Consider the following 288358-nt stretch of genomic DNA (forward strand, 5'->3'; position numbering starts at 1 on the left):
TTCTTTATCAATAAAATGTTGATAACATTACTTACCTCACAGTATTGTTTTGAGAATCAAGCAAGTAATAAATTATTGTGCTAGATCTTAGTAAATTATAGCTGTTAACTATCACTTTGGAGGGCAGAGACAATGTTTTAAAATAAACATTAGAAAATGCTTTGCTGCATGCTTAAACTTGTATTCAATATTAAATATGGTTAGCAATAATAATACTGACAGCTACCTTCAATGTAGGCCACAGATGAACTGGGGACAGTGAATGGAAACAAAATTAGAAATAAAAACTATCAATGTGAAATAATATAGTGATAACTCAAATAACTATATATATAATAACTGTCTTTGTGAAAAATCTCTGTGAATTGTCTAGTCTATGTAGGCAAATGGCAGTTTTACGCAAATGAATTTGTGTCCTTTCTATTCATAGCTGGATAGGGATCTTGAAAAATATTTGGTGGTGACTACTGTTCTTACTCCGTCAAAAATTTACATCTTCCCATAGCCTATTTTTTCTTTCACCGGAAAGACTATGATATCATTCAGTATCCCCACACATCTTCATATTGACAAACACTCTCAGTTCTTTTACCTCTTTCTCCTATTGGTACTATCTTACTTTGCAGTTATTGATTATGCTTCTGATTCACTTGATAAGTGAAATGAAAATGATGATGGCATCAAGCAAATGATTTAACAAACAGCCCTGGGCATCTTCACTAGGTTGGATGACACTGCTTTACCAGGCCCTACATTTTAAACATGTGTATATTAACCAGGTAGTTATTTTCTCATTGGGTTTTCTTTTTTTTAAATTGTGGTCCAATTTATTATTCTTGTCAGCAAATACAACATTATTGAGAATTCACTAAATGCACAGTAAGATAATATGCAAATGGATTTCAAACAAAATGTGGATTGTACTGAAGACACAAGAATATACAAGAAAGCTTCTGAAAGATAAGGCAATATTATGCTAAACAAATTCTTTACTGATTTGACATACATTTTGTTTACTGGGCAGCAATAATTATCTTTTGCAGCTCATTTGGGAGAAAAATAAACCCCATAATTCCAGGTTTAGAGGCTCCCATAAATGCCAGTCAATTGCCATATTTGGACTATATCATTTTATTAGAAAACTTAGGGGATTTTAACAGAACTATATGAAAGTGGGTTGTCTTTTTCAGGTTTCTGAGCCAACACCTGCTCCCTACCAGTGGGTCCCTATTTGCTATAATTACTGAGATAGAAGATTTTGCTATTAAGCTTTCATGCAAATTCAAGCACACGAAAAAGCAGTAGTACTGTCCGTACATTAGATTCAGTAGAGTGAAGTGGGTCCCCTGAGCCTTATTTAATCCTTTTCTAAAAGAACAGACAACTTTTTGGGAGTAATTACTATAAGTTCTGTCAATCTACAGAAACAAATGTATATTTTGCTGTGTGTGAAGGAGAACAGCAGCAGAAAGCAACCCAAACCAAATATAGTCTCTAGTAAATACATAGAGGAGAAAAATAATCCTAAACTTATGTTTTTCTATTCAGTTATCTGAAAAAGCCAGGGCACCTTTGCCTTTACAAATGAATATACATATACATATTTATGTTGTATGTGTAATGGTGCATGTGTGTATACAGATACATACACTCATATAGATAATTTATAATCTTTGAGGACTTGGCAGCTGGGGTGGAGGTAGGGTCTTTCCAGAAATATTAAAAAACTGTTTATTAATTTTTAAGCCATGAAGGATTTGATACTTAGATAAATCCCTAGGGATGTATCAAATCACACACACAATTCTGGGAATAGTCTGAAAAAAGGCAGATTTAACAAATAACAATTAGTTAGGTCTTTTTCTCACTAAGAGTGAAAGCACCAAGCTGGTCTTACTAATGCGTTTCACTAAGCTCTGTTACAGTTACAAATAAGACTGATAACTCTTTTTATTAGGAAGATAACAGTTGTTAGCAATGCAGTCAGTTGTTTCAAAGTCTAAAAAGATCATTATAGCTTCAAATGCCTAAGTCCAATTTCTCAGTGAAATCTACATCCCCTCTTCAAGTCTCTTTTCATACTGTTGCTGAAAACACTTAAATGAGATATTTTGCCATTTGATTCAGGTTCTAACTCTTACTTGTTTATTTGAAAAATCCTGGAAAAAGCTCATTGATGTAACAATAAAAGATGGATTTTTCCCTTTAATGGAGCCCTGTAACACACATTCTCAAACCTTATGTCATCCAATATAGCATTTGTATTTTTTCTTATAATTCATGTGTATGAATGCATAGAGCTGCCATTTTTTAAACTAAAAAAATTCAGTAGTTCACGGTCTTTTTGGGTTTCTTTTAAGGCCTTTCAGTACAGCCAAGCTGAAGTAATATCTACGCATTGTTTTGTTATTATGGTAATAACAAGTTCTAGTTTACAATAATATATAGTACTTAGTTGGGACTAGAAGCAATGATATACTGCTTTTTAGTAACTGGTAAATAGTATGTTTTTGTCTATTTTAACTAGAAATGAGAAGGAGAAAAAAGAAACTTTTTAATATATATAAAACATACTCTGATAAAGTATATTCATAAAATGATAGGTAAGCAAAATTAAAAAGAAAACAGCTTATAATATTCCTGATTAGAGTTCCTAAATATAAAAACAAATGAAAGTGCCTTGCCATTAAAAAGTTAGCACATTATACAACTTTTACTACTTCAGAGGAAATAAAGATCTTGCGACACTGTTCTGAGGAATCTTTACATTTATAAAAATCGAAGGCTTAATTTTGCAAATACAACTTTCAAGCTGTATGAGCAAATTTAACTTACATGAAAGGCACAAGATGACATCACGTTGAAGAACTTTATCTGTAAATTTCATAAAGTCTAGTCACAAGTTACTAGAAACTTCATAAGGAATCTCATAACTGTTTTTAACATGATGTTCCAATTCAAACTGAGAACTGGATAGTCTTCATATCACAAATATAAATTGAAGTAAGAGTGAAGATTTAGAGAGAGAACAGTTTCTTATTTTGGATGCTATTTGCTTTATGCAGTGTTGGTTACTACATACTCAGAGCAGAAAATTAAAATTGAATTGTTTTCCATTTTCAACAGCTTATTTACTGTATTTTCAGTTTGTAAAAAATGTATTTTCACACTACTGCAATTTTGAAGAGTCAATCACTGAAATAAATTTTAAAGTAAAGTCCTGCTCTATTAGCTTCCTACATTGGAATACAAGAATACAGGAAGTGCTTTCAACAGAAAGTTACGTAGTTCTACAGTACAACCTGTCTAGAAGACTTGCAAGGGACCAGTACAGTGACTTGGTCTCTTTGGATCAGGCAAAAGCGGAGGCAAATGAAAAATGAACTTTTAAAAAAATAACATATTAAAAAAATTCCTGTATGAAAATGAATACTTGTTTGCACTTAGATTTAGTGCTTTTGAGAGGAACTGAGGCACAATGAAACTAAGTGCACAAAGGGAACATGCCTGAAATAAAACAATTTTCAATGTGACTGAAACCCTTCAGCATTAGATATGACTTATGATAGAGTTGGAGAACTACCTTTTCATATTAAAGAACATTACAAACACCAGGGACTGGCCAGTCAAACTATGTTTTGTAAATAATATATAGGGTGATATTAAAATTGTATTGTAACTAAAATTCTGGTTTTTAAAATCACTTATAATTTTGATTTTTCATAAAATGACTGGCTCTTTTGCTAAATTAAAATTAACTTCAAATCAAAAACATCTTATTAAATTTCTGGAGGACTGTTAGTTTAGCAATGATAATGTACGTTTCTCAGTTTCCTAAACAAGCTCTACTAGATACACATATTTTCTTCATTTATGTCAGTATGAGATGTTCTTTCCATAGAACTTAAAACATTTTGGTAGAAGGTTGAATACGATTCTTCAAAGAACAGCTCTTCTAATGGTGACTTGGTAGAAACAGTAATGTTGGAATTGGAAATATGCTGCCTTTGATGGTAACTGCTTGCTTATTCTATTCATCATGACTCTAGCAACGCATGCCATCTACATACTTGCTGTCCTTTTGACTCTTTCATTTCAGTCCAGTGATTGAGTTCTTCTTCTCCAGAGCTATTGAGACCTAAAGAAATCCAGCCTATCATCTCTTTTCTTTTCATGCTGCGTTTGTTATACACAGACAGTATTAGCGTCACATCAGAAAGCTGAAATAGGGCCACTTGAAAAACAAAAGTTTCCTTGTATACTGGATTTGGCTGCCCTCTGCGGATGGATGTCTTGCATTTGGACATCTCTTGACCCATGGAATTCAGTAGAGTTAACTTAACATATGTATCTAAAGAAGAAAAAGACAACGTATCACAAATATCATTTGAAACAAACTCAAAACAATCTGCTTATAGGCTAAGAAAATTAAGTATTTATACTTTATAAGGATATGGTGTATACCATGTTTAATGGACATTCAACCAATTCCATTTTGATGTAGATGCTTATAATATGTGACAAATACGGAGAATGCTAAATAGGCCAAAAATATTTTGGTAGTAATAATATTTTAACCTTACTATTTCTATGTAATAGTTAGAATTTAAAGGTATACCTCATAATCCTTCCTCCACCCTCCCACCCCATCCTTGACCTCCCACTACCCTCCCCTGCCCGTTCCCATTCCCATTTAGCTTCACTAAGCAGGACATCATAGCATTAATAAACACTTAGCAAGCTCAATTAGCCACAACACTGTAAAGCATTCCACTGTTTTCAGAGAATAATAAACAAACAAATAGAAATGAAGGCAAATGGTGAAGAGAAAAGAGGAAGACAAGAATGCAAAGATGACATCAAAACAGCTTAGGATGAAATGTCAAAAAAAATCTCTGCATGGATGTGGTTTTTAAATATACTTTAAAAACATTTAAGGGCAAAAATGAAGCCAAATGCATTAAAGGGTCAAAGTTTAGCAAACCAAGTAAAACTTTCTCCTGGTTTCATGCAAGAGTACATTTAATGTGCTTTCAGGATAGTTAAAATACTATAGGATTGTTTTTTGGCATAAATTTAATGTAAACTTTTAAGAATGATATCTGAACTACTGTTATGAATTACAAAAAAAACTGATGTGATGTTTAGTGTACGAAGTGAAACATAACAGTTCATTGCCTGATTATTTGGGAGACAAATCCTTTCTTTATAAGACTGTGTTTTCAAGGTTTTTAGACTCATGCAAATGATCTTCAGCATGTTGATCCATCATGTGTACTTCATATCAAAATTTCAATTAATTTTAAAGAAAATTGCAATATTTATCAGGAAATATCTATTTCTGTTGTATGAATCAAAGTACAAATGAATGAAAAAATAAAAATTTTTATTTTAAAAAGTTTTGCTTATTTCATATATGCTCTGAATACCATCATCCATAATCAGAGATAAATTCTAAGTTAGTTTTATTTAAAGTACCACAGATAATAAATGTGCATTGTTTTGGAAACCAACATGTTGGACAGCTTCACTGCTGGCAAGTTTTAGGGTATTTTGGTTTTGCATGAAAAGACAACATCCAATTAGCCTCTACAGGAACTCACCTCGGATTATATAAACCTGTCCACCTATCAAGTGTTTTAGACAACAGAACAGTCCATCTGACAACAGGGGGTGGAAAGCAGTAAAAGAAATAATGACCAGATGTCAATCGTTGGGTGAAAGAGGGTCAAAGGTTAGAATTAAAGAGGAAACACTGTTCACTGGAGTGGAAGAACACAAAACTTTAGCATTTTAATTCAGATAGAGGATTGAACAAAAATGATGTTGGGTAAATTTAATGGGATGAGAATTTTTAAGGTTACTGTGTAATCTTAAACAAAAATTATACGTTTTTAAAGGGGGACATCTTTTTAATGATATCCTCTTGGTCTAAAGCACATTGAACATAGAATCATGCATATTATCAGACTATAAAAGACTGAATAAGTAATTATAAAGATCATTAGAATTATTATTATGCTTACTATTATTGCTAAATTTAAAATGTATCAATTTAATATTTCAAATACTTTTATTACTCCCAATATATATAAATTAATTATGCAAAACAAAATAGGACTATTGAACTTTTTGCTCTTGAATATTGCTCTTTCTTTGGAAAAATGGGGATTATTCAGTCTATAACATAGTTCAAAGCTTAGAACCTAGGTATATATGAGGGGCTATAATCTTATATAATATATACTGTTTAGGACAAACTGATAAAACTGTTTTACCTTTTACTTTATAAATATTTCACTTTCATAAAATTACTTTAAATTGACTTATACTTACTTTCTAGTTACCTCCCACCTAACACCATGAATTATCCTTATACTGAAGATCTAATGGTAAAATAATGGCAATTGCTATACCTATTCTGTATACCTATTCTGAAACATTGACTCTGTGTTGCGGATGTTAATCTTTTGTCATCTGTTTATTATCCAACCCTGCGCTTGGCCAGACCTCCCTTTTAGTTGTGATCCTTGTTGCTCTGTTTCTATCAGAGTGACTACAGTAAGGATAGAAAGGCAAACGTATCATTTCATTCTATTTTTTAGCATCTCCAGCTAAATATTTGTCAAAAAAATAGTAAATTATTAGCTAAAGCACAAGTGGCAAACTGATAACTGGGGGCTCAATGTGACCCTAAACAATGCTCTATGTATCCGGCACAGTGCTAACAATCTGTGAATCTGAAAGTCTTCTGGCAGGGTGTGCACTCTCGTGTTTGTCACAGGCCTCACCATCTCCCCATCTTTCACCTATGAGTTTTACTAATTTCAGTTATCCTCCAGGCCTTTTGAGTTTGCATTCCAAGTCTATACTAATGAAGATGATCAAGTCACACTACCAAATCTGTTTATTCTAGAAATTGCTTCTTTTCTCCCACTCAATTTCTCCTTCTGAAATGAGAAAGGGAACAATAATAATTCCATCCTTCTTTTATGCACCTTTATCTGATTTGAGTCTCACACTTACCCTGTGAGAGACATGACCTTAATTTTACCTATAATGAAACAGACTTAGGGGAGTGAGGTCAACTGCCCAAGGGTAGAAATATGAATTTAAGCCTTCAGACTTTTAATTCAGGGATAGACACCTTCTATGATACATGTAAGAAGCAAGCTTTCCAATATTATTTGGGGCAAACCCAATATATTATAATAACTTTTTACTTCCATTGAATAAATAATTTTTATGACAACTAGAAAGAGATAAATTCAAGGATAAAAAAAGTTACCCCTCCTTTATTTTTTAATTTTAATTAATTAATATTATTATTTATTTTTATTTTTTTAGACGGAGTCTTGCTCTGTCACCAGGCTGAAGTGCAGTGGCACAATCTCAGCTCACTGCAACCTCCGCCACCTGGGTTCAAGCGATTCTCTTGCCTCAGTCTCCCAAGTAGCTGGGATTACAGGCACGTGCCACCATGCCCAACTAATTTTTTGTATTTTAGTAGAGATGGGGTTTCACCATGTTGGCCAAGATGGTCTCGATCTCCTGACCTTGTGATCCACCCGCCTCGGCCTCCTAAAGTGCTGGGATTACAGGCCCTCGTGAGCCACCGCACCTGGCCAATTTTTTTTTTTTTTTTTTTTTTTTTAAAGACAGGGTCTTGCTCTGTCACCCAGGCTGGAGTGCGGTGGTGCAATCTTGGCTCACTGCAGCCTTGATGTGCCAGGCTCAAACGATCCTTCCACCTCACCCTCCTGAGTAGCTGGCACTACAGGCTCAAGCCACCACACCTGACTAATTTTTTAATTTTTTGTAGAGTCAGGGTCTCACGTTGTTGCCCAGGCTGGTCTTGAAATCCTGGGCTCAAGTGATCCTCCCGCCTCGACCTCCTAAAGTGCTGGAATTACAGGCGTGAGGTACTGTGCCTGGCCCCCCTCCTATAATAATTAACTTGCTTCTTGGAATAAAACATGGCATTAAGTAAGTCTGTGAGAATTCTTTAAGAAAATTTAAAGTGGCATTATTATTTCAGATTTCATTTCAAATTTTTAGTTTACGGCATTAACAGCTTTAATTTTAGGTAAGTATAAAGAAGCTGGGCCAGGCGTGGTGGCTCACGCCTATAATCCCAGCACTTTGGGAGGCCAAAGTGGATGGATCACCTGAGGTCAGGAGCTTGAGACCAGCTTGATCAACATGGTGAAACCCTGCCTCTACTAAAAATACAAAATAATAGCTAGGTGTGGTGGTGGGTGCCTGTAGTCCCAGCTACTCAGGAGGCTGAGGAAGGAGAATCGCTTGAACCTGGAGGCGGAGGTTGCAGTGAGCCAAGATCATGCCATTGCACTCCAGCCTGGGCGATAAGAACAGAACCGTCTCCAAAAAAAAAAAAAAAAAAGAAGCTGCCACTTTCCCAGTTTACCTCTTTTAGGTACCAACATTTCAGAGGCATATTGGATGACAATTTCACTATCCTTCCATAACCTACCCTGGTCCTGTTGAACTGGGAGAGAGATCCAGAGACAGAAGAGTAACAGGCATAACACGCATATAGTCAGGGAAGAGGTATGCTATCTAGCTTTCCCTTCTTAGCATCCAGGGTAAACAGCAAACTGTTCCTTCTTCTGTTTGTCCTGGTAAGAGCAAAGCCCATTCCATCTAAGAAAAGTCTCTGCTGGAAGTACTGGGTTATAATTTTAAAGGAGAAAAAAAAAAGTGAAGTAATAGTTTCTTCTTAAATCGTTAAGGGAGAAAGAAGGAAAATATAGAAGTAAATAAAATAGTTCATAGTACTGCATGCAGATAGAAAACACATTACTCTTCAGTTAACAACAATAGCTATATACATTCCTGTTCATATTTGTGAACATTACTCACTTTTAAAGGCCCTGTAACCTTTTCTGGCATTAAAAGATAATGGCTATGATAGAGATAATTTATTTTGCAGACACTATGAAAAATTAAAAGTTGTCACTTTACTATGAATACTTTGAATTTCAAATTTTTCTACTTCCCAAATGACTGGAAATAGAAAACATGAAACAGATTAGCTGATGATTACACCATTTCATTTTGATTGGTTAAGACTAAATGATAGGATTGAACTCCCTAATACTGAGAGTCCCAAAAGTGCAGAAAACATTAGAATTAAAAAAATTATTTTTCACTCACTGGGTGGTCTGTTTGCTGCCAAATTTTTGAAGTGGCTGCCTTTTATCACTTCTGCTGATAGTCTTCCGGTTGTGGCATTATAAAGCAGGCCAATAAGAATTTCTGGAACTGAGCCATGTTCAAGAGACTGACATGAGGATGTACTTTCACTACACGACATTTCTGACACGCTCATTTGGGAGTCACAGCCCTGTAATCAATAATAAAATTTTTATAGTATTTTGCAAGAGAGATATATTAAGAGATATATTGTTATGCCACGTTTATTTGGATTAGGTAGGTAAATCACAATAAAGATGAGTTGCAAACCAAACACCAGGTTAGAATTATTGTCCTTAGCATATTTTAGCCCCTGGATTTCTTTTCATTATGTAAAAGCCAAAGAAGTAATAGGAAATGAGAAGATTTCATAAATCCCTGCATATTTATAAAGAAATCAGAGAAATGTTGCTTAAACTTATAGATGCTAATAAACTGTTTTTTGAATATGAGAAATTATTGTTTAAAGACTATCAACCTTAAAAGACTGACAAAGATTTAGACTCAATACATCAAATGTCCTAACTGTGCCTTTAAATAAACAAAACAAAACTACCTGCTATTTATAAGCCAACATCTAAAACACAGAGATAGAGAAAAGTTGAAAAATATGGGAAAAGTTAATCATGTAAAAATCAAACAAATTGATGTAGTTACATTAGTATCAGTCAGGGTTGGCTTTAAGGCAATAATCACCACTAGAGATGAAGAAGTATACAAAATGATGATAAAACATTGAAATTACTAAAAAGTAAAATAATCCCAAATTTGGATGCATTTAATAACATGGACTCAAAATATAGAAAGCAAAAATGGCCAGAACTAGAAAGAGAAACACAGACATCCATAATCACTGGGTACATAAGCACACTTCCCTCATTAACTGACCAAATTCAGTAACTGACTAAATTCAGTAACTGACCAAATGGGCGGACAAATAAGTACCATACGGATGTAGAAGATTTGAATATCACATTAAGCAAAATTGACCTAATGGTCATATGCAGAATATTATACCTAGTAAGTACAAAATAAAATTTTCCCAAGTACACAGAATTTTTAAATTAAAGCAAATAATAATTTCAAATGATGAAAATTATTCATAATTTTTTTGATTGATTAGAAAACCAAACTCTGTTCTAGAGGAGAATAAAATATCTATATTTTTTGGAAATTAAAGGTATACTTTTAGTAACCTATAGGTAACTAAACGATAATAAAAATAAATGATTTGAAAGACTAATAAAATGAATAAATTTCTGGAGAGTCCAATTAAGAAAAAAGGGACAAATGACAATGATCAGGAATGAAAAAGAAGACATCACTACATATTCTACAGACCATGAAAAAATAATAGGATAGGGTACTAGAAGAAAGTTGAAATTTGAATGAAATATGCCAGCGATCTCCAACCTTTTTGGCACCAGCGACCAGTTTCCTGGAAGACAATTTTTCCATGGACAGGGTGTAGAGGGTAATCTAATGCTGCCACTGATCTGACAGGAGGCCGAGCTCAGGCTGTAATGTTCGCTAGCCCACTGCTGCTCACCTCCTGCTGTGCGGTGCCCATTCCTAACAGGCCATGGACTGGTACTGGTCTGCGGCCTGGGGGTTGGAGACCTCTGAAATAGACATCTTTCTAGAAAGTTATTACCAACCAGAAGAGATGCTGGAAGACTGTTCAGAAACAGTCTTACTAAAGAAATTGAATTTGTAATTAAAAGCCTTTCCAAAATACACATACAAAACAAAAATAAGAAACTTTGGCCTAGATGGCTTCACTAGTGAATTCTAATTAATAATGCTAGTTTTACACAAACTCTTTCAGATATTAGAGAAAGAGAAACCACTCCTCAACTTCCTTTAAGAATTTAGCAAAATATTAAAACCAAAATCTAATAAGGGCATTATAAAAAAGAAAAATTACAAGATTTTCTCATTCATAAATCTAGATGAAAAAATCCTAAATATACTATTAGCAAACCAAATCTAGCAACATGCAACATCATACTTAATAGCAAAAAATGTTAATGTTTCCCCTTTGAAATTGCCAACTATTACTACTTTTAGTCAACACTGTAGTGGAGATACCAGCTAGTGAAGATCCTAGCCTTACTAAAGACAATAAAATGAAATAAAAAGTATAATGATTTGGAAGGGGACTAGATTTTTTAAAAAAAAGCCCTTATATGCAGATTACATAATTATGTACGCAGGAACAAATCTACAGATGAACTGCAGTTGTATACAGAGGTAAAATTTAGAAATCCATACATTACTATAAATCAGAAGCAAATAGAAAATAAAATTTATTAAAATATCATTTATTATGGCATTTAAATATAAAATATGTGGGAATAAATGTAACAAATGATATGCAAGTCCTCTATACAGAAAACTACGAACATTATTGAGAGAAACCAAAAAGTACTATATAAACTGTTACTGTATTAGAAAGCTCAACTTTGTAACATTCTCTCCAAATTAATCAATAGATTAAATTCAATTCCAATAAAAATATCGGCAGGTTTCTTTGAATTGTTTGACTTCATTAGTAATCAGGGGAATGGAAATGAAAACTACGAGGTAACACTACACAACAAACAGATGAGCTAAAAGAATACCAAGTGTGGTGAGGACAAAGCACTGGGAACTATCATATATCATAGTTCTCTTGTAGAAATGTGAAGTGATACCAATGTTTTAAATGTTATAAATACACATACCCTATGATCTGGCAGTTCCACTCCTACATATATACACATCAGAAATAAGTGCAGTGTTTATCAAGAGACATATGAAAGAATGTCCATAGCAGCATTATTCATATTGGATCCAATAGAATGGATAATTTGTACTGAGTTCATGCAATGGCATACTATACAGCAATGAAAACCAATTATAACTACATTTACAAATGTGATTTTAAGTAAAACATGTTGGGCCCAAAAGGATACCTAGCTGCATAATTCCATTTATGTAAAGTAACAAAAACAAACAAAAAATCAAACAACCCAAAAACCAAAACCTCAAACCAAGCAGAGCTAAACCATTATGTTCCCGATGTATTAATAGGTGGTAACATTATAAAGAAAAGCAAAAAAGTAATTCACATAAAGTAAAAATTGTAGTTAACTCTGGAGGTGGGAGAGAAGAAGGGTGATTGGGAAGGGCAGGATGGGAGTTTCTGGGGTTACTGAGACAATGTTTCATTCCTTGACCTGGATGGTAATTACATGGGTTTTGCTTTGTGATAAATGGGTTGCACACTTGCATTTTTTACCCTTTTCTACTGTGTGTTGGGTTTTGCAAGAAAGAAGATTTAAGAAAAGAATTACATGATGAAAAGACACAGTATACACAAATGAATATACAACGATAAAAATAAATATACAGAACTTTCTTTGAAGATTCCCAAAGAGATCCAGTCCATGAATTAAAAAGGAAAGAAAAAAAAGACACTAACAGTATTCCCTATAACAATGTAGTTAAAATTTTTTTTAATGTTTTTATAAGAATCCTGGAGTTTAAACCTACTACTGGCTGTAGAAGTAATGAAGGAGAATTAATACATACCTGGAGCCTGAACAAACTTGTTGGACTAATATACAGAAGGGTAAAATCTCCTATTTTTAACTCTAGACTACAGAGTGGAAGCCAAAAGGAATATACATTTTATATTCTTAAGTCATGGGTACACAAAACACATAGTTTGGTATGTTTTCATGACAGTTGGAGATGAAAACAATTTTAGTAAGTTTCAATTAGGATATATCATCACTTATGAAAATAGTGTCAAAAACATGCTTGAGCACATTTGGTGCATTTGTTACATTAGGCTATAATACTAGCAGCATCTGTTAGAATATTGTGAGATAATTTTTCACAATATAGTATTTTTCACATTAACCTACTGTCAGATAAGATGTGAACCTAATAGTTGCTTATACACAGAAGTCATACGGCCACTTTTGAGAAACACAGCGATGCCCAAAGAAAGCGATGGAAAGGCCTTTCTCAATCCTAAGGAAAACACTCCCCACTTCACTGCTGTGAAAATCGTTATCTTCAAGTCCAACCAAAAAGCAAGAGCATTAAGATCCTTGTTGATCACATTCTATTTTAGTAAGCCCTGCTGAAATATAGTGGTGTTTAAATAACACAAGAAACTGTTATCTAGAAGAGTTCATTATGAATTTATGCCCTAGAAAAAGTACTAATCTCATGTCCCTTCCACTAGCATTAGTGTAACTGCCCATTCAATGTTAGTAGAGTTGTGGCAGTCCAAGGAGATCACTCAGTACAAGAAAAGCAGTAAAGAATAGCTATGTAAACAGAATCACTGTAGTAAAGAAAAAAAAAAGGGGGGGGGCATTCGCCTATAATTTCAGCTACTTGGGAGGCTGACAGAAGAGAACCACTTGACCCCAGGAGTTCTAGAGCAGCCTGGGCAACATAGCGAGATCTGTCTCAAAAACAAACAACCTCAAATTAAATATCGATGCTGTCTGCCCAAATGGCATCTTTCCTCAGAGTACTCCTCAGGGCATGCTGCTCCATTCAGTGTATATTCAGGAATCTCCATCTACTCCCTCTGCAGATCTCATCATTAATTTATAACTGGGGCTTGCCTAGGTAGCAGTAGCTGCAGGTGATTAATGCAAAGTCAAACAAATTCCAATCATAACTAGGTCTACTTAAAGAAATAGTCCCACAGGCTCCCAAAAGTAAAACTTCTTTCCATCTTGCATAATATTTTACTTCTTTTTAATACTTCCCCTCCTTCCCCCTGAGTCTTCTGCCCTAGGGTAAAGGATTACAAGTAATTCTGTGAAAGTAAAGTATATGTAATTTTTACAGGAATGAATATACTCTATATGTTTACCATAACCAGAATTAGTGGATAAGGTAGCCATTACATTTCCTTAATGGAGTGAATAGGTTAAAATCAGGTGGAAGCTTGTAAATACATAGAGAAAAAACAATATGATTAAAAATACAATATAATTCCTATTAAGTAAACATACTGGGCTTTTTATTAATATTAAATTACTTCCAGCTTACTTGTAACTACTTACGCTCAATATTTCTTAAGGTGAAATCACTGAACTGTACAATGATAATTACTATAATTGAATTATCTATTGAATAGTGTCTGTGCAACTTAATTCTCACTGTGTCTGGAAGACAGCATTCAGTTTTTAATTTTATTTATATGTGAAATGCTTCCATTATACTTTTCTGAAAATGGGGCGATCACAGAGGGTGCTGAAGTTAAAACAAGGGAAGTCACCTGCTGCAAAGTTAGAGCTGCCACTAATGATAAGCTTCATCTCTAGCAGCAAGGCTCCCTCCTCAGGGCCCTTTCCTAGCCCCAGGGAACTAGGTAAGGAGGAGATCACCAGAGGCAATTTCAGGAGAGAGGAAGAAAGAGCATAATTGCTCCAAATCCCACCTCCTTTCCATCCTCCACACTGTAAGTCCAGCGTAAAGGAGAGCCAGGCTGGGTTTTAGTAGGGTTTGTAAAAACACCAAGTGTATCAAAAGGACAGCCTACTGGAGTGAGCAGTGGCTTTGTACAGTTTGTACACAGGCAGCTTCAGGCACTCATTGATCCAGGCCTCAACCCATGTCACTAGGAACCAGTTCTCCTTTATCAATTTCTCAGGTTTGTTTCCCAAATTTGGCTTCATTCTCTGGCAGACTTTTCCCTCCTAGTTGCCAGCAGCTCTGAGTGTCATGGGAAAGAGGAAGACAGCATCCTACTTGCTCAAACCCAAATCCTGGAACTTGCTACTTAGAGCCCATGAGATTTAATTCTAGGGCTTCGCAATAAAGTTCGCTTCAGCAGAATACAGGGGCAGGTTAGTCTCCCAACCAAAATCTGGGTACTGTGTACATAAGAAAGATATGAATGCTAGGCAGAAAAAACAGACGTCAACTACAGAGCCCATTCAACTGAGATATCTGTCCCTGCTTTTCCCCCTTGGTCTTCAGTGAGCACTGTTATCCACATTACTGGGGAGCAGGTGATGTTGTTGCTGTTGCTCCAATTGTAAGTACCCTCCACAGGCTCTTGCTGTGCAGTTATTAGCCTTGCAGGAGCCAAGGAAGATGAAAAGATGGTTCGATGAAACGGAATCATGATGTCACCACACTCATGGAGCACAGCTCCGACATTCAGGTTAGGAAAGGAAGAGCTACAATAAAAGCAGAAAATGATCACTTTTTCTTTCATAAGCCCTACATATTAACACTAAAAATTAACATATCTAAGATTTAAGATAGAAGAAAAATGAATCATAGTACAGTCACATAAATAACCATAATAACAAAATATTTTATCAGCGTTTGACCACAGCATCATGTGGAAATGGTCATAAAAATCCCTGCTATGATCCGCCGTGTGCAGTGGCTCATGCCTGTAATCCCAGCACTTTGGGAAGCCGAGGCAGGCAGATCACTTGAGGCCACAAGATGGAGACCAGCCTGGCCAACATGGTGAAACACTGTCTCTACTAAAAATACAAAAATTAGCCAGGTGTGGTGGCAGGCGCCTGTAATCCCAGCTACTCGGGAGGCTGAGGCATGAAAATTGCTTGAACCTGCGAGGTGGAGGTTGCAGTGAGCCGACATCATGCCATTGTACTCCAGCCTGGGTGACAGAGCGAGACTCCATCTCAAAAAAAAAAAAAAAAAAAAATTCCTGCTATAATCAAAATTTATGTATATGTATTATATATACAGACGCACTTTTTTGCTGTATTCAATATGAACATATTTAATTAGCATTTCTGCCTATATGCTTATAAGTGAGATTGGTTTATAAAGTTTATAAGTTTCTTTTCTCATGGTCTCCTGAAATAATACCTATCTGAAGAATATATATGTATAAATATAGGCATATGTGTATATTTTTTGCTGAATTATTTTAAAATGCTTAATTTAGGGTTTCTGCATATATGTTTATAAATGAGATTGGTTTATAATTTTCTCATGTTATTCTTGTCTAGTTGGTGTCAAAATTATATAAGCCTCGAAAGAGAAGTTAGGTACCTTTCCTTTTCATTCTCTGAAATAGCTTATGTAACATAGAAGTTATTTGTTCACTGAAGTTGGGTAAAACTTGCTTCTGAAAGTCGACCATCTTTTTTTCCTCTTTCTTTCTTTTAAGGGGACTCTGGCTACTGGCTGAATTTCTTTAATGATAATCACTCTTTTCATGTTTTCTACTACTCTTAAATCACTTTTTAGACATTTGTATGTTTCAAGAAAATTGTACCTTTTGTTTTCAAATTTATTTTCCTAGAGTCATTCTCTTGCAATTTTGAGACCTCCACTGAATTGGTGGTTATATCCCTTTTTTTTTTTTTTTTTGAGACGGAGTTTCGCTCTGTCACCCGGGCTGGAGTGCAGTGGCGCGATCTCGGCTCACTGCAAGCTCCGCCTCCCAGGTTCATGCCATTCTCCTGCTTCAGCCTCCTGAGTAGCTGGGACTACAGGCGCCCGCCGCCACGCCCGGCTAATTTTTTTGTATTTTTAGTAGAGACGGGGTTTCACCGTGTTACAGGATGGTCTTGATCTCCTGACCTCGTGATCCGCCCGCCTCGGCCTCCCAAAGTGCTGGGAGCTTAAGGTGTGAGCCACCGTGCCTGGCCTAGATATTTCCTTATAATACTGATAGGGGCTGAAATCCACAAATTTAGGTATTTTCATTTGTGTTTGTGCCTAAATATTTCCAATTTTAATTATGCTTTATTCTCTGACACTGAGTTGACTTAGGAAGTTTTTTTTTGTTTGTGCGAGTATTGAAAATTATAGATTTTGGTGGGTTGGAGTGAGAGGGCTGCCTCTTTTACTTTACCTCCTACTACTTTACTCCTCAATCATGGAGTTCTAGCTAAATACACTTCCTTGCTACTCCTTGAACACAATACACGCACTCTGGGCTCAGGATGGGCTGTTCCATCCGCTCGCGGTGTTCTTTCCTCAGATTTGTACATGGTTAACTCCCTCACCTGTTTCAAGTCTTTGCTCGTATGTCACATTCCCAATGAGCCTTATACCTTGACCCTTATTTAATATTACACCTCCTTTCTCACTAGCACTCTTAATTCTGCTCACCCTGTTTTTCCCTCCACCCCACAGTACTTATCTCTTTCTCACATACCCTATACTTATTGTATGTATTATGTTTATCTCTCTCTTCTTTACCTAGAATTAAGTTTCATGCAAGCCAAAATTTGTATCTGTTTTTCATTAATGTATACTGAATACCTAGAACAACGTCTAGCATGTAGTATATTACACTACTGCACTGCCTTCTGGCCTTTGTTGTAGCTGTTGAGAAGTCTGCTGTTGGTCAAATTGTTGTTCCCTTATATCTTCTCTGGTTGCTTTTATCATTTTGTCTGGTATTTTATCCTTTCACCGTAATTTTTATGGGTGTGGACTCAGTTTTAATAATCCTGTATAAAACTTCTAATTTCTCAATCTGATGATCTATGTATTTTAAATATTATCTTTTGTTTTCTCTAGTCTCACATTCTGGAGTCCTTATTAGAAAATATGCTTAACATTCTTATTCCACTCTCCAAAACTTTTTCATATTTTTCATTGACTATTTTTAACGACTTTTTCATTCTAGAAGTTCAATATGGCCCTTATTTAAATCAACCTCTTTTCCCACATTGTCTTATTCTTTTTTTTTGTAGTTTCTATTACTTCTTTTATTTCTTTATTCCATTAAAGCATATTTATTTTATAATCTCTTTCACAGAGCCCTATTAGTTCTAGAGCTGCCAACACATCTTTCTCTTGCGTCTACTGTCATTCATGGTGGACCAATTCTTCCTGCTCATACTTTTTAAAATGTGAGTTCATCTTCAATGGAAATTATTTTTTTCTGTGGGAATTGTATGGCCTAAGTTTGGCTTCCTGAACAAAATAGGATTTCTTTTAACGAAAGAAGTAGTGGAGATGGTCTCGATCTCCTGAGACCATATATACTACATACATACATACATATAGTATGCATGTAGTATATATATGTATGTAGTATATATGACATACATATAGTATGTATGTAGTATACATATACTACATATGTATGTCATATATACACATATAGACCATATATACTACATATAGTATATATGTAGTATATACATACTTCCTTGATTTCTTACTAGTCTATCACATTTCTGAAAATTTCAAAAACCTTCTTTCTCTGAGATATCCGTGTCACTGCTCACACATATTGGGTTGCTAAATAGTAAAGACTCTGCATCCCAGAAATGCTCTCACATTTACACTTGGGGCAGAAAACCAACAGTATCCATTATACTCTAGTACCTAATACACTGTTTACATTTTGTTTAATAGTTTTTAGAAACACTCATATTCATCTTATAATCCTAATTCATTTTATTTGTGACCAGACTTCAGGCCAGTTGCAAAAAGTAATAAATAGACCATATACTGTTTTTTCTTTTTTTTTGAGACCGAGTCTCACTCTGTTGCCCAGGATGGAGTGCAGTGGCATGATCTCACTGCAACCTCTGCTTCCTGGGTTCAAGTGATTCTTGTGCCTCAGCCTCCCGAGTGGCTGGGACTACAGGCATGAGCCAACACGCCCGGTTAATTTTTGTATTTTTAGTAGAGATGGGGTTTCATCATGTTGGCCAGGCTGGTCTTGAACTCCTGACCTCAGGTGGCCTGCCCACCTCAGCCTCCCAAAGTGCTGGGATTACAGATGTGAGCCACCATGCTGGGCCATACTGTTTTTATCTTACTGAAGGAAACAGAATAGACTAGAAATAAAGTTGTTATTTAGAGACTCAGCAGTAGAAAAGTATATTCAATGTCTGTTCAGCACAAGCACTGTACTAGGGAATAGATGAACTGATTTCAAGGCAGACTATGATAAACTGCCTTTAGAGATTTTATGGGAGAAAATATGTGGATATGATTAACTCTGGTAACAGAAACAATATTCCGGAGATACCTGAAGTTGGTCCTAATAGTATTTCAGCAGGCATAGGGAAGGGCATTTCACACAAAGAAAGTATAAGCTAAGCCCCAAAAGTGGGTATCACGTTTGGTAAATGTAAACTGGTCTGGAGTGGCATGTGTATATGGGGTGGGGGTGGAAAATGTAGATGGAAAGGAAGATTGAAGCCAAATTTTACTCACCCAGCACTACATGAATATTTCTATTAGAGACTTTCTGTCCCGTAACTGTTGCTTTGTCTGTCTTTCCCACTAGACTGTGAGCCCCTTGAGGGCAGAACTTTTGTTTTCTTCATCTTTGTATGTCCTCAAATTAGTACAGTGCCTATCATTCAGCAGGCACTTAATAAATATTGCTGAATGAAAATAATGAATCATGAAAGACATGAAATGCGGTGGTAAGAAAAGTTGGACCTACTCTACAAGTAGTGGAAGCAAGAGAGGCATTTTGAACTGGTGAGTAACATGCTCAGATATACATCTTCAAAAAATAAGGCCAAATATGCTGCATGACTGAGTGCTTGAGCAGGGATCACAACTTACTTAGCTGTGCTAGTGATAGATAAGTCTTTACTTGAGATAATACTTGCTTTGTGAACATTTTATATCCCGAGCAAAAAATTGCAATTTTTTACCCTGTAGCAAAACATAGACTTAAAAATATGTTTTATTATAATCAATCTTAGTGATCTAGACACGTTACAGTTGTAGTAATCATGTAAGATTTTTCTAACCTACAGAGCTTTAGCGCATACTAAGAACTATACATTGCGCTTCAAAATTAATGTAGCTGACTTCTTTGATTTCTTACTAGTCTATCACATTTCTGAAAATTTCAAAAAGCTTCTTTCTCTGAGATATCTGAGTCACTGCTGACACATATTGGGTTGCTAAATAGTAAAGACTCTGTATACCAGAAACGCTCTCACATTTACACCTGGGGGAAGTGTGAGCTTTTTAAATTGGTCACTCAGCATATAGAGTGTTAGAATCAGTTATTCCTACGCAAGTTGATATATCCAATTATGTTATATGTTCCCTTTAATGAATTTGTTTTAAATGAGATGATTTGAATCTGTTTTTAATATAAATATGTTTTTATTATTGGAAAACTAAATGGAAATAAATTAAATTATTAATATAACAGCCCCAAATGATTTCTAAGTGTCTTCCATGTTTTGGATTATAATTATCCATAGACTATTGGTTTTCCAACAGTGGTTAGTGAAATCTATTGAATTTCATTTTAAAAATACAATTTTAACTATTTAAAAATTAACATAAAAACAATACAAGTACATAAATGAGTAATATAATAGAGGCAATATAGTGTACTCGTAAGGAAAGGAAACTTTGCAGTCAGATTTACGGGGGTCTGTTACAGGACCGTGACTTTAGTAAGGTATTTAGCATCTCCATACTTCAGATATCTAAAAAAGGTGAAATAACTATGTCTACTTCCTTGATAGTTATACCACTTGTTAACATATTAGGGAACACATTGTATTGCAAATAAATTTAATGTATTATTATTTGTGTCTTGGACTAAAGATTTACCTGTCATTTCTGTTTAATTGAGAATATTTGAAGTTTAAAGAGCAAGCTGTCAAAGTTATCATTTGTAACTCCTTATCTATATGAATCAGAGTTTTCTCTAAAATGTATAATTAAAACAAAAGAAATACGTTGCACTGGATTTCAGAGCTGCAGCAAGATGAAAACGTATTAGCAGCAATTGCATAACTGTAGGTGCCTGTGCTTTGGAGTAAGACAGTTGAGTTTATGAATAAGCTCTAACTTTTTGCCATCTGCGTGACCTTGGACATGTTTTAAAAGTTCCTTGAGACTCGATTTCCTCATCTATAAAAATAATATAGTAATAGTACCCTCTAGAAAGTTTTATTCTCAATTTTTTGTTCATCAAAACAACCCTATCATTTTCAGTATTAATAGATGTTACAAGTAAATATTATAAAATAAGATTTGTTAGTAAAATATCACTTTTCTCCGCCTTACATATTTGAGTTATAAATAATATTTCATTTGAAATAAAGGGTCTGAATGCTTGAAAAGCTTGAAAAGCCATGAAGTACACTATCTTTATATCCTATTTCTGAATGGTCATTCAAATGACCACATTTTATACATTGTAAGATTGTGCTGCCCCCTGCCGACCCAGTTTCTCTAAAATATTTTGAGTCTTCACTTAAGTCAAAACTTACAGTACTACACTTAAGTAACTCTCTAGTAGGCTGGTGGACAGTAATAATATAGATAGTAAAATATTGAATGTAGCGCTAAATATATATGACATTTTTCAAGATATTAAAATATGAACAAACGATGGGAGCAAATGAATATAATATACTTCCAACTGTGTAATATTTAACAAATTTAGATATCCAATTCCAAGTAACTATTGTTAATTGCTATTGTTTACAGTGCTGCTGACACCTGGTGAAAAATCAGCAAAATATATACATTTCTGGCTAAGATGAAATATTCAGTAATTATTTCCCTGATTCTTTCACTGAATTAATAGCAACTTGATCTTTATTTCCCTACATTAGAATGGCATTTGTTTTTTGGCTAGCTGCAATGTTTTAAAATTACACTTTTAATGCATTACCTTTTCCAACTTCTGGGCATCTTCTCTTTTTTAATCTCACATGACCAACCAGATGTACAATGGTGATTTTTCCTCCGGATAGTATCTCAAAATAGGCTCTTCCTTACTACTAAAACCCCTCTAATAGAGTGTTATTACCTAATAATGCAAAAAATACTTGACAAATCAAAAGAGCTAGGAGAAGTTCTACCTGCTGCTAGCCTTAAGCCTTGGAGGTAATTGATCTACTGAAAGTCTCATTTTTCTCCATTATAAAACAGAGATTCATGTTCATGTCCTCTCAAGTGATAAGATTACGTGAGCTAACACATTAAGTGTTTTAAAAATAGATCCCTATATTTCTATAATGCAATTTCATCTTAGTTATCTTTTCTCCATTCTGATGCTTCTTGTACACTATTATCTGTGTAGTCTGCCGTGAATGCATACAGTGGGAAATGGGGGAGGAAGGGGTGCAGAGAGCAGGCACAGGAGAGGTCTCCTATGCTCAATCAGGTCATCCTCCATGTCAACTCAATCTATTACTTACTTTTAAATCTTTGAACTTTTGGCCTTGTATTTTTTTCTGGTAATGTTCTTAGTTTTCCTTAACTGAATGGCCATTTTGGATCAGCTCATCACACTACAGTTCACCAATCTCTATGCCAGCATATGGACATCAGACACTGGTAAACTAGACTTCCATACACCTGGCTTTGGTGGTGACACACCTCTACTCAAAAATCCTTACAGGCAGAATGGTGAAGTAAGGACCTCTGAAAGTCTGCTCCTCTATAAAAGCAACATGAACACTGGCAAACATTGTCAAAAAAAACTTTTTCAGAACTCTGAACTAACTAAAGGCCTGCAACACTCCAAGGAGTGTTTATTCAAGAAAAATGGCTGAATACTGTGAGAACTACCAAGGTTTGTGGCATTTTAAATATACCCTATTCTCATTACCCTCTCCCCAGTTCCCTGGTAGCGTTGAAAGCCAACACTTGCAACTGTGAAATCCAACAGCCTCATAGATGCTGGAGGGGGAAGAATGGGTTTGGAGTGCCCAGGAGCCCCATCTTCAGAGAAATGACATTACTTCACTTGTCTCACAGTTCTGTGAAAAGTTCCATTCTCAGGCTTTGTTTTAATTTTACTTGACTCAGATTGATAAGAACTATATCCTTAGAACATCTGTTGGAAACAATCAGTGGCAATTGTTTAACATTGCAGTCACCAAAGAAGCAGTACCAGCTCTGGCCAATGAAAAAATAAGAGCAAAATCTAGGGAATCAGATGTTAATAGGGATCTCTGAAAAGTTCTAACACATTTCTGGAAATCTAGCAGTCTATGCACATGTGCAAAGTTATGTGCATGCCCAGAAAAAACTTGAGAAGGTCCTAGTCTCTTACCTCTAGCTGATCTTGCTGCTCTGTGCATGCAGAAAGTGAAAGTTAAGGCACAGTTGTAAACTGACTCTTGGAGCATTGAAGTCATGGCTCAATATACACAGAACCCCTCAGCAAAGACTTAATGAAATCTCTGTCCAGTTGCTAGCTGAGCTGACCACTAATGTTAACTAAGATGCACATGACAATAATATAGACTTTAAAAATCCAAGAAAGTCATCAAAGAGGAATGACAACAACAAACAGCAACAATAAACTATGGGGGCGACTAGTCTAGGAGAATGTCTTTGTCAAGGCATTCAGATTGAAGTGAAGAATTAGAACTACCTCTATTCACAGATGACATGATCTCCTATGCAGTAAATCCTAAAATACACATGAAGAAAATAACTACTAGAACTAATGAATATGCTCAGCAAAGCTTCAGGATTTGTGATCAATATATGAAAATCAATTTTATCTCTTTATACTAGCAATGAACAATTAGAAAACAAAACTAAGAAAACAATTCCATTCACAATAGCCTCAACATGAATAGAATACTTAGGAATGTATTTAACAAAACTGTAAAACTTGTATTACACTGCAAGTTACAAGACATTTTTGAAAGAAATCAAAGAAGTCCTAAATAAATGAAAAGACATCTCATGCTAATGGATTGGAAGACTTAAATTGTTAAGACGGTAATGTAGCCCAAAGTACGGATCAAACAGATTCGATGTGATCCCTATCAAAATTGCAATGGCCTTCTTTTTTTTCTTTTTTTGCAGAACCAAAGAAGTCAGTCCTAAAATTTACGTGTCCTAAAATTCATATGTAAGTACAAGGGACCCAGAATAGCCAAGACAATCTTGAAACACAATAACAAGGTTGGAGGACTCACATTTCCCAATTTTAAAACTTACTATAAAGCTTCAATAATCAAGACAGTGTGGTACTGGCAGAAGGATAGACAAATAGATTAAGGAACTATAATTGACAGTTCAGAAATAAAAACTTACATTTATGGGCAATTCATTTTCAACAAGGGTGCCAACACAAACAAATGAAAAAAGGATTTTTTTCCAACAAACTGTGTTGGGACAACTGGATATCCACATGTAAAAGAATTAATTTGGACCTCTCCCTCACACTGTATAAAAAAATCAACTCAAATGGATCATAGTCCTAAATTTAGGACCTAAAACCATAAAACTACTAGAAGAAAACATAGTAGTAAATCTTTATCTTATATTAGGCAATGGTTTAATAGATAAGACACTAACAGCACAAGCAAAAAAAGGAAAAAATCAATAAACTGAATTTCTCAAAATTAAAAACTTTGTGCTTCATAGAACACCATCAAGTAAAAAGAAAAGCAGAATGGGAGGAAATATTATCAAATCACTTATCTTATAAGGGACTGACTTCCTGAATATGTAAAGAACTTTTACAGCTCAAAAATAAAGAGACAAATAAGCCAACTTAAAAAATAGGCAAAGGATTTTAATAGAAATTTATCCAAAGAAGATACACGAATGGTCAATAAGCACATGAAAAGATGCTCAACATCATTAGTCATTAGGGAAATACAAATCAAAACCATAATAAGATACCACTTTATACCCAGTAGGATAGCTTACATAAAAAGACAGATAATAACAAGTGTTGAAGAGAATGTGGAGAAACTGAAACTCTCATACACTGCTGGTGGGACAGTAAAATGGTGCACCTACTTTGGAAAACTGTTTGGCAGCTCCCAGAAATGTTAAGAATAAATACAGCTCTAGAACTGGACATATACTCAAGAGAAATGAAACTATAAGTCTACACAACAACTTGTACACAAATGTTCATAGCAGCATTATTCATAAAAGCCAAAAATGGAAACAACCCAAATGTCAATGAATGAAAAGACGAACAAAATGCGGTATATCCATACAAAGAATATTATTAAGTCCCCAAAAAACAACGAAGTATGGATACGTGATAAAACATGAATGAGCCTTGAAAACATCATGCTAAGTAAAAGTCATCAAACACAAAAGGCCACATATTGTATGATTTGATTCATATAAAATGTGCAGAAGAGGCAAAACCATAGAGACAAAAAATAGGTTAGTGGTTGCCAGGAGGTGTAATTGCTAATGGCTACAGAGTTTTGGTGGGGTGGATAATAAAAATATTGTGAAATTAAATCATGGTGATGGCTGCACAACTATGTGAATATTCTAAAAATCATGACTTTTACACCATAAAAGGGTGAATTTTATGATCTGTGAATCATGTCTCAATAGTTATGAAAAATTACTTACAGGATCCCTATTTCAGAATAATATAATCTTAGAATCTCAAAGATAATTTAATCTAGTGGTTTTCAAAAAGTTGTAGTAAAAGTACCCTTTTGGCTGGGCGTGGTGGCTCACACCTGTAATCCTAGTAGGAGCTGGAGACCAGCCTGGGCAACATGGCAAAACCCCATCTCCACTAAAAATCCAAAAAAAAAAGAAAAGAAAAAAGAAAATTAGCCAGGCGTGGTGGTACACGAATGTAGTCCCAGTTACTTGGGAGGCTGAGGCATGAGAATTGCTTGAACCTGGGAGGTGGAGGCTACAGTGAGCTGAGATTACACCACTGCACTCCAACCTAGGTGACAGAGCAAGACTCTGTCTCAAAAAAAAAAAAAAAGTACTCTTTAAAAAAATAAAATCTTATTCTTATTCCACATTCAAATACATGAAACAGGTAAGTATAGCATTGTATTAGTATACATTTATTACTGAGCTCAAATTATAACAGGCTATTTTAATAAAAAATGAAATTTGATATTTAGGTTTGTTGGTAACAGTTTAGTCATATATTAACTTTGCATCCAGTGTTTGTGTTTTATTTTATGTATAATATCAATAAAGAGCTGATAAGCTGTGAATTACCTTGTCTTGCAATGTCAGAATATTAATTCATTGAACTGACCAAGAAAATTGAAAGATAAAGTTAGGGAATATTACAGAAACTTTTTAAGTTAAAGCATTACTATAATGATTGCTTATATTTTAAAGAAAATTACCCTGATTTTATGCAAATAATTAAAACTACCTGATTTTTTTAAATATAGAAAAAGCAGTGACTGTGATGCATGAATTTAGTATTAATATAATTTTTATGGCAGACATATATAGGACTAAATTAAACAATATATAGCAATTAAACAATATATCAACACCAAGCTATAATATTCCCAAGTCACAATTATAAGAATTTCAAATATATAGAGAGATATGGGAGAAGTGGCTTTATAAGTAAATCTATAGAAGACAAAAAAGTAGATAGTGAGTGATATGGTTTGGCTGTGTCCCCACCCAAATCTCATCTTGAACTGTAGCTCCCATAATCCCCACATGTCATGGGAGGGAACTGGTGCAAGGTAATTGAATCATGGGGGTGGGTTTTTCCTGTGCTGTTCTCTTGATAGTAGTCTCATGAGATCTGATGGTTTTATAAAGTGCAGTTCCCCTGCACAGGCTCTCTTGCCTGTCGCCATGTAAGATGTGACTTTGCTCCTCATTTGCCTCCACCATGATTGTGAGACTTCCCCAGTCATGTGGAACTATGAGTCCATTAAACCCTTTTTCTTTATAAATTACCTAGCCTCAGTATGTCTTTATTAGCAGTGTTGAGAATGGACTAATACAGTGAGTTAACATGTAAACGATTTCCAATAGATTAAAATTTAGTACACAGCATGTGTTTATGTTGATTTTTTTTTATTTACCATTTTAAACTATAATTAAAAAAAGAGGCTGGGTGCAGTCGTTCACACCTGTAATCCCAGCACTTTGTGAGGCTGAGGTGGGCAGATCACAAAGTCACGAGTTTGAGACCAGCTTGACCAACATGGTGAAACCCCGTCTCTACTAAAAATACAAAAATTAGCTGGGCGTGGTGGCATATGCCTGTAATTCCATCTACTCAGGAAGCTGAGGCAGGAGAATCACTTGAACCCAGGAGGCGGAGGTTGCAGTGAGGTGAGATTGCGCCACCGCACTCCAGCCTGGGCAACAAGAGCAAAATTCCATTTCAAAAAAAAAAAAAAAAAAAAAAAAGAAATTTGAAGCAAACATTTCCAGAATCCCAGAGCATTTCTGGAGAACATGGTTCAAAACTACCTACTCTACCTAACATATTTACCTTAGAAATGAAAAAAAAATAAGGCCTGGAGAGGTTAAATATCTTTCGGAAAGTTTTAACATATCTGGTTGTTTTGGAGAAAATGGACTAGGACTTAGGATTCTGGACTCTTAATTCGAATGGTCTTTTTACTAAGAAGTCTAAATCCCTTATTCTGTTTTTGAGGATCTTTACAACCTGGCTTCATCCTCATATTCACTTCATTATTTTTCCCTCTATAATTCACAAGAGTAGTGAGTTCCCCACATTTCTACCAAGGAAGAGTGCCAGTGGGATGGTGATGATTTTTGGTGGGGGTGTGGTAACTGCCCATCAAGAATGTGAGCATAGGAGGCGAAGGAGGCTGTGTCCTACGAGTTTACCTTTCAAATCTGGGGCCCACACCTGCCTCCTCTTCAGAGTTCCCGTTATTGTTTGGGCCTTCAGAGGGGATTGATACAAATTACAAAATTGGGTAAGTCCCTTCAAATCTGCCCAAACACTGACAGAAATTCATTTGTATAAAATTTTCAAGCATATGTTACCAGGATCCATGAGGCACTCCTGCAGATTGTGGTTCAGTCTGAAGCTCCTGCCATCTGACTGTACCATCTTCTCCCTCTCAGCAATGTTTCAACTGCTAATCATCTAGTGAGGCCTGCTCCTTTAGTGAAGATTTCCACCTGGCTCACAGATTCCCCTGCACCCTAATGTCTCTCTGACTTAATGTGACTTAAGGTGAATTAAATTTCCACATGAATGATCCTTCTAACAGTCTGCACACGAAGTTATTTGATTTTCTCATCTCTAATGACTTCTCCCTCCCAGTCTCACTATTATTTCTTGGACCTCAGCATCACCAGAGGCTATGGTGAGGTCTTTGCCAAAATTACTAAGTAAAACAGGTGCTAACTACACCTCTTTTTTCTAACATAATTTGCTCACTCAAGTGCTGTCATAACGCCATGCTTTGACTGGACCTTCAGTCCTTGACACTATACTTCTTGTTAATCAGCCCCTTCTTGTCCTTACTTCTTCCTCCATCAAGCTGGCATTCCAAGCTGCCAAAACGCTAACCTTGGAAGAACCAATTAACTCCTTGATTGTACTAGGAAAAGCATCACACAATGGGATGAATTGGAACTTTGGCCATCATCTGGCTATACTTACAATCTAGTTATACTTCTCGGGTAAATTTATTTTTCCATTTCCCCAATTATTATAAATCTTCCATTTTCTAAAATCAGCTGACCCAGTTCCATTCTCCTAAAATCACTGACCCCGTTCCCTTTCTCCTTACTCATTCCTGCCTCCTGCTTCTCTCTCTCTCACACACACACACACACGCATACACACACACCTCTCAATATGTGGAAACTTCCTCAACTTCCTGTGAAAATATCTACAAACTTTCTGACATCTGGATTCTCTTCTTCTTTCTTACCACTGTAAGAGGAGGCATCCCTTGTATTTCAGACCAATTTCTCCACCTGCTGTCTGGATCCTATTTTCTACAGCCTTCTTGTCTCACATCCTCAATATCAGGCTTCAGTGAATTTGTCTCAGCCATATGTAAATATGCTTAAGTCTCACTCATAGTTTAAAAGTTAATTTTGAATCCCAAACTACCTATGACCAAGGAAAGAAGTGGTGGAAGGAATCAAGCAGAACAATCTCCAGAACTCACACAGGCCTGAGAATAATTCACATTCTGAACAAAGTGTAGAAAACATAATATATGGGGCACTGAGTTGAGTACTTAGAAGGAAATTGCCTGAGTAATGGGGTCAAATTAGCCCTAGAATAAATAATGTCTAGTTTTCTATAGCAAAACTTAAAAGCAAGCCTCAAAGGGATCAAAATGTTTTCAAGTTGCCTGATTGCATCCAAGAACAAAGCTCAAAAGTATGAGAAAACAAAATAATTTAGCACCCAACAATGTAAAATCCACAATATCCGGGATCCATTAAAAATTATCAAGCATGCAAAGAAGAAGGAAAATAAAACCCATATTAAGGAAAAAAAGTCAATCGATAAAAACTGATCCAGAAACAAAACAGATGATAGAATTTGTAGACATGGACCTTAAAACAGCTATTATAAATATGTCCTGTGGTTCAAGACAATAGAAGAAAACATGGGCTTGTTAAGAGAGACACAGACTATATAAAATAGACCCAAATTTAACTTATAGAGACTCAAAAATATATCTGAGATGAGAAATACACTGGACTGGATTACCAACATAGACACTGCACAGGACAAGATCAATGAAACCAAAGACATAGCAATAGAAGATCTAAAATCAAACCACAGAGGGAAAAAAAGACAGGGAAGCCAGGTGCGGTGGCTCATGCTTGTAATCCCAGCATTTTGGGAGGGTGAGACCAGTGGATCACTTGAGGCCAGGAGTTTGAGACTAACCTGGCCAACATGGCAAAACCCTGTCTCTATTAAAAATACAAAAAATTAGCCAAGTGTGGTGGTGCATGCCTGTAATCCTAGGTACTCAGGAGGCTGAGGTAGAAGAATCACTTGAACCCGGGAGGTGGAGGTTGCAGTAAGCTGAGATTGTGCCACTGTACTCCAGCCTGGGTGACAGAGTGAGACTCTGTTTCCGGAAAAAAAAAAAAAAAAAAAAAGACAGGGAAAAAAATTAAGAACACAGCATCAGTGAGTTTTGGGTCAACTTCAAAGGGTCTCATATATATGTATCAGTTTCAGAAAGGGGTTATGTGGCCAGAATTAATATTTGAAGAAGTACTGGCAAAAGGTTCCCTTTAATTAAAACTACAAATCCAAACCTCTGAGAAACTCAATGAACCCAGATCGACAAGATGAGATATGTATGATGAGGTTATGGCTCCTAGCTTTAGCAACAATTTTACAGTTGTACTGTAAAATGATTTAGGAAATGGAGGAGGAAAAGCATGTTTAGGGGTAGGGGCAGAAAGGAGTTCAATATTGTATATGGTGACTTTAAGGACTAAAAGTATGAAGATTTAAAGGTACACTGTATGTGAAAACACTCTGTAAACAGTTGAAGTGTTTTACAAATGATTTAAGTGTGTGTTCAACTAAGGCAAGAAACTCAGGGCTCTATTTCATTAATACTAATGATGATGCTAAGCTTAAAACTGTAAAACTTAGATACAGATGTTCAAATAAATAAGAGTAATACATAGTTAAAAGCAAGATAATCAAAACAGGGTGTGGTGGCTCACACCTGTAATCCCAGCACTTTGGGAGGCTGAAGCTGGTGGATCGCTTGAGCCCAGGAGCTCAAGACGAGCCCTGGCAACATAGTGAGACTCCTGTCTCTACAAAAAAAAAAATTAAAAATTAGCTGGGTGTGGTGGCATGCACCTGTGGTCTCAGCTACTCAGGAGGCTGAGGTGGGAGGATCGCTTGAGCCTGGGAGGTTGAGGCTGCAGTGAGCCACGACTGCACCACTGCCCTCCAGCCTGGGTGACAGAGCAAGACCTTGTCTCCAGCCTGGGTGACAGAACGAGACTCCATCTCAAAAACATCAACAACAACAACAAAACCTAACCAATCAAATTGTAACTATGTGCCAACCTTATATGAATAATGTTGTAATCCTGCCAAAAGCTCCTCTGTCTCTGCCTATACAAATGAAACTTTAACTTCCCTACTTTGGAATGCCAACTCCATTCCTATGGAGTTGGTGTTTCTGAGTGGTCCATCCTCACACTTTACACTTGAATAAGCTCTCCAAAAAAAAAAAAAAAAAAGAGTAAATAAGATAATCAGACATGAATAAGATACCTTTGGGCTAGGTTCTCAAAAATAAACAACCAGACAGTTGCTAAGAAAAAGTCAAAATTAGCACTCAGCTCTAGGATTCTTACAAATTTTTATTTGCCTCCACCTTGCACAAGAAGCAAAAGGAATACTTCAGAAAATACAGAGGTTTTGATCTTTCTGTCAGTTCACTTGGGAATGGATAAGTGAACATATTAATAAATATGGAAGGCAAGAGAAAATACTAATACACTGGACACCACTATCAGATTCACCATTATTGACACCACTATTGGCTAACTCCAGCTACTCAATCAGATTTAAGCATTTACCGGTGTACTCTGCTATGAAATGAAATAAACCTACCTGCTATACAATATCTATTAACTCATTTCTTATTATACTTTCAGTAAATATGAAGAGCAGGATATGAATCTGAGGACTTCTCCAGTGAAAATAGCTGCTGGTATAAATTTGAGGTTGTCACAAAAGCTGCACCTATTATATTATAGGAATAATAAGTGTTGAAGAACCTATATCCCAGTGGAATACAGGAAAAGTCACTGCCTCCCAAACTGAGTCTGATTCTCCAGAGAACCTGACCTGAGGGCAACTGCTAAGATGTTTCGCTAGAAATATATGTGCACTTTCAGAAAGTTCTCCTCCTAGAAAGGGGTATAACTGCAACATTAGGACTCTAACATATGAGCATGTCTATTAATTAAAAGAAGGTACCACCTTTTGAAGTTAGTTATCCTCCATCTGGCTTATAGAAAGGTCCTCTGACCATTGTGGGAAAATAAAAAGATCAGAGTAAGATATAATAAATTCAGAGAATGGTGTACAGACTTACAAAAGCTCCTAGCCAGTCAAAGTGTGGGAATGAAGTCAGGTTTTACAGGGCTTTAGAAAGAAAATCTCAGAAACAAGTAAGAGGTATAGTTAGATCTGTAACAGTGGGGAAGATTCACAATGGTCGGACTTAAGGCAGCTACACTAGAATCCAGAAGAGAGGCTAGGGACTTGTCAGTACCATGGATAGTTCCACCACTCAGTTTCTGTCTTTAATCTCAGAAGGCCAAAAATTATATCTAGTTGCAATACTCTGAAGATTACACTTGGTGGCCATTTCATAGTCATCTGGAAAAGGGAAATATCTGAATTATCTGAGACACAAAGTATGGCCACATCTGTGTAAATGGTCAATATAAGTTAGTGGCTATCACACACACACACACACACACACACACACACACACAATATATATATAAAATCATCATCATCTTAGACTTTATAGAGGGACTGTATAGAGGGGTCATTAACCTACAGAACCAATTAAGGGTGATGAAATAATCTGTACAATAAACCCCTATGACACAAGTTTACCTGTATAACAAACCTGTACATGTACCCCTGAGCTTAAAAGAAAAGTTAAAAAAAATCAATTATGTCCAAGCAGGGTGAGGAGGGTGTCCTCACAGAGGAGTGGCACACCAGCAGGGTGAAGAGGATGTCCATGCCAGGGTGGGAAGAAAGATATGAAGAGGTGGACTTGGCATGGGGAGAGAGCCCAGATGGGCAGCCTGGTGGTGGCCATCAGATCCTTAGCAGAATAAGGAGAACACTTCCACAGAGGGATGGCCTTGCCTGGGGTGTAGAGCCTTGGTGGGGTAAAGAAGACATTTCATTGAGGGCAACACGTAGTAACACAGAATGGGCTGCCAGAACCTTTTGCAGGGTGAGAAGGGCACCCATTCAGAGGAGTGGGCCAGTTCAGGTATCAGGTTCCAAGTAGGGTAAGGACAGTGCTTCCATAGAAGAGTGGTCTAGTGTGGGATGTCAGAGCCCAAGGCTGGTGTCCTGCATCAGGGCCAGCCTGGTATGAGGCTTCAAAACCTTTGCAGGGTGAGGAGAGCCTTTACTTGCTGTCAGAGGCCAAATACAATGAGGACTTCATGCAGGAGGAGAAAATAAACACAGGGAGTTAGAACCTGAGTTTGGGAATGAGTATGTTTATATGGAAGAAGGGATGGCTGCAACAGAACACTGGCTACATTCAAAGAGATTGATCAAATGAGTTAATCCATTAAGGATAACAGAAGCCATGCTTTTCACTATGGAAAAAGGTAGCTACACATATAAAAGGGGAGAAAATTAGTATGAATCCTGTGGTGCTGAACTAAAATTGGTAGTCTCAATGTGAATGCATGGCTTTCAATATATAGGTATAGAAATAAATATAAATGTAAATATGTATATGTACATATACATATATATAAATAATGATGAAAAATAGAAGGATAATTTTCCGTAAGTCTTGCCTCTATGAAAAAGTGGCATAAGCCATGAAAGATATTTAGTATAGTATATACCATTCTACCGTGCAATTAACACTTTAACAATTTACATTTTCTTTCATATTTTATAACAAGTTCTACATACATTAATAAGACTATTCATATAAAGAGAGAAAATTTTTTAAAATTACTCATGCAAGACGTTCAGAGGGACAAAATGGATTATGAAAACAACTGTTAATTCCAACTAAAAGGAAATCAAATTAAACTATCCTTACGAAAGAAGTGGCTAAAAAGGTGACAGTCACAGCAGTGACAGAGTAGAAACAATAGTGATGATGATAATATTAACACAACTATTATTTACTGACTGTTTACTAAGTCCCAGGAACTGTGCTAACCACTTCATATGAATTAAAATCTTAAACACATTCTCACTAAGGAATTAGGACAATGATGATTTCAGTTTAAATTTATGAATACCGTGAGTTTCAAATTTCCCTTCTTAAACATTAAAGTAGTAATAACAATTCTCTTATGCCACAAAACAGACTGTTTGAAGATTAGTTCTGATTCAAATTTCAAATGTTATGAATAAGTTACTGACAAATATAATGGCAAAATATGATTTATATGTTCATTAAAATAGGAATATAGAAGGATATTTCTGAGACCAACTTCATCGTGAATTCTCTAGCTACCTGAGTTATTACATATGATGTTATTACTGTTGTTTTTGTATATATCCTCATAGAGTATTAAAAGCATTTCCCAGGAAATGGAGTTAATAGCTATAGAAATAGCAATGGTTTTTATTTCACTTTATCACAATGTGTTATTTTGGAACAAATCTTTTAATGTCATTTTCATTCCTTCTGTCATTTTACACTGTGAAGTTCAGGACAGTCCAGGTGGGACTATACACCGTAAGAATGGCCTTGTGGATAATTAATGGGCCACTTGGCATATTTTTCCAAATCAGTATTCCTAAATGACCAATGAAGCCCAGGAAATGATGAATTTGTCAGTTTCTTAAAAATTTAGTTCTAATATCTTCAGTGCCACAATAAACTTTGTTTAAATAAACTGAATCCAAAGAAAAATGTAATCTATAATATTCTAGGTTACATACAATGAACACTGGAAAAAAACCATTTTTTTCTCATGGTCATAATGACTTTAATCCATCTTAAAATGTTTTTTGTTTTTTTCTGCTCTCAAAATATACTAAGCTTCTAACGAATCAAGGAGATAAATAATTTTAATATTTTACAGTATATATGAAATGTAAAATTCTGAAAGAAGCCAAAGGCAATGAAATGGTTAACATTTAATAGTGTGCATAAGTACTTCTTTCCATTCGTTTAGCTGGTTGCAGTTTGAGCAGTTTTGGAAAAAAACAGTTTTATAATAGTTTTCTGAATGATATGGTTTGTTTCATGTTAAGTCTATGGTCAGACCCGACAGATATTTCAGAACTCAACAGTTACTCATTGCAGTCCTGAGGCTATCCAGAAAATGACAGTGAAGAAGAAGATATGAAAGTAAGATAGATTCTATGGGGCAATGACAATTGATGCAGTTTTGGTATTAGAGGCTCTTGTAGAGCTTTTACAAGATACAGATACTCAGACCCCACAAATCAACAGGTCTAAGTGGCAGCCTGAGCATCTTTACTTTCAAGACTCTCCAACTCATTCTAGTGTAATTAACATTGAGAATCACCGTTTTCAGGGCTTATTTAGCTCATAGCCAATTAAGCGTATTAGAAAGACACTGACTGTGTGAAATAGACCTCAAGTTTCCCAAAGGCAATGTGCAGAAAATTCTGCCTAATTCTGATGTAGCATCAAACTGATTAAAATAGGATTTCATGTATATTAAGTCCAATCACTAAAGGTTTAGTGAACATTATTATCAAGAAAGTTTAAATAAATATTATATTAGATATTAGCTGGTTATCTCCCTAGCATCCATTCATCACTTCCTTTTAGAGGTGGTACCATGAGCTTAACTCCTTTCTAACTTTCATCTAATGTGATTTGGAAGGTGACCGACCAACCAGCTCCAGGGCATAAGCTGATCAGTGCAGCCTATCCCTGTAGCCACTGTGATTGGTTCTGGAATGGGCACACAACTCAGCGAGACACAAGGAATTTCAAGAGGGCCATTATGTGAAACCTGATTATGCAGCTGATGCATGGAAGGCAGGGCCAGGGAAGAGAGTAGAAAGAGAAACCAGCACCTTGGTAATATTATATCAGTCATGCCTGTAGAAAGGCCTACTCTCTAGGTCTTTATTATTGCTTAAACCATTTTGAGTTGGTGTGCATTCACTTGAAACTGACAGAATCTTAACTGATGCAAATAATTATTCAGTGTAATCTCTGGCTCTTTATATGATTAAATGATGGTAGGGGATTTCTAAAAAGGAAACTTTTCTTAATATTTTTACTATAATTTCATTTGTACTTCTTTATAATTCTACTCCTGAAGCTATTTTTTTGGATACCTAAGGAACATACATTGCTAAATATTTGAAAAGGAAAACAAAGGCAGTAAAAGATGGAAAAATCTGATGAAACACAAAAAAACAGACCAAAATATGTCCTCAGAACTTATTCCAAAATATATACTTCAACTCACTCATATCCACAATGTTCTTCGGGAAAACAATTTATGTATCAGTGGTTCTGATATTTTAGCGTATGCTACTATCACTTGGGCAATTTGTTTAAAATAGATTCCTAGGCTGCTTTCCAGTGATTCTGATTTAGTGGATCTAGTGTTGTATCCCCGAAATAGACACTATTCGTATTCCATAAGATTCTGATGCAAATGATTGGCAGAGCTTACTCAGAAGTTCTGTAGGACATAAGAGGGTAGTAGATCTGTTTCAGAACAAACACTTCAGCTATTAATTTTGCATTTTAAATATTGATTTTTAAAGAGTGGCATTTCTAATGTAATATAAAAGTGAAAAATATTTTCCAAAGGTAAACAAGTCTAAGTTCTTATTAAAAGAAGATGAAAGGAAAAAGAAATATTGTATATGAGTTGTAAACTTTTGCTTGCATTTACAATATAAGATAGCTGTTCACTAGTGAAGAGCTAATCTACTTTTTTTTTTTTTTTTTTTGAGACAGGGTCTCGCTCTGTCACCCAGGCTAGAGTACAATGGTGTGACCATGGCTCACTGCAGCCTCAATCTCCCAGCCTCAAGCAATCCTCCCACCTCAGCCTCCCAAGTAGCTGGGACCACAGGCATGTGTCACCATGCCCAACTAATTTTTTAAAACATTTTTTGTAGAGACTGGGTCTCCCTGTGTTGTCCAGGTTGGTCTCGAACTTCTGACCTCAAGCGATCCTCCTGCCTCGGCCTTCCAAAGTGCTGGGATTACAGGAGTGAGCCACCATACCTGGCCTTAAAAATCTACCTTGAAAATAATTAATAGTCATAGATCTAATCCTATTTTATTTTGAGATGGATTTTCTCTTTTTGCCAAGGCTGGAGTGCAATGGCGCAATATTGGGCACAATCTGCAACCTCCGCCTCCCAGGTTCAACTAATTATCCTGCCTCAGCCTCCGGAGTAGCTGGGACTACAGGAGCCCGCCCCCATGCCCAGTAATTTTTGGTATTTTTAGTAGAGACGAGCTTTCACCATGTTGGCCAGGCTGGTCACGAACTACTGACCTCAGGTGATCCACCCACCTCGACCTCCCAAAGTGCTGGGATTACAGGAGTGAGCCACTGTGCCCTGTCCTGATCATCCAATTTTAAAAATAAGATATTATATACTTGGAAAGAGAGGAGAAACTTAAAGGAGAAATTATTCATTTTAGGTACATTCATCCAAAAAGATAGTTTTATATTAAAGCATAAATTTGAAGACTGCTACCAAAATTCCTGGTTGTAAGCCACAGTGAACACTGTTGCTTGCCTGCTCAACAGCCACTGCCAACCTCTTCATTTCTTGTTGGAAGGGCTCTCCTCCTACTTTGGAGACTAAAAATGCCAGCACTTGCATTTCTAGTCTTTCTGGCAGATGCCATGGGTATATGACCAAATCCTAGCCAATGGAATCTAAGAGGAAGTTTGCTGAGGGCATCTGCTGTAGCCATCGCCAACACAGCCATACTTATACTGTCACCTCTCCTGCCAAAGTCCTCAATAGAGGGTCTCCTTAGCAACTCCCTGAGAATCTCCACTTATAGATTGCTCAAGCCACTGCCCTGGGAGTGAGGGTGAGAATGGGAAATACGTCTACCTCATTATCCAATGAAAATAAAGTCTAAGTGGTACTTACGTTCTCCTAGAATCTTTAGTGCTTTTATAACACTCAGCTTTAGTTCAAACTTCTACATGCTGACTTGCAAATGAACTTTTAACTTAAAAATGAGTATGGGACCACAACACATTCATTAGGTAGGGACTACCTGTGAAAGCACATTTTACCATTTTTCCTATTTTAAATATCCAAGCCCCTGCCCACTCAACAGCCATAGAACCCCATCCACTAAGGAACATAACATTATCAAAAGCCTCTGCTTCTTTCTCTATATGTCACTCACACAATTTAGTAAACTGTTAAATTGATCAGAGCTATGAAATTTTAAGTGAGTTAACATATTTCATGATACATTCTAGGGTACAGAACCATAAAAGATTCAGAGGAAAATGGTGAGAAACATCCAAAACGACCAAAATTTAAAAAGAAATGGCAAGGATCCACAAAGAGAGAATTCAGCACTTTTTCATAAAATTATTTTGGTCATAATATATTTTCAGCAGCATACCAGTACCGATGATGAAAAGAGTACTTTTAGTTCTTATTTCTGGATCTACTTTACATTGTATTTTTGTCCTAAAAATCACAATCTTGACATTTTAGGGATTCTGAAAGATTTTCACATCTAATAAAAAACAAATTACATGGGAATAAAAACATGTTCATACTTTAAACTTGGTTCTATCAACAATCCCAGACAAATTTAACCCCCTTTCAGGTCAAATTTAGTGTTACAAAGATATAATGATAAAGTATAGAATAGCTAAAAGAACAGACTGTGGAGACAGATGAATTTAAATCCTCACTCTGCCTCTTCCTAAGCATGTGACTTTGGGCTATTCAGTTAACCTTTCTATGCATTTTTTTTTTTTGGCCATAAATTAAGGATAATAGTACCTATCTCAGGGGTAAACGTGTTAATATATATCATGCTTAAAATTGCACCCAGTACACGGAAGCACTGTTCAAGCTGAAGAAAGTTAAGTGGACGTTGCCTTTCTGTTTTTTTTTTTCTTGAGACGGAGTCTCACTCTGTCGCCAGGCTGGAGTGCAGTGGGGTGATCTCAGCTCGCAGTAGCCTCTGGACTCCTTGGTTCAAGCAATTCTCCTGCCTCAGGCTCCCGCATAGCTGGGATTACAGGCGCGCACCACCACACACAGAGAATTTTTTGTATTTTTAGTAGAGACGGGGTTTCACCATGTTGGCCAGGATGATCTCGATCTCCTGACCACCTGATCTGCCCTCCTCGGCCTCCCAAAGTGCTGGGATTACAGGCGTGAGCCACCGTGCCTGGCAGGACGTTGCCTTTCTTTACTTCTTTCCACTAATGTAATTATTCTTAGACATTATATGTTAAGAAACCATTTCAACTAGAATCAAACCCTGGTTATGACTGGCAGTGTTTTAGTATAGCATGGACTGCCTAGATATAATTTTAAAATCTGAAAACCTCTTATTCTATCATTAATACTAAACTTCTGTGAACTACATCAGTCAGGAATCAGTGAAGGAAACAGAAATCACTTTGGGTATTTTAAGAAAGAGATTTAATTCAGAAAATTAGGTGCTTACAAAATTGTTAGAAGAGCTGGAGTAGCAAGGTTTAGGCTAGTTCTGCAGAAATGACTCCTAGAATACTGAAAAGCTGATCCCCCAAAGGAGCTACTAAGTAGTGGGAAGGCAGGAAGACATGATTTAAAAAACATACTATCTTAGTTTGATCAAGAGATCAGAAAGTCTTCATGGCCATTGCAATTACCTCTTAGTGTACATGAAGCTGTAAACTAGCTACTATACACCACAGAATACCATGAAGCCCTAAAAAAGAATGAAATCATATCCTTTGCAGCAACACCAATGCAGCTGGAGGCCATTACCCTAAGTGAATTAGCGCAGAAACAGAAAATCAAATCCACATGTTCTCACTTGTAAGTGGGAACTAAATAATGGGTACACATAGACATAAAAATGGAAACAATAGACTCTGGGAATTTCAAAAGAGGGGAGGGTGGGATGGGGCTAAGGATTGAGAAACTACTCATTGAGAAACTACTATGCTCGCTATTTGGGTGATAGGTTCAACAGAAGCTCAAACTCCAGCATTATGCAATATATCCTTGTAACAAACATGGACACCTACCCCCGAATCTAAAAAAAAAAAAAGAAAAAGAATGTTACCGGAGGAGGAAAAACATCTTTCCTTGAACTTGCCTGCCTGAAGCAGTAAGAAAATGGCCTCTGCCTTCACTTTAACGTCACAAATCATGCACAAATGTGTTTAATTGCTGGAACCTGATTAGCATCCAGAATGCTACAGAATCTCAAACATATTTCTCTTGAAGTACAGGAAAAAAAAAAAAAACTAGAAAGGGCTGAGAATATTTGTAGTTTGCCAAGCAATCAAATGTAACACAGTGACTTTGGGATAGTCAAAGTCATAAAATTACAGTTTTGCCATCTGTAAAATGGGGATTAAATAATGACACCCACCCATAATAGTGTTGTGTTTAGAATTTAAGGAGATTATACATACAAAACATTTAATATAGGGAAAATCATGTTTCTTTACCATTTTGAAGCCTTAGCTTAACTGTCTTGTTGCATCTAGCTTTGCCGTTGAAAAGTTTGATGCCTTTCTGATCTTTCTAATTTTTATGTCATCTGGGGGTCTTTTCGGATTTTCTTTTACCCCTGGTGTTCTAAAATTTCTCAATGATGTGTCTAGGTCTGGACTTTTTCATTTATTGTTCAGATCCTTTATTTGGAGACAAGCTCTTCAGCTTTGGAACATTGCCTTGTATTTTTAATACAACTTCCTCCCCTCTGTTTTCTTTCTTTATGAATCACCTGTTAGTCATATGTTAAATCCTCCTGGATTGTCTAAGTCTCTAATCCTTTTTTAAATCTTTCCATCTGTTTCTTTTCCACTCTGTTTTCCTTTTATATCTCCTGGAGTTATTATTATTTTTTTCATTTCTGTCTTCTAATTAATGGGTTAGTAAACTTTTTCTGTAAAGGGCCAGATAGTAAATTTTTTGGTTTCATGAGCATATGATCTCTGTCATAACTACTCACTCTGCTGTCGTAGCATGAAAGCAGCCATAGACAATATGAAAACAAACAGGCAGCGCTGGGTTCCAGTATACCTTTCTTTACAAAAACAGGTGGAAGGCCATAGTTTGCCAATCCTCGTACTGACCCTTCTACTATTTGCTTTGTTTTGGCGATCATACTCGTAATTTACAAGAGCCCCTTTTTTCTGTGACTGTTCCTTTTTCTGAGCATTTTTTCTCTTTTAAAAAAATTTGTCTTCTCAAATCTTTCTGAAAACACTAATTAAAATTAGTTTTTAGTTTTCTTGTCATCTTTCCATTATGGACTCTTTCTGTTGCATAATTTTATTTTCTGTTTATCCTGGATTTTCTCTTTCCTGGTGGAGGCTTTCCCTTAGTGTCTCCTCAGCCATGATTGCCTGTTTATATTTAAGAATACATTCCCCAAAAAACTCTAAATGTTTAAATGCAGCTTGTTCACTGACAGACACAAACATGATTAGATGGAGATAAGGCAATTTCCCTGGGGACTCATAAATGTCAGTATGGGGCAATCTTTGCTTGGAATCTTGAGTTTTTCCAGAGAAGAAACTTATGATATTTACTGCCCAAGGGCTAGACACAAGCCTGACACTATTCTTCATGTTGGATGGAAATACAACTATACATCTTACAGGCTTTTAGTGATTATCTTGTTTTTAATCCCCAGATTCATGCTACCCCATGCTGTACCTGGTAGTATTCATGGTTCTGTGATCAGATTAGTTCTCTCCTTCTGTGTGCACTTTATGCTCGGTTATCTCCATTCTTTCTAATGAGTCAGTTACCAGCCTCCATCCACAATGTCTTCAGAAGGTGGTATGTCTCATCTGCTGATGCCCTCTTTCCAGCTATTTGGACTTTATGGGTATAAACGCGAATGTATATATATGTATTTATTGTTGTAAACTATGATACTATCATTTCAGTGGAGATTACAGGAAGAATAAATAATTATATGTGCCTAATCCACTATCTTTAACTGTAAAAATAAACTCTTTCTTGCATTTTCTTTTGGCAGTGCCAATCCATGCCAACTTGTTTAACACATACTACGACTTGTCAGATATTTAAGTATTTCACGTTCAATAATATTTTTATAAATTAAACACTTGGATTCAGGAACTGTGATAACTGCACACAGTTCAGTATTTAGGAAAGGCTTTGTTATGCAAATCTATTATTTAAGTAAGATGTAAAAGAGAATGTCCCAAGAGAGCAAATTCATGTACTATAAAAGCACAAATTTATTTACAAACTACTGATATGCAAATCATAAGGTGAATATACAGATTATACTAATCTTACAATTCACGGTATGGAATATTGTTTACAGTTATTCATTGCCCCTCACTGTTGATACCAGGCTTGGCCATAAGACTTGCTTTTAGATCAGAAGTAAGCAAACTACAGGATGCAAACTGAATGTGGCATGTGGTCTGTTTTTTTGTACAGCCAGCATGCTAAGAAAGGTTTTACATTTTTAAAAAGAATTGTAAAAAAAAAATGCGACAGAGACCATATGTGGAACCTAAAAAAAAAAAAAAAAATGAACTCTCTGGCACTTTACAGAAAAAGTTTGCCAACCCCTGCTTTAGACAATGAAATGTAAATGGAAGTGGCATGTGTCAGTTTTGGGCAAAAGCTTCAAAAGACAAGGATTAGTTTGCTATGCTCTCTGCCATGACAACCAACAAAGTTTCAGAAAGAACCTGCCCAATCAGTCTGGATCTTACAGTGAAGAAAACATGGAATAGAGCCATAATTGACCCACAATAAACATGTGGCATAAGTAAGAAATAAACCTTTGTTGTGGGCATTTAAAAGTTTCAGGATTTGTTACTTCAGAATAGCCTGGTTTAAGCTGCTTGATATGTATCAATGTAATATGAGTTACTACGTATGCCTGAAAATAATAAAAGTGCATTTATTTAAAGAATATTTATAATTCAGTCTTCTTAATAATTGCTCAGAATATATTTCTTTCTTTCTTTCTTTTTTTTTTTGAAATGGAGTCTCGCTCTGTTGCCCAGGCTAGAGTGCAGTGGCGTGATCTCGGCTCACTGCAAGCTCCGCCTCCTGGGTTCACGCCATTCTCCTGCTTCAGCCTCCCGAGTAGCTGGGACTACAGGTGCCCGCCACTAGGCCCAGCTAATTTTTTGTATTTTTAGTAGAGACAGTTTCACCATGTTAGCCAGGATGGTCTCTACCTCCTGACCTCGTGATCCGCCCACCTCGGCCTCCCAAAGTGCTGGGATTACAGGTGTGAGCCACCGTGCCTGGCCCTACTCAGAATATATTTCTAAAAAGTTGTATCTCAAAAACATTTGAGGCTTGAATTATATTTAGTTCCTGAAAACAGTTATTACTAGCTACTTCTGTTATAATAACGGTACTTTTACCCTCTTCTTTTCCAGCTTGGTATGTTCCTTCTGATTTTGAAACTCGAAAAAATACAATGCAATGATTTTTTACTTGCAGACTAGTATCTAATTAAGATTACCACAAAATTAGAACATTAAATTTATTCATACATGGATAAGATCAAATAAAAATAGCATTTAGCAAGTTCCTACTCTTTGTCAGCTGCTGTTCTACGGACTCTACATGGACTATCTCCTTTAATCCTCACAAGAAATCTATAAGGTAGCTATTATCATTACTATCTCTTTTTACAAATGAAGAAAATGAGGCACAGAGAGGCTGAATATTCACCCAAGGACACACGGTTGGGATAAAGTGGGATCCACGATGTGAATCCAGAGACTGCAGATGCTCCCAACTTTATACCAACCCTCATAAATGCAAACATAAACTTGGTCTTGAATATCTAACAATTTTGGCACTAAAATGGCAGATTTCTCTTATCTAGTAATTCTTTAATATTTTGTGACAAATCACAAATGAGCTGGTATAAAAATTTTTCTTAACTTGAACACAGCTTAAGGGACAGTGCTAATTTTCATTTCAGGGAGAAATATACCACTGAAAATAAATTGACTAACAAAAAAGTTACTTCTAATACGCTGCTTTCCATAAACTAAAATATATCTTATTCTCTTTAGATATGTTATAACTTTTATTATACAAATTATAGTCATGTGTCAATGACACAGAAACGTTCTGAGAAATGCACTGTTTGGCAATTTTGTCATTGTGGGAACATCATAGAGTGTACTTACACAAACCTAGATGGTATAGCCTATTGCTCCTAGGCTACCAACCTGTACAGCATGTTACCGTACTGAACACTGTAGGCAACTGTAACACAATGGTAAGTATTTGTGTATCTAAGCATATTTAAACATATAAAAGGTATAGTAGCTTCTCAGGAGGCTGATGAGCCCAGGAGGTCAAGGTTGCAGTGAGTCTTGATTGTGCCACTGCACTCCAGCCTAACAGAGTGACCCTATCTCAAACAAAACAAAACACAGCAAAAACACCAAAAAAAATGTACAGTAATAAGACCGTGTAATAATCTGGGATCACCATCAATTATGTAATCTGTTGTTGACTGAAACATTATGTGTGGTGCATGACTGTATATAATTTGATTATAATATCAGGTAATTCCAAAATATAACAAAACTATGTGCACCAAACTTAAGTTTTCTGTTTCTATTAGTTCTGTTAGCTTTTCCTACTAGAAAAAAAAATGTAATTTAGTACCATTCTAATCATTAGTTGCCCCAAAAGTGACTGACTATAAAAAGGACATGGTAAATAGCTAAGGTATAGCCTATAAAAACAATTCTAAGAGATATAGGAAAGAAAATAATGTATACATTTTGCAACATCAGAGAATATCGTTACAAAAAATGGTAGAATTACTCAAATTAAATTAAGGACACCTGTTTTATCTCAGAGAAGCAACTAATATTTGTTAGTTCAAAGGTTTTCACATACTTTACCTCATTTAATCTTCACAACCTTGTGAAGTACCCAGGTAAGCTGGCACTACTATTTCAATTCTAACATGTGTACTATGGAGAATTAGCCTTTCTACCAGAACATCTTTGCATAATCAACACCTAAAAATGTGTATTTTACTCTAACACCAGCTCCGGGAATACAAACACGTGGTACTTGCAGGAGCACGTTCATTTTCAATGATGGAAATTTACATCTATTTGCTTAAAATAAACATCAGGAAATTTATATACTGGCTCATCATGAACAATAACTTTATGACCAGAATTATTCTTTTCCCTGCATAAAATTCAATGTAACTTTCAAATAGATATCTTTCTCACTCATTATAAGTCTCTGCTGAATCCACAGCACAAATGTGATTATGAGACTGGAAATCTGCTAATAAACAATTTCATTCAATTTAAAATGTTTAAAATTAAGTTCCTTTGTCCTAGGCTGCATTCAGCATTTCTTAAGTTCTATTCTATTCTAAGAACATAAATACATCAAGGATAAAAACTGCCTCTTTTCTAAATTAAATCTCAAGTTTTCTGGAGAGAAAAACATTTTTGCAATTAGTATTTCCCAGTTTTCTTTAAATTCTCACCATCTGCCTAAATGGACACTACTTTGGAAAAGTCGCATTAAATCCTGTCCACCTCAAAATAACTGTCTCAGCAGATATATCCATAACTCTTGGAAGAAATATCCTCACTACAGCTAAATTCGGAGGAAAGACTACAAGCAATGTAATTACTAGTAGTTAGCTTATAAAATATATTCTTATAAAATACATATTCATATCTATCATTAAAAATAGTAGTATTAACCATTTTTCAAATGAAGCACCTACTATTTTAAATCATCTGTCAAGATTTTGAATACAAAAATATGAGAATTAAGGATTTTGGTTTTAAAACATATTTGCCCATTGTATACTTTCTTGTTATTTTAGATTAGCATGATGGGGAAAATGATTAAAGAAAAGAATAAAACATTGCTTCTGTTTGCTATTTCTTTCATTTGTAAAGGGTAGACCTCAAGAACAACCTCACTCAATGTTACTGTTCATTTAATTATCATCCATCCACCAAATGGTAAGATAATAAACAAGAAACACAGTGGATATAACTATTATTATTATAAAACAATCAGCAGAGGTGGACGGATCATCTGAGGTCAGGAGTTTGAGACCAGCCTGGCCAACATGATGAAACCTCGTCTCTACTAAAAATACAAAAATATTAGCCAGGCATGGTGGCAGGTGCCATAATCCCAGCTACTTGGGAGGCTGAAGCAGGAGAATCGCTTGAACTGGGAGGCGGAGGTTGCAGTGAGCCGAGACCACGCCATTGCACTCCAGCCTGGGTAATGAAAGCAAGACTCCATCTCAAAAAACAAAAACAAAACAAAACAAAAAACAATCAACATAAAAGGGAACTTACTCGGGAACACTATAATGTAATAAAAATGCTTCCTTAAAGTAAAATATATATAATTTCATAGATGTTAATAATGAAGAAGGCACATTTTCAGGATGTCCATAATCTAGATACTCCCCAAAGAAATAATTTTTGAAATAAGTTAATATTTAGAATTTGAATGTTGTCTCCCTATGATGTTTTTATAAGAAACACTATTTTATCCCCTCTTTCTCAATTTAATAAATTTTAGAGTGTACTTAACTACGGAATATGCTGCTTGCTTGGACCCATTTATCTGTTATAATCTACCATAAAATGGTCAAGTAGTATTCTCTTTCCATAAAAACATTTGTTAATCTCTCTCATTAGCATTACAAACAACTAAAGTTGGTATCATGAAGAAATAAATTGCTTAAAATAAAATAGAGCAGCAAAGGAAAACAATACCTGCACTTTAAGCTTATTCTTTCATTTTCTGGCTCATTTTAGAAAAACATAATACACACTTGTTGGTTGGTGACAGTGAAGAGATTAGCATTTGGATGGCTCAACAAAATGAATCCCAATTTAGGTGCTTGATGTTCTTTATTCTCTATATTAAATACTTTAAAAAGCAGTTTTACATACTGAAATTTCAGTTTTTCTCACTCAGTCCTCCTGCATGTTCAAAATTTCTTGAGACTTGACCTGTAAACTTGACTTTTTTCCTACAAAACTAAAAATCTGACTTAAACAAAAGGCTTTCTTTTATGACCTGTTTTAGTTTCTTCTTTTCACCAAAAGATTTATCTGATAACAATTCTTTGTGTGAGACTGCAGTTATTCCTCTCAACTAATAATATATGCTCATTTACTTTCTCTGTGAATAATTCTCTCTAAATAGGTCTATAATCATTGAGTTTTATACTAAAGTGAGCCATGACTCATTACTGTTGTTGTCTAGGGAACTAGAACACATGTAGCTTTCTCCTTCATGTAGTAATTTTTTACTGTGATTATTAGTTTATCATGAAGTATTTATTACAAATTGTTTTACAAAGAAGAGTAATCTACATTCAGAAAATGTAGATTTTTGCTGACAATGGTAGTTGTGAATTATAGTGACTATGAAAACGGATGAAGCTAAGTTTTGAAAGGTATTTCCTTATAATATAAAGTATGATTCTTACAGGGACACACATCTGAATTATAGAGTACCAGCAATAATTTACCTCTTAAAAATAAAAATAACAGTATAAACATCAAACTGAATTGATTTAATCCATTAACATAAAAGACAGGCTATTTCTGACACATAGGAATTTTAGAAATTAAAGGTTGAAATTACAACTATCTACAAGTTCATCATTGTAGTAAGTCATAAAGAAGGTAGCTCACTCTTAACAGTCTGTGGCATTATACTCTTGACTGAGAAATGGCATACACACATATGTCCCTAATTAATCAATTATTATTTAAAAATAAAACAACTCCTGATGTGTTCCTGTTTAAATACCCTGAGATGCATGCTTATTGCATTCCAGGTTATAAAAGATTCTTAGTAGGGCCAGGATACTGACACCTCTCAAGAAATAATATTATATGAAACTGAATAAGAATTTAACAATGATCAGATTTACTTGAACATGTTGATGAATAAATTTAATAAGTGTTCATTGAACACCTATGTTTTAGATGCTATGAAAAATACCATACAAATAAAACAGTCTCTCTTCTCCAAGTGTTTAAAATCTAGATGAAGACATAAAACAATGAGTTCAGAATGGGCATGGTGGCTCATGCCTGTAATCCCAACACTTTGGGAGGCCAAGGTGGGCAGATCACTTGAAGTCAGGAGTTTGAGACCAGCCTGGCCAACATGGTGAAACCCCACCTCTACCAAAAATACAAAAATTAGCTGGACATGGTGGCACATGCCTGTGGTCCTGGCTACTTGGGAGGCTGAGGCAGGAAAATCACTTGAAACCAGGAACCTGGGAGGTGGAGGCTGCAGTGAGCTGAGATTGTGCCACTGCACTCCAGCCTGGCAACAGAGTGAGACTCTATCTCAAAACAAAACAAAACAAAACAAGTTCAATAACATAAGATTAGCTGCAAAAACGAAACCAGAGGCAATAAACTCAGAGATAATATACATACCCTATGAACTTATTCACCCATCCATTCATTCAACATTTATACAGCAATAATTAGTGTCAGGCCTCTGGGCCCAAGCCTGCACATCTACATCCAGATGGCCTGAAGTAACTGAAGAAGGACAAAACAAGTGAAAATGGCTGGTTCCTGCCTTAACTGATGACATTACCTCGTGAAATTCCTTCTCCTGGCTCAGAAGCTCCCCCACTGAGCACCTTGTGACCCCCGCCCCTGCTCGCCAGAGAATAACCCCTATTGACTATAATTTTCCACTACCCACCCAAATCCTATAAAACCGCCCCACCCCTATCTCCCTATGCTGACTTCCTTTTCGGACTCAGCCCGCCTGCACCCAGATGATTAAAAAGCTTTATTGCTCACATAAAGCCTGGTGGTCTCTTCACACAGATGCACATGAAATTTGGTGCCATGACTTGGATTGGGGGACCTCCCATGGGAGATCAATCCCTTGTCCTCCTGCTCTTTGCGCCATGAGAGAGATCCACCTATGACCTCGGGTCCTCAGACCAACCAGCCCAAAGAACATCTCACCAATTTTAAATCGGGTAAGTGGCCTCTTTTTACTCTCTTCTCCAACCTCTCTCACTATCCCTCAACCTCTTTCTCCTTTCAACCTTGCCGCCATCCTTCAATCTCTCCTTCTCTTAATTTCAGTTCCTCTCCTTTTCTGGTAGAGACAGAGGAGACACATTTTATCCATGAACCCAAAACTCCGGCGCTGGTAACGGACTCGGGAAGACAGTCTTCCCTTGGTGTTTAATCACTGCAGGGACGCCTGCTTGATTATTCACCCATGTTTCAGAGGTGTCTGATCACTGTGGGGATGCCTGCCTTGATCCTTCACCCTTAGTGGCAAGCACCACTTTCTGGGGGGGCAAGCACCCCCCAACCCTTCTCTCTGTGTCTCTACCCTCTCTTTTCTCTGGGCTTGCACCCTTCACTATAGGCAACCTTCCACCCTCCATTCCTCCTCCTTCTCCCTTAGCTTGTGTTCTCAAGAACTTAAAACCTCTTCAACTCACACCTGACCTAAAACCTAAATGCCTTATTTTGTTCTGCAATGCTGCTTAACCCCAATACAAACTCGACAATGGTTCCAAATAGCCAGAAAATGGCACTTTCGATTTTCCATCCTGTAAGATCTAGATAATTCTTGTCGTAAAATGGGCAAATGGTCTGAGATACCTGACATCCAGGCATTCTTTTACACATCAGTCCCTCCCTAGTCTCTGTTCCCAACACAACTCATCCCAAATATTCCTTCTTTCCCTCCTGCCTGTCCCCTCAGTCCCAACCCCAAGCATTGCTATGTCTTTCCAATCTTCCTTTTCTACGGACCCATCTGACCTCTCCCCTCCTCCCCAGGCTGCTCCTTGCTAGGCCGAGCCAGGTCCCAATTCTTCCTCAGCCTCTGCTCCCCCACCCTATAATCCTTTTATCAACTCCCCTCCTCACACCTGGTCCAGCTTACAGTTTCGTTCCATGACTAGCCCTCCCTGACCTGCCCAACAATTTCATCTTAAAGTGGTGGCTGGAGCTAAAGGCACAGTCAAGCTTAATGCTCCTTTTTCTTTATCTGACCTCTCCCATATCAGTTAGTGTTTAGGCTCTTTTTTATCCAATATAAAAACCCAGCCCAGTTCATGGCCCATTTGGCAACAACCTTTAGATGCTTTACAGCCCTAGACCCTGAAGTGTCAGAAGACCGTCTTATTCTCAATATGCATTTTATTACCCAGTCTGCTCCCAACATTAAATAAAGCTCCAACAATTAAATTCCAGCCCTCAAACCCCACAACAGGACTTAATTAACCTCACCTTCAAGATGTACAATAATAGAGAAGAGTTGCAATTACCTGCCTCTGCTGTGAGAGGAACCCCAGCCACATCTCCAGCACACAAGAACTTCAAAACGCCTAAGTCACAGTGGTCAGGCATTCCTTCAGGACCTCCTCCCCCAGGACCTTGCTTTAAGTGCTGGAAATCTGGCCACTGGGCCAAGGAATGCCTGCAGCCCAGGATTCCTCCTAAGCCATGTCCCATCTGTGAGGGACCCCCACTGGAAATTGGACTGTCCAGCTTGCCTGGCAGCCACTCCCAGAGCCCCTGGAACTCTAGCCCAAGGCTCTCTGACTGACTCCTTCCCAGATCTTCTCGGCTTAGCAGCTGAAGACTGATGCTGCCCGATTGCCTCAGAAGCCTCCTGGACCATCACAGATGCTTTCAGTAACTCTTACAGTGGAAGGTTAAGTCCATCCCCTTCTTAATCAATATGGAGGCTACCAACTCCACATTACCTACTTTTCAAGGGCCTATTTCCTTTGTCTCCATAACTGTTGTGGGTATTGATGGCCAGGCTTCTAAACCTCTTAAAACTCCCCAACTCTGATGCCAACTTGGACAACATTCTTTTATGCGCTCCTTTTTAGTTATCCCCACCTGCCCAGCTCCCTTATTAGGTGGAGACATTTTAACTAAATTATCTGCTTCCCTGACTATTCCTAGGCTACAGCCACACCTCATTGCCACCCTTTTCCCCAGTTCAAAGCCTCCTTCACATCCTCCCCTTCTATCTCCCCACCTTAATCCACAAGTATGGGACACCTCTACTCCCTCCTTAGCAACCGATCATGCACCCCTTACCATCCCATTAAAACCTAATCACCCTTACCCCGCTCAACACCAATATCCCATCCCACAGTATGCTTTAAAAGGATTAAAACCTGTTATCACTTGCCTGTTAAAGCATGGCCTTTTAAAGCCTATAAAATCTCCTTACAATTCCCCCATTTTACCTGTCCAAAAACCGGACAAGTCTTACAAGTTAGTTCAGAATCTGCGCCTTATCAACCAAATTGTTTTGCCTATCCACCTCACGGTGCCAAACCCATATACTCTCCTATCCTCAGTACCTCCCTCCACAACCCATTATTCTGTTCCAGATAAACCTAGCTGACCCCATAGATCCTAAATCCTTTCCCCACTCCCCTTTCCATTCCTTAAAAAACAGCTCCCACACTAGCTCTCCCTAACTCATCACTCCCTTTTCATTACACACAGCCGAAGTGCAGGGCTGTGCGGTCAGAATTCTTACACAAGAGCCAGGACCATGCCCTGTAGCCTTTTTGTCCAAACAACTTGACCTTACTGTTTTAGCCTAACCCTCATGTCTGCGTGCAGAGGCTGCCGCTGCTTTAATATTTTTAGAGGCCCTCAAAATCAAAAACTATGCTCAACTCACTCTCTACAGTTCTCATAACTTGCAAAATCTATTTTCTTCCTCACACCTGACGCATATACTTTCTGGCCCCTTCCATCACCTCTCAGCAAGCCGAACTCATTGCCTTAACTCGAGCCCTCACTCTTGCAAAAGACTACACGTCAATATTTATACTGACTCTAAACATGCCTTCCATATCCTGCACCACCATGCTGTTACACAGGCAAAAAGAAGTTTCCTCACTACGGAAGGGTCCTCCATCATTAATGCCTCTTTAATAAAAACTCTTCTCAAGGCCGCTTTACTTCCAAAGGAAGCTGGAGTCATTCACTGCAAGGGCCATCAAAAGGCATCAGATCCCATTGCGCAGGGCAACACTTCTGCTGACAAGGTAGCTAAAGCAGCAGCTAGCTTCCAACTTCTGTTCCTCACTGTCAGTTCTTCTCATCGGTCACTCCCAAATACTCCCCCACTAAAACTTCCACTTATCAATCTCTTCCGACACAAGGCAAACAGTTTTTGGACCAAGGAAAGTATCTCCTTCTAGCCTCACAGGCCCATTCTATTCTGTCATCATTTCATAACCTCTTCCATGTAGGTTACAAGCCGCTAGCCTGCCTCTTAGAACCTCTCATTTCCTTTCCATCGTGGAAATCTATCCTCAAGAAAATCACTTCTCAGTGTTCCATCTGCTATTCAACTCCTCCTCAGGGATTGTTCAGGCCCCCTCCCTTCCCTACACATCAAGCTCACGGATTTCCCCCTGCCCAGGACTGGCAAATTGACTTTACTCACATACTCTGAGTCAGGAAACTAAAATACCTCTTGGTCTGGGTAGACACTTTCACTGGATGGGTAGAGGCCTTTCCCACAGGGTCTGAGAAGGCCACAGCAGTCATTTCTTCCCTTCTGTCAGACATAATTCCTCTGTTTGGCCTTCCCACCTCTACACAGTCTGATAACGGACCGGCCTTTACTAGTCAAATCTCCCAAGCAGTTTCTCAGACTCTTGGTATTCAGTGGAACCTTCATACCCCTTACTGCCCTCAATCTTCAGGAAAGGTAAAATGGACTAATGGTCTTTTAAAAACACACCTCACCTCACAGCCTCCAACTTAAAAAGGAGGACTCTGTTAAGGATAGAGCCCAAAAACTTGCCAACCAAGCAAGTAATTATGCTGAACGCCCTTAGGCACTCTCTAATTGGATGTCCTGGGTCCTCCCAATTCTTAGTCCTTTAATACCTGTTTTCCTCCTTCTATTATTCGGACCTTGTGTCTTCTGTTTACTTTTTCAATTCATACAAGACCGCATCCAGGCCATCACCAATCATTCTATACAACAAATGTTTCTTCTAACAACCCCACAATATTACCCCTTACCACAAAATCTTCCTTCAGCTTAATCTCTCCCACTCTAGGTTCCCATGCCAAACCTAATCCCGCTCAAAGCAGCCCTGAGAAACATTGCCCATTATCTCTCCATACCACCCCCAAAAATGTTCACCGCCCCAACACTTCAACAGTATTTCGTTTTATTTTTCCTATTAAGAAAACAGGAATGTCAGGCCTCTGGGTCCAAGCCTGCATGTATACATCCAGATGGCCTGAAGTAACTGAATAATAAAAGAAGTGAAAATGGCCGGTTCCTGCCTTAACTGATGACATTACCTTGTGAAATTCCTTCTCCTGGCTCAGAAACTCCCCCACTGAGCACCTTGTGACCCCCGCCCCTGCCCACCGGAGAACAACCCCCTTTGACTGTAATTTTCCCACTACCCACCCAAATCCTATAAAATGGCCCCAACCCCTATCTCCCTTCGCTGACTCTCTTTCTGGACGCAGCCTGCCTGCACCCAGGTGATTAAAAAGCTTTATTGCTCATACAAAGCCTGTTTGGTGGTCTCTTCACACGGACGTGTGTGAAAATTAGTACTGGATTTTGGGTTTACATAGATAAGTTAAATGGTTTATGTTAACGTGGTGGCTGACACCTGTAATCCCAGCACTTTGGGAGGCCGAGACGGGCAGATCACCTGAGGTTGGGAGTTCCAGACCAGCCTGACCAACATGGAAAAACCCCATCTCTGCTAAAAATACAAAGTTAGCCGGGTGTGGTGGCGCATGCCTGTAATCCCAGCTACTTGAGAGGCTGAGGCAGGAGAATCGCTTGAACCCAGAAGGCAGAGGTTGTGGTAAGCTGAGATCGCACCATTGCACTCCAGTCTGGGCAACAAGAACGAAACTCTGTCTCAAAAATAAGAATAATAATAACAATCTAATACATTTCTATAAAGATATGATTTAAATTAGACTTGTAGTGAAATCCGAGATTTAAATAGAATCAAATTATGACTGAGATTGACATTTTAGTATAATCCTTTACTATGTCTCCTTGGTACTCCTGATCTATGATAAACTCTTCTAGAACTTTAGTCTTTGCTTTGGACTCCCAACACCTTGTTTAATTGAAACGGAATTCTTCCCTGAGGATACTTCATTCCCTCTTGACTTTTCATTCTGGTTATTCCCTCATATCCCAAGTGACTCAAGATCAGGAAGCAAAGTTCTCTGCTGTTTCTCAAGCATTGCTCCTCTAAAAGTTGTGGTAAAGAACAACTATTTTCCTTTAACGTTTGTATCATACTGTCCTCCTATTTTGTCCTCCTGGACATTTCATTTTCATTCCTTGAACATTTCTTTTTTATTCCTTGAGGAAAATGGTCCTTGATTCAATCTTCTTTTTAAAATTTTTTTTATTATACTTTAAGTTCTGGGATACATGTGCAGAATGTGCAGGTTTGTTACGTAGGTATACACATGCCATGGTGGTTTGCTGCAACCATCAACCCATCATCTACGTTAGGTATTTCTCCTTACTATCCCTCCCCTAACCCCCAATCTCCTGACAGGCCTCAGTGTGTGATGTTCCCCTCCCTGTGTCCATGTGTTCTCACTGTTCAACTCCCACTTATGAGTGAGAACATGTGGTGTTTGGTTTTCTGTTCCTGTGTTAGTTTGCTGAGAATGATGGTTTCCAGCTTCATCCATGTCCCTGCAAAGGACATGAACTCATCCTTTTTAATGGCTGCATAGTATTCTATGGAGTGTATGTGCCACATTTTCTTTATCCAGTCTATCACTGATGGGCATTTGGGTTGGTTCCAAATTTTGCTATTGTGAACAGTGCTGCAATAAACATACATGTGTACGTGTGTCTATAGTAGAATGATTTACAATCCTTTGGGTATATACTCAGTAACGGGATTGCTGGGTAAAATGGTATTTCTGGTTCTAGATCCTTGAGGAATCACCACACTGTCTTCCACAATGGTTGAACTAATTTACACTCCCACCAACAGTGTAAAAGCATGGTTATTTCTCTAGCATCTGTTGTTTCCTGACTTTTTGTTGTTGTTGTTGTTTTTTCTTTTTTTTTTTGAGATGGAGTCTTGCTGTGTTGTCAAGCTGGAATGCAGTGGTGCAATCGCAGCTCACTGCAACGTCCACCTCCCAGGTTCAAGTGACTCCCCTGCCTCAGCCTCCCGAGTAGCTGGGACTACAGGTGCGCGCAACCATGCCCAGCTGACTTTTTGTGTTTTATTAGAGACGGGATTTCACCATGTTGGCCAGGATGGTTTCAACCTCCTGACCTTGTGATCTGCCCACCTCAGCCTCCCATAGTGCTAGGATTACAGGTGTGAGCCACCGCGCCCGGCCTGTTTTCTGCCTTTTTAATGATCGCCATTCTAACTGGAGTGAGATGGTATCTTGTGGTTTTGATTTGCATTTCTCTAATGCCCGGTGATGATGAGCTTTTTTTCATATGTTTGTTGGCCGCATAAATGTCTTCTTTTGAGAAGTGTCTGTTCATATCCTTTGCCCACTTTTTGATGGAGTTTTTTTTTCTTGTAAATTTGATTCTGGATTCAATCTTCTTTTACACTTCAACTTCTGTCATCATCTTTTGTAACTTCAGTGTCCACTCAGCCTATCTAAGAACCTAGCCCTCTTGACAATTATCCCTCTCCAGTAATTGTACCTTTTACTCTATCTCAGATGCCCACTTCCACCATCACACTCTGGACCCTTCTCCTTCCACATCATATGAACTGAAAACAATCCCTTTCAACCACGGTCTGCCATCCTTCAACACTTCTTGCTTAGTTACTCCTCTCACATCTCTTTCTTGATATCCTTGGGATTTTCAGTCCACTAACTTTTCTACTTCTCCTGCCCATAATCCCCTTTCTGGCTTCACTTCTCTCTTTATTCATTTCATGATCTATCATTTAAATAAATCTCTTGAAAATACTCTAACACTTTTGCCTCTCTGTTTATATCCCAAACACATTGATTAATGGCTCTCTTCAGTTATTTGTCCTTTTTTTAAAAAATCAAATCATGTGCATTAGTATTTAAACATGCCCAAGGCTCTCCTCACCTCAAAAACATTCTCCCTCAACCCTTGCTTTCCAAATACTGTTCTCTCTTTCTTCCTATTGTTATAGCCAGATTTGGTGAAAAAATTGTCTAAATGACTGCCACTCTCGTTTGGATTCTAGCCCCTTAACAATATCAAAATTAGCCCCTGAAAAGCTATCTATGACTTCCATATCCTAAATCCAAAACACAGTTTTCAATATTCAGATTATTCTTTCCATCAGCAACATCTGACAAAGCTGATTATTCCTTCCTTCATGAACTTCATTCTTGGCTTTCATGATCTCTTATTGCCTCTTTCTTCCTACTTTACCTCTCTTTTCTCCAATTTTTAAATCTAGAGGTTCCTGAAGATCTCTTCTCACCCAAGACAATCATGTACTCTCATGTCTACTTCCAGAACTGCTTTGTGTTCACACAGAAGTGTAAGCAAGAGCCAGATTTAATGAAATACAGACATCTAAGAAAATATTAAGTACCCTCTATCATTAGAACTTAAGAAAATTTAAGTCTTCACTGTGGTCCTGTGTTTTCTCCCATCCCTTCACTTATCTTAAATATTCCAGCAAGGAACTTATCTACTTATTCATCCCCACCAAACTGACCAGGGTCCAAATTCCCTGGCCCTTTCTGACCCTCCATTTTTTAACTGACAAATGATTATCATAAATAAACAAAGACAGAAATAAACAAAGATAGAAGTAAAAAAAATCACCATAAACCTAAACCATTCATAAATTGCTATTAGGTAAACATCCTGCAGGAATCATTCTATGAATATATACTAACAGAAAAAGGAATAGAAATACTTTTATAAAAATAGGATCAAACTATAGCTATTTTATTTAAAAATCCATTTTACTTTACATAAATTTAATAGAAAAAATGAAATAAAATGAATAGTTGAACTTTACATAAATATTTCTTCCTTGCTGATTATTTTCTAAATAATCCTTCTCTAAGTTAAATAGGAGAGGGTTAGTCATTTTTCTTAACTACATTAGCATATTAGCATTCTTACATTTCTTCCCATCTGCCCTGTGTCTGCCTTCCAGTTAAAAAAATCAAATACAGTATTTTTTATACTGTCCAGATTTATAGCTATGATAGACACTGTGATACACTGTCAATCAAATGTCAGTATGGTTTTGTTTTGAACTGTGAGGACACAAGATGTGGGAGGGGCCAAGGGTGGAATGATATGGTTTGGCTATTTCTCCCCCGAAGTCTCACCTTGAATTGTAGTTGACAATTGTAATTGTCAATAGATAATTCCCTATCCATCTACGAAGAGACTGTTGCCCTAGCTGTCAGGAGGGCTGTTGGAAGACAGCCTTCAATGTCAGTCCCTTTAGGAACTGATTCAACTGTAAAGAACTGCCTCACCCAAAGTCACCCTTTCAGGGGTGCCCAAGGCTGTGGGAGCCCATCTCTTGCATCAGCATCACCTGGATGTGAGACATGGAGTCAAAGCAGATCATTTTGGAATTTTAAGGTTTAATGACTGCTCTATTGGATTTTGGACTTGGCATGGGGCCTGTAGCCCGTTTGTTTTGGCCAATTTCTCCCACTTGGAACAGGTGTATTTACTCAGTGCATCTACCCCATTGCATCTAAGAAGTAACTAACTTGCTTTTTATTTCACAGGCTCATAGATGGAAGGGACTTGCCTTGTCTCAGATGAGACATTGGACTTGGACTTTTGACTTAATGCTGGAATGAGTTAAGACTCTGGGGGACTGTTGGGAAGGCAGGATTTTGTTTTGAAATGTGAGGACATGAGATTTGGTGGGGGGGGGGGGGCGGGCAGGGGCAGAATGATATGGTTTGGCTGTTTCCCCACCCAAGTCTCACCTTGAATTGTAGTTCCCATAATCCCGCCTCCATGGGAGGAACCCTGTGGGATGTAATTTAATCATGGGGGCAGTTACCCTCATGCTGTTCTCGTAAGAGTGAGTTCGTTCTCAAGAGATCTGATGGTTTTACAAGGGGCTTTTCCCCCTTTTCCTTGGCACTTCTCCTTGTTGTCGCCATGTGGAGAAGGACATGTTTGCTTCCCCTTCTGCCATGATTGTAAGTTTCAAGATGCCTCCCCAGCCCTGTGGAACTGTGAGTCAATTAAACCTCTTTCCTTTATAAATTACCCAGGCTTGCATATGTCTTTATTAGCATCATGAGAACAGACTAATGCAAGCGGCAACCAACATGCAATGACTGACTGATGGGAGTATAAAGGCCTGGCCATCTAGCCCAAATGGGGACAACTCTGAAGGACTATTTTAGTTCCAGAATTGCCTGGGGGTTGGCTAAGACTGTCTTTGGGCATGCACTGCAGCTTGACTTCTCTCTGCCCAATCCTGCTTCCATCTCCTCTTTTACAAGTATGAATCCCAAGGGCACTCCTTAAACATCTGGCACACTAAACTCCCTCTCAGAGTCTGCTTCCCAGGTAATCGAATCTGCAACACATATGGTGCCTTAGATTCTTTCAGAAGAAGGTAAGTGCGTTAGTCAATTCCCTGCTGTGTTAGGCCATTCTTATGTTGTTAAAAAGACATACCTGGGCAATTTATAAAGAAAAGAGGTTTAATTGGCTCATAGTTCTGCAGGCTGTACAAGCATGGTGCAGCAATCTGCTCAGCTTCTGGGGAGGCCACTGGGAGCTTTTACTCTCAGCAGAAGGCAAAAATGGAAGCAGGCATGTCACATGAAGAGAGCAAGAGTGAGAGAGGGAGAGGGGGAGATGCCACAGACCTTTAAACAATCAGATCTCATGAGAAATAATTTACTATCGTGAGGACGGCAGCAAGAGGATGGTGCTAAACCATTCGTGAGAAATCTGCCCCCAGGATCCAATCACCTCCCACCAGGTCCCACTTCCAACATTGGGGATTACATTTCAACATGTTCAACATGAGATTTGAAGGGGACATCCAAACTGTATTACCTGCTTCATCTGACTCTCGACCGCAGGGGTTAATGTACTCCTTAGTCAGAAGAGCAAATGCTTTATCAGCCAGGGTAGATTATGCTATAGTAACAGAGAACTCCAAATTCTCAGCAGCTTAATTCAACAATGGTTTACTTCCTCCTTATACAACATATCGATTTTGGATTGGCAACAGAGGCTTCCTTCAAAGCTCAAAGAGGCTCCATTTCCACACATGCTTCCATAGTAGTGAAAGCATTATTCTGATTCTTAAAAGTTACGAGCAAAAGATAAAAGCAAGTCACCTGGCCACACCTGAGTTCAATAGAGTGGTAATCTATGCTGCTTTTGCAGAGAGGAGTAACAGACCTTACCAAAGCAGGCTACATGCCAGAGTTCACTCACAAGTCATAGTTTGCAAACCCTGGTCAAAAGCAGTGATTCACAAACTTTAATGTGTATCAGAATCATGTACAGTGCTTGTTAAAATACAGATTGCTGGGCCCTACCCTCAGAGTTTTTTTTAATTCAGAAAGTTTCGGAGAGGGACTGAGAATCTGCACTTCTATCAAGTTCCTATGTGATGATGTTGTTGGTCCAGGAATCATACTTTGAGAACCATTTGTCTACAGAAAAAAAACAGGTACGCCTGCAGCTCATCTATTAATGTAGAGAATCTGATTTCAAGATGAAACACACCACAGCTTTGTCAAATATCAGTTTTCCTAAAAGGCAACTCACCAAAAACCACATATATAATAATGAAAATAAACCAAGGATTTAATAAAGACTCCTATATTCTGAGAATTGTCCAATAGCCTCACTATTATTATTGCTAGCCACTCTGAAGAGATCAGGCTAATAAAGTACTGTTTGTAAAGGAAGGGTTGTGTGTATGTTTGAGAGAGAAAGAATAGAGTTTCATTATTAATCAATCAATAAATATAATAATATTAACAAATCTAATAAGCTGAAATTAGACATAAAACCAGGATGAGGAAAAAGGGAAAGGCTATTTTATGCAACTGTTACAGAGAGTAATATAGTACCAAAAATGCAAGTGAAGAAATTAATTGGGGTTATATACTAAGAAAGAGTGCCATCTGAACAAAGCTGTGTATATAAGAGTTCAAATTATGAGAGGGGTATATACCATGGTAGGAAGGATAACTGAAAACATTCTAGCTACCGAGTTTGGCATAAGACAGTACTAAAGCAAGTAAATAGTAAACCATATGGCTATTTCACGATCCTTATTTGAAAACAACAGAAGCTAACTCTGACTCATAAAGTGGAATAGTAATTTATTAAAGGACTAGGGATGAATAAAGAACCAAGTTAATGGTTAAGCTTCTCAAGAATGAAGTCTAAAAACTATACTACAGAATTGGTCAGGTGAGGAAAACCTGCTGCTGTTCTCACTGGATTCTCTTCTGCCAAGGACTTTCCTCTATTGCAACTGTTAGTGGCCCAGCACCAATACCATTTCTGCATCAGCAGAGCTATTTTATAACAGAATTACTATTGCCTCTGAACACCAGATAACCTCCACCATCAACTTCAGGGAAACATGATCTGAGTGCAGTGTCTGCTTCTTTGTTCAGTCTGTATTGAGGTTTCCTGAAAATAAGTATGAGTGGCAGAGTCTAGGTCACACAGCTCCTGCCATATCTACCAGTGAGATGGGGAAAGTCAATTTTATGGCTTACCTTAGGGAGGCAAACATAGTTATTCCCAGATAGTTACTGAAAAGGTAGAAGAGAAAACATAATACATGTCTGCCACAAAATGTCATATCAAGCATACAAAACTCATCTAAAATTCACCAATTTCTGTTCCTACCTAACTCCTTCTCCAATATATACTAGCATAATTAGACAATATCAGAGATGGATAGGCCTTTAGAGATCCCTTGGTCTAATCCTCTCATTTCACTAATGAGAAACCTGATGTCCAAAATAATCAGATGATTTACTTAGTTTACATGGCTAGTCAGTAGAAAGAAATTATGCTTTTTAAACTCTCAGTATATTTTCTATCATGCAATGATCAAGAAGGCACGCTTCAAACTTAATGTTAAACTTTTTTTTTTTTTGAGACGGAGTCTTGCTCTGTCATCCGGGCTGGAGTGCAGTGGCGCGATCTCAGCTCACTGCAAGCTCTGCCTCCCAGGTTCACACCATTCTCCTGCCTCAGCCTCCCGAGTAGCTGGGACTACAGGCACTCACCACCACGCCCGGCTAATTTTTTGTATTTTTAGTAGAGACAGGGTTTCATCATGTTAGCCAGGATGGTCTCAATCTCCTGACCTCATGATCTGCCTGCCTCGGCCTCCCAAAGTGCTGAGAATACAGGCGTGAGCTACTGCGCCCGGCCTTAATGTTAAACTTTAATCTTATTCTCAGGGAAACTCACTGTTTAGTCCTCAGAAAGTCATTTTGGTGACATTGGCCTTTTTTTTCTGTCAATCAGTTCCTGCAAAACTAGCTATAAAACTAAATTTTATATGCAAAATTCTCTTTTCCTATTATCTATGAACAAAACCTGTAAGTTTAAATGTGTTTTAATGGTAGTTTGCAAGTTCTTTGGCTGGATTAAAACTTTTCCTTGCCAAAAGTTACAATAAAAATGACAACAATAATAAGTGATTATTCAAAAGCTACTAGAAGGCCTGGCATGGTGCCTCATGCCTGTAATCTCAGCATTTTGGGAGACTGACATGGGAGAATTGCTTAAGGCTAGAAGTTCAAGACTAGCCTGGAAAACACAGCAAGACCCCATTTCTAAAAAAAAAAAATTAGCCAGGCCTGGTGGTGTGCACCTGTAGTCCTAGCTATTCGAGAGGCTGAGGTGGGAGGATCGCTTAAGCCCAGGAGTGTCAGGCTACAGTCAGCCATGATTGCACTACTACACCCCAGCCTGGGTGACCCTGACTTTTCCCAGAGTGAGACCCTGACTCTGGGGAAAAAAAGCAACTAGAACAAATGTTTAATTATGAGTGTATCTCTTACAGATATATTATTGCATCTTACAAAAATTAGAGCCAAACTCACCCAAGTAAACTGCAATCACAAGATCTCCCCACAAAGTTAATATTAAAACTTAAGCAGAGAGAACATTAATACTATAGTATATATAGAATATATACATTCTATTGGTATATTTTAATGACTAAACAACTGATAGCACAGAAGCCAAAAGCAACCAATGAGATTTTGAGAAGGTGGAGAAAGAAGGAAAGCAACAAAGAAGAACAATTAAATACAGGGTACTGAATTTGAGAAGCATGTCAACACAGAGAAAGGGCAGAAGATGGATAGTTTATTCAAATATAAATGTTACATCTTTAGAGGAGAACAACAGACAATGGGGCCTATCAGAGGGTGGCAGGTGGGGGAAGATAGAGGATCAGGAAAATTAACTATTAGGTCCTGGGCTTTATACCTGGGTGATGAAATAATCTGTAAAACAAACCCCCATGACACAAGTTTACCTATATAACAAACCTGCACATGTACCACTGAACTTAAAATAAAAGTTAAAAAAAAGAAATGTTATGTCTTACAAGCTATTCATTTAGCACTTTTTCCTCAGAAATTATTGTACTGGTTGGCAGAAAAAGATTACAGAATCAATGACTAGAAGCTAACACACGTAATGTAGGTCCATTAAAAAATTGCTTAGTTTGAACAGAAATAAGACAGTATTATTTTCTATGGCTTCATTCTCTTTGTGAAATGAATGTAATTAAAACATAATTAATTGGGAAAAGATAAATTACATACTTCTTGATGACAGAGTCTTTCTCTTCTAATTTAAATGAATTATTTCTATATAAGGGTGTATTTTCCACAGAATAACTAGTGATCACTCAGACCAAATAATGAAAAAGTTTAGAAATCATATTAATAACTGTAGATTATTAAATTTTATGAAAAATTTGTTCTTCTCCCTCTGAAACATTGCCTGCACTCTCTTTTTTCTCCCCTTTTAAGCTGTTATTATTTTAAAAAGGCATTTCCCCAAAATAATTCTGAAAATTTAAAAGGATAACAAGTTATCAATTTTCCCAACAGAGATTAAATCTTATCCTAGAAACCCATATGAATATACTATATTTACCATCATCATTTTGTACTTAAAGACATTGAAATCATTTAGTTAAACTGGTTTGGTGTTGACTGTGAATCAAAGTCTTACAACATAAAATGTTGCCTGATGTAAATGCGATGAGACCCTAAACTACTTGGACTGAAGCTTACACATTTAAAAGCTTAAAACAACACTAAAATAGTATACCTTTATTTTAAAATATAAATCTATTCTAAAATCTGTATATTTATATTTTAAAAATGTTTTGTATTCAATATAACAGAGAGGAATAAATATAAACCATTATGCACACTTATAACATATCACAGATTTTTTCATAATCTAAATAACTATGTGGCATAATGTATCTCCCTGGTTTAAATAAACAGTGCAGACATTTCTCTCCTGTGATTTGCAATGCCTTGTGGGAATTTAGTTAAAAATATGAAGACAGAGAGAGAGATTTATAGGTGATTATCATCCGGAGGACAAAAAGAGAAAAGAGAGAACTAGCTCAAAGTACTAAGCTTAAGGGTTCTCCTGAAATACTTCACAATCTGTTTAAAAAGAGTGGAAAGTCTAATGAGGCCAGATTTATTTTGAAATTTTAAAATAATTTCACAGAAGTTCTGGAAACATATCCAGTCAGGACCTAGGGAGTGGTATATATTCTGTGAGGGCAAATCCTTTCTGCCATACAGCAAATAATATATGGGGCTGATACTTCTTAATGCATTGCCTAGTTTTAACCTGGAAAAAAAATAATAAATTCTATAAGGAGTTTGGATGACTTCATAATCAAACATTTAATAAATGTTCAACAACAACAACAAAAAACATGTAAAACCCTGGGCCAAAACTCTGTGAAGGATAAAATAAAAGACATAAATCACAAATTATCTTCAAGGGCAACTTTTTTAGGTAAGAAAAAGTATATCTATCTATCCAGGGCTTAGATATTTTTGTAAAGGCATGATTACTATGTAAAAAAGTAGACTGACAAACTTGTTGGCTTGATTAAAGATTTTAAAAATTGTGCATACTATAAACCATGAACATAAACTGTATTCAGGCCATTTGATGAGATACTCACAGAATGATTGTAAGAAGGTTCCAATATCACAGGCAATGACATTTTCCCTTGAAGATTCAATTTTGTTAAATAAAAAATCTTTTCCCCCACAATCTTTTCTTTTTTCATGCGATGTACACCATACAGTCTAAACCGAACTGCATAATTTCCAATCATCTCAGATTCAACATGATTAAATTTAAATGTTTCTGTGAAGACAGGGCATGGTCCTCTCTGGATGCTGGTTTTTGCTCTCTGTTTCTTTATAGGTAGAAGAACAAGGTGTACTTGCCATGAGTTGCCACCTGTCCTGTTATATGTTGGGATGTCTGTGACAGCTGTCACTGTTACCAGAAGCTTCTGTTCTTGTGAGTCATAGTCAAAAGTCACATCCAGTGTGCCATATTTAGCTTCTGGCTCAGGATCAAAAGGTTTAGGAAGCTGCGAAGATGATCCTTGAGCTGACATATCCTAAGAAAAGAAAATTTAAATGTTAGAGTTTTTAACTCAATTATTTAACCTAGCATGTAAATAAATATTTGATATTTCTCTAGAAGATGTGAAAACAATTCTGCCACAAAGAAAGTAATACAATAATGATTAACAGTCAACTACAACCAAAAGCTACCTTATAGAGCGAGATTAGTATAGGCAGTAAGTTAAACTCAAAACTTATGATAATAAAGACACGTTTAGAATTTAATATTCACCATTACAATTCTGAGAAAGCGTGATGTATGTTTTTATAAATGAGAATTTAAAGTATATCCTTTAGTGGGTATATCTGCTCCTTTTGTAGAAAACTACTACATTTTACTTTCAATGTTATAAACAATGCCATTGACAGCACTGTATCAGGCTGCAGAGAAAGAGAACATAAATAAAAGTATTAATGCTATTGAAAAATTTGGTTCCGTTTTCAGAGTTTGTTCTAAAACACCCCCATCTCTAATAAAATATAAAGATATTTAGACTTAAAAATCAATGGAAATGTGAAATATGAAAGTATAAATAAAGTTCTCAAAATATTAGCGGTCAAATATTTACTTTCCATACATAGTCTGTATTTACTTCAATTTCTAAACACAATTAAAAACATATTATTTTCTAACATTAATGACTATTGAAAATGGAAGAACACACATTTTAAAAGTTCAAGAAAGGCTGAAATGGTACATTTTAATTATGAAATTAAAAGAAATTATAACCATTTTTCCTGTAATTGTCTCAAGCCAGTCTATCTATCTAGAATGTAATAGGGGTTTTAGCTAGTTACCAACAATGTCAAACCTAGGTCTCTGACCTTTCAACTATACCACTTTGCCTCTTCAAGTATTTTAATAAATCTTAAATAATTCTCGTTTCAAAATGTGGGCCAATTTAACAAATTTCTAAAATTTTCTAAATTTTGAGTGGCAGTGAATACTACTGAATCTCAGTCTTCTCTTTTTCCATTTATGAAACAAAACAAAACAAAACCTTCCTGAGTGTTAGCTAGAAATACTACCCACAAGATTTGGGGAGCCAAGGCGGGCAGATCACTTGAGGTCAGGAGTTCGAGACCAACATGGCCAACATGGTGAAACCCCATCTCTACTAAAAATACAAAAATTAACTGGGCATGGGTGGCAGGTGCCTGTAGTCCCAGCTACTCAGGTAGATGAGGCAGGAGAATTGCTTGAGCCAGGGAGGCAGAGGTCGCAGTGAGCCAAGATCATGCCAGTGGACTCCAGCCTCAGTGACAGGGTGAGAATTTGTGTTAAAAAAAAAAAAAAAAAAAACACCGTCCACAAGAGACTATACTTCAGTGCCTCTATTATAGCTCATATGACTATATGACTCAGCTTTGGCCAATGGGAAGCAAAAATAATTTATGTGTGAAACATTCAGATCAGGTTTATATAGGAAATTACTCGCTCTCTACTCTCTGTCTCACTCTTCTCACAAGCAGATATACAGACAGGATGTGTGGGTCAGCTCAGACCATGTGGACTAGGACAATACCCTAGGGGAAGGCAGAGAAACAGAAGAGAAGGAACTGGTTCCTGAAAAATCTCATAGAGCAAAGCCCCCTGCTCACCCTGCACTGTTGTTAAACATAAGAGAATTAAGTTTCTGTGTTCTTTAGCCATTGTATTTGGTAGGGGTCTTTTTGTTGTAGCAGCTTAACATGTACCATAACTACTGTACCTACTATGTGCCAACCCCTATTTTAGGTCAGGAGAGTGCTTGTTTCTGCAGACAGAACCAAAAACACATGAGTCCTTAATTTTTCTTTTTTTTTTTTTTTTTGACACAGGGTCTTGCTTTGTTGACCAGGCTGGAATGCAATGGCACAATCACGGCTCACTGCAGCCTTGGCCTCCCATGCTCAAGTGATCCTCCTGCCTCAGCCTCCTGAGTAGCTGGAATCACAGGCACACACGACCACACCTGGCTAAATTTTTTGGTTTTTAGTAGAGACAAAAGTCTATGTTGCCCAGGCTGGTCTCAAACTCTTGGGATCAAGCAACCCTCCTGCCTTGGCTTCCCAAAGTGCTGGGATTAAAGGTGTGAGCCACCATGCCCAGTTAGTCCTTGATCTTATAAATCTTATATGCTAGTTGGTATAATGTATGCAGGAAAAAAAACAACAGAAGAACAGTACTTGGGGAGGAGAAATAAATTCCCATAAGAGAATTCAGTTTTTAATGTAGTATAAGAAAATCAAAACATATTCTTATTCTGTTAAAAAATTCACGGTTTAGAGCAAAATGTGTTAATGTATACTGCTTTATAATTGGTAATTAAAGATTATTAATTATATGGCTTTGGTATTTCAATTAAATATTTTCTAAAATGGCATTACGACAGCTAAGATTTTCAGGCAATAAAAACGTTTATCAGGTCCTAGATAGCTATTTTTGAATTTTACTTCTCTTGGTGCCTCCCTGATTGTTTTTTCTTTTTTTTCAAACATTCCAACAATTCTTATGAAACCCAATGTTGAAAGGGTGGAACACTGACAGATAAAAGACATTATCTGCATTCTGAAAACAGGCAATAAGCAAACAATCCTTCCTTTCAAGGTATGGGACCAGTTTTAAAATATCTTTATTTAGATAGCAATAGGTCATCAACAGCGTTTATAAACTCCTACCCATGGAATTCTTCTGAACCTTCTCTCCTCTCTCAGTTTAATCATGTATGTGGATAAGCTCTAAGATAGCTACAGCCTAGATTAAACCAAGAGAAAAGTGAGAATTTTCTATCTGACACATAATATCTATTAAAAGGATGCAAAATGAACTTGAAAAAACACAAAAGTGAATTTTATATTAGCATAGGCTATCAGCATTCACATCTAAATATTTCTGTAACGTGCATTTGCTATATTGTTTGAGTACATTCAATGCTACTACAGAAGACACAAAAATAAGCAGGATGGAGGCAATTCCAAAGAAGTGGTTACAGATAGCAAGTGAGCAGCTTCTGAAATACGGACAAAACTCACAGTGTGTGATAACTATAGATAGTGAGTAAAGCAGCAGCTTGAGAGACATAGGCAGAATTCATAAGATATTAAATATAAATAGTTAATAACTCATATGCCAAAGAAAGATTAAATAGAAAATTTGATGGATCAAATGAGTATTACCTATAGAAAGGGATGAAATGCACAAGCCACGATCATGTAGCCTCTGGGCTGACAGCTCTGTCACCCATGTGCTCTACTTAAGAAATGCAGATAAAACCTACAACTGCCTAGTAGGTTGACAAGTTTCAGTGGTGGCCAGGAGTATATCTAGGTCTGTCCCACAAAACAAACAGGTGTGTGCTGTTGGCTCTTGATACTCTTGTTCAAATCTCAACTCTGGTCCTTGTTACATCATAAACAGGAATGCTGATGGAAAAGAGACAGTGAGACGGGATGTATGGGCACTGCATAAACCAGGACTCAAACACAGTGTGGTCTTGCTACCTCTACTCACTTGCAGCTTATCCCCAGGTGTGTTAATGGATTTCTGATTTCATCTGGCTCCTCTTACTTCTTGCTTTGTATGTGAAATAGATTAAAACACTCTCTCTCTCTCTCTTTCTCTCTCTCACACACACACACACACACACATGCACACACAATAATTTGAGCATCTTACTTTGGTCCTTTACTCCTCTGAGAGAGTTTGCCTGGTAATGTTTGGAGGGTACCACTGAATCAAAGTAATTTCTCACACAACATTTTGGATCAAAAAAGGCAATATAATATAGTTGTTAAGAGCACTGTTTTGGCAGTCAGACAGACCTGGGTTTGAACTATAGTTTCACTATTTAAGAGCTGCTTCTACTTGGTCAAATTGTTTAGCTCTCTGACTCTTAATGTTTTCATTTATAAAATGGAAATAATAACTTCCTAAAGATGTGGTTGTTAGAATTAAATGAGCAGACTACATAAAGCTCACAGCAAAATTCTTGACACAAGTGGTGATAGGTATTATTGTTGTTGTTTATTAATCCCACAATCCAGGCTTCACTGTTAACTTGTGAGCTATATATGTAGTTTACAAAGCTACAAAACAGCTGTCTCAAATTTGTTTAGGTAATGGAGCACAAAGAAACATTCATCATGAAAAATCATAAAATAATGATATATTAAACTTAAAATATCAGTGTACAATTTTCTTCTCGGTCAGATACTGTAATACTAGAAATACTAAAAAAAGCAATAACAGCTACAAAGTATTTTTAACAATTATAGAAGAAAAACCTAAAATTAAGAAAATTCTATCCATAGCTTAATTGTTCTGGGTATTAGGAAACTACATCTATTATTTAATTTTGGCAGCAGATCTGAAAATTCATCTGGTAAGAATACGGACAAATTTCAGTATTACTGAATGTTGTCTGGAACAAAAGCAGTAAAAACTTGCAATCTAAAACTTTTAAGTAGGCTGGGTGCAGTGGCTCTTGCCTGCAAACCCAGCACTTTGGGAGGCTGAAGCAGGAAGATTGCTTGAGCCCAGGAATTTGAGACCAGCCTGGGCAACATAGTGAGAGCCTATCTCTACAAAAAAATTAAAAAATTTGTGGGTGTGGTGGTGCACACCTGTAGTATCAATTACTTGGGAAGCTGAGGTGGGAGGAAGCTGCAGTGAGCTGTGACTGCGCCACTGCACTCTGTTCTGAGTGACAGAGCGAGATTCTGTCTCAAAACAAAAACAAAAACACTTGAAAGTAAATCTAAATACTAACTTATAAAACCTCTAGATTGACTTTATATAGTTTTCATTATGACAGAAACATTAAAACAAATTCTTTTTAGAATACAGTAATACTTCAAAACTGTCACAAAATTATTTTTGTTGTAATTTTCACATTTTTGCTCCAAAACAGTAAGTAAACTTAAAGCTCAACCAACCAGCCACTCTGAATGCATGAAGCCATGGATTCAAATTTCATTAGTAAAGCTGATCATCATTTATCCCTTGCATTTTCTATGATATGAAAATACAATAAGATTATTTTGAAAGACTTGTGAAACACTGAGTAAACTCCCAATAGTAAAAAAATCCAAAATAAAATAAAAAAATACAAATAGTAACCTCAAGATGAAATAAATAGGTAAATTATTCTAGAATGTTTTATATAAAGTGTTAAAAAAAATCTTTAGGTACCCATCTTCTTTTGGTGGTGGGGCTTGGGGTTGGGGAGTGGGGGCAGTTGAAGACTAGTTGGGACATTCCTGATAAGTTTGTTGGATAAAGATTAGATTAAGGATGGATACTGGTACTATAAGTTACAAAGGAATAAGTGATAAAATCAATTCTTCTTACCAAGAGGAGAAGCACAGGATTATTATCCTCCAAATAACATTCATTTTCAAACTTCTATGTGCTTTTACTTACTTCAGGGCTCAGGACTGCAGTGCTGTCACTTGGAACATCTTCTTCATATCCTTTATTATGAAAACTTTCTATTTCATGACCTGTGCTTCCTTCACTTGGGCACTTGTTATATGAGCATCTTGGACTGTTGCTGCAGTGGGAAAATTCACATTTACTGTCCCCAATTTCTGAGGGTGTACATGACAGATGGGGAGAACCACTGTCATCCTGATATGGTGGTGGCTGCAATTCATCCAGCGGGGGTGTTCTTCTCATTCTCTGAATGCAGTTTCCTGATAATGATTAAGAATCTGGTCACTGTTTCCAATTAGCCTCAACACGCAGTATAGTCTACAATAATTGTAAATAACTTTTGAAAACTGGATCAAAAAATTGATGGCAACATAACTATTAGATTTACTAATGACTTCTCTTTTTCCCTAGTTCGGAGGCACAAATAAAATAATCTAGTTTCCCACTCCTCGCCTCCTGCATAATAAGATTAGGAAAAATAAAAGTCATATATGAAGAAAGATCCTGTTATGTATCATAAAAATGAGGGAGTGATAAGTATTAGTTAAACAGCTTATTTGTCTCTCTCAAAACAATCCTGATGTATACATACTTCATCTATTACCCCGTGATCTGTGGCCACCCTAGGGTCAGAGCGACACAAATATGGTTGGAAAAACAAACATAACACCTCTGCTTGTTCTTCACCTATGTTCAACAAGAACTCACCCACATTCTTCAGTTACTGAGATGAACTTAAACTAGTATTCAGCTAGTGGTGTCAGAAATGTTTTTCTACGTCTGTCCTGGATCCAGAATCCTAGAATGAGGTACACTGTGAATCAGGCCCATTCCCTGTTTGCTAACATCCATCAATCAGCAAAGACTGAAGGCTGTGTTCTGTGTCTTCTCCATTATAAGGGCACTCTATCCCACTCTACATCTGTGTCTGTATTCTTTATAAATTATGACTCCGTCTTGTCTATAGTAGACATCTCTACCTCTAGCAGTTAACATGAAACCACATTTTCTTTCACTCTTAAATTATCCTTTTAATTTTTACCTCAATGATTTATCTCAGTGATTGAGAATAAACATATCTGTGATCAAGGACAGAGTTGGGGGCAGGAGAGAAATAAGGAAACAGAGTCCAGTACATGATTTAAGAACAGCTAAGTCTTTGTAGATAAATCCTGAATGCAATACTAAACATTAAATTTAAACACTGATCTTTTTTTTCTTTTAATGAACTGTGCATCTCTTTTCTCAAAAGGGACCCTGAAACAGTAGTTTGTATTATCATTGTTATGGAGTTCAGTTCAAATATTCACTAGTTCCTCTATTCTTCCTAAGATAAAAAGTTACATAAGAACTATAAGTTCATTTAAAAATTCCCAAAATGCTTGGTTCAAATGAAAAATAATAATTTGCACAAATGTAGCATAAATTTACATATTTTCTCAGAGGCCCCAATTTTGAAAAAAAAAGAAAAACTAAATGTCTTACCTAGTGAGTCTAATAGTCTAACCACAGAGTCATCTCTCAGTATACGTGGGGAACTGGTTCTAACCCCACCATTCCCTCTCAAATAAAAAAATGCAAAAATGCTCAAGTACCTATTATAAAATGGTGTAGTATTTACATATAACCTAAGTACATCCTCCCATATACTTTAAATCATCTCTATGTTACTTACAATGTCTAACACAATGTGAATGCTATGTAAATGTTGTAATACTATATTGTTTGGGAAATAATAAGAAAAAGTCTGTATATGTTTGGTACAGATGAAACTATACATTTTTTCAAATATTTTCCATCTGAGGTTGGTTGAATTCACAGATGCAGAACCTACAGACATGGAGGGCCGGCTGTACTAACTTTAGTTTATAACATAAGCAAAAAGTAAAAAAGTGGCTGAATTAATATAGTTGAAGCTAAATTCAAGAAGACAGATTAGACATGTTGCAAGTCGTAGCCAAAAAACCCACAGAATTCCAGAACAGTAAAGAGACAAGTGGTTTTAGTCATTAGCTTGATCCATTTATGTGGTAGGTAAGTATGTGCGGCTGCCACCACTGGCAGACTGACTTGACTCCATCCATAACCTCTTTTTCTCCTAAGCAGCATTCTGATTAGGAGTGGCCAATGAGATCTAAGCAGATTTCAGAGTGAACCTTCCAGGAAGGTTTTGTTTTCCTGATAAAAGCAGGTAGACTCTACTGGCATGCCCCTTTGTCCCTTTGCCTTTCCCCTGCTTCCTTCTTGGAGGAGTAGCAGCAGCTACCTTGTGACCATACAGTGACAAGTAAGAGAATGAAAGCTAGGAAGGCAGAAGCAGGAAAATGAAAAGCCCGGGTATCTGAAACATCACTAAATACCTACCTCCAAACTTGACGTCTGAGAGAAATCCCTATTTGTTAAAGAAAAAGAAAAAAACTACACTAGTTGGATTTTCTACTGTTTCCAAATATATTCTCAATGGATATAGTTTATTAATCATTAAACTGACATCCTCTGCCCCTTTAAAAGTACATATTTAATTAGCCACTGAATTAAAGGGTAATACCTAAATACTGCAACACGAAGTCAATTAAAAATTTTCCAACGTGAGTGGTTTTCGGAGTCAGCACACCATCTACTCCTTTACCTTTTTTCTTAGAAGAGAGGTGATCTTTCCTAGAAGTCTTGAGCATATTGCCTCACAGATCTCAATGCACAGACTTGGGTCACACATCTACTCCTAAATCCATCATCGGTAGAAGAAATGGGATGACCATAATTGGCTTAAATTAATCAGAAGCCATCAAAATTTGAAGCTGGGGATGGGGCCAGCTTCACTCTTCATATCTATATGGAAAAGAGTAGATGCCTAAACAATGTGGGATCCAGGAGGGAGGATGAAAGAGAAAGAATGTTGGTACAAAATGAACATGATCCAGTTCATGATCCAGTGAACATGGCTCACTGCAGTCTTGACCTCCCAGGCTCAAGTGATCCTCCCTCCTCAGCCTCCCAAGTAGCTGGAACTACAGGCATGAGCCACCATGCCTGGCTAATTTTAAAAACTGTTGGTAGAGACAGGGTCTTGACATGTTGCCCAGGCTGATCCTGAATTCCTGGGCTCAAGCAATCCGCCTGCCACAGCATCCCAAGGTGTTGGGATTACAGGCGTAAGGCACTGCGCCAGGCCTGTTTTCTTGATCAGAGTATTTTTTTTCTGTCTGTGGTTATATTTTTCCTCAATATAATAATCCTTTTCTGAGGTTCCTTTTGATATGCCAGCACAGTATAATTTCAGTCTGGTAATGATGTTACACCTTATTTCCTTTGGTTTGCTTTTTTATATTAGGTCCCTGCCTAGCTGTGGGCCAACTAAGTGTATTTTCATAGCTGAGCTCCAGGCATCTGGTGCTAGTTTAGATTTAGTGTAACTCTTGCTCCAGAGACCAAGGCACAAATTACACAAAATGGGCTGGTGATATTTAAAGATGCTAAGTGGGCTCAATGGGTAGACTTCACTACTGTTTTCTGGATTTGAGAGAAACAACATTAAAGCTGTGAATATATAAAATTTATTTTAGCCACACCATATCCTCCAAGTTTTGAAAATAGTAATACCACCCTTTTATCTTTACTTTTCACTTTATTTTTGCATTTTATTTTTTAAAGTGTAGAACACACAAATGTAGGTGGAATAAAAATTTCATTAAAAAATATGGTTAATGGAGATCCTTCCTTTTTAAATGTTTGCAATCTCTTTTTATTCTACATAGTGTACTAATAATTGGCTTAAATGTAATTGATAAAAGAAAAATTTTTAAATAATTTTATAAGGTAAGAAAATTTATATTATTATTGTTAAATTACACTGTAAACATCAACCTTAAGAAGAAATTTCTAGTGGAACTATCAAACACCACGTGATGATGCCCTCCCATTACTTTAGTTCTTGCTTTATCACCTAATTTCATACCCTTATTTTTATATAAATGATATATCTATAAAAGGATTTAGGCATGGATATATTTTAAGCATTTTAATTTACCATCTGCATATTGCATAGCACCTACAAAACAAGATGAAGTATGTTTTTACCATAGAAAAAAATAGCATGTGTGCACACACGGAATATGACCTGTGGTTCTTATCTTTTAAAACAGTGGTGAGAACCACAGCTCTAAAAAAAAATGATGTATATTCAACAACTGCAGAATTCTTTCTTTTTTCAAGTGTTTGTGGAAATCTGCCAAAGTTGATTATATGCTGAGCAATTAATTAAGTCTCAATATATTTCACAAATTGGAAGCATGAAGAGGATGTTTTCTAAATGAGGCAGGAGAATGAAGTCTGAAGGCAGGAAACCTAAGGCCATGCTGACTTCCTAGAACTGAATCAAAAGTAAAACCTCACCTCTCAACACCCAAGTAACAAAAGGATCAGAGGCTACTCCCTTTGCACTGTGTGGCAGATGAAAAATGGGAAGTACCTCTAATTGGTCTCCTCCCACAATCAGACTGGTGACCAGCCAAGTCTTCATGTTTAACGCTGTAACTTCACTTTAGCCTCTGATTGGTTGCCTCCTCCAACCAATCAGACTGGTCACAGACCCGTCCTTCATTACATAGGATGTAGCCAAGTAATCAATGGGAAACCACTAGAGGGTATTTAAACCCCAGAAAATTCTGTAGCCAGTGCTCTTGGACTGCTCTGTGGAGTGTACTTTCATTTCACTATGTTTAAATCTATGCTAGCATAAATCTATGCGTTCAATGCTTCATTTTTTCGTTGCTTTGTTTGTGCATTTTGTCCAGTTCTTTGTTCAAAACACCAAGAATCTGGACGACTCATAGTCAAGACATTCACTGGTAACATGACCACTACAGAATTAAACTAGAAATCAGAAACAAAAATATAGCTAGAAAATGTATAGAAATCTAAACGAAAATAACTAGAGATTAAAATATACTTCAAAATAATCCATGGATCAAAGAAGAAATCACAATACACATTAGAAATATCCTGAAGATAGCGATCATTAAAAAGTCAGAAAACAACAGATGCTGGAGAGGTTGTGGAAAAATATGAACGCTTTTACACTGTTGGTGGGAGTGTAAATTAGTTCAACCATTGTGGAAGACAGTGTGGCGATTCCTCAAGGATCTAGAACCAGAAATACCATTTGACCCAGCAATCCCATTACTGCGTATATAAGCAAAGGATTATAAATCATTCTACTATAAAGACACATGCACACGTATGTTTACTGCAGCACTATTCACAATAGCAAAGACTTGGAACCAACCCAAATGCCCATCAATGATAGACTGGATAAAGAAAATGTGGCACAAATACACCATGGAATACTATGCAGCCATAGAAAAGGATGAGTTCATGTCCTTTGCAGGGACATGGATGAAGCTGGAAACCATTATTCTCAGCAAACTAACACAGGAACAGAAAACCAAACACCACATGTTCTCACTCATAAGTGGGAACTGAACAACGAGAACACATGGATGCAGAGATGGGAACATCACACACTGGGGCATGTCAGGGGATAGAGGGCTAGGGGAGGGATAGCATTAGAAGAAATACCTAATGTAGATGACAGGTTGATGGGTGCAGCAAACCACCATGGCACATGTATACCTATGTAACAAATCTGCATGTTCTGCACATGTATCCCAGAACTTAAAGCATAATAAAAAATAAAAAATAAATATCCTGAAGAGAATGACAATGAAAATGATCTACACAACTACTTGTAGAATGTGGCTAATCTGTGCTTAGAAGGAAATTTATAGGTCTGAGCATAAAATATTGCAGGGAGGTGGGAGGCTGAAAAACAATGGTCTAAGAATCCACTTCAAGAAGTTAACAAAAATAAGAATGATGGTTTCCAGCTTCATCCATGTCCATGCAAAGGACATGAACTCATTCTTTTTTATGGCTGCATAGTATTCCATGGTATATATGTGCCACATTTTCTTTATCCAGTCTAACATTGATGGACATTTGGGTTGGTTCCAAGCCTTTGCTATTGTGAATAGTGCTGCAATAAACAGATGTGTACATGTGTCTTCATAGTAGAATGATTTATAATCTTTTGAAACCATCATTCTCAGCAAACTAACACAGGAACAGAAAACCAAACACCGCATGTTCTCACTCATAAGTGGGAATAGAACAATGAGAACATATGGGCACAGGGAGGGGAACATCACACACTGGGGCCTGTCGGCAAGTGGGAGGCTAGGGGAGGGATAGCATTAGGAGAAATACCTAATGTAGATGACGGGCTGATCAGTGCAGCAAACCACCATGGCACATGTATACCTATGTAACAAACCTGCATGTTCTGCACGTGTATCCCAGAACTTAAAGTATAATTTAAAAAAAACCTCATTGTAAAAAAGAAGTTAATAGAAACAGCAAATTAAATCCAAAGAAAGTAGAGGGATGAAATAATAAAGAGCAGAAATTAAATAAAAAACCAAGCATACAACAGAAAGCATCAAAATAAAATTCATTGAACTAATAAAATTGATAAACTACTAGAAGAGACGAGTCCAGAAAAAAAGAGATTACATAAAGTATTAATACCAGGAATAAAAAGAGGACATCATTTCAAATCCCACAGACATTAAAAAGACAGAAATTTCCCCTTTGTTCTTCTCTTTCTGAAAATTTCAGCCCTAAAGCCACTGAGTGGGGCAGAGGAAGGCAGAGGGCTGCACTGATGGTGGCAAAGGAAGCGGTGCAGAGCCACGTTAGAGCCCAAGTGGGAAGATGTCCAGCCCAGTGTGGTATCTTAGGGCCTGGGCCCCAGTGAGATGACAGAAGGGTGTCCATGTCCATACCAGGGAGTGGAGCCAGTCAAAGAAACAGTGTCAGAACCCAAGAGTAGGTGAGAAGGGTTTTCAATTCAGAAAGTGACCAGACAGAGGTGTAAAGTAGGGTAAAGACAGCACACATACATGGGGGCAGTCCTACAGAGCGTGCTGAAGCCCAAGCAGGTGAGAAAGGCCGAGTGTGGGGTGTCAGAGCCTTGGCAGGATAAAGAAGCTCCCCATGGGAGGGCAGCCTGGCCTGGGGCAACACAGCCCAAACAAGATAAGGAGTGTGTTCGCATTGAGGAAGGAGAGCAACCTAATGTGCAGTCAAGAGAATGAGAAGTATCAGGGCCACAGAGCCAGGTGACTGGGGTGGGCTGTGAAAACCCAGGAGAGTGAGGAGGGTGCCACACACAGGGGTATCTGGTGAAGTATATCAGAGCACGAGCAGGGTAAGGTGTGCATCTGCACAGACAGGTGGCCTATCAGGAAACTAGAGCCTAAGCAGCATTGGCAGGGTGTCCAGTGTGAGGGTGGCCTGGAGTGTGGCGAAGTGGGGTGAAGAGGGCAACTATGTGGAGTAAGGGGGAGTCCTGGACCATGGTACTAAAACTCAAGCAGGAAGTCAGGGCCTAGATAGGACGACAAGGGCACCAAATGTGGGGCAAGCTGACCTTGGGTATCAGAGCCCACGCTCAGCCGGTCATGAGGACACCCACAAGTGGGAAAGGCAGCATGAGATATCCAAACTCAAAGAGAGTGAAGGGGGCATGTGTGCAGGGAGATGGGAGGACATGTGTGCAGACTGATCAAATAATAAATATATTAAGGTTAATGGCAGCCAGGTTTCTTACTGATGGAAAAGGGAGGTACAAACATGAAAAAGGAAAAAACTAAAACAAATTCTGTGGTGTTGGATTGGAATTGGACAATCCACATGAACTCATAGTTTAAAAATACATAGATAGAAGTTATTAGTGCAAATGTGCATATATGTGTGCATATATTTGCACATATACCCATACATAAATATTCTAGCTTTGCTCACTGAGGTTTGTGACCACCACCACCTCAATAGCAGGAGTCCACTGAGCACCTGGGTCTTGGCTTCTAAATCTATTATCCACTAAAAGGAACCAGGACTCTTTATAAAGAAATGGCTAATTCCAGGGTGAGGCCAGGTAAAGTACATGATGAGCCTAGAAAAGTCTGTGTATTGAAAGTGAGGATATGTTCAAAGACTGATGGGGATACGTCAAAAGGACAAATAAATCAGCTTGACAGTGCTTCCACTGACCACTAACCGTCTGAGCTCAAAATAAATATGGTAACTGATTATTGCTCATTGAAGAAATGAGAAAACTATGAGTCCATATAGATATAAATAAATATATGAATAAGTGAAAAATTTTTTGAGGAATGGGATATGTACGTAGTTACACAGTATCTTCCCATAAAATACTTTTTTAATAACGAAGGGTAACTTTACAGTGGAGAAGCCTGGTAGATACCAGCTTAAACTAGAGATCAAAGTGAACATTATGAGAAACAGGACAAATCAAAATTGTACCCCACCTGATAAAATGCAGTGAGAAATATCTCTAATAAAACAGATGGGATACCTCTATAAAATAACTCCACAATCTGTCAAAATGAACCCATGAAGAAACAGGAAATTATAATCTTTTATCTATTACAGAAATTGAATCCTTATTTTAAAACCTCCCCAATAAAGAAAATTCCAGGCCCAGAGAGAGCTTCACTGGTGAATTTATTATTTAAAGAAGGGAAAAAATAACAATTTTACACAAAATTTTTCAGGTGATACAAAAAAGAGGGACTACTTATTTTATGAGGCCATAATAACCTTGACATCGGGACCTGAAAAGTATCTTACAAGAAATAAAAAGTATAAACCAATCTCTCCCATGAACATCGATACAAAAAATCTATACAAAATTTTAGCAAATCTAACTCAGAGTTATGTAAACAGGGTACCATATCACAATCAACTTGGAATGCAGTTATCCTATACATGCAACATTTAACATTTAAGATGTAACATTTAAGAACTAATCAATCTAATTTATTGCACTGAAAGAACAAATATAAAAAGTAATATGATAATTGTAAAAGACTTACTAAAAGCATTTGATAAAATTCATTATCCATTCATGATGAAATCTCTCAGTGCACTAGGAATAGAAAGCAATTTCCTTTATCTCCTAAAGGGTATCCATGAAAGTCCTAAAGCAAACATCGTATTTAATGGTGAAATGTTGAAAGTTTTACCTCTGAAATCAGGAATGACAAGGATGACTGTTATCACCACTTCTATTCAACAATGTATTAAAGGTCCTAGCCAGGGCAATAAGGGGAGAAAAAGAAGATGTAAAATGATTGGAAAGAGAAAAATAACTGTCATTAGTCTCAGATGATGATTGTGATGTAGAAAACCCAAAATAATTTAGAGATAATCTGTTAAGAGTTGGTAAATTTAGCAAATTCACTGGCTATGTGATCAATATTTTAAAAAATGAATTTCTACACTCAATGATCAATTAGAAAGCAAAAATTTTAAAAATCTCACATATAATAGCATCAGATAACATCAAATACCTAAGGATAATCCTAAGAAATGACATTGTTGTTATTTTTCTAGTTCTTGGGTTTATAATTAGAATGTATATTCTTAGCAATTGGTGGAATCCAAACTTTGGCATTCTAGGCAGTGCCTATATGGTACAGGAAAGGACAGCTGAAAACCAATAGAGCTTCCTTTCTCCAGTAACACGGCATCTCAAAAGAAAGGCAGAGACTAGTCTACCATTGGAGATTAGAGAATTGCAGGTTTGACAAATGCTTTCACTAGTTTGGCTACTGCAAAAATTAGTAGGCTTGAAAAATGATGGCAGATTATCATAAACTTAATTAGAAGATGACTTCAACTGCAGTTGTCACTCCAGATGGAGTCTTCTTATTGAGCAAATTAAGACAGCTTTGGTATCTGATATGTAGCTTTAACCTACAAATGCTCTTTTCCTTTATATTTATCCAGAAAGAACAAAAGTTAACAGGTTGTCTTCACCTGGCAAGGACAGGAATACATTTACTGACCTGCTTTAAGGAAGCAAAGAATTCTTGTTCTATGCCACAATCTGCTCTGCAGAAACCTTGGCTGCCTCAATATTCCATACTACTTTTCCTTGAAGGATCAAGCTTGCTCTGATGACAGCAAGCTATTATGACCAGGAGAGTAGAAGAGTTGAGAGATGAAGTGCCTTGGTAAGATACACACATGAGACAGAATCGAGAACTAAATCCTACAAAAATACATGGGCTTGCCATGTCAATAATGTTCCCAAGGATCCAGGGATATGATAAGAATATTCCTCCCAAAGTCAAAGAGAATTTATATTCCTTGTCTGTTTCCTAATAAGGAGACAAAAAGCTCTGTTGGCCTCTTTACACTTTGAAAGCAGCACATTCTATATTTTAATATATAGCCCTTATCCATTTATAAGGTAAACTAAAAAGCTAATAGCTTTTGAGTATCATGCAGAGCAAGGTCTCTCCAGATGATTGAGGATACAGTAGAGGAAGCTCTACGCCTGACGTTTAAGACCCAGCAAACCAAGTGGCGCTAAAATGTCTGTTTTAAGTAATGGCGCTAAAAAATATCATTGGGAAGCCCTGGTGGTAAAATTGCAGTGGAGGCCTATAGATTTTTAAAAATTATCTTCTAGGCCAGGCATGGTGACTCACGGGATTCCCAACATTTTAGGAGGCCAAGGTGGGAGGATTGCTTGGGACCAAGAGTTCCAGACCAGCCTGGGCAACATAGTGAGACCCTGTCTCTACAAAAAATTAAAAATTTGGCCAGGTGCAATGGCTTACACTTGTAATTCCAGAACTTTGGGAGGCCAAGGTAGACTGACAGCTTGTGCCCAGGAGTTCGAGACTAAGCCTGGGCAACATGGCGAAAGTTCATCTCTACAAAAAATACAAAATTAGCCAGGGGTGGTGATGTGTGTCTATGGTCCCAGCTACTCAGGAGGCTGAGATGGGAGGATCACTTGAGCCCAGGAGGTCAAGGTAGCAGTGAGCCATGATCACACCACTGCACTCCAGCCTGGGCAACACAGTGAGACCCTGTCTCAAGAAAAAAAAAAAAATTAAAAATTAGCTGAGCATTGTGGCACACACCTGTAACTGCAGCTACTAAAAGAGGATCGTTTGAGCCCAGGAGATTGAGGCTGCAGTGAGCTATGATTGTGCCACTACACTCCAACATGAGCCACAGAGCACGACCATTATAAAATAAATATATAAATAATCTTCTTTTGCACCTTCAGATACATTTTATTAGAAAACAAAGTTCAGATTATTTTTGTGTCATGCCTTGAAAGTCTAATCTTTAATTAGTTTATTTTCCTGATGGTTTGAAATAATCCATTACTCGGCTGAGCATGGCAACTCACGCCTGTAATCCCAGCACTCTGGGAGGCTGAGGTGGGTGGATCACTTGAGGTTAGCAGTTTGAGACCAGCCTGGCCAACAAAGTGAGGCCCTATCTCTACTAAAAATACAAAAATAACCCAAAAATTAGCTGGGCATGGTGGCACATGCCTACAATCCCAACTACTTGGGAGGGTGAAGTGGGAGGATTTCTTGAACCCGGGAGGTGGAGGTTGCAGTCAGGCGAGATCATGCCACCGCACTCCAGCTTAGGTGACTGAGTGAAAATACGTCTCAAAAAAAGAAAAAAAAAAAAAAGAAATAACCCATTACTCAAACCAGACTGCACGTATAACTACCAACTTTCTACCAGTACAATCTTATTCAGTACATCTATTTCTCTAGTGAAAAATCAATTCACTGCCTCTCATTTCTTGACCCTTAGAGCTCTAAAGCAAGACCATACTCACATCAGCAAGTAAAGTGAAAAGCATTTCTGTTTTGAGAAACAGCTCTTGGTCTACTATTAGTATCAAACAGAGGCTATCTGGAAGACCAAGGAACACCAGGTAGCAATGTGGTCCAACCTGTCCAGTATGAAACAGATGACATGTGATCTCCTAGCTATAAAGTTGAGGATGTCCAGCTGCAAACCATCTTTAACAAAAGTTGGCATACATTGGATGATAATTATCAGGCTAAGTAGTCTCTAAGAGATAGGTAGGTCTTATAGTTATGCCTGTTTTCTCTTGCTTATCTACACTCATAGCCTCACGGGGAATACATCATGACTAGCTAACTGAGTAAAAAAATTATATCTAGTGATATACCAACACCAACAGAAGCAAAATGTTCTGGTATTCTAGTACCTTTCAGAGGTGGCCCTGAAAGATAATATAAAAGGAAAACCTTGGTGGATAGAATTCCTAGTAGTCTATTTGGTTCTCAACTTTGCTTAGAATAAGGGTTGGTCTCCATTATTTCCTAGCTGCCAATGGTTTGGCTCGATGTATGGACTTGGCAGGAGAAAGACTGGAAGACTGATGTCATCTAGAATGGCTCTATGGCTTGAAAACATTTACATTTCCAATACAACTTAAAACTCAAATATGCACCAAATATCATGATTTCTAAAATTTAACCCCACATATTCCAAGTTGAATTCTTTCTCAGATGGAAAACACTTTTAAATATTCTAACAACTACATTTACTCAACTGCTTTGCTTCGCTCCTTAAACTGAATTCCTGCTGCTGTCAAATAGAAACTGAAAATCTTAACATTTAACTTTTCTCTCTACAAATAGCATCAAGGAATTTCCACAACTGAGCTCAGCATGACTTTTTTTCCAAATGAATCTAATTCCTATGCTTAATCATATTCATTTTTAATCAAGACTGTCTAGATGTTTCACTATCACATGCTTGTCAGGTTTTAATTCAAACTTCCTACAAACTATAGTGCTATTATGATTACAGGATTACTATGATATTGTTTATTCTGTTTTGTGAAGTGCTTTGGATACTTGGGTAGTTCATGATGCTTATGAGGCTGAGGCCATAGTTTTATCTCTCCAATTGTGTTTATTCTATATCACATTAAAAACCACAGACATATCATGTTTTATTGTGCTTTGCTTTATTGTGCTTCAAAGATACAGCAGTTACATTGAAGGTCTGCGGCAACCCTACATCAAGCAAGTCTACTAGTGCCATTTTCCCAACAGCATGTGCTCATTTTTCTAGCAATGAAGTATTAATTAAGGTATGTAAATTGTTTTTGGCATAATACTATTGCACACTTAATATACTACAGTATTGTGTAAACATAACATTTATATGTACTAGGAAACCAAAAATATCGTGTTACTTGCTTTATTGCAAAATTTACTTTATTGCAACAGTTTGGAACTGCACCTGCAGTATCTCTCAGGTATGCCTGAACATCCTCAACTATACCCCGAAGCAGACTTAGTCTTGCTCAGGTTCCAGGGACAAAATGTTTTGTTCTTATCATATAGTATTATAGTTCTTCAGAGCCGGTTCTATACTCTTTAAAGGTATACACATTACTTTCAAGACAATATCCTAAATGTTTTTTAGCCTGCACTAAGAAAAGTCTCAGACATCCAGCTCCTGCTCCAGCTTTATCTCTCAGCCTCCCCTTCTCAGAATACTTATACCCCTCAATCCAGTCACAGCCATACGCTGGCAATTTCCTCAATGCACTATGGTCTTTTATGCTCTCTTTGGTACATGCCCTTCCCTTGGCCTGTGATATCCTTCACTTCCTCCTCCTTTTTACTTGGGTAAGTTCACATATTATCCTGCAAGAATCAGCTTAGTTGTTACCTCTTTGAAGAATTTCAAAGATTCACTCTCTCCTATCCTTCCCAGTTGCATTTGTCACCCCATCCCCAAACATAACCACCCTCTCCCCAAACACATCCACCTATGCATGCATGTTGGGTTAAGTGGTCCTAAGTACTTATTTCTACAGCACACATTGCTTCCATCATTTACAATGTATTGCACTATGTTAACATTTAACATTAACTTTTCTATCTCTGTTTAGATGTTAATGTGAGCTTCCTGAAAGAGCAGGAACTGTCTCTTATCTTTGTACCTGCAGTGCCCAGCAACTTGCTTGAAATGCAGTTGCTAAATCACAATTTTTAAACAGTTTGTTGAATAAAGGTCAAAATAATTGTTGCAGAGGTATTCAATGTGACCCAACCATGACGGGCAACGCAGTGAAACCTCTGGGTTCCCATGTCATGAACTCACACTATATTTTCTGTTGTAACATTAAGGAAATAAAGAGTACATGATATCAAGAGGTGTGACTATTCAAAGTAATAAAACTCTTCTAACTGAAACATGTCACAGAAATACCAGGCTGTTAGAAAAAAAGTCAAGAAAACAATTATTTTAAAAATATCCTTCTAATTTGACTATATGATATTATAACTCTAAATTATGATTCTGAAAATGACCAGATTTCTTTTAGGGGACACTGGAGGGTGTTTTATTCACAAAATTGCCTAAACAATTAAATGAAATGACAAGTGTTCCTGCTAAAAGGCTGATCTCATTTAAAATACACAGAGTAGATATTTCAAATCCATTGCTTTAAATTCACTGAATTATCCTAAATAATGCAGCAATTTTTGAGGACAAAATTAAAAAGATAATTGGTATTCCTCAGAAAACTTCACAAAACCAAACTAGATAAATCTAGAATTAAATTTAACAATATATATCTTATCACCTTTAAAATAATATGAGGACAACTCAATATCAACAACGACCAGAATTTCTTTTTACTTTGTTCAACTATACTGAAACTAAAAGACTCTTCATAAATAATTCCCTATTAAATTTTGAAAGGAAGATTCTCCAAAATTACAATGTTAATTTCAATCAATATTTTTGGAGACTGCCAGATTCCATTTTGGTTTTCCCTCCTTGCACTGCGGCCTCAAAATTGTCTGTAAGTAATAAGCTGGGGCCTTCATAGGTATCTCCTCATTCATTTGCTTTCTCTCATGGATCATATCCCTGCCCTGCCTACTGTCCAATGACTCAAAATGGTTTTTTCTTACATTTTTTTTCCAGTGTTCTAATTATTTATGGCAGGAAAGCAAGTCCTTTAGCAGCTACTCCTTCGTGGGCTGAGGTAAAAATTCTAAGTCCTCTAATTTTAAGCAAAATAGGAATAAGCTAGATATGCATTCTCAGCTCAGACAATGTCACGCCCAAATGAGCTACAATTGGTTTTTGGAGTGAGGGCAAAAATATCTTCACTATTATGTTTTATGGGTTACCAAAACATAACCCTACCTGACAAAAAACTTATTCCTTTGTATTTATCTTCTTGTTAGGTAGAATTTCTTTTAAGACTTAGGGGGTACATGTGCAGGTTTGTCACATGGATATAACTGTAACAATTATAGTTATATAATTGTTATATTGTGTGATGGTGAGGTTTGGGCTTCTATTGAACCCATCACACAAATAGTGAACATAGTACCCTATTATGTAGAGATTATTTTCAAATTAATTAATTTAATTGATTTATTTAAATTAAATTGAAATGATCTCTGTATGGGAGCAATAATGAAAAAAGGTTGAGAAACACTGATCTAGATAGTTTTACAAGGCATCTACTCAGGCTAAAAAAAATGATTAAAAAATTGTTACAATACTATAGCTTTAAAGGATTCATACATGCTGGGTGCAGAGGCTCACACCTATAATCCCAGCACTTAGAAGCCAAGACGGGCTGATCGCTTGAGCTCATGTGTCCAAGACTAGCCTGGGAAACACAGTGAAACCTCATTTCTACAAAAAGATTGAAAAAAAAAATAGCCAGGCATGGTGGCACATAACCCTGTAGTCCCAGTTACTGGGGAAGCTGAGGTGGGAGATCACTTGAGCCTGAGAAGTCGAGGCTACAGCGAGCCATGATAACATCACTGCACTCCAGCCTGGGCGACAGAGTAAGACCCTGTCTCAAAAAAAAAAAAATTCATACGTATATCATATTATTCATAGACAGTCAATGAAAATTTTTTCTGACATGCTTGATATTTCTAGAGTCCACACTAGGGTAACATGTTTTCACGACTTTTTTGTCCTTCAACGTGCACCCTAGACCTGTGAATTTCAAACTCTTGAACCAGAACCCACACCATAAATACATTTTAAAAGTACATGTCTTAAATTATGGGGGGAAAAGAGTCATTAAGTAATATCCTTAGTATGTACAATAACCATATCTTATAAGAAATACAATTTGTTTTTCCTAAATATTTTTCATGGCACATCACTTTTTTAGTGTTTGTCAAGACCTACTAAACTGATTTCATGATCCACATGCAATTATCAAATCACTGTACCAACCTTGTCAGGCCATTTACAGTTCCCTGAAATAGATGCATATTTTTATGCTTCAGTGGCGTTTGCTATAATGTTCTTTGTTTCCAACATCAACATGGAGATATCCTTTGTTTTCAATGTCCAAGACTTCAGTTCTAGTATAAAACCTTTTCTGGTCTCTTTAACAAGCCCTTCCTTTGTGGCACCATTCTGCATCTGGTTTCCACAGCACTTAACACAGTATTTAATTCTTTATTTAAAAAAATTTCCCCCAAATCACAGTCAGATGCCACTTTATACCCCATTAAAATATCTATGATAAGAATATAGACAATAGTAAGTATTGGTAGGTATGAAAAAACAGGAATTTTCATAAATTGCAGATAGAAATGTACAATGGTACAATCATTTCAAAAAACAGTTGTCAAAATTGTAAAAACAGAGTTACAATATGACCCAGCAATTTGACTTGTACATTTGTATTTACTAAAAAGAGATAAAAACATGTATCCACACAATGATTTTTTGTACACATATTCACATCAGCATTACTCACATAGCAGCCAAAAGGTAGAAAGAACCCAAATGACCATCAAGTGATGAACTGATAAACAAAATGTGGTACATCTATACAATTTAATACTATCTGGCAATTGATATGGTTTGGATATTTGCCCCCACCTAATCTCATGCTGAGATGCAATCCCCAATGTTGGAGGTGGGGCCTGGTGGCAATCGTTTGGGTGATGGGGTGGATCCCTCATGGCTCGGGGCTGTCTTTGTCACACTGAGTACTCCTGAGATCTGGTTGTTTTAAGTGTGTGGCATCTCCCCCCCACCCACTCTCTCCTGCTCCTGCTTTCACCATGTGAAGTGCTGGTTCCCACTCTGCCTTCCACCATGGGTAAAAGCTCCCTGAAGCCTCCCCAGAAGCCGAGAAGATGCTGGCATCATGCTTATTGGAACTGCAGAACTGTAAGGTAATTAAACCTCATTTCTTTATAAATTACCCAGTCTCAGGTATTTCCTTATGGTAACACTAGAATGGCCTAACACAGCAATAAAAAGGAATCCTACAACAAGGAAGAACCTTCAAAACACTATGCTAAGTGAAAGAAATCAGTAACAAAAAGCCACTGATATGGTTTGGCTGTGTCCCCACCCAAATCTCATGTTGAATTGTAATCCCCAATGTTGGAGAAGGGACCTGGTGGAATCATGTGGGTGGAGTTCTCATGAATGAGTTGGCACATTCTCCTTCGTGCTGTTCTCGTTATAGTGAGTGAGTGAGTTATCATGAGATTTGGCTGTTTAAAAGTGTGTAGCACCTGCCCACTCTCTCTCTTCCTCCTGCTCCAGCCATGTGAAGCGCTGGCTCCATTTTTCTTCTGCCATGATTCTAAGTTTCCTGAGGCCTCCCCAGAAGCAGAAGCTGCTATACTTCCTGTACAGAACCATGAGCCAATTAAACCTCTTTTCTTTATAAACAGCCCAGTCTTGGGTATTTCTTTATAGCAGTGTGGCACATATATACCATGAAATACTATGCAGCCATAAAAAAATGATGAGTTCATGTCCTTTGTAGGGACATGGATGAAATTAGAAATCATCATTCTCAGTAAACTATCGCAAGAACGAAAAACCAAACACCGCATATTCTCACTCATAGGCGGGAAGTGAACAATGAGAACACATGGACACAGGAAGGGGAACATCACACTCTGGGGACTGTTGTGGGGTGGGGAGAGGGGGGAGGGATAGCATTGGGAGATATACCTAAAGTATAATAATAATAAATAAATAAATAAATAAATAAATAAATAAAAAAGAATGGACTAATACAGCCACCTTTTGTATTGTTCCATTTACATGAAAGGTGAGGAACAGGCAAAAATATAAAGAGACAAAGTAGATGAGTAGTAGTTACTTAGATGCTGGTGCTGGGGAGTAACTGCTCATGGGTACATGATTTATTTTTTGGGTGATGAGAATGTTCTAAAATTAAATTATTGTGATGGTTGTAAAACTCTTGAATTATATACTGTGAGTGAATTTTTTGATCTGATACTGCTCATATCAAGTCATTCAGGAGTATACACCATGGCATCTATATTAGTAAAAGCACCTTAAATTTCAGCTTTTTTGGGGTTCCACCTAGTAATCAATATTAATCATGACCCAAAATTATCATCAAAGATTCAATTAAGCCAAGTATCTCATAAAACTCTCCTACTTGTGTCTGAGATTCTAAGTGGAGAAAATGGCTCTTACTATTCCCAAAGTCTACAGAGTAATATCTCAATGGATAAATGAAGTAGCAAATCTGTGTTAGTTGGAGGCAACATAAAACCAGTAAGATAGAATGCTGCCATCAAAAAGTTTAAAGTTGTTTGCTTAAGGGATAAGCCTATGGGAAAGAAAATTACATAAAACATAATACTTAATATTTAAAAAATACACCCATCATGCAGGTACTATTTAACACAAATTTAAGTCCCTATTAATAGCAAAGATATACCTTTGGTAACAGAAAATCTATACAAGGGAACTATTGATACGGAAGGAGGGCAGGGAAGTGCTGGGAAGGGAAAGGCAGGTCCCTGGTAAGGGCTCTACCCCCCAGGCCTGTGCCCACAGACCTAGGTGAGGACAGGTACTCCTGTCTTTGCGCCCAAATGTTGCATTTCCTAAGACCACCCTGGCCAGCCACGCCCCCATCCTGTGCCTATAAAAACCCTCAAGACCGGCCAGGCACGGTGGCTCATGCCTGTAATCCCAGCACTTTGGGAGGCCGAGGCGGGCGGATCACGAGGTCAGGAGCTCGAGACCATCCTGGCCAACATGGTGAAACCCCGTCTCTACTAAAAATACAAAAATTAGCTGGGCATGGTGGCACGCGCCTGTAATCCCAGCTACTCAGGAGGCTGAGGCAAGAGAATCACTTGAATCCAGGAGGTGGAGGTTGCAATGAGCTGAGATCGTGCCACTGCACTCCTCGACAGAGGGAGACTCTGTCTCAAAAAAAAAAAAAAAAAAAACCCTCGAGACCCTAGCAGGCAGGCACACAAGCAGCTAGACGTCAAGAAGAACACATCAGCAGAAGACACAAACGGCTGCACAGCGAGAGAACATCGAGGGGAGCACGCCAGCGGAAGACCAGCGTAAGGGCACACGTCAGCTGGCGTGCCCACAGGCCATCGACTGGCTGGATGAGGCCAAGTTTGGCTGGACAAGGCCAAGTTTGACTGGGGCAGTCAGAGGAGAGCCCGGGCCACTGAGCGGTTGGACTCCAGGGGAAAACCATCTCCCTTCTGGCTATCCCATCTGCTGAGAGCTACTTCCGCTCAATAAAACCTTGTACTCATTCTCCAAGCCCACATGTAATCCGATTCTTCCAGTACACTAAGGCAAGAACCCTGGGATACAGAAAGCTCTCTGTCCTTGCGATAAGGCAGGGGTCTAATTGAGCTGACTAACACAAGCCGCCTATGGATGGCTAAACTAAAAGAGCACCCTGTAACACATGCCCACTGGGGCTTCAGTTGTAAACATTCATCTCTAGACACTGCTATGGGGTCAGAGCCCCACAGCCTGCCAGTCTGTATGCTCCCCTAGAGGTTTGAGTAGCGGGGCACTGAAGAAGCAATCCACACCACCATCACACGCCCTGCAAGGGGGACAAGGGAACTTTTCCCATTTCACTATTATGGAGAGTTGGGAAAAAATGTATTGCTTTCTGAGGGCATTTTCTTCCGACAGTAAAGAATTTACAGAATTGGGACTATGGTCACCTGAGAACATCCTAACAGAAATTTTTTAAAGAGTGAAGTATACCTCTTCCAACATTATTAATAAACAATGTAAATTTTAGGGCAGCAGTTGGCTGACAGAGTGCCTATGTTTGTATCAATACCTTATGTTCATATAATAATTTATGGTCTATACAGTACTTAACAGGGGCTAAGAATGTGGGTTTTGGTATTAGACTACCTGGTTCTAATTCTACCTCTTCCATTCACTAGCTGTGTGACTATGGACAACTTATTTACATCTCTGGTGATTTTATTTGCCCATCTGTAAATCAGGAATTGTAATAGCATCAACCTTATTGTAATTTTTGAAGATTAACTCAGTTAATGTTTTAAGTGCTTTGCACAGTGCTTCATAGTGTCTGTAAATTTAATTGTTAGTATAGTGATCATATTAGCATTAATCAATACAGTAACCCCCTGAGGCAGGTGAGGCTCAGAAAGAATAAATAAATTAGATTTGTATTTTTCATTTTTTATTTAGTGTTCTTGAGAAAAGGCCATGGAACTTCTAAATTTGTTTTCAGATTAATTTTGGACACAGTCTACCCTGTTAAACCATAAAAAATGTTATGTTTTTACATCTGAGTTTTTATTAAACTCAATCAATAACTTGAAATAATAAATTTCGTCTTTATTTGTGTTCTTGATATACCAAATTAAAACTTTGTGATAGTATATGCAAATAACATACTGTAATTGATACTATAACACATACCAAAGATTTTATTTTAGATTCAGCTTAAGGCCTGTTGAATGTGTATATACATAGAGACAGAATACATTTTTTGTTGTGTATAAATTGGTGATTAGTTTTTATATTTGTTTTATGAAGTAGAAAAGAACCAATGATTTTAGAAAGACAAAAAAAACAAAAACAAACCCAAAACATAACTCCATTCTGGCCTGTAAAACATACAAGGACTATATTGGATGATGTTAACAGTACAGTTAGTTGGGGAGTATATATCAATAAAGGCAAGAATGAGAACTAATTAGCTTTTACTTATGACATAAATTGGGGATGTGATATCAATTCTTTGAAGATAAAACAATAAGGAAGTTTCATTCCCATTTTGTGTTAAAAGACTTCAGGCATTCTGAGGATTTTTTTATTTTTTCATTTTTATAATACCAAATAACCAGACACTTCAAAAATAGATGGTTGAAATAGTAGCAATTTAGGATTATGAAGCAGTTAAGTGCTTCACAATGTTGATGTAATACAGCAATTATAGACCTTTGTAATTCAGCTAAAATGCTTTGTTTTCTTGTTATTCATATTGAAACTACACAATAAGAATACCTCCTTATTTTCAAAGGAAAGGGCTTAAATTTTAAAAAATCTTTGCATTAATGTTTTGACCATTGTTACGAACTTACCATTGAAATTTATTATTTTGTAACTAAAAATAAAATGAAATACTAAGGGGGAAAAGGTTGTATAATGTTAGAATTTTGATTAGCAATCACAGCTGCACCAGAATTAGTTTCTATAGCAACAGGAAGAAATAATGTGTTGAATTGCAATGCAATACAAGATTTTTTTTTTTTTACAGATTGCAATTCAAAAGGAAATCTTTAAAGAATTTTGTCTTAAAAGAGTTATTAATCTTTTATCCATCATAATTCTCTAATGGAAAATACTTAATTATTCTTGTCTACTTTTCTTGAATTCTGTTTTGCTAATTTAAATTTAATATGTCCCAAAAAATACAGAAAATTTAATATACCTGAACAATAAGAATTTCAGCTACTGTATCATTTGCATTTTAAAACAAAAATGCATGGAATAATATTCTGTATGTTATTTAGACAGAAAGTAAATCTCAGGGGTAGTTTAGAACCTACAAGGAAAAGTCTAAGAGGTGCTTTTCTGAATAAACTATGTTGTAGGACTAAGAATTAAAAATGATAAGCAAATACTATATTTGTATCAGTATGAAACTAAGTCTTTTATGAATGTGTACTCCTGTAATCCCATGTCCAAATTGTGATTAAGCAACTGCACTACTATGAGTATTCAGAGTGTACATCTCCCTTACTTTAGTAGAAAAATATAATACTATGGGCAGCATTTAAAATTTAACACTGCCCATACTATTTCTAACAGTGAAAAATATTTCACTGCATCGTCTCCAGTTCTATTTTTGGCAACTAATTAAAAGCATATGCCTGAACCTTTTATGTATTTTGCCCTTATAATGAGATCTATTACTATGGCTCACTCTATGCCTCTGAGTTCCAAAGTATCTTTGGAGTTACCATGGATACCAGTGACAAGTATTCTCCCATAACTGCTCTGTGTGTCTCATCAAACACAAGAAAACTGACATGGCAGGAACCAAGCCATCAAGACACTATGAATCTCTAATTGTTTATATCACTGTTCATGCTTTTAAAAAATAGTGTATATATATATATATATATATATATATATATGTGTGTGTGTGTATATATATATATGTATATATATATATCTTTAATTAACCAGCTAACCAGCTAATTATTTTTAAAAATCTGAATAGACATCAAATTATTGAGTAGAAAATGAGTTATTTTAAAAAAGGTATAAACATTAAAATAACCCAATATGACAATCTGTGATTCAAAGTAAAACCTGAATCCGAAAGTAAACTTGAGTTTTGAGTTCTTCAGTAATAAAAACTTCTAATTATATGAAAGACAATATCTCATAGGAACATTCATATTATATAACCCATAATAAAAAATTTCAAAAGAGGTCATTTGTGAGAACATGCAGATTGTTCAAGGTTAAGTGCTAACTTGTAATAAAAACATCATTGCAAAATGGAATCGAAGCTTTTTTATCAGTAAAATTTATTCGGATTATGTCAGAAATCATCTCATTCTACCCATACTTTCTTCTTTCTTAGTGTAGCAACCAAATCTTTCTTCACTATTTAATATCTTCTACTACATATGAGATCTTTTTAAAAAATCAGGAATTGAATATCAAACTCAGCTCCTACAAAAAATATTTTTCAACAACTCCTTTTGTGACTTATCCTTTTAAAAATAGTATAAGTATGTATAAAGTAGTTGGGCAGACTTCTTGTCGGAGAGATACAATTCTGCTTTTTAAGACAAATGTACACACATAAATAATAAGGAACTTTACATGACATAACAATTCACAGGAATTATATTATTCAATGTGGCTAGGCATGTCCTTTTAGTGAATGTTCAGTTATTTTAAATTTTATGATTAAGATGTGTATTACAATGTAGAAACACATATTACTCCTTCTATAAGGACTTGTGACTTAGAGTTCATAGAGTGAATAAACAAATATTTTTATCTAATATATAAATATACTACTTACTAAAGGAAAGCTCTTTAATTTACAAGCAATACATATACATACAAATTCAGTCTGATGCAGTGAATTTCACACAGCGGTTCCAACTCAACACTCACAATGCCTCAATTTTTCCATCTGTAGAGGGGGAACGCATCTTTTGTTGTTTTGGGAAGATTATGAAATGTTTCTAAATAGAAACCATAAGAATAGTAAAAAATGGTATTACTAGGCTTATATGAGAATTAGCTGAAGGGAAAATATTACAATACATGTCTGAAGTTTTTATCAAGACTCACAGAGAATGTTTAGTATCTGTTTTTCCTCATCACAAAGGACTGTAGCAAAAGTCTAGGCAAAAAAAAAAAAAAAAAAAAAAAATTATACCCAACTATCTTTGTTGAATTGAGCTGACTAGCAGAGAAAATGTATCCACCTAAATCAGCTTCTTCTCATGATTGCTACTGGAGACAATCCCATGTTCTGTTAAGAGTGGTCTGGAGAAAAGCAGACGGCCCTATACCAAGAAACACTCAGCTGATTTCAGTGTGCCTCTTCTGTGCCCACATACAACAAAGCACAAGCCACTTAAAACTCCAAGTGTACCTGTCTTTCCCAGTAAATGGTAAACAACAGGCATTTGTTTTAGGACCTATTTTGTACCAGGCATTATGCAAGTTACTAAACTCCATAGGCCTTGAGAAGAAAACCTAATTTGTCAAGCTTTTATAACAGGGAAAGGGAAAATCAATAAAGAACACTGAACAGGGAGAGCAGAAACCTGAGTTTGAACCCATGGTCTGCTACTAAAAAGCAAAGTGAGTATTTAAACTTTCTGGGCTTTTGTCCATAAACTGAAGAGAATGAGCCAGATCACTAAGATCTGTGTAATTTTAACTACAATGAATCCATAACATTTAACAGTTCCATTTTGAAAGTGGAATAGAATAAGGGATTAATTTTCTAAAAGTGAAAACTGCTATTGCTGCAATGGATTATAAAAGGGAACTAGAGAATCTCATTTCTTGAAAGTCTAGATACTCTAACAGAGTTTTACCTTTTCATATTTGAGATCCAGGCCTTCCTGCAAGACTACATAAGCTCTCAACATCCTTAAATGTATGGTGACGGCACAGTCGGGGAGGAGATGGAGAGTGGAACGAGAGAAGTTGTATGCAAAGGTTAAAACACGAAAAGAATAAAAACATTTTTTCCTCCTCAGAATAAAATGTTTATGCTAAGTGATGTTTAAGTGACCACTATATTTTGCAGACATTTTACATTAATATGCTAGGATCTCATTAGTAAACTCAACTTTAATGTGAATAATGTTTTGCTTCAATGTTTCTAAATTCCTAAAGCTGTTCATAATGTGATCTTTCCTGAGGTTATTTCCAGAGACAGATGCCATCAAATGCAGAAACCATCAAAAAATTTTGCACGCTATCACGTTTCTAAAAGTCACATCATGACAAAGGCAAAAACAAAAAAAAAGGTATAAGGGAGAAAAAAAAGCACAGAAAAAGTGGGGTAAATATAAGAAAATAATATAGCAAAAACATATTCAAATAAGAGATTATAAAAAGTACTGCGATAAATACATAGGAAGTAAATGTTTACAATATACACTTATAACTAAGAATAAAGGTCGAATATTAAAGCATAAAAAAGATATACTTAACAAATATCAATTTTTAAAAGCTGTGTAAGCACATTATAACAAATAAAATAGTTTTTGAGCCCTCTCTGAAGAGACATAAATATAAATATATAAAGAAGGTTATTACCACAAAATGATACAAGGGACAATCCACCAGAAAGATGAATTTGTAAACATGTAAGTCCCTTATAACATAACGTTAAAATAATTTAAGAAAGACAGAATTCCAAGGAAAAAGCTGACAAAATCTACAATCATAGTGGAAGATATTACATATCTCTCCTACTGATTAAAAGGCAAAGCAGAAAGAATATTTAGGAAAGATACAGCAGATGAGTTGAACTCAGTAAGCTCAAATAAAAGACATTCACTGAAACTTATAACCAAGAATTAGAGAATGCGTACTCTTTTGTTGGATACAATAGATATTAATCCCCTTGACACACGTATACACAAATATACCAGCCGCATAAAGCAAGTCTTAACAAATAGGAAAAGTTGTATTGCATAGATTTTGATAGCTGATCACAACACACTTAACTTAGAACTCAGAAACAAGAAGAGACTTCTTTTAGCTTAAATATTTGGAATTTTAAATCCAAACCCAGCAACTGAAAAAAATCATAACAGCAATTAGAAAAATTATAAAAACAAATAAAAATGAAGATATTGAATATTAAAATGTGTTGGATACAACTGAAATGGTATTTTAAAAGCAATGTATAGCCTTAAATCCACGTTAGAAACCAAAAAAGACTGAAAAACAATGAAGTAAGCATCCAGCTCAAGAAGTTAAAGTATAAATCTAAATAAAAGAAAAAAGAAAGGAGATAGAATGAAATTTTTAAAAAACCAATTCTATAGAGAGGATTAACAAAACCAAAATGTTTCCTTGAAAGAATTAAAGAATTATTTTTTAAAAACTCTGAAAGAATTAAGTAAAGAAAAGAATGTTATTAACAACTTTACAATCATAATTCTGAAAATGTACACAATAAAAAATTTTTGGAAAAATATAACTTACCAAAACTGACTCATGAAGAAATAAAGAATCCAATGACACCTACATTTAAGTATTAAATCAATAAAAATCTATCTACAAAAAAACTCATAAGATACAAGTGATTTCATACGTTGATTCTACCAGAGAACAGATACTCTTAATCTTATATAATGGTCTAGAGAAATGAAAAAGAGCAAATAATCCAAAACTTGCTTTACAATTTTGTAAAACCTTGATCCTAAGACTCAAACAAAGATAGCAAGAGAAGAAATAGTGTATAGTAAGCTTCTCTGGGAAACCCTAAAGGGAACACAAGAGGTAATCAAAATACAGCATGACAAATTGGGTTTTATTTCAGGAACACAAGGTTAGTTTAGCAAAGGGATATCTTTTAATGTAATTCACAACATGAACAGATTAAAAGATAAAATTCATGTGATTTCCAAAGATTAGAAAGAGAAAATAATAAAATTAAACATCAATTAATGATTATCGTTTTAGCAAACTAGGAACAAAAGGGAATTTCCTTAATTCAATAAGTGATATCTTCCAAACAACCAGAGCAAACATCATAAAAGGCAAACATTAGAAGCATTCTCTTTAAAACAGAAACAAGAGGCATATTCACTGGTATTAAACGTTGTATGTGAGTTCCTAGCCACAGCTAGAGATAAATTATTAGAATTTATTAGAAATAATGAACAAGATTGTTGAACAAGATACCTTTCCTAATAATTTGCCTGTAGAATCTCTTTCCTCTTCTAGATAAGACAACCATATCATTTCCAAGCAATTCCTGTTTTATTTCTTCCTTTTCAATCTTTACATCTCACATTTCTATATTATCAGCTTTTCCTAGGAACTCCACAAAAATGTGAAATACCACCTATCAGATTGCCAAAAATGCAAAAATCTAGCAAATGTAAGCATTGATGAGGACATAGAAGATCAGTAAGAAGGCTGTTAATGGGAGGGTAAATTTTTAAAATATGTTTAAGATGCATAAATACCAAATTCTAGAATATGGTGATATATAGAGAGAGGTCTTCAAATCTATATAATGTTTCACGTCCTAAAAAAGTTCTCAGAATATAGTAATATGAAATTCTAACGCATGATACAACATGAATAACCTACTAAAACATCTGAAAACTGAAAAACATCGCTGAAAAAAATTAAAGAAGACTTACATAACTGGACAAACATGTTCATGAATTAGAAGACTCAATATTAGGATGGCAATATCCTCCAAAGTAATCTACAGATTCAACACAATCTCCATAAGAATCTCAGACGAATTCTTTGTAAAAATTGTCAAGTTGATTCTAAAATCCATATGGAATTGCAAGGATAACCAGAATAGCTAAAACAATAAAGAAAAGGAAGAATACAGTAGGAAGACTCACACTTTATGATTTCAAGCTTAGTAAAGGCAACTGTAATCAAGAGAGTGTGGTACTGGCAAGAGGACAGACATGTAGATCAATGACATACACTTGACAGTCCAGAAACAAAACCATATGTGTATGGTCAACTGATAAGGGTGCCAAAGCTATTCAATGGGGAAAGAACAGTCTTCAACAAATGGTGCTGAGATAAGTGGTTATTCACATGCAAAAGAATGAAATTAGACCCTTATCTTATACTATATATAGAAATTAACTCAAAATTAAATACCTAAATATAAGAGCTTAAAGTATAAAACTCTTAGAAGAAAATGAAAAATTTTTTACGACACTGGTTTTGGGAATTATTTCTTGGATACAACAAACAAAACACAAACAACAAAAGGATCAAGAGACAAAATGAAATTCATTAAACACTTTTCATTGAGCACTGTATTAGTCCATTCTCACGCTGCTAATAAAGACATACCTACAGAAGCCAAAATTGACAAATGGGATCTAATTAAACTAAAGAGCTTCTGCACAGCAAAAGAAAATACCATCAGAGTGAACAGGCAACCTACAGAATGGGAGAAAATTTTTGCAACCTACTCATCTGACAAAGGGCTAATATCTAGAATCTACAATGAACTCAAACAAATTTACAAGAAAAAAAACAAACAACCCCATCAACAAGTGGGCAAAGGATATGAACAGACACTTCTCAAAATAAGACATTTATGCAGCCAAAAGACACATGAAAAAATGCTCACCATCACTGGCCATCAGAGAAATGCAAATCAAAACCACAACGAGATACCATCTCACACCAGTTAGAATGGTGATCATTAAAAAGTCAGGAAACAACAGGTGCTGGAGAGGATGTGGAGAAATAGGAACACTTTTACACTGTTGATGGGACTGTAAACTAGTTCAACCCTTGTGGAAGTCAGTGTGGTGATTCCTCAGGGATCTAGAACTAGAAATACCATTTGACCCAGCCATCCCATTACTGGGTATACACCCAAAGGATTATAAATCATGCTGCTATAAAGACACATGCACACGTATGTTTATTGTGGCACTATTCACAATAGCAAAGACTTGGAACCAAACCAAATGTCCAACAATGATAGACTGGATTAAGAAAACGTGGCACATATACACCATGGAATACTATGCAGCCATAAAAAATGACGAGTTCATGTCCTTTGTAGGGACATGGATGAAGCTGGAAACTATCATTCTCGGCAAACTATCGCAAGGACAAAAAACCAAACATCGCATGTTCTCACTCATAGGTGGGAATTGAACAATGAGAAGACATGGACACAGGAAGGGGAACATCACACACTGGGGACTGTTGTGGGGTGGGGGGAGTGGGGAGGAGATATACCTAATGCTAAATGACGAGTTAATGGGTGCAGCACACCAATATGGCACACGTATATATATGTAACAAACCTGCACGTTGTGCACATGTACCCTAAAACTTAAGTATAATAATAATAAAATTAAATAAAAAAAAGTATTTCAAATGTATACTACATATATTTCATTGAAAATGAAAAGTTAAGTAAATATTAAAAATTATTTTCATGTTTTCAAAAAAGTTGTCTTAAAATATTCAAAATTATTTTTTAAAAGACAAAATATAAATATAATTGTCTCAATTTTAAATAAAAATTTAAATAAAACTTAAAAAAAAAAGATATACCTGAGACTGGGTAATTTATAAAGGAAAGAGGTTTAACTGACTCACAGTTCAGCACAGCTGGGGAGGCCTCAGGAAACTCACAAACATGGCAGAAGGTGGAAGCAAACACATCCTTCTTCACATGGCAGCAGCAAGAAGTGCCAAGCAAAAGGCAGAAAAGCCCCTTATAAAACCATCAGATCTCATGAGAACGCATTCAGTATCACAAAAACAGCATGAGAGGTAACCGCCCCCATGATTAAATTACCTCCCACTGGGTTCCTCCCATGACACGTAGGGATTACAGGAACTACAATTCAAGATGAGATTTGGGTGGGGACACAGCCAAACCATATCGAGCACTTTTGTGCATCAAAGCACACTACCAAGAAAAGATAGCCCACAGAATGGAAGAAAACATGAAACAACTCAAAACAACTCAATTCAAAAATGGGCAAAGGACTTGAATATACACTTCTCAGAACAAGATAAACAAATGGCTAGTAAGCACATGAAAAGACACCTAACACCATTAGTCATTAAGGAAATGCAAATCAAAACCATAATGAGATACTAGTTTATACCCACTAGAATGGCTACCATTAAAAACAAAACTAAGCAAGAAATAACAAGCGTTGGCGAGGATGTGGAGGAATTGGAACCCTCATGCATTACTAGTGGAGTATAAAAGGGTTCAGCCATTGTAGAAAACAGTTTGGCAGTTCTGAGGAAAGTTAAACACAGAATTAGCATGTGACCCTACAATTCTATTCCTAGGTATACACCCAAAATAACTGAAAGCAGCAACTCAATCAGACACTTGCACATCAATGTTTATAGTAGTATTATTCACAATAGCCAAAAGGTAGAAGCAACTCAAGAATCCATCAGAGGATGAATGGATAGGCAAAATGTGGTATATACATACAGCAGAATATTATTCAGCCACAAAAAGAAATAATACCTGGTACAATATGGATGAACCTTGGAAACATTATGCAAAATGAAATAAACCAAACACAGAAGGACAAATATTGTATGATTCCATTTACATGAGTTATTTATAACATATAAATTCATAGAGACAGAACATAGAATAGTGGTTACCAAGGACTAAGGGGAAGAGGAAATGAGTTATTTTTTAATAGGCAGAGTTTCTATTTGGGAAGATAAAAAAGTTCTGGAAATAGATAATAGTGATGGTTGCATAACATTGTGAATATGCTTAGTGTCAAAGACCTGCACACTTTAAAGATGGTAAATTTTATTTTACATATTTTACCAAAATTAAAAGAAATAAATAACAGATTTTTAAAAGGATGAAATTCTGATACATGCCATAACATGAATGAACTTTGAAAACTTTATGCTAAGTGAAATAAATCAGACACAAAAAGGCATATATTATGATTTAAGTTATATGCGGTCCCACTTATATGGGATAAATTGTATGCTGCGTATATATTTTACCACAATGAAAAGCTAAACAGAAAAATTCACTAGTGTGAGACAACTAAAAGTCAGTTTTCAAATGATTTGGAAAAATGGATCGTGAAAATATGAAAGCACTGTCAGCTAGCCTTCTAAAGAGATTTATAAGAAACGGAAAGAGGGTGTTAAAAGGAATTTAAAAGATCAGAAGGCTGTTATATCTCAAGTTGATTTTTTTAAAAATACTAAAAAAATTAAGATTAGAGGGAGGGTACTCTTCATATAGGGAAACCTAGGAGTGTTTAAGAATGGAAGAATGTGAATCATGGAGAAAAAAGAAGTCCATCACACAATAAAAAAGAATAAGTGATTACTGATAACCAATTCCAGCTGTGGCCAAATGAAGACAGCAATTAAGGCATAAGAGAAGTATCTGGTCTCTAGAATACAACATAGAAATGATGGATAAAAACATAAGAATATTTTGAAATGGAAAGGAAGGGCATCAAAAAACTTCACAATGGTAATTAAAATCTGCATTAAAAGTAATCAAGAAACACTCAACATAAATTCAATGTGATCTCATTCAAAATAGTACCAGAATTATTCTAAAAGTTCAGCTGAAAAAATTATTGAATAAGAATAACCATAAAAGATTTGACAAGGAATATGATGTTACAGCATTAGACACTGTCATAGAGAAATTAATTGGAACACAATAAAGTTCAGAAATAGATACAAGTCCAAAAAGGAATTTAATATAGGATAAAAGCAGTATTTCAAATCAGTGATTAATAAATTAGATCCAGCAAATAACACAGTGATAAATGGCAGCAATTTGGAAAAGAAGAATGCTAGATCTCCACTTCAGTTCTTGCAACAAAAATCAAAGCTAGCTCAAAGATTTACAGGTAAAAGATGAACCCATAAAAATACTAGAAGAAAACATGAACAAAATTTTCCAAATCTCAAAACAGGAAAGGTCTTTCTGAACGTGACATATAATCCAGAAGCTATAAATGAAAAAAACAAAAAATCTGAGATAACATAAAAATTTTGGGTCAACAAAATCACCATCAATGTTACCAAAAAAAAAAAACTAGAAAGAATATTACATGCAACAAAGGCTAATATTCTTAATATCCATGAATTATGAATCAAGAAGAAAAATACCATCAACGCAAAAGAAAAAAGGGTCAAATTTACCAACATGCACAAATAAATATACATGCATACACACAGCATATATAATACAAGCACATAAACTATAAAAAACTAAAACATTTAATATTAAACTTTAAAACTAGAAATTATTTTCACAATTAAAGAACAATTAAAACGTTAGGAAAAATGTATAGTTGGAAATGTAAATTAAAATATGTGTCAAAGATACAGATTGTAGTTAGAATGAACTGTTTTCTACCAATTTGAAATGGGAGTGAAAGGTACAGGATTTCATGAGAATAGAATGTCAAATTTCATTTGTAAACTACAACGTTTAGTTGTACCCACTGCAATTCTAGAATTCAAAATGGACGTGTTGATGGCAAAGTGGTATAACAAGCATCAAATCATCCTGCCTATTTATTGAAAAATATGTTAGAAACAGCATGGCTGAGCAATCAACTAATAATCTGTGAAAGGTAATCCTTATTCATTTGCACGTTATTGTGCCTTTGTTTTGTAGTGTCAAAAGTTTGACAAATTAGAAAAAAAACATTGACCCAGTATACTTATCAGACACTATCTTTTATATTTGTAGAATACAAAACAAGTTATTATATTTGCAGTCAACCATTTGCAGAGATCATCCCTGTATAGTTTTACACCGTAAGAATCAAATTTCCAAATATGCACTTGGTTATTAGTTCTATTTTTAACCTGCCACTCATATACTGTCATGTACTTAAAATTCAGAACATGTTTACATTATCCATCCAGCAGGCTAATGCAACTGCACACCAGACAGTCATGCATAATTCAAATCAATATCCTCAGGCTTGGAACTCTAAGTCAAAGCTGCCTTTAAAAAAGCTAGGGTGTGACTTTAACATGAATAAAGTATATCTAATTTTTCTTTTTATGCGACAAATTGATACTTTCTGCAATGGAATGCCAAAAATGCAAAGCCACTGTATAATAGATCTTTACACTATTGAAAAAAAGGGATAATTGAAAAAATAAGGCAACTACAGTAGTCTTAGAAAATTATCTCTAAATACTGAAAGAGACAAAGCTGAATAAGATTCAAATAGCAAAGCTCACAATATAACAATAGATTATATGAAGTTTAGCCAACAAACAACATGGACATAAAATTACAAAATCAAAGTTCTAAGTTATATTGTGAATTGGGAATTCTTTTAATACTTAAATTCAGATTACTATTTTTGTATCAGTAAAGTTAGTTTCATTTAAATTCCTTAAGTATAAACCCCACTACTAAATTTCTATAACTAGTTACATGTCTAGAAGTGACCCTCATCTGTAAAAGCTCAAGTCTATCAAACTTAAATTGAGTTTTCTTAGTTAAGCATATCAAGATACAGCATTGAATATCCATTATACCAGACTCTAGTTTATGTCACCTTTACTGTGGACATTTGCTTTTAAAATAAGGAAAAAAAGATAACTGAATCTTAGTCTATAAACATCTATTTTTGAGGCTACTAAGAACATAAATGTTTACCAATAACCTGAAATGTAACACACAGTTGATTAGCCTCTGATTTAAAATTCGCATAAGCAAGAATAAATGCATATATTTTGATAATTTTTCTTCCCAGAAGCTTCAAATTTGACTCATCATTTAAAGAAACCCTCCAGATACGAACATCATTGCTCGTGCAACCCAACTCAATTATGAAAATTTCGTACTAGTCCTATTCAATATTACAGACATACCAAACATAATATCCTCTACAATGACAGTCCATTAATGTCAAGGTGTAGTAATATGAAGGATGAAATTAATGGGATAGAGAAAAAGGATTCAATGGTATCTGAGATAATGAAAAAAAGATTAAATGGCAGGCCTTTGGGAAATACAATAAAGGCATGGAAGTCCTTCCAGTGAAGACAGAGAATCTAGTTCAGGTACACAAAACATATCTTTTCAGTTTTCTTGCACAGATAAAAAACTTAAATAATGATGACAGAGTAGATAAATCAAAGATGTCTTAATTGATTAAGCCCTGAATTTAATTAGTTTATAGATAACACTGTTGACCAAATCTATTCACTAAGTATTCTGTAAGAAAACAGCAGAAAAACATGTTTTATAGCAATTCAACTGCCAATTAAAGCCGGAGAAAATGATGCATAGAACTTTAAAATCATAACAGCAACAGCAAATGGAAAATTGCCCTAAAAAAGGACATCTGATCTCACTCAGCAATAATAGCAGCATGGCCCATGGATTGAATACATATATTTTTTCCTTTCTATTAGAGGGCTGTTTCCCTTTAAATTTCCATATTTTTTGCCCACAAGTACAACCAATGAATATTTTAAACCTCTCTAAAGGTAAATAAGTTATTGGCTAAGAGTTTTCTTCCTTTACAAACCTACTTTGGAATATTTGTAATACAGCACCAAAGTTCAAAGCACACAGAATTCTCACATTAATCCTGACATAGAGACAAATGATAAATTTTAGAAAAGTAGCCATATAAAAGAACTAAAAGAAAGATTACAGAATATAAACTGCATACATAGTTTATTTTTTGAAGTTAACTTTACATATTATGCTGGCAATTATAAAGGCAATAAAATGCAATTTTAGTAGCTCTACTTAGGAACATAGGAACTCAAAATGTGAGAAGTGGAATGAACCTTACCTTAGATCGCATTGCCTAACCTTAACATTTGTGCAAAAGGAAACGAGAGCCTGTGACATGCCTAAGGTAATAGTTTATACAAAGGGTAAGATTAGAAACCATGTCTGCTATTTACAAGTCTCCTGAGTACAGACCTATACAACCATACCCATTGGCTCTAACTACTAAGTATGCTTAAGAAAAAACAAATGAAGTTGTATACAATTCCAATGTTGAAACAGATGTAGCAAGGACCAATGCTAGACTAGAGCTGAGATGCAGATACCTCTCATACAATGGAATTAGATGGCATCCATATCCCTCAATTTCCCACTTCCCAGTTCCCACCCCATTTCTTCATTCTCCACCCACTGTAGATAAACTTGCATCCACTGATTTATACGGGAGGGTGAGATGCCTTCAGAGAAAGCATCTTAAACTAAGACTATATATAAACATGTCTTGCAAATTAGAGGGTGAAGTGAATGTGACAATCCAAATTTCTGAAAAGTGCAATGAGACTCTTAATACTCACAATAAGAAAAGGAGATATCTTTCACAGAAAGCCATATTAGGCTATCGGGCCTGAGGTCAGAGAAGAGTATGGACTCCCAGTGCAATGTGGTGGCTAATAAATTATTTTATCCTGCCAATTCTGGCAATGCATTCACACCCTGGGAAGAAAACATGCAGTGCATGAACTGAAAGAACAGCCTCTTTACATCCTAGGGCCCACAGCTGTGACAGTAATTATTTTAGTTGCCATTATTTTGGAAATAATGTAATCCTATTCATGTCTATATATATATATATTCTTTCTTGTCATCATGCATATACAGGTATATATATAATTTATCTTACTCAAGTTGAGTAAGAGAATTTGTCAACTCTTAGCCATCAAATTAATTCCCAAATTAGTATGGGACTTTAGCATGGGAAATTCCCGGGAATTTTTTCCATGGGAAATTTTTATTCTAATCCTTATGTTTTAATTGTATGATAGTGAATTTCTCTCATCCTGCCCTTAATTTGATCTTAAGGCAGAGTTCATTCATTACCAGTCACTTTCTGTTAGTAAAGAATCTCAAGCTAGTAGAATTTAAAACTCCATTCCCAGGTCTAACTTAATTTCCTCTCTATATCTAAGTTTCTAACTTGTAAAACAGAGTTAATAATAGTTCATAGTTCACAGTGCTGTCAAAACATTAAATGAGCTAATATAAGTAAAGGGCTTAAAACAGTGCCTGTTACATCGCAAGCACTATATATGTATTTGCTTTTGTTACTCCCTCCCTCTGATGCCAGCTAAGCTGCTGTTCATGGAACTTTTGAGTGGGAGACAAAGTGAGGTCTGCACTTTTAATCCTCTTTACTCCATCCAGCACCTTGAATGACTTCATTCGGGAACATTTTCCCCACTCTTCCACCTCTAATTACTCTGATGTGTTGGGGTAAGGAACAGGAATAGCAGAAATTGCTGAGATTGCCTTACTGGTTGCATGCAGGTAGTAGAAAGGTACCCTAAACCTCACTCTAGCACTGGTTGGCTGTGGTAGCTTTTGCTGATATGGTGGTTTCTTCATAAATTATGCAGATAATTCATTTGGGTGATATTCTGCTTCATCTCAGCCTCTGCAGTCATGGAGGAACTACCCAGAGGAGGGCAGCCAAGTCTTCCCCTGTGGTCAGCAGTCCATACTCCTAATCCCCTAATTAGGTAGCAAATTCCCTGGTTTGCTGGTTGCCTGATTAGCCCTATAACTCTTGTCTCCTCTATTTTCCATGCTCCTTCAAAGGGAGCCTCAAAAATATCTCCGTATTCTTCACAAATCTCAAGTGCCCACTGAAAAAGGGGATGAGGCAGAAGAGCTGTAATCACAGTACCCCCCAACTTTGAAACTCCAACTCTCTTTCACCCCCTACCTCATCTCCTGCTTATTTGATATGGGGTGGGAGTGGGAGCACAGCAGTTAGACTGATATTTGGGAGTAATAAAAACAGTTTGGACTACCTCATAATAAATACGTAGGGCAGTCTCTGATCCAGAATGTCAATGGCTGTTAGCTCAAGATTTTAGATAGAGAGATGAATTACTATTACCTCTTTATTCCAGCTTTCAGTCTCTAGTCACCGATTCCAGAATAATAAAAGCCTCAAAAAAGTCCCATTAAACATCCTGATACAAACACAATTAATATAGGGACAAACAATCTTTCTTATACATCACTATAATCTGTGGTAGGTATAGACCTAAATGTACAACCTAATCAAATGCCTATGTAAGAACACACAGGGAGAGAAAGTTTATGTGTTCTGTATATTCTGAGGGATGGTCCTCTTTACCCCCAAATAGTCACAAGAAATCTGCATATGGAAGGAGTATTCTGTTGTCAGGCTATGGGGAAGTAGGAGTATAGCTAGCTGTCAAACATGAATGATTTATTATTCCATTTTGTGGGCAAATAAAGATGAATGCAAAATGAAAGAGATCATAAGGAATGTTAAAGAATCAAACTCAAGAAACTCAAGAAGTCCAAATACATAAATCATTAACAAAATCAAAGGCTAACGGTAATAAGGGCAAGGGAGGTTTTAATTGGAAAAATCAAGTTCATAACTTTGTTCCAATTAAATAAAAAAATTATTGATTTATTAAATTTGCATCCAGCAAGCACTATGTGAGATACTGGGAACTCACACCGAAGTGAAGTGAAACAAGTTACTGTACATAAGAAAAGAATATCCAAAGCAACCGAGGTCTATAGAAATTCTGAAAATAGAAAGATTAATCTGTGAGAGTGTTGGCTAGAAAACTTCATGGCAGGAGTTGGCCTTAACTTTGGCCTTGAAATGCAGTGCTAAATAGGTTGAAAGAGGGTGCAATGCTTCAAACTGGGGTACAATATTAACAAAGGTACAAAGTCAGCCATGATGCATGATGACCAAATTACCTCTGCAAAGAACTGGCCAACTAGAGAAGGTTTTAAACAATGGGAGAACAAGGAAAGGTTAATTTAGGTATTTATATTACCTCATGTTTGGGTTTGTCTCCAATCTTGGGATTTCAATTATCAGTATCAACTAGGGTCGGGTGTGGTGGCTCATGCCTGTAATCCCTGTACTTTGGGAGGCCGAGGAGGGCAGATCACTTGAGGTCAGGAGTTCCAGACCAACCTGGCCAACATGGCGAAACCCCATCTCTACTAAAAGAACAAAAATTAGCCCAGTGTGGTGGTGTGTGCCTGTAATCCCAGCTACTCAGGAGGCTGAGGCAGGAGAATTGCTTGACCCTGGGAGGTGGGGGTTGCAGTGAGCCGAGGCTGCAGTGAGCCGAGATTGCAGCTACTACACTCCAGCCTGGGTGACAGAGCAAGACTCAGTCTCAAAAATAAATAAATAAATAATAATAGTATCAACTGGAAGCTTTCAAAAAAACTTTTGTTGTTGTTGTTGTTGTTGTTTTTTGAGATGGAATCTCGCTCTGTCGCCCAGGCTGGAGTGCAGTGGCATGATTCTCCTGCCTCAGCCTCCTGAATAGCTGGGACTACAGGCGCATGCCACCACATCGGCTAATTTTTTTTTTATTTTTTGTATTTTTAGTAGAGACGGGGTTTCATCATGTTAGCCAGGATGGTTTCTATCTCCTGACCTCATGATCTGCCTGCCTTGGCCTCCCAAAGTGCTGGGATTACAGGCATGAGCCACCGTGCCTGGCCCCCAAAAAACTTTTTAGTTATAGAACCTTTTGTTTAAATAAAATCTAATCTACTTAAACTAATAAAAGAAGAAATAAGGAGCTCGAGCTCTGTCTCCTCATTCTGATTCCCTCACCCTGATTTTATCTTACTCCTAGAACAAACCCCTACCAAGGATCCACAGAACCCCTTAATGAAAAACATGTTTAAAACTGTTGTGGAATATTTTTTTGGTAGGGGGTGAGGTCTCAATTACCTTTTTGTTGGTTCAATTCTCATCTAGTTGCACGCCCTATAGATTCCTTCACCCACAGTTTCACTGAAAGCTCTTGAGAGACAACAGCTCCATAAGGATAAATGTTGGAAATATTTAGTTGAGTACAGCTTTTATAATACGATGTCATCAAATGTACTTTAAAGAACATAAACTTATAAAGGTAAGTTTCACATTGGGTGCTAATTTATATCAATTTTTAAGGTGAATTTAAAATAAACAGACTTTCCCTCTAACTGTATAATTACAGAGTTTTAAATCTGAAATGAGGATTAATCTTAGGCAAAATAGCACTTTTTAAAAACAGCATCAAAAATCTTATTTACATGATGTTTCTAAATGTTCTGTAAGAAGTAAAACACCTACTTAAAAGAGATTTAAAGGTGAACTGGAGATGGTAACTGACAACTCACTTTGACTTAAATTTTAGTTGATATATAACCAATAACTATAACAAATTAACTTTTTATATGGGAGACAATCCTTTTTTTTTTTTTTTATTTCGAGTTCAGTGGAACAATCATAGCTCACTGTAGCCTTGAGCTCCTGGGCTTAAGTGATCCTCCTGCCTTAGCCTCCCAAGCACGCCACCACACCCAGCTAATTCTTTGTATTTTTTTTTTGTAGAGGTGGGGTTTCATTATGTTGACCAGGCTGGTCTCGAACTCCTGGCTTCAAGGAATCTTCCTGACTTAGCTTCCCAAAGTGTTGGGAATATAGGCATGAGCCACCGTGTCTGGCCAACAATTCTATTTTTAAGACATTCTAATAGGAAAAAAAAACATATTTTGCCCTCTCAATCAATAAAATATCAATTAAAAGCTAGCTGTTCCCACTTTTTAGATAGTTTGAAGTTCATGAACTTTTATTTTTTTCAACAAATTATCAATGGGCATACCTATTTAATTTTATACATAAAGACTTTTCATAAATACAAATATGTTAATAGCTACCATTTATTCAGAACTATCATATCCCAAGACATGCAGTATTTGTAGTCCTCACTCTAACTCTTTAGGGCAAGTATTTTTAGACAATTTACATTTAAGAAAAGACTCTGAAAAGTTTATTATATCACATATATAATAATCACTGAAGACAGGATCAGAATTAAGTTTTTCCACAGCTTATTCATCTCTTGACTCATGTGAAAATCAGAATATGATAAGAAACAAGCCCGTTCACTCGACAGAGGTCCAGAAAGGCTCATGAATTGAAGGCATTAGTACCTTGGAAGGTAGTGGGTAAGAAGTATGCTAAAACAAGAGCAGGCAGATGAAAGCTTGCCCAGTAAGCAGTATCAACACTCCCACCCCAAACTGTGTCCTCTATAATAGGCACCCAAGAATCCAATTAAGGAACATCAGGCATAAGAGGAAACAGGGATAAGCATTCCCCCTCTGAAAACAGAGAATTAAGTGAAAATCTGATGTACAGTTAAATGCTCAGCTACCTTTTATTACTCAGTTCCAAGAGTGCTGCAGCCAAGCATTATATCACACTTCTCAACAAAAGCAGGATAATGAGGATAACGGAGGATTATTCCGAAAAATTAAGGGGCCTAAGAGACAACAGTTATAAACACTGACATGTGGGAGTCTGAAATGAAATGGTCATATTCCTTCCCAATCAACTAGCAGTGAAGTCACTGATAACAAACTCAGTCCAGGCACACAGTTTCTAATCTACTTTTCTACGTATCACTGTTAAATACGACAATCTCTACATATGTGAGAAAACCTCCAATATAAAAGACAAGAGATTAAAAAAAAGGAAACATAAGAACAAGAAAAAGGCTTAAGATGGAAGAAAAGAATATCCTTAGTGATGAAAAGATATTACAATCATAAAATAGGAACAATTACTTTAAGTAAGAAACCATCAGAGACTGAGAAACAACTCTTGATATTTTAAAATGTGATAGCAGAAAGTTACAGTATGGGAGGAAACTAGGCTTTTCTATATCAAACGAATAATCTTGCCAGAAACAAAGGAGAAAATGGAAGGAACTATGAAATAAATGATTCAATTTTTTTTACATCTTAAGAGATGAATATTCAAACTGAAAGTGTCCACCAAGTACCTGGCATCAACAATGAAAGTTGTACCCCAGGTACAATGTTACAAAATTTCCCAATATAGGAAGAATAATAATTAAAACTTGCAGAGAAAATAAAATATCTAAAAATAAATGAGAACCAAAATAGCAACACTAATAGTGAGAAGACAATAGAGCAATGACTTCAAAATTCTATAGGAAAATGATTTCCAAACTGACATTCTATACCTGGCCAAACCATTAATCAATTACAAGTTAGAATAAAGAGATTTTCAAATGTGCAGCATCTCAAAAAGCTCACTTGCTCTACACTATTTCTCTGGAAGCTACTGGAAGATAGGCTTTATACCAAAATGAGAAAGTAAACAAACAAACAAAAAAGACTGTTGAGTTTTTAATACACTTACATACATAAATTACTTTAATAGAAAGTTAAAGGTGCTGTGATGATAAGACCAGAATTAGGATAACAGTTAACGGCTCTAGATTTCAATGAGATTGGTACCAGAAGTTGAACATGTAAGCACTCAAACTATAGACACAATCCACAAAATTACCTAATGAATGCTAGGAATTGTTACATTTAGCTATTTGACAAGCTTCCTATTACTGTTCAACTAAACCAAACAATTTTCCTGCCTCAACAGTTAACTCATCTTCCTACCTCTCATTGCCACCAGCTCCAATCCATTCTTCATAGACTTAATAGGGTTATCTTCCTAAAGCAAAAGTCAGGTCATGTAATGCTTTTAGTTTAAAATCTTCTAATGGCCTTCACTGCCTAAAAAAACAGTCCTAATTGCTTGGCCCATCAGTTAAGACCCTAAATGATCTATACCAATTTAACTTTTCAGTCTTATGTTTTACCACTACTATTACTTCAGCACACAAACTACCTGTTGCTTCTCAACTTGGCAGAAAGAAGTTAATTTTCTCTTAAACAGCTCTTTTTCTATCTCTGTGCATAGCATAGCAGGCACTCAAAAATAAAACTACAGTGGCATAAATTAGTGATTCAGTGTAATAAAAAACCAAAGGAGATTCTACTACAATATAATTCTACCTTCTATGCATGAACATAAAAAGTTAAAGTTAAATTAAAATGTTGATCTATATTGATACTGTATGGATATAATTATTTCCATGTTCTGGTGTAATTTGCCCTTCTTTGATCTGGGCTTTGTCCTTATGTATAAATAAAGGAAAGAAAATTTGTAGTCATGTAGAATATTGTATAAAATTGTAATACCAGTAGTAGTCATAAGAAAATGTAGAGAATATGGCAGAATGATCTTGGCATTTAATATCACATCTAAAATTTAAAGGTAACATTAAAGGTGAATTAAATTTTAATAAAAGGAAAATAAGCTTATAATAGGTATGTGGAACTATTTTTTATTTTAAAAATTTAATTAATACACCTCAATAATTTCCTGTTAGCAACCTATTAAATGGACTCCTAAGCATTTATAATGCTTTCTGCCTGTCAACTCTTTAATATTTAATAAATTGCTTTAGAATGCCATTGTTTCTGTGCTTGGAGAGCTTTTTTGTTTTTTGTTTGTTTGTTTGTTTGTGAGATGTAGTTTTGCTCTTGTTGCCCAGACTGGAGTGCAGTGGCGTGATCTTGGCTCACCGCAACCTCCGGCTCTGGGTTCACATGATTCTCCTGCCTCAGCCTCCTGAGTAGCTGGGATTACAGGCGCCCGCCACCATGCCCAGCTAATTTTTGTATTTTTAGTAGAGATGGGGTTTCACCATGTTGGCCAGGCTTGTCTCAAACTCCTGACCTCAGATGATCTGCCCGCCTCGGCCTCCCAGGGTGCTGGGATTACAGGCGTGAGCCACCGCGCTGGGTCTGGAGAGTGGCAGGGACCTGTAGTTCCAGCTACTCCAGAGGCTGAGACAGGAGAATGGCGTGAACCCGGGAGGCGGAGCTTGCAGTGAGCCGAGATCGCGCCACTGCACTCCAGCCTGGGTGACAAAGCAAGACTCTGTATCAAAAAAAAAAAAAAAACCCTAAAATTTGCTCCAAACACTTTGTCATGGGGGAAAAAACTCAAAACAGTCAGAATATACTGAAAATTCTATAATTAGAATCCAAATAAATCGCTCTTAAAGAGTAACTTAACCAAGAGCTCAAAAAGAATTTAACAAGTTATTGTTAACAATTCGACAACAGTGTGTTCCTGATTGATTTCCGTTCAGGACATAAATCAAGAAATTTGACTATACATATGCAAAAAAGGGTCCAAAAGTTAACATAAGTAGCAGACAAGAAATCCAACAATCTTCTAAAAACAATTAAGATTTTGTTAGCAGTCTCAATCATATTAAATGTAAAGGAAAGAAAGTAACACAGATATGAGGCTAATTATGCTTTCAAAGAATCTGATATTAATATCCTATAAAAAGTGGTCTGAAAGGTAGGTATTTCTCATGAACGTGGGATACTGGCTGAATATAAGTTAGAAGCTTATTCAGAAGTATAACCAGCAGATGTAAAAAAGAAGGAAGGAGATTTCTGTGAATTCATATGGAGTGGTTTCCAAAATAAGTAACAAAAGAAAAATGCAAAAGAAAAAAGACATATACACACATACACACACGTAGTATTCTATGTGAAGGGAAAATAACAAGACACACATAATTATTTTTTTTCAAAACAAAACACAGGAATGATAAGCCAGAAACTAAAAAAAGTGGTTATCTACACAGGTGAGTGGGAATAAAGCAGAAGAAATAAAAAAGAAATGGGATTTATCTGAGTATATGTTTTTATTTAGCTTTTAATTTAGACTAATGTTTTACATATTCAAAAACAAATTGAAAAAGAAAAACTCAACATCAAATGAAATAAAAAGTGTGAAGTGAACTACATTCATAGCAAACAGATAATCACAAAAAAGAATTAATGCAAATAACTTTTGAACACAGTATATCGTACAACCTTATTGGATATATTCTGAGGACAAACATTATGCAAACAAAATTCTTGAATTTTATGTAATAGATTTATTATTGGTACTGGCATTTAAGTAGCAATACCTAAACTATTTTATATGTATTGTAGGACTGAGCAAATGAATACATACATGAATTTTGCTAGGAACCACAGTTCTATGGGTGAAGAGAGATACAAATACAGAAAAGAGAAAGAAGAGGAAGAACTCTGGTACTGGATTGAATGCGTGGTATCAAAATAAACTGTTCACTAAAAGACCCTAGAAGAAATGATACCCAGCAGTAACAAGCACACCTAGATCTTCATTTCTAAACGTCCTTCCTCACAAAAGGATTAAAAGGAAGAAAGGACTCAAGACCTCATTGGGACTGATATGGTTTGGCTGTGTCCCCACCCAAATCTCATCTTGAATGGTAACTCCCACAATTCCTGTGTGTCATGGGAGGAACTCAGTGGAAAGGGATTGAATTATGGGAGTGCATCTTTCCTGCACTGTTCTCATGATAGTGAGTGAGTCTCACAAGATCTGGTGGTTTTAAAAGGGGAGTTTCCCTGCACAAGCTCTCTTCTCTTGTCTGACACCATGTGAGACGTGCCTTTCACCTTCTGCCATGATTGTGAGGCCTCCCAAACGATGTGATACTGTAAGTCCAATAAACCTCTTTCTTTTGTAAACTGTCCAGTCTCAGGTATGTCTTTATCAGTGGTGTAAAAATGGACTAATACAGTAAATTGCTACCAGTTAGAGTGGGGTCCTGCTGAAAAGATAACCAAAAATGTGGAAGCAACTTTAGAACTGGGTAACAGGCAAAGGGTGGAATAGTTTGGAGGGCTCAAAAGATGACAGGAAAATGTGGGAAAGTTTGGAACTTCCTAGAGACTTGTTGAATGGCTTTGCCCAAAATGCTGATAGTGATATGGACAATAAGATCCAGGCTGAGGTGGTCTCCGGTGATGAAGAACTTGTTGGGAACCAGAGCAAAGGTGACTCTTGTTATGTTTTAGCAAAGAGACTGGCAGCATTTTGCCCCTACCCTAGAGATTTGTGGAAATTTGAACTTGAGAGAGATGATTTAGGGTATCTGGCGGAAGAAATTTCTAAGCAGAAAAGCATTCAAGAGGTGACTCTGTGATGTTAAAGGCAGTTTTAAAAGGGAAACAGAGCATAAAAGTTTGGAAAATTTGCAGACTGACAATGTGACAGAAAAGAAAATCCCATTTTCTGAGGTGAAATTCAAACCAACTGCAGAAATTTGCATGAGTAATGAGGAACCAAATGTTAAAACTCAAGACAATGGGGAAAATGTCTCCAGGGCATGTCAGAGGTCTTCACCACAGCCCCTACCATCACAGGCCAGAAGGCCAAGGAAGAAAAAGTGGTTTTGTGGGCCAGGCCCAGGGTCTCTGTGCTGTCTGCAGCCTAGGGACTCAATGCCCTGCATCACAGCTGCTCCAGCCGTGGCTGAAAGGGGCCACCACAGAGCTCGGGCCATGGCTTCAGAGGGTGCAAGCCACAACCCCTGGCAGCTTCCACATGGTGTTGAGCCTTTGAGTACACAGAAGTCAAGAACTGGTGTTTGGGCAGGAACAGAAAACCAAACACCACATGTTCTCACTCATAAGTGGGAGTTGAACAATGAGAACATATGGGCATAGGGAGGGGAACATCACACACTGGGGCCTGTCAGCGGGATGGGGTGTAAGGGGAGGGATAGCATTAGGAGAAATACCTAACGTAGATGACAAGTTGATGGATGCAGCAAACCACCATGGCACATGTATACCTATGTAACAAACCTGCATGTTCTGCACATGTATCCCAGGACTTAAAGTACAATTTTAAAAAAAAGAAAAAAAAATCAAAATCCACATAAAAGATTTAAAAAAAAAAAAAAGAATTGGTGTTTGAGAACCTCCGCCTAGATTTCAGAAGATGTATGGAAATACCTGGATGTCCAGACAGAAGTTTGCCACAGAGGTGGGGCTCTCATGGAGATCCTCTGCTAGGGCAGTGCAGAAGGAAAATGTGGGGTCGAAGCACCCACACAGAGTCCCTACTGGGGCACTGCCTAGTGGAGCTGTGAGAAAAGGGCCACTGTCCTCCAGACCCCAGAACGGTAGATCCACCAACGGCTTGCACAGTGTGCCTGGAAAAGCCGCAGACACTCAACACCATCCTGAAAGCAGCCGGGAAGGAGGGTGTACCCTGTAGAGCCACAGGGACAGAGCTGCCCAAAACCATGGGAACCCACCGCTTGCATCAGCATGACCCAGATGCAAGACATGGAGTCAAAGGAGATCATTTTGGAGCTTTAAGATTTGACTGCCCTGCTGGAATACAAACTTGCATGGGGCCTGCAGCCCCTTTGTTTTGGCCAATTTCTCCCATTTGGAAAAGCTGTATTTACCTAATGCCTGTACCCCCATTGTATCTAGGAAGTAACTAACTTGCTTTTGATTTTACTGCGTCATAGGCAGAGGGGACTTGCCTTGTGTCAGATGAGATGCTGGACTGTGGACTTCTGAGTTAATGCTGAAATAAGACAAGACTCTGGGGGACCGTTGGGAAAGCATGATTGGTTTTGAAATGTGAGGATATGAGATTTGGGAGGGGCCAGGGGTGAAATGATGTCGTTTGGCTATGTCCCAACCCAAATCTCATCTTGAATTTTAACTCTCACAAGTTCCATGTGCCATGGGAGGCACTCGATGGGAGGTGACTGAATTATGGGGGTGCATCTTTCCCACACTGTTCTTGTGATAGTGACTGAGTCTCACTCATGAGATCTGATGGTTTTAAAAGGGGGACTTTCCTGCACCAGCTCTCTTGTCTTGTCTGCCACCATGTAAGATGTGCCTTTCACCTTCTGCCATGATGATGAGGCCTCCCCAGCAATGTGGAACTGTAAGTCCAATAAACCTTTCTTTTGTAAATTGCCCAGTCTTGGGTATGTCTTTATCAGTGGTGTGAAAATGGACTAATACAGGGACACATACAGGTCAAAAAGATGTGGGAGTCGGTTTGAGTGAACAATTGATAACCCAATTTGAGATAATTTGGGGACCCAAATAAAAAATGACAGGAGTAGATAACATTGAATAGAAAAAGAATCTATGAGTATCAATACTAAAGAAAAAGGTAATAATTGATTTAGTCAAGAATCATCAATGAATGTTAAAACCACTAGGTATTGGGGAACAGGATATTCACACAATCTCAAAGTATCAATCCAGAAATTATTTACTCCTGAAAAAGTGGAAAAAGGTCTTCCAAAATGGAGCAATCTAGTGGACACCACACCACTTAAACAAGCAAAGTTAGTAGCACCAACAATATCTGAGATCATGTGGTCCCTGATGTAACACACTGAAGACATTTCACTGATATAGTATTCCTGCCAAAAATTAACCTGAAAAAAGTGGACATCTGTTTTATTCATATTTTGCATAACATATAACTTGGATTTCCAATTCTTGAGCTATAGTCAACCTATGTTTGCCAATTATAGTATCTTAAAACATCTGTAGTAGTCTCAGGATATTTAATCAGAAATGCATTGAAAATATAATCTACATTAAATTCTGCAAGGCCAGGCACGGTGGCTCACGCCTGTAATCCCAGCACTTTGGGCGGCCGAGGCCGGCAGATCATGAGGTCAGGAGTTCGAGACCAGCCTGGCCAACATGGTGAAACTCCATCTCCCTAAAGATACAAAAAATCAGCTGGGTGTGGTGGCAGGTGCCTGTAATCCTAGCTACTCGGGAGGCTGAGGCAGGAGAATCACTTGAACCTGGGAGGCAGAGGTTGCAGTGAGCCGAGATCGCGCCATTGCACTCCAGCCTGGCCGACAGTGTGAGACTCCATCTCAAAAATAAAATTAAGTAAAGTAAATTCTTCAAATTAGGATATACAAGAAAAGGATAAATAATGAAAAAAAACCTATACCTAAGCAACAGAAAAATCCATGTAATTTTTTATTTTTTGGCTATATTAATTCAATAAACATTTATTGGCTACCTTTCTATATGCCATACTCTTTGACAGGTGCTAGACAAAGAAGGATGAATAAGGCAAAGTACCTGCCACCTTTATCCTTTTCATAAAAATTTCTAATAATAAATCTAATGATAAAGTAATATTTACTTAAATTCCTGTTTAAAAGGACTATATAATGGTGGATCTAAGTTAATTAGAATAATTATTTAACTATACCTATCAATATGATAGACACATTAATATAAAATAAATTAATTAATTATAGAATTAAAAACAGGAGATCTGGAATCAGACTGGTTTGATTTCTAGGTCCATCACTTAGTAGCTATAGGATGTTAATATAATTTTACAGTTTCCTCTTTTATAGAATGGGGATGATAATACTATTTAACTCTGGAGATGCCGTGAAGATTAAAGGTATTAATGTACACAGAGATTTTAGAATACTTACAAGCAACCACACAAAGACTTGCAAGTGAATGTTCATAGCAGCATTATTCCTAATAGTAAAAAACTGGAAATGCCCTAAATGTTCATCAATGGTTAAGTTGATAGACAATATGTGGTATATTTATACAATGAAGTACTATTCAGTAATAAAAAGGAACTACTGACCCATGCTAAGTCAACAGATGAACCTTAAAAACATGCTAAGTGAAAGAAGCCAGACACAAGAGACTTCACATTGTATGATCCCAATTATATAAAATGTCCAGAATAGGCAAATTTATATAAAGTAGATGAGTGGTTGCCTGATACTGAGGGTGAGAGTAGGGATTAACTGTAAATAGGCATGACAGATCTGAATGGCTAATGGAAATGTTCCAAAAATAATTTATGGTAATAGCTATACCATTCAGTAAACTTACAAAAAAAAATCACTGACTTGTACACTTGAAATGAGTAAGTTTTGTTTGTTTATTTTCTACTTGAGACTGAGTCTTGTTTTGCCACCCAGGTTGAAGTGCAGTGGTGTGATCTTGGCTCAAAGCAACCTCCACATCCTGGGTTCAAGCGATTCTCCTGCCTCAGCCTCCCAAGTAGCTGGGGTTACAGGTGCCCGCTACCATGCCCAGCCAATTTTTGTACTTTTAGCAGAGATAGCATCTCACCTAAATGTTGGCCAGACTGGTCTTGACTCTTGACCTCAAGTGATCCTCCTGCCTCACCTTCCCAAAGTGCTGGGATTATAGGCGTGAGCCACCATACCCAGCCATGAGTAAATTTTACAGAAAAAACATAACTCCATAAAGCAATTTAAAAATACTTAGTGAAAAATGTGTTCAATGTGTTAGCAATTATTAAGATAAAGTAATTTTCTTTGTATTATGTGATTTATGATATCAAATATAATCAAGATACAAAAATAATATATTTTCCAAGGACAAACAGAACATACAATAAAATTGTTAAATTTCTGAGAATTAATGAAAATATATAACGATAATTTCCTGAAGATTTAGAAGTTCTAAAGTGATATAAAAATACTATACCTAGAATAGTAATATAAATTTTCCCTACAGACTTAAAAATAGTTTGTTTTAACATGATTTTACTCATTTATTACTAATATTTCATTTGGTTTTATACAGTCTCCTATTTATTTCTGATATATATATTTCCAAATGTTATTCTAAATGAAAGTACAGGAAGATAAGAAGTTGCATTTTCACTGCTATAAAGACACATGCACACGTATGTTTATTGCGGCATTACTCACAATAGCAAAGACTTGGAACGAACCCAAATGTCCAACAATGATAGACTGGATTAAGAAAATGTGGCACATATACACCATGGAATACTATGCAGCCATAAAAAATGATGAGTTCATGTTCTTTGTAGGGACATGGATGAAGTTGGAAATCATCATTCTCAGTAAACTATTGCAAGAACAAAAAACCAAACACCGCATATTCTCACTCATAGGTGGGAATTGAACAATGAAAACACATGGACACAGGAAGGGGAACATCACACTCTGGGGACTGTTGTGGGGTGTGGGGAGGGGGGAGGGATAGCATTGGGAGATATACCTAATGCTAGATGACGAGTTAGTGGGTGCAGTGCACCAGCATGGCACATGTATACATATGTAACTAACCTGCACATTGCGCACATGTACCCTAAAACCTAAAGTATAATAATAATAAATTAATTAATCAATTAAAAACAAAAGAAGTTGCATTTTCATTTGGTTAAAGTCCTTCTTATTTATTAATTTAACTATACTATTAATTCAGAGATAAGAAATGGGTGGAGGTGGCTCTTTTCAATGCCTTCATCTTATAGGAAAGAATATTCCTTCAAAACTGCTAGTAGCATTATTCTGTATTTAAAGTTAATTTTATCTGAAAGCAAAAACAACAACAAAAAAGAATATGTCCTCCATTAAAGTGTACTAAACTTATAAATTTTTAAGTGTGTTAATTTGAAATGTAACGGTCTGAAATAAATGAACTACAAATTAACTACATTCAAAGCATCTCATATATTTTTTACATAAATCTAATTAATTTTGGGGAAGCATTTACTTTGTATTTAGCACTATTATGAATCAACAGATCTTAGTTTGACAAGGTTTTACAATGCATTAAGAAAATATTTTGTTGACTAATTTACACTGATGAATTAATTTCTACATTTTAAACTTTGAACTAAATGTGTATAGCACTGAATGAAATGAGTCTATTCAAGTCTAAATACATGGAAAATTTGTAAATATTCTGAAAGTAGATGTATTATTATTAATAAAGAGAATCATGACATGATTTGGATGTCTGTCCCCCTCAAATCTCATATTGAAATCTAAATAGACCAATAACAGGCTCTGAAATTGTGGCAATAATCAATAGCTTACCAACCAAAAAGAGTCCAGGACCAGATGGATTCACAGCCGAATTCTACCAGAGGTACAAGGAAGAACTGGTACCATTCCTTCTGAAACTATTCCAATCAATAGAAAAAGAGGGAATCCTCCCTAACTCAATTTATGAGGCCAGCATCATCCTGATACCAAAGCTGGGCAGAGACACAACCAAAAAAGAGAATTTTAGACCAATATCCTTGATGAACATTGATGCAAAAATCCTCAATAAAATACTGGCAAACTGAATCCAGCAGCACATCAAAAAGCTTATCCACCATGATCAAGTGGGCTTCATCCCTGGGATGCAAGGCTGGTTCAATATACGCAAATCAATAAATGTAATCCAGCATATAAACAGAACCAAAGACAAAAACCACATGATTATCTCAACAGATGCAGAAAAGGCCTTTGACAAAATTCAACAACCCTTCATGCTAAAAACTCTCAATAAATTAGGTATTGATGGGACGTATCTCAAAATAATAAGAGCTATCTATGACAAATCCACAGCCAATATCATACTGAATGGGCAAAAACTGGAAGCATTCTCTTTGAAAACTGGCACAAGACAGGGATGCCCTCTCTCACCACTCCTATTCAACATTGTGTTGGAAGTTCTGGCCAGGGCAATCAGGCAGGAGAAGGAAATAAAGGGTATTCAGTTAGGAAAAGAGGAAGTCAAATTGTCCCTGTTTGCAGATGACGTGATTGTATATCTAGAAAACCCCATTGTCTCAGCCCAAAATCTCCTTAAGCTGATAAGCAACTTCAGCAAACTCTCAGGATACAAAATCAATGTACAAAAATCACAAGCATTCTCATACACCAATAACAGACAAACAGAGAGCCAAATCATGAGTGAACTCCCATTCACAATTGCTTCAAAGAGAATAAAATACCTAGGAATCCAACTTACAAGGGATGTGAAGGACCTCTTCAAGGAGAACTACAAACCACTGCTCAAGGAAATAAAAGAGGATACAAACAAATGGAAGAACATTCCATGCTCATGGGTAGGAAGAATCAATATCGTGAAAATGGCCATACTGCCCAAGGTCATTTATAGATTCAATGCCACCCCCATCAAGCTACCAATGACTTTCTTCACAGAATTGGAAAAAACTACTTTGAAGTTCATATGGAATCAAAAAAGAGCCCGCATTGCCAAGTCAATCCTAAGCCAAAAGAACAAAGCTGGAGGCATCACGCTACCTGACTTCAAACTATACTACAAGGCTACAGTAACCAAAGCAGCATGGTACTGGTACCAAAACAGAGATATAGATCAATGGAACAGAACAGAGCCCTCAGAAATAACGCCGCATATCTACAACTATCTGATCTTTGACACACCTGAGAAAAACAGGCAATGGGGAAACGATTCCCTATTTAATAAATGGTGCTGGGAAAACTGGCTAGCCATATGTAGAAAGCTGAAACTGGATCTCTTCCTTACACCTTATACAAAAATTAATTCAAGATGGATTAAAGACTTAAATGTTAGACCTAAAACCATAAAAACCCTAGAAGAAAACCTAGGCATTACCATTCAGGACATAGGCATGGGCAAGGACTTCATGTCTAAAACACCAAAAGCAATGGCAACAAAAGCCAAAATTGACAAATGGGATCTAATTAAACTAAAGAGCTTCTGCACAGCAAAAGAAAATACCATCAGAGTAAACAGGCAACCTACAAAATGGGAGAAAATTTTCACAACCTTCTCATCTGACAAAGGGCTAATATCCAGAATCTACAATGAACTCAAACAAATTTACAAGAAAAAAACAAACAACCCCATCAACAAGTGGGCAAAGGACATGAACAGACACTTCCCAAAAGAAGACATTTATGCAGCCAAAAAACACATGAAAAAATGCTCACCATCACTGGCCATCAGAGAAATGCAAATCAAAACCACAATGAGATACCATCTCACACCAGTTAGAATGGCAATCATTACAAAGTCAGGAAACAACAGGTGCTGGAGAGGATGTGGAGAAATAGGAACACTTTTACACTGTTGGTGGGACTGTAAACTAGTTCAACCCTTGTGGAAGTCAGTGTGGCGATTCCTCAGGGATCTAGAACTAGAAATACCATTTGACCCAGCCATCCTATTACTGGGTATATACCTAAAGGACTATAAATCATGCTGCTATAAAGACACATGCACACGTATGTTTATTGCGGCATTACTCACAATAGCAAAGACTTGGAACGAACCCAAATGTCCAACAATGATAGACTGGATTAAGAAAATGTGGCACATATACACCATGGAATACTATGCAGCCATAAAAAAGGATGAGTTCATGTCCTTTGTAGGGACATGGATGAAACTGGAAATCATCATTCTCAGTAAACCATCGCAAGAACAAAAAACCAAACATCGCATATTCTCACTCATAGGTGGGAACTGAACAATGAGAACACATGGACACAGGAAGGGGAACATCACACTCTGGGGACTGTTGTGGGGTGGGGGGAGGGGGGAGGGATAGCTGTAGGAGATATACCTAATGCTAAATGAGGAGTTAATGGGTGCAGAACACCAGCATAGCACATGCATACATATGTAACTAACCTGCACATTGTGCACACGTACCCTAAAACTTGAAGTATAATAATAATGAAATAAAAACAACAACAAACAAAAAAGAATCACAAAAGAAAAAAAAAGAATTTATAATAAATGTGTAATGTCATCTTACCTGAAAAAAAGAAAAGTGATTTCCAGTGTTGAAGGTGGGGCCTGATGCAAGGTGACTGGATCATAGGGGCAGATCCTTCATGAATGGTTTAGTACCATCCCCTTGATAATAAAAGTCTGGGACATCCCTGCCAACTCACTGTCTTGCTCCCATTCTCACCATGTGATGTGCCTGCTCCCACTTCATGCTCCACCATAAGTAAAAGCTCCCTGAGGCCTCAGCAGAAGCCGAGCAGATGTTGGTGCCACGCTTGCCCAGTCTGCAGAGCTGTGAGCCAACTGAACTTCTTTTCTTTATAAATTAGCTATTCTCAGGTATTCCTTTATAGTAATACGAGAAGAGTCTAATACAAATCATTATCTGGAAATTCCAAGAAAAGAGAAATCTTCAGAGATACTTTTATTCTTGGAAGAAAAATGTGTAAGGAGCGAGATATCTTTAATATCAAAACTACAAGATCCAGAAAGAACATATCTATCACATTGCCTGGCAGAAGCACCCTAATAAGTTTCGATGCTGAAACAAGATTCCTATGGCTTTGATTCATTAAAAGACTGTTTCGAATAAGCTTTCCACAAAAGATGCCAGCAGTGGGTTAAAATGGAGTAAAAAGTTGAAGTGAAATTTCTAGAGATTTCAAAACATTATCTAAACTTATTATGAGTTCCGGGTAGTAAAACACAAGGGTCTTTACATTTATTTCTGTATTAGTAAAACTAAATAAAACAAAACCAACTTGAACTAGAATTTTAAGCCAAAGAAAATAAAAGTATGAGAAAAATGGAAGGTGCATCATGCAATCCAGTAAATGATTAAAAAACTAAGCCTCAAAAAGTGCTTGAACCAAGACTTCTCCAGGGATCCAAAAGTAGATGTTTATGCACCTTCTATTTACAACATTGGCACCAACCAGCCAATTACAGCTGTGGAGATAAGGCCATGAAATACAGACATAACTCCTGGGGTTTACTGTTAGAAATTAAAAGATAGTTCCTAAAGAATGGGGAACTGCTTTAAGTTGAGAAACCAATGCAAAAGTATATTTTAAACGATTTCTGAAAAAATACACTCCATGCCCATATTACAGAAATTCTCAGTATTATCCTAATAAAAAATCTGGAATAGTCTGTGAGACAGATTCGACTGCAGTGTAGTATATAATAAAAATAGAGTACCTGGTTTTAAATACCATATATACAGTGATGATAATTAGATTCCTATCTCCAGACCAGACCTTCCCTCTGAGTAAACAGATTCACAGTGAACTTCCAACTTCATATCCTATGTGAGTATCTCAAAGTCCTAACATGTCCAGAAAATCCTTATTCCTACCCTAGTCTTTCTCATACTATGTTTGTTGCTCAAACAAAAACCCAGAAATGTATTCTGGATTTCTCAATTTCTGTCAGCCCCCATACTGCATCCAAACTTGTTAATTCTGGTTCCAAAATATATTTCAAATTCTTATTCTGTCCTCACTGTTACCACAGCAGTAGAGACAACTATATGCCATTTGGATTACCATAACAACATTTTCCAATTAACCCAACTTCCACTTATTTGTTTTTTACAGCCATAAACACATATTTTACTTTTTTTTTTTTTTTTTTTTTTTAGTAAAACAAAGATTCCAAAACTTTTTAAAAAGTTAGAACTAGAGAGGTAGAGTAGAAATATATCTGTCTGGTAGGTTTTCATTAGAAGACTAAGATTTTCTATTAGAAATTGGAACAGACGCCAGGCTGTTTCCATGGTTACCTACTGAAGCCTTTTTCCTTTAATGGAAAGGTATCATTTCTGTACACACCACATGTAGCTTCATGCTTTGTATTGGATCAAATCCTTTGAAAGCAGAATAAAAGAAATGAATTGAAAAAGGTTCTACAATCTGCCCCTGCAGAGAGCCAAATCATGAGTGAACTCCCATTCACAATTGCTACAAAGAGAATAAAATGCCTAGGAATACAACTTACAAGGGATGTGAAGGACCTCTTGAAGGAGAACTACAAACCACTACTCAAGGAAATAAGAGAAGACACAAACAAATGGAAAACATTCCATGCTCATGGATAGAAAGAATTGATATCGTGAAAATGGCCATACTGCCCAAAGTAATTGATAGATTCAACGCTATCCTCATCACGCTATCATTGACTTTCTTCACAGAATTAGAAAAATCTACTTAAATTTCATATTGAACCAAAAAAGAGCCTGTAAAGCCAAGACAATCCTAAGCAAAAAGAACAAAGCTGGAGGCATCATGCTACCTGACTTCAAACTATACTACAAGGCTACAGTAACCAAAACAGCATGGTACTGGTACCAAAACAGATATATAGACCAATGGAACAGAACAGAGGCCTTCACACCATACATCTATAACCATCTGATCTTTGACAAACCTGACAAAAACAAGCAATGGGGAAAGGATTCCCTATTTAATAAATGGTGTTGGGAAAACTGGCTAGCCATAAGCAGAAAACAAACTGTATCCCTTCCTTACACCTTATATAAAAATTAACTCAAGATGGATTAAAGATTTAAATGTAAGACCTAAAACCATAACAACTCTAGAAGAAAACCTAGGCAATACCATTCAGGACATAGGCATGGACAAAGACTTCATGGCTAAAACACCAAAAGCAATGGCAACAAAAGCCAAATTGACAAATGGGAGCTAATTAAACTAAAGAGCTTCTGCATAGCAAAAGAAACTTACACTTATTTTTTAATTAAACATCCTTCCCTGTATGGTTAAAGTAATTCAAGACAGGGTTAAGCTCATTTGTTTCATTGTGCTTTTGGTTTTAGGAAATGTGTTTGTAAATTTAATTTTGCTTTATTACCATGTAAACAAGGTTTGTCACAGAAGTCTAGTTTCTATCCCCGTCCATGCAGCAGGACAGGTCCCCAGATGACCTTGGTCCACTCAGCCCTTCCCCTGCCTCTCCTGCTTGCAGTTGTGAGAATAACTGTAGAATGTACTCAGAATGCAACATGCTGAGGTAAGAAACTGTCCAGAAAAATCCAGGCTCCTCATTCCTCCTATCACTAAGCAACGCTTGGCTCAGTGATCCCAGTCATGCTGGGATATTAAACCCAAAGCAGAGTGCTTTTGGGGTTCCTCAGTTGTGCTGCAACAAGAGGCATACACAGACAAGACTCTATCTACCTAGGGCAGCTTTCCTAAACCCTGGGGGACTGGCTCACCATGGATCCCTGGCTTCTGTTTATCCTGCTTCCTATCTGTGAGTAATAAAGTTGCTTTGCCTAACTTGTAAGAGTATTCTGTCTCACCAGACCCAAGTAGTAGGGTCTCTGCTGTCTCCTCCACCTTGTTTCCTCCCTCATGAGCATTTATTTTTAAGTTTATGGTTTCTTCTACTGTTTTTAACAATAAGCAAATACAAACATATTCCCCGTTTCTAGATAAAAGGTAGTATAGCATAAGAATTGTTCTACACTTTGCATTTTTCACTTAGTGTATGCTATACATCTCCTCGTAGCAGTTACCAATATTAAGCATTAATGCACTGCATATATTCACCTCTGCATCCCACATGCATGCTTCCTTTAGAAAACAATTTTTTGTAAATCATAGGGCTTCACCTATTTAACTAATAACCAAATTAAAATCAGTGATCAACTCAGGGCTGACATTCAGCCACACAGTACGAGTATAGCTTTGATTTCCTCATTTGGAAACCTTCTTTCAGGCTGTTTGGTGCGCAAGCAAGTAGCCACCATAAGTCTCTCCTGCTGAACATCACAAAGACTCAAGAGGGTTGACCTAAAGCCTCCTATCTGGCTCCCTCAGGAGCCCTGGGTAGGGACTGCTGTTAAACTCACCAGTTCTCTAGGCCCTATCCTTACATGTTTTACCAACACCAGAGGAGACATCCTTGGCACTGGCATCCCAGTGGGCAAATGTTCAATGTCCATCTGTCCTACCCAGGTTGAGGCCATCTGCTGACTGCCCACATTTCCTTTGTGTAGCTCCTTATGATAACTGTAGCCTTTACTGGCTCTGAAAAAAACTAAAGGTGGCAATGGAAGTCACCATAGGCACCATATTGGTGTTGCACTGCAGGCCACTCCTGTAAAAGAACAGAGATCATGGAAGCCCAGCTATCTGGGGCTGGAGACAGGCCCTAAATAGAGAACCCCTTTTTATTTATTTATTTGTTTGCATTGAGAGCTTATTTTTGTTCATTTTTAAAAGATTAGTCTTCAAACTTTAGAATTATTATACAGTTACATACACAAACCCATTTAGGAATTTTCAAAGATCATTTTGACCACAGGGGATTCCTGACTAAATGACTTTAGGAACCAATGCTGCTGGAAGCTGCATATCATAAAGACATAGAATTAATTCTTACTAAGTTCAGAAACTCCTATAGTTACACACAGGTTAGATTTTAAAGTTTGATCCTACGTCCATTTATTTATAAGGACAATGTAACATGTATATGAACAATGTATAAACATCTATGTAGAGCTAGTATCACTTTGGTTTCTTTCTTTTTTTAAATTACACTTTAAGTTCTGGGGTACATGTGCAGAACGTGAAGGTTACATAGGTTTACACGTGCCATGGTGGTTTGCTGCATCTATCAACCCGTCTTCTACATTAGGTATTTCTCCTAATGCTAGACCTCCCCTAGCCCCTCACCCCCCGACAGACCCCAGTGTGTGATGTTCCCCTCCCTGTGTCCATGTGTTCTCATTGTTCAACTCCCACTTATGAGTGAGAACATGCTGTGTTTGGTTTTCTGTTCCTGTGTTAGTTTGCTGAGAATGATGGTTTCCAGCTTCATCCATGTCCCTGCAAAGGACATGAACTCATCCTTTTTTATGGCTGCATAGTATTCCATGGTGTATATGTGCCACATTTTCTTAATCCAGTCTATCATTGGTGGGCATTTGGGTTGGTTCCAAGTCTTTGCTATTGTGAAATATGTGTGCATGTGTCTTTATAGTAGAATGATTTATAATCCTTTGGGAATGGGATTGCTGAGTCTAATGGTATTTCTGGTTCTACATCCTTGAGGAAATCACCACACTGTCTTCCACAATGGTTGAACGCATTTACACTCCCACCAACAGTGTAAAAGTGTTCCTACTTCTCCACAACCTCTCAAGCATCTGTTGTTTCCTGACTTTTCAATGATCACCATTCTAACTGGCGTGAAATGGTATCTCATTGTGGTTTTGATTTGCATTTCTCTAATAACGAGTGATGATGAGCTTTTTTGCATATGTTCTTTGGCCACATAAATGTCTTCTTTTGAGAAGTGTCTGTTCGTATCCTTTGCCCAGTTTTTGATGAAATTGTTTGTTTTTTCCTTGTAAATTTAAGTGCTTTGTAGATTCTGGATATTAGTCCTTTGTCAGATGGATAGATTGCAAAAATTTTCTCCCATCCTGTAGGGTGCCTGTTCACTCTGATGACAGTTTCTTTTGCTGTGAAGAAGCTCTTTAGTTTAATTAGATCCCTTTAGTCAATTTTGGCTTTTGTTGCCATTGCTTTTGGTGTTTTAATCATGAAATCTTTGCCCATGCCTATGTCCTGAATGGTATTGCCTAGGTTTTCTTCTAAGGCTTTTATGGTTTTAGGTCTTACGTTTAAGTCTTTAATCCATCTTGATTGGGGCTGAGGCAGGAGATTCTGCACTACAGGTATTTTGGCAGTGAGCCTAAGGGCAGGCGTCTTTTATAGCTCTTGGCTACACTGCAGGCTAGACAGCAATGCCTCACCAATCTGAGTGTCCCAAGAGTCTGGAAGAAGTGAAAAATTCATTGAAAGAATTATAAAACACAGCTGAAAGCTTTAAAAACAGACTAGACCAAGCAGAAGAAAGAATCTCAGAGCTTGAAGATACGTCTTTTGAACTAATCCAGTCAGACAAAAATAAATAAAAGAATTTAAAACATGAACAAAGACTTTGGGAAGTATCAAGTTATGTAAAACACCAGAACCTAGCAGTCATAGGTATTCCTGAGGGAGAAGAAAAAGAAAAAAGTTTGGAAAATCTATTTGAGGATATAATTGAGGAAAACTTCACTAGTCTTGCTAGAGATTCAGACATCCAGATACAAGAGACTCGGAAAACTCTAGAAAATACATTGCAAGGACTTCACCAAGACAAATAGTCATCAGACTAAAGTCAATATGAAGGAAAAATTCCTAGTGTTGGGAGGAAAATAGCATCTAAACACCTATAAAGGAAATCCCAACAGACTAAAAGCAGACTTCCCAGCAGAAACTGTATAAGCAAGAAGAGAGTGGGGTCCCATTTTTGGACTTAAAAACAAAACTGTCAACCATGAATTTGTTATCTTACTAGTATAAGCTTCATAAATGAAAGAGAATAAGTCTTTCCCAAACAGGAAAGTGCTAAGGGAATTCATCACCACTACACCAGTCCTATAAGAAATACTCCAGGGAATTCTAAACATGGAAATGAAAGACTGATACTCACCATCATAAAAGCACACAAAAGTATAAAACTCATAGGTCTTATAAAATAATTAAACAAATGAGACTGCAAAGTAACTAGGTAACAGTAAACATTATAACAAGAAGAAACCCTACCTATCAATATTAATCTTGACCATAAATGCCTTAAATACTCCATTTAAAAGATAAACATTGGCAGAACAGATTTGTAAAAAACATGACACAACCAGATGCTGCTTACAAGAAACCCACCTATCTGGGAAGGACACTTGTAGGCTGAAGGTGAAGAAGTGGAAAAAGATACTCCATTCAAATGGAAGCCAAAAGTGAGCAGGAATAGCTATATTTATATTAGATAAAACAGACTTTAAAATCAACAACAATAAAAGAAGACAAAGAAGGGCATTATACAATGATAAAGTGATCAATTCAACAAGATGTAACAATCCGAAATTTATATGCACCCAGATTCATAAAACAAACATAACTAGATCTAAGAAGAGACAGAAAGCAATACAATAATAGTGGGGGACTGCAACATCCCACTGATAGCATGAGACAGATCATCGAGAGAGAAAATCAACAAAGAAAAACACTGAACTTAAATTGGACTTTAGACTAAATGGACCTAACAGAAATTTACAGAATATTCTACCCAACAACCACAGAATATACATTCTTCTCATCAGTGCAAGGAATATTCTCCAACACAGACCATATAGTAGGCCACAAAACAAGTCTCAATAAATTTTTAAAAAATCAAAATCATATCAAATATCTTCCTGGACCAGAGTGGAATAAAATTAGAAATCGATTCCATGAGGAACACTCAAAACTATACAAATATATGGAAATTAATCAAATCGCTCCTAAGTGATCTTTGAATCAATGACAAAATTAAGACAGAAATTTAAAATATTTCTGAAATGAATGAAAATGGAGATACAACATACCAAAACCTCTGAGATACAGCAAAAGCAATGCTAAGAGGCAGTCTATAGCACTATGTACCTATATTAACAACAACAATAAAAAAAAACCCAGAAAAATCACAAATCACCAACCTAATGTTGCACTTTAAGGAATGAGAAAACCAAACCCAAAATTACTGGAGGAAAAGAAATAACAAAGATCAGAGCAGAACTAAATAAAATTGAGACCAAAAAATTACAAAGGATCATCCAAATGAAAGGTGGTTCTTTGAAAAGATAATCAAAATTGATAGGCTGTTACCAAGACAAACAAACAAAACAGGAAAGAATACTCGAATACACACAATCAGAAATTTTAAACAGGAGACATTATAAGTGATACCACAGAAATACAAAGGATTGTCAGAGACTACATGAACATCTCTACACTTACATACTAGAAAACCTAGAGGAAATGGATAAATTCCTGGAAAAATACAATCTCCCAAGATTGAACCCGGAAGAAACAGAAATTCTGAACAGACCAATAATGAGTGGTGAGACTGAACAAATAATAACAAATCTCCCAACAACAACAAAAAAGCCCAGGACAGATAAATTCACAGCCAAATGTTATGAGACATACAAAGAACTGATACCAATCCTACTGAAATTGTTCCAAAAAACCAAGAAGAAAGGAATCCTCCCCAACTCATTCTACAAAGCCAGTATCACCCTTACACCAAAGCCAGCCAAAGACATAACGAAAAAAGAAAACTACAGATCCATATCCCTAATGATCACAGATGCAAAAATCTTCAACAAAGTACTAGCAAACTGAACCTAGCAGTACTTCACAAATATAATACACCACGATCAAGTGGGATTTATTTCAGGGATATAAGGATAGTTCAACGTATGCAAATCAATAAATGAGATTCACCACATAAACAGAATTAAAAACAAAAACTATATTATCATCTCAATAGATGCTGAAAAAGCATTTGATAAAATTCAGCATCTCTTCATGATAAAATCTCTCAACAAACCAGATATAGAAGGAACATATCTAAAAATAATAAAAGCTATATGCAACGAACTCACAGCCAGCATTATACTGAATAGGTAAAAGAAAGCATTCCCCCTTAAGAACTGAAACAAGACAAGGATGCTCATTTTCTTCACTCCTATTCAACACAGTACTGGGAAGTCCTAGGCAGAGCAATCAGGCAAGAGAAAGAAAGAAAGGTAATCCAAATTGGAAAATAATAAGTCAAATTATCTCCATTTGCTGATGATATAATCTCATGCCTAAAATAACTTCAAGATCTGATAAATTCAGTAAAGTTTCAGGATACAAAATCAATGTGCAGAAATCAGCAGCATTTCTATACACCAACAATAAGCTGAGATCCAAATCAGGACACCAATTCCACTTATAATAAGCTACAAAAATAAAAAAAAAAAAAACACCTAGGACTACATTCAATCACAAAGGTGAAAGATCTCTACAAGGAAAACTACCAAACACTAATGAAAGAAACTGTCAATGATACCAACAAATGGAGAGACAGCCCATGCTCAGGGATTGGAAGAATTGATACTATTAAAATGACCATACTACACAAAGTGTTCTATAGATTCAATGTAATCCCCAACAAAATAACAATATCATTTTTCACAGAATTAGAAAAAACAATCCCCAAATTCAGACACAACCAACAAGGAGCCCAAATAGCCAAAATAACCTTAAGCAAAAGAACAAAGCTGGAAGCATTACATGACCTGACTTCAAATTATACTATAAGGCTATAATAACCAAAACAGCATGGTACTGTTACAAAAATAGACTTACAGATGAATGGAACAGAATACAGAACCCAGAAATAACTGATCTTTAACAAAGTCAACCAAAACATACACTGGGGAAATGACACGCTATTCCATAAATGGTGCTAGGAAAATTGGATTTCCATTCCTCTGCTATATGCAGAAGAATGACACTGGACCCCTATCCCTCACCACATACAAAAATTATCTCAAGATGGATTAAATACTTAAACACAAGTCTGGAAACTTTAAAAACTCTAGAAGAAAATCTAGGAAAAACTCCTCTGGACATTGGCCTAGACAAAGAATTCATGACTAACACATCAAAAGCAAAAACAACAGAAACAAAAATAGACAAATGGGACTATATAAACTAAAAGGCATCTGCACAGCAAAAAAACAATCAACACAGTCAACAGACAACTTGAAAAATGGGAGAAAATATTTCCAAACTACGCATCTGATAGACGAGTAATAATATCCAGAATCGACAAGGAATGCAAACAACTCAACCAAAACCCCTCAAATAACCCTATTAAAAAGTGGGCAAAGGAAATGAATAGACATTTTGCAAAAGAAGGCGTACATTTTTCAAATGGCCAACAAGCATATGACACCAGTCAGAATGACTATTATTAAGAAGTCAAAAAATAACATGTTGGCAAGGATGTGGAGAAAAGGGTATGCTTATATACTGTTGGTGAGAATGTAAATTAGTACAGCCTCTAAGGAAAACAGTATGTAGATTTCTGAAAGAATTAAAAGTAGATCTACCATTCGATCCAGCAATCCCAATACTGGGGTATATATCTAAAGGAAAAGAAATCATTATATCAAAAAAGATACCTGCACTTCTATGTTTATCATAGCACTATTCACAGTAGCAAAATATGGAATCAACCTAAGTGTTCATCAACAGAGGACTGAATAAAGAAAATGTGGTTTACACATACCAGGGAATACTACTCAGCCATAAAAAATTGAAATCATGTCTTTTGCAGCAACATGGATGGAACTGGAGGCCATTATCTTAAGTAAAATAACTCGGAAGCATAAAGTCATATACTGCATGATCCCACTTATAAGTGGAAGCTAGGTAATATTTACACATAGAGAGTGTAATAATAGAAACTGAACATAGAAATTGGACATAGAGAGTGGAATAATAGAAACTGAAGATTCAGAAAAGTGGAGGGCAAGTGGGTGAGTGAGGGATGAGAATTACCTAATGAGTGCAATGTACTCTATTAGGGTAATGGTTACACTAAAAGCCCAGGCTTCACCACTATGCAATATATCTATGCAACAACACTGTACTTGTACCCCTTACATCTATTTAAAAAATATATGTATATATATATTTATATAAAATTTGACTTCCGATTTTTCTATCATGAACATGTACTACTTACACAATAAAAATAAAACAGCAATAAAGATTTACTTGGGTGTAACAGTTACACAGAAGAACATTTTCTCATATTATGTTATCTAAGTTATTTCAGTGGAAGAGTTTGGTGCATTAGCTCTGAGGACAGACAATGTGTGTTTAAATTTTGGCCCTGCCATACACTTGCTATTAACCTTCGACCTAAGTTCCTTAACCTCATTGTGTTTCAGTTTCCTCATTTTCAAAATATGGACACTAACAGAACTTGTCTCTTAACGGTTATTATGAAGATTAAATGAGTTAATTTATGTAAAATGTTTACAATAGTGTTTACCACATAATCATGCATAAATTATAGCTATTGTTATTTGCAAACTATACTTTTTATTAGTGTACTAAAAATACAGATTTTTCAACTTCCAAAATATTGTAATCCATCATCTTTAAAAAGCTGTTCACTATGAAATTATAAAAAAGTTTAAGGGTATATTCTTTCTTTGAGAAACAAGTAAAAATGTTTAAGGGTGTAAATATTTTCCTTATAAAGTGTTATGCTTTATTAAATTTATACTTAAAGAAGCATTTCCAAAGTTACCAATGACCAAAATCCCATGATATGTTTTTCACTTACCTACTAAAATCAAGGCACAATGACTAAAAGATTGGTTAAACTATAAAAAGCCAAAAGCTTTTTTCATAACTATCTGAATAGTAAATAACTGCCTTACTAAGACTCAAAATCCATTTAAATGATCTTACTTGTGGTGGATGGCATTTCAACAACTCAGACTTAAATATAATCTGATCTTCTAGGAAAATCTTTACCCTTATGAGTACATATCAAGCAAAATGAAAGAGATATTCTAAGGCGTCAAAACACCTCATATTCTCAAGGTAATTTTTGACTCACACATCAAAGATTTCAATGTAATTTATTTTCTCAAAGGTAGGAAATCTCAAAAAGAGAGCTCCACATTAAGACTGCTTAGATGAAAGATTTTTCAGAATTACACATTAAAATAAATAGAACCTCAATTCCATTTCACCCAAAACTAATGATATTCAGTTGATATCTACCTATTTAAAATGGCTCTGTAATTATTTAACATGAATGAAGCCAGAGAAACATATTACCATAATGTAAAATTTATATACTTATATCTTTAACTCAACTCTCATGGTCTATCCCTATTGTCCAATAAAAGTTTGCACTCAGTCAGGTCTCTTTTCTTTTTGCTTCTCAAAACTCAAACCATGATTAATATCTGCCTCAAGAGAGGACAGACAGGACATGTTCTTTTGACATTATCATCTGAACATTTCAGTGTAGGTTTTCGCTATTATAACTGACTTCTACTTTTTTTGTCTCCCCTAATTCTTACTCTAGTTTGTATGATAGCAGTACAATAAATAGTGCAAATAAATAGTGCAAATGTATAGGTAAGCGTCTATCACAATTAGTAGAATGGAAAACATGGAAGAGTAAACCAGGAGAACAGTATAGCTAAATTAATCAGTTTCTAATTATTGTCTTCATAGTAAGTATTTAAATAAAAAACCAACAGAATTGATATATTCTTCTGTTACAGTATTTATTTGTAACTATTAATATTTACACTCTACTTCTCAATGATGGGGTTTTTTTACTGGGTACTAGAGTCAGAGTCACTTTAATGAAAAAATGAAAGAAGCAGGTATGAGGAGTTAATATCATAAACAAGTATGATTTCACATGGTTTAATACTCTAACTCAAGCTAGGTTTTCCTCTGCTCCCCCTTTTTACTTTCATTTTTAGAAAGGAAATAAATGATAACTTGGAAACTTCTAGTGGTAAAGAATCTTTCTACTGGCAAGAGAGGAAAACATGATTTGAGAATAAGAGATACTTGGCGTGGGACAAACCCGATGAAGTGCTTAGGGCAATCTAAAGGTAAAAGATGGTGATAAAAAGGTAATACAAGAGACAAAAGTAGGAAGAACTGGTAGAAAACACTGCTTACTTAATTATTTTTCCTAAGGCTATGGAAGCAGCTGGTATGCTACTGAAATTCAACTGCATTGATACCATTCTGCTATGTTGGTACTATACAAAAATATCTGAGTTAGATGGCGCGTACTTAATCTTTCTTAATCTAGCATCTTCAGTTGATTCCAATGATATCCTTCTCTGTGAAAAAAAAAATGACCATATGAAGAAGAGAAAAAAGGAAGATACTTCACTCTGCCATGGCATTTAAATGCTCCACCAGGTATTACTTTCCTGTTCTACTTCCAGGCATATTCATTCTCTGCTAGTTGTCCCTTATTTGTCCTGAAGATGCTAAAGTGCACAGTAGTCCATAGCAAAGGGAGAAAGAATAAATTTCCCTCCTTCTTGTTACCTTCTTTTAGAAAAAATCCCTAAACAACAATAGGTGGGCATTACAGGATTTATTAAAACAGGTTTTTGAGGTCTTACAATGGCCCCCTTGCGCTTCACAAAACTCAGGCATTAATCAGGTAAAAGCTATAACAGGAAAACAACCTGAGAAAGAGATAGCAATCTCCACCACAACTGGCCACATTGATATTAAAGGATAACAAAGGAATATTATAAACAACTCTATGCCTACAAATTTGATGACCTAGGTGAAATAAACCAATTCATTAAAACACACAATATTCCAAAACTCACACAAGAAGAAACAGATGACCTGAATAGGTATATATCTATTTAAAAATTGAATCAAGTATTAATAACTTTCCAAAGCAGAAATTTTGGATTCAGTGGTAAATTCTACCAAGCATTTATGAGAAAAATTACATCAATTCTGTACACTCTCTTTCAGAAGAGAGAAGTAGAGTGAATATTTCCTAACTCATCCTATGAGGCCAGCATCACCACTGGCCTTTTGTAATACCACCACTTTTGTAATACCAAAGATATTACAAGAAAAGAAAACTACAGACCAATATCTCCACGAAGAAAGATTCAAAAATCCCAAACAAATCATTAGCAAATCAAGTCCAATAATGAATAAAAACCACAATCAACTGGGTTTTATTGCAGGTATGCCAGGCTGGTTCAACATTTGAAAATGAATGAATGTAATCTATCTATCACATATGGCTGAAGAAGAAAAACCATATGATACTATCAACAGATACAGATAGCGAGCTATATTGAAAACTGCCCCATCCTGGGCAACGTGGAGAAACTCCCCAACTCTACCAAAAAAAAAAAAAGACAGGCATGGTGGTGCATGCCTGTAGTCCTAGTTACTCAGGAGACTGAGGTGGAAGATTGCTTGAGCCCAGGAGGTCAAGGCTGCAGTGAGCCATCATTGTGCCACTGCACTCCAGCCTGGGCAAATGAGTGAGAACCTGTCTCAACAAAACAAAACAAAACAAACAAAACACTGCCTTCCCAGTGTTCTTGTGAGTGATCTTCTCTCAGACTCTCCTCCCTGTGCAACAGCCACACACAGACATGCATGAATCCCAACAACAGAGAATGTTGACATACTTTCCTAAAACACTCCTCACCTCATCATACTCAATGATAAAAGACTGAAACCTTATCCTCTAAGATCAAGAAAAAGTCAAGCATGCCTATTTTCACCACTTAAACTCAAAATAGTACTGAAAGTCCTAGCCAGAGCAATTAGGCAAGAAAAAGAAATAAAAGGTGTCCAAAGTGAAAAGGAAAAAATTATCTCTGCTCACAGATTATATGATCTTCTATGCAGAAAATCCTAAAGATTCCACCTTAGAAAAAACTGCTAGAACTAATAAACAAATCAGACCAGGTGCAGTGGCTCACACCTGTAATCCCAGCACTTTGGGCAGCTGAGGCAGGCAGATCACTTGAGGTCAGGAGTTAAAGATCAGCCTGGCCAACATGGTGAAACCCCATCACTAGTAAAAATACAAAGATTAGCTGGGCATGGGCATGGTGTTGGTTAGGAGGCAGAGAAATTGGAACCCTTGTACACTACTGGAGGAAATGTAAAATAGTACAATCACTGTGGAAAACAGTATGGCAGTTCCTCAAAAAATTAAAAATAGAATTACCATAGAGCCACCAATTTCATTTCTGGGTCCATACTCAAAAGAACTGAAAGAAGAGTTTCAAAGAGATATTTGTACACCCATGTGCATAGCAGCATTATTCACAACAGCTAAAACACAGAAGCAATTCAAGTGTCCACCAATAGATAAACGGTTAAGCAAAATATGGCACATGCACAAAACAGAGTATCATTCAGCTTTAAAAAGGAAGAATATTCTGATACATGCTGTAACACAGACGAAACTGAGGACATTACGCTAAGTGAAATAAGTTGGTCACAAAAAGACAAATAGGGTATGATTCCATTTATTATGAGGTACTTAGAGTAGTTAAAATCACAGGGGCAAAAAGTAGAATGGTGGCTGCCAGGGTTAGGGGAAGGGGGAATGGAAAGTTGTTTAATGGGTATGGAATTCAGCTTTGCAAGATGAAAAGAGTTCTAGAGATGGATAGTGGTGATGGTGCACAACAATAGAACTGAAAACTATTGAGCTGCACACTTAAAAATGGTTGAGATGGTAAATTTTATGTTATGTGTATTTTACCACAATTTTAAAATTGAAGAAAAAAAAGGGATAAAATTCTGATACATGCGACGACATGGATGAATCTTGATGACATCATGCTGACTGAAATAAGTGAGACAGAAAAAGGACAAATACAGTATGATTCCACTTATATGATCTACCCAGCATAGTCAAATTCATAGAGACAGAAAGTACAATATTGGTTATCAGAGGCTGGGATGACAGAACAAAGACTTATTTTTTAATGGGTATAAAGTTTCTGTTTAGGATGATGAAAAAATCCTAGAGAGGGAATAGTGGTGATGGTTGTACAACAATGTGAATATACTTAATGACACTGAACTGTACATTTAAACATTATTAAAGTGATAAGTTTTGTGCTGTATATATTTTATCACAATAAGGAATAAAAAGGGAAAAGTACTGTAGATGTAAAAAATAAAATAAAATTCTACACTACTGGAAGGAATTAATCCCATCACATAAAAAGATCTCCAAAACACCAAAGATGCAGTAAAAAGAGTCAAGATTATTTCCCCTTCGAATTTGCCATATTTTAAAAATAATACACATGATAAAGAATTCGTTAGAGGAGAGATGTTCATAAACAAAAATCTGAAATTAAGAAAAAAGTTTACCAAAAATCTAAATAAACATGTATGGTTGATCCTTGAACAACAGGAGTTTGAACTGTGCGAGTGTAGTTATAAATAGATTTTCATCCATCTCTGGGATGGATGAGACAGCAAGATCAACCCCTCCTCTTCCTCCTCAGCCTACTCAACATGAAGACAAGAATGAAGACCTTTTTGATAATCCATGTCCACTTAATGAACAGTAAATATATTTTCTTTTCCTTATGACTTATTTTTTTCTTGGAACAGGGTTTCACTCTGTTGCCTATGCTGGAGTGTAGTTGCATGATCATAGTTCACTGCAACCTCAAACTCCTCGGCTTAAGTGGTCCTCCCGACTTGGCCTCCTGAGAAATTAAGGTTACAGGCATGGGCCACTAGACTCGGCTAGTTTTTCAAAATTTTTTGTAGAGATATTATAGGCATGAGCCACTGTGCCCAAGTCTCCTTATAATTTTCTTAATAACATTTTCTTTTTTCTAGCTTACTTTACTGTAATAATACAGCATAAATACAGATAAAATTAAAAATATGCATTAATTGACTGTTAATATTATCAATAAAGGCTTCCAGTCAACAGCTGGCTATCAGTAGTTAAGTTTTTGTTGAATCAAAAGTTATATGTGAATTTCTGACTGAATGGGGGGATCAGTGCCTCTAACTCCTGGGTTATTCAAGAGTCAAATGTAATATACCTAACTTTAACTATTCAAAGACACTACACTATTTTTATATCAAAGAATTCTGGAAAATACAGAGAGAATTTTTAGTACTTTTCCACTTTGCAAAGAAATTATGAAAATTAATAAAACAATTTTTAATATAACAGTTAAAATGGACTTAAAGGAAATACAAACAATCTATTACTCTTAAATATTAAATTATTATAAAAGTAAAATATAAATAAAAGGAATAAATAATTTTGGTAGTCCTAATTTTAAGATAACAAAATTAATAGAATGAAGCTTGTGATATAGCTATAACAGAAAGAGAATGACAAGTAGGGGTGTGTGTGTGTGTGTGTGTGTGTGTGTGTAAGCTATATACCCTAAGACATAAGTGATGCTGAAAATTATTTTTCAGTGGGTTTTACATTAACTTGCTCCCAAAATAAATAATGTAAATTTAATAATACAGCTTTCCATAATATATAAGTATAGCTATGTAATCTCTATGGTAAACTAATAATAAAAAGCCATCAATAACAAAAGACATTCTAGTAATTTTACACAGAACTTGATCTTCATATGGAATCATCTTTAATAAGCTTCTCCTATCTAATATAAAAATAGAAAGTATTAATTAGCGTGAGTGAAATTTTAGAGGTTGGTCTAGCTCATCAATTAAACGGGATATCCACGAACCACATTTTGACACCGACCTTTTTAAAATGAGAGGTTTATCAGAAAATGCCCTTAATTTTAAGCACAACACAGTAAAAATAAATTAAAACTGTGAACAAAAGGATTTAATAAATTATTTTAATGTTTCTTTTTTCTAGAAAAATTTCTTACAGATATCATCCCTTCTGTAGTTCAAAAAAAAAACCTAGAAGATTAATATGGCCACCTAGAGGAGAAAACATGATCAACAAATATGCCATTACATTTTCTTACTTTTTCTAGAATATGTGTATTTCAGATTTATAACATATAACCTGCTCTAAAGGACCAACTGAAGGGATTCATCTTGTATGAAATAGACTTAGGGAGACTACTGAAGTAGCAGTGATGACCTAACGAAAGCCAAATAACATTAATTTTGCTGTCAACTTGACAAGTATAGTTTTTATCTTGCTGTGTGACTTTGGGTTAAAAAAAAATCAACTTAAAGTCACTTCAATTCTGTAGAATCTTACCTACCACAATACATGGCAATGAAAATTAAATATGACAGCATAACAGAAACAGAGTGAGGCACATAGTAGGAACTCAATAAATGGCAGTCCTCACTCATGGTAAAAGTTCTCTTGCACGGGTCTCTCCTAATACCTCTTCAGGTCCTCTCTAATCTTCTCTACTCCTCCAGATTTGTTTTCAAAATTGGCTGTTCCAAAGCTTCTCAACTGGAATTACTCAGGCTGTTGAGAAATAGACTAAAGGTTCCTTATTAGCATTAATGAGGTAAATACTATGCCATGTAAAAAATGTATATTTTAAAATATTTTTCCTTCTACCTTGTGATTCCCTTTAGTTAACTCACATTAGTCAAGTTTAACCTTTATAAACTTGTGTGATGGTCACATGCAGACCAAAGGGTCACAGCAATAAGAAGTGTAACTTACTCTATTCATCTCTTTCCTTGTGTGTCATTTATTTTCTATTCACACAGGAAAATGAATGAAGTCCTACCAAGACAACTGTACCCAGCAGTTCTCTTAGGTGGGTGATCAGCCACAAAGCAGCTGTTTCTGCAGACGCAGCCTTGCCAAGGGGCAATCACCAGGTGGAGACGCAAATCCCCCTCCTTCCCAAATGTATACCAGAGGAGAGTATCAATGGATGGGAGGAAGAAGGTGAACAGCTGGGTTACAAACAAAACCCCCCAACTACCTCTCTGACTCTCAAAGTTGATAAGGAGAGAATAGATGATAAGAAAGTGAAGGCGGCAAATGTATACTTCCTTACCACTTATCCTCTCCGTAACAACATTCAATCTGACTTCCTTACTACTCTCCTAAAACTCTAATTGAAAATGATTGATCAACTTCTACTGGACAAAAGGGTTTATCTGAATTATCATCCTCCCCAACCACGCTGCCTTCCTTCTTCTAAAACTTTTCTTCCATGGCTGATAAAATATAACATTTTCCTGATTCTCCTCTTTATCTCTCTTACTGTTTCTTTGTGTCTTTACATGATGCCCTTAATTCTCCTGTCAAAGGAAATGATTCTCTGATCTTTCTCTCCACACATTCTCCTTCATCAATTTAATTCATGCCCATAGTTTCTATTCTCTAAGCATATACGATCTGAAAACTTCTCCCTCAAACGCATTCTTGATTACAAGCTTGATAGCCATTTCCAACTGCTTAAATATCCTGCCTCATCACATATGTAAAATCACTTATTATATCTCTTATCCACTGCTCACTTCCAACCAAACACAGGTCCCTCTCTGGATTTCATATTTATATTAATGACATCATCATTCTCCTCATCATACATGATGGAAATCAGTCATTTCTGATGCTTCCTTTCTTTTTCCAAATGTTCCAAACACATTCAGTTCCTAAATCCAGTAAGTTCTACCTCAATAATCTCTCTTCTATCTTCCTTTATTTCTATTGCCACTACTGTAATTCAGACTTTTATCATTTTCCACATATACTACCCCAAAGATCTCCTTAACTGATATCTTTTCTGATAGTCTGCTTGCTGCTAAATTAATCTTTCTAAAGCACAACCCTGTTTATGGTTCCTTAGTAAAAAACTTTTCAGCAAATTCTCACTGGCAAACAAATTAAACCCTATCTTCCTAGTCAGGGGGCACTCCAGGCCTTAGACTTCATCTCTCTTTTCAATTTTATCTTCTGTTCCCTCAGATGTATGTGTATAGATGCACCAATGTTGGAGCCAAGTGGATTTCTCTCCATCCCTGAAATATTCTCTACATTTTATCCACTCTCCTGCTTAAAAACCTTGATTAATGTATATAGATAGTATGTGTATAAATGCACCTATGTTGGAGTCAAGTGGATTTCTCTCTATCCCTGAAATATTCTCTACATTTTATCACACTCTCCTGCTTAAAAACTACTGAGCAAGGCATTCCCCTTCTTCGAACAAAGATCCCAAGTTAGAGGCACTGAAATACACTTTCTTCCGGATTCATGATTGTATGAAAGCCCTATTCCATGCTTGTTGAAATAATTCTCACTCAAGTCTAACTCACCTAGACCCCATTAGACTTCCTCAGATTCCTACCTCCCCAAATCGAAATCACCTCCTGCTCTGTGTATCTTTTTTTATTTTTGTTTTTTAAAGTTTTGTCAGCTGGGTGCGGTGGCTCATGCCTGTAATCCCAGCACTTTGGGAGGCCGAGGCAGGCAGATCACAAGGTCAGGAGTTTGAGACCAGCCTGGCCAATAGGGTGAAGCCTCGTCTCTACTAAAAATACAAAAATTAGCTGGGCATGGTGGCAGGCGCCTGTAATCCCAGCTACTCGGGAGGCTGAGGCAGGAGACTCTCTTGAACCCAAGAGGCAGAGGTTGCAGTGAGCCAAGATCGTGCCACTGCACTCCAGCCTGGGCAACAGAGTGAGACTCCATCTCAAAAAAGTTTGTCTTTTTTTTTCTTCCTCTATATTTCTACTGTACTTTGTTCATGTGACTAACAGACCTCTCATCATATTACATATATACTCACTAATTTTCCTCCTCCAGTCAGTAGGCTTTTTGAGATACAGAAGCTTATGCTCTTCATATCCACAGTATCTAGCAGTGTATGACTGCTAAAAAGCGTTCACGAAAGCTTTTCGTGCTTACAAAATAAATAAATATAATCTCAGAATGCCTAAAATTAAGTGCTTCATCAAATAATTTAGGGTAGAAATGTGTAAAAATGTACAGGATAGGTCCTAAATATATGGGTAAAATAAAATGAGAAGGTGATTCTGGGACACTTGGACCACTTGCAGAGGTTAGGGCAAGAATAGTAGAAGCACCTAGGTTGTGTGCCTCTCTCCTCACTGCTCTTTCCATAGGCTATAAAGTCAGGCTAGACTAACAGAACTATCGAGAAGCGCTCAAGACAGCAGAGGGGTGTTGGGGTGAGAGGAAAGAGAAATGAATAGAAAATAAATCCTAAATGTACCTGCAAAAAGGGAATGCACACTCAGGGCTTGCTCATGACCATCACTCTTTTCACTACCATTATAATTAGCTACATTAACTGATCACTTACCTATTAGCTATCGGACACTGCTAAAAACTGTACCACATATATCATTTAATTTTCATGGCAACCCTGCCAATTCAGTTTTATTCATATTTTACAGACAATGAAAGAAATCGAAAAACAATGAACTATATTGCCAAAGGTTTCATAGCTAATATATTAAGAGATATGGCCAGAATGTTAACAAGGACCAGATCTCAAAACACATTCTCTTCCTGCTCTACTATTCATGTACCAGGGGTGTACATAACTTGGGGACTGGTTTTACTGCTTTGCATTATTTAATTAACTTAGTAAGCACATGTCTTATTTTCCCTAGTACTAAAATGTATTTTTGAGGGTAGAGTACCTGTCAGATATTTTTTTATTTCTTCCCTTGAATCTCATAATGACCATATAGTAATCATTCAGTATTTGATTAATTTATTATTATAACTGTGTACTAGCAGACATAAGAATTGAGGTGCACTAATCTTTAGTTGGCATGAAGCCAAATACAGTAATAGATGATTTACCCCCTTTGACAACTGTACATGCTGGGATAAGACTTTAAGTCATCAACAGTAATAGGCCCTAAAACATTAAGTCACAGCTACAAAATCAAGGATAGCTTGTGTTTATGTATAATGATAAAAATGATATCTAGGATATATTATTCTGTCCCTCATATCTGGGTAATAATCAAGATGAGTAGCCATAAATTCTATTAAGCAAGTGAATAATTTATTTAAATGTGGAAATAAATATGCTTTAATTAATGGCAAAACCTGTCTTATTTATGTCACAGAAAGACGTAAAAGCATGTATAAGTGGACTGACATCTTCTATACAGGTTGAGTTCTAAAGTCAATTTCAGCACGTAACACAAAATCAATTAGAGACAAATAATCCTTCAAATTACTGAAATCCTTGAAAATACCTTAAATTGCCTTTAAAGAATGGTATAATATAGTACTAGCTCTCAATAAATTCATCTCAGACAGTTTTCCCTTCTGCACAAAACAGATTACCATTTCTTCCGCTGTCTGCCATGTGTAACATTTGGCTGGTGTTTAGGAGCCATATTGAATGAAACAGCATACATTTACACACTGGAATCATATTCAACACCGTGAGAGACTTAAACTCTATCAGTTCCTATAACAGGTATAGAGAAACCGATTCCATCTGAGAGAACAGCAGATTCACATCTTTCATATCATGCTTGCTAAGCATATGTTCACTGTGAAATAAGAGCTACAATTATCACATTACGTAAGTTATTTGGTTTTTGCTTTGGGGTGTTTTGGTATTGGTTTTGATTTTTGGCCTGAGCCCAAAGATATGAATTTGAATAAATTACATTCCCAGAAATGTGACTCTACTGTGTGTGCTCTCTTGTTTATTCTGCAACCACAGATTCCTAGAATTTCAGGCACAAGTAATCGAATACTATAGTGTGTCATGTAAAAAAAAATAAAACAGCCCATCTTACCTTCATCTATTGATGCTTCACTACTGTATCCATCATACTCTGCAGATAGAGGACTGTATTTCTGCCTTGTTTCCCAAGCATAGTTCTTTGGTCTAGAATCTGCCAGTGGTAGTCTGGAATTGTGTGTTCTGGATAAGGCCTCATGATATTTACCCAGTGCTTCATCTTCACTTTCAGAGGACGAACCATGCTCATCTTTGTCCATGTAGGAATTATCTATTTGGAATGACATGAAGAACAAATGGTAATTGAAAAAAAATTTCCCTCCCCTCACCTGGCCCTACTGGGCCCGTCAAATGATAATTTTTACACAATAAAGTACGGAAAATTTGCTGAAGTTATATATATAAACACACACATATATATACACACATATACACACACACATACACACACACATATATATATACAACCTGAATTTTCAGATTTAAAAAAATACAATTTTTTCACATAAGAAGCCCAAGCTTTGGAAAAAGATCAGTTTGTATATTCTATTATATAAATAATGTTTGTTAGTCACAGGGATTTTTCAACCATGTTACATATAAAGGAAATTATAATACTTACCATTTTACATTTTTTAAAGTATAAGCAACACACAAGTGAAGTTCTAAGTATTGCCAGTACTATAGATCTGATTCAAATAATTCACATTAAAAGACACATTTCTGGTTCTCGTTTTGGTCAAAATTTTCAAAACTGATAATGCTCAGTGCTAGCAGTAAAATACAGCAATGGACAGGTATATACTATTGGTGAAATTATAACTGATACTACTTTCCTAGAGAGCAATTTGGCAAAATATATCAAACTTTTAAATCTGTATAATCTGATCCATTTCCAGGAATTTACCAATTCTATTTCTAATAATTCAGCCTAAGAAATTAATTAACAGATGGATAAAGATATATTTTTGAGACAATTCACTGCACTGTATTTAATGGCAAAAGAGATAACCTAAATGTCCATCAGTGGGCTTTGTTTAAATAAATTATGATATATCTATTCAATGATATACTATGCAGTCATTAAAAATGAGGATGTGAACTTAAAAGAACTCTCAGGGAAAGAATAACTACAATATCATGTTATGAGAAAAAAGGAGGTAAAAAAGTAGAAGTTATAATTATATTCCCATTTGAAAAATATATATACAGACACATGTGGCATATACACACACATAATGCAGTCTAGGTATGCACAGACAAAACTATCTGGGAGGATATACACCGAACTGTTAACACTTACTGCTTGTGAAAGGCAGAATTTCTAGGAAAACTTTACTTAAATATACCTAAATTTCAAACAAAACTTTCAGGAGGTCTAAATTTTTTATTGTTCTAAAAAGCACTAGTTATTACCAATTTTTTAAAAAGGTAACCACTTTGAAACTGCACAACGGTGTAACTTTCTTAGAATTATTAAACAATTCTAGAAAGGTAAAGAGACTACAGTAGTTAAAATTCATTAGTTCAATCTGGTTATTTTTCTCTTTATAGTCAGTTAAGCATCTGTAGTAAAGAAATTGAGGTTGAAATTTGAGTGGGAGTTACAGGATAAGTAATTTTTAAAATACAGGACAGAAACTAAATGCTTAGAGTTAGAAGGAGGTTATATGTCATCTAGTCTAGTCCTAGTTTTTAAATCAGTAAAATAAAGCCATAAATGGGTAATGCTATCACCAATGTCATATATTGTGGCAGTGCTTGCCCAATATGTAGCTAATAGTCACATGTGGCTATTTAAACTAATTAAAATTAAACAGAAATTAAAACCCAGTTCCCCATGCTATAAGCCACATTTGAAGTGCTCAACAGCCACATGCAGCTAGCGGTTACTATATGGAACAATGCATCATTGTTGCAGAAAATACTATTAGACAACAATGAGATGGCTGTGCCATAAGACCTCTGACTCCCAGTGCAGAGCTGTTAGCACTTTCTGGGATACCATGGTGGGGATCTTAAAGCAGCAGAGGGTTTTGAGTCTCTTGAGGAGGGTAACTAGACTGTGGTCAAACTTCATCTATTAAAAAACATTACCTAACATAACCTACATTTAGAAATAAAGAAGAAAACCCTTCCTCCTTTCTCTCTCTCTTTTTTTTTTTTTTTTTGAGGAGTCTCGCCCTCTTGCCAGTCTGGAGTGCAGTGGCGTGATCTCGGCTCACTGCAACCTCCACCTTCTGGGTTCAAGCAATTCTCCTGCCTCAGCCTCCCGAGTAGCTGGGATTACAACCACCCACCACCATGCCCGGCTAATTTTTATATTTTTAGTAGAGACGGGGTTTCACCATGCTGGCCAGGATGGTCTCGATCTCTTGACCTCGTGATCCGCCCGCCTCGGCCTCCCAAAGTGCTGGGATTACAGGCGTTAGCCACCGTGCCTGGCCTTCCCCCTTTTTCTATACCTTATAAACCCTGTGTCAGAACCTGGAACACAGGTACCAGTAATATTACCGTTCAGCTAAATGAAGGGTTAATCTATGAATCAAACAATTTTTGAAAATCATTTGGGAACATTGCGTGTATAAGCTTAGTACTGACTATATTGTGGAATATGTTAGAAATATTTGGTTTCTTTAGGTACTAGCATACTTCTTAATGAAAACAAATTTAAAAAGTTAAAAACCCTACATGCTACTTGTAATGTATTTATTACTAGTATCCATTCTATCATTATTTTCTGAATAAAATAATATGTAAACTATTTTACATTATTTTTTAATTTTTGCTACTTTAAGCAGTAAGTCTACCAGAACTAAACTAGGCCTACCAAAGATCACTAAATCTGACAATCAAAAAACTGCTAGAATGGCCAGGCACAGTGGCTCACGCCTGTAATCCTAGCACTTTGGGAGGCCGAGGCAGGTGGATCACGAGGTCAGGAGACCGAGACCATCCCAGCCAAAATAGTGAAACCCTATGTTTATGAAAAATACAAAAATTAGCTGGGCGTGGTGGTGCGTGCCTGTAGTCCCAGCTACTCGGGAGGCTGAGGCAGGAGAATCGCTTGAACCCAGGAGGCAGAGATGGCAGTGAGCCGAGATTGCACCGCTGCACTCCAGCCTGGCAACAGCGCAAGACTCTGTCTCAAAACAAAAAACAAAAAACAAAAAACTGCTAGAAGAATAGACTCCAAAATGGATACATTTTCAGAAACTGACATCTCTTTTAAGTTAGTTCATCCATCCTGGATTAGCCTCTCCTCTATCACTGTAAAACACTCATATAATAGATAAATATCAGATTCCTATTATGTATGTAGTCGTAGCAGAACTGAAAAGTCTTCCTCATTACCGCTATTCGGCTTTTTGTTATTTTATGAGAGTATGAACTTAGAGAAAAATTCCAGATGTGTATTTTATAAATAAAAGCCAGTGTACTTTTGGCCTTGTGATCAGATCAGCAATAAGTGGATATGACTAAGGGATTACCAGAAGTAATTATTAGCAGTATGAGCTGCTAATGAATATTGAAAATTATCACATATACTGTGAATAATGAAAATTATCACATATACTGTGAATAATGAAAATTATCACAAATACTGTGATGGAAAACTATAAATGCTTAGTCAGAATCCTAATTCTACATAGAGAACTCATGAATAATGATAGATTGTTCATGTATACTTATTGTAAACAGGGCAGTAATATAAAATTTTTAATGTATGGGCGAAATGAATAAAAACACATTGTGAACCACATTATTGAATAAAATAAAATCTATTGCTCTCAAGGAAATAATTAAACATTTGATATAAATTTGGATAGATGCAAAGAGCAATATTGTATAAGGGGCTTCAGAGTTAGTTATATAAAAACTTCAAATGCAACTACAGCACATCAAATAAACTCCAAATAAAGCATGTAAGAAAACCATGGAGTTTCTGGTTGTAAAATAAATGGACATTAAGAAAAACTAGGGCTGCTGAAAAGCTGGCCAAATAATGCAGGGACCAGGGGCAATACTTAGTGGGACAAATAACATGAATGCTCTTGAAATGATTTTAGAAAAAATACTGGTTTTAAAATGTTTCCCAGTAAAAGGATTCAAGAAAGTCTTAAATATAGACACATGAACAGGAAAGCTGAGAAATTTGGATGATGTTTTACTAATTTAAAAAATCAAGAGAAAATTTAATCACTCACACCAACATTAGGAGACCTCACCTTTTTCTGGTATTATCTTAGAATATTTTTCATCTTTACTCTTTGCTGTTCCTTTCTTGGCAGAAATGGCCTCAGTTTTCTTTGGTTTTATGTCTTCGTTCACTTTACAGTATTTCTTTGAATTTATCTGTTCTTCAATTTTCCCAGATAACTTATCCTTAGAATTAGTTGATGGTGCTGGATGTATGTCTTCTTTTATAATGGATTTCTGTGTCATATGCCTATTGCTTGTCAAAATATCTTTTAAAGAACATTCATTTCCTGAACACTCATTCCCTTTGGATGCTTTACTTTTAACACATTTTTCAGCCTTCTTTAAATGATCTGAATGCCCTAAATCGGGAAGATGTTTATATTTATTGAAATGCCCCATATTCTCTTGATCTCTTCCCAAATATACATCTCGAGACTTAGGATATTCCTCCTTTTTACAATTATCTGTACCAACGTATTTCTTTTGCTCATACAATTTGTTTATTCCGTTGGCATTCTTCTGATTTCCTTTCATTTCTTGATATCTTACCTCCTTTAAATCATTCTTACCATTATTGGAAATTCCTACTCCAATTGTTTTATATCTGTCAGTACTTTCAAGTTCTTGACAAATAGATCCAGCCCTTGTATTCTGTCTGATAACTGATATCCCACCATTATTCATGTAGCCTTTCAAAGAAGAATCACCAGTATTACCAGTGTCTTGATATTCTGATAGAGTCTGTTGCCTATCATTAACATGTTTAAATACTCTTTCTTCATGTATTCCTTGATCTTGCTTTTGTGAAGTTTTACAAGTATTTATTTGCTTTGCTCTATGCTCTAAATTGGCTTGTGTTTTCTGACAATTAGTGTTTTTGGAGACTTCTGTTAACCCGGCATTTTTTTGTTTAGAAGTGTCTACAGCTTCTTCTGCTACAGAGCTTTCCTCTTCTGGGCGAAAGCCACTCATCATACTTGTTACCTGCACAGCAACTGAGTCAGTTAAAGCATAGCTGACCTCCCCAACAACAGTGGTCAAATCCTCTACAGCACTACTGATTGTGTCTACCAGAGAGGACACTGAAGGCAGATTCTGTTGGAAATTTCTGAAAAATGCCATTTTCTACTTCCTTGTTCCTAAAAGGTGCAATAATGGAATTTTCTCTTCTGAAAATATCAACCACTTTGGAACTTGAATTTAACATTTACTTAAATGTTGCTATTCATCAGCTCAATATTAGCAATTCACATTGTAGCTTTTAATCTTTCTGTAAATACATCATGCATTGAAAGAAATATGTTGAAGTAAAGATTCTTCCGAAAAAAAAAATCAAACCACTTGGTTTAAACGTTATGACATTTTTTCTCACTCCACAGCTATTATAACAGCAGCAAGACAATATTTTTCCCTCAAATACTATTGGTTTTTTATTCTATACCTGAAAGAAGAAGTATAAAAAGGATTTTTATTATGTACTTTTAGTTTGCTTATTAATAGTCTACGTAAGGGTACTACCCTATCTTACTAATAAACTACCCAGTATCATTTCACATTAAGAAAAATATTAAAGAGAAATATCTAAACAATTTTGCCTAGTGGTAAGAATAGGGGAGAGGAGGTGTGGACACCTGCTGAGTGGCTACTATATGCAAGGCATTGTAATTGACACATTTTATCCTACTTGATTTTACAGTAATTCTAGGAAGTAAATATTATTATTCCTATTTAATAAGTGAAAGAAAAACAAGGCTCAGAAAAATTAAGTTCCCTGAGACATTTTCAAGGGATCCTCAAGGTCAAGACTAGTTTTACAATAATAGCAAGGGGGTACTTGACTTTTTCATTCTCATTGGCTCACAAGTGAACACTGGAGTTATCCAGAGGCTACATGACAGATTGAATGTAGAGGCAGAAATGAGAATCCAGCTGTCTTCCATTATGCTAGTCATTAAAAAGATTTGCAATAATGTGCAAATCTTTTTATAAATTTTGTATAAAACAAAATCACTCTTCTCACCACTTTTTCCCCATTTTCTTTTTGTTTTGGAAAATAGTTTTTTAAAATTTAAAGACGTTATTTATATTAATATGTAATAGTCTTTTTTCAAAAAAAATAAATTGATAAATAATATTTTTAAATTTTCTCAGTTTTAAATTGATAAATAATATTTTTAAATTTCCTCAGTTTTAACTCTAATATGGTACATATCAATAGATATAATCCACATAAACAAAAAGCTCTTTGGGACTACTCAATAAAATTTAAAACTACAAAGTTGTCATTAAACAAAGGAAAACCCAGAAATGCTGAACCAGAGAATTACCAAAGGCCGGTAAAGAGATACTTTTAGCCAGTTCTTTCTGCACAAATGATCAAAAAAGCAGGACTGGAGTGGATTATGAGAAACACTGAACTTAACCAAATTAAAACTGTATAAAATACTATTTACAGTTTCTTAACGCAAAAGTCACAAAATATAATTCAATAACTAATAGATTCTTATAAGTAATGGGGCTATCACCTTTTAAGTTATCAGATGTAAGAGAAAAGCATATATATCTCCAACACAGGTACACAGATAAGTAAAGCAAGATTTCTCAGCTATTTTTCGTCACATTCTTCTAAATTAACGCTTTGCTTTTATAATTTCCAATTTGTTTCTGCTATCATTTTTATAAACCAGGCTTTGGAAACAGAAAATTTTAAAAACTCTTGTAGTAATTAAAAAAAAAAAAAACACTCCAAGGAAAATGTTTCCATAAGAAAAAGAATGGTATTACAGCCCTCATCTTTCCCAGTATCCAGTAACACTATAATATATGGTGCCAAGGGAGGGAGTGGAACACTATTTTTTATCATCGGAATTTATATATAAACTAAGTTACTAAGTAAAAACACCTCCAACTCCTCCAAACAATAAAATTACCCATTAGCTGAAAATTAAATAGCAGGTAAAGAAAAAGGGTGAATACTTTCAAAAGCGTTCTAGGGATATGGAGAAAAAAAGCTCTCTAAAGAGCTACTTGGACAATGGAAGTACACTACATAAAGTAACAAGATACCTCCTTCTTCCTCAAGTGTATCTGCTCCTATTATAGGCTCAAAAGCATATCTTACATATGAAAAATTAAAATGTCATTTTGTCATAGTAGACAATTCACCTTTATGTAATAGCAATTCATGAACAACAGAAGAATACCTGAACATAATTTACTTAACAGATCTTTTACAGAACAGTAGCTCAAATATTAGTTTATTGTATGTCACAACCAACCCTTTTATTGCATATATTAAAATAAGTAAATAATAGTACAGATAAAAAGAACAAACAAGAGAAGCAGCAATATGATACTTACAAATTTTATCTTGTGAATTCTTCCTTGTACTGTATTCTGAACCAAGATCTGGAAACCCGCCAACATTTTCAAAACAGAACTTCTTATTAATATAGAGAAAAAGGAGCAGCATCAAGATAATAAACACCCCAACAGCTGACAAAAATCCAACTGCCTCTGGAGATACTAGAGAAAAAAAAGTCACAGCTGTAAGCATTTATTTTTCTTTAAGCTACAAACAAGAAGGAAACCCCAAACATAAGTTAGCTTACTACCTTATTTGAATTATATTTTTTAATTGTCATAGTTTAAAACAGTTTCGTTTATAAGAAAAACAAACTGCAAAGTTTGATGACAGTTGTTCAATTCATTCAGCAGTATTCATTCAAATTTTCTAAGTTTCCTTATAAATTTGTAGGAACAATCTTAAAAGAAAGACAGGAGTCGGCCAGGCACAGTGGCTCACACCTGTAATCCCAGCACTGTGGGAGGCCGAGTGGGAGAATCTCTTGAGGCCAAGAGCTCAAGACGAGCCTGGCCAATACAGTGAAACCCTGTCTCTACTAAAAATGCAAAAATTAGCCTGGCATGGTGGCACATGCCTGTAATCCCAGCTACTTGGGTGGCTACGGCATGAGAATCGCTTAAACCTGGGAGACAGAGGCTGCAGTGAGCCGAGATTGTGCCAGCCTGGGCAACAAAACAAAACTCTGTCTTAAAAAAAAAAAAAAAAAAGACAGGAGTCTATAAAATAGGCAGTCATCATATGTTTAATCCATCAAAGAGCACTGCAAAAATTTGAAAGTAAGAATTAGAAAAAAGGCCAGGCGCGGTGGCTCATGCCTGTAATCCCAGCATTTTGGGAGGCCGAGGCAAGCAGATCACTTGAGGTCAGGAGTTTGAGACCAGCCTGGCCAACATGGCGAAACCCTGTCTCTACTAAAAGTACAAAAATTACCCAGGTGTAGTGGCGGGCACCTGTAATCCCAGCTACTCAGGAGGGTGAGGCAGGAGACTCACTTAAACCTGAGAGGCAGAGGTTGCAGTTAGCCGAGATTGCGCCACTGCACTCCAGCCTGGGTGACAAAGCAAGACTCCATTTCAAAAAAAAGAAAAAAAAAAAGAAAGAAAAAAGTTATATCTGATGCACGGATATATTACTTAACAAAATTTATGAGAACACATATCATTATTTTTATCTCTAAAAGCTTCAATCGCTCTTTCTTAGTAAATAAACTTTGTACTCCCTAATGTGGCATTTAAAGCTCCAACCTCTCTTTTCAATATTATACTCCAGTCAAATGTTGTACTCATTGCCTCAGAATCCGCAATATTCAATACCACACTACTTGTCTTTATTGATCTTCTTCCCTTGCCTGGAACGACCAGCTCCTCTCTACCATATCCTACTCATTCACTCAACCAACTTATATATTTGGAGCACCAACCATACACCAGGCATTGCTATATAAACAGTTCCTGTGTTCCTTGAACAATCTGGTGAAGACAATTACAACACAGTGTAATAAAGGCAATCTAGCGTAATAAAGGCTATGATTGGGAAAGAACAGGGACTATGAGAACCACAGGAACACTTATTCCAGTGCTGAAAGATCAAGAAAGCTTTTCTGGAAGTTATGGACTCTATGACTATATTTTAAGAAATTAGTAAGAATTACTTCAGGCAGAAATAACATTTGCAAAGGCCCAGAGACAGAAAAATCACTTTATATTCCAGAAACTGAATGAAATTCTGTTATGATAAGCTACTAGATTTTCAAGAGAATTTGGTCTCAAGCAAATATATGAAATCACCTAGAGAGGTTTTATACAGCGGGAAAAGACAAAAGACAGCTTCTCCAGTCCTTGGCAAGCTCTCCTTCAACTTTTTTATTATTTGTCACTATATCAGTCATTCGGAGTTAAACAGGAACTAAGTTTTTGTATCCTCCATGCCTTACAGATAATATTCAAGTATTAGTTCAGAATGATTCTAAGCTTCAAACACCCCTACAAAGATCCCTGTATAATCTACTTTTCTTCCTCCATCATTCAAGCCACAACTAAAATGTTATTTTCTCTAAGATTCTTTCTTAAATCAGAGGGCAATGGCAAATAGTATCTTAACTCATTTGTTAAAAATGAAGTCAACAACTGGTCAATGATGAGTGCTTTGATTTCCTTTTTCATTATTTATAAAAACTAGGCATACCAGGTATAGAATTGAATAAGACATTATATCTTTTCAAAGCTGGGTCAATGGTGTTGCAGTAGAAGATGAAGCAGAGAGTAATATTGTAAGGCAGGGGCAATGGGAGTGAGAGGAGGAGGTGGGAGGAACAGTAGGAGTGCTAGCTGGATATCAGGCCAGTGCTGAGGGACAGACCTTGCTCCTAGAACCAAGAAATTATAGCCAGACATTAGCCTTGCCTGTCTTGTCCTCAGGCTGAAGCACAGCCAGGGAAGAAAATGATTTTAATAAAAGAAGCTAAGGTATATGACATAAAAACAGTGGTATGTATCAAGCCTGAGATATGGAGTAAAAATGAAAACAGAGTAATTATCATCAACATTTCAGATAGCCAGGAAAATCAGAAGCAGGACAGAATCTGGTATGAAGAGGCAAAAAAGAGTAGTACTTCAATATTACACTGTAATAACAAAATATATATATAGGAGTTCCCCTTTTAGTACAGGCTCAAAACACTCAGACATTTAATGCTTTAAGTGGCTACAAAGGATTAGATATCATGCAGACTGAAAATCTCCCACGTCTTGGAAAACTAAATGAAAGAGAAAATGTAGTTCATGTCACTTAAGAAAGCTAGTTATTGATAACAAAAATAGCACAAAACCATACAGCATACACTATACACCACTCACTGTTTTAAGCACTTTACATACATTAACTCATTTAATCTTCACAATGATCCTATTATCATCCCCACTGTAAATTGAGACAAAGAGATATTAAATTATGTGTCCAGATAGTAAGTGGAAGAATCAGGATTCAAACCCTGTCTGGCCCCAGTGTCTGTATTTTAAATACTACTCATACTGCTTCTGTTTTCCTTCTCTCCTCTTCTTGCCTCTTTCTATCCCTTGCCTCAATCCTTATTTCTACGTTCCTCTTTCATCTTTCTCTTGCCCTAAAATTCAACCTAATGGGAGAGATCCACTATAAGCAAGTAAGCATAACATACAGTAAATACTATAATAGAGATATGAATATAAATTATTACTGGAGCATAAAGCAGCACTACCTGAGAAAGTCACAAAATGCTTTAGAAGAGATGACACTTGAGTAGGGTATAAAAGATTAATAGAACCTCTATAAATAGTAAAAGTACATTTGAAACAGCACGGTTAAAGACAGAAATAATATACATGGCATTCTATAAGCACTAATGGGCAATAATCACGACAGTCAGATTTATTTACCTCTGTATCTTCAAAGTACCTAGGACAGCACCACATAGCTGACATATAAACATCTGTGGACAAATGGATGGATGGATGGATGGATGAATGAATGAATGAATATATGTGTATTCAGGAAAGATCAAAAATATACCAGAGGAGCTGTAACTGGAGATGAAAGCAAGGTCCAAATTGTCAAAGAACCTTGAATATCATCCAAAAATTTTTGTATTTGGGGAGTAACATGATTACAAGTTTGCCCTGTAGAACTATATTGGTTAAAACAACTAGAAAACTGAAATATGGTAGCAAGTTAATAGTGGTAAAATATCTTCAATTCTTTAAGTAGTAGCAGTGATAACAGAGAAGGGTGAAATCTAGTCTTTGTTCAAAGAAAATTGATAATGATCCACTTATGTAAATTTAGAGGATAAGAAAGAAGAGTTGAGGATAAGAAAGAAGAAGAGTTGAGGATAATTCTAAAATTTCTAGTTTGAGTGACTGGGTAAATGGTAATGCACTAACCCAAATGAAAAATATGAGAAGAAAGGCATTTGGATTAGAGCATGGGAGGAAAGAGGAAAACAGAAGGAGAATGATAGATAATTAGTTTAGTTTTTGACATGCTACACTGGAAATGCCAACAGAATATTTCACAGAGGGAAATATGAGTATGATGTTCTGGTAAAGGTCAGGTTAGTTAACAAAATTTGAAAATTTTTCCCTCTTTTTTGCTCTTCTTATTCCATATGAAACACTTCACTCACTAAATAATACCAAGCTGGCAAATGCAGGTGCCAGGCTTTATTAATGGTAAATATCTTACGTTACATATCTTTAGATAAATACATACTGTGGCTTCAGACAAATTAAAAAAAAAAAAGCAGCTTTCCCCACTAGGAAAAGGTGAAATATGCCTGCTGTAAACATACTATTCACACAATTCCCTGACAGAACGTCTGTTTTTTACATTCATTAAAAATATTTTATCTATTTACAATTTTAAAACAGTAGTATGGTTGTAGAGAAGAAATAAAATATCTTCTAATAAAAACACTAAAAATCTTCAGGCTTATTTTTCATCCTTATCTGAGAACTAAACTAATATTTATTATTTCAAATATATTATGATACCAGAGGTCAGCCAGTAACAGTTCTGAGTATAAAAACATTTGGTAAATCCCACCCGTACATAAAACTGCAATAGAATATACACTGAAATTAAACTAAAGATATGAATACTGTACAACATGCTTGTCCAACTCATGGCCTGCCAGACATATGCAGCTCAGGATGGCTTTGAATGCAGCCCAACACAAATTTGTAAACTTTGTTAAAATCTTATGAGTTTTTTTTTACAATTTGTTTTTAGCTCATCAGCTATCGTTAGTGTATTTTATGTGTGGCCCAATACCATTCTTCTTCCCATGTGGCCCAGGGAAGCCAAAAGATTGGACACCCCTGCTGCACACCATCAATTAAAAAATTACACTGATTCATACCTCCCTAATAAAAAATATATTCTTATTCATTATGGGAGTAGAATTTCCCCTAAAATATTTTTATACTGTGAATCTGCTCAGAAAGTCATTCTGCATAAGTATAAGATAATGTAATTTATCTATACATATACCTTCTTTCAAGCATTCTAGGCCATATACCACAGGAAAGTAAATCTATTTAAAACACATATGCCTCTCAAAGAGGATCTTTAAAATCTCCATTTAGGCCAGGCATGGTGGCTCACGCCTGTAATCCCAGCACTTTGGGAGGCTGAGGCAGGTGGATCACCTGAGGTCAGAAGTTCAAGACCAGCCTGGATAACATGGCAAAACCCCATTTCTACTAAAATTACAAAAATTATCCGGATGTGGTGGCAGGCACCTCTAATCCCAGCTACTCAGGAGGCTGAGGCAGGAGAATTGCTTGAACCCAGGACGCAGAGGTTGCAGTGAGCTGAGATCGCGCCACTGCATTCCAGCCTGAGGGAGAATGAGATTCCATCTCAAAAAGAAAAAAGAATTATATTTAAAAGCACACAGCCAATAATTAGTTTAATATTACACATTTGAAGAATTAAATTTGTTGAATATAGTCAATAACTCAAATTTCACTAATGCACGTTTTCCCATGATCCAAATTTGCAAAGTTTTAATGTGGTAAACAACAAAACCAAGACCAACTAATAACAACCTGAACAATATCAAACACTTAAAAAGTGCTTATTATTTAACAGGGACGGTTTTAAGTGCTTTACAAGCATTATCTTATTTAATCCTCACTGCAACCATATTTTACAGATATAGATACTGAGGTTCACAAAAAGTAAAATTTTCGAGATCTTAAAATTATTATTCAGTGACACAATCTGTATTTGAACTTGGGCACACTGACTCCTGAACCCAAACTGTTAACTGCTAATCTCTTAGCTTCCCATTTGCCAGATATTGTTATAATTGCTTTCATTTTAAAATTTAACACTCAAGACAATTTATGATAAGTACTATAATATTATCTTAGTCTTTAGATTAATAAATTGAAGTCCAGAGAATAATTAAGTTGTCCAAGTTCACAAATCTATGAAGTGGTAGAACCTGGATTTGAATCCAGACATTTTGACTCCAGAATCCATGATCTTAAACACCAAGTAATACTGCTCCTTGCATGCCAACCTGCCTATACAAGATAAGAAAAAGCTATATGACCAAAGTAACATAGCTTACTATATATATTTTGTGCAAATATTTTATTTATAGCTCTTATATATGTTAAAAAATAGTAAGCAATTTCAACTTCCTCAAAATAAACACATGAATTTTAAAACTGGAATCCTAATTTTTTTCTATTCAAGTTACTATTCAAAATATTTTAAAATTAATTTTAGAATTAAGTTTAAAAACCAAAATATGTGGTACATCTTTATATGCCACATTTGAAAAGCTAATAAAACAAATACGAATTTAAAAACTAAAGGTACTCTATAGAAAATAGCTTGATACTCATTAGTAGTGCTCAATAAAGAATATTAACTGCTCTCTGTGAGCTATATCGTCCACTATATGAATTCCCTAAAGACCACAATGCAAAGTGAGAAGGGGCACTAGGTACAATATCTCACCAGAAAATGTAGAAAGCTTAGTCTTTCCAAGACTAATGATTATTTGTGTTATGTATACTGAACTGGCTTTGGCAGTTATATCTTTATATTTAGAAATAAATGTATGTATTTACAAAAAATAAACTTAAAAAATACCAATTTTTTAAAATTTAAGCTTCAGTAACAGTGGTAAAATTCATTTTAATTTCTACAAATAAGTTTGTCATTGAAAAAAATGAAAAAATTATAGTCTTACTAAAGTCAAAGCAAGAGCAAATACATTTCGACTTTGCAAGTATTGCAGAATTCACTTAAATTCTCCATTATATTTTGTTACGAAAGAACATTTTCTAGCTAAGAAAATGTTTTTCTAAGAAAAGTGCTAGGATATACATGAAAATAATTAAATATATGGGGGATATTTATCTACTAAACCAACACATTTTCAATTTTGATTTACTTGGACCACAATAATACTCTAAATAATATTTCTATCAAAACAAATTAATTGCAACTTCTAAAATAAATTTTGTAAGACTATTCTATTCATTATATCTTAAATGCAAAATTAAACAAAAAGCACCTATGCTTCATCTAATTATTTTTTTTTAAAGATAAAAAGCAACAACTTACAATTTGCATTATAAGGGATGTATTGCTGATTTGTCCTGCTGGGCATGAAACACTAATCCTCTAACTCCATGTCATGGATACTTTAATAATTCATTTAATAGATGCAATTCTATCTCTTGACCAAAATGTGAACTATCAAAGTCAACTTTCATTGAAAAAGATATACCTGTTTTACATTTAATTAGTTCTAAATATTTTCTCCATATTTTAATCAGAAAAATGCTATAATTTATTTTGCTCTGGGTTTGGACACAGAGAATTATTCATAATTCTAAGAGATAATTTAAGGTTAATATGTTTCAGTTTCCTTTTATAACATTTCAATTAGTTTACAAATAAAATTTCCCTCAAATTTTCATATTACATCATAAACGATGCAAAACTGGAAAGAAGATATGTAAATTAAAAAAAGAATGTAACAATGCTAGCTGTTAACTCCAGATTTTATAAAAACCAATCATTACAAACAGCATTTACTGATGGAAGTAACACAATTCACTGGTGAGTAACTTAAAGGGACAATGGAAGAAGGCATAGATGGCAGTGATGTGAAACACTAAGATCTTAGGGAAAAAAAATGCCCTCTAAGAGAAACAGTTACCTACCTGGCCAGGTTGATAAAAGAGATGCCACCCAATTTGTTTCACAGTTCAAGTCATGAATAGATTGAACCTGTATTTCCTCTAAGTACATGCAATAAATTGAAATTTCATTTGAATATCATAACAAAAAACTCTAAATCAATCTTGAAGAAATTGGGAAAAAAAAGAAAACCCAAACACTTATTAAGTATGGAAAACCAAATATAAACTATATTTAAACCATATACTTCTTACTTAATAATACTTAATGTACTTCATATATTTAAACCAAATCTTAATATAAAACTCTATTAATCTCTGGCAGAGACTTTTCTTCAAGGACAGTCTTGATTGAGGCTTTAGAATTATGATTCCAACGAAGTTTAGACTAAGAAAAACTTATTTTCCTGGCAAATCTCCCTATAGCAAAGCATAGTCATTCTTTTGAACAACAAATTGTCTCAATTTTTCAATGTGTATGGATTCCTTCACAATCATCTAAATGAGAAATGGCATGGGCAGTATCTAAGGTCACTGCTTCCTCTATTTTTTCAATGATTCTTCCTTCTTTCTTTTCAATAAGATCTTCATTGCTGAGCTACTATGAGTAAGATTTTGAATTCAACAACAACTGCAGGAGAATATTCTGGTTAAAGCCTATCTGTGATGTCAACTACAGTTTTAGATATGCTTATTTCAAGATTTAGTTCAAACCCATCAAAATTCTGATAAATACAAAGCAGTTCATTCAAACCTCTCAGAGAGACACCATCTTCCTCTAAAATTTTAATATTAGGACACCTGGTTCTCTTCTTGAAACGACCAAAACATTGTTTGCTCACTCTAAAACCATCTTTCCCCTACGAAGCCTGATCCATTTTGGAGAGAAGTAGCTTTTGCTGAAAACATTGAATGGTTCAACAGATTTACTGTGTATCAACACATACATAGGCAATCAACCTTACCAGCATATCATGTTTTCTTATCCACTAAATAAATGAGTCCAGCATAGTTCAGTTAGTGATGACAAGAGCTCAACATCAACATCACACTGCGCTACCACCTGAATATATCATGTTTTCTTATCCACTAAATAAATGAGTCCAGCATAGTTCAGTTAGTGATGACAAGAGCTCAACATCAACATCATACTGTGCTCCCACCTGAATACAGCAATTGGAATGTTCTACTCACTTGCATTATGAATGCGTATAGAATAAAAAATGTGTAGCTCCATTTGCAAAAGGATATCATTCTATCTTTTTGTTGATATATCTGTATCAGATATAGTAAAAGCAAATATATTTGAAATTTTAAAGAAAAACTACTCTAAAAGCTTTGAGAGAAGATACAATCCTTTAAGTTCAGCTGCTGATAGATTTGCTGAGTAACCTCTGAACAAGCATCGCAGTTTTGGAGCAGAATCATGTGAGAAACAGTTTGAGTCTTGTCCTTAGAGACTGAAATACAAATTTTAAGTAATTAAAATAAAGTAGGAGCTACTTTCAATAAGTAAGGTGTTATAAAGTAAGAAGTAGTGCTACAAGGGTCACCAGCAATCAAATCAACATTAACTGAAGAGAGAATTTGTCAATCAAAAAGAGAAAGGATAAGCAATGAAATGATGAAATTAAGAGATGTAAAATTTGGTGGTATACCATGACATGTCTTTCAGTGATCCATTTTAGTTAGATATTTTGGGAGATGTATAAACCCGTGTTACTTAATACCTTTACCAATGACCTGAATAAAGGAATTGAGAATATGTTCATTAATTTTGTAGAAGGTCCTAGGAATACTAGGTAGGGCATGATTGCTAATTCTCTGAAAGAAAGAAAGATACACTAAGGACCTCAATATATTAAATAAATAACACATCAAAACAAAATGAAATTCAATATGGATAATTTCAAGGTTACTACACCATTAGGAGCCAAACACTAATAAATGTTAATGAAAATGTTGGCTCAGTAAAATGTGTCAGGAAAAAAATTAAAATAATATAATACTAGTCAAATAGAAATCAGCAGTATAATGTTTCTAACTGGTGAAAACTAATCATTCTATTATGCTATCTGATTCTGATGAAAGCAATTATGGTCTCCAATTTCAAAGTAAAATTGAGAACACCTAGTAAAGAAGACATTTGGAGACTTTCACAATAAAGAAAAAAATTTAAAAAGCAGAATAAAACAAACAGAAACAGCATTTGTTAAAAAAAATCATTTGTGAATAAAATTAAATTTATGTGAAAAAATATTAAAGCCAATTATCTGTAAGGATTTGGCAATATTTAATGCATTTTAAAAGGGAAACTGGTTTCCTAATCCTGCTAAAGAATATAATGCAATGGCTTAAAGAGAGCAAGTTAAGAAGCATTGCCAGCAAGTGACTGGTCAGCAAGCTGCTTTCCAGAACAGTATGATCTTTGATGAGTTCATCACTGTCTACTGTCTTACCCTCACTTTTAGAAGACCAAAAACTTGCCTTTTTTCAGGGCCTAGAGGGCCTATGTGAGGAAAAAAAATGAATAGAGGTAAAAAAAATCTAGGTTTTAGATACTGTTACACAGTAGCCAAATAAATTCAAATGGCAGCGGATATATGAACAACTTAAAATTTAAACTGGAGAAAACTCCATTAGAATAACAGAAATGTTAACAGAATGTCAAATCAGGACACACACATCTTCCTGGTATTAGAGTACCTGAAAAGCTGAAACAGTAATTAAAAGGTTTCTTGGCAGGCACAGAATGAAAAATAAAGGGAGGAAACTCTACCAGATACCAAGAATTATCTTAAAAGTAGAATAATTAAAACCAGATGATATTGGCACAGGAATAGATAACAGACCGAAAGGCCAGACACAGACACTTGCACACATGGATTCTGATGTATGACAAAGTTGGCTGCAGAGCAGTGGGTGAGTGGGGGATCATGTTTTGAATGCATTGTGCTTGGAAAATCGAGGATATAAGGGAAAAATGAATTTACATACAAACCAATTCTAGATAGATTACAGATCTAAATGTGAAATGCTTTAGCCAATCAATTTTGTAGAAAAAAATACAAATACTTTTCTTCATGATCCCAAGGCAAAGGATTTCTTACTAAACAAGGCATAAAAAGCATAAATCACACAAGAGAATACTGATAAATTTTATTACATTAAAATTTAAAATTTCTGATCATCAAAAGATATCATATAATGACTAGGCAAGCCAAATAATACATTATATGGAATAATGTATTTGTAACACATAATCAGGAGGAAAAGGCTCATATCTAAATACACAAAAAACGTGTAAAAACATTTTTTTAAAGACAGCACAATAAAAAAATGGGGAAAGTCCTGATCAGCCTTATAATGAAGGATAAAACAAAAATGGCCAATAAATGTATGAAAAGGTGTTCAACTTTGTTATGTATCAGAAAACTTCAAATTACATCATAATGCAATATCACTATTCCAGAATGGCCAAAATTTAGATCTTGTAATATGAAGTATTTGTGAGGAAGTGGAGCAATGGGAAATCTTTCAGACAATAAAAATCTGAGACTCAACAGTACAGAAAAAAAAATCATGGGTATATAGTCATACACTAGAAAATTATGTAGCCATAAAAATGAATGAATAATAGTTACATGCAAAAAACTGAATCTTGGAAATATGAGGTTAAGCAAAAGCAGCAATGCAGAAGGGGCAAGATTCCAATATAAAGATTCCAATATAAAATTCAAAACAGGCAAAACTAATCTTTCAAGGATGTGTACTTAGGTGGCAAAACTTAAAGAAAAAAATATTAATGTCCATAAAAGCAAGCAGAAAAGGGATAATACTCAGGAAGAGTGCACGGGGGCTTCTGAAGAAATGGCAGCATTCTACTTCTCTACCTGGGTTCTGGTTACATAGATGCTTGCTTTTAAATATTATTCTTCATTTTGTTTCAAAATTTAAAAAGAGCTAAAAAATGTATAGTTCTTATGGGCAGTTTAGCTTGGTTATGGTGATACCTGGTGAATCATTCCAGTCTGCAAGAGCTGCTATCTGAATGACCCACTTACAATCTTGTCCCTCTCAGTCTAATCTTATCACAGTGTCCAGAATGAGCCCTTCAAAATGTAAATCAGAACTGACTGTCCTCTGGTCAAAACCTTCCAATGGCTCCTCATTTCCTGCATGATCTGGCTCTCTATGACTACTCTGACCTCATTTTCTACTACTTCCCTACTAGTTCATTCCACAGTCAGCCTTGATGTTTCTCAAATATTAGCCAGGTTGTTTTTCCCTGGATGTTCTCCCTCTGCTTTGATGGCATTTTCCCAGATATTCACATAACTGATTCTTTCACCTCCTTCAAGTCTTTGCTTAAACATTACCTTCTTAATGAGAGCAACTCTGTCAACCCTATTTAAAAATGCAACCCATTAACACCCATACCTCACCTTTTCCCTGGCTTATTTTTTGTATCTCTTATCTTCTAAAATACCAAATAATTTATTACTTTTTACATCATTTGTTATCTGTCTTCCCGTACTAGCATGTACGCTTCAAAAGGCAGGAAGCCAGCTGATATTTGGGATAGATTGCTAGGCAATAATTATGAATATAAATGTAATTTAAAATGATGAATATAAATGTAAAATATAAATACTAAAACCCAAATCCAGAAATATATGGAGAAATACATTAAGACAGAGTTAGATTTATCCCCACTATGTAAAAATAATGTAACATTAGAAAATCAACTGATAGAATTCATGACACTAACAAATTAAAGGAGTCAAGACACTCTTTCAACAGGGAAAAAAAAAAGTTATTAAGAAACCTCAATAGCAACCTATAATTTTAAAAAAAAATTAGTGAATTTGAGCTGGAAGGTAACTTACTTAGCCTGATAAAGGAAATCAGCCAAAATAATATAGCAAAAAAAATTCATGAAAATGTATTACAATTCAAAAGTATTAACTTTAAAATTAGGAACATAGCAAAGCTGCTTATTTTCAGCACTAAAATAGAGGTTTTAGGATGCCCTGGATTCAAAACAACATTCAATTTGTAGCCTCCATGAGCCTCAGTGAAAACAAGAGTCCTTTATTATTTTAACAACAAAACTTCATTCTTCAGAGGTTAATGAAAAACATAATTCAGTCTTAAAATAATGTGTTTTTAATCACAAAAGGATGAAAACTATGAGGCACGCAGAAACAAGTTTTAAAAAGGAGGCATCCCAGCACTTTGGGAGGCCGAGGTGGGTGGATCACGAGGTCAGGACATCAAGACCAGCCTGGCCAAGATGGTGAAACCCTGTCTCTACTAAAAATACAAAAAATTAGCCTGGCGCAGTGGCAGGCGCCTGTAATCCCAGCTACTAGGGAGGCTGAGGCAGGAGAATCACTTGAACTCGGAGGGCAGAGGTTGCAGTGAGCCAAGATCACGCCACTGCACTCCAGCCTGGGCGACAGAGTGAGACTCTGTCTCAAAAAAAAAAAAAATAAAAGAACAAGGCATAAAATAGCCCTAAAGAAAGTAGAAGGAGAACATAATAAAAAGAAAAGCAGCAATAAATTAAATTTGATAAAAGCAACAGAAGTACCTAAGAACATTTTCTTAGATTGTGTGTGTGTGTGTGTGTGTGTGTGTGTGTGTGTGTGTGTGTGTGTGTGTGTGTGTGTGTGTGTGTGTGTGTGTGTGTGTGTGTGTGTGTGTGTGTGTGTGTGTGTGTGCGCGCCGCATATGAGGACGAAGGACTAAAATAAGATGAACATATTTTGGCAAGTCTAATAAAAATTACAACAGAAGTAATTCAAGGCTTACTCTGCAGCATGCACTATCCCACGTATTTTACATGGATAATTTCATTCAAGTTTCACAACAACTCTACTACCCTTGCAGAAAAGGAAACCGAAACGTGATGAAATAATTTGTCCACATCCACAAAGCCGTAAGTGGCAGAGTCAGGATTCAATTGTCTGGACTAACACAATACTTACGAATATAGACTACTGTACATGAAAATAGGTAGATAACAGTAAATATATACATATACAATTTTAAGGCAAATACTTTACATACCACAGCAAAAAATGTGTTTGTATACATTTGCAAATATCTGTAAAATAAAACGAAAATCGTAACTTTAAAAACATTTTTATTAATACATAATTTTTGCACATATTCATGGGGTACATCTGATATTTTGTTACAAGAGTGGAATGTGTTATGACCAAGTTGGAGTACTTTAAGGTATCCATCACCTCAGGTATTTATCATTTCCATGTGTTGGGAACATTTCAAGTCCTCTCTTCTAGATTTTGAAATATACAATATATTGTTGTTAACTAGTTGCCCTGCTCTGCTACTGAACATTAGAACTTATTCCTTCTATTTAACTATGTTCATATGCATTAACCAACCTCTTATTCCCCCATCCTTACCACACACACCATTCTGAGCCTCTGATATTTACTATTCTACTCTCTACCTCTATGAGATCCATTTTTAGCTCCCACATATGAGTGAGAGCATGCAATGTCTTTCTGTGTCTGGCTTATTTCATTTACCATAATGACCTCTAGTTCCTTTCATGTTGCTGCAAATGACAAGGTTTCATTCTTTTTATGGCTGAATAGTATTCCATTGTGTAAATTTACCACATTTTCTTATCCATTCATCGGAAAATGGACACTTAAATTGATTTCATATCTGTGCTATTGTGAATAGTGCTGCAAGAGACTATGGATGCAGGTATCCCACTGATAAACTAATTTCTTCCCCCTCAGATAAATACCCAGTAGAAGGATTTCTGGATTGTATGGTAGTTCTGTTTTTACTTTTTTGAGATATCTCCATACTGTTTCCCATAGTGGCTGTACTAATTTACATTCCCTCCAACCGTGTATAAGAATTCCCATTTTTCTGCACCCTTGACAACATCTGTTATTTTTTATCTTTTCGGTAATAGCCATTTTAACTGGTGTAAGATGATATCTCACTGTGGCTTTGGTTTGCATTTCTCTGGTGATCAGTGATATGAAACTGTCTTTTCAGAAATGTCTATTCATCTCCTTTGCCCACTTTTTAATGGGATTATTTACTTTTCTACCACTGAGTTTCTTGTAAATTCTGAATATAAGTTCCTTGTCAGATAAATAGTCTGCTAATATTTTATATTTTCTCCCATTCAACATGTTGTCTTTTTGCTCTGTTGTTTTCTTTGCTGTGCAGAAGCTTTTTAGCTTAATATAGTCCCATTTGTTTATTTTGGGGAGTTTTAGCTTGTGCTTTTGAGGTCTTAGCCATAAAATCTTGCCTAACCCAATGTCCTGAAGTGTTTCTCTTTTTTTCTTTCAGTAGTTTTATAGTTTCGGGTCTTACTTCCAAGTCTTTAATCAATCTTGAGTTCATTTTTGTATATGGTGAGAGAGAGGAGTACAGTTTCATTTTTCTGCATATGAATATCCAGATTTCCCAACACTGTTTATTGAAGAGGCTGTTCTTTCCACAAAATATGTTCTTGGGGCTTTTGTCAAAATCAGTTGGATATAAATACATAGATTTATTTCTGGGTTCTTTATTCCATTGGTTTATGTGTCTGCTTTAATATCAACATCATGCTGTTTTGTTACTACAGCCTTGTATTTTGAAGTCAGATAGTATGCTGCTTCCAGCTTTATTCTTTTGCTCAGGACTGTTTTGACTATTTGGGATTTTTTTTTTTTTAGTTCTATACAAATTCTAGAGTTGTTTTCTCTATTTCTGTTAAAAATGACATTGATATTCTGACAGGGATTGCACTGAATGTGTAGACTGCTTTGTGTAATATGGTCATTTTAATAATATTAACTCTTCCAATCCATGAGCACAGGATGGCTTTCCATTTGTTTGGGTCCCCTTCAATTTCTTTTATCAGTGTTTCATAGTTTTCCTTATAGAGGTCTTTCGACCTCCATGGCTAACTTTATTATTTTATTTTGCTTTCCATACCTGTGGTTAATGTGATTGCCTTCTTGGCCTTTTTCAGCTACTCATTATTGGTGTATAGAAATGCTATATAAAATTAAACAAAAAAAAACCCTAGAAATAAAAATGATTAATACTTTTTTCCTATGTACAAATATGAAAACTCTGTCTTAAAAACACACAATCAAAATTCAAAGTTAAACAAAAAAGAGGGCAAAATTTCACATATGGTTTAAAAAAATTATGCAAAAAGCCTTTAACCTTTTAAATAAAGAACATTAATAAATCTTCAAGAATAATTTCCATGGAGTAGTCACCAAAGAACAATGTTTAATTCTTAAATGTTAAATCACTGTTAAAACTGAAAAAATATCCAACTTCAGAGTAATGAAGCAATTTTAAATAATAAATTTTTACTTTCAACTTTTATTTTAGATACAAGGGGGTACATGTACAGGCCTGTTACATGGTTATTTATATCGCACCCAGGTAATGAGCACAGTACCCAATAAGTAGTTTTGTAACCCATGCCCCCATGCCCTTTCTAGTAGTCTGCAGTGTCCACTGTTCTCATATTTATGTCCCTGAGTATCCAACGTTCCATATGAAATTTAGAATAGCCTTTTTTTTAATTATGTGAAGAATTACGTTGGTAGTTTAATAGAGATAGCATTGAATCTGCAGATTGCACTGGGCAGTGTGGCCATTTTAATGATATTGATTCTTCCAGTCCATGAGAATAGAGTGTTTTCTTATTTATTTTTATCATCTCCAATTTCTTTCAGTAGTGTTTTTTAATATTCCTTATAGAGATCTTTCACATCCTTGGTTAAATGTATTCCCAGGTATTTCATTTTTTGTGTGGCTATTATGAATGGGATTGTGTTCTTCATTTGATTCTCAGTCTGGGCATTATTGGTGTACAGAAATGCTACTGATTTTTGTACACTGATTTCATATCCTGAAACCTTGCTAAAATTGTTTATCAGTTCTTGCAGCCTTTTGGTGGAGTCTTTAGGATTTTCTACGTGTACAATCATATCGTCAGCAAAAAGAAGCCATTTGACTTTTTTTTTTCCCCTATCTGGATGCCTTTTATTTTTCCCTTGCCTGATTGCTCTGGCTAGGACTTTCAGTTCTGTGTTGAATAAGAGTGGTAAGAGTAGACATTCCTGTCTTGTTCCAATTCTCAAGGAGAAAGGTTCTAGCTTTTGCCCATTCAGTATGATGTTGGCTATGAGTCTGGAATAGATGACTCATTATTTTGAGGTATGTTCCTTTGATGCCTAGTTTGGTGAGGGTTTTTGTCATGAGGGGATATTGGATTTTATCAAAAGCTTTTTCTGTGCTGATTGAGATGATCATGTGGATTTTGCTTTTGATTCTGTTCATGCAGTGAATCACATTTTTTGATTTATGTATGTTGGAACAACCTTGCATCCCAGGAAAGGAGGCTACTTAATCATCGCAAATTAACTTTTGGTATGCTGCTGAATTTGATTTGCTACTATTTTGCTGAGGATTTTCGTGTCTATGTTCATCAAATATGTTCAGGATACTGGCCTGAAGTTTTCTTTTTTTGTTGTGTCTTTGCCAGGTTTTGGTATTAGGGTGATGCTGGCTTTGTACAATGAGTTAGGGAGGAGTCCCTCCTCCTTGATTTCCTGGAATAGCTTCAGTAGGATTGGCACCAGTTTTTCTTTGTGTGTCCGTTAGAATTTGGCTGTGAATCCACCTGGTCCAGGGCTTTTTTTTCTTGGTTGGTAGTGTTTTTATTATTGATTCAAATTCAGATCTCTATATTGATCTGTTCAGGATTTCAATCTCTTTCTTATTCAGTCTTGGAAGATTGCATGTTTCCAAGATTTTATACACTTCCTCTAGATTTTCTAATTTGTGTGCATTAGAGTTGTTCCCATTATTCTCTGAGGATCTTTTGTATTACTGTGGGATGAGTTATACTGCCATCTTTGTCATTTCTGACTGTATTTGTTAATCTAGCTAGCAGTCTATGAGTCTTATTTAATTTTTCCTTTTTTAATTTTATTATTATTATACTTTAAGTTTTAGGGTACATGTGCACAATGTGCAGGTTAGTTACATATGTATACATGTGCCATGCTGGTGTGCTGCACCCATTAACTCGTCATTTAGCATTAGGTATATCTCCTAATGCTATCCCTCCCCCTCTCTGCACCCCACAACAGTCCCCAGAGTGTGATGTTCCCCTTCCTGTGTCCATGTGTTCTCATTGTTCAATTCCCACCTATGAGTGAGAATATGCGGTGTTTGGTTTTTTGTTCTTGCGATAGTTTACTGAGAATGATGAGTCCCAATTTCATCCATGTCCCTACAAAGGACATGAACTCTTCTTTTTTTATAGCTGCATAGTATTCCATGGTGTATATGTGCCACATTTTCTTAATCCAGTCTATCATTGTTGGACATCTGGCTTGGTTCCAAGTCTTTGCTATTGTGAATAGTGCCGCAATAAACATATGTGTGCATGTGTCTTTATACCAGCATGATTTATAATCCTTTGGGTATATACCCAGTAATGGGATGGCTGGGTCAAATGGTATTTCTAGTTCTAGATCCCTGAGGAATCGCCACACTGACTTCCACAAGGGTTGAACTAGTTTACAGTCCCACCAACAGTGTAAAAGTGTTCCTATTTCTCCACATCCTCTCCAGCACCTGTTGTTTCCTGACTTTGTAATGATTGCCATTCTAACTGGTGTGAGATGGTATCTCATTGTGGTTTTGATTTGCATTTCTCTGATGGCCAGTGATGGTGAGCATTTTTTCATGTGTTTTTTGGCTGCATAGATGTCTTCTTTTGAGAAGTGTCTGTTCATGTCCTTCCCCCACTTTTTGATGGGGTTGTTTTTTTCTTGTAAATTTGTTGGAGTTCATTGTAGATTCTGGATATTAGCCCTTTGTCAGATGAGTAGTTTGCGAAAATTTTCTCCCATTTTGTAAGTTGCCTGTTCACTCTGATGGTAGTTTCTTTTGCTGTGCAGAAGCTCTTTAGTTTAATTAGATCCCATTGTCAATTTTGGCTTTTGTTGCCATTGCTTTTGGTGTTTTAGACATGAAGTCCTTGCCCATGCCTATGTCCTGAATGGTAATGCCTAGGTTTTCTTCTAGGGTTTTTATGATTTCAGGTCTAATGTTTAAGTCTTTAATCCATCTTGAATTAATTTTTGTATAAGGTGTAAGGAAGGGATCCGGTTTCAGCTTTCTACATATGGCTAGCCAGTTTTCCCAGCACTATTTATTAAATAGGGAATCCTTTCCCCATTGCTTGTTTTTCTCAGGTTTGTCAAAGATCAGATAGTTGTAGATAGGCGGCGTTATTTCTGAGGTCTCTGTTCTGTTCCATTGATCTATATCTCTGTTTTGGTACCAGTACCATGCTGTTTTGGTTACTGTAGCCTTGTAGTATAGTTTGAAGTCAGGTAGCGTGATGCCTCCAGCTTTGTTCTTTTGGCTTAGGATTGACTTGGCGATGTGGGCTCTTTTTTGGTTCCATATGAACTTTAAAGTAGTTTTTTCCAATTCTGTGAAGAAAGTCATTGGTAGCTTGATGGGGATGGCATTGAATCTATAAATGACCTTGGGCAGTATGGCCATTTTCACGATATTGATTCTTCCTACCCATGAGCATGGAATGTTCTTCCATTTGTCTGTATCCTCTTTTATTTCATTGAGCAGTAGTTTGTAGTTCTCCTTGAAGAGGTCCTTCACGTCCCTTGTAAGTTGGATTCCTAGGTATTTTATTCTCTTTGAAGCAATTGTGAATGGGAGTTCACTCATGATTTGGCCCTGTGTTTGTCTGTTATTGGTGTATGAGAATGCTTGTGATTTTTGTACATTGATTTTGTATCCTGAGACTTTGCTGAAGTTGCTCATCAGCTTAAGGAGATTTTGGGCTGAGACAATGGGGTTTTCTAAATATACAATCATGTCATCTGCAAACAGGGACAATTTGACTTCCTCTTTTCCTAATTTTGAATACCCTTTATTTTCTTCTCCTGCCTGATTGCCCTGGCCAGAACTTCCAACACTATATTGAATAGGAGTGGTGAGAGAGGGCATCCCTGTCTTGTGCCTGTTTTCAAAGGGAATGCTTCCAGTTTTTGCCCATTCAGTATGATATTGGCTGTGGGTTTGTCATAGATAGCTCTTATTATTTTGAGATACGTCCCATCAATACCTAATTTATTGAGAGTTTTTAGCATGAAGGGTTGTTGAATTTTGTCAAAGGACTTTTCTGCATCTATTGAGATAATCATGTGGTTTTTGTCTTTGGTTCTGTTTATATGCTGGATTACATTTATTGATTTGCGTATATTGAACTAGCCTTGCATCCCTGGGATGAAGCCCACTTGATCATGGTGGATAAGCTTTTTGATGTGCTGCTGGATTCTGTTTGCCAGTATTTTATTGAGGATTTCTGCATCAATGTTCATCAAGGATATTGGTCTAAAATTCTCTTTTTTGGTTGTGTCTCTGCCTGGCTTTGGTATCAGGATGATGCTGGCCTCATAAAATGAGTTACGGAGGATTCCCTCTTTTTCTATTGATTGGAATAGTTTCAGAAGGAATGGTACCAGTTCCTCCTTGTGCCTCTGGTAGAATTTGGCTGTGAGTCCATCTGGTACTGGACTCTTTTTGGTTGGTAAGCTATTGATTATTGCCACAATTTCAGAGCCTGTTATTGGTCTATTCAGAGATTCAACTTCTTCCGGGCTTAGTCTTGGGAGGGTGTATGTGTCGAGGAATTTATCCATTTCTTCTAGATTTTCTAGTTTATTTGTGTATAGGTGTTTGTAGTATTCTCTGATGGTAGTTTGTATTTCTGTGGGATCCGTGTTGATATCCCCTTTATCATTTTGTATTGCGTCTATTTGATTCTTCTCTCTTTTCTTCATTACTCTAGCTAGCGGTTTATCAATTTTGTTGATCCTTTCAAAAAATCAGCTCCTGGATTCATTAATTTTTTTGAAGGGTTTTTTGTGTCTCTATTTCCTTCAGTTCTGCTCTGATTTTAGTTATTTCTTGCCTTCTCCTAGCTTTTGAATGTGTTTGCTCTTGCTTTTCTAGTTATTTTAATTGTGCTGTTAGGGTGTCAATTTTGGATCTGTCCTGCTTTCTCTTGTGGGCATTTAGTGCTATAAATTTCCCTCTACACACTGCTTTGAATGTGTCCCACAGATTCTGGTATGTTGTGTCTTTGTTCTCATTGGTTTCAAAGAACATCTTTATTTCTGCCTTCATTTCATTATGTAGCCTGTAGTCATTCAGGAGCAGGTTGTTCAGTTTCCATGTAGTTGAGCGCTTTTGAGTGAGTTTCTTAATCCTGAGTTCTAGTTTGATTGCACTGTGGTCTGAGAGACAGTTTGTTATAATTTCTGTTCTTTTATATTTGCTAAGGAGTGCTTTACTTCCAACTATGTGGTCAATTTTGGAATAAGTGCAATGTGGTGCTAAGAAGAATGTCTTATTCTGTTGATTTGGAGTGGAGAGTTCTGTAGATGCCTATTAGGTCTGCTTGGTGCAGAGCTGAGTTCAATTCCTGGATGTCCTTGTTAACTTTCTGTCTCGTTGATCTGTCTAATGTTGACAGTGGGGTGTTAAAGTCTCCCATTATTATTGTGTGGGAGTCTAAGTCTCTTTGTAGGTCACTCAGGACTTACTTTATGAATCTGGGTGCTCCTGTATTGGGTGCATATATATTTAGGATAATTAGCTCTTCTTGTTGAATTGATCCCTTTACCATTATATAATGGCCTTGTCTCTTTTGATCTTTGTTGGTTTAAAGTCTGTTTTATCAGAGACTAGGATTGCAACCCCTGCCTTTTTTTGTTTTCCATTTGCTTGGTAGATCTTCCTCCATCCTTTTATTTTCAGCCTATGTGTGTCTCTGCACGTGAGATGGGTTTCCTGAATACAGCACACTAATGGGTCTTGACTCTTTATCCAATTTGCCAGTCTGTGTCTTTTAATTGGAGCATTTAGTCCATTTACATTTAAAGTTAATATTGTTATGTGTGAATTTGATCCTGGACAGAGAACGACTTTGATGAGTTGAGAGAAGAAGGCTTCAGACGATCAAACTACTCCAAGCTACAGGAGGAAATTCAAACCAAAGGCAAAGAAGTTAAAAACTTTGAAAAAAATTTAGATGAATGTATAACTAGAATAACCAGTACAGAGAAGTACTTAAAGGAGCTGATGGAGCTGAAAGCCAAGGCTCGAGAACTACGTGAAGAATGCAGAAGCCTCAGGAGCCGATGCGATCAACTGGAAGAAAGGGTATCAGTGATGGAAGATGAAATGAATGAAATGAAGCAAGAAGGGAAGTTTAGAGAAAAAAGAATAAAAAGAAACGAACAAAGCCTCCAAGAAATATGGGACTATGTGAAAAGACCAAATCTACGTCTGGTTGGTGTACCTGAAAGTGATGGGGAGAATGGAATCAAGTTGGAAAACACTCTGCAGGATATTATCCAGGAGAACTTCCCCAATCTAGCAAGGCAGGCCAACATTCAGATTCGGGAAATACAGAGAACGCCACAAAGATACTCCTCCAGAAGAGCAACTCCAAGACACATAATTGTCAGATTCACCAAAGTTGAAATGAAGGAAAAATGTTAAGGGCAGCCAGAGAGAAAGGTCGGGTTACCCACAAAGGGAAGCCCATCAGACTAACAGCGGATCTCTCGGCAGAAACTCTACAAGCCAGAAGAGAGTGGGGGCCAATATTCAACACTCTTAAAGAAAAGAATTTTCAACCCAGTCTTGTTTAATTTTTCAAGGAACCAACTCTTGATTTCATTGATCTTTTGTATGGATTTCTTTAGCTCAATTTCATTAAATTCTTCTCTAATTTTAGTTCTTTCTTTTCTTTGGCTAGCTTTGGGTTGGTACTTTTTCTTCTTTTCTAGTTCCTTTAGGTGCAAGGGTAGATAGTTCATTTGAGATCTTTCTAAATTTTTGATGAAGGCATTTAGGGCTATAAACTGTTCTCTTAACACTGCTTTAGCTGCATCCCAGAGATTCTAGTAAGATGTGTCCCCGTTTTCATTAATTTCAAATAATTTATTTCTGCCTTAATTTCAACGTTCCCACAGGAGTTTCAAGAGTAAGTTGTTTAATTTCCATGTACTTGTGCAGTTTTGAGAGTTCTTCCTTAAACTGATTTCTATTTTTACTGTATTGTGGTCTGAGAATGTGGCTGGTATGATTTGAGTTTTTTTGAATTTACATAGATTTGCTTTATGACTGAGCATGTGCTGGCTCTTAGAATATGTTCAGTATGCATATGAGAAGAATGTATACTCTGTAGTTGTTGGGTGGAGTGTTCTGTAGATGTCTATGAGGTCCAGTTGGTCAAATGTTGAGTTTAAGTCTGGAGTTTCATTGTTAGTTTTCTGCCTTGATGATCTAACACTGTCAGTGGGGTGTTGAAGTCTCACCCTATTATTACGTGGTTGTCTATGTTTTTTCGTAGGCCAAGAAGAACTGGTTTTATGAATCGGGGTGCTCCAATGTTTGGTACCTATGTATTTAGGATAATTAAGCCTTCTTGTTGGATTGTACTTTTCATCATTATGTAATGTCCTTCATTGTTCTTAATTTTTATTGGCTTAACATATGTTTTATCTGATATAAGAATAGTGACTTCTGCTTTTTGGTTTCTGCTTGCATATCTTTCTCCATCCCTTTCCTTTGCGCCTACAGGTGTCACAAGAGGTGAGATGGTTCTCTTGAAGACAACAGATGGTTGAGCTTTCTCTTTTTATCCACCTTGCCACTCTGAGTCTTTTAAGTGGGGTGTTTAGTGCATTTACACTCAAAGTTAGTATTGATATGTATGATTTTCATCTTGCCATTATCTTGTTAGCTGGTTGCTATGTGGAACTGATTGCATAGTTGCTTTATAGTACCTGTGAGCTATGCACTTAAGTGTGTTTTTGTGGTATCAGCTTTGTTCTTATGATTCCATGTTTAGCATTCCCTTAAAGACTTCTTATATGGCTGGTCTAGTTGAAACAAATTTCCTCAGCATTTGCTTAAAATCTGATGAAGATTTTATTTCTCTTTCACTTATGAAGCTTAGTTTGGTAAGAGATGAAATTCTTAGCTGGAATTCCTTTTCTCTGTGGATGTTGAAAATAGGCCCCCAATCTCTTCTGGCTAGTAAGGTTTCTACTGAGAGGTCTGCTGCTAACTTAATGAGGTTCCCTCTGTATGTGACTTGACACTTCTTTCTAGCTGCCTTTAAGATTTTTTCTTTCATGTTGACCTTGGTGAATCTGATGGCTATGTGCTTTGGTGATGGTTCCTGTCTATAGTATCTAGCTGGCGTTCTCTGTATTTATTGGATTAACATGTCAACCTCTAGCAAGATTAGGGAAATTTTCATGGACTATATCCTCAAGTATATTTTCCAAGTTATTTTCCTCTCTCCTTCTCTCTCAGGAATGCCAATGAATCTTAGATTTAATCACTACATAATCCCATATTTCTCAGAGGTTTTTTTCAGTTTTAAAAAATTATTTTTTCATACAAAAAATTAGCCCGGCGTAGTGGCGGGCGCCTGTAGTCCCAGCTACTCGGGAGGCTGAGGCAGGAGAATGGCGTGAACCCGGGAGGCGGAGCTTGCAGTGAGCCGAGATCGCGCCACTGCACTCCAGCCTGGGCTACAGAGCCAGACTCCGTCTCAAAAAAAAAAAAAAAAAAAAAAAAAAAAATTATTTTTTCATTTTTGTCTGAGTTGCCTTGAAGAAACAATCTTCAAAGTCTAAGATTCTTTCCTCAGTTTGTTCTATTCTGCTGTTAATACTTCTGATTGTATTATAAAATTTTTGTAGTGAGTTCTTCAGGTCTAGAAGTTCAGTTGGTTCTTTCTTAAAATGGTTATTTCCTCTTTCAGCTGCTTGATCATCTTACTGGATTCCTTAGATTGTGTTTCAACTATCTCCTGAATCTCAATGAGCATCCCTACTATCCAGATTCTGAATTCTATGACTGTTATTTCAGTCATTTCAAACTGGTTAAGAACCATTGCTGGGGAACTAGTAGATTCATTTGGAGGTAGGGGGACACTTTGGCTTTTTGAATTGCCAGAGTTCTAGCACTGACTCTCATCTTGGAGGGTTGGTGTTCTGCAGTGTTAACTGTATATAGTCAGTTAGCTTCATTTCTGGGTGCTTTCAGAGGACTAGGGCTCTGTACAACATCTTTAGGTAAACACTTGCACTTGGTTTCACAGGTGTATATATCAGCAGATTTTTGGTGTTGCAGTTTGGGCTAGAATCCAGTAGCTGGCACTTAAGAGTAATGGCCAGTAGCTAGGCTAATACCCAGACACACAACTCTTTGGTACTTCCTCACTTTCACAGGTGTGCACTGCAGTGGGGAAGTCAGGGACAGCGGGGAGGAGAAGAGATGGCCTCACCAGGTCCACTTGGGGGGAGCTCCCTCCAATCATGGGCACCCATGCCTGAGTTTCTTTTGTTAGGTGTTCCGGGCTGCCAGGCCCCCCGGGCAGAGGTTGCAACAGGAGATATGCCAAACCCCTTCTGGACAGGCCCTGTTTAAGGAGAAATGCATGTCTGGTTCCCACGCTGGTCCAGGAACCCATGCGCGTCACCCCTCTCAGTGTTCTAAGGGTACATACAGTCTCCTCCCCAGCTCATGTGCTGGCCACAGATCTTGGCTGCAGGCTGGAGCTCTGGGGGTACCCAGATGTCCCGCAGCTTGGGGTCAGGTTCCAGCTGTGCTGAGGAATTGCAAGTGTTTCTGGGCCACTAGGAAAAAAAATAAGGTGAAACAATGCACTCAGGCTGGGCTGCAGATGCTACACTGTGCACTCAATCATGCAGGGCAGCTAGGCATGTGTCCAGGGAGGGGCAGTCGACAGGCAAGCTTGCACGACAGATGTGCCCCTGTTCCATGGCGAAGCCAGCCCCACTCTTTTCTGGCTCAGAGGTCAGTTGGGGCTGGCACTTCCTGAAGGGGGATGGGAAGCCCTGGGGAAAAGGCATCTATGATCACTCTCTGACAGAGCTACCCAGTCCACAAAATCTCCCAGGCTCTGCAACATCTGAAAATTAGTCTCTGCCTATCCAAGATCCCTCTGCCAGCTCACATGTCCACAGGGGACGAGTAACTAGGATCCTAGGGGTCAGTGGTGAAAGTGAGCTGTCCCTCAGGTCCTTCATTCACTTCTTTCCCAGGAACTCTTAAGGGCCAGGAACTAGTCCTAGGGTTCGGTTATCCTACAGTGTTCCCAGCTTCCCCAGCTTCATGCTCAGCTTCAGTGTTGCCTTTCCATCCACTCTCAGCTTTTTCTCTTTGGAGATGTGCCCAAATTAAGGTGGTTTACTCAATAATTTGGTCTCTCTCAGTGTGAATGGTATTTCCTCCCTGCGTCTAGTAGGCCATCTTGTCCCCCCCTCAGTTTTCTTAAGCAAGCATTGTTACATTTGCCTTTTATTTGCTTTTTATAAATTCAGGGGGTTTAAGTGCCATTTTGTTACAAAGATATATTGCATAGTGGTGTTTTTAGCGTAGCCATCACCAGAATAAGTATACACTGTACCCATTAAGTAATTTCCCATCCCTCATCCTTCTCTCACACTTCCATCCTACTGAGTTGCCAATGTCTATTATTACATTCTCTATGTCCATGTGTACACATTATTTATCTCCCACTTACACCCATGAGAACATGCAGCATCTGACTTTCTGTTTTTTAGTTATTTCACTTAAAATAATGGTCTCCAGTTCCCTCCATATTGCTGCAAAAGACAAGACTTCATTCTTTTTTATAGTTGAGTAGTATTCCATGGTTATATAAACCACATTTTTTAGCCAGGTGTGGTGGTGTGCATCTGTAGTCCTAGCTACTTGGGAGGCTGAGGCAGAAGGATTACTTGAACCCAGGAGTTCAAGGATGAGTGAGCTATGATCGTGCCGCTGCACTCCAGCCTGGGTGACAGAGCGAGACCCTGTCTCAAGCAAAAAAAAAAACAAAACATGTTCTTTATCCAGTCATCTGTTGGTGGACACTTAGGTTGATTCCATATCTTTGCCATTGTGAAGAGTGCTACAGTAAACATACAGGTGCAGGTATCTTTTTGATATAATGATTTCTTTTCCCTTGAGCATATACTAAGTAATGAGATTGCTAGGTCAAATGGTAGTTCTGTTTTAAATTATTTGAGAAATCTCCAAACTGCTTTCTACAGTGGCTTAACAAATTTACATTCCCACCAACAGCGTATGTTTCCATTTCTCTGCATCCCCATCAATATGTGTTATTTGACTTTTTTTTTTTCTCGAGACAGAGTCTCACTTTATCGCCCAGGCTGGAGTGCAGTGGTGTCATCTTGGCTCTCTGCAGCTTCTGCCTCCGCCTCCTGGGTTCAAGCTATTCTCATGCCTTAGCCTCCCGAGTAGCTGGGACCACAGGAATACACCACCATGCCCAGCTAATTTTTGTATTTTCAGTAGAGATGAGGTTTCACTATATTGGCCAGGTTAGATGTTATTTGACTTTTTAATAACAGCTATTCTGATTGGTGTAAGACGGTATCTCCCTGTGGTTTTAATTTGCATTTCTCTGATAATTAGTGACGTTGAGCATTTTTTCATATGCTTCTTGGCCATATGTATGCCTTCCTTTGCAAAATGTCTGTGCATTTCCATTGTTCACTTTTTAATGGGGTTATTTGAGGGATTTTGGTTGAGTTGTTTGCTTTCCTTGTAGATTCTGGACATTGGAACCTTCATCAGATGCAAAGTTGGCTAGTATTTTCCCCCATTCTGCAGGTTGTCTGTTCACTGTGTTGATTATTTCTTTTGCTGTGCAGAAGCTTTTTAGTTTATATAGCCCCATTTGTCTACTTTTGTTTTTGTTGCATTTGCTTTTGAAGGTCTCAGTCATGAATTCTTGGTCTAGGCCAATGTCTGGAGGAGTTTTTCCTAGATTTTCTTCTACAATTTTTGCAGCTTCAGGACTTACATTTAAGGCTTTAATCCATCTTGAGTTATTTTTTGTATATGGTGAGAGTTAGGAGTCCAGTTTCATTTTGCCATATGGCAATCCAATTTTCCTAGCACCACTTACTGAATAGGGTGTCCTTTCCCCAGTGTATAATTTTGTTGACTTTGTCAAAGATCAGTTTGCTATAAGTATGGGGCTTTATTTCTGGGTTCTCTATTCTATTCTACTAATCTGTGACTATTTTTATACCATGCTATTTTGGTTACTAACACCTTGCAGAATAATTTGAAGTCAGGTAAAGTGATACCTTCAGCTTTGTAATAATACCAATTTGACAAAGTTTTTTTAACCAGGAAATGACAAGAATGTAAAAGAAACAATGATTACTCTGTATTTACTAACTTTTTTATGGGTATATATATATAAGTGTATATATTTATGGAGTACATTAGTTATTTTGATACAGGCATACAATGTGTAATAATCACATCAGGGTAAATGGCATACTGCTAAATTTTTGATAAATAACAAATATTATCATATGACAAGAAAAAGCAACAGACTTTATTTCATTAAAACAAGAAATATATATATATGAAATATATATATGAAATACATATGAAATATATGAAATATATATATGTACATATGAAATATTCCTTCATCCTTAAAAATGGAATTTAGAACAATTGCCAAAATGACATCTGAGGAACACTAGATCAACAGATATTAAGATGTGAGATTTTTAAAAAAGGAAGGTGGGGGGGTTCCATGATGAAATGTATTCAGGAAATATTGGGCTAAATAAAGTTGAGACTTTTTCAGTGCAGGACTTCTAGAGCCATCGATATGCTAATTTTCTAAACTTAGCCATCTCCATCACAGCCTGTGAGTGGCTCTAGAGAAGCCCTAACAATCTGGAACAGCACTTAAAAATCACCAATCTAATACAATATTCTAACATTTTTCATATATTTTGTAAAATGTACAAAAACAGATGAAAGGTGCAGGGAAAATGAATTCTGTTTACAATAAAGCTGAGGTTCTATAAGGCATAATTTATAACTACATATTGGGTCCAGTTTGAAGGAACCAGAACTAAAAGACAGCAAACAGGAGGTCTGTAATTTTGACTTGTTTATTAAAATTGATTTATATGCTAATTTTATATTGAATATACTTTAAATTGTGCTAATTGCAAGTATATGGCTTTAAACGTGATGAAAAGTCAGACCAATATATAGCTGAATTTTAAAAACTATAAATTGAAATGCAAATATACATATATCTTAGAGTTTAAATAAAAACTACACCTTGGACATCTAAAGCAACAATAATTTCACAGCAAAATTTCATATATACACACCAGGCAAAGCACTGAAGTATTTACTAAATATATTTTCATATTAGCCATTAGATGGCACCATGTATCTACTAGTTAACATAACTAACTAAACTCTAATTCCCCTGACATGCTCAAAAAGTAATATAAAATATATTTAACTTCTACATAAATATAATACACATTATCTTTTATCACTGTTAAAGTTTTAAAGGAAGAAAGATGATATAAGCAACTACATTTATATCACCATTTCTGGAATGTTAAAACTTAATAAGTAATCTCATTCAGAGATCAAATGGAATGTTCTAAGACAATGACTCAAAGGCTGAAGAGCAGACAGCTAGAGAATGCCTTTCCTTAAGGTAAATGTAAGATAAAACTAATTCTCTACCTTAATAAATTTGTTTTTACTTTTTATTCATAAACCTACATTGTCCAATTTCCAATTCTTCTAAATAATCAAATTTCTGTTTCCTCTTAAATTTCACCTTATCTTTTTCTCTAATACAGGACTCTCAGTTCCTGTGTAATTTCCCAGTCTCTCCTGAAATCGCTGCTGCAGATTTTTATACAGTCTATTTAAATACCAAAAATGACTCCATTCTAATAATCACATTTTCTACTTCCAGTTAAGATAAAATAACATGGATCAGATTTATCCCACCACCTGAAAACACTAAAACAAGAGAGAACGTATGAAACAATGGCACTCAAGACACTGAAGATGGGCAATAAAGGAGTGATCATTCAGAGGAAGAAAAAAATGAGATCATCTGTATGACTATGATTTTCCAAGCTTACTATCTGGAGAAAGGGGACACTGCAGCCACTGTACAGTCAGGTGAGTGCTGAGGAGATAAACCTAGGAGTAAGAAGAAGCCAAGTGTGCTCAAGTTCATGTGGCTGAGTCCCGGAATAAAAAGCTGTGTAGACAGAGAACTCCAGACACCTGCACTAAGTCACTCCTAACATACAGTTCAGTACTTCTTAGCACATACATGTAAGGACACAATCAGAGGCTGGGAAAAAAACTGCCTAAGAGGATTAGAGGGAAGACATGCCAAATCTTACACAGAGCACGAAATGGGGACTATTCTGAAGATCCAGAATTTTAAAATCTCAAACCTTATGAGCCACTGATTAGACTGACATATGAAGGATTTTGCTTCAGAAAATTAATCTTACACTAAATGCAGGTTCTTCCCCTCCTAACAAAGGTGAAAAGCAAGACTGAAAGGAAAGTCTCAGGTAATTTAACCTATCTCAGAATAAAGCTCAAGAACTAATCACGGTTAGATCTAACACTCAACAAGGGAAACTTCACAATGTTTGGCATCCAATAAAGAAATCATCAGGTATGCAAAGCAGCAAAATGAAAAAAACCTAGCAGAAGAATTAATCAATCAAAACTGACTCAGAAAATTGATTAAATTAGGAGACACGGACACTTACAATTATGAAGATATATTCCATGGGTTTGAAGAACCAGAGGAATAATCGAATGTGGTAAGAAGAGACATGGAACTTTTCTTAAAAGCCTAAATCAAATTTCCAAAGGTAAAAACTAAAATGTCTTAGATAAAAATACACTGAAAGAGACTGACAGCACATCAGATATTACAAAAGAAAATGTTAATGAACCTGAAGACATATCAACAGAAAGCATAAACACAAGAACAGAAAGACTAAAAAAAATGCAAATAATCAGTAAATTGTGGAACAATTTCTAGCAGATAAATATATGTGTAATTGAAGTCCACACAAAAGAGATGAGAAGAGATGAAATCAAGAAAACATTTGAAGAAGTAATGGTCAAAATTGTTCCAAATTTAATGAAAACTATAACCAAAAGCAGCTCACTAAATTCAAAGTACAAGACTGGATTAAGAAATTGTGGCACATATACACCATGGAATACTATGCAGCCATAAAAAATGATGAGTTCATGTCCTTTGTAGGGACATGGATGAAATTGGAAATCATCATTCTCAGTAAACTATCGCAAGAACAAAAAACCAAACACCGCATATTCTCACTCATAGGTGGGAATTGAACAACGAGAACACATGGACACAGGAAGGGGAACATCACACTCTGGGGACTGTTGTGGGGTGGGGGGAGGGGGGAGGGATAGCATTGGGAGATATACCTAATGCTAGATGACGAGTTGGTGGGTGCAGCGCACCAGCATGGCACATGTATACATATGTAACTTACCTGCACATTGCGCACATGTACCATAAAACCTAAAGTATAATAATAATAATAATAATAAAAGAAAAAAAAATAAAAAATAAAAAATAAATATATATGTTAAGTTGCGTGCTTAAAAAAAAAAAAAAAAAAGAAAAAAAAGAAGAAAACTATCATGTCATCTGCAAACAGGGACAATTTGACTTCCTCTTTTCCTAATTGAATACCCTTTATTTCCTTCTCCTGCCTGATTGCCCTGGCCAGAACTTCCAACACTATGTTGAATAGAAGTGGTGAGAGAGGGCATCCCTGTCTTGTGCCAGTTTTCAAAGGGAATGCTTCCAGTTTTTGCCCATTCAGTATGATATTGGCTGTGGGTTTGTCATAAATAGCTCTTATTATTTTGAGATACGACCCATCAATACCTAATTTATTGAGAGTTTTTAGCATGAAGGGTTGTTGAATTTTGTCAAACGCCTTTTCTGCATCTATTGAGATAATCATGTGGTTTTTGACTTTGGTTCTGTTTATATGCTGGATTACATTTATTGATTTGCGTATATTGAACCAGTCTTGCATCCCAAGGATGAAGCCCACTTGATCATGGTGGATAAGCTTTTTGATGTGCTGCTGGATTCTGTTTGCCAGTATTTTATTGAGGATTTTTGCATCAATGTTCATCAAGGATATTGGTCTAAAATTCTCTTTTTTGGTTGTGTCTCTGCCATATCTAGAAAACCCCATTGTCTCAGCCCAAAATCTCCTTAAGCTGATAAGCAACTTCAACAAAGTCTCAGGATACAAAATCAATGTACAAAAATCACAAGCATTCTTATACATCAATAACAGACAAACAGAGAGCCAAATCATGAGTGAACTCCCATTCACAATTGCTTCAAAGAGAATAAAATACCTAGGAATCCAACTTACAAGGGATGTGAAGGACCTCTTCAAGGAGAACTACAAACCACTGCTCAAGGAAATAAAAGAGGATACAAACAAATGGAAGACCATTCCATGCTCATGGGTAGGAAGAATCAATATCATGAAAATGGCCATCCTTCCCAAGGTAATTTACAGATTCAATGCCATCCCCATCAAGTTACCAATGACTTTCTTCACAGAATTGGAAAAAACTACTTTCAAGTTCATATGGAACCAAAAAAGAGCCCACATCGCCAAGTCAATCCTAAGCCAAAAGAACAAAGCTGGAGGCATCACGCTACCTGAGTTCAAACTATACTACAAGGCTACAGTAACCAAAACAGCATGGTACTGGTACCAAAACAGAGATATAGATCAATGGAACAGAACAGAGTCGTCAGAAATAATGCCACATATCTACAACTATCTGATCTTTGACAAACCTGAGAAAAACAAGAAATGGGGAAAGGATTCCCTATTTAATAAATGGTGCTGGGAAAACTGGCTAGCCATATGTAGAAAGCTGAAACTGGATCCCTTCCTTACACCTTATACAAAAATCAATTCAAGATGGATTAAAGACTTAAATGTTAGACCTAAAACCATAAAAACCCTAGAAGAAAACCTAGGCAATACCATTCAGGACATAGGCATGGGCAAGGACTTCATGTCTAAAACACCAAAAGCAATGTCAATGAAAGCCAAAATTGACAAATGGGATCTAATTAAACTAAAGAGCTTCTGCACAGCAAAGGAAACTACCATCAGAGTAAACAGGCAACCTATAAAATGGGAGAAAATTTTCGCAACCTACTCATCTGACAAAGGGCTAATATCCAGAATCTACAATGAACTCCAACAAATTTACAAGAAAAAAACAAACAACCCCATCAAAAAGTGGGCGAAGGACAGGAACAGACACTTCTCAAAAGAAGACATTTATGCAGCCAAAAAACACATGAAAAAATGCTCACCATCACTGGCCATCAGAGAAATGCAAATCAAAACCACAATGAGATACCATCTCACACCAGTTAGAATGGCAATCATTACAAAGTCAGGAAACAACAGGTGCTGGAGAGGATGTGGAGAAATAGGAACACTTTTACACTGTTGGTGGGACTGTAAACTAGTTCAACCCTTGTGGAAGTCAGTGTGGCGATTCCTCAGGGATCTAGAACTAGAAATTCCATTTGACCCAGCCATCCCATTACTGGGTATATACCCAAAGGACTATAAATCATGCTGCTATAAAAACACATGCACACATATGTTTATTGCGGCATTATTCACAGTAGCAAAGACTTGGAACCAACCCAAATGTCCAACAATGATAGACTGGATTAAGAAAATGTGGCACATATACACCATGGAATACTATGCAGCCATAAAAAAGGATGAGTTCACGTCCTTTGTAGGGATATGGATGAAATTGGAAATCATCATTCTCAGTAAACTATCACAAGAACAAAAAACCAAACACCGCATATTCTCACTCATAGGTGGGAATTGAACAATGAGAACACATGGACACAGGAAGGGGAACATCACACTTCGGGGACTGTTGTGGGGTGGGGGGAGGGGGGAGGGATAGCACTGGGAGATATACCTAATGCTAGATGACGAGTTGGTGGGTGCAGCGCACCAGCATGGCACGTGTATACATATGTAACTTACCTGCACATTGCGCACATGTACCATAGAGCCTAAAGTATAATAATAATAATAATAATAATAATAATAATAAAAGAAAAAACGAAAACTACACAAAGGAACACTATATTCAAATGGATTAAAGTTGTAAAGACAAAAACAGAAGTAGTCAGAAAAATTATACATTATCTACAAAAGAAAAGAGGTAAGGCTGACAAGAGATTCATCAGAAATAATAAAAGATAGAACAAGTGGCACACTATCCTTAAAATATTGAAAGAATAAAAGCTGCTAATCTAAAAGTCCTTGCCAGTTAAATGATCTTTGAAAAATAAAAGGTGAAATTTTGTAAAACAACACAACACAACACAACTTTGAGTCATACAAAAGGATATAGTTTGGATATTTGTCTCCACCCAAATCTCATATTGAAATGTAATTACCAGTGTTGGAGGTGAGACCTAGTGGGAGGTGTTTGGGGAGGATCCTCATGGGGGAGGATAGTTTACAGCTTGGTGCTGTCCTTGCAATAGTGAGTACTCACAAGATCTGATTGTTTAAGTGTGTAGCACCTCACCCACATTCTCTCTTGCTCCTGTTTTCACCATGTGAAGTGCTTGCTCCCACTTCATGTCCCACTATTAGTAAAAGCTCCCTGAGGCCTCTACAGAAGCTGAACAGATGCCAGTGCCATGCTTGTACAGCCTACAAAACTGTGAGCCAATGAAACCTCTTTATAAATTATCCAGTCTCAGGTATTTCTTTATAGCAACACAAGAATGGCCTAATATAGAAAACTGGTACCAAGGACTGGGGCTCTGCTATAAAGATATCTGAAAATGTGAAAGCAACTTTGGAAGTGGGTAACAGGCAGAGGTTAGAATAGTCTAGAGGGCTCAGAAGAAGACAGGAAGATGAGGGAAAGTTTGGAACTGCTTAGAGATGAGTTAAATGGTTGTGACCAAAATGACGATGTTGATATGGACAATCAAGTCCAGGCTGCTGAGGTCTCAGATGGAAATGACAAATATACTGGGAACTGAAGCAAAGGTAACTCATATTATGCCTTAACAAAGAGCTTGGCTGCATTGTGTTCATGTCCTAGGGATCTGTGTAAGTTTGAAAATGAAAGATAATTGGGTCGGGCATGGTGGCTCAGGCCTGTAATCCTACCACTTTGGGAGGCTGAGGTGGGCGGATCACAAGGTCAGGAGTTCAAGACCAGCCTGACCAATATGGTGAAACCCTGTCTCTACGAAAAATACAAAAATCAGCCGGGTGTGGTGGTGCATGCCTGTAATTCCAGCTACTCAGAAGGCTGAGGCAGGAGAATTGCTTGAACCCGGGAGGCAGAGGTTGCAGTGAGCTGAGATCACACCACTACACTTCAGCCTGGGCAACAGAGTGAGACTCTGTCTCAAAAAAGAAAAAAAGAAAGATAATTTAAGGTATCTGGCAGAAGAAATTTTTTTTTTTTTTGAGATAGAGTCTCATTCTATCACCCAGGCTGGAGTGCAGTGGTGTGATCTCAGCTCACTGCAAGCTCCACCTCCTGGTGCCATTCTCCTGCCTCAGCCTCCTGAGTAGCTGGGACTATAGGCGCCCGCCACTTTGCCCAGCTAATTTTTTTTATTATTATTATTTTTAGTAGAGGCGGGGTTTCAGCGTGTTAGCCAGGATGGTCTCGATCTCCTGACCTCGTGATCCACCTGCCTCGGCCTCCCAAAGTGCTGGGATTACAGGTGTGAGCCACCGCGCCCAGCCCCTGGCAGAAGAAATTTCTAAGTGGCAAAGCATTCAGGATGTGGCCTGGCTGCTTCTAACAGCCTATGTTCAGATGTGGGAACAAAGAAATGACTAACGTAGGAACTTACATTTAAAACGGATGCAGAGCATAAAAGTTTGGAAAATTTGCAGCCTGGCCATGTGGTAGAAAAGAAAGGCCCAATTTCAAGGCAGGAATTCAAGCAGGCTGCAGAGCAACCACTTCCTAGAGAAATTTGCAAAATTAAAAAGGAGCCAAGTACTAATATCCAATACTATGGGAGAAAGGTCTCAGAGACCTTCATGGAAGCCCTTCCAACCAAAGGTCCTGAAGCCTAGGAGAACCAAATGGTTTTGTGGGCCAGGCCTAGGGTCCTGCTGCCCTGCACAGCCTTGGGAAATTGCTCCTGCATCCCGGCCACTCTGGCTCCAGCCTCAGCTCAAAAAGGCCCAGGTATACCTTGGGCTGCTGCTTCAGAGAGTGCAAGCTGTAAGCCTTGGAGGCTTCCATGTAGTGTTAAGCCTGTAGGCACTTGGAGTGCAAGAGTAGCGGAAGCTTGGCAGCCTCTGCCTAGATTTCAAAGATGTTTGGAAAAGCCTGAGTGTCTAGGAAGAAGACTGCTGCAGGGATGAAGGCCTCACAGAGAACCTCTACTAGAGCAGTGCACAGGGAAAATGTGAGGATGGAGGCCCCACAGAGTCCCCACTGGGACACTCTTAGTGGAGCTGTGGGAAAAGGGCAACTGTCCTCCAGACTCCAGAGTGGCAGATCCACCAGCAGCTTTCACTATACACCTGGAAAAGCCACAAGCACTCAACTCCATCCTGGAAGAACAGCTGTGGGGGCTGACCCCCCAAAAAGCCACAGGGGCAGAGAGGCCAAAGGCTTTGGGAGCCCACCCCTTGAAGCAGTGTGCCCTCAATATAGGACATGGAGTCAAAGAGGAGACTGATTTGGAACTTTTAAGATTTGATGACTGCCCTGATGCGTTTTGAACTTACATGCGGTCTGCAGCCCCTTTCTTTTGGCCGATTTCTCCCTTTTGGAATGGAAATGTTTACCCAATGTCTCTATCCACACTGTATCTTGGGAGTAAATAACTTGTTTGATTTTACAGGCTCCTAGACAGAAGGCAATTGCCTTGTCTCAGATGAGACTTTGGACTTTTAGTGTTGCAACAAGTTAAAACTTTGGGGGACTAGTGGAAAGGCCTGATTATATTTAGCAACATGAGAAGGACATGAGATTTGGTGGGGCCAGGGGTGGAATGATATAGCTTGTATATCTGTCCCCGTCCAAATCTCATGTTGAGATGTAATTCCCAATGTTGGAGGTGGGGCCTGGTGGGAGGTGTTTAGGTACTGGGGGCAGAATTCTCATGGCTTAGTGCTGTTCTTGAAATAGTGAGTACTCACAAGATCTAGTTGTTTAAGTGTGTGGCACTTCCCCACTGACTCTCTTGCTCCTGCTTTTGCCATGTGAAGTGCCTGCTCCCACTTTCCCTTCCAGCATGAGTAAAAGCTCCCTGAGCCCTCTCCAGAAGCTGAGGGGATGCCAGTGCCATGCTTATACAGCCTGCAGAACCGTGAGCCAATTAACCTCTTTTCTATAATAAATTACCCAGTCTCAGGTATTTATAGCAATACAAGAATGGACTAATACACAAATGTTGAAAGACAACATCACCACACCAGCAAATCTGCTGTAAGAAATATTAAAGTTCTTCAGACAGAAAGAAAATGACACAAGATGGAAACCCAGATACACAACAAAAAGAATACAGTGTACTAAAAAATAATTTTCATCTTATTATTTAAAAATTTTTTAAAGATAAGAATGACATCACAGAAAATGAGGGAGAAGGAAGCTTCAAGGGTACGTACCTCCACTGAAACAACCATTAAACAGGAAAAAATTGTCAGAATCAACTATTTCAAAACTCCGGAACCTTGTTGGACAATTGCAGCAACGAGGGATGTGCTTGCTGAAGGGAGAGACTGCTGAAACTCAGTAAGAGAACAGTATGCACAAAACAGCTACCATCCCCCATCTTTCAGCCCCACCTTGGCAATGGGGACATCAGCTCATATACCTGGAGTGGCTAGCTGGCACTAAAATCAGCAGTAAGGACCCTGACTTCCAAAAATTGGCAGTTGTGCATTTTGATCATTCTGGCATTTCCCTGAAGGACAGATGTAGATGCTTGCCTTTGTTTTGGCTGCCTCAGGCTGCAGTGGCTTTGCCAGCAGTGGCTATTTCCAGATGGCACATACATCTTTGGTTGGTTTTTTGGATCCAGACATTTAGGAAAACCTCTGAGAGGTCCTTGTCTGACCACAGACATAAGGAAAAAAAAAATCTCTGGCCATATACAAGAAGGAATAAAGACTTTTCAAAAATAGTCTGGGGAGGTCACTAAATGGATGACCGCAGCACCTACTAACCAAAAATGAGAAATCCCTGAGGAGTAGGACAATCTCAATTCTAATTACCACAATAGAGTGTTCAAACTGTTGTTTTCAACAAAAAGTTACAAAGCTTTCAAAGAAACAAGAAAGTATGGCCCATTCTCAAGATAAAAGAATTTCACAGAAACAATCTCTGAGGAAGATCCAAAATTAGAATTACTAGTTAAGGATGTTTAATGAACTTTCTTAAATAAGATTAATAAGCTAAAATAAACCAGGGACAAACACACACACACACACACACACAAAGAAAATCAGAACACTGTATGAATAGGGAGTGTCAATAAAGGGATAGAAAATATAAAAAGAAACCAAATAGACATTCTGATAGTGAAAAGTACACTAGATTAAATGAAAAGTCTACTAGAGATGTTCAAAGGCAGATTTGGCCAGGCAAATCAGAGACTCAGTAAACATTAAGATAAAACCATTGAAATGATCCAGTCTGAGGAGCAGGGGAAAAAAAAGAAGGCAGAAAAATGAACATAATGAGGGTCTGTGAGATAACATCAAACGTACCAACACATGTATCATAGGAGAACCAAAAGGAGAAGACGAAAAAGGCAGAACAATATCAGAAGAAGTAATGGCCAAAAATGACTTTGTAAATATAACACCAAAGGCACAATCCATGAAAAAAAATAGTTGATAAACTGGATCTCAATTTAAAATTTAAAACTTCTGCTCTGCAAAATACAATGTGAAGAAAATGAGAAGACAAGCTACAGATCAGAGGAAAATATTTGCAAAAGACACATTTGATAAAGGACTGTTTCGAAAATATATAAAGAACTCTTAAAACTCAACAATAAAAAAAAAAAGCCTGATGAATAAATGGGCCAAAGGCCTTAAAAGACACCTCACCAAAAGCGATAAGCATATAGCAAATTAGCATATGAAAAGACACTCCACAACATCTGTCATCAGGGTAATGCAAATCAAGACAACAGAGACACCACCACATACCTATTAGAATGGCCAAAATCCAGAACACTGACAACTCTAAATGCTGATGAGGATGTGGAGCAACAGGAACCCTCATTAATAGCTGCTGTAAATGCAACATGGCACAGCGACTCTAAAAGACAGTTTGGCTGCTTCTCACAAAGCTAAATATACTCTTACCATATGATCCAGCAATTACATTCCTTGATATTTACTGAAAAAAGTTGAAAACTTACATCCATACAAAAATGTGTACGTTGATGCTTACAGCAGCTTTATTCATAATTGCCAAAACTTGGAAGCAACCAACATGTCCCTCTGTAGGTGAATGGATAAATAAAACTGTGCAACATCCAGACAATGGAATACTATTCAGTGTTAAAAACAAACGAGCTATTAAAGAAAAAAAATTTCAAAACTTCAAAACCAGTGATTTAAACTAACCCAGTCACACAAAAGTAAAGGGAATTTTAAAAGCAGTCTCATGCCTATAATCTCAGCACCTTGGGAGGCTGAGGCAGGTGGATTGCTTCAACTCAGGAATTTGAGACCAGACTAAGAAATATGGTGAAACCTTGTCTCCAAGAAAAATACAAAAATTAGCCAGCCATGGTGGCACATGCCTGTAGTCCTGGCTACTCTGGGGGCTGAGGTGGGAAGATCACCTGAGACCAAAAGATCAAGGGTGCAGTGAGCTGTGATGGCGCCATTGCACTCCAGCTTGGGTTACAGAGTGAGACCCTATTTAAAAAATAATAATAATAATTAATAAACAAGTCTGAGAAATATGGGACTATGTAAAGTAACCAAACCTATGAATTACTGGCATTCTTGAGAAAGAGAAAAAGTAAATCTGGAAAACATAACTGAGGGAATAATGCAAGAAAATCTTCCTAATCTTGCAAGAGAGGTAGGCATCTAGATATAAGAAATCGAGGCAACACCTACAAGATACTATACAAAACAAACATCACCAAGACATATAGTCACCAGACTGTCCAAGGTCAATGCTAAAGAAAAAAATCTTAAAGGCAGCTAGAGAAAAAGGTGTCAGATCACGCACAAATGGAACCCCATGAGACTAAGAGCAGGCCTCTCAGCAGAAACTTTACAAGGCAGGAGAGAATAAGCGCCTATTTTCAGCTTTCTTGAAAAGAAGAAAGTCTGGGTCAGGCATAGTGGCTCACATCTATAATCCCAACACTTTGAGAGGCTGATGCAGAAGGATTGCTTGAGGCCAGGAGTTTGAGACCAGCATGAAAAACATAGCAAGATGTCATCTCTCCAAAAAATAAAAATTAAAAATTAGTCAGGTGTGATGGCACACACCTGTAGTCCCAGCTACTCGGGAGGCTAAGGTGGGAGGATTGCCTAAGCACAGAAGTTTGAGGTGCGGTGAGTTACAATCGCCAACACTGCTCTCTAGCTTGGGCAACAGAGTGAGACCCTGCCTCAAAAAAAAAAAAGAAGAAAAAGAAAGAAAATAAATTTCAACAAAGAATTTCATATTCCACCAAACTAAGCTTCATATGCAAAGAAAAAATAAAATCTTTTTCCAATCAAGCAAGCACTAAGAAAATTCATTACCACCAGATCAGCTTTACAAGAGATCCTTAATGGAATTCTAAACATGGAAATGAAAGAACAATACCTGCTACCACAAAAACATAATAAAGTACATAGCCCATAGACCCTACACAGCTTCCACACAATAAAAACTACAAAGCAAAAAGCTAAGGGAAGTGAAGGACCTCTTCAAGGTGAACTACAAACCACTGCTCAATGAAATCAGAAACGACACAAACAAATGGAAAAACATTCCATGCTCATGGATAGGAAGAATCAATGTCATGAAAATTCATACTGCCCAAAGTAATTTATAGGTTGAATGCTATTCCCATTAAACTAACATTGACATTATTTACAGAATTAGAAAAAAAACTATTTTAAAATTCATAGGGACAAAAAGAGCCCAAATAGCCAAGACAATCCTAAGCAAAAAGAACAAAGTTGCAGGCATCATGCTACCCGACTTCAAACTATACTACAAGGCTACAGCAGCCAAAACGGCTTGGTACTCGTACAAGAACAGACACATAAACCAATGGAACAGAACAGAAACCCAGAAATAAGACTGCACACCTACAACCATCTTATCTTCAACAAACCTGATAAAAACAAGCAATGGAATAAGGACTCCCTATTTAATAAATGGCACTGGGAGAACTGGCTAGCCATATGCAGAAAACCGAAACTGGACCCCTTCCTTATACCATACACAAAAATCAACTTGAGATAAAATAAATAATGAAATGTAAAACCCAAAACTATAAAAACCTTAGAAGAAAATCTAGGCACTACCTTTCAGGATATAGGCACTGGCAAAGATTTCATGACAAAAGTGCCAAAAGCAATTGCAACAAAAGCAAAAACTAACAAATAGGATCTAATTAAACTAAAGAGCTTCTGCACAGTAAAAGGAACTATCCATCAGAATGAACAAACAACCTAAAGAACGGGAGAAAATTTTGCAATCTATCCATCTCACAAAGGTCTAATACCTAGCATCTACAAGGAACTTAAACAAATTTACAAGAAAAAAACATTAAAAAGTAGGCAAAGAATATGAACAGACATTTCTCAAAAGAAGATACACATGCAGCCAACATACATATGAAAAAAAGCTCAACATCACTGATCATCGAAGAAATGTAAATCAAAACCACAATGAGATACCATCTTACACCAGTAAGACTAGCTATAATTAAAAAGTCAAAAAATAACAGATGCTGGCATGGTTGTAGAGAAAAAGGAACACTTTTACCTTGTTGGTAAAAGTGTAAGTTAAGTTCAACTATTGTGGAAGACAATGTGGTGATTCTTCAAAAACTTAGAGGCAGAAATACCATTTGACCCAGCAATGCTCCCATTACTGGGTATACGCCCAAAGAAGTATAAATCATTCTATTATAAAGATATATGCATGCACATGTTCATTGTAGCACTATTCACAATAGCAAAGACATGGAATCAATCTAAATGCCCATCAGTGATGGACTGGATAAAGAAAATGTGGTACATATACACCACGGAATACCATGCAGCCATAAAAAGAAACAAGATCATGTCCTTTGTAGGGACATGGATGGAGCCACAAGCCGTTATCCTCAGCAAACTAACCCAGGAACAGAAAACCAAATGCCACATGTTCTCACTTACAAGTGGGAGGTGAATGATGAGAACATATGGACCCATGGCGGGGAACAACACACACTGGGGCCTATTGGAGAGTGGGGGGCAGAAGGAGGGAAAGCACCAAGACGAATAGCTAATGGATGCTGGGCTTAATACCTAGCTGATGGGATGATCTGTGCAGCAAGCCACCATGGCACACGTTTACCTCTGTAACAAACGTTCACATCCTGCAAACGTAGCCCTAAACTTAAAAGTTGGGGGAAAAAAAAAAAAAGACCCATTTGTCTGCTGTCCTCAAGAAACCCATCTCATGCATAACAACATTCATAGGCTCAAAGAAAAGGGTGGAAGAAAGATCTATTGGGTGGAGCCAAGATGGCTGAATAGGAGCAGCTCCAGTCTAGAGCTCCCAGCGTGAGCCACGCAGAAGACGGGTGATTTCTGCATTTCCAACTGAGGTACCCAGCTCATCTCACTGGGGAGTGTCAGAAAGTGGGTGCAGGACAGTGGGCGCAGCACACCCAGCATGAGCTGAAGCAGGGCGAGGCATCGCCTCACCCAGCAAGCGCAACGGGTCAGGGAATTCCCTTTCCTAGTCAAAGAAAGGGGAGACAGACAGCACCGGGAAAATTAGGTCACTCCCACCCTAATACTGCACTTTTCCAACAGTCTTAGCAAACAGCACACCAGGAGATTATATCCCACGCCTGGCTTGGAGGGTCCTACACCCATGGAGCCTCGCTCATTCCTAGCAGAGCAGTCTGAGATCAAACTGCAAGGCGGCAGCGAGGCTGGGGGAGGGCCGCCCACCACTGCCCAGGCTTGAGTAGGTAAACAAAGCAGCCAGGAAGCTCGAACTGGGTGGACCCACCACAGTTCAAGGAGGCCTGCCTGCCTCTGTAGACTCCACCTCTGGGGGCAGGGAATACCCAAACAAAAGGCAGCAGAATCCTCTGCAGACTTAAATGTCCCTGTCTGACAGCTTTGAAGAGTAGTGGTTCTCCCAGCACGCAGCTGGAGATCTGACAGACTGCCTCCTCAAGTGGGTCCCTGACCCCCCAGTAGCCTAACTGGGAGGCACCCCCATTAGGGGCAGACTGACACCTCACACGGCCAGGTACTCCTCTGAGACAAAACTTCCAGAGGAATAATCAAGCAGCAACATTTGCTGCTCACCAATATCTGCTGTTCTGCAGCCTCTGCTGCTGATACCCAGGCAAACAGGGTCTGGAGTGGACCTCCAGCAAATTCCAACAGACCTGCAGCTGAGGGTCCTGACTGTTAGAAGGAAAACAAACAAACAGTAAGGACATCCACACCAAAACCCCATCTGTACGTCACCATCATCAAAGACCAAAGGTAGATAAAACCACAAAGATGGGGAAAAAACAGAGCAGAAAAACTGGAAACTGTAAAAATCAGAGTGCCTCTCCTCCTCCAAAGGAACGCAGCTCCTCACCAGCAACAGAATAAAGCTGGACGGAGAACGATAAGTTGAGAGAAGAAGGCTTCAGACGACCAAACTACTCCGAGCTACAGGAGGAAGTTTGAACCCATGGCAAAGAAGTTAAAAACCTTGAAAAAAAATTAGACGAATGGCTAATTAGAATAACCAATGCAGAGAAGTCCTTAAAGGACCTGATGGAGCTGAAAACCAAGGCATGAGAACTACGTGACGAATGCAGAAGCCTCAGGAGCCGATGCAATCAACTGGAAGAAAGGGTATCAGTGATGGAAGATCAAGTGAATGAAATGAAGCAAGAAGTTTAGAGAAAAAAGAATAAAAAGAAACGAACAAAGCCTCCAAGAAAAATGGAACTATGTGAAAAGACCAAATCTATGTCTGATTGGTGTACCTGAAAGTGATGGGGAGAATGGAATCAAGTTGGAAAACACTCTGCAGGATATTATCCAGGAGAACTTCCCCAATCTAGCAAGGCAGGCCAACATTCAGATTCGGGAAATACACAGAATGCCACAAAGATACTCCTCCAGAAGAGCAACTCCAAGACACATAATTGTCAGATTCACCAAAGTTGAAATGAAGGAAAAAATGTTAAGGGCAGCCAGAGAGAAAGGCCGGGTTACCCAAAAAGGGAAGCCCATCAAACTAACAGCTGATCTCTGCAGAAACTCTACAAGCCAGAAGAGAGTGGGGACCAATATTCAACATTCTTAAAGAAAAGAATTTTCAACCCAGAATTTCATATTCAGCCAAACTAACCTTCATAAGTGAAGGAGAAATAAAATACTTTACAGACAAGCAAATGCTGAGAGATTTTGTCACCACCAGGCCTGCCCTAAAAGAGCTCCTGAAGGAAGCACTAAACATGGAAAGGAACAACCAGTACCAGCCACTGCAAAAACATGCCAAACTGTAAAGACCATCAATGCTAGGAAGAAACTGCATCAACTAACGAGCAAACTAACCAGCTAACATCATAATCACAGGATCAAATTCACACATAACAATATTAACCTTAAATGTAACTGGGCTAAATTCTCCAATTAAAAGACAGAGACTGGCAAATTGGATAAAGAGTCAAGACCCATCAGTGTGCTGTATTCAGGGAACCCATCTCACGTGCAGAGACACACATCAGCTCAAAATAAAGGGATGGAGGAAGATCTACCAAGCAAATGGAAAACAAAAACAAGGCAGGGTAGTCTCTGATAAAACTGACTTTAAACCAACAAAGATCAAAAGAGACAAAGAAGGCCATTACATAATGGTAAAGGGATCAATTCAACAAGAAGAGCTAACTACCTTAAATATATATGTACCCAATACAGGAGCACTCAGATTCATAAAGCAAGTCCTTAGAGACCTAAAAAGAGACTTAGACTCCCACACAATAATAATGGGAGACTTTAACACCCCACTGTCAACATTAGACAGATCAACGAGACAGAAAGTTAACAAGGATACCCAGGAATTGAACTCAGCTCTGCACCAAGTGGACCTAATAGACATCTACAAAACTCTCCACCCCAAATCAACAGAATATACACTCTTCTCAGCACCACACCGCACTTATTCCAAAATTGACCACATAGTTGGAAGTAAAGCACTCCTCAGCAAATGTAAAAGAACAGAAATTATAACAAACTGTCTCTCAGACCACAGTGCAATCAAACTAGAACTCAGGATTAAGAAACTCACTCAAAACCACTCAACTACGTGGAAACTGAACAACCTGCTCCTGAATGACTACTGGCTACATAACAAAATGAAGGCAGAAATAAAGATGTTCTTTGAAACCAACGAGAACCAAGACACAACATACCAGAATCTGTGGGACACATTCAAAGCAGTGTGTAGAGGGAAATTTATAGCACTAAATGCCCACAAGAGAAAGCAGGAAAGATCTAAAATTGACACCCTAACATCACAATTAAAAGAACTAGAGAAGCAAGAGCAAACACATTCAAAAGCTAGCAGAAGGCAAGAAATAACTAAGATCAGAGCAGAATTGAAGGAAATAGAAACACAAAAAACCCTTCAAAAAATTAATGAATCCAGGAGCTGATTTTTTGAAAAGATCAAAAAATTGATAAACCGCTAACAAGACTAATAAAGAAGAAAAGAGAGAAGAATCAAATAGATGCAATAAAAAATGATAAAGGGGATATCACCACCAATCCCACAGAAATACAAAGTACCATCAGAGAATACTATAAACACCTCTACGCAAGTAAACTAGAAAATCTAGAAGAAATGGATAAATTCCTCAACACATACACCCTCCCAAGACTAAACCAGCAAAAAGTTGAATCTCTGAATAGACCAATAACAGGCTCTGAAATTGAGGCAATAATTAATAGCTTACTAACCAAAAAAGGCCAGGACCACATGGATTCACAGCCGAATTCTACCAGAGGTACAAGGAGGAACTGGTACCATTCCTTCTGAAACTATTCCAATCAATAGAAAAAGAGGGAATCCTCCCTAACCCATTTTATGAGGCCAGCATCATCCTGATACCAAAGCCGGGCAGAGACACAACAAAAAAAGAGAATTTTAGACCAATATCCCTGATGAACATCGATACAAAAATCCTCAATAAAATACTGGCAAACGGAATCCAGCAGCATATCAAAAAGCTTATCCACCATGATCAAGTGGGCTTCATCCCTGGATGCAAGGCTGGTTCGACATACGCAAATCAATAAACATAATCCAGCATAAACAGAACCAACGACAAAAACCATATGATTATCTCAATAGATGCAGAAAAGTCCCTTGACAAAATTCAACAACGCTTCATGCTAAAAACTCTCAATAAATTAGGTATTGATGGGACGTATCTCAAAATAATAAGAGCTATCTATGACAAACCCACAGCCAATATCATACTGAATGGGCAAAAACTGGAAGCATTCCCTTTGAAAACTGGCACAAGACAGGGATGCCCTCTCTCACCACTCCTATTCAATATAGTGTTGGAAGTTCTGGCCAGGGCAATCAGGCAGGACAAGGAAATCAAGGGTATTCAATTAGGAAAAGAGGAAGTCAAATTGACCATGTTTGCAGATGACGTGATTGTATGTCTAGAAAACCCCACTGTTTCAGCCCAAAATCTCCCTAAGCTGAAAGGCAACTTCAGCAAAGTCTCAGGATACAAAATCAATGTACAAAAATTAGAAGCATTCTTATACACCAATAACAGACAGAGAGCCAAATCATGAGTGAACTCCCATTCACAATTGCTTCAAAGAGAATAAAATACCTAGGAATCCAACTTACAAGGGACGTGAAGGACCTCTTCAAGGAGAACTACAAACCACTGCTCAATGAAATAAAAGAGGATACAAACAAATGGAAGAACATTCCATGCTCATAGGTAGGAAGAATCAATATTGTGAAAATAGCCATACTGCCCAAGGTTATTTATCGATTCAATGCCATCCCCATCAAGCTACCAATGACTTTCTTCACAGAATTGGAAAAAACTACTTTCAAGTTCATATGGAACCAAAAGAGAGCCCACATCACCAAGTCAATCCTAAGCCAAAAGAACAAAGCTGGAGGCATCACACTACCTGACTTCAAACTATACTACAAGGCTACAGTAACCAAAACAGCATGGTACTGGTACCAAAACAGAGATTTAGATCAATGGAACAGAACAGAGCCCTCAGAAATAATGCCGCATATCTACAACCATCTGATCTTTGACAAACCTGAGAAAAACAAGAAATGGGGAAAGGATTCCCTATTTAATAAAGGGTGCTGGGAAAACTGGCTAGCCATATGTAGAAAGCTGAAACTGGATCCCTTCCTTACACCTTATACAAAAATTAATTCAAGATGGATTAAAGACTTAAACATTAGACCTGAAATCATAAAAACTAGAAGAAAACCTAGGCATTACTATTCAGGACATAGGCATGGGCAAGGACTTCATGTCTAAAACACCAAAAGCAATGGCAACAAAAGCCAAAATTGACAAATGGGATCTAATTAAACTAAAGAGCTTCTGCACAACAAAAGAAACTACCATCAGAGTCAACATGCAACCTACAGAATGGGAGAAAATTTTTGCAATCTACTCATCTGACAAAGGGCTAATATCCAGAATCTACAATGAACTCAAACAAATTTACAAGAAAAAAACAAACAACCCCATCAACAAGGGGGTGAAGGATATGAACAGACACTTCTCAAAATAAGACATTTATGCAGCCAAAAGACACATGAAAAAATGCTCATCATCACTGGCCATCAGAGAAATGCAAATCAAAACCACAATGAGATACCATCTCACACCAGTTAGAATGGCAATCATTACAAAGTCAGGAAACAACAGGTGCTGGAGAGGATGTGGAGAAATAGGAACACTTTTACACTGTTGATGGGATTGTAAACTGGTTCAACCATTGTAGAAGTCAGTGTGGCGATTCCTCAGGGATCTAGAACTAGAAATACCATTTGACCCAGCCATCCCATTACTGGGTATATACCCAAAGGATTATAAATCATGCTGCTATAAAGACACATGCACACATATGTTTATTGTGGCACTATTCACAATAGCAAAGACTTGGAACCAACCCAAATGTCCAACAATGATAGACTGGATTAAGAAAATGTGACACATATACACCATGGAATACTATGCAGCCATAAAAAATGATGAGTTCCTGTCCTTTGTAGGGACATGGATGAAGCTGGAAACCATCATTCTCGGCAAACTATCGCAAGGACAAAAAGCCAAACACTGCATATTCTCACTCATAGGTGGGAATTGAACAATGAGAACACATGGACACAGGAAGGGGAACATCACACACCGGGGCCTGTTGTGGGGTGGGGGGAGAGGGGAGGGATAGCATTAGGAGATATACCTAATGTTAAATGACGAGTTAATGGGTGCAGCACACCAACATGGCACATGTATACATAGGTAACTAACCTGCATGTTGTGCACATGTACCCTAAAACTTAGAGTATAATAAAAAAGTAATAAAATGAAATGAAAGATCTATCACACAAACAGAAAAAAAAAGAACTGGAGTCGCTATTCTTATATCAGATAAAACATACTTTAAACCAACAACAATAAAAAAAGACAGAGAAATGCATTACATAATGATAAAGTGTCCAATTAAACAAGACTTAACTATCCTAAATACATACACACCCAACATTGAGGCACTCAGATTCATAAAACAAATTATTCTAGACGTATGAAAAGACTTAGTCACACAATAATAGTGAGGGACTTCGATACCCCACCGACAGCATGAGACAGATCATCGTGGCAGAAAACCAACAAAGAATTTCTGGACTTAAGTTTGATACTTGACCAACTGAACCTAATAACCATCTACAGAATATTGTACCCATCAACCACAGAATATACATTCTTCTCGTTTGCACACAGAACACACTCTAAGATAGACCACATGCTCAGCCATAAGTGAAGTCTCAATAAATTCAAAAAAACTGAAATCATTCCAACCGTACATTCAGATCACAGTGAAAAAAAAAACAGAAATCAATACCAAGAAGATCTCTCAAAACCACACAATTTCATGGAAATTAAACAACTTGCTACTGAGTGACTTTAGGATAAACAATAAAACTAAGGCAGAAATTTAAAAAATCTTTAAAATAAATGAAAACAGAGACACAACATACAAAAATCTCCGGGATGCAGCAAAAGCAGCATTAAGAGGAAAGTTCATAGTGCTATACACCTACCTAAAATAGAAAAATCTTCATGATCTAACATCACACCTAGAAGAACTAGAAAAATAAGAACAAACTAACCTGAAAGGCAGCAGAAAAAAATAAATAACTAAAAATCAGAGTAGAACTGAAGGAAACTGAGACCCCAGATTCATACCAAGAATCAATGAAACCAAAAGTTGGTTCTTTGAAACAATAAACAACATTGATAGGCCACTAGATTAAAAAAGAGAAAAAGTGAGATGATCCAGACATTACAACCAATTATATAAAAGATCCTCAGAGACTACTATGAATATCTCTATGCACATAAAACTAGAAAATCTAGAGGAAATGGAAAAGTCCCTGGAAACATACAACCTCCCAAGATTGTCTCAAGAAGAAACTGAAACCTTGAACAGACCAACATCAAGTTCCAAAATTGAATCAATGATAAAAACCCTACCAACCAAAAAAAGCCCTGCACCAGATGGATTCACAGCCAAATTCTAACAGACGCATAAAGAAGAACTGGTGCCAATTGTACTGAATGTATTCCAGAAAAACAAGGAGGAGGGACTCCTCCCTAACTTATTCTATGAAGCCAGCATCACCCTAATACAAAAACTTCGCAAAAATACAACAAAAAAAGAAAACTTCAGGCCAATATCCCTGATGAACACAGACACAAAAATTCTCAACAAAATATTAGCAAATAAAATTCAGCAACATACCAAAAAGTTAATCTGCCATGATCAAATAGCCTTCATTCCTGGGATGCAAGGTTGGTCCAACATACATAAATCAATAAATGCGATTCACTGCAAAAACTGAGTCAAGAACAAAAACCACATGATCGTCTCAATCAACACGGAAAAAGCTTTCAATAAAATCCAACATCCCTTTGTGATAAAAACCCTCAACAAATTAGGTAGCAAAAGGAACATACCACAAAATAATAAGACCCATCTATGACAAACCCATAGCCAATATTATACTGAATGGACAAAAGCTGGAACAATTCCCCTTGAGAACTGGAACAAGACAAGGATGTCTACTCTCCCACTCTTATTCAACATAATACTGGAAGTCCTACCTAGAGCAATTAGGCAAGAGAAAGAAACGAAAGGTATCCCTATAGGACAAAAGGAAGTCAGACTGTCACTTTTTAATGATGATATCATGCTATACCGAGAAAACCCTAAAGACTCCACAAAAACACTCCCGGAACTGATAAACGACTTCAGCAAAGTTTCAAGATACAAAATCAAAGTACAAAAATCAGTAGCATTTCTATACACTTACAATGTTTAAGCTGAGAGCCAAGCCAAGAACAATCTCTTTCATAATAGCCACACAAAAAAATAAATATCTAGGAATACATCTAATCAAGGAGGTGAATGATCTCCTCAAGGAGAACTACCAAACACTGCTGAAAGAAGTCATAGATGATACAAATGGAAAAACATTCCATGCTCATGGATTGGAGAGTAAGTATCATTAAAATGGCTATACTGCCCCGGGCGCAGTGGCTCACACCCATAATCCCAGCACTTTGGGAGGCCGAGGCAGGTGGATCACCTGATGACAGGAGTTTGAGACCAGCCTGGCCAACATGGTGAAACCCCGTCTCTACTAAAAATACAAAAACTAGTTGGGCGTGGTAGCACATGCCTGTAATCCCAGTACGGGAGGCTGAGGGCAGGAGAATGGCTTGAACCTAGGAGGCGGAGGTTGCAGTGAGCCGAGACTGTGCCATTGTACTCCAGCCTGGGCAAGAGTGAGACTCTGCCTCAAAAAAAAAAAAAAAAAAGCCATACTGCCCAAAGCAATCTGTAAATTCAATGCTATTCCTACCAAACTACCAATGTCATTCTTCACAGAATTAGAAAAAAAAAAAAAAAACTATTCTAAAATTCATATGGAACCAAAAAAGAGCCCAAATAGTAAAAGCCATCTTAAGCAAAAAGAATAAAGCCGGATGCATCACATTACCCGACTTTAAACTAAATGGTATAAGGCTATAGCAACCAGAACAGCATGGTACTGATACAAAAACAGACACATAGACCAACAGGACAGAAGAGACAACCAAGAAATAAAGGTACGTACCTATAGCCAACTGATCTTTGACAAAGTTAACAAAAACATACACTGGGGAAAGGACACCCTATTCATAAATGGTGCTGGAAAAACTGGATTACTATATGCGGAATGAAACTGGACCCCTATCTCTCACTATATACAAAAATTAACTCAAGATGGATTAAAGACTTAAATGTAAACTCTGAAGCTATAAAAATTCTAAAAGAAAATATAGGAAAACCTCCTCTGGACGTTGGTCTAGGCAAAGAATTCATGACTGAGACCCCCAAAGCAAATGCAACAAAAACAAAAATAGACAAATGGGACTACATAAACTAAAAAGCTTCTGCACAGTAAAAGAAGTAATCAACACAATGAACAGCCAGCCTGCAGAATGGGAGAAAATATTTGCATATTTGCAAACTATGTATCTGACAAAGATCTAACATCCAGAATCTATAAGGAATAAACAATTCAACAAACAAAAAACAACCCCACTAAAGAGTGAGCAAAGACATAAACAGACACTTCTCAAAAGAAGACATACAAGCAGCCAACAAACATGAAAAAATGGTCAATATCACTAATCATCAGAGAAATGAAAATCAGAACCACAATGAGGGCCAGGCACGGTGGCTCATGCCTGTAATCCCAGTACTTTGGGAGGCCAAGACGGGTGGATCAGGAGATCAAGACCATCCTGGCTAACACGGTGAAACCCCGTCTACACTAAAAGTACAAAAAATTAGCCCGGTGTGGTGGCACGCGCCTGTAGTCCCAGCTACTTGGGAGGCTGAGGAAGGAGAATCACTTGAACCCAGGAGGCGGAGGTTGCAGTGAGCCGAGATCACGCCACTGCACTCCAGCCTGGGCAACAGAGCAAGACTCCATCTCAAAAAAGAAAAAAAAAAGAAGAAAAAACAACCCACAATGAGATACCATTTCACACTAGTCAGAACGGCTATTATTAAAAAGTAAAATATTAGCAGATGCTGGTGAGGCTGCAGAAAAAGGGGAACACTTATACACTGTTGATGGTAATGTAAATTAGTTTAGCCACCATGGAAAGCAACTCTGAGATTTCTCAGATAACTTGAAACAGAGCTACCATTCGATGCAGCAATCCCATTACCAGGTATTGCCAAAAGAAAATAAATCATTCTCCCAAAAAAGGCATATGCACACATACGTTCACCACAGCATTATTCACAATAGCAAAGACATGGAATCAACCTAGGTGCCCATCAACAGTGGATTGAATAAAGAAAATGTGTCCATAAACGCCTTGGAATACTACATAGCCATAAAAAATAATGAAATCATGTCCTCTACAGCAACATGGATGTAGCTAGAGGCCATTATCCTAAGTGAACTAACACAGAAACAGAAAACCAAATACCACATATTCTCACTTATAAGTGGGAGCTAAACACTGGGTACATAGGGACATAAAGACGAGAACAAAAGACACTGGGAACTATAAGAGTGAGGAGGAAGAAAGGGAGGCAATGGTTGAAAAGCTACCTATTGGATACTATGTTCACTACCTGGGTGGTGGCATCAATGGTACCCTAAACCTCACCATCACACAAAATACTCATTTAACAAACCTGCACATGTACCCCCTGAATCTACAATAAATGTTTACATTATTTTAAAAGAAATGAGCTACTAAACCATGAAAAGACATGAAGGAATCTGAAATCCATATTACTAAGTAAAAGAACCCAATCTGAAAGGCCTACATACTGTATGTTTCCAACTATATGACATTCTGGAAAAGAAAAAAAAAACTATGGAGACAGTACAAAATTCAGTGGCTGCCAAGGGTTGGGTGGAGGTGGGAAAGGGATGAATATGCAGAGCATAGAGGAGTTTTAGGATGATGAAACTACTCCATATGATACTATAATGGTGGATACACGTCATTATACATTTGTTAAAACCCTTATACTGTAGAACACCAAGAGTGACCCCTAATGTAAAACTATGAACTCTGGTCAATAGCAATATGTCAGTATAGGACTATGTACAGCACTCAATGTCTATTTTAGAAAGCAAGGTCTCAGTCAATGACCTAAGATCAGGCTACATTCTGTCACAGTCCCAGTGAACTTATGCATAGATATAAGCACCTGATTGTGTTACTGTTTCTTGCCATAGTACAATCTCACCTGATTGTTTACAGACTGAAATAGCTATCATTGCATTATAAATTCCTTTCCTTTTATTCCTCAGTTATAGTTAGTTCAATATACTGATTTCTTTAAAAATTTAGTGTAGGAGCAGGTAATGTTATCTATGAATTTAATTTCAGAATTCTAGAGTGGGCATTACATGATATGTGCTACTTGATAGAGTTGAAAAACATCTTAAACCAGAAAAAGAAGAGCTAATAAAACCCTAAGTGAGCAGAAGAGAGGAAGTAATAAAGATCAGAACAGAAATCAATTAACTAGAAAGCAGATACACAATAGGCAAAATAAATGAAATAAAAACCTGACTCTTTAACACCAAGAAAACCAATAAACCTTTACCTATAATCATCAGTGAAAAAATAGAGATGACAGAAATTATCAATATCAGAAATGAAATAGATTATCTTTATTCAAGTCTACAGATATTAATAGGATAAAAAAGATTATTAACAACTTCAGACAAATAAATCCAACAACTTAGATGAAATGAACAAATTCCCTGAAAGTCAGAAATAATAAAAGTTCACTCAAGAATAAATAGATAACCTAAAGAGGCCTATATATTTTTTAAAAAATCAAGTCTGCAGTTAAAAACCTTCCCATAAAGAAGGTTTATGCCACCAAGGCCTAGGTGGCTTCTCTAGTGAACTGTACCAAACATTTAAGAAAGAAATAATACCAACTATATATAAACTCTCTCACAAAATTCAAGAGGAGGGAATACTTCCCAATTCATTCTCTCAGGCCAGTATCATCCTGATACTAAAACTAGAAAAAGGCATGAAAAGAAAAGAAAAGAAACCAGCATCCCTACTGACACGCGAAAAGTCTTAACAAATTTTTAGCAAATTCAATCCAACAATATAGTAAAAGGATAATCCATCATGAACAAGTGGAATTTATCTCATAAATGTAAGGTTGGTTTAACATGTGATTCATCATGTAAACAAACCAAAAAAAGTTTTAAAATCATATGATACCAGTAGATACAGAAAAAGCATTTTCTTGGAAAAATTCCAACAATCATTCCTTCTAAACTTTCAGAAAACTAGGAAAAAAAAGGAAGTTCCTCACCCAGGCAAAAACATCTAACATCATACTTACTGGCAAAAGACTGAATGCTCTTCCCTTGAGATCACCCTAAATGCTTTCCCTTGAGATCACCAACAAGGCAAAGATACTCATTCTCACTACTTCTATTCAACATTGTACTAGAAGTTCTAGTCAGTGAAATAAGGCAGGAAAAAGAAAGAAAAGGCATCCAGATTGGAAAGGAAGAAGTAAAACTGTCGTTATTCATAGACACGGTCATCTACATAAATATTTCTTTAGAATCTACAAAATAATCTACTAGAACTAACGAGTGCATTTAGCAAGGTTGCAGCATACAAAATAATGTATAAAACATAACTGTATTTCTATATAATATCAATGAACCACTAAAAATGTAAATTTAAAATTTCTATTTACAACATTAAAAAATATGAAATGCTTAGGGATATATCTGATAAAATGTTTAAGACTTATACACTGAAAATTACAAAATATATTTAAAGAAAATTAAAGAAGAACTAAATAGAAATATACACTAGGTTCATGGATCTGTAGACTCAATAATATTAAAATAAATGTCCATTTTATCCAGCTTATCTACAGGTGTTTTTTTCTAACATAGTCCCATCCAAAATTCCACCAGGCTATTTTGTAGAAATTGATAAACTGAAGCTAAAATTCACACAGACATGCAAAGGATCTGGAAAAGCGAATGAATCTGAAAACAAATAAAATGTATAGACTTGCACTTCAAGAATAGTTATAAAGCTATAGTAATAAAGACACTTTGGTATTGGCAACAAGGCAGACAAACAGATCAATGGAACAGGATAAAGTTCAAAAATAGAACGGGCACGGTGGCTCATGCCTGTAATCTCAGCACTTTGCGAGGCCAAGGAAGGCGGATCATGAGATCAAGCAATCGAGACCACCCTGGCCAAGATGGTGAAACCCTGTCTCTACTAAAAATACCAAAATTAGCTGGGTGTGGTGGGCACGCACCTGTAGTCCCAGCTACTCGGGAGGCTGAGGCAGCAGAATCGTTTGAACCCAGGAGGCGGAGGTTGCAGCGAGCCAAGATGGCGCCACTGTACTCCAGCCTGGCCACAGAGAAAGACCCTATCTAAAAAAAAAAAAAAAAAAAGTTCAAAAATAAACCAATAAATATATAATCTATTGATTTGATACAAAAGGACAAAGGCATTTCAGAGAAAGGATAGTTTTTTTCAAAAAATGAGGCTGAAACAATTAGATATCCATACCAGGTGAACTTTGATATGTATCTCACATCATATATAAAAACTAACTCAAAAAGTCTTCCTCAGGGAATGCTTAGGGACTGTTGATGGGAGTGCAAATTAGTTCAGTTCCTGTGGAAAGCAGTCTGGAGATTTCTCAAAGAACTAAAAATAGAACTACCATTCAACCCAGCAATCTCATTACTGGGTATATGTCCAAAGGAAAACAAACTGTTCTACGAAAAAGATATACGCACTTATATGTTTATCCCAGTGCTATTCACAATAGCAAAGACATGGAATCAACTAGGTGCCCATTGATTGACTGGATAAAGAAAACATGGTACATATATGTCATGGAATACTATGCAGCCACAAAAGAGATGAAATCATGTCCTTTGCAACAATATAGATGTAGCTGGAGGCCATCATCCTAAGTGAATTAATGGAGAAACAGAAAATCAAATATCACTTGTTCTCACTGAGTACACACAGACATAAAGATGGAAACAATAGACACAGGGACTCTAAAAGAGAAGAGAGAGGGAGGGGGACATAGGTTGAGTAACTATTGAGTATTCTGTTTACTCTTTGGGTGATGGATCCAACAGAAGCCCAGATTTCAGCATCACACAATATATTAATACATCCATATAACAAATATGAACATGTACCTCTTGAATCTAAAATTTTATTTTAAAATAGCCTTCGTCAAAACATGCCCTTCTTTGGCAGTGACCTTCTGTACAGAAAAAAAGTGAACATAGCAGACCTGAGACTGCTATCCTTAGAAAAGCCTGCTAATAAGGTTGGCCCTTGGCTGGCATCTGGGAACTTGACCCTCAGAGTGGTCCCAGTCAACATTAATTGATAAAAGTAGTTTATTGTGCCTAGACTGTTTGTATAAATACTATGGTTTATGCTGAACTCGTAGATTCCTTTTGGAAATCTGCATTTTTTTTGCAAGCTAGGCAGAGGGTGCTTACATGGCAAGCCCTCAATGAAAACCTTGGGCTCTGAGTCTCTAATGGACTTTCCTAGGCAGGAAGATGGTATACATGTTGCTGCATTTTCATTGCTGAGGGAAGTGTGCTCTGTGTGACCCCTCATGACAGGGAGAGAGTACAAGGAAACTCAATTGCATTAGGATTCTTTCTGGGAAAAAGGATTCTTTTGGAATATAAATTGTAGGAGAGGATACTTTATTCCCAAGTTCATCGAAAAATAAACATAAGGGAATAACCAGAAAATGTTTAAAATGAACACTAATGCAAGAAACCCTTTTCTACTAGGTAACAAAAGCCTCAATAATAAAAGCAGTGTAATAGTGGTTCCAGAAAACACATATAGATGAATAGAAAGAAAAAAATATTAACTACAGAAACTGACTGTATTAGTCCATTTTCACACTGCTATAAAGAACTGCCCAAGACTGGATAATTTATAAAGAAAGGAAGTTTAATTGACTCACAGTTCTACACGGCTGGAAAGGCCTCAGGAAACTTACAATCATTGCAGAAGGGGAAGCAGGCACATCTTACACAGCGGCAGGTGGGAGAGAAGAGGAACTGTCGAACTCTTATAAATCCATTAGATCTCGTGAGAACTCACTCACTAACACGAGAACAGCATGGGGGAACCTGCCCCCATGATCCAATCACCTCCCACCTGGTCCCTCCCTTGACATGTGGGGATAATGGGGATTACAATTCAAGATGAGATTCAGGTGGGGACACAGAGCCAAACCATATCACTGACCCAAGCGTGTATAACAACTTAGCATATGAAAACAGTAGTATTGCAAATTGTCAGGGAAAATGAATTATCCAATAACTGGTATTGTACAGCTGGCTGATTAGTTAGAGATTAATATAAAGCTGGATGCTTCCCTCACACCTCTGACTGAAATAAATTACAAGTGGATGTAAACACTTACATGTTTAAAGAAGCCCATATTTTACAGTAATTAGAGATGCGCTGATGTGAACAACCAATTCTTTGAGGAAATCATCACCAAATCTGTCATTTCATCAGATTCATCACTCTCATTTTGTAGATGTATTTCTTAAAGGTTTGTTTCTGTTTACCTAACTTCTGGGGTTGAAATGTAGAAAAGATGAGTCATATTTCAGTTGATGTATGAAAACTGTCCTCTGTAGATATTTTTCCTCCTCATGAAAATGAGGAGGAATAATGTAACCAGAATAAATAACCAGAAAATTAATTTTATTGATCAAAAGATCCCAGCCATACATATTTTTATATATATAATTCATTTAGGTAAAATAAATACGTAAGCCAAAATTACTTAGTATATATCCCACTGCTCTGCCTAACTTTTAGGATGAAATAGGTCGACAAAACAAGAAAATTTCCCTCTTCCCTACCCTCCTTCCAACGGAAAAGACCTTAGGAGAGAGAAATCTAAACTAAATTGGCAATAGGACATTTTGTATAATACCTGGACCCTTACCAAAGAAACTATAGTGGATGGTATGTATGACACCAATTCTGTCAGGACCATCTCAGCAATCCATCTCTATTCCTCTTCTCTCAAGAATAAAAAAAGATTTTCTTTTTTACACACACCCTGGGCATCTCAACTACAATGTCTATTCTGAGTAAAAGAATGCCTAGACCACCTCCCTTGAACGAAGGACCAGGCAGATAAACAACATTCTAGTCTTTCTATTCCGGTAGCAATAAATGAACTTCTGTTCCGTTTCAATGTGATTTATTAAAGAGTCCATAACTCAACTGAATAATGCAGACGGGTTAGGAAAAACTGAAATAGGCTTTAAATTTCTGAAGTTGGTCCACAGACATCATTCTGTAAACACCTTAGTTTTACAATGGTAAAACTCCAACTCATACAGCCATTAGAGGAAGAAATAAGGGAAGAAGAAAATGACACTTTTAGATGGGTATTTCAGAGAAAGGAAAACTTAGTGAGGTACAGGATGGGCTCTCATAGCCTTCATCACCCATTTGCTCTCCATTTTTATTTGGATTACTCTAGATTCTTGCACTCCTATGACCTCCATAATATAATCTTGCCCTTTATCTCTTGAACTTCATTCCCCTTCAAAGACTGGGGGTCTGCTTTACTCTTAGGGTATATGTTAATTTATGGCAGCCTGAATTTGGAATACAAAACTAAAAATAACAAGCATGAGTCAATGCGGTAGGCTCCCTCCCTCTGGGTGCACATAAACCTCTCATTAAGAAGTTCAAAGAAGCTGAGAATGAATCAAAAAAAATATAGCTCCATGATTTCCACGTTCTACTAAATTGTAAATGAAACTGTCATGTTAATTATAGTAGCTAAAGCCCTATTCTCTGCTACTACCAAGGCTATATAAATTCACAACCTAATTGAAATTTCTTGAGCCAGGTTAAAAAAAAAAAAAAGCTTACAATGTACCCCAACAGGGCAGTTACAAAAATCTACTGGTCTCCTCAATTCAAGAATGTCCCTTAACAGTAGTGTCTAGAAGTCACTGAGCTATATCAAAAAAAAAAAGATATCTACCCTAAGAACCAGAAAAAATGAAAATGGCATAAATAAGAGAATCATATTATGACAATATTTTTTAAAATAATTAAAACTAAATTATACACTGAGAAAAAGAGCACTTTATTCATTACATACTGTTTAGTCACAAGAAAGAAAGAAAAGACAGACAATTATAATTTTTACATAATTTTTAGAATTTCTCATTTTAGAATTGGCATGTTGATCTAACAATAGGAGAAAAATTATTTTACTGGATTTGCATAGAAATTGAAGATGGAGGTCTGCTTATATGCCAACACCCAAAGATTCATGGTCAGAATTTTTCATACTAGGAGCCACTTCCTTGTTCAGAGATCAGCAAACTGTTTCCTACAGACATATGCCATTATTTAAATGAATTATAGGAACATTTTAGAAGGCTAACATTAGTAACTCAGTAGGTAGGTCTCATACATTCAAAGTCCTGAGTGTCAAACCACTGAAAGAATAAACAATAGAAACAATCAGGTCATGCCTTCCAGAATTCATACAAAAAAAAATACATCTGATTCATCTCTAATAAGAGTCTACAAGTTTCAAGACTGTCCCTACCTTCTTCAGTAAGATAATAATAACATGTACATACCAATTTACTGACTACAAAGGGTTTCATACACTTTATTTCACTTGATCTTCAGAGAAGTCTTGTGAGATTAGTACAGATAGCCTTAATAATGTCACCATTTTACAGAGGGGGAAACTGAGACTCAAAGAATTTAATGACTTTAGTTACCCAGCCTGGATGAAGCAAATTGGGAAATTTAATCCATATCTCCTTATTTCATAATCATGCACTCTTTCTACTAAATACTAGCTCTAATAAATACTAGAAAAAAGAAAAGTTACTTTATTGTTCTTCTACTCTGGACAATTAGAACTATAAAAGGCTTGAAAGTCAAGTTTGGTCACTAAGCAAGAAATTTGTACTTATCCCAGCCCCCAAAAGTCAGAATATAGTTCTACACCTTCACAAATTCTACATGAAAAATTCTCACCTACATTTCAGACACTTTTCTACTATGTTCCCAAAAGAAATAACTAAAACACCACCAAAAGAAGGAAGAGCCCATGATGCACTTGAGGGGGAAGAGAAAGAAAGAACAAATCTGTCTACCCAGCAAAAAGGGAGAATCCGAGGGTGTAGACAGTAAAATATAAACACCTAACTGGATTTCCATTTGTCCATAAAGTGACATCAGCCAACTCAAAGGAAAACAACAGCACATGCAGAAACATTCCCTTAGTTGCCATAAGTTTGGAAAAGCAGCACCAAGTTCAGCCTCTCCCCTAGCTCTAGTAACTGTAATCTACCTATTGTCTCCAAATTTTCATCTCTCACACCTTGTACTCTCTTATAAGTGTATTATTCTAATACAGTTGTGTATTAGGATAAGAAACTATCAGAATTGAACAGATACAAGGTATCTATTGTAGCTCCATAATTTGTAAACCTACCACTACCATGCACATCCTATGTCAACAATCATACAAGCCTTTGCTCTCAGATGAGTTACAACTACTCACTTTAAGATGTTAATTGATGAGGTTTAAGTTATTATTTGGGATCATATTTGAAAGGCCACCTAGACTAGTGATGAGCAGCATTCAAAAAACCACAGGTGGCCAACCTAGCTTCAAGACAATCTTTGATTCAAATGGGAGAAAAGACTGGAAAGCTGTTTTTTGCTACTACTTCTCAAGTATGCTCAGATATTTATATTTTAGTGGTTTAAATAAGTGACTTCCTTCTAGTCAAGGAAAAACATTGAAGGTAATAAATTTAAACATTCTATACATCTTCCCAGTGGATTCAGTAAAGTCATTTTTATTTTCAATGTTTATAAAAAGGCATATATTTATTTTTCCTAAATTGAAAAAACAAAGTTAACCACTGATCATCTCCTATTCTCTAACCACTACAGAGACTTTTTTCTACAATTTCCAAAAAACAGATTGTCATTCATACTGGGATATTACATGTTGATTTGTGAATACCCAATAAAGTAATGCCATAAAGATAAATTTAGTATATAAAAATACTAACAGGCCAGGACAATAAAGAGTCCTGTGCCATAAAACTACAAACCACCCTCCAGGTTAATATGACTTGGACATATTAACATATATTAGGATATACATTCACCTGTCTCAGGCATATCATTATTTTAATTTAGGTTCATAAAGACATAAAAAATCTAAAGTAATAAATATCAAAGGAATAGAATTTCAGGTAATGGAAACTTTTGCATAAAAAGAGGAGCTGGTTAAGAATAAAATACACTATGTAAGCAGATGCTTTTTTTATTCAGATAAAACACATATGCCACAACATTCACCAAAGTGCATAATTCAGTGTTCTGTAATATACTCATAGAGTTGTGCAACCACTATCTAATTTCAGAATCTTTTCATCACTCCCCAGAAAAACCCATACCTATTAGTAGTAACTCCCTATTCTCCCCTCCCCTAGCCCTGGCAACTACTAATCTATGTTCTGTCTCTATAGATTTGTCTATTCTACACATTTCATATGAATGAAATCCTATATACATGATATGTGGCCTTTTGTGTCTGGTTTCTTTCACTGTTTGCGAGTGAAACAATTTTTATGTCTGGTTTCTTTCTCTGTTTGCAAGGTTCATCAATGTTGTAGCTTGTATCAATAATTCATTTATTCTGGTGGATGAATAATATTCCATTGTGTCAATATGCCACATTTTATTTAGTTCATTCATCAGTTGATGGATATTTAGGTTGTTTCCCTTTTGGCTATTAAGAATAACGTTGCCAGGCCGGGTGTGGTGGCTCATGCCTGTAATCCTAACACTTTGGGAGGCCAAGGCAGGTGGATTGCCTGAGCTCAGGAGTTTGAGACCAGCCTGGCCAATGTGGTGAAACCCCGTCTCTACTAAAAACACCAAAAATTAGCTGGGTGTGGTGGCACGCACCTGTAGTCCCTGCTACTCAGGAGGCTGAGGCATGAGAATCACTTGAATCCAGGAGGCGGAGGTTGCAGTGAGCTGAGATCACACCACTGCACTCCAGCCTGATGACAGAGTGAGACTCTGTCTCAAAAAAAATAATAAAAAATTTTTAAAAAAAGAATAATCTTGCTGTGAATATTCATCTACAAATTTTTGTATAAACATATGTTTTCAGTTTTCTTGGGTATAGGCCTAGGAGTACAACTGCTGGGTTATATGGTAACTCTATTTTTTTTTAGGAACTTTGTAATTGTTTTCTAAAGTTGCTGTACCATTTTACATTCCCAGCAATAGATGGGAGTTCCAATTCCTCCACATCCTCGCCATCACTTGTTATTGTCCCATTTATAAGATCATGCTTAGTCAAGCAGTTGGAAGAGGATTACAGAGTATCCTTTTAGTTCTATTTTGTTTATTTTCCCGAGAAGCTGCCAAAGAAATAAAAAGTATAACTAGAAAAGATTAAAAAACTTATTATTTGAAGATGATATAACTGTCTACTGAGAAAACCCAAAATACCTATGGAAATAGTTAAATAGTTTAGCAACATAGCTACATATAACACTAATTTAGAAAAGTTAATTGCATTTCCCTTAACAAATTTCATTTAGTATAGCAACAAAAAATATAAGGTATCTAAACATATATCTAAAAAAATGCAAGATCATTATAGAGGAATTTTCAAAACCTTATTGAAAGGCATTAAACAAATGCAAAGATACACCATGTTCAAGAATAAGAAATCTCAGTATTTTAAAGACATCGTCTCCACATAGATCTAGAGATTCAATGTAACTCCTATTAAAATTCCAAAAAGGCTTTTTTTTTTTAAGGAACCTGACAAGCTGATTCTAAACTTTATATGGAAAATCGAAGGCCCAGAAATAGTTATTACATTACTGAAGAAGAAAAATAAGAAGAATTTGTCCTAATAGATAATAAGAATCACAACACTTCAATAATTAAGATAATGACACACTGTTAGGGAATAGGTAAATTGATTAATGGAACAGAAATAGACCAACTTGATAAAAACTTGACAGAGGTAGCAGAGGTGGCACTGCATATCAGTGGGAAATGTTTGGAATACTTAGTAAATTGTGCTGGAACTGCTACTTAACCATTAAAAAAATGAAATTAGGTTCTTAACCATATAAAAAATCAATTTCAGATGGATTAGTAAGATAAATATAAAAAGCAAGACTAAACCTCTGAAAGTAATAGAATTGCTATGATCTTAGGGGTAAGGAAGGATTTCCCCAAAACATCTCAAAAAGCACTAGAAAGACAGAGAGACAGAAGGAAGGAGAGGGAGAACGAGAAAAGAATGAAAAGAAAAAATATTAAGAAGTTAGACTAAATTAACATTAAAATTTTTGTTCATGAACATACCATAGACATTTCTGAGTATCTGAAAAAATGGAATCTGCCTAACTCATGTCTCCCAGTTTTACCTCCCCAAAACTGGATACAACAAGAAGGAAAAAGTAAATCTACAAAACACGAAGGAAAAAATCTACAGGCTGGGCGGGGTGGTTCACGCCTGTAATCCCAGCACTTTTGGGAGGCTGAGGTGGGTGGACCACCTGAAGTAGGGAGTTCAAGACAAGCCTGGCCAACATGGCGAAACCCAGTATCTACTAAAAATACAAAAATTAGCCGGGCATGGTGGTGCATGCCTGTAATCCCAGCTACTTGGGAGGCTGAGGCAGGAGAATCGCCTGAACCCAGGAGGTGGAGATTGCAGCAAGCCGAGATCATGCCATTGCACTCCAGCCTGGGTGACAAGAGCGAGACTGTCTCAAAAAAAAAAAAAAAAAAAAAAAGTAAAGCCACATAAAAACTATATTCTCAGAATAATTTGAATACGGAGAATGCTAATATCTCAAAATAAACACGAGTAAAAACAGAAAACTTACCAAATCATAAGGTGCAATCTCTCCTGCTCCCACCCCACCCAAACAAAAGGGAAAGGCTTTGGTGTAAACAAAGGAAGAGAAAAGCTACCAGAGAGACAGAAGAGAGAAGACAGCAATGGGGGCTAATGTTAGAAAGGAAAGTCCATGTTAAATCTGAAAATACTAACAATGGCAATAACAAAACTGAGTAGATGACAGCACAGCCTACAGGGAAGGAACTCTGAAAGTACATGTGAGTTACTTTCAGCATAACTCAGTCAGCCTAAGTTAGTTTCAAGCATAACTTAACAGGGTAGTTAGGCAGTCTTTGTACATAGCTTCTGCAGAAGAAAAAAAGGCAGAAGGGAAAAGGCCCTTCAGCAATTGGGTGGTGAAGGGGAAATGAAAAAAAAAAGGGGGTAGGGACCTAAGAGACAAAAGACAATCACAAAATCAGAGGATTCACAACCCCTAACCCTCCAAAACAAAACTAAACAAAACAAAACAACCCTATTACATCTTTCCATATCAATCTCCCCTTCTACCTAGCCTTAAATTTTCTCATTGAAGTCACACCTTTAAGTTATATACCTACCTCTAGAAGAAATTTATCCAGATGGTCACCATTAGCACATATAGAGCATCTAAGACTATGCCAAGGTAAGCACTTTATATTAGGGTAGATTAATTGATAAATGGCAGAATATACGTTGCTGTACTTCTTGGACTCACTGACTCACTAACACTTCCTAGCCTGTTTTGAAGTTACTATAGATGTAGCCCTGTGACTGAATTATTGACATGGTAATCTTAAGGAATGTACTTTCCTCCCAGGCCTATCCCATAAAAATCTCCTACACAAAATCTTCCTTTCCCCTTTTTTTTCCCCACACTCCCTGCTTAATGAAGATGAACATAGTAACCTCCAAAGCCACGTGCTGAAGATGCCAGAGCCACAAGCTAGGAGCCTGGATCCCTAAATCACTGCTGAAGGAGTGCTCTATGGCAACTAGAAATACCTGATTTAAACTTCACAAAAGAGAGAAATAAAACTCTATCCTGTTTGAGTCATTATTTGTTTGGGGTTTGTTCAGTGCCGCAGCTAACAGTACCTTGAGTAATACAATATGTTGACTAATTATTTCCTAGGGAAGCAGAAAAATCTTTTCTAGGGATAAATGATATAGGAGACGTATACTTCAATATAGGGGGAAGGGTGGTAGCAGAATAAAAATAAGAATGACAGAGAAATCAGAGTGGATTCTGAACCATGGTTAATGAGGAGTTAAGATGGGCGCTTACAATCTGAAAGAAGGGATATTTTAAGATGAAAACTATATAAAAAAGGAAATATAATTATGATATAATACGGCTTTACTGCAAACAATATTGATCATAAAAATCTAAGTTCTGAAAACTGACTTAACCAAAATTGAAATACAACTTAGGGAAATGAGATTTGAAGAAATGCATGGGAGGGTAACTTGGTTTCCATTTTCACAGGTCCACAGATAGAAAGGAATTTTGAACCACAATGGATTACACCCAGAGTCACACCCATACATAATGTAAGTGATTTAGATAATGAGACTTTTGAACTGATGATATTCAGATGACATTTTGGACTCCGAGTTGATACTATAATGTCTTTGTAGATCAGGGTAAGATATTTTTATTTGAGGTATAATGAGAATCCAATCCATAGAAAAATTTCAACAAGCAAAGTGGTTGGCCTGATTTACATTTTTGAAAATCACTAATACTTAGTGAAAGGAGATAAAAATGCAAGTAGGGAAACCAGTTAGAAAACTATGACAGTGATCTAGGCAAAAAACACAGAGAACTAGACTACAATGACAGCAGTAGGATGAAAAAAAGAGGATAAATTAAAAAATATACTTTGCAGGTAGAACTGATTGAACTTACCAATAAATTAAATGTGGACAATAATAATGAGGGAAATACAGCATGATTCTTAAGTTAGGAGTTGCATAACTGGGTAGATAGTGCTATTTATTAGCTGAGATGGAGAAAACTGAGGAAGGTATAGGCTCAGGTAAGAAAATCAAGACTCGCATTTTAAACATGTCAAGTTGTTACTCTAACAGACATCCAGATAGAAATATCAAGTAACTCATTTGATAAAAGATGAGGGAAGTCAGACAGCCAAGAACTGGATTTATAAATTTGTGTGGCATTTAAAACAACAGAACTAGATAAAATCAAACAGAGTAAAAGATGGAAAAACGAAGTAAGCCCAGGACCAAATCCCTGGTACATGACATAATCAGAGGCCTGACAGGGCAGAGAGGTTAGCAAAAGAGAAACATCCAAAGAGGTAAAAAGAAGTTGTGATGTCTAGCCGAGTGTGGTGGCTCATGCTGGTAATCCCAGAATATGGGGAGGCTGAGGTGGACAGATCACTTGAGGCCACGAGTTCGAGACCAGCCTGGCCAACATGGTGAAACCCTATCTCTACTAAAAATAGAAAAATTAGCCGGGCATGGTGGCGTGCGCCTGTAATCCCAGCTACTTGGGAGGCTGAGGCATGAGAATAGCCTGAACCCAGGAGGCAGAGGTTGCAGTGGGCCAAGATCGTACCACTGCATTCCAGCCTGGGAGACAGTAAGAATCTGTCTTTCAAAAAAAAAAAAAAGAGAAAGAAAAAAGGAGATTGTGAAGTCAGAGATGTCATTTCATTAGAATAATCACTGATACTAATTATAATTACTCTACATAACTTTCATATGATCTACTCTATGGAAGTCTAGTATAAAATGCAAAAAGCTTTAGCCCAGAGCATTAATTCCAAAAATATTCAAATACTTATGAAATATTCACTGTACTGAATGCTGAGAGGATAAACAGATTCAGATACTTTTCCATGTCATGCCTATGGTGTGAATAAATTTTTAAATGCAGAATTAAAATTCTATAGATAAATGGAAGAGAGTGAAAAAGCTAGACTAATATAGAGAAATCTGGGCAAAGCATACTTTGAGAACTACCTGGATAGGAATAGAGACAGCAATAAAGAACAACAACAATAAAGAAGTCATGATAAAAAAAGATATATTCACACCATTCTCTATCCTTATCTAATTTTCTCCATTGTAGCTTTCTGTTCCCTTTGTAGCCACAAAAGACCCCCTAAACATTTTCGTTTTCTTACTTCTAGCTGTCTCTATTCCTGTCTTGATTCTCTTTTCACCTGACCACACCTTTAACAGCTTTTGATTCCAACTATCTTTACTGTGTCTTTGGCTATCCCATCAAATTAAAAGTTTCAAAAAGTTTTAGTGGGACTGGATAATAACTATAAAATTATTTTAAGCATTTTTAGTAATTCTGGATTTATACATATAGCAGAAAACTAAAAACGTTTATGTAGAGAAATAAAACAATGCATAAATTTGTCTATCCCCTACCTCCATTTTAGGTAAGAAGCACAAATCAACAATAGTTATAGCATGAGAATCACAATCCTAAATTTGAGATTTCATGAAACTGACTTCAATTTCCTCCTTTGTGGTACTAGAGGAAAGGTATATGGAAAAACTATAATAAAGGAAGAAGATTTTAAATGAACAGCAATTGTATGTAATGACTCACAGATAAACTAGTATGACCATGTCAACAATAGTCACATAAATTCACCTAAAAAGGATTAAAAATTTTTTCAAGTCTAAAGAAGCTGAGGCTTTTCAGAGCTGTTAAAGACTTACTGAAAATATGCTGACATTTTCCTGCCATGCCTCTCATACCCAGGTATCACAAATAATGACACTGCTCCAAACTTCCGTAAAGTGAAATATTAGGGATGGGAGGAGTGCTGTTAGTTGGCTAGACTCAGGAGGGCCAAGTGAGTTTGAAGAGAGATGCAAGAAAAGAAAGTGCCCCAAGTTTAAAAAGAGACAAGAGTAGTAAATTTATGAGGATTTCTTCCCTTGACCTCCCCAGGAATATCTTTCCTTCAATCATTTCATAGATTTGTGATTACTTATAAGGAGTTGTGGGGACTCCCAAGGTTCTCCTGATTCTTCCAAATCTAGAGAATACCTGATTCCTTGCCTCCCACCTAGTAACTGAATTACCTTTCCTGGGGCCACTTTGTTGAACCACCCAGTTGTCAGGTGGCTCCTTCTAAGGAAGCATAGACAGTTGTTGGTGTCAAAGGATGTTGTGGTCTTTGGATATGTTCCCGATTTGAATTTCAACCAACTCCTCACATCTCTCTGATGGGGTACAGTAATAGAACAGAAGTCAATGGGAGATCAGCATGCACTCAGATTCCAGATTCTGAAAGGGAACAAAAATCAAACCCTCCATTCTTTGCCTCGTCACCATGTCTAACAACCAATATGCTAGAAACCAGGCTTTATTAGCCCATCAAAACTAAATATAAAGCAACAACTCTCAATAATCACATAATAAGTAATATGCACTTTACTAATGCTTAAGTCTGTAAGACAAATGTTAATATTTACTAAAATTTACACTTTATAAATACAAATTATCCGCCATCCTACTAAAATCTATTATACACTTTGAAAGTATTCATTTAGTATTTAAATAGCCATGCAGAGCAATGACTTACCTTTTCTAATACAGATAAGTTCATGTACTCCACAGGTTCTCTCTCCACCTATTAAAAAAAGTTTATGGGAAGTTAAAAACATAGAAAGTAGCATGAATTTGACTGTTACAAAGAATCATTTTAAATTAGCACCTAAAAGTGACCTCAGAAAAAGTTTCCCTAACTCTTCTCTTTATACTTAACTAAATGAATATGACAGCCTGATATCAGAATTTTCTGGAACAACCCAGAAATTAGGTCTTAGGAAGTCTCGGAATGAAGACACTTCATTCAAGTATGCGATTTTGAATGGCAAGCTTCTCAACAGCAGAAATCACATCAACATTTCCCAAGCATCTCTTCACATCGGCTAGAAGGAAAGACTGTAAGAGAGGACCCACTTTTGTATCTGAGCCTTAACATACACACAGGTAAGTTACTGAAAGGTCAATCCTGTAAAGTTACTATTTATATTTTATCATATATGCTCATATTATATATTCTCCAACAACCCACTATTATAAATTTGTAAAACAAATTTAATAGTATGATGATAAAAACAAACAACTTTAAAAATTATTTTGATTATTCTTTTTTGGAAAAAGTCTTTTGAAATGTTTCTTTTTTAAAAAATCTCTACTTATTGGGCCAAAAACCAAAAATACAGAAAAGTGCACAAATATATAAAACTTTCATGTAATTGTCACAAAGTAAGCACCTGAGTTGCTAAAAACCAAGGCAAGAACCAGAACTTTGCTGGCATTCCAGGAGTCCTTTACTCATCTTCCTAGGCACTACTTTGTGCCCCAGAAGTACCTGATCTCCTGAGTGCTATCATTACAGCTTGGTTTTGTCTGCTTAAAGAATTTATACAAGTGGAATTGTTAAGTGGGCATTTTTGAGTCCTGCTTCTTTCAATATTAGGTTGGTAAGATCAAACTATTTTATTACTTGTAGTTGTGGCTTATTCCTTTTCATTTCCATATAGAATTCCATTGTGTATAAATATACATATATATACACATATTCATGCATACATATGCATAAATTTCAATTCTGTCGTTCATAAACATTTGGATTGATTTGGGTTTGCTATGACTAATTTTGCTATGAACCTTTTTATATAACATATGTCTCTTTGTTTCCCACATGTGTGCTGCGTGTGCCTTTCTTCTAAATGTATTCCGAGGAGAACAGCTGGATTTATGGGGCAAGTGCATGTTTAACTTTAAAAGATAATGGCACATGGTGGAAATGGATAAAGAAAATGTGGTAAATATATGCGGTGGAATACTATGCAGTCTAAAAAAAAGAAGGAAAGTCTGTCATGTGCAACAACATGGATGAACCCGGAGGACATTATGCTAAGTGAAAGAAAGCAGACACAGAAGGACAGATACTGCATGATCTCACTTGTATGTGGTATCTACAAAAGTCAAATTCACAGATGTAGAGTAGAATGGTGGTTACCAGAGGTGGGAGAGAAGAAGGGAATGGAGAGGGGCAGGATAGGAAAAGGGGAGATACTGCAAAGGGTACAAAGTTTCAGATAGATGAGGAGTTTTAGAGATCTACTGCACAGCATGGTGACTACAGTTATTAATAATGTGTTGTATATTTCAAAATTGCTAATAGACCTTAAATGTTCTCACCACAAAAAAGGCGAAGTGACTGATATGTTAATTAGCTTGATTTAATCATTTCACAATGTATACATATATCAAAACATCACATTGTACCCCATAAATACATACTTTGAATATTCTAATTTATTATAAGACTAATTTTATTAGTTACTACTATATAGATATATTTCTTTCACTCAGAAGCGCGTCATTACTTTAATGTAAGCTGAATAAAATTTTGTAGTGTTCCATATATGTATGACCTTATAATTATGTTGGGAATTACTTTTAAACTTTCCATAATGAAAATACTAAATCATCATTTCAGTTTAGCATAGAAGCTTATTATAAACAGCTTGGTTATAAGAAACAGAAATATCCTACAGAAATAACATGAGAAGTAAAAACCATGATATCCACTAAAAAAAGTAGGTCATCTGAGAAGCAAGCTAAAAAAACTAGAAAATAGTATTTCTATCAGCAAAGTAGGTTAGATCTTCATTCTGACTTGGTTGTAACAATGGCATTGCTTCTTTCTTATTAAAAATACAGAATAACCACTGATTATCAGGAAGATAGGCTTTGCAAGAAGAAACACCTAACTTAAAGCTATGGATATAAACGAATTATTCAGCAAAACCCCAGTGTAAAAAATAGAGTGTTAATTGGAGTATTACCCACAGATCACTTGCTGAAAGGCTAGAATGAAATATACCTACGTACTACAGTTCTTTCCAGTTGAGGAGATGCTAGTCCAATGACTGGATATTTACCAAATTATGACAAAAAGCTGTTTTTGAGACATTAGAAGGATTATGTAATAAAAATAACATAACTATAATGTATTAATATATTGAGACCTATGATGTTTTCATAGGTTACTTAGAAATATTCTCCATACATATTAAGGCTTATTCTCTAGAAGTTACACACGTAACTTAATTTGAGTTACATAGTTAATTCATGTAAAAAGGCTGTACTTTTTAAAGCCTGTAATTAGAACTAAACTCTCCCCCGTATTTAATATAAATTGATTAGGTTTTACCACATACACCTAATCTTAACTGTAACAGCATTATTTTTACAAGGCTTAGTATGTACAGTAACAATAAAAACTACTACATTCTAAGACGTTTATCAGAACTGCAGAATGACAACGAAAGCCAATTCCCACTTTTAAAAGCATTCAATTTATCTATATTATATAAAAGAACCTCTTAAATTTTTTAAGTTACTCGAATAATCACTATATTTCAAATTTACAGTCAACTAGCTCCCAAATTTGTCCAAGTACCCACAAAAGTCAAACAAGCAAATAAGACTATGCATGACCTTTCTTGATATTTGTCCCCTAAATTCTAACCAACAAATAAGACTTCACTGATGTACATGTGGAACTCAAAAGCAATCACTATTCTTATGAAAACGAACAGGAATACTAAGGATACATTCCAGACAATAAAATAAAATTCAAGAAAACCCTGCTTTTCAAAATACAAAAGAAGAAATATAAAAAAGTCATATAAATTTATTACATTATTGGAAACTGAAATTGAGTGTTTTTTTTTTTTTTTTTTTGAGACGGAGTCTCACTCTGTCGCCAGGCTGGAGCGCAGTGGCGCAATCTCAGCTCACTGCAACCTCTGCCTCCCGGGTTCAAGCAATTCTCCTGCCTCAGCCTCCCGAGTAGCTGGGACTACAGGCACACACCACCATACCCAGCTAATTTTTGTATTTTTAGTAGAGACGGGGTTTCACTATGTTGCCCAGGATGGTCTCGATCTCTTGACCTCATGATCCGCCCGCCTCCGCCTCCCAAAGTGCTGGGATTACAGGCATGAGCCACCACGCCCAGCCTAGTGTTCCTTTTATCCCCCATCCTTCCTAAGACTGGGAAGAGTGTAAGGAAAAAAACATGCATTCTCTAGGTTAAGTGTACATTTTTTAATGTATATGTCTGTTTGAAAGTCAAAGGCTTAAATTTTCAGTTAGAGATATGTTGAACTTTGTACAAATTTTATGTCTATTTTGTCTTGAAAAGTAAATCTGAAAAGTTTCCAAAAGAAATGTTAAATTTGTAATCAGGAGGCAAGAAAGACACTGCAGACATACCTTGACTCAGATGTGGTGGTTATCCAAAAAGTGGTGTACTGCTTTTAACAGTGTAATGCACAAGAGGGAATGCTTACTTGGTCACTTAGCCAGTATCTTTGGAAAGAGATTAATCTTCCACTAAAATAAATAATCACCCCCAAAATGAACTCCTGTATAAATACAATTTTCCACACATCAAATTTAATTCAAGAAAATGAAGACTGGGACACCATATTAGAATGACAGAACAGAAGACACTAGAACTCAGAACTACATTTATCTAGTTCATAATTTTATAGATAAATGGAGACGCCCAAAAGTTAAAGTTGCTCAAGGTCACTAGTTAATTGTCAGAAAAAAAAAAAAGAACATTATGTTTAATGTATTTTGGAAAGTAAATATTGATTTTTCCTCATTTTTATGAAAAAATGAAAGTTATGAAATTGTTTTCCAATCCTTTAAGGTAACTTAAATAGAACTGCATAAAAACTATACTTGGAGATAATACTAGCATTGCTTTTGAAATAATCATCTCAGCAACATGGAAAGGAGAAACAGATAGAAAATGACAAGCTTAGTCAAAGTTACCATCTTTTCCCTCAGGCAAACCCATGTAGGAGCAAAATGTAAACGGGCATAATCCTCTACAATTGGCATAAGGGGTGTAAGAGAAAATAGATGTGTGTGGGCACACACGTGTGCTGTGATTGTGTGCAAGTATGTTTGTGTATGAATATACACATAAGTGTGAGTGTAATTGGAAACTGGGATTTTAAAAAAATACACAAGAGGATCATTACAACATATGTACATGTTTACACATGTTTACAGAAGGAAAATATGTAGTTACATGGCAGCCCCATCGAAATACATCCAGGTACAGGCATACCTCAGAGATATCAACGGGTTTGACTCCCAACCACTGCAATAAAGTGTATATCGCAATAAAACAAGTCACATAAACTTTTTGGTTTCCCAGTGCATACAAAAGTTACGTTTACACTAGCCTGTAGTCTATTAAGTGTGCAATATCATTGTGTCTTAAAAACTGTATGATCTTAATTTAAAAATAATTTATTGCTAAAAAAATTATTGATTGTCTAGGCCTTCAGCAAGTCCTATCTTTTTGCTGGCAAAGGGTCTCGCCTTGATGTTGACGACTGTGAACCCATCAGGATGATGGTTGATGAAGGTTGGGGTGGCTGTGGCAATTTCTTAAAATTAGACAATGAAGTTTACCACACTGATGGATTCTTTCTTTCATGGAAGATTTCTCTGTAGCATGCAATGCTGTTTGATAGCATTTTACCCACAGTAGAACTTTAAAAACTGGAGTCAATCCTCTCAAACCCTACAGTTTATCAACTAAGTGTATATAATATTCTAAACCCTTTGTCATTTCAACAATGTTCATAGCAGCTTCACCAGTAGTATATTTCATCTCAAGAAACCACTTTGTTCATCCATATAAGCAACTCCTCATCCGTTCAAGTTTTATCATGAGATTCCAGCAATGTAGTCACATATTCAGGCTCCACTTCTAATTCTAGTTCTCTTGCTAGTTCCACCTCATCTGTAGTGACTTCCCCCACTTAAGTCTTGAGCCTCTCAAAGTCATCCATGATAGTTGGAATCAACTTCTCCCAAACTCCTATTAATGTTGATATTTTGGCCTCCTCTAATGAATCACAAATGTTCTTAATGGCATCTGGAATGATCAATCCTTTCCAGAAAGTTTTCAATTTACTTTGCCAGGTCCATCAAAGGAATCACTATCTATGGCAGCTATAGCCTTACACAATATATTTCCTAAATAATAAAGCTTGAAAGTCTTAATTAATCCTTGATCCATGAGCTGCAGAATAAATGTTGTATTAGCAGGCATGAAAACAATCTTCCTCTCCTTGTACATCTCTATCAGAGCTCCTGGGTGAGCAGATGCCTTGTCAATGAGCAGTAACATTTTGAAAGGAATCTTTTTTCTGAGTAGGACTCAACAGCAGACTCAAAATATTCAATAAACCATGCTGTAAACAGATGTTCTGTCATTTAAAACCCAAAATTTTAGGCTTCGTTTTCCATTTGAAGAGCACACACAGAGCACATTCAGCATCCTTAAGACCCCAAGGATTTTCAGAATTGTCAATGGGCGCTGGCTTCCACTTAAAGTCACCAGATGCATCAGCCCCTAACAAGAGAGTCAGCCTGTCCTTTGAAGCTTTGAAGCCAGGCATTGACTTCTCCTCTCTAGCTATGAAACTCTTAGATGGCATCCTCTTCTAACAGGCTGTTTCACCTACAATGAAAATCTGTTGTTTAGTGTAGCCACCTTCATCAATGATCTCAGCTAGATCTTATGGATAACCTGCTACAGCTTCTCTATCAGCACTTGCTGCTTCACCTCACACTTTTTTATGTTATGGACATAGCTTCTTTCTAAACCTTATGAACTAACCTCTGCTGGCTTCCAACTTTTCTTCTGCAGCTTCTTCACTTCTCTCAGCATTCATAGAATTGAATAGAGTGAGGGACTTACTCTGGATTAGGCTTTGGCTTTAGAGAATGTTGTGGCTGGTTTGATCTGCCATCCAGACCACTCAAACTTCTCCATATCAGCAATAAGGCTGTTAAGCCTTCCTGTCACTCATGTGTTCACTACAGCAGGTAGCACTGTTAATTTCCTTCAAGAACTTTTCCTTTGCATTCACAACTTCACCTACTGGCACAAAAGGCCTAGCTTTTGGCCAGTCTCAGCTTTTAACATGCCTTCCTCACTAGGATTAATCATTTCTAGCTTTTGATTTAAAGTGAGAGACATGTGACTCTTCCTTTCATTGAACATTTGTAGGGTTATTAATTGTTGTGTCTCAGGGAATAGGGAAGCCTAAGGAAAGGAAGAGAGACTGAGGGAATAACTGATTGGTGGAACAATCAGAACACATACAACATTTATCAACTAAGTTTGCCATCTTATATTGGCATGGCTCGTAGCGCCCAAAACAATTACAATAGTAGCATCAAAGATCACTGATCACGGATCATCATAACAAATATAATAATAATGAAAAAGTTTCAAATATTACAAGAATTACCAAAACGTGACACAGAGACACAAGGTGAGCACATGCTGTTGAAAAAATTGTGCCAATAGATTCGTTCAACAGAGTTACCACAAACTTTCAATTTGTAAAAAATGCAAATTTGTGAATTTACAACAAAATGAAGTGCAAGGAGGTATGCCTGTACACAAAAATGGAATTAAACCCCAAAATTTAGTTCCTTTAAAATGGATCTAAGAGTCCTTTTCAAAATCAACTGTATTTTGTCTACCATATTTATTCTGACCATTAGCCTAAATCACCACAATTTACAGATTCTACTTATTTCTTCTTGGTCAAACACTGAAAGGCTACTTTAGAAATGTCTTAAATTCCATCTCATCTAAAGATTCTTCTCCAAAGCACATGCATTAGTCAGAGTCTTTAAATGATCACCTAACTTACATTTATAAACTCTTTTATAGCTAATCCTTATGCAGACACCTACACTGTACATCATAAGCGTGAAACTACCGATGCAACTCCCCCCAACCAACTTAATCCACTTAGACCATCGTCACTAATCTCTAGACATCTTTTAGTTTTGTCCCTAATTAGACCATTCAAGGAATAATACCAATTTTGGTCACCAATTTAAAACACAGTGTTACATAAAGATCATTGCTTCTGAATTGAGTCAGACTTCAATTCTAAAGTCAGCATCACCTAGTACTGTCTTTGCAAACCTGTGCTTGTTACTTAACCTTTGGAGTAAGTAAAAATAATAGCTAAAGTAATTTATAAAATAGTAATAACCACCTCAGGACAGAAAATAGCTTTCATCTCGTATACTAATTCTGATGGATTGGGAGTAGCTGCTGGAGTGAGGGTGGAGGGTAGTGTTGCCAAGGACTCTGAAACCAAGTCCACAAATGGCAGGAAAAAAGATGTCTTAATAAAACAGATGTCTGCTGCAGACCACAGAGGGAGAAGCGGTGCTATTCATGATTGAGAAAATGAATATATGTTGCCTGGCCCATGGCAAGCACCCAAAAAAAGTTAATTCCCTTCGCATTCTTCACCAAGTAGAATATAAAATTCAAAGAAATTCAGGCTCTGGAGATGTTTTCTTCTCTTCTACAGTTATCATTGAATTTCAAGCATTCTCCCATGCAAATATTCCAAAATAAATGTTAACTTTCTCATACTTCTTAACCTGTCCTCTTTTTTGAATTTTTTCTTTAAAAAAGAGAAAAAAAAAAAAAAAACCTTCAGGCCTCCAACCCTCTGGGAGTTATCCTCCCAAATTGGAATTCCTTTACTTTTTGCTGTTGCTATGCAATTACTGCAGAATTAAAATAGTCTGAAAAAGTCAAGTCCTTTCTATATTTTTACAAACTCATTTTATCTATATTTCTATTAAATAGCAGCCTACACTTTGAAACACATACTACCCCTCCAGCATCACATAAAATAAACTAGATCTTATTCACAACAATATCTCAGAACACTTTATAATTTACAAAGCATGCTAAATATGGTATCTCATTTGATCCACATAAGTTCCTATGAATGTATTCAATAGTCTTTTCTAAGAGGTATAAATTTTATCTTATAAAATTAAATTTACTGTTCACAAATTAATCCATTTTTCCAACTTTTGAGCTACTCTTTAATTCGTTTAGTCAATTATGTTTTTGACTGCTAGATGCTCATTAATGTAACACAATAAAACTTTAAGTATGTGCTCACAAAAAATTCTACTTAAGTGAATTTTCTAGTCAACCAAGAATAAAACAAAACCTTTTTTTTTTACTTCTGCACCAGATCATTTTTTAAAGCTACTAATATGCATTACTGCATTAAGTTCAGAATACTGAAGATAATTTAATATTCATTAAAACTTCTATCTCATGATGACTCAAAATAATATCTTGAATACCAATTCTAACATAGTCCTAAAAATGTGAAAATAAGAAATTGTTCTGAATACACGTGTGGCTCTTAGAAATCTGTTCATAAACTCCTAATAACAGCTTCCTGAGTTGTCGCTATTTCCCCCTTCTAAAAAAATGGTAAATCAAGGGTTCTAATTTGATAGGTTCCAATTCAGCTATTACTATATATACATACAAAATATGCATATAATCATTTTACTCAAAAGTGTGAAATGTTTTATATATAGCAGTTTGTTCATTCTTACATTATTCATATATAAGCACTTTCATATTAGGTAGTAATCGACTAGGATTCAGAGGAAAAGAATAAAAGAATAAAGTCAGCTAAATGGAAATAAAATTCATGAAAACAATCTATTATACTATCACACATATACTATGTGCGAACATAATATTTTCAAATAAACTGATAATGCAAATACTATTACTCAACAAATAACAAATTGTATAAATTAAGCCAGTATATGGTTCTCTCTGCTTTCCCCATTGGCATGTACTGCATTCTCTTTTTTTTTTTTTTTTTTGAGATGGAATCTTGCTATGTTGCCCAGGCTGGAGTGCAGTAGCATGATCTTGGCTCACTGCAACCTCAGTCTCCCAGGTTTAGGTGATTCTCCTGCCTCAGCCTCCCCAGCAGCTGGGACTACAGGTGTACGCCACTACACCCAGCTAAGTTTTGTATTTTTAGTAAAGACAAGGTTTCACCATGTTGGCCAGGCTGGTCTCAAAACTCCTGACTTCAACTGATCTGCCCACCTCGGCCTACCAAAGTGCACTGCTGCATTCTAATACAACCTTAAAATAACAAAAAATAAAATACCACTGTGTCTCTAATGTTCCCTAAGTGTTTCTAATTTTGTGTAGTCAGTTAGAAAAGTAACCTTGAATAAACTGTAAATTATTCAAAAGTAAATCTATTGGGTTTTTTAACTGAATATTTCAAATGGCTTTTGAAAGTCTAAATTTTGCCTTAGAAATCTTAGAGCCAAAAGAAAACTTAAAGAACATCTCAGTATTCTTCTCATTATTTTAAAAATACAATATATGTATGTAGCAAACTATAAGGTACATTATTAATAAAAGTAAATGCACTATATACACACACACACATATATATACACACACACAGGTTCTCACTAGTTTAACCTTATTCTACATTTTTAAAAAATGTTACCCAGAGAAGTTAAGTAAAGTTAATATAGCAACGTAACAAGTGTTTATTTTTCACTTTGGCAAAATAGTTTGCAGAGTCTTCTGATATTCTTATGGAAGAGAAAGAAAAATGTGGACTGGATGAAGGAAGGAAGTTAGATCATTAAAGCCCAGCATTATCTTCAGGTTTTAAGAAGCTCAGATTTGCATTTTATAATATGAAGATAACTAGCACTAATTTGGAAAATGAATTGGAAGGAAACTTAACACTGGAAATGAGACTACTTAGGAAATTAATGCAAGTCTCTTAATGAGTGATAAGGGCATAAACTAAAGTGAAGACACCAAGCAGCACAAATTGATTTGAATTGTAGACTTGGCAGGACTTAGTTATCAACAGGATGTGGGAGGTGAACTGCAACACAAGGTTGGTGCCCAGGTTTTTAACTCAGATTCCTGATTACTTAAAAATGCCTCTCAGATGGTGAATCTGCACAGAGCCGGCGGGGGGCGGGGGGGGCGGTAAATTTGCATGGAGGCTGGATTTGGTGGCTGTGATAACAACTTTGGGACATTCTGAATATCCTAAGCTTAACATTTTGGATTGCCAAGGACATCCATGTGAAAGTATCTAGCTACTATTTGGAAATATAAGTCAGGAAAATTCTGTGTTATAAATACGCTTCTGGACAATGGCATAATTTATGATGACGATGTTCAGAACTCCACGAAACAATGTGTAGAAACTTGGCTTGAGTTCATACAAAATACAATTGGCCCCCCATATCCACAGGTTCAACATCTATGGATTTAACTAACCATGCATGGAAAACGTAGTTAGGCCTACAGTGGTTGTATGTGTACTGAATATGTACAGACTTTTTTTCTTGTCATTATTCCCTAAAGAACTATTTACATAGCATTTACATTATAGTAGGTATTACAAGTAGACTGGAGATGATTTAAAGTATATGGGAGGATGTGCATAAGTTATATGCAAATATTATGCCATATTATATAAAGAACTTAAGCATTCTTAAATTTTAGTATCTCCAGGGGACCTGGAACCAATCTCCCCCATGGTTACCAAGGGACAACTGTATTCAGGTACTATACAAAACCTAAGGGGTACAAAAATGAATAAGACATTAACCTCTAGAAATTTACAGTCGGACAGGAAAAACAAATTTGTAAATAAGTGATTACTAAACTGTTCAATGCGTGCAATTACGGCAATGTGTATAAAGCAGACAATGGCAACAGGGTCAAGAATGGAAGCCACTAGAACATTAGGTCAGGTAGATTAACACAAGACAGAAATACATAATCAAGAGAGGAAGAAATTTCAAATACAACAAAAAAGTGTCAACACTATCAGATTAACAGAGGCCAACACTAGAAGAATTAATATGCTGGATAGCAATTACATCACTTCATAGGCTAGGCTACAACAATGATTCCCAACCTGGTATTGCCAGATCACTGGGCCAACAGTAAGGATGTGTAACTACTGTCATTATTTTAAAATGCCTTTTAAAAATTGTAACTTTACCTAATATAGCCTAACTTCTTTACCGCTGACTGGAATTATGTTAGCTCAATGTGGTAACTCTATCATCTCATATTTGTCTCTTTTTTTGATTAGTAGTTACACATCTGACTGATAAAAGGAGGAAATGAATGATTACTTAGTAGAAATAATTTTGTGTTATAAAATAGGTTTACACAGAGAAGAAAATAAAAACAATCCTTAGTACTTAAAAGTCTAGACTCAAGGGCTAAAACACTGGACCATAGCTAATAAGAGTATGCTTAACAGATATAAACGACCTGTTCAGTTCAAAACATTGGTTAGCTAAGTAAGGGAGTAGTCAAGCTAAAAGATAAAAGAGACTGTGCTTTTAGTTGATTACAGCCTCGCTCTGTGCCAACATGAAGCTCCAAAAAAACCTATTCTAATGTTAAGCTATATTAATAGGATTACACATAAGTGAAGGAGTGGTATAACAGTTTTAATGTATGCTATTCAACAGTATAACTGGAATGAAATGGCCCACTACTATATTCCAAATTTTAAAACATACAACTACAGATCATCCAGAGGAGGAAAGTGGATATTTTATCTAGAAAACACTCTAGAGCTGTCTTCAAATGGCAGAAGGGATATCATATATAGAGAGAATAGTGGGCTTTTAATTTATTGCTACAGAAAGCAAAACTAGGATGGGTAGACAGACGTTACTGAATGGCAGATATTCGGCCAAATACAAAGACCTTATGAATATAAGAATTACTGCCAAAAAACAGTGTTAGACCCATCATCACTGAATGTTTTTATACAAAGGAAAGATGATCCATCTCTTAGCATTCACACTACACTGTAATTGCATGTTTAAAATTATCTGTCTCTCCGAATAGAACATGAACTCTTTGAGAGAAGGGTTATAGTCTTATTTATCTTTTTGGCCCCATGGAATCTAGCAATGAACATTGTATACAGCCATTATATAAAAAAAAAAGAAAAGGTCTACTGAATTAATAGGTGAATGAAGAAATTGAATGTTTTAAGAAACACTTCATTGAAAAGATGAGATGCCCTTTTGGGCCCCCAAATTTTTAAGATGTCCTTAGTACAGAGTCTCATGCAGAACTCATTCTACTTCATAACACAGCCTAGGAAGGGTGCGCATAATGAATCTATTTTACTATGTGATAAGGAGCACAGTTAGGCTAATTCGAACTGCCATCTTTATCTGAAGTGCTAATATTAATTACAGTTTTTTTGCCAAACTAGAAAAGATATAATTCCTGATCTTTGTATTATGAAACCTTAAGCAAATGCTTCAGTATGAAAATATTTATGAGAGTATCTCAAACACAGAAGAATCTCTAGAATGTGAGGATTTAAAAAATCTTATTCTTTAAACATGTTAAGCAGTAGGCAGAGCAAAATGCCATCAGGTGACATGGAAAATGAATCAGTAACACTTAACTGCCAGTAGAAAGAAAGGAAGAACTAAGAAAAAAAGGAAAAAACTGAAAAGATTTTAAGAAATTACGAGTTATAGCATCATATCTGAATGGCATCTGCCTGAAGGATTTTCCTCATGCTCTGCCTAAACCTTTCTACTTTCACGTTGTGTGGTAGTGTGGTAGAGTTTCACGGCTTCAAAAGAAACTCTACCACAAACTAGTTGGGAAAACAAAGTACACAACATAAATCAGTGGGTTTGGTTTCTTGATTTTTAACCCTTGGTAAAAGGACAGTGAGGGAAACAAACGTTGAAAGTACTGCTCCAGATAACAGGAACATCATAGATTATAGGTAGATCTTATTCCCCACCATTTTAACTCAAGTAGACATTTCAAACTGTCTGAAAGTGTCTTGCATACAATAGGTACTCCCTCTCTTAAATAAATAAGATAAATGTAAACATACAGGTAACCCTACTTTGGAGTCCACATGATCCGACAAAAAGAAGTCCCCAGAAATGCATACTACCAGTGATTGATCACTTAGAAGGGAAACACTTTAAAAAGTTTTACTTAGGAACACGCTTTCAATGTAGAGAAATAACGATATAGCTATAGGCACCTTGCACAGCTGTACAGATGAATATACACACACAGGGAAAATTTACAAATTACTTTCACTGTTTGAGTTAATCTAAGAGACAGGGCCTGGAAGATGTAATCTTTCGCATAAATATCCTAGACGTGTGAAATTAATTTTCACATCTTCCTTAAAAACAAGGCAAAATATAGACACTTGGTCCCAGTTACATGTTTCTGGAACAAGAGAAAAATACACTTTAGTGTCAACTACCTTATCTAGGAACTGAATTTTTGTTAAGCTGTTTTTCGAAATATGAGCATTGTTAGCACTATAACACTTCATAGACTAATATTTGCAGGATTCTAAGAATGTGTGCTTGTTGTAAAGACGTTATTTACTTCTTTTCATGGAGAAAAACAGTTTTGAGTGTTGGGGGGGAACAAAACCACTTGAGGAAATTAACCTACCCCCAAATTTCCTGGACCCCCTACAACGGCAAACAAGCGGAACGGATAGAGAGTGTAACCCAGCATCAGCCCGAGCGCGGACAGGGAAGGGTTAGGAATGGGACAAAAAACTGGACTCTCAGTTTGGCAGGAAGGCGGGTATTGCGGAAGGATGGTTTGCCGCGGCGGGGGAAAGAAAAGAAGGTGCAGCCTGAGCCCCCCGTGGCCCCTCGCTCCTCCCAGCCCGTCCCGCGGGGTCTGCAGGGCCTCACCCCGACCTCCACTCCGCGCGGCCGGCAGGAGGCGGCGGCCCGGACGCTGTACCTGCCCGCCAGCCCGCTCTGCCCCGCATGCGGCCACCAGGAGGCCGGTAAAACCACGAAGGCCGGGGCGAGCGAGCCAGTCGAGTCCGGCGTCCCAGCGGCGCCGCTCCGCCCACCCGCCTCCCCAGACGCGGCCAGGACCCCCGCGCGTCCTCAGCCGGCTCCAGCCCTCAGGAGGCGGCCCCATCAGCGCCTCGGCCTGCCGGCGCACCTCCGAGCCCCCCACCAGCTGGGCGGTCCGGGTCCTCGCTCCCCGCTGTCAGCCTCCACTTACCTTCAATCGCCATGATGTGCTCGCCATGGACCGCACCAACTGGATGGCGGGGGCAGCAGGCGCGAGGGCGGGCGGAGGACGCGCCGAGTCCGCCAGCGAGAGGGGCGGGGCCCGACCCGGAGTCGCCCGGCTGCGCGGCCGCGAGGGGCGCCGCGGGCGGGGCGAGGGAGGGGCCCCGAGCGCCGCGAGTGCGGGCCGCGGAAAAAATGGAACCTTCCTGGGGCCGCCGCTGCCGCCGCCGGCACGTGACGCCACCCCGCCCCCACCCCACCCTACCCTACCCCACCCCACCGCCCCCACCGCGCCTCGCGCCTGGATTCGAAACAGGTGCCCGGCCCGGAGAGTCACGGGCCGGCGCCCGAGACCCGCCCGAGGCGCGCCGAGCTCGTGTGGGGGCCCGGGCCCAAGCTTCCTGGCGCCGGGCGCCCTCCTGTCCGGTACTTGCAGCAAACGGAGTCGATGAAGGAGGCGAGTGGCAAATGATGTGGTCAGGACCATGGACAGGTCTCCTTGGTTGAAAACGATTCCCACCCACTGACTCTCAGATTTGGTAAAAGGAAAGTCTGTTTTGGTTTCGTTTGGTTTTATTTTGTTTTGGTTTGCCCGAATCAGCCACATACTCGTCTCAGATCTCCGCTGTGAAGTGGAGAAACAGCTAGTTGACAAAAAGCAAAAAGGAGAGAGGAATCCTGAGCACAGCAGTGGTCTCTCTCTCTCTCTCTCTCACACACACACACACACACACACACACACTCACCTGCACGCACTCACTTCACCCCTTAGCCTCGCTCTTGATAAGCCTTGCTGCCACACAGAGCTTGGCTTACCTCTTGGAACTTAGAGTTGGAATTTGTCTACACATTGCAAACGCACATTTGAAGCCACACAAAAGTAGGGGTCAGACAGACGTTTTGACAAAGGACCTGGAAAGCATGTCACATGCAGGTTTTTAAAAATTTGTAAACCTGTGACCATTGTGAACAGTCCCGGGCCAACCCTGAGCACAACAATTGGCCACTTAGTTTTTACTTAAGATACTTGAGCCGCTCAACCATTTACCCAGCTCTCAACTCATTTAGTAATTTGAGGACCTGGACAATCAATGGCATAAACAACATTGAGAAATAGGGAGTTTAGTGATTCTCCCTTGTGGAGGAAATGCTAATTCCTAGAGCAAAATAGCTATATTAGGGACTGAAACAAAGAAGAAAATATTTTACACTTATGTAAGTAAGGTTGGACTGTAAATCTAGAGCAGAAACTGTCTTCCATTGCTTTTATATAACCTCTCCCTCAGTCGCATTTTATGTTCGATAGACATTCATCCTTTACTATTTTCGTTAGTTCAGTGAGTATCTGTGGAGCTGGCACTGTGCTGAAAACTGGCTACAAGCAAGAATTTTTATTGAAGGATCAAACAAAATACTGTTTTACTCAGAAAACATTAAAATGCCTATACTTTAGGAAAGCTCCATGAGAGAGTTTATGATGGACATCTAGAGGATTCAGGTAAAATGTTTAATGACATTTTCCCGAGGCAGCCTCCCTTAAAACAGTCTTGAACTCCAAGACATTGATCTGAACTTGACACCACAGTTCTGAGTTTGTGGTTTCTGGCTAGTTCTGAGTAATCCAATTGTTCAAACTTTTAAAGAATTTCATATTGAAAGCCTGAAAAATTTAATCATCCTTTCCTCACCAATTACATAGTTACTAAGTAAATAACCAGATTATGTGAGTTTCCATAACCTAGATTAACATCGCTACTATTTGTCCAGGAGATTTATTTGTGTGTGTATGTGTGGTGAACTTGAAGTTCAAACTTGTCGAATACAGGAGTTTAGGCCAAGGCCACTGGGTATTGATGACATTTCCCTGTGGATTAGAATGCAGAATTCTCCCTACCAACATTGCCTTAAAAAAAAAAAAAGAAACTGTGTTTTCCAAATACTAGCTGGAAAATTTCTGAGACTGATGTTGGAAAATATCATATGGATTTCCTTACCTAAGATTTCATATAGATGCTGAGTTTGCTTAGCAGCCACTTGGAATCAGATTTTTAATTTAGTGTCTTAACATAGTCTTATTTCTAAAGTATGTTATGTGTTTGGTAATTTTAGGGAGTGTCAATTATTTATAATTTAAATGTTTTACATTTTATTAATTACACATCCTGCTTAATAACAAAAATTGTTCCTAATCTTGACCTTACACTTCCAAAACTGTCTTTAGTCTGTATACCTTTATGTACTAGGGAATGCACAAGAGATTCTTCATTTTTCATTCTTCATTCTTCTTTATAATAAATTATTTGCAAAACAGATTCCAAACACATAATTCAAGCAATTACCATCATGTGATGTGGAGATAATTAGGAGCTCAGTTAGGAAAAGTAGAATAAAAGAAGTCAAGCTGGGCATAGTGGCTCATGCCTGTAACCCCAGCACTTTGGGAGGCTGACGCAGGCTTGAGCCCAGGAGTTCAAGACTAGCCTGGGCAACATGGTGAAACCCTGTCTCTACTAAAAATACAAAAAATTAGCTGGGTATGGTGGCACATGCCTATAGTCCCAGCTACTCAGGAGGCTGAGGTGGCAGGATCACCTGAGCGAGAAGTCAAGGCTGCACTGAACAGTGATTGCACTAGTGCACTCCAGCTCGGGCGATGGGAGTTAGTCAAACTAATTTCCTTTCTTCTGTTATAAAATGGAAATGTTTTTGGTATTTTTAGTTTCCAATTAGTTTTCATAGAGATACTATTTTGAATGATAGTTTTATTTCCAAGAGGACCACAAAGCTTATTACCTAGTGATGTGGCTGAAACATCAGTGGAAAAATTGAGCATGGAAGATGAATCATGTGGGAAGAACAACTCAAAAGGGAAGTGAAGAGTAATTTCACCTACATTAGTTAAGTAGTTTTCATGTACCACACAAAATAACCACTACTGATAGCAATATCATCTTGATGGGAAAGTATGTTCCAAGTTACAAAAATTCCCAATGTACTTTTAAGGAACAACTCATGTTTAAAATTGGACCTTTCCTTTATTTAATTTAAGCTGTTCAACTGAAAAAGACTAAACCACTAGAAGAATATAAAAAAAAAAATACTGCCCAGCAATTATATAGTTGCGTATATAGAAGTGGAGATTTAACAAGTATCTATACAAAAAATATATATTTTGGAAAATTTAGTAGATCTTAAATTATTCAGGGATTTTGAGCATTTGAGTAAAGGAGACTCTTTTTTCAGACAGGGTCTCTCTCGTCATCCAGGCTGGAGTGCAGTGGCGTGAACATGACTCACTGCAGCCTTGACCTCCAAAGCTCAAGCAATCCTCCTGCCTCAACCTCCTGCATAGCTGGGACCACAGGTATGCACCACCACACCTGGATAACTTTTGTATTGTTTATTTTTTGGAGAGGCAGGGTCTCACTTTGTTACCCAGGCTGGTCTCAAACTTCTGGGCTCGAGCAATCCTCCTGCCTCGGCCTCCCAAGGTGCTGGGATTACAGGCATGAGCCACTGTGCCCAACCTGAGACAATGTTCCCAGCCAACACTTTTAAACTTTAATCTTTGTTACCAGTTGTAATTATCTGAAAAGAGGTGGCTGGATTATATGAACCTGGTGAAAAACGAAGTTAAAACCATTAATATTTCTTTTTCTTCATGAATCACAGTGCCATGAAAAGTTACACTACTAGTAATTCTGATTGTCTTTTTTTCTAGCACTCATGAAGTTAAACAAAATATGGCAAATTGTCTTTATAAAATAATAGTCTTTTTGCAATTATAAATTAGTGTTTAAAATAAATATAAATAATTATCAGAACTTTGTTGATGTATGTAATTGACTTATTTTGTTTATATTTTTACATTACAAATTTGAATTATACTTGCCTCTCTAAATCCATACATTCCAACAAGCTACTCTGTCTTCAATTAACTGTACATTAGTTAATACTTTTTTTGGTTACAAATCAGAGCAACTCAATTTGAATTAGCTTAAGGAAAGTGGAAAGTTAGTTATAAAGATATAAGTACAGAAATGAACCTTGGCCTCAGGATCAGCCAGACTTGGAAATCCCAATGCTATCACCGTATCTTCTACCTCTTATCTCTACTTCTCTGCATGTTAGCTTCATTTTGCTTGCTCACCACAGGCTAACTTTGTCCCTATGGCAGAAAACATGACCCTTGAAAGATGTCGAGCTTTACAGCTCATAGTTTCTGCCAACTTTCTGGGCCCCAGGTTCATAAAGTTCCCACAAAGTGAAATATCATTGGCTCAACTTAAATGAAATACTCTGTTTCATACGAATCAGGAGGCCAAGTACAAAAATTAGCCCTAGCCTGAGTCAAGTACACGTCCCTGAACAAAACCTCTGTGGCCATAATGGCAGGGTCATGAAAGAATACAGCAGCCCCCATGAGACTCATATGGATGAACTGGGGAAGAAGGAAGATAGTTCCTAGAAGGAGGTTGTTGGACAGAAATAACTTAACTTATGCCAAGTGTTCCATTATTGGAACGCTAAGCATGTGGGAGTTGTTTATATCCTGCTGTTCAAGGTTATCGCCAAGGTCTGATTGCAAAAAGTCTAAAAATTGCAACCTCAGGCATAAATGGGTTAAGTAGTAACTACAAAGGTACTGTACTGTCTAGACATCCACTCATGTCTACCTTCTAACTCTTTTGCAAGCACTTGCCTTTCATCACACTTCTCTGCAGTTCCCTTACAGCAGAGCTATCCAAAAGAATTGTCTGCAACTATTAAAACACTCTGTATTTGTGCTGTCCAATAGAGTGGCCCATAGCCACCTGTGACTATTGAGCACTTTAAACGTAGGGAGTGCAACTGAGGAACTGAATTTTTAGTTTTATTTAATTTTATTCAGTTTAAAGTTTAAAAAGCCACATGTGGCTATTGTCTGCCATATCAAATAGCATAGACTTAGAGCTACAGAAATGGCATGGTAGTGTTCAGCCAGGACTAAGAAAGATTATTTAATGAGCACTTGGTGAGATAAACTGTAATATCTATAGTGGGAAAAGAATAGCAGCAATTTCCCATGTTTGGCAATTCTATCTAATGACCTGACACTGTAAGAAATATATCCATCATGCTGTGTGGAGGTAGTTAAAGATGGAGATGGAAAAAAATAACCAGAAATCAGAATAATTTTGTTTTCTCTTCCATTTCCTCCAGCAAATATTTTCCTCAAGAGTTGTCATTTACTCTACTATAGATAGCACGGTTATAACAGGGAAAAACTAACATGAAATATTCTAGAATTATTTTTGTTCACTTAGATCAAATGGTAGTTTTTTTCCTGCCACCTAAGCTTTAGAAGTAACACAAGCTCTAGCAAAGAAAAGAAAGAAGTGAGCAAATAGCACGGACACTAATTTATTATCCTGTACTTTCCTTCCATTGTATCTTCTAAGCGTTTCATTCAGACAGAAGGGCCAACTATACTTCACTTCCTTTCCCTCTGTAAATATCATATTCTTCCTGTATAATCTGCTATAATTTTCTTATTGCTCACTGAAGTTATTGCTATTGGCTAGCTGCATAGAGCAGTACGCAGAGGTTTTTCAAAAGAATAATAACACAGCATGATACTGGCCTGTCAGCTCGTGGGAGTGAACAGAACTTTTAAACATACAGACCAATTTAACACAAAATGATCAACAAGTACATGCTTAGTAGGATACAGGCTACTGTAACTAAGTGTTCTTATTCACAACAAAGAAGTTATTATTTTGTTCTAGGTAGGAGTACTTGACTATATTTAAAATCTTTTTTCACAGCTGAGTGTTTCCATGATAATGACAAGTGACATTTATATAATGACTTTCACTCAGAGGTCAAAAAGTGTGCCACAAACCTTTTACATGACGTAAATATGTCACCCACCAGTAAATGCAGCCACCTATCATGTAGAAAGCGGAAGCAACTTTTAGAAGCCCTAAAGAATATACATATACAGAAAAGAAATTGAATTTTACACCTAAAATAAATTGATAATCTGAATTAGATGAGAAAATGGTCTTCTGCTGCAAAAACATTATTCAAATCTTCTTGGTTTATATAATTGCAAATTTGGACAGGGTAATGATGTGTGGAATACAGGAAGGAGAATCAAAGCAAAAGATAATTTAGGATAATCTGGAAAAGAGATGATTAGGGCATCAGTTAGAAAAAGGAGGTAAAATAATGGGCTTGATCAGAGCAGAGAGTCTATGAAGGTCACTAAGAGATTGTATTGCTTACACTGTTCACATACAATGCTGTCAAACATTATTCTTTGTATAAAAGTAGGTGCTCAATAAATTGTTGTTAAATGAATAAATTGTAACAGGCTTGGTGTCATGTATCCTTTATAATTGTAGTTCTTAAACTCTGATGCATACATCTACACAAAAATCGGATAAAATAGCCATTGACGATTGTGATAAAGAGAAGCTAAAAATGGATTATTGAAAACTCTTTATGTAAAATAGTATTTCTCATTATCATCTTCCTAATCATCATTTCCTAATACAGAATTTCTCTTTGCTTAAGTATTTACTTACTCTTATGAAGGAAAGGGAAAAAACTTAAGGGTTTAACGTGGTATAACATGCCATAATCTGACAGAAAGTTTATTAGTGTTTTCTATTTTAACATGGAGCACTTTACTAAAGGAATTATGGAACATTTTTTAAGGATTCAGAAAGATAGACTACAAAATCAATTATAGAATGACTTGTAAGAGTACAATTTTGAATTGTAAATGATATGTTAAGGACTGGAAGTAAATTGTGAGACTCCAAGCACAATTCATGTTTCAATTACTATGGTAAAGTTTTCATTTCATGAAGATACTGAATTTTTAAAATAATAAAAAACCTGATTAAATAAACTCTTGGTAATAAGTACTTAAGTAATCCAGTTTGTCTCCTAAAACTCCATGCATAAATATTTAGCTTAGTTTTTTTTGTTGTTTGTTTGTTTGTTTGAGACAGAGTCTCACTCTGTTGCCCAGGCTGGAGTGCAGTGGCATGATCTCGGCTCACTGCAACCTCCACCTCCCAGGTTCAAGCGATTCTTCTGTCTCAGCATCCCAAGCAGCTGGGATTAGAGGCATGCACTCTGCTAATTTTGTATTTTTAGTAGAGGTGGGGCTTCACAGTGTTGGCCAGGCTGGTCTCAAACTCCTGACCTCAAGTGATCCACCTGCCTCGGCCTCCCAAAGTGCTGGGATTACAGGTGTGAGCCCCGCACCCGACCTTGCTTAGCTTTCAGTAGAAAAGATAATATAGAAAATATTAGATAAAGCAGTTAGGGTACCTGCTACTTCTACTAGTTTCTGTTCACTGCATCTGATTGTTATGAATTTACAGAGGGGAAATGTACTCCTGTGCTAGATGCTAAGCCATGTTTGTTTTCTTCTCCACCCACACTCCTCACCCAACCAAAATACACTTGATTGAGTTTATGCCTATATTGTTAAATATTAATCCAACTGAATTCACCATTGTTCAAGAGGCTACTAAATTTCAAACTCTCAATCTAAAATGTAACAACTACATTGTCCTTTGTAATGTTTGCACAAAATTTCCACTGGGATCCATTTCTAAACCTTTTAAATATCAGACTATTACTTTCAGTTGCCTACTGGTAATTTCCACCTGTTACGCTCAACCTACTTCTTAATCAAACTCACTACATTCTCTTTTTTAAAAAAAATTATTCCTCTTCCTGTATTCACCACCTTAGTTATTGATACCACAATCCACTAAGTCGTCCAAATTAGAATGACTTAGAATTATTTGTATTCCTCACTCTCAAAAGGTCATCAAATCTGTAGATTCCACCATATGTATATAATCAAAACCCTACTTTTATCTCCTTTTCCTAATGGATGCCCTCATCATCTCTTTTCCAGATTTTTACAATAAATTCCTAGATTATCTTCCTGCTTTGACTGTCTTTCCTTTATTCCACATATCATTACCTTGTGCAAATTTATCTTCTTCAATTCTATCAATATTACACACTGCATTTCCAAAATACATACCTGAGCATTTTATTCTTATGTTTAAATCGTCAGATAATAGTGGTAAAAGGGAGATGCATGTGCGTTAGTTGATCACAGACTTTTAACAACTTTCTAGAGGGAAAACTTCAGCTGCAATGGATATATTAATAGCCAGAAATGTCAGCCCAGAACTCATAGAAGAATGCCAGAGCAATGATGAAAGCTGTCTTTCCCAATAAAGCACCAGGGACCTCGGGCTTGAAGTGGATAGAAATGAAGTGGAAAAGCAGATTCTAGGGTAGAAGTAAGGGAACTTAATTAAAAGCCTATCAGTGGCCGGGCGCAGTGGCTCATGCCTGTAATCCTAGAACTTTGGGAGGCCCAGGCGGGCAGATCACAAGGTCAAGAGATTGAGACCATCCTGGCCAACACGGTGAAACACCTTCTCTACTAAAAGTACAAAAATTAGCCGGGCATGGTGGCACGCACCTGTAGTCCCAGCTACTCAGGAGGCTGAGGCAGGAGAATCGCTTGAACCCAGGAGGTAGAGGTTGCAGTGAACTGAGATCATGCCACTGCACTCCAGCCCGGGCAACAGAGCGAGACTCCATCTCAAAAAAAAAAAAAGCCTATCAATGGATAGCTGGTTCAATCTAGCCTCCCCCATTTTTCTCAAACCCACATGTATGGATAACTGCCAGAAAGAAGTGAAATTTGTAGTATAGAATCAGAGAATTGTAAATAAATTGAACATCTGTCTAGAAAGAGGTAAGGCTCCTAGTGTTGGCACCCTGACATAAAGCCCTCTATATTTTGATATACTAACTACATGTATTATTCAACCTGGTCCTTTATTTTAAAGTGTAAGTTCTTAAATAAAGGATCTTTAGACATTTGTAAAAGACCAGGAGAGGCTGGGCTCAGTGGCTTACACCTGTAATCCCATCACTTTGGAAGGCTGAGGCAGGTGGATTGCTTGAGCTCAGGAGTTTGAGACCAGCCTGGGCAACATAGTGAAACCCTGACTTTACCACAAGAAATACAAAAGATTAGCCAGGCGTGAGTCTAATCTGTGCCTGTGGTCCCAGCTGTTCAGGAGGCTGAGGTGGGAGGATGGCTTAAGCCTGGAAGGCAGAGGCTACCATGAGCCGTGATCATGCCACTGCCCTCCAGCCTGGGAAACAGAGTGAGACCTTGCCTCAAAAAAAAAAAAAATCCCTAGGTGAACAATTGAACAAATGAACCCAAGGAACCCAAGGGGAACTCAGAGAGCTTCAATAAGACATTACAAGCCTTTAAACAAAGACTGCTATTGAAAGAAAAAAAAAAGAAATACAAGAACAAAAAAGATTTATTGAAACTTGATTGTGAAAATATGATTGTTGAAACAAAATACTCATTAGAAAAGATGAAAAAGTTGGAAAACAGCTTGTCAGTCTCATTAAAAGTTAAATATAGAGCTACCACATGATCTAGTTATTTTTCTAGACATTTATCCAAGAGTAAAGAAAGCGTGGCCAGTTGTGGTGGCTCACGCCTGTAATCGCAGCACTTTGGGAGGTCGAGGTGGGCAGATCACCTGAGGTCAGGAGTTCGAGACCAGCCTGGCCAACATGGTGAAACCCCGTCTCTACTAAAAATACAAAAGTTACCTGGGTGTGTGGCACGCACCTGTAGTCCCAGCTACTCGGGAAGCTGAGGCAGGAGAATCATTTGAACCCAGGAGGTGGAGGTTGCAGTGAGCCAAGATAGTGCCTCTGCACTCCAGCCTTGGCGACAGAGCAAGATTCCGTCTCAAAAAAAAGGAATAAAGCATATGTCCATACAAAGACTTGTACCTGAGTGTTCATAGCAGCATTATTTGAAGTTGCCAAAAACTGGAAACAACCCGAATGTTCATCATAAGTGAATGAATAAACAAACTGTGGCATATCTATATAATGAATAACCAGTAATTAAAAGGAATAAACTGTTGATGCACACAACATCATGGATGAACCTCAAAATAATTATGCTGAATGAAAGAAGCCAGGGAGAAAAATGAATACATACTCTATGATTCCATTCATATAAAAGTCTAAAATATACAAACTACATAATCTATAGTGACAGGCAGTAAATCAGTGGTTGCCTGGGAGGAAAGAGATAAGGTGGTCTAGGAAGGGGCAGGAGGGAGAGATTACAAAGGGACAGAAGGGAGCTTTGGGGGCTGACTGATGTCTTATCTTGATTGTGGTAATGGTGTCATGAATGTATTTCTATGTCAAAACTGATCAATTCATACACTTAAAACATGCAATTTATTGTTTGTCAATTATTCTTCAAAGAATCTGGTTGTAAAAGGAAAAAGAAAAAACTAGAAGAGACAAAAGACAGGTGAATGGAAAATAGGAGAAAAAAATAAAATTCATTGAAGATCAATTCTGAAAGTCTAGAGTTTAGCCAATAAGAGTTCCAGATGGAAAGAAGAGAGGATCTGGAGCGCAAACAGTTAAAGAAACAATGCAAAACTATTTCTCTGATCTAAAGAAAGGCCCTGGACTTTAGATGGAAAGAAACCTGCAAGAGCCAAGCAAGATGAATGAATGAAAACCCACATTGAGACACATCCCATGGAATTTTAGAACATCAAGAATAATGAAGATTCTTAAAGCAGAGATTTTTTAAAAGAAAGGGTAAAAAGAAAAATTAAAATAAGTAACTTAACTCTGAAAAACTGAGGTTCAAATTGGGATCAGAGATTTCAATGACAAACTGGATATTAGAAAAGAAGGGAGCAGCCGGGTGCGGTGGCTAATGCCTGTAGTCCCAGCACTTTGGGAGGCTGAAGTGGCGGATCACTGGAGGTCAAGAGTTCAAGACCAGCTTGGCCAATATGGTGAAACCACACCTCTATGAAAAATACAAAAATTAGCCAGATGTGGTGGCAGGTGCCTGTAGTCCCAGCTACTTGGGAGGCTGAGGCAGGGGAATCACTTGAACCCAGGAAGTAGACGTTGCAGTGAGCCGAGATCATGCCATTGCACTCCAGCCTGGGTGTTGCAGTGAGACTCCATCTGAAAAAAAAAAAGGAGCAATGACTGTGGAGTCTTGAAGAAAGAATGATTATGAACTTCAAATTCTATGTCAAGCCTGACTCAATCAGGAATGAGGACAGAGTAAAGCATTTCAGGCATTCATAAATTTTTAAAAAGTCTACTGTTGTGCACATTTTAATTTTTAACTTGATGATATAACCCAACAAAATAATAATCCAAGGAAGAAGTTATAGATCCAAGAAACCATGAAACTAACCTATGAGTATAATGAAAAGAAATCATAGGATGACAATGAACCTGAAAATCAACAAATTTAAAGGGAAGTCTGAAGAAATGTTCAGAAAGAAAATTGCCATTCAACAACTAATATACTACAATGCTGAAAGATCTTATTGTTATGAAAAAGGCATACATTTTTTCTCTTAGTAGAAAAAAGAAGAGCAGTTAGATGCTCTAGGGTGGAAAAGCCATAAGGCCCACATATGAAGCAAATTAAATATGGCTTGAGTTTGAGTCATTGTTAAAGTTGTTAGAGAAAATCTAGTTGACCTTGACACTTGGAATATTCTCTTTTGAGCAGCACTGATTTAGCAACATAGCACCACATTTTCCAATTTAAAATTGTAATCATACAACTTGAAACACAGTAAATAATATTTCTTTAATCATAACATACAGATATTATTATTAATTCAAAGATATTATGAAAGGCACAGAATACTTCACAGAACCAAACATAAATCTTATTAATATTGACAATATCAAAATAAGAATATAGCCATCAGAGGCTGAGAAGTAAAGCAGAGGAATGAGGGATGGAGAACAAGGATGGTAATTTCTCCCAACTTACATAAGGGAGAATTAAAGTTACTTTTAAAATTTATGGAAAATAAGGACAAATTTTATTATATTTTGAAATTGATATAAATGAGCAATAGAACACACATATATATACATACATATATATGTTTAATATATATATTCTTTTTTTTTTTTTTTTTGAGACGAAGTCTCTCTCTGTTGCCCAGGCTGGAGTACAGTGGCGTGATCTCACCTCACTGCAACCTCCACCTCCCGGTTCAAGCAATTCTCCTGCCTCAGCCTCCTGAGTAGCTGGAATTACAGGTATGTGCCACCACACGGGACTAATTTTTGTATTTTTAGTAAAGACGGGCTTTCACCATGTTGGCCAGGCTGGTCTCGAACTCCTGACCTCAAGTGATCCACCTGCCTCGGCCTCCCAAAGTGCTGGGATTACAGGCATAAGCCACCACACCTGGCCTATATATTCTTCTATTGTATCTTCTATATATACATTCAGAAAAAGAGGAAGGGAGGAGGTGGGAAATAGTACATAGTCATCCCTCAGTATCCTCGGAAAATTGGTTCCAGGACACTCCTCCCCATTCCAAAGTCCATGAATGCTTAAGTTCTTTATATAAAATGGAAGATAATTTGCATATAACCTAACCACATCCTTCTGTATATTTTAAGTTATCTCTAGATTACTTATAATTTCTAATTCAAAGTAAATGCTATTTATTATACTGTATTTTTTTTAATTTGTATTATTTCTTATTGTTGTATTGGTTTTTTTTTTCAAATTTTTAAATTCACAGTTGAATCTGTGGATGCAGAACCCACAGTTACAGAGGACGGATTATATATGAGCCAAATTCTTCTTCTTTCATAACCTGGAATCAATAGATGTCTAAACTTATAAGATAGAAATATATATATATTTGTATATGATTTTTGTTTTTTTTTGTTTTTTTTGAGATGGAGTCGCACTCTGTTGCCAGGCTGGAGTGCACTGGCACGATCTCGACTCACTGCAACCTCCACCTCCCGGGTCCAAGTGATTCTCCTGCCTCAGCCTCCTGAGTAGCTGGGACTACAGGCATGCGCCACCACGCCCAGCTAATTTTGTATTTTTAGTAGAGATGGGGTTTCACCATGTTGGCCAAGATGGTCTCAATGCACCCACTTTCGCCTCCCAAAGTGCTGGGATTACAGGCGTGAGCCACCACATCTGGCCAGAATTATATTCTTTTCTTTTTCTTTTTTTTTCTGAGACAGAGTCTTGCTCTGTCACCCAGGCTAGAGTGCAGTGGTGCGATCTCAGCTCACTGCAGCCTCGTCATCCCAGGTTCCAGCGATTCTCCTGCCTCAGCCTCCTGGGTAGCTGGGATTACAGGCACGCGACACCACACCCGGCTAATTTTTGTGTTTTTAGTAGAGACAGGGTTTCACCATGTTGGTCAGGCTGGTCTCAAACTCCTGACCTCAGGTGATCCGCCTGCCTCGGCCTCCCAAAGTGCTAGGATTACAGGCGTGAGCCACCGTGCCCAGCTGACAGAATTATATTATTTAGCATATGGTGATAATCGCAAGAACTAAAAACAGAAACTTATAAAAGTTTGCCTCTTGGGAATATGCTGGGTATGGAGGAGTCTCAATTGGAAAATATTAATTTTTGTTTTGACATTAAAAATATAAAAATATATTCTGAAAATAAAGGTTCGAATGGCTTCTCTCCTCCTCTGTGATGCCTCCCAAGCCTACCTTCCATCAGAGGTAAGAACTCTCATGATATCTGCATTTATGTTTATTATATTTAGAGTGTCTCTTCATAATTGAATGGGCCCTAAACTGAGCCCTAAGTTAGTAACTCTGTTTCATTCATCTTCCTGGTTCCCTTTCACTGAGGAGGCTTAAATGAGGAATTCCTTAAATAGAATTGGTTTGAGCTAGACAGGGCAAGCCAGTCTGAGGGAGGAAGTGTGTATTCAACCCACCTTGGTCTGTGCTCTCATTCTCTTTGTTTTCCTGGAAAGGGTTTTACTGTTCTCTCTTAGGGGCCATTCCCTTTTGATTTAGCCTCCTTTTATGTCTGAGGCTTAGTTATATAATCACAGATGAAGTTCTTTATTTTCTCCCAATTTTCTATGTAGGGCTTTTCTATTGGTGCTGGTCAATGGGAAGTCATTTAATGTGCTGAGCTATATCTCTGCAGATGGGAGACTCTGGAGCCTGGTCATAGTTTTTTTTTAAAAAATGTGGACAATGACATCAAGGATCCAAAAACCACAGGAGGACCCTGAGCATAAACACCTTACAAACTGGGGGCAAAAGTTGGATTTCTATGTATACTTCTCCTATCCCTCCTTACAGTGCTGTCAGGGAGGCTCCAGGAAAAACCCCAGTCTTATATGCTTAATTCTCTCACCCTGACATACCACATAACAACTATGATTTTCCTCACTGTATATTAAATAACGGTATATGCTTGTGTGGTCCTTTGTGCAGAGTACAAATGTATTCTATAATTAATATAAATGCAGAATATAAACTGTAAAACTTTGGTTTGTAGTTAAAATGTCCAAAACCTGCAACTGACCCACCTGAGCTATGCTCTCAGCTTATTCTAAACAATAAACCAGAGAGGGGATTGGATAAGAACTCTGTCCAGAATAGTACACTATTTGTGCTGCGCTTGCACCAACCCGACACTGAGTGCCTCCTTAAGTGTTGCACCCTAGGTTCCTGGCTTACCTCAGCCCTAGTCCTGACCTGGGATTCCTACCATCTCTAGCTCCCCTGGGTCACAGCAACGGGACAGGATCCCAGCAGTGCTAAATCTTCCCCTACTCCCAGTGCCAAGCCCACAGTGATCCCTCATTAGTGAAAATGTATTTAATTAATAAGAAATCATCAATAAAGCCCTTCAATAAATGAATGAAAGTAGAATAGGGAAAACCTAGACCAGAAGCAGCACAGGTAGAATGGACCTGGAGTTTTAATTGAGAGTAAGTTCAATTTGTATATATGGGGTGCCTACTAAAATTATTGTGGTTTTAGACTGCAATTTTAGATACCTATTATCTATCAAAAAGAAAGCAGCAATCCCAGTCTTCCCTGCCCTTGTAGAAAAAAATACCTGGAGTGAATTCAATGGGAAGATATTTCTAATTATATTCTATGTGAAAAAGGCTAAAAAACTGATAATGTTTAGTCTGAAAAAGAAATGACTCAGGGACTCCATCATAATTGTTTTCAAATATTTGAATGTCTGCCAGATGAAAAGAGATCAGGCTTATTCAGTATGGTCACGATGGTTAGAGCCAAAACCAGTGGGTGGCAGCTGTACAGGAAGAGATCTGTGCTTGTTATAAGCCCCAGTGCCGAGATTATCACTGTCATGAATAGTCTCTCTTGGTTTAGTGTGCATAATAATTGTTTTTTTTTTCTTACCACATTAAACCAGATTGTAATCACAGCCTACATGCAAGGTCTATTGGAAGAGAATTATGCTAACAGGCGACTCAACAAAAGCATTAGGTGGATGGCAGATTTGGGAAGCTGCCAGCGCTTTCCCCTCCTCCTTACTTGGCATTTTTTATGTTTGTTTGTTTTTTGGGGTTTTTCCACTCTGTGTTGGTGGAAGCACTTGAGATAGTTGAAACCAATGGTTTCCCAGGTAGGCTTTCTTCTTGCCAAAGACCCATCCTGGAACCTGTACCAGTCTCCCCATCCCTCTCTCTCCCACAGTCCAGCTTTCCAGCAGGTTTCATTTTATCCCAGTCTCCTGCTCTCAAAATCCTAAGGACCACATGCTAGTTTTGTCATAGGGCCCATACCTTAGGTTTCTCTCGCCTCACTCCTCCTCATTTATACTTTAGCTTTAATTTTCAGTGATTCACCTCTAACCTCCCAAAGGTCCAAGAAGCTAAAGTGGAGAGAAATTAATGCTCATATAGAGATTTTCTGCCTAAGAGTCAATGATTCTAAGACAAGCTTCAGATGGAAATGAACATGATGTACTTGAAAGATGAGGATATTTTCAAGAGTAAAGAAGTAGAACTGAGGAATTGTAAGAGTCATATTACTATTGCTGAATGGCAGACTGAGGACCCCCAGAATCTTGTAAGGATTTTAGCAAGAAAGTGATATGTTCGAAGTGACATTCTGGGCAGTAAATTATAAGACAGAGTATAGGATTAGTTCAAGAAAGTAGAGAATAAATGCAGGAACTAATTAGAAGATGCCACAGTAGTCCAAGAATCAGATGGTGAAAGCATGGACAATGAGAGCAGCTGTAAGCGTGGAAAGGAAGAGTTAGGTAGAGAGCCATGTTAAAAGAATTTTGACGATACTTAAGTGTACTGGACATTATCTTATCTGACCAGAAAAATATATCCTTTATTTTCCAAAAGTTGCCCCTCTCCCACTCCAGCCATATGATTATGGAGGGGACTGAGGTGCAGCTGTGAGAACGCTCTTGGTAGAACTCCTACCACAAAGAGCACACTTGAATAAGGGCCTCAGCTGCTGCACTTGGAAATCCATCTCCATGTTTGCACTGAGGCCACATCTCATACAGGTTGCTGCCACCAGTAACTGAGTGTGATAGGGACACCAAGAGAGCTCCATTCCAGGAAGACAAGAGCAACTTTGCCTCAGGAACTACCTGATAATCTTGCAGAACCCTCTATAGACTGCCTAGCAATCTAGACCCAAACTATTCTCTCTTTTACCTTCACTTAGAGTCAGATTGCATCATGGTATGATGGCTTCCCAGCCGTTTCCAGCACCCTCCCTATATATATATCCTTTTACACAGATATATAGGTTGTATATGTCTAAATATATCGAATAAAATCCTTATACATTTAATCCTGTTTGGCATCTGCTTGTTAGAGGACATGAACAAATGCAACTGCCAATCCTATTCTTTCTCTCTGGCTCTGTCTTCTGTCTCTCTGTCTCCCTCTCTCTCTTTTACACATACACATGCCCCAGGGGTAGCACATGATCCAGGCTGGGCCAATTACCTAGTACAGTATCCATCTACCCATAGTGATTATTCTAAGGAATAGGCACATGACCCAAGCTGGACCACTAAGAATGCCCTGAGACTGGCTGAATTTAAACTAGAGGCCAAACTGAGTTTTTAAATGCAGATGCTGCTGAATGGGTGTGACCTAAGTCTACTACTAGAATCCCAGCCTTTTGGAAAAGACCCAGAAAGTATAGCTATCATCCAGGTAGAAACAGAAAGAGTGCATTTTGGTGGCACCACTTTGCTGGTTCCAGTTCCTGAGGTGCGTAGAGCTGCTCTAGTTTCCTGCAGCTCTCTCTTTTTTTCTTTCTTTTTAAATTATATGAGGTACCCAGGATCCTTCCAATAAATCCCTTTTTTTTTTCCTAAGGTAGCTGGAGTTTCAAATTCAGTCACTTGAAGCCAAAAGACTCATAATTAATATACACAGTGACAAAATAGATAAAGGATTAAGTAGAGGATGAGAAGCAGTTAGTTCTAATGTTATAGGCATAGGAGACCAAAATAATGATGCTAGTCACAAAAATATGGGAATTAGAAATTCCTTATGAGAGATGATTGAGACACAACAGTATATCCAAATAAAAATGTAATTAGGTTATTGAGGATAATAAAAAATTGAAGCCTTAGTGAGAGGTTTCAGGATGAGACACGGACACATAATAGACTTGCTACTTGAAACTAGAACGTAAAATCAGTTTACCAAGATAGTATACTGGGCTCAGCTGGGTGCGGTGGCTCATATCTATAATCCCAGCACTTTGGAAGGCCGAGGCAGGCGGATCACTTGAGGTCAGGGGTTCGAGACCAGCCTGGCCAACATGGTAAAACCCCGTGTCTACCAAAAATACAAAAATTAGCCGGGCGTGGTGGCAGGTGCCTGTAAGCCCAGTTACTTGGGAGGCTGAGGCAGGAGAACTGCTTGAACCCGGGAGGTGGAGGTTGTAATGAGCCAAGATCATGACACCATACTTCTTGCCATATAATTAGATAATTATTTCTGGATTTTGTTGTTGTTGTTGTTGTTGTTTGTTCTGAGACAGAGTTTCGCTCTGTCGCCCAGGCTGGAGTGCAGCAGTGCAAAATCTTGGGTTACCACAACCTCCGCCTCCCAGGTTCAAGCAATTCTCCTGCCTCAGCCTCCCCAGTAGCTGAGATTACAGGTGCCTGCCACTGCACCTGGCTAATTTTTGTATTTTTAGTAGAGACAGGGCTTCTCCATGTTGACCAGGCTGGTCTTGAACTCCTCACCTCAGGTGATCTGCCTCCCAAAGTGTTGGGATTACAGGCATAAGCCACCACGCCCAGCTTTCTGGTCTTTTTATTTTGTATTCTTGTACATAATCTAAATGAAATTGCTACTAACACACATATCCTTCATTAATGTAATTTGCAATTAGTTCAAATTAGCTATATTTTTATTTGTTATAATAAAGGCCAAGCATGGTTAAAGTCAAAATAATGGTTAAACTACCCAAATAGTGGTAAGTACTTTTGAGTGTTCCCTTTAAAAAAAAAACCCAAATCCAAGTTACAATTTCTTTAAAGAATAATTATATATATATAAAACATATATAAATAATATATATAAATAACATATATATACATAAAAGAATCTGAATGCAGAACAAGAAGAAAATATTCTACTGATCTGTCTTTACAATTTTTTTAAGAAAAGAAGGAAATTTAATGTTAAATGATTCTGAAAACTAAGTCGACAATGCATTAAGTTTTTAAATTTTTTCCTCCATGAATCCATTCCTTAGTCACATGATAATATGTCTTGCATTTGCCTAAAAAGATTAAGTTCAATGTCATAGTTATAACAGTGATCCATTTGGCAATACAGATAATTTTAAAGTATGACCCTTTTTTGAGAGATAAGAAAGTTCTTTCCCGGAAAACTGATTAGCCCAGGTGACAAGGTGGCCATAATAATTATGGTATTTTGCCAAGCCTTCATTGATCTGAATGCTGAATTTGAATTTTTCACTAAGAACTTTTGGCAACAAATACATAACCATTGCCAAGATGAGTTTGGTCTGTTGGCCATCCAACCTAGTGAGTTAAGCAAAATATCCCCCAACAGGTTATTAAATACCTATGTCTTTCTTTTAAATACTTGTCTTAATGCACTGATATATATTCTTGGCTCCTGAAATAAAACCAGATTTTTTTTTTTGCAGTATTTGACTTGTTGTAATTTAATTGGTATCTATTATTCAACTGTTCTTAGCCCTTACATTTCTTTTTTTTTTTTTAATACTTTAAGTTTTAGGGTACATGTACACAATGTGCAGGTTAGTTACATATGTATTCTTGTGCCATGCTGGTGTACTGCACCCATTAACTCATCATTTAGCATTAGGTATATCTCCTAATGCTATCCCTCTCCCCTCCCCCCTCCCCCAACCCCACAACAGTCCCCAGAGTGTGATGTTCCCCTTCCTGTGTCCCTGTGTCCTCATTGTTCAATTCCCACCTATGAGTGAGAACATGTGGTGTTTGGTTTTTTTGTCCTTGCGATAGTTTACTGAGAATGATGAGTTCATGTCCTTTGTAGGGACATGGATGAAATTGGAAATAAAACTAGATTTTTAAAAAATTATTCTTTTATAACATGCCATTAAAAAGACCTTCTCTATAGCCGTTTCTCAAAGTGTGGTCCTTAATATGACAATACTACCTGGATTTTTAAAAAAAAACAAATTTCCAGATTCCATCCCACATCAAATGAATACAAATCTCTTGTAGTAGGGCCTGAGAAATCACATTTTTAAAAAGCATCCCTTTGGATGTTGATAATGAAGGAGGCTATGCATGCGTGGGGACGGGATCGTCTACTCAGCATTGCTGTGAACCTAAAGCTTTTGTACAAAATAATGTTTATTTTTAAATACAATTTTAATTGGAAGTAAATGTATTTTGCACCAAAAAAAGCATCTCCTCCAAGTGATTCTTGTGTAAACCAAAGCTTGAGAACCACTCGCTCCATAAAGACTGATTTTCAATGCAGAGTATTTTTCACCTGTATACAATTTTAAGTTCTGGAATCTAACACATACTGAAAATTTTCAAGTATAAGAAGTATTAGGCCGGGCGCAGTGGCTCACACCTGTAATCCCAGCACTTTGGGAGGCCGAGGCGGGCGGATCACCAGGTCAGGAGATCGAGACCATCCTGGCTAACACGATGAAACCCCGTCTCTACTAAAAATACAAAAAATCAGCCCAGCGTGGTGGCAGGCGCCTGTAGTCCCAGCTACTAGGGAGGCTGAGGCAGGAGAATGGCGTGAACCCGGGAGGTAGAGCTTGCAGTGAGCCGAGATCGCGCCACTGCACTCCAGCCTGGGCGACAGAATGAGACTCCATCTCAGAAAAAAAAAAAAGAAGTATTAAAGAAGTTTAGGAATAAAAACTAGAAAAACATACTTTTTGGGATATCTTTCTATTCCATGACAAGTATGCTCTTCTCTGAGAATTATTCTCTCAGATATCAATGGAAAATATCTGGAAGTCATGTTTGTGGAGTATGCCTGAGCCCTTGGCCATAATAGATTGGGCCAGGGATAATAAACACCTAACACAGAGGGATTAATCAATCCCAGTCAACCTCTTTCTCTCATTTGAACTAAGACACCAAAAGAACATGATAGTTGGGAGGTTTAAGGTTGAGAATAAGATTCACAAACTGTTAACACCAATCTCCCCAGAGCTGCCTTTTCTCTTAACTTATGCCTGAGACAAGAGAAAATATTTCAACAGTGAAACAAGAACAAGATAAAAAGGGACACTTATACAACAAAAAAAGATTTTCAAAATAAAAAATAAGATAAATTAAAATGTCAATAGAAAGATTGAAAAACATAAGTGAAGACATTTCCCAGAAAGTTGAACAATGATGAAGATGAAGATATAGAAAATAGGGACAAAAATAAGGGGACACAGAAGGTCCAATATACAAATAAAAGGAGTTTCAGAAAGAAAAAGGGAAGAAATCATCAAAGGAAATGAAAAGAAATTAGAGAAGAAATCATCAACAACCAAAAAAAAAAAAAACTTCCTATATCTGAAGAACAGATTTTACAGATTGAAAGGACACTCTGAATGCTTAGTATAATTAGTAAAAACAAGCCTACACTAAGACACTCCTTATGACCTTTTAGAATACTAGGGACAGCAAGAAGGTCAGAAATCAGATATATTGGATATAGAACAATCTGGTGCATAATAGTTGATCAGTAAATTGAATCAGATTGGCTGTAGACTTCTAAGCAGCAATAATACAAGCTACAAAGCAATAAAGCCATGCTTTTAAAATTCTGCAGGAAAATTATTTCCAACCTAAACTTCTGTATTCTACAAAATTATAAATAAAGTGGAAGGATAGCATAAGAACATTGTCAGACATGTATGGCTTCAAAAGATTTTACCTCCTATGCACCCTTTCTTAAATATTTGTAAATGTTTTCCAACATAATGAGGGAATAAGCCAAAAAAAAAAAAGAAGACACAAATTATAGGAAACAGGAGTTCTGACATGTACTCTTGTCAGAAACATATTCTAATAGAAATTCTTGGAATCCTAGAATGACAGTAAGGAGAACCAGAGAAACACCTGGACACCAAAAATGGAAGTCAGTGAGTTCTATCAGGGACAAGTCAGGAGGCTCCATGAGAGAGACTTCTTCATGAAGATGAAATTAATAGAATATTTGATGTGCCTGAACATCTTGAGAGGGTATTTAGGTACTGGGGCTTGAATAAGTGCATTAAAAAAACGAAGATACACACACACACACACACACACACACACACACACACACACACACACACACCATGATTAATTTCATTTTGCATGAAAGGAAATGTAATCATAGCTTACTACCTGGGTTAGCTCTGAATAGCAATCACTTAGTTATCACAATATAAACATTGGATGTTGACCTAATCAAAGTATGATTAAAGACTTTGGGGAGTATAAGAACTATGGCAAGTGTGAATGTGTGTGGTAGGAGTAGGGGAAAGAAAGACAGCTAAATCCTCTTATACAGTGGAATAGATAATGTCTAAAACTGAAAAATTAAGTGGTAACAATCTAACCATGTTAATTGGAGATAGGAAGACAAAAGCCAAATTTATTAGGTAAACAAGGGGAAAGGATTGGCTGTTATGAGAAAGAAAATGGTAAGAGAGGGCCAGGAGGATGCTGTTTTTTTTAAATAACAAATCCTGTAGAACTATTTTACTTTTTAAGCTTTGTTCACATATAACTTTGATTTTTTTTTTAAAAAAGAAAAAAGTTAAAAAAAAAAAACAAGGAAATCTACTTCCTCAAGTCATGGAAATGCATAAACTGGGAAGTCTCATAGTTGGCATGTCAGTTTGAGCTGTCTTGGAAGCAAATGTCAAAATATAGTTAGAAGTGCAAGAGATTTACTGAGGCTAATGCCTGTGAAAGAACAGGGAAAAAGGAATAGAAGTAGGTATAGAAGGCCACCAGGCCACAATGCAGGTCTGACCCCTGTGAAGTGAGAAGAGGAAGGAAGGAGGTGAAAAGAGCTATGGTGCAACTCTGAGAAGGTTTCAGCCAGTCTGATAGCAAGCTCCAGGGCAAAGATTGCCTGTTACAAGAATTTCTCCTTGTATATAAATGGCCAAACCCCAGTTCCCCCTATTATGCTCAGTCTTTTACTCAGTCTCTGCAAGGAGAGAGCATTTCTTGCCTTGAACATTTCAGAATATCATTCAACATCTCCCTGGCTTATAGTAGCTTTTCCTGGAAACTTAGAAGAAGATTAGTGGGATTAACTGCAGTACAAATCTCTACAGTTGTTCATAGGGTTGCAATGGTACTCATCATCTTCCTCTTCAACTAACCATGCTAATTTTACTCACACTAAGCTATCACTTCTTTTTGTCTCGAGGGCTTATCTGGTGGTGTCAAACCCTGATTTCTGCGAAGTCTGAGCTCCTGACCCCTTAATCAAGTCAGAGTTGCTGCACTTTTCCATGCCTCATCACAACTGGTCAAGAGTATCAGGAGGCACTCAAAGAGAATCCTTTGCATTCCATTGATATTACTTTCTGCCCTTATTGTATAACAGCAGCCTTATCTCCACTTGATAACAAGGTCAATTATGACTGACAAGATGGTGACTCTTCTTCTCTCAGCTGATCTCTGAACATAGAAGTACAAAGTACCCAGATGGGCTTTAGCTTGTAGATCAATGGGACCCTGGCACCACTGGTCTTTTGGGGGGACTAGGATCTCAAATGCTGCAGAGCCCAGAACTGTGGGCACAGGAAGCACAAAGTGCCTCATTGGGTCAATGAAAATGATGATAAATGGGGCTCTCATGCTTCCACCTCTTGATCCCAAGCTATACATAGAAACTTGATTCAATGTACACGTATATACTGCGTATGATAGGATGTCATCCCACGCTTGCAAAGTATGTTTCCAAGCTGACACTGTAATTCTGCCTTGAACGAGTCATTCCAATGCTCTATCAGACCAGCTGCTTCTGGAAGGTGTGATACAACCAGTAGCTTCTATGGTTATTGGTCTTCTTGTACAACTCTTTCACTCTGAAGTGGATATCCTGGCCAGATGCTATACTGTGAGGGATTTCATGCCTATGAGTCACCTGTTCCATAAGCTCCCTATTAGTGGTGCTGACTGAGGCTCTGCAGGTGAGAAAGGCAAATCCATACCTGAAGTAAGTTTCTTTTCCTGGGCAAATGGATCTCTAGCCCTTTCAGGATGGAAAAGACCCAGTATAGAAAACTTAAAACCAAGTGGCCAGTTGGTCTCTCAAGGAATAATGCCATAAGTGACCTCAACATTGGTCTAATTGCTGGCAGGTCAGACGTTCATACGTGGCAGTTAGAAAGGCCCTGGTAAGTGGGACTCCATGCTATTGAGTTCATGCATAGATTCCATCTCTGACACCACAATCACTCTGTTCATGTGCCCATTATACTAGTTTTGGGGTACCTGATGATCAAGGCTAGGTACTGCCTTCTTGGTTGTTCAGTGCTTCTTCCAGGTTGGATGTATTCCAATAGGTCTGCATATATCATCATTGAAACAGAATGACTATGATATGACCCTTTATGTTTCTAGATCAACTTAGTTCCCATGTCCAAAAGTCCTCAAAATGCCTTGGCATTCTTCTTGCTCCAGTGGATAGTCACCTGAGTAAATGGCTGTAGGTCCCTTTGGGGAGGTCTAGAGAAATCTTTGCATTTTTCCTAGGGACCTATTCACCTTTTCAGTCAATAGGTTTAGAGTCTGAAAATTGGCTTAGATCCAGTTATCTTAGGAATTTAGCAAGGAATCACAACTTTTTTGTTGGGGGAACTGCCCTCAGCCTTCTATTCACCCATTTTTGCTTTCTTTTGATTCTATGAGGCAGCACTCTTGTTGGTTTCCCATTTATCTTGCTCCTTAGGGATGCCACGTTCAGCTAATCTCCACCGCTTCCTTGTAGATTAGATCCCCTTGGCTGTCTCTACAAATTTATCAATCAATATCATAATTGTTTTGCTCTGGCTTCTGGGGGTTAAGGGTCAACAACTAGCCTTTTTGTTTCAGAACCTCACTATCCCCATTGCTATTGATGAGCCCAGCTCTGTGACTGCATCTCCTACAGTCAGCCCTGGCCTACAGAGAAAAGCCAACCCCGATCTTCTTAGCAATGTTGGTGCTTGTTTTATCAGCACGTTCCTGACAGTTTGGTAAATGATGTGACTTCTAGGTCCTGCTGTGGAAAATAATCTTCTGGTGGGTCATCTGGCCTCACATCATATACATATTCCAACATGCCCATCTCCTTGACCATTTAAATCCCTTCTGCCACCATCTGCCATGGCCACGCAGGAATTTCAACTTCACTTAGTATGAACCATCAACTTCTGCAGGTTTCTAAGAACCACCCCTTCTTCCACTGAGAAGTGTCCCTGAGTCAATGAACTCTTGCTTTATTGCATCTTACTTTCTAGCTTCTTGGATCAAGCACCCTGGCTCCTGCTAGTACATGTTAGTTAATTCCTGCAGCTGCTTTGCGGGTATAATCTCTTCCCTCCCTTTTCAGATGTAGTATGTCCCCAGCTGGACATGCTAGGATTTAATCCTCATGATTTACTTAGCAGCCAGGAGAAGAAGAGGGAGTAGCTCTTCAGGGGGGCACCTGTTGCCTTGTTTGATAAAGGACTCTGCCCTATCTTCCCACATGGGGGACATGCTAGCTCCCAAAAGCTGACATCAGCTGCTTTAGCAGGCCAGGCCACTTTCCAATTCTCTTTATGAGTTTTTTTTCCCTGATAATTTTCTCTAAAATAGGGATATTGTGAAAAGTTCTGCCCATGAACTTGGTTAATTACAACCTGTACATTTTATAAAAGAAATTATTTAAAACACCATGAAGATAAGAAAGAAAGAAATATTTGGGAGTTATATAATTATAATTGCAAAAAACATAGTAAAGGTATGTCCTCTGTTGATAAAAGATTTTTCTAATTACCTGAATGCTCTGCTACCTGCTGTTATCATATCCACAGTTAACAAATTAAGATACTATTCTTGAATTAGCATCTTTATCTTTTTTCCTAAGCAATTTGTATCATGATTCCAAGAAAAACAAAGGGAGTGTGGCAATGCCAAGTATTCCCTCGTCTCCTCATTCTGCAAACTTTTTCAGCTCTCCAGCAAATATGCATGTAAATAAAAGACCTACAAATAAGATGTTTTGCCATAGAAATAATGAATCCAAAACTACCCTACTGTGCAGACACAAGGGATTTTGACAATCTGTTTTTCAAATGTGTGCAGCAGTGCTCTAAGACAAGGATAAAATATTAGAAAAGCTTCACATCATACTCATTAGTTCTACATCCGTGGTCCCTAAATTCCACTTTGCTTTTTAGTACAATATCCCTACTAATGACATCCAGAATAACTGTAGGCCATTATCCCTGTTGGCCATAGTCCTTCCACTGGTGTACTCCCTAGTCTTCTGTGGGTGTGCTCTGAATTTTTATTTCTGAGCTGACCATAATAGCTATTTTTATTGAACACCTGGCATATGTTACATCACTTAGCTCCCACACTACATAGATATTATTATACCCATTAATACTGAAGAGGAAATGGAAGCTCAGAAAAACAAAGTAGTGCTTGCTCAAAGTCTCTCAACCAGGAAGTAACAGTCTAATTGACTAAAAAAGTATGTGTTCTTAATTTCTGCACAATATTGTTGCATATTACAAGCACTGCCAAAATAACCTGATCTGGTTATTTATTCCATGTGTTTCTTCTTGCTGAGAATTACCTTCCCCAGGCCAACTACAAATCAGTTATGGTCTTTTCCTTTTCCTCTACTACCCCCATTTTTTTTTCTTTGAGACAGTCTTTCTCTGTTGCACAGGCTGAAGTGCAGTGGCACAAACATGGCTCACTGCAACCTCAACCTCCGGGGCTCAACTGATCCTTCCACCTCAGTCTCCCAAGTAGCTGGGACTACAAGCATGCACCACCACACTCGGCTAATTTTTTTATTTTTTATTTTTTGTACAGACAGGGTCTCACTGTCTTTCCCAGGCTGGTCTCGGACTCCTGGGCTCAAGCAATCCTCCCACCTTGGCCTCCCAAAGTGCTGGGATTACAGGTGTAAGCCACCATGCCCAGCCCTAAACTACCTCTTAACCACACAGAGATAAAGAATGAGGAGATGGGGGGGAAATTGTAATTATATTCAAAGTTTCAGCTGATAAATGCATCTGTTGTATAAACAGTATATAACAAATTGTTGGACATATAATACATACAGAAATATATTCACACCAGGTGCGATGGCTCATGCCTGTCATCCCAACACTTTGGGAGGCCAAGGTGGGAGTACTGCTTGAGGCTAGGAGTTCAGGACTAGTCTGGGCAATAAAATGAGATCTTAGATCTCATTTTTACAAGCTTTTTTTAAAAAAAATTAGCCAGACACGGTGGGACATGCCTGTAGTCTTAACTACTTGGGAGGTCGAGGCAGGAAGATTGCTTGAGCCCAGGAGTTTGAGGCTGCTGTGAGCTATGATTGTGTCACTCTACTCTAGCCTGGGTGACAGATTGAGGGAAATAAAAGAGAAAGAAAGGAAGGAAGGAAGGAAGAGGAAGGAAGGAGGGGAAGGAAGGAGAGAAAGAAGAAAGAAAGGAAGGAAAAGAAATGTAATATATTTGCCATTAACAGCACAAAAGAGGTGGATAAGAGCAAAGCTTTATTGAGCTAAGAAAATGACTCCAGCTGGTAACTTGAATCCATGGAAACAAAGAGAACCAGAAATGACAAATAAACAGGTTAATATAACAAAAGCTATAAATATAAACTTGTTGTCTCTTCTTCTATTAGCTTCTTTAAAAGACAAAATTATATAAAATAATAACTATAACAATGTATTCTTGTGTTTTTAACATGTATAAATGTAATATGTATAATAATAATGCCACAAAAGGGGAGGAAATTAATAGAGCTATATAGGAAAAACATTTCTATGTTACATTGGAATTGTTACTGTAAATCTGAAGGTTATTTCAATAAGTTAGGATGAGTATGGTAAACTCTAGAGCAATATCAAAATATCAGTAAGAAATTTAAATGCTTCATTAGAAAATATTCACTTAACGCAAAAAAAAGCAGTACAAGAGGAATGGAGGATCAAAAAAAAAAAAAAGAAACATATAAAAACCAAAAAACAAAATGGCAAAGATGAATTCAACCATATTAACTGTATCGTATCACATCATAAGCCCAACTATGTCATCAAATAATTATTTATATTTATTTATTAATGAGATTAGGTATATGTACAATTATCTGTAAAATATTTAATATGTATTAAATAAGCTATTTAATAATAATATTAAATATGAACAGATTAAATATCCCAATCACAAAACAGAGATTGTCAGAATGGATAAAAAACAAGATCTAACTATATGCTGTCTACAAGAGACACAGTTTATATTCAAAGGTACAAATACATTGAAAGTCAAAGATGATAAAATGTGTATATTATACACACCAACCATAAAAAATGGAGTGGCTATACGTATATCAGAAAAAGCAGACTTTTAAACAAAGAAAATTTTTAGAAATAAAGAAGGACATTTTATATGGATAAAGGGATCAATCCATCAGAAAAATATGACAATTATAAGTTAATATGTACCTAACAACTGAGCATCAGAATACCCAAAGCAAAAACTACTGACAGAAATAAAGAAATTGACAATTAGCCAGAAACTTCAGTACCCCACTTTCAATAATGAATAGAACAACTAGATGAACAAGGAATTGGAAGACTGGGACAACTGTAAACAAACTTACCCTAACAGACATCTATGGAACACTCTATCCAACAACAACAGCACATTCTTCTCAACAGCGCATGGAGCATTCTCCAGAATAGAACATATGCTAGGCAACAAAACAAACTTGAATACATTTAAAAGGAAAGAAATAATACAAAGTATGTTCTTCAACCACAATAAAATTAAATTAGAAATCAATAACAGAAAAAAGTTGTAAAACATGCAAATGTGTGGAAATTAAAATACACACTCCTAAATCATCAATGAATCAAACACAATCAAAAAGGAAAGTAGAAAATACTTTGATGTGAATAAAAATGAACATACAACATATTTAAAACATATGGGATGGAGTTAAAGCAGTGCTCAAAAGAAAATGTATAGCTGTAAATGCCTACAGTAAAAAAAGGTCATAAATCAATAATCTGATTTTCTATTTTAAAACACGAGAATAAAGTAGAGCAAACTAATCCCAAACCAAGCAGAAAGAAGGAAATAATAATGATTACAGTGGAAACGAATTAAATAGAGAATTAAAAAACAATAGAGAAAAGCAATGAAACTGAAAGCTGGTTCTTTGAAAAGTTCAACAAACTGACAAATATTTAGCTAGATTCACCAAGAAAGAAAACAACAACATAAATCACTAAAACTAGAAATAAAAAGCAGATATTACTACCAACCTTACAGAAATAAAAAGATTATAAAGAAGACTATGAAAAAATTGTATGCCAATAAATTAGATAACTTAGATAAAGCAGAAAAATTCCTAAAAAACACAAACTCTTGAAACTGACTTAAGAAGAAATAGACATTAATTGACCTATAAGAAGTAAATAGATTGAATTAGTAATCAAAAAACTACCTCCAAAGAAACGCCCATGCCAGATGTCTTCAGTAGTAAATTCTTCGAAACATTTAAAGATGAATTAAGATGCATTCTTCACAAACTATACCCAAAAAATAGAAGAGGAAATACCAAACCACAGAAGAACATCACAAGAAAACTATAAACCAATATTCTTATGAATATGGACATAAAAATCTTCTACAAAATGCCAGCAAACTAAATTCAGGAATGTATAAAAATAATGATATATCATGATCAAGTGGGATATACTCCAGGTATGCATGGTTGTTTTATTAAACTGCAATTACTTTTGCACCAACTTAATAATATCTAAAAGTCAATTAATGTACTATGCCGTAGCAACTGAATAAAAAACCAAAATCACATTATCTTAATAAATGCAGAAAAGGTATTTTAAAAAATTTTACACACTTTCATGATAAAGTACAAAAAAAACACTGACAATACTAGAAATAGAAGAGAACTTCCTCAACCTGCTGAAGGGCATCTACAAAAAATTCACAGCTAACATCATTCTTAATAGTGGAAGACTTCCCCACTAAGAACAGGAACAAGACAAGATGTCTGTATTTAAAACATTTATTCTGTGTTTTATTAGAGGTTCTAGCCAGGGCAATAAAGCAAGAAAACAAAATAAAACCATCAAGTTTGGAAAGAAATAATTAAAAGTCTTTCTACTGCAAATGGCATGATCTTGTATATAGAAATTCCTAAGGAGTCCACACACACAAAATACTAGTACTAATAGATTAGTTTATCAAGGTTGCTGGAGACAAGATCAATATATAAAAATAAATCCTATTTCTATATACTTGCAATTGAAAAATGAAATTAAGAAAATTTCATTTATAATAGCATCAAAAAGAATAAAACATTTAGGAATACATTTTACTGAATAAGTGCAAAACTTAAAATCTGAAATCTATAAAACATTGTGAAAAAAACTAAAGATTTAAATAAATGGAAAAAATCTCACACTTACGGATCAGAAGACTTAATAATGTTATTAAGATGGCAATATTCCTTAAATTCATCTACAGATTCAATAAAATCCCTGTCACTGATTCTATGTAGCATTTTATCAGGAAGCCTAGCCAGTGCAGTAAACACAGGCAAAGAAATAAAGATTGAGAGGAAAAAAAAATTACTACTGATATGGTTTGGCTGTGTCCCACTCAGATCTCATCTTGAATTTGTAGCTCTCATAATTCCACATGTCGTGGGAGGGACCTGGTGGGAGGTAACTGAATCATGGGGGCAGGTCTTTCCCATGCTGTTCTGGTCATAATGAGTAAGCCTCATAAGATCTCATGGTTTCATAAAGGAGAGTTCCCCTGCACAAGCTCTCTTGCCTGTCACCAGGTAAGACATGCCTTTGCTCCTCCTCACCTTCCGCCATGATTGTGAGGCCTCTCCAGCCATGTGGAACTGTGAGTCCATTAAACCTCTTTTTCTTTATAAATTAACCAGTCTTGGGTATGTCTTTATTAGTAGCATGAGAAGAGACTAATAAGACTACTGTACTAGGTTATAAACATCTTGAGGGCTTTGTTTTATTCCTTTTCATAACCTTGGAAATGCTTAGAATTAGACATTTTATAAAGCAATCCTCAAAAAATTATTAAACTCAATTGAAATTGAAACTGATTTCCAGTAGGTAGACTAAACTAGACAGACTCTTGTCTTAAAGTATGAATCTGTAGCCAAGGATTACCAGATATTTGAACACTAAATGCCTCCAAAATAAAAGAGAAACTTAAGGAAACAGAGAATAGGAATACTGAAGAAATACATATGACACCAAAAGTGGAAGGGTTTTTATTTTTTAAAAATCCTGAAGATAAATGTCTCCAAAGAGAAAAGAGACACATTTGATCCATGGAAAAAAGAATAGAATCCTATTTAAAAGGGAGAATCAAAGAACAAGACAGAGCTCTTGAAAGTTAAATATCTGATAGCTGAACTTAAAAATTCAATATCAGGGTTGGAAGAAAAATAGAAAAAACGATGAACAAAAGGAAAGAGAATTTGAAAATCAATCAGCAGATCCAATTTATCTCACACAGAGTTCCAGAAAGAAAGAACAGAGAAAATGAAAGGGAGATAATTACCAAAAGATTGTCAAAGACATTCCCTAGAATTGAAGGATTTATCATTATTATTATTATTGTTATTAAAAAGGATCACCAAATGTCAGAAAAAAAAGGAAGGAAGGAAATGAAAAGAAAAGGAAAGAAAAAAAGGTGTTAACATTAAATTTCATGAGGGATTAACGAAAGAGCCTAAACTTCTCAAGAGAAAGAAAAAAAGTTCACCTACAAGGTGTCAAGTATCAGTGTTCTAGTTATATATTGTTGCTTTATAAACCCATTTAGTGGCTTAAAATAACAATTTATTTAGCTTATGAATTGGGTGGAGGATTCATTTCCAAGATGGTTCACCTACACAGCTGGCAAATTGGTGCTAGTTGTCAGGTGGTGGCTTAGCTGGAATTGAGGGCCAGAGACCTGGATTACTCTCCCTGTGGGTCTCTTCATGAGCTGCTTTGGGCTTCCTCACAGCATGGTTGTTGTGTTTCCAAAGCAAAGTATCCCAAGAGACAGGGAGTAGGAACGGGTATTTTCTAACATAACTGTCAATTCTGCCACATTCTATTAGTCAAGAAATCAAAGAGACCAGATTTAAGGGGAGGAGACAGAAATTCTGCCTCTCAATAGGAAGGCTGTCAAAGAATTTGGGGGCCATGTTTTAAGACTGCCAAAGGGTCCTATGTCCATACCTGTGAACAGGGGACTCCCATTCGTTGTCACATGAGAGAGAGTAATAAGGTTTGGATGTCTCTTCCTGCCAAATCTCATGTTGAAATGTGATTCCCAGTTTTGGAGGTGAGGCCTAGTGGGAGGTGATTTGATAATGGGGATGGATCCCTTATGAATGGTTTAGCACCATCCTCTTGCTGATAAATGAATTTTTGCTCATTTATTTCACATGAGATCTGGTTGTTTAAAAGTCTGGGACTTCCCTCCCCTTCTTGCTCCCTCTGTTACCATGTGATATGCCTGCTCCCTCTTCACCTTCCACCATGATCGTAAGCTTCCTGAGACCCTCACCAGAAGTAAGCAAATGTTGGTGCCATGCTTGTGCATCCTAGAACCATGAGCCAATTAAACCTCTTTTCCTTATTAATTACCCGGCCTTCTGGTGTTTCTTTATAGCAATGCAAAAATGGCCTAATCCAGATCATAAGATCCTGATTGATTTAGACTAATCAGAACCCTGGATCTGGTAGTGGGGTCAGTTTTCTCCCAGTTACACTGAGAAGGTAAAAAAAAAAAAAAAAAAAAAAAAAAAAGGTAAAGGTAGGAGGAGGGAAAATGGGACTAGTTGCTTTGTAACCAGCAAACACCGGCACACTAGTTGTTTTTGTTTTTTTTGTTTGTTTGTTTGTTTTTTAATTCAACTTTCCTACTTCATTGTATATATAATTCTGGAGTCTCCTGAAATCCATTGTCAATTTAGGAGCAGTGTAAATACACACACACACACACACACACACACACAAATATTTTCAGAAGGTTTTAACCACAGTTCAAGGACTCAGTTACAGTTACCTGTATGTACTGGTTAAATAGTTAGCCCTAGTTGCTAGGTAGCATATTAACAAGTATGTATTTAATCTTGTGTTTGTGTATAAATTTAATATTCAGTTGGTTAAAATATTAAACTCTGCTAATATGTGGTCAGCTTTCCTAGTTTGTTAGTTGTTAAACTAGCAGCCTTTCCACACCTTTCTAAATGTTAGAGAAGACATTTGATGGCAGGAAAAGTATCCCACTGCCGACTCTGCCTCTACCTAGGCTTCTTATTGTAATTCCTTCCTTCCTCCCCCTTGTTCAATGTGTCTTCTTCTCTGTGCTATCCAGGAAGTCAAGCAAATGAGAGGTTATTTTGAAGATAAAATGTGAAGAAATGGCAAAGAGGAAAATCAAGAAACTATTAAGTGGAGGATATTTATGATCCAATTTAAAATGAAAAACTGTCAGGAAGTATAAGCTATGGTATAAATAAGAACACATAAAATACATCCAAACAAAATGCAGGTATCATAAAAATATACAAATGACATTTTCACAGCACTATCTTAAGGCCTTAAGAAAGACCCAGCAATATCATATCGGGTCAAATAAAACATGAGGACTCACCTCTATAGCTGGGATTTAATTGAGACTTCTTCCTAGGTATTAACTTTAAGTGACATATTAAATATTCCTCAACTCGACTTTATTCAGATAATCAAACTTCTGGTAGGCATACATTTGGTTGTTATAAATGTTTATCTCCCTAAAACAAAATGTAGTTATGGCTTATAATGATATTAAAAGTAAACCAAAAATAGTCGATTTTCTTGAAATATTTCAGGGAGGCTTTATTCTTTGCCTGAGGTATAAACCATACCACTAATTGAAGAATGTTTTATCTTCTTTATATATATTTTCTTTCATTAAAAACGAATTGAATATTGTTTCAAAACTGCAGGATATAATTTTAATGGCATTTATGAACACTTAAATTTGTTTGCAGACTGAGAAAATTAGTTCATGAGTAAGCCTTTGAAAAACTCAAGTAGCAACTTCTTAGAATACATAATGTTATGAGAGATGACTATTTTGTGTATTAGCATTTTTAGGGTTTTAATAATTTAAATCAATTCCTTCTTCCCAAAAGTTAATGTTTTATATAATATGAATTGCAGATAAGTTGAAATTTCATACATTAACCCTTTTATTTATAGAATTACAGGCAGTGGAAAACAAAAATAAGATATGCAGATTTCAAGTACCAATGCGGCATATGTATTCTGAAGCGGCCTCGGGGTAGCAAGGCAATTTGACTTGTTAAAGCTAAAAAGTAGTTGAAAACACAGAACAAAAAAAATATCCTGAAAATGCTACCAGGATGTGACTACCACACCCTTCCTGCATTAGGCTATTTTTCAGCAATGATAGATCTATATTGTTTTTATTTTGCTTTGGGTTTATGGAGATGGGACTTATGAACCGTTCCTGTAGCAATAGTTTTCTTCTTGGTATTTGCTCTCCACCACTCCAAGCTCAATCATGCTGCCCATCGAAATCTCTGCAGACATCACTAATTTGTGATGTTGGATATCACTAATTAAGGTTAGCGTACCAGAAATACTCGGAAAAAGACTGAGATAGACAGTTACCTGCAGAAGGTTTATTGGGAATACTCTGGGGAGAAACACATGGAAATAAGTGAGGAAAGCAGGAAGATTGGGCAGAGGGAGAAAGTGACTCACAATGAGGTAGCTCCGGAGGCTTCTGCTGATCCCACAGGAATCCTGGAGCCCAGATTAAGGCAAGGGGGTTGGCCTTTATATCCCCTCATTCAGCAGGTCATTGGCCATGAGCCACTGCTGACAGGGGCTGTAGCCTTGGGTGAGGCAGTTCCATGAAGCCCAGGGGATGCAGCTGTAGATACCCCCAGCAACTAGAAGATAGGTGCTGTGGCCCAAAAGAGGGGACTTGGGGGAACAACACAGTATCCAATATGTTTCACTCCTTGCATCACTCAGGTTCACTTGCTTTCTGGAGTAAGTTCCTTCTGGCAACAGCTCCTCCAGAATTGTTAATGAGGTATAAATTTGTTAACTAGATACTTGAACAGGTAAAAAGGAACTCTAAGATATTATGAAGTTAGCATCAAAACACTACCACCCCTACGGCTGAGGGAACAAAAGGAAGATATTAGAATGACTAAACCCTGGAAGCTGAAGAGGAGCAGCTCTGAGAAGCCAAAGCTCAGACCTGAAGAGGAGATACTGTTTGGGAGGAGGGCCTAAGTGGGGCTGGGACCCGCATCTCGGAAAAGGGGCACCTGCTGGCTAATGCTGGCATCTCTGAGGGGGATGTGATAAAACTCATTCTGTAAGTGTTGGGAAAATGGCAAACTGCATTTTAGCTGCTACTGTGGGACAGAACTGCTGCTGCTGGGATGAAGTTCTACAGAAGTGATGCTCACAGGAAGTCCATGGGAAGCAGGTAGTTGGGCTGCTTTGAGGACTTTGTCCTCCCTCCTCCAGCCTTGAGTTCTTCCTCTAGCACTCCCTATTGGCAGAGCCCAACACAGAGCTAACTGGCAAAGCGGGCTGTGTTTTGCAGAGTCCCAGCTGAGCATCACAAAGCTGGGTATCATAGGAGGGGTTTGAAGCTAAGAGGCAATGACTTAATAACAAGTACAGGAATGTTTAGAATGGGTTGGAGGACTGATTCGAGAAATGTTTCATTGAGGACACAGGTTTTGGACTCAGACTCAGGTTAAAATATCTGCTCTTCCACTTACTGTTGTGTAAATTCAGTGATTATCTTAATTTTCTGTGTCTCAGTTTCGTCATCTGTAAAGTGGAGTTAATATCTGCCCCATGGGGTTGTTGTGGGAGGTAATATCTATGAAACACCCAGCAGTCAGCTTGGCTCATAGTAGTTGCTCAGTAAATGAGATGTGATTATTACCATGGGGAAGACTGAAGGCAGAGAGACCTGTGAAGACATTTTCAGTAGCACAGACTTAAGCTTTCTGCACTATGAACTATGCTGATGGTAGCAGGAATAAAAATAGCAGGATAGATAGATGTAAGAGATCTTTAAAAGAGAGAGTCAAAAGAACTCAATGACTGTATACATACACACACACATATATATATATATATGTTGATTCCTATGGGGGATGAAGGAAAGGGAGAAATCATCAAATCAGCAATGACGCTTGATTCAAATGGACCTTTATAGTGGCTTTGGGCCAGCCTAAAAAGATAACTCCAGTAATCAAAGTACATTAAGTGCTTAATAATTGTTTGCTGGATGTTTGTTGAATGCACGTTAAACCATTGTTAAGGTACTGTTTTAAATATACTAAATCATAAATTGTTAACTCACTAACTTACTTTTGCTAAATGTATGACAGGTCGTGGTGAATCTGGTATACATGTACCCTGTTGGTGGTACAGTAAATTAATACAGTTCTTTTGATAAACAATATATAGGCTGGTTATCAAAAGTGGTTTAAATGCTTACTGCTTTTGACTCAGTAATTTAAAAACTGAAATTCATAGGAAGAAGTCGAGAATACGGTACCTCTATGACTTTAGATGATCAACATAGAGGCAGCTACTACTGATCTCATGAAGTGTCCTTTGGCAACAAAATTGGCTTGATCCAAAATGCTAAGTTTGATGTACTCTTGTGCTTATTTTTTGCCGAGTCCTGCAAATGAACCAACAGGCATTTTGAAATCTAGAGTTACATAGCCACTCTAACAGAAGGCGCCCTTCCTGTAGCTTGGCTATGTTGTTAATGACTGCCTTGCAATTTACAAGTCATATGGGTTCTGTCTGCTAAGTTGTACGCTCTTCCAGAAACATTGTGAGCGACCCACTTTAAAAAAATCCCTGAATGACCTGGGCTCCATCCCTCACAGCTCTTTAGCTTTAGGCTTGCTCTGTCTCTTTCCTCCTTTTGCCCTGCTATGCTTACTTCGCTTCTCTCTCACAACCTTAGCAAAGTGTTTCTGCTCACAAGACCACCAGCTTCAGCACAGCATGGAGGCCTCTAATTCAAAACTCTGTCCTGATACATTGTGAACACTCTTTTAGTGGTTGTTTGCAAGCCTCTGTTGACACTTATGAAAAAGTAGGTCAAAAGAGTAGAAATGCATGCAGCAATCATTCGGTATGGCCGAAATAATGCCACTAAAAAAATCTGTACAGTCATGATGTTTTAAAATATTTCTCAAATTATACTGATGGTATGGGGGTGACGTCTGGCAAATTTACTCCTCCTCCTATCCTTGCCTCAGATTCACATCCTCCGTGTCTTGTCACCTTCTCCCCAAAGCCTTCCCTGTCCTCTTTAGATTGTTAGAGAAGCACTGTCTCTATGTTCCCTCAGTACATGTAATATTGAACATACCTTTATTATAGCATTTCTTCTTCTGAAGTAATGATGCTTACATGGTTGTGTCCCCTTCTACAACTGTGAGAATCTCAAGGTGGCATACATTAGGTACTTAATAGGTGTTTGCTGAATGTTTGTTGAATGAATTTATCTCCTTGTGTAATGCTAACCCTCATCAGCTTCCAAGTATCCATGCTAATGGAAGGGAAGAGAGGTTTAGGATGATGTAAAATAACTGACAGTTCTAAAATCTAAGATCCCTGATTCAAAAGGCTTGGGTACTCAATAATGCAGTCACACACACACAAACAGCCAGGCAGCTAGGAAGGTTTCAGAGGAAGAAGTCAACTGATTCAAATCCTCTCCAGGCTGGATTCACAAGTCATGGGAAACAGTAAAACTGATGTGTTGGGTTTGCTCTGCCATAATGCCTTTGCATCAGATACCCTGGATACTCTGTGGTCAAATGTCTTTTCCTGTCACAGCTGCAAGCCAGCGGCTCCACTGCATTAAAATTGCGGGCAGTTAGTTACATCCTATATGCTTTGACGTCAGTTTAATGCTAGGGCACGTAGAAATAAGGGTGAAGAGGGTAAGCTGGTCTTTGTCCTTGGGGAGGGCCTTGAGTACCATGCTCAATAATGTGAGTTTGAGGAGCCAGTGAAGGTATCCGAGTAAGAGAGCAATATTCATATAAGTGGTTATTGAAGATCCTTGGGTGGCAATGTGAAATGTGGATCTGAGGCAGGAGGAAGATCAGTTGGGAAGGGGTTCAGAGAACAAGTAAAGAAGAAAATCCTGAAATGGAAGTGAGACAGAGCAGGGACCCCTTTTAGGGTCCTGCCTTCCCACCCCCAACCCAAGCATGGGAATAAAGGAAAATCTTGAGTTTCTTCAAGGGAAATTCCAGGCACCTAGCTAGCCTTGAGAAGTAAATGAGTAATCTAATAGCTTAAAACAATAGCCAAGAAAGTTAGAGTCACAGGATGTTTGGTTCTCTAGAGAAACTAAAGATAACATCTTAACATACGTCCCTGAGTTGTTTTTCAGAAACCTGGACCCGCCCCTACCTTCCCCCGCACCCCACCAAATGGAAAATACTGTCTGCTGGCATGTAGACCTCAAACGGGAGAACTGAGGACTGAACTCTATCATTCTTTGTTCTAAATTTCTTCCTGAGGGGCCTGGAGAAAGTCATGCCCACAGGCTAAATCTTAACATTCTTTTCTTCCAACCCCAAATGTTTAGACAAAGCTTTGCTTCCTTAGTGAATTGCAAACCAGAGAGTCTTTGAATCCACCTGTGACCTGTAAGGCCCCACTTCGAGATATCCCACCTTTTTAGGCCAAACCAATATATAACCTCCATTTATTGATTTACCATTCTGCTTGTGATTTCTGATTTCCTGAAATTTATCTCAGCCTTTAAAAAAACCTTGCTTGAGGCTGGGCACGGTGGCTCATACTTGTAATCCCAGCACATCGGGAGGCCAAGGTGGGAGGGTCGCTTGAGCCCAGGAGTTCAAGACCAGCCTGAACAACATGGTGAAACCGGTTTCCATTTCTACTAAAAATACAAAATTAGTCGGGCGATAGTGGTGCATGCCTGTAATCCCAGCTACTCTGGAGGCTGAGGCAGGAGAATCGCTTGAGCCTGGGAGGTGGAGGTTGCAGTAAGCTGAGATCACACTACTGCACACGCTGAACGTGGGTGACAGAGTGAGACCCTGTCTCAAAACAAACAAATAACAACAATAACAAAAAACCTTGCTTGTAAGCCATCAAGTAGGTCAGGTCTCAAGTGTAAACTGCCAGATTCTCCTTGCTTGGGGCCCTGCAAACAAATATCCTCCTTTCTTTTGCTGCAAAACCTCAGGGTGGATGTTTAGCTTTACTGCACAGCATAAGCAAATCCATGTTTGGTTCAGTAAGAGAAGTGGGGAGCATCCTCCTTTGAGGCAGAAAGGGAAAAGTGAAGGATTAGTGATAAAGCACAGTGAGTCCAGGGAAGCTGACAGGCTTCATATGATGCTCGGGTAAGAGGGGAATGTTAGGGGAGGAACATAAGGTTTCATCTTTCGGAGAGCACTTTGTTTTGAAACTGGCATTGTGGGGAATTTTAATGGTGAGCTGAAGTCAGTACGATTTGTGATTTTTATCCAGCAAGAACTGTGACCTTAACAATTCCATCTAGAGGCATCTGCTTTGAAAAAAAATGGAAGAAGGGAAAGGGCATTGCTGTGGGACCAGAGGTGATTGCTGGTGGCTTCTCTGCTTACCTCATGAAAATGCCTCTTTGTTTCTCTTGATCTCTTTTCTCCTTTAAACCACTTTGCAAGAACTGAGATCTGTATTCAACATTCATTAATTCGATTCATAATTATAGAGTACCTAATATGTATATTATTCAAGGTGCTGGGGTTAAAACAATGAGCAAATCACATTAGGGAACAAATTCTACTCTCATGGAACTTATATTCTATTTGGGGAAACAAACAATAGAGAGATAGATAATAGTAATTATAGACATTGATTAGTACTATACAGAAAGTAGCCTGGATGCGGTGGCTCACGCCTGTAGTCCCAGCACTTTGGGAGGCTGAGGCAGGTGGATTGCTTGAGCTCAGGAGTTCAAGACCAGCCTGGCCAACATGGCAAAACCCCGTTTCTACTAAAAACACAAAAATTAGCCAGGCATGGTGGCACATGCCTATAGTCCCAGCTACTCAGGAGACTGAGGCATGAAAATCACTTGAACCCAGGAAGCTGGGAAGGGAAGGCTGCAGTGAGCTGAGATTGTGCCACTGCACTCCAGCCTGGGCGACAGAGTGGGACCCTGTCTTAAAAAAAATCTCAAAAAAAAAAAGTAAAGTAAATCAGGGCACTGGGACAGATGTGGATGAGGCACCATTCAAGCCTGTGGTCAGGGAAGACTTTTCTGAGAAGACAACAGCTGAGCTGAGATCAGAGACAAGAAGCTTCAGTGCATGAAAACCCAAGAAGGCAAGGTCCTTTTGGCTTTTGGGCAGATGGAACAAGTGTAATGGTTCTGAAGTGGGAACAAACTTAGAGCATTTGAGGAACAGCAAGAGAACAAGTGTGGTTGAGTTGCAGTAAGCAACGCGGGAGCGGGCAGATGAGTTTGGAGACGCAGGAAGCAGGAAGATGTGGTAGCCAGAGCGCTGGCTGAGGCAGTAGAAGACTGCATTCTCCTGCAAAGATTTCCCCTGTGACCCAAGGACACTCGCCCTGGGTCTCAGCTTCTTGTTACAAGATGAGAGGCCTGGGCAAGATGATAGGAACTCTAGCCTGCCGCAAGAAAGAGAAGTACTTAACGCTGTTTGTTTAAAAGATGAATCCTTAAGGCTTTTGCAGCCTATGTTCTATGCTTATCAGGGCTCTCTGCAACCTAGCTCCAGGTTCCATAACAGCATGTTTCTCTACCTTTGGGATTCTTTAGTTGGGCTATTCTTCTCCCTGTTCCCAGAACACAACAGACCCATGGAAGGGTTGATATTGCAGTTTTGAGTCTGAAAGAAATCTGAAGGCAGAATTTCTTCTTCCTTAGGGAACCTCAGTCTTTTCTCTTTTTTTTTTTTTTTTTTTAAATTTATTTTTTGAGACAGTCTCGCTCTGTCACCCAGGCTGGCGTGCAGTGGTGCAATCTTGGCTCATTGCAACCTCTGCCTCCTGGGTTCAAGCGATTCTCCTGCCTCACTCTTCTGAGCAGCTGGGACTACAGACATGTGCCACCACACCCGGCTCATTTTTGTTTTTGTTTTTTTTTAGTATAGACAGGGTTTTGCCATGTTGGCCAGGCTGGTCTTGAACTCCTGACCTCAAGTGATCCACCCACTTTGAGTCTTTTTTCTTAAAACCTTCAACTGATTGGATGAGACCCACCCACATTATGGAGGGCAATCTGCTTAACTCAAACTTTACTTATCTAAACGTTATCACATCTAAAAAATACCTTCACAGCAACATATAGACTAGTGTTTGACCAAACAACTGGGTACCATAGCCTAGCTGGGTTGACACATAAAATCAACCAGCACAATGAATCTTCCTTTACTATACTCAGCACAAGTCCACTGTGTGCAGGGAGCACTTGATGAAGAGTTAACTAAAGGGCTCTAATTAGTGCTGTACATCCATTCATTCAGCAAACACTATATTTAGTGAGCACCTACTTTGGGCCAGACTCTGTTCCAAGAGCTGGGCAAATGGCAGTGAACAAGATTGATAATGATTAAGTCTATTTTTTATTCATGTGCTTTGGCATCTTACAGATCTAGTGTGAACAGTTTTTGTTGTTGTTTTTATTATTTTGTTTTGTTGGCTGATGTAGACAAGTTATCATAAGCATAATCCCTTTTGTAGGTCTACTCATTAAAGCTGTCAGAGTAGGATTCTTTAAAAAAAAAAAAAAAGAGGTTAGATAGTTTGCTTAATTGCATTAAAGTAGAGTTGGCCTTCCATATCCGTGAGTTCTGTATCCATGGATTCAATCAACCACAGCTAGAAAATAATTTGGAAAAAGATATTGCATCTGTACTGAACATGTACAAACCATTTTTCTTTGTCATTATTCCCTAAAAACAACTACTTACATAGCATTTACACTGTATTAAGTATTATAAGTAACCTGGAGTTGATTTAAAGTATACAGGAGAATGTACATAGATTATAAGCAAATACTAGACCATTTTTTACCAGGGACTTGAGCATCTGGATTTTGCTATTCGGGGAGGTCCTGAAACCAATCACCTATGAATACCAAGGGACAACTGTGTATGACAGATAGATAGAATTATAAAAATGTCCCCTCAAGATGCTTGTCCCTGGTTAGTCAAACACTAATCTTCTTAATGCTGAGAAGGTATTTTGCAGATATAATTAAAGTCCCAAATCAGTTACCCTTGAGTTACAGAGATTATCTGTGTGGGCCTGACCCAGTAGATGAACCTTTTAAGAGCAGAGTTTTCATTGGCTAGCAGCAGAAGAGAAGTCAGAGATTCAAAGCACAAAGGGGATTCTATGCACCATTTCTGGCTCAAAGAAGGAAGGGGTCATCTGCCAAGGAATGTGAGTGACCTTAAGGACCAAAGAGCAGCCCCCCACCAATAGCCAGCAAGGAAATGGGACTTCAGTCCTACAACCACAGGAATAGAATTCTGTCAACAACCTGAATGACCTTGAAAGCAGATTCTTCCCAGATCCTCCAGGGAAGAGCCAGTAGGCAAACACCTTGATTTTGGTCCTGTTTGATCCTGTGTAAAGAATCCAGCAGAGCCCCACACTCTGACCTACACAACTGTGAGCTAAGAATTGGATGTTGCTCTAAGTTTGTGACAATGTGTTATGCAGTCATGGAAAACTAACATAGAGTATACAGCTAAATAATGATATGGCCTGTTTTAAAATCTTATTTTTTTAAAGTAGCTGAGAAAGTAAAATTCTTTCTCATTTTAATAATCTTTGACACACATTTGCATAAAAGAAGAATGCTTTCTTAATGTGGTCAGTGGTATTTACTCATGAAAATACTGCAAATCTGAGACACACCAGTCCTGTTTTGGGTAAAAAGAAGTCTACTGCAAAGTATTAAGCCATTATGCTAAAAGCAAAATAAATTGATGAGGATTCATAAGTTATATCCACTGTCATATGTTTACAATATTTAGTATCATCTTTATCATGTCATATGATGATGAGTCATAATATGGTCAAACTTCTGGTGTTAAATACCCCAAGGACTAAAGAGCTTATGAAGGAAATGAATAATTTGTTAATGCTTTAGAAATGAAGGCTTCAGGCAAGAAGAGTTTTGCTTCCTGTTCTTAATAAATGTAGATGGATGTATTTCATGATAATTTAATATTCCTGGAATAAACTCCCACTTTGCATCTGGCAAGTTTCTCCCTTTATGTTCATTAAATTTTCCTCTAGATCCATACCTCTCCCCAAACCCCTCAGAGCCACCAAAATACACCCTGAAGGCAACGTAGGCTCAAATGCTAACTTCTGAGTATGAAAAGGACATAGGAGCAGGAGAGTTGTCAGTGATGGTCTGGATCAAAACACCCACTGTTCTAGACGAGGAAATGGAGGCCCAGGAATAGGCCTTATCTAAATCACAAAACAACTGGTAGTGGGACTGGAACTCAAACTTTATTTTTAAAATGGTAAGTAGAAATATAAGTAAGCCCACCTAGACTGACTTTTGTCAGAATTAACTTGCTAACATGTATGAGCTATTTGTGACAAAATTAGACTACATAGTTTTTAGTTTTGAATTCTAGGTCCCTAAACAAATATTACTGAAGGTGTCTCCATCCTCCTACTTTGGTAACTGTAAAATGAACAAATTTCTAGTGGCAGGCCATTTTTGAGGGTTGTTAGATAGTATTTGTGTGTATGGCTTTAAAAATCACTGAAAGGGCCTGCGGATTCGCTGATCCATAAAAATAAGGTTAGCCTTGATACAGAACAGACCTAAGATGGAGAAAGCTCCTAGCCCAGCAACGGAGCCAGCAGTTCTGGATGTAAAACCACCTTCTTTTCCTCTCTGGGTTCTGACTCTTAGATAATACACACAAGCACTGCTAGCCAAAAAAAGACAAAAATATTAGCTTTATCAACAGTTTGGCAAGTACCCAATAATCTCTACAATATGACAATCTGTGGTACAACTTCGGATAGAGAAAAGCTGCTTGAAACTGGTGCCAAACTGGGGGCTTCTCACTTCTGCACTGGAATCTGGGCCTTGGGACAGGCACGAGCCTCCAAGGTGAGAAATGTGTAGAGTGCAGAGACTCTTTTGAGTTTGCCGTTAATTCACTAAGGCAAACTGCCACAAGGTTTGTCACACACACTGTCACAAGCAAGATAGACCTAGTTCTCTCTATTGCATGGGCAAGGAAGATGCAATGGGCTCTCTTCACCTAGAAGATAGATAGATGTGGAAGCCCGGACCAGATGACCTGCTAGGCCTGGTTTCCTGTTTTCGAAGCCAATAGCCCTGCTCACTATAAAAAGAAAAGAATTAATCTTTTTTTTTCTCTACCTGGGGAGGAACCAGTAGAGAGTGGATACTTGAACAGTTAGTGAAGTTACCTCCTGTATAGAAATAAGTGGGAATGTAAGAAGAGTAATATGATGTCTCCTTCAAAGTAAAAATGTTATCTCTTTAGACAGAATTAGAAACCAACTTTGTTTCAATATTTCTGAGAACTCTGAACCCAGGAGAATTATTGATAAAAACTTCTGGGAAGCTGATCGAGCAAATAATTGTTCCTCACCTTGGCCTGGCATTTAGGATGCCTCTCTAGCAGAACAGTAGACAGTATTGAGAGGTGACAGCGTGCTGTCAGCCCTCGCAGCTGTTGCTCGCTCTCGGCACCTCCTCGGCCTCGGCGCCCACTCTGGCCACGCTTGAGGAGCCCTTCAGCGCGCTGCTGCACTGTGGGAGCCCCTTTCTGGGCTGGCCGAGGCCTGAGCCGGCTCCCTCAGCTTGCAGGGAGGTGTAGAGGGAGCGGCGCGGGCGGGAACGGGGACTGCGCTTGCGCTTGCGCTTGCGGGCCAGCGCGAGCTCTGGGTGGGCGTGGGCTTCGCGGGCCCCGCACTCGGAATCGGCCGGCCCCGTGAGACAGTGAGGGGCTTAGCACCCGGGCCAGCAGCTGCGGAGGGTGCGCTGGGTCCCCCAGCAGTGCTGGCCTACCGGCGCTGCGCTCAATTATTTCGCCGGGCCTTAGCTGCCTCCCCGCGGGGCAGGGCTCGGGACCTGCAGCCCGCCATGCCTGAACCTCCCCCACCCGCCGTGGGCTCCTGCACAGCCCGAGCCTCCCCGAGGAGCGCCGACCCCTGCTTCGCGGCGCCCTTTTGTCCCATCCACCACCCAACGGCTGACGAGTGCGGGAACAAGGCGCAGGACTGGCAGGCAGCTCCACCTGCAGCCCCCGTGCAGGATCCACTGTGTGAAGCCAGCTGGGCTCCAGAGTCTAGTAAAGACTTGGAGAAACCTTTATGTCTAGCTAAGGGATTGTAAATACACCAATCAGCACTCTCTATCTAGCAAGGTTTGTAAATGCACCAATCAGCACTCTGTGTCTAGCTAATGCAGTGAGGACTTGGAGAACTTTTGTGTCTATCTCAGGGACTGTAAATGCACCAATCAGCACCCTGTCAAAACGGACCAATCAGCTCTCTGTAAAACAGACCAATCGGCTCTCTGTAAAATGGACCAGTCAGCAGGATGTGGGTGGGGCCAGACAAGAGAATAAAAGCAGGCTGCCGAGCCAGAAGTGGCAACCGGTTGTGGTCCTTTTCCATGCTGTGGATGCTTTGTTCTTTTGCTCTTTGCAGTAAATCTTTCTGCTGCTCACTGTTTGGGTCCACACTGCCTTTATCAGCTGTAACACTCACCACGAAGGTGTGTAGCTTCACTCCTGAAGCCAGCAAGATCGGGAACCCACCAGAAAGAAGAAACTCAGAGCACATCCAACCATCAGAAGGAACAAACTCCAGACATGCCGCTTTTAAGAACTGTAACACTCACGGGGAGGATCCGCAGGTTCCTTCTTGAAGTCAGTGAGACCAAGAACCCACTAGTTCTGGACATGATGAGACATAAACACACAGATATTTATGGTACAAGATGGAAAGACATAAATGCTACATAATATAAGCAGAAAAAGTGCTATGAGAGTCCAGAGATGAGAGAGACTGAATATAGTCAGCCCTCCATGTCCCTGGGTTCTGCATATGTGAATTCAATCAACCAAAGATCAAAATTATTTGAGAAAAAAAATAATAAATTTCAAATGTATAGTATAACAGCTATTTACATAGCATTTAAGTTGTGTTAGGTATTATAAGTAATCTAGAGATAATTTAAAGTATATGGGAGGATGTGCATAGGTTATATGCAAATACTACATTATTTTATATAAAGGATTTGGGTGTCCATAGATTTTGGTATCTGTAGGGTCCTGGAACCAATCCCTTGATGATAACAAAGGACAACTGTACATGTCCAGGAAGAGGAGGTTAGGCTTCATGAAGGAAGTTAACAAGTGAAATAGACCTTGAGGGATGGGGAAAGACTGTGGGGATTTAGGAAGGGAATCCCAGGAAGATGAGGAAAACACAGGATGTGCATAAGAAACTGACTTTTTAGTTTGATAAGAGATGGGAAGTACAGGCTGGGCACGGTGGCTCATGCCTGTAATCTCAGCACTTTGGGAGGCTGAGTAGGGTAGCTCATCTGAGGTCAGGAGTTCGAAACCAGCCTGGCCAACATGGTGAAACCGCATCTCTACCAAAAATACAAAATTAGCTGAGCGTGGTGGTGTGTGCCTGTAATCCCAGCTACTTGCGAGGCTGAGGCAGGAGAATCACTTGAACCCGGGAAGCAGAGGTTGCAGTGAGCCGAGATTGCACCATTGCACTCCAGCCTTGGCAACAAGAGCGAAACTCCATCTAAAAAAAAAAAAGAGAGAGAGAGATGGGTAGCACCATGGAGAATTAAGGTTAGGAAGATAGGTTGGAGACAGACAGTGGGAAGTAGGGAAAGAGGATGGCATTTAATGGTAGGTGAAGAAGTTTAGATTTTATGCTGGGGAGCCAGTGAACAGTTTTTTTAAAAATTAGAGTGACTTGATCCCAGTGCTGTTTTAGGACGTGAATCTGGATTGGCGTGGGGAGAGCTCGGAGCCAGGAATTCTAACTAGGAGGTTCCCACAGGACATTAGATGTGCAGTGTTGAGGGCTGGCCATGAATTGGGGCAGTGGGAAGAGTAATGGAATGGTGGCATCAAATGGACAGAAGCACTGGGTGCTAGTGAGGGACAGGACCTCTGTCTGGGAGGCAGTGCTGTGAAGGAGGAAGAGTGCCAGAACCTAGCCCTTAACTTAGTGGCATGAGACAAGGAGGAGGGAAAAGGATGGGCAAGAGCACACTGTGATAGGTCAGCTCCATGCCAGCTCACACAGTCCATTAAGGCACGTGGTATTATCTTCATTTTACCATCAAGGAAACTAGACTGAGAAGAATCTGCCCAAGGTCACACCTTAGACCGCCATGGACATCAACTTCCTTCCTTATCTACAACCTGCTGAGTTCAGTTTTGAACATGTTGAATGGGAGGTGCTGGGAGGATTTGCAGGTGTAGATGTGCTCATGGGCGATCACATAAACTCACACACCTGTTTGTTCATTCCTTTGGTTTTTGCATGTCTGCCCCACTTCATCTATTTGCACTCTGCATTCTCTCCCTTCCTTCTCCCTCCCCTATTCCTTTCTCTCTTTTTTCTTCTGATCTATTTCATCTTTTTCCTCTTTTTCTTTTTCCCAACTGAATTAAAACATGCAGAAGCCTTTTTACACTGAAAAGCTATGAAAATATAAGAGACTATTATTAATATTCTCTTTTCTCTATATCAGTGGTTCTCAACTGGGGGCAATTTTGCTTCTCAGGGGACATTTGGCAATGACTGAAGACATTTTTGGTTGTCACAGCTGGAAGGGGATAATACTGGCATCTAGTGGGTAAAGACCAGGAATGCTGCTATCATACAATGCACACAATAACCACCCCCTCCCCAAGAAAAATAATTATCCAGCCCCAAACGTTGCTCTATACCTGAGGTCTGGCAGTGACCGCTGCAGCACTGCTGAGTTTTACCAGGGGCTCTAGTTTAAGGCAGGGAGGATAGGCTTGTTCAATCAGAAGTCAAACCACTATAGATGGAGGCATTTAAGGAATCTGAAATTTTTGCAGTGGGTGGTTTTTCATATGCAAATACAATAACACTTATAAACCACTTACTATGTGCCAGGCATTTTTTAAAAATACTTTACATATACAACACGGTTAATCCTCCCAACCATCCTTTCAGATAGAAACTAACAACTGTACATAGGAAGTAGGTGGCCAAGCAAGAAAACTAACCCAGGAAGTCTAGCCCTCAAGCCACAGTCTTAAGACACTTCATCCTATTGCCCAATATAGCAACAATGACACTCTCAAAATGTCGCCAGTATGGCCTATGCCTTTCCTGGTTTTTCCACAGAAGCCTGGATAATAAAACTCCATTCATACTTTCTCATTAAGGCTTGCTTTTCTTATCCTACTCTTAATTATTCAGTGACTAGTTGTGGTACTCTTCTATGACCATGAAATAGATATTTTTCTCTTTGCAAAACTAATTGACTGGCCTCAGTAGCAAGATAACTGTTTTGTGCCTCAGTTTCCTCATGTGTAGAATGAAAATATTAATGACGTCATGAACTTTTAGTAGGGTTTAAATGAGTTAATACAGTGCTCTTCAACAGAGTCCGTAGACTTGCGCCAGTTGGTGAAGGTTTGTTACTAGTCTACGGGGAGATACGTATAGCAACTAAGAGTAAGGATTTAGAAACTTTTATAGCATTTTGACAATTTGATGTCTCTTACACCTAATAGTTAAAAAAGGAAAAAACTGAGCTTGAATTTTGCATGTTTTAAATTTTTTTTCACTTTTGTAGTAATTTATTTTTATTGAATTCCACAAAAGCATTTGTCCATGACACATTGGAAATTTAAAAAACAAATACTGGCTCATTATCACAGCACAAGAAGCATTAAGTTAACATATGTAAAACACTTGAAGCAGCTCCTGGCACTTAGTCAGTGCTTAATAAATGTTAGCTAATAACAATAATAGCACTATATTCTAACAAAATGAGCTATCTGTCCCAAAGATGTACGTTCCTGAGATTTATCCTGTATGTCATTCTAAGTTCATCTTCAATTCTATTAAATCTCTTTCCTATAGTGTGAGCCATTAAAAGAAGTGCTACTCTACTCCTTACCCATTAATCATATATTATCAGACACTAAATATTTTAACAGCCAGTGTCTGCCATTGGTCTCAAGGGGAGTATAACCAGCATAACACATAGTGATTGTGGTTGTTCTTCTGCCACAAAAGGTGACCTATTCTTACACAGTGCCCCAGCTGCTAAGGAATCAGTCTCCCTGACTCACCCTCACGTGGGGAGCCTGCTTACTCACCCTAGCCTCACTGCCCTTCTAAGGCTCCTCCCAGTAGGAGGTTCAGAGTCCCTTTCTAAAGAAACTACACTATTTAACAGTCTAGGAATTCTTGGATCACCCAGGTTAGCCCTCAGTTTCATTTAATCAGGCATTGGAGGCTCATACTGCAAATAAAGCAAATTCCTGGGTAACAGAAATATTAGTATAAAAATGGCTATATTTCTCCTGATATTATTGACTGCCTGTAAGTGTTCATGTAGTGGATCAATGAAAGGGGTGGGAAAAGCAAAAAGAAAAACCCAATTCATGCAAGACGGTCTAGTGCATCTGAGCGGACTTCTCACCAACTTCCTTGGACTGCATATTTTCCTCCCTCCCTCTGACTCACTCCATGCAACCAATTTTTCTTTCCTCCTTTGAACTAACAACATTAGACTCATATCAGTTTCTCTTCTGAAACCCCAGCGGTTCTACAAGATCATGGGCAGGCAGGTCCTGACTCTAGCTAGCTTCATTGTTCCTCCAGATTAATGTTGCCACTATACCCTTTGACTTAAGAATCTCTTGAGAATGTCACAATGTCCTTTAGGATAACCAAAAGCACAAAGGATTGGAATCACAACACAAAGGTCTAACACAGCTTTTCTGAAGACTCACTTGTCTCATCAGGCCGCTTACTAAACTAAAACTTTCTCTGGAACAGTATTATTTGGGTCCTTTCTCCAAGATGTTTTCATCCTGACTGGGAGTTAGAGCTCCTTGGAGAGGCAGAACACAGGGCTCACACATTTTCTCTTTATTGGAGCTCCAAGGGAGGGCCTCTTACCTGCTTAACCATTCACATGATAATAAAATCTCTTTGCCCCAGAGGAACACGACTGGATTTCTTTTGTTAAAATCTCATTAAAGACTGCTTCAGCCTGTAATAATTTGTTAATAGATGGCAGTGCTATTTGGCTGCGATTGGGTTTTCTTTCATTTCTTCTCAGGCAGGTCTCATAATTGTTATCTTATCTCCAAGGTTTTGGTTGTCACTGAAGTGTAACAGATGCTGTAGCCGCTGCAAACCACTGGGTGAGCATCCCACATTATCTGTGAGGAAAGAGATGCCTCATTAGTTTCCTTCCTTTCATTTTTTTCTTTTTTAAGCTGCTTCCTAGTCAGCTAAAAAAGCTGGCTGTTTTTCTCAAACCAGGCCAGATTCCCAGATATTTTCCAGCTCAGTGATATGAGTTAAACCTATCTGCCAAGGGCCTCTCTCTCTCTCTGGTTGCATTTTACACAAAACCACTAAAGCAAGCAGTTTAGATTTCTTTTTTTAAGTATTTTCTGAGTGTCCATCCACATGGCAACAACTAAAGCATTTTCAGAGCCATGTGACAGGGTCTGTCTGAGGATGGAGAGGTCTGAAACCTCATGAGTCACTCTGGGAATCACATGAAATCATGGAGATAAAAGTGTTTTATAAACTGTAACCTACAGAGATGGAGGATCACAAAGTGGTTTGGAGTACCCTGGGTTCTGGCTGAATTGTGGAAGACTCCAGTCCAGTGTCCTGAAGCTTCAATAGAGGCAGGAAGTACTTTTACTCAACCCCATATCCACTAGGCTGTGAATTCCCTTTATAAAATATAAAACAGTGTTGGGGAGGGAGGAATGGGTTGTATGTCTTTGTTTTCCTGCTGCATCTGTCAATCTGCTCCTGCCACCAATCAGAATGCAAGCTTGACGGCTGAATCCCATGGTCATCTCTCCAACAGTTTCGAAGGTAAAATCTCCTTCTGATAATTTGATAGAAAAGAAATGGAATTCTATAAATACTATTAATAATGATAACATCAATAGCTAACATTTACCAAACACCCTTTGCCAGGCACCATATTAATATTTTTATTCCTCACAACCTTATGAGACAGGTATTATTATTTCCACTTTTAAAATTTGTTGCCAGCAATTTCATGTGAATACCAATGTTTCTATTTTTAAAATGAGGAAACTAAGGGTTAATTGATGAGGTAGTATTTGAACCTAAGAATTCTGACTCCAGAAGCTGCTTCTTTATTTAAGCACTTTAAATGAACTATGCTAAGCTGTATTCTATTTATATTAGAAATAGAGGGTCAGCCCACCTTCATTATGCCAAACCACCGTAATGGTCCTTAGATCGGGAAGGCAGTGGAATTGTCCTGAGTTTTTGGCCATCTGTTTCACAGTCATTGTTCTACCCCAAATCTAACTTCAGACCTACTTGCCAAGAAGAGTGACTCTTTTGACAAAAGTGACTTAGTGACATTGGGGCCAGTGGGTAGCAGGGAGGTAGGGAGTGTGGTTGGCCTGGAGCATGGCAAGGGGGCAGTGGGGTGAGGCAGGTGGACAGCTTCCCCAGAGATAAGGTCAGAGGGTTCAGCAGAGACATTTCATGGGCTACCTCATAGGACATTCAAAGAAGCTCAGATTATATGCCAAGGGCAAAGAGAAGTCCACTGTCGGGTTTTAATCAGGAGGATAACAATCATATCTGCCTTATGGGAGCCATTCTTTGGTAGGATTACAAAAGGATTATTAGGGACAGGCAAGCCCAGAGGGCAAGCTTACTACTGGAGCAGAGCCAGAGACAAGGAGGGCCTAAATTGGATTAGGGAAAGAGGACTGTGTCTAGAAGAAGGAAGGGGTCAAGAACAGAGGTGTTAAAAAGATATAAGATTTTGTAAGCAGATTTGAGGGTCTGGAGAGGAAGAAGTTGTCTGGGAAGATTTCCAGGTGTAGGGTTTAAGTGATTAGGTGGATGCCTGAAGGCAATATAAATAATTCAGGTGGAAGAGCAGACTGTAGGGGAAGTCATAATGAACTCTGTGTGGACATGCTGAGTTGGTCCTGGCTGGAGAACACTAAAGTGAGACTGTTGATCCTGCAGCCGGATATGGAGGTTTCACGTTCAGAGAAAGATTCGAGACCAGAGACAGAGACTTGGAAGAATTCAGCCTAAAGATGACAAAGTCATGTGATTGTCATGTGATTGTTCAGATGCAGCTTGAGAAGAAAAGAGGGCCAAGGACTGAGCAATAGTCGAGGGATAAGCTGGCATCTGCAGTGTGGGACAGTGACCAGAAGAAATGAGTAAAATGCTGGAACCTCTGTGTTCACCTTATGATTGTAACTTCTTTGGAACATGGCTGTTTCTTCCTGGTGGCAGGTGGTTAAAACAAAGAAAAGGGTACCCCTGTGTTTGTTTTCTAAGATAGCAAGGAACAGTGTAGTTCATGAGCCAGTAATCT

General features: G+C 37.2%; 1 protein-coding gene across 7 annotated transcripts; it reads right to left on the minus strand.

Moving 5' to 3' along the window:
• Nucleotides 1–1934: 1934 nt before the first annotated feature.
• On the minus strand, nucleotides 1935–236052 carry SYT14 (synaptotagmin 14). 7 transcript variants are annotated; one of them, XM_054480386.2, is made up of 9 exons: nucleotides 235925–236052; nucleotides 221480–221527; nucleotides 152515–152679; nucleotides 145007–145222; nucleotides 69965–70236; nucleotides 64104–64553; nucleotides 9178–9367; nucleotides 5604–5660; nucleotides 1935–4351 (listed from the first exon to the last, which is right to left on the minus strand). In XM_054480386.2, the coding sequence occupies exons 1-9, from the start codon at nucleotides 235935–235937 to the stop codon at nucleotides 4038–4040; spliced, it is 1725 nt and encodes a 574-aa protein (XP_054336361.1). In that variant the 5' UTR covers nucleotides 235938–236052; the 3' UTR covers nucleotides 1935–4037. The 7 variants fall into 7 exon arrangements, with proteins under 7 accessions (XP_054336361.1, XP_063528527.1, XP_054336372.1 ...); XM_063672457.1 differs by lacking the exon at nucleotides 235925–236052 and adding an exon at nucleotides 220977–221181 and having other exon boundaries at nucleotides 221480–221530; XM_054480397.2 differs by lacking the exon at nucleotides 5604–5660 and having other exon boundaries at nucleotides 235925–236051.
• Nucleotides 236053–288358: the final 52306 nt, after the last annotated feature.

Source organism: Pongo pygmaeus, chromosome 1 (genome assembly GCF_028885625.2).
Source record: "Pongo pygmaeus isolate AG05252 chromosome 1, NHGRI_mPonPyg2-v2.0_pri, whole genome shotgun sequence".
NCBI lineage: Eukaryota > Metazoa > Chordata > Mammalia > Primates > Hominidae > Pongo > Pongo pygmaeus.

Coding starts and splice junctions, on each gene's coding strand:
- SYT14 (XM_063672452.1), bottom strand. CDS start 150,276: ATGGCATTTTTCAGAAATTTCCAACAGAATCTGCCTTCAGTGTCCTCT. Junction 64,554..69,964: donor CTGCAGTCCTGAGCCCTGAA/GTAAGTAAAAGC, acceptor TTCTTTTCTTAG/GATATGTCAGCTCAAGGATC. Junction 4,352..5,603: donor ACAGGTTTATATAATCCGAG/GTGAGTTCCTGT, acceptor TTTCTTCTTTAG/ATACATATGTTAAGTTAACT.